Genomic DNA, 241,204 nt, shown 5'->3' with positions numbered 1-241,204 from the left:
TTGCACGTGTGAAAACACTCAGGTTTTAAGAGGGCAATAAACAGAAAAGCCCTTGATTCCACTGCTTGTTGCAGAAAGAGGCAGATATCCTTTAGTGGCTCTTGCTTCTCCACACCCCTCTGTGAAACCACAGCTTTGCTTCAAGAGCATGATTTGCATTTCAAAATATTTGGATTTTTCTGAGTCCATGTAAAAAACCCTTAAGGCTCAGTTGTATTTAAGGTGGTCTGGGAGCTCTGGTTACTAAATTATTGTAGACTTATAGAATGGTTTGGGTTGGAAGGGACCTTTAAAGGTCATCTAGACTGAAGGGTCCCACCTCATCTTTCTTACAGGCACCCTTTAAATATTGAATGGACACAGTAAAGACTCTCCAGAGCCTTCTTTTCTCCAAGCTGAACAGCCCCAGCTCCTTCAGCATGGACTCACAAAGGGGAAATCACGTTTGACCAATCTGATAGCCATCTATGCTGGTATGACCAGCTGGGTAGAGGGTGGGTAGAGCAGTAGATGTTGTTTACCTCAGCTTTGGCAAGGTTTTTGACACTGTCTCCCATAACATCCTCATCAGTAAACTTAGGAATCTCAGAATCATAGAATGCATTGTGTTGGAAAAGACCCTCGAAGGTCACCTTGTCCAACACTCCTGCCGTGATCAGGGACATCTCCAACTAGATCAGCTTGCTTAGGGTTCCATAAAGCTTGACCTTGAACATCTCCAGGGAAGTGTGGGTTAGAGGAGCGGAAGGTGAGGTGGATTGAGAACTGGCTGAATGGCAGAGGACAGAGGGTTGTGATCTATGGTGCAGGGTCTAGTTGGAGGCCTATGGCTAGCGGTGCTCCCCAGGGGTCAGTACTGGGTCCAGTCTTGTTCAGCATGTCCATCAATGACCTGGATGAAGGAACAGAATGTACTCACAGCAAGTTTGCTGATGATACCAATCTGGGAGGAGTGGCTGACACACCAGAAGGCTGAGCTGCCATCCTGTGTTACCTGGACAGGCTGGAGAGTTGAGCAGAGTTGAACCTCTTGAAGTTCAGCAAGGGCAAGTATAGAGTCCTCCACCTAGGTAGGAATAACACCCTGCATCAGTACAGGTTAGGGGTTGACCTACTGGAAAGCACCTCCTTGGAGGAGAACCTGGGAATGCTGCTGGATAACAGGTTCACCGAGAGCCAACAATGTTTCCTTGTAGCCAAGAGGGTCAATGGTATTCCAGAGTGCATTAAGGAGAGTGTGGCCAGCAGGTTGAGGGAGGATTTCATGCCCTCATGAGGCCACACCTGGAGTATTGTGTCCAGTTCTAGGCTTCTTGATTCAAGAAGGGCAGAGAACTACTGGAGAGAGTCCAGTGGAGGGCTACAAGTATGATCAGGGGACTGGAGCGTCTCTATTATGAGAAGAGGCTGAGAAAAGCCTGGGAAAGTGAAGAATGAGAAGGGATCTTAAAAATGCATAGAAATATCTAAAGGGTAGAGGTCAAGAGGAGAGGGCTAGTTTCTTCTCAGTGGTGCCCAATGACAGAACAAGGGGCAACAGGTGCAAACTAGAACACGGAAGGTTTCACTTGAATTTAGGGAGGAACTTCTATCCTTTGAGGGTGAAGGAGAAGGCTGCCCAGAGAAGTTGTGGAGTCTCCTTCTCTGGTGACTTTCAGAACATGCCTGGACAGGTTTCTGTGTAACCTGATCTAGGTGTACATTAGCAGAGGTTTGGACTAGATGGTCTCCAGAGGTTCCTTCCATCCCCTACCATTTTATGATTCTCAACTTTTCTTCACAGGAGAGGTGTCTAGCTCATTGATCATCTTTGTGACCCTTCCCTGGATAGGCTTCATATCTTTCATGTGCTGAAGACTTCAGGCCTGGACACAGTATTCTAGGTGTGGTCTCACTATAGCAAAGCAGAGAAGCAAAATCATTTCGCTTGATCTGCTGCCCATACTGCTTGCATCCAGGATATGGTTGGCTTCTGGGCTGTGAGTGCTCATTGCCAGCCCATATTCAGTGGAGGTTGCCAGAACACATGTAAAATGAATTGCATGGTGCTGAGCTAGGTTAGAGAGCATTTTTTCCCCCAGTAATTCTGCTCTCTTTTATGGAGTGTTGAGACCCCATCCATTTTCTAACTGACCTTCAGTACTTATCTTCCATTGCAAAGGGCTGCACATACTCCTTAAGGTTTTCTCCTTACCCTTGTATAAAAAGATAAATCAGGTGGGGTTTTTTTGTTTGTGGTTTTTGTTTGTTTGTTTGTTTTAACAAGAAAAATTGTTTTGGAGCCCTGGAAATTGTCCAGCCTATTGCAATGGCTAATGGCAACTAATAACATATCATCCCTGCCCATGCACAGCTGGCTGGAATATCTGACATGCAACACAGGTATCAGCTTATGCTCAGAGTCCCCAGTGTGGCTGGGCTCTGATTTCAAAGCAAACCTGGGGGGAGGACACGTTTTTCAAGGCTTCTTCACTTCAAGGGCACTTCGCTGTGAAAAGCTGCCGGCTTGGGATCAGGCAGGATACTCGGAACTGAGCCAGGGGCTCCAGCTCGTTTGCATTTACTGCTTTTTGCAGAGAGCAGAGAAAGAAATAAGAGTGCAGGAAAGGGTATTCCCTCTGTATCCAAAGCCCTGCTCATTTTTTTTTTTTTGGGGGGTGGGGGTGGGGAGTGCTATTATACTTTTGTAATGTTGCCATGGTCTTGGATGCCTTTTTAGCCATCCTGATAAGATTACAGGACAAAAATGCCAGTCCCTGCTCTCTACAAGCTACTTTTGAGAGAGATCCATCTCCCCTGGCTTTAGGTGCCTCTTGTTCTGATGTCTCTTGGCTATTTTCATAGCCAGTGGAGAGGAATAGCCTTTTAAAGGACATCTTGCTTTGACATATTGTGGTCAGCTCTCAGATGAAGTCAGTCCACTCCAAGTGAGGGCAGTCCATGGACAGCCCCAGGTGCCAGAAGAGAATCACCAAAACACTAGAGTTGATTTTTTTGCAAGAACACAACATTGTTTCTTCAACTCCCTTGTCCCATTAACACTCAAACGTTTATACCCTCAGAGTCCCCAGTGTGATGGCAGGGATGAGGAGGAAGCAGTAGCATGTCTGCAGATGGTTATTGAGTTAAGTTGGAGGGGCACACAAGAAACTACCCTTTCCAGGATTACACTCATCTAAATTATTCAACTGACTTTATTGCTAATATTGTTAGAGAAATTGCTTCTGAAAACAAGGTCTCTTGAGGAAACTTCCTTTAACCAGTACTTGGAACAGATCGTGCTGCCAGCAGCAATGATCCTTGCTGATTAAGCAGCAGATACACCTTATTCTTGCTAAATTACCCATTTTTACAAACACACAAATTTAACAATGAGTTCTAGGTTATATTCATAACCAAGAGGCCAACACCAATTTCTGCGTCAGCGAAGACTTTCTATTGCAGGATACTCCAAGGAGCAATTGTCAAGATAATTCTTTTGTATTTTCAGTAAGTGCTTTAGGTATGGTATTACAAGATGTTCAGTGTCTTGCTCTGAATGAAGGAGAACCATTTCATACCTTGCAGGGTCTGTGGTATTGCTGACATGCTGTGTTTGGCTTGGAACTGAGGCTGCCAACCATCATTTTCCCTGCTCACCCTAGCCGTGTACACCAGAGGGGCAGGTGACAGCAGCTTTCACATCTGCACCAAGTTCTGCTGATACAGAAAGAGGCAGTTCTCAACCTTCCTTTTCTCTTCCCTTCATTGGAAGCAACTCAGCTGTGCAAATCAATCCCTTTGAGTACATCCCACCCACTGTGCATGGCCAGCCTTTCACCTACAGTAAGGGACAAAAGTGGAAGGGTCTACACAAACACAGAGAAACCTACAGGTTGCACCATCCTGTGTGGATGATGGTTCTTTGTTAGAATTGACCCTCTCAGGGTCATATTGCACTCTATATTTGCAGAGGGTTGATGTTTTTTCATCTTACATCCTTACTGAGATGATGATCCTACACCAGAGCAGCTGTAAAGCAGTAGCTTGCAGCTAGCCCTCAAGGAACAGCAGCCCTGCAGGTAATTACCAACAGGATTTGGTGCACCTTTAGCTGAGATCTAGTTAAACATGCAGAAAATTCCTAAAGAGTTTAACCTGGCACAGCTGATGAGATTGGTGAACTACACAGCCGGGACAAGAAGGAAGGATTTTTTAAAATCATCTTTGCCAATGAGATAGAGATATCTTAATTGCCTATGTTCTAAGAGATGACAGGAGAAAGCCAAGCGGTGTGTCAAACTGGAGTACAAGCACCGCCAAAGGCACACCCAAATGCAGTTCCAGCTTTCCTGCATGGGTTCATTTAGGTGGGACATTTAACTATTTTTCCTAGCATTGCAATGACAGGAAATCCCACCTGGAATCAGAGTTCCCTCATAGGTACTATGAAAGTGCATGCAGGACACTCATCACACCAGACTTTTAGACCTGAAACAGGTTTGTGATAACCTATGTAAGAATAGAACTGATTGAAAGGCTCAGAATTTTCTTTCCAGATTTATTTATTGAAAATTAAATTTTTCCAACCATAAACCAGAAAATAGTCCCATTTTAGCTTGCTTTCTGTGCTTTCTGACATGGACTTGGGGAGCATACTACATTCAGATTCGCATCTTGGGACCATTTTTTGTAATAATAGGATGGCCAGGTACAAGTTCCTTCAAGCTTGAGATGTTTGTGTCCTAGGCAGAATGCTCTAAATCTGAACTGCTGTTGCAAAAATGAGACCAGTTAAGACAAGCGGCAAGCTGTTGGGGTCACAGGAAAAAAAAAATCTGCTACTGGAGAGTTTTAAAAACATCCATCTTTCCAGATAGTCTTCTCTCAGGGACAAATAGGTAACTTCTGCTTTGAGGTGAGAGGATTATAGAATCAGAGTGATTTGGCCTTGAAAGGACCTTAAAGATCATCTAGTTTCAACCCACCTAGGCAGGGACATCTTCTGCTTGACCAGGTTACAAAGCTCCATCCAACCTTGCCATGAGCACTTCCAGGAAGGGAACTTCCACAGCTTCTCTGTGTGATCTGTTCCAGTAGCTCCCCACTCTCACAGTGAAACAATTTCTTCCTTACACCTAACGTAAATCTACTCTTAGTTTAAAACCATTACCCCTTGTCCTATTGCTACACTCCCTTATGAAGAGTCCCTCCCCATCTTTCCTGTACGCCTCCTTCAAGAACTGAAAGGTTGCAATAAGGTCTCCCAAGAGCTTTCTGTTCTCCAGGCTGAAAAAGCTCAACTCTCTCAGCCCATCCTCACAAGAGGTACTCCAGTCCCCTGATCACCTTTGTAGTGTTCCTCTGAATGGATGAGTAGATCTCCTAAGTTCTCCATTAACTGCAGGTGTTTGTATTTTCTCCCCAGCCAGGCTGTGTCCAGCCTCTCCTTGTGATGCATCATTATTTATTGGACAGACAAATAGTGTCCTAATCCTACACTTGTGAGTCTGGCTTATAAATCCATCTCTGGTGGTTATCAAGAGATATGGTTACACCACTACTATTCTACACCTCTCTGAAGCCAGACTCTGGACTTACTCCAGGAAAGGATTGAGGCAGCAGTGCTTGTCTGTCTGCCTGTGTCACACCCTTCCACATCATGGGGACCAAACTCCTCCTCAGGGGAAAAAAAAAAAAAAAAAAAAAAAAAAAAGAAAAAACTTAAATCAAATACAGTTTTGTTTTTTAAAGCACTTCTGTCTGACAGACCTGATTGTTCCCCAGGGAAAAAGGCTTCTTTTTTCCTGCATGGTCATGGGTTTGGATGAGTCCTTTGATTTTTCTTTTTGCTGGATGTGAGCACCTGACCATCTACCCATGCAAAAAGATCTGTTAAGATCTCCATCTTAAGATGGAGACCTGCTCAACTGGCAAAACAGTAAACATTCACAAAATTCATGTAGCATGAACCAGAGAGGACCTTGATTATTTCCCCCCCCAAGTACTCTTGCCCATCTGGAGCCTTGAACTAAAATGCTAATTTACTGAGACCTGCAAATACTCACCCCTCCCAAGTCTTTCTTCCATTAGCATTTGAAAACCATGGGTTCTATCACAAGCCATCCTTGATGTTTTATAAATGTTATAGCTCAGACATCATTTACTTCCTTTAATACGTTTTTTACAGCTGCAGTGAAGATATTCAACTCAGGCTGCAGACACTCATCTTGAAAGAGGCCTCAGTTAGCTCTCCTGGGATGTTTCCAAACCAGAAAATGCTACTTAACTTTAAGCTAATAGCCTTCTCAAGACCTCCATTTCTCATTTAGAGTGCCAGCTCAGCTGCAGCACTGTAGGTTAGGAGCATGATGTAACCTCACAGGTACAAAAAGGCTTGCAAAAGAGGACTTGACCATCCAGCTAAGTTTCACTTCTGTTTTTTTATTAATGGGGATGTTTCCTTTTAGGAAAAAAAAAAAAAAACAACACATTTGAGTTGAGTGTAAGGAAAAGGATATTAATGGTGTTTGGATTAGAAAAGATGCAACATATATTGCAGTGACTAAGCCTTTTTATGATTCAGGAAGGAGCCTGACTAGGAAAGTCAGCTAAATCTATCCCTGTGCTAACCCACAGTGTTTCTTTCCAGGGACTGACAAAAAACTATCAACTGTCTTAACAGTTCTTGTTGCTTTCCTGATGATGTTTCTCTGATGGGAAAGAAACACACTCCTTCTCCAAGATAAAAGTCAAGCGTGGAGACTGACAACTTCTTGGTATCCACACGAGAAGCACAAGATAGTCCATAATGATCACATTGGAAATTAAAGGAGAGGGTGGAATCAAAGTAGATACTTCTGTTATTTTTTCTTAGGATCCTACACAAGAAACCAGACAGTATGGGTCCCAGCCCTGTGTGTCACCCAACAAGCAAATAATTTTGTGTTATAGAAAGAAAGTGTCACATGAGGCAGAAGAAAAATTAGCTCAAGACAGTTCTTACCTGAGGACCGAGTGTTGGGATCTCTTTTGGATTCAATTTCTGCTTAGCAACTTCATTTAAGCAAGAAATAGAAATCATGAAGAAAATATCAAGGAGGGAATGACTTGTTTCTCCTGTGACAGACAATCTGTAATCTGATACTAGTTAGTAAAACAAGTTCCTGCAAAATATGAACTTAATTTAAAATAATAACCTTAGTACTATTATTTTTCATTCATAGATTCATAGAATTGTCTGGGTTGGAAGGGACCTCAAAACGTCATCTAGTCCAAACCCTTCTGCAGCCAGCAGGGGCATCCTTAACTAGCTCAGGTTGCCCAGAGCCCTGTCAAGCCTCACCTTGACTATCTCCAGGGAAGGAGCCTCAACTACCACTCTGAGCAGTCTGTTCCAGTGCTCTCCCACCCTCACAGCAAAAAGCCTGTTGCCAACATCTGATCCAAATCTGCTCCTCTCCACTTCAAAGCCATCATCCCCATCCCACCCTACCCCATCACCACAGACCCCTTGTAAACAGTCTCTCCCTATCCCTCTCCTAGGCCCCCTTCAGGTACTAGAAGGCTGCTATTAGGTCTCCCCAGAAATTTACCTTTTGAATGTGGTCAGGCTAAGCTATAAGATGCATTTCTAGTGTTAAAACCAAGTGATTTAGAGGATCATTCTCACAACACAATCCATAGAAAGTTTATCTTTCCTGTGAAAGTGTTCATGATCATAAGTTCCTCCCCACATCTATTTAGTCCCTCCTCTTAAAAAGATATTTATCAATACATTTTCCATTCTTCTAACAAGTATTGGATAAAAATGATTCAATTGTATACAACTCCTAATTTTCATAGGACAAGCCAATTTAAAAAAGAAATCTCAGATACTTTTAATTATAAGTCCTTTGTCCATAAGTGTATACTGCTTTAATATAACAGTACTACAGGAATCTATTGGAACCATAATCATATTATTTATTCCTCATGAGGAAATGTCCAGGGCAACTCCTGCTCCACTCCCTTCATCTTCCAAAAGCAGCTCCTGCTCCCCCCCTGCCCCCAACAATCCTCCACCCTGCATAAACAACTCCTGCTGTACCACCACCATTACTGCACCCACCCTACAGCAATATTGGAGTAGCAATCGATCCTAGTCCTAACTGACCAGGAGGCCACCAGGCCCCCCGGCCTTTTGTCCCCCATCACCCAGTGTGCACCACAAGGACTCACCAGTGATGAGAGGAGGATCCTCAGCCCAAATGGGCTCAGCTTAGAGCTTTTGCCTTTCCTGGGGGGATTAAAAAGGGGAGTGGGTGGGGAGGGAAAGTGGCCACACCTGGGGTGGGAGGAGACTCCGATAGAATCCAGGTGCTCCAGGATTTGGGGGGGAAAAGGGGTAAAAAGGGGCAGGTGGGGTGGAAATGGCCATGCTCTTTCAGCTGCAGTTCACCAGCATTTCTGTGTCACTGAGAAACTGTCCCCTCTCCCTTCATCCTGCCACCTTCCTCATGCCAGATCTGCTAAATCAAACTCATACTGGCTGAAAGCAGACAAAGAACTAACATAGGAGAGAAGAGGCACCAGTCAGGCTGCCTGCACTGAAATGCAGATCCTGTCAGATCAGTGACAAGGTTACTTAGGATACTCCCAGTTTTTTTCAATTCAAGGGGAATCTTTTTCCTGGCTCCAGCTGGAGGTAGATCCAATATGTAAATCACACTCTGAAATGAGATCTGAAACAAAACAGTCTCAGTTGAATGAATCTGTTTACTGGAGATGTGTTTTCACATTCTAATTACCAAACACTGGACCTATGCCACAAATACCCAACAAATAATGTGCCCGGGAGCAGGAATATTGTAGATATAGGACAAAAGGATTGCAGCATCATGATGGTGGGCTTGAGTACACCTCAAGAGAAAAACTTACTATATAGGCACTGCAAGGGTACTGAAGGATTCTTACCGAGAGTTCACGGAGAGAAGCTGGGCTTCTAGCTTAAGCTTATTATCTACATTGATCTTCCAAGCAATGACTATATACTTGTAGCATGTAATTCCTTCTGTGTGGGACAAATATCTAGAAGTGTTTGGAACCATTCTCTGGAGGTGACTCTTTAACCATAATGGACATCTAGGCAGACTTGATCACACAAGTCTGTACTGGTGGAAGGCTGCAGTGGTGACTTCAGGATGCAGGCTTGTATGTGAAATGGTCCTAAAAAATGAGGGAGTCTTTACATCATAAAGAGTGAAGACAACAGCTGCCAAATATATCTTCACCATTCAGCCTAGAGAAAAGGCATCCAAGCTAGCTTGATTACAGGGACCAGAAGAAATGCCCTTGTAGGCTCATTTTGCTCCATTTTCAACAGGGAACCTATTCCAGCAGCTATATATATTTTTTGTTGTTGTTCTGGACAGGTCTGCATCAAGGTGCAGCATTGATGCAAGCCTGAATTGAGAACCAGTAATAAACCTAAGAGGTTAAATGGAGAGTATAGTTCAGGGGTATAGTTCATGAAAAAGGGAGATATGGCAGCAGAGCCAAGTCTCACAAGGAGATCTGAGTGGCAGAAGTGTCACTTTTCCTGTGGAAGCCAGCATGGCCACCTTCAAGTAAGATGAAAAGTGAGTTTGTCTTTCCAACACAACTGATATTTTCTCTTTCCTTAAATGAGAGTACTGTTCACTTGGTTTGTCTATACTGAACTGCACAAGAGAACATTCTGTTTTTTACAGCAGGCTCTTATTGGCTAAAGAAAAAAATCATTTCAAAAAATAATGTATCTCTTCAGAACCTGTGGGAGTGCTTGTCCCTGCTGCTGTCAGTTCCCATTCATCCCTTTTATTGGGCAGCATCAACGCACACTCATCCAGCAAGGACTTCTCAACAGCACAACATAAAACTGATTCATTACTCATTTTCTTCTTATTATCTTTCAATTGCTCCTGCTCTTGATACCACTTACAGTGGACATCAGCTCTTTGTAACTGGTATCTGTGTCACTAATGCAATAACACTTCTAAGAGAGAATGTTTTTACTCCAAGCTTTCATTACATCTATTTTCATTTACTCTCATTACACCACGTGTCTTTCTCATGAACTTCTTACAATGCCTTTATATGAGTTTGCTTTAGCTGGAGATAAACTGGAAGTACCTGGAAGTAAGGACTGAGAACAAAAAGGCATTTCTTTGAAAACCTGGTCTGGGTGCTCTGTGAGTGTAAATGAGAAGTATTTAGTGATGGGAAGTGGTTTTCCTCACAGGAGCTGTCTCCTGAGCTCTCTGGAAAGGAAAAGGCTGAAATCACTGAGTGAAACTCAGCCTCTGTGCTCTACTTCAGCATGAAAGCAAAACTGTTTAAACTCCAGGGTATGTAAGACTTTTTGTTTATAATCAGCCTTGAAATAAGGATACAGGAGTTGATAGCTTTGTTTTGGGATAGGAAGGAGGATTATTTGAACTTCTGTACGTATTGAAAAGGATTACAGCAATACTGACTGTAAGGTAGTTTTGCAGACTAATTTGCTGGAAGGAAATCTCCTCCCACTCACAGCGCTCATTTAGGGTTTAAATCAATCAGATTCAAAGGAGCTGAGATCCAATGCAGCAAACCTTGTAATACATGCACAGTTTTGTCAGATGATTAGTGACACCATGGGGAATCTCCGCTCCTTATTGGAATCTATGTACCAGGATCTCTTCTGGGCTTTGGATTGGCTTTGGGACTTTATCCACCTGAAGGTCTAGACCAAGGGGCCTCATAGACTGTTTTGGTCCTAATAGCCAGTTTTTATTTCACCAAGACAAAGCCTGACCAAAGTGAATACACAAATGTGGGAGTTAGGAGGTCTCAAGCTTTTACTATTTACTCAGAGTGATACAAGCTCCCTGTCCAGATCCCTACAGTAGTTTCCTCCATCAACTGCAAAGACAATGAATACTTAGGATGCAGTTGTCTTGTCCAGAGAAGGAAAATTAAGCTGGTCTAGAGAACAAGTCTTATGAGGAGTGGCTGAGGGAACTGGGATTGTTTAGCCTGGAGAAAAAGGGGCTAAGGAGAGACCTTATTACTCTCTACATTTACCTGAAAGAAGGTTGTAATGAGGTGGAGGCCCATCTGTTCTCCTTAGTAGTAAGTGAAAAAACAAGAGGAAACTACCCGAAATTGTGCCAGGGGAGGTTTAGATTGGATATTAGGAAAAATCTCTCTACTGAAAGAGTGGTCAGGCATCGGAACAAGGTGCCCAGGAGGGTGGTGGAGTCACCACCCCTGAAGGTGTTCAAGAAACGTGTGGACATGGCACTCTGGGACATAATTTAATGGCCACAGTGGTATTAGGTTGATGGTTGGACTCTTTGATCTTGAAGCTCTTTTCCAACCAAAACAATTCTGTGATTCTATATCCCAGCTCAGACAGACGAATACAACCTTAAACATTTTTATGGGATCAGATTTCTTTTTAATTAAAGGAGCTCTGTGCTTCACAGTGGCTTTAAAAGACTTATTTATCATTGTGTTCTTTAGTAGTCTCTTAGGAAAATAATTTCCTGCTAGTGTTTTCACTCAGCCCTTGGATCTCCTATCTTGTCACCTGTAACAAAGTGCTGTATGAAGGGGTGTTGCTGTATTGCTTCCATGTTCTCCATCAGCTCTGATAGGGATGATTGTTATAAAGCTTCATGAGTATGAAGCTGTGTCTTGAAGCAGTCCTGTAAACCACTGTACAACTGTGAAGGTTTCTCAACTCAACTAGCCCTCAGCTATCAGCTATAAAAGGCATTTAAGCAGATTAGCATTAAAACTACCTGATGACATGAAAAATTGGGAAGCAGAATAGCCTAACGTAGGATCACTGGGCTGTGACCAGTCACATGAGAAAGTCACCTTTCTGTGCCTCCAACGTGCAAGTGCTGGTGCTATTCTTTGGAAGTTCCATGAGTTCATGGTTTGTCCTCACAAGGACCATCTCTCTGGGAATGCACAAGGAGAATTTTGCAAGCAGTCCAAAGGAAATATTGCTCCTCCCTGAATGGGTCTGAATTTGCTCTGGCTCCTTTGAAATTCTGCCTTTGCCTGACTTTGCGTGCTGTGTTTTATGACTTTTTGCTGTAGCAGAGCACCCTGAAATTGCTGGAGAAACACTCTGGAGCCTGTCCTGCTAGGAGGTGTGGTCCCATCTGTGCCTGGAAACCTACTTCTAGTGCCTTGACTTTTTTTAACATTTGAGCTATAAGTCCGTTTTAAAGTTCATTGTGAGGGAAATCAAATTCCTTCCCTACCTTGGCTCTTATTGTCACTCAGCAGAGGAGGAACGTGAATTCTCTGCTCTGTGCTGTCACATTGATCAGATCAGGATCTGTCTCTGTGGACACAGCTCTCTACTTCCATCCTACACTGAGATGGCCACAAGTCATCGTATAAGAACAGAAGGACACAAAAGTTGTCATAATAAAGGCCTCAGCTATTCCAGTTTCCTGATTTTTCACAATGATCATGACAATTTTCCCAAATTACTGACATTTCCAAAGAACAGAATCCAATTCCTGCTTCTGGGATGCTGTCTGGGTTATCCCAGAAGCTCTCAAAGGTATTATTGAAGTATGTAAGGAGGTACATTAATCTGAAGAATCAACTTGAGATATCTTTATCTCAAGTTGAGATGCCTGAACTCCCATTATACTTGGTAGATCCCTGGTCAATGCAGCCAGTGAAATCTAGAAAGTAGTTCATCTCACCCCTGTGTTTGGTACCTGCATATACTCAACTCTTTTTGTTCTCCAGATCCCACTGACAATTGGTTGCTGGATTTCTATTAGCTTTGAGCTTGGACACTTGGAGTAGGTTTTGGTGATCTGAACTAGAAGTCTTTCTAGCAGATGTGGCAGAAGACATGACAGAGATCCAGCACTTTCAGGACAGTACTTGGAGGCTAGGTAGGAAACCATAGGAGAAATCTGAGGAAGAGGAAAAGGAGGAGAGCAGAGAGCTCTGTGCTGTGTAGCTGAGGATTATGTCTATGCAAGTTGGCCATGAATGCTGGGGTTTAAAAATCTTTTAAGTAACTGGATTTTTACAGCTTATGGGTGACCAGAAGTGCAGGTAAGACCTGTGACCATGTGTTGCGGGCTTTATTGTTTGGCATTTTTTTGGTTCGTTGGGTTTGGGTTTTGTTGTTTGTTTGGGGAGTTTTGTGCGTGTGGTTTGGGTTTTTGTTGTTTGTTTGTTTGTTTGTTTGGGTATGTGTGTGTGCTTAAAGATGTGGGGTTAAGAATATTTCAGATTTGAAGGAATTTCAGGAGGGGAGAGGGATCCCATGAAGCTGCATCTCTGGAGACTGGAGAGGAGAGAGGTAGCAGGAAGGGGCCCCACAGGATTTGCTTTGGAGTAAAAGGCTCACAGGGGTGGCAAGACTCAGTTATAAGGTTCAGGATATTGGCATTTTTCAGCAATGAGTTCTTCAAGCAGTTTAGAAAGTCAGGCCACTATTTGTCTCTCCATTTTAGAGATGGGGAAGCTGAGACACAGAAGTTGTCAGTCGTCAGAATGAACCCATGGTCACCAATAAGCAGCACATGAACCTACCAAAGGGGCATGGTCTGAAATGTGATCAAAAAATCCACTTCATGAAAAAAACAAACAAACAAGCTGTTTCTTTCTTTATTTATTAGCCCACAGCTGTGTCTTGTTCAACAGAGTCCTAGTAAGGAAAGCATACACCTTCCCTTCTGATCCCTGGACTGACATATTTAGTCCTGAGCTCATTATGACCTTAAATATGTTACCTATTACCTTTAATGGCATATTGTAGACTCCTCCACTCACATACATTCTTATTAAATGTACTTAGCAACCTGGCAGAGAAGAAATAGAAGTGTTAGCTTCTTCAAATTAAAATGAAAAATCAATTATGCTCTTAGGGGCAGATGGAGATTAAGCTGAATACAATGTACATTTACACTGTTGTGGAAACCAGGGCCTTTATGTGCAATTAGTGGCATTTCATTCTTGATCTTCCTCCTTAATACAAAAGGAGCCATTACAGGAGTAAAAGCCATCCACAAGCCTGTTTTACAGTCAGTTTCAGAGAGATGCTTCCAAATGCATCATTTTCATCCTTGTTTTGTGAATTAAAAGAATGTACTTATATACCCCTTCAATGCTTCACTTTTATTTTGGGGTTGGTGGTAAATGGGAGCTAGGAGGAGAAGGTAGAGTGTATAATTGCAAGGTTAGTTTTTGTTGCAAGGGGAGATATTTGCTGAAGAAATTTGAGCACAAAGCATGTTGTGGATGGGCTTTTGGACTGTTGTGGGAATGTACCAAAGCATTTATGCCCATGACTGACCAGCTCACTAATCTGAAGCAGTATCAAACCTGTGGAAGTATCTGATCTGGCTTTTGAGTCCTCTGTGCAAGCAGAGCACATGGAGAGCCAGAAGGACTCAGTATTTTGCATAATATGATACTGAATTCATTCAACATGCAGTGACTGCTTTTATCACCCATCAGGGTCCTACAACAATGATCAGAAATGCAGTTGCCAGGTACAATTCACATTTTTAATAAGAAAAGAGTTCCTGGTCAATCTTGTCAGCCAGAGGTTTTGGTCTTGTTCTGCTATCATGGAGACTCCTGTGTTAAAGGCAAGGGAAATAGAGAAATTATCTGTTTAGTATCACAGAGTGGGGCAGGAACATCCATTAAGTAAAGGCTATAATCACTGAACCATGCTGTCCTGCATCAAAGGTTTACATCCATTTCCACTGCTACAGCCTTTCCCTGGGACTGCAGAACTGTGTGTGTGAGAGCTCAGCACCTCCTGCCTCAGTTTCCCCAGCTTCCATTCCCAAAACCAGTTTGTAGGGACTAACCAAACTAGTATCTGTTTCCTATTGAGTAAAAGCCTGAAAATACTCAAAATAAATAAGGAAGTTGTTAATAAATGGTAGAAATCAGCAAGTTCTTCATATGGGAGTGGATCTCTTTTGTAGTGCAGGCATGATCAATAAGAGTCGTAGCTATAAGCCTCAGTATTGAACCTCAGTGCTGTGATTTATTGGATATAACATATGCTTCCTTTTCAATTACTGCTAAGGTGGAAGAGCTATTGTTTAGCACTGAGATCATGCTTCCTAGGCATTCTTGAGCTGCGGACACGATGCACTGGCTCAGGCTTTCCAGTTAATGTTAAAGCCTGTTGTCCCTCTGCTGAATAGTCACGACCCCTACAGAGTGATTTCTAATCAACAGGTGATAAAAATAAATGCAACCTGGAAAATAAGCTGTACTGAAGACTGCTTTGTGCTGTGGACTTGACATGTGGGTCTCCACATGCTGTGTTCATCCCAGGCAGGGGTCTGCAGGGCAGCTACTGCTGAAAGCTGTGGGGATACCTGGACTTGAGACCTCCCATTTGACAGGTGATGATTCCTTTCCCTGGAGCTGCTGCAGGAGAAGGATGCAGAAACAGACAGACTTTGTACCCGTGCAACCACTGCATGCAGGGCTGGTGCTGCCAAGAAGAGGTACAAAGCAGTGTGAGACTACAACCTAGTGAGTGTTTTATGAACCCCAAGACAGTCATCTCATGGCTACTCACAGCATTTAAAAAGCAGAACTTTTACTCTGAAGTGTAATGAGGGAGTTTAAATCTTGGATTAACTTCATTTATGCTAATCTCCTCTTTAGATCATGCCTTAAACACTTGCCTTCAAAAAGCTCAATGAATGAAAAAAAAGCATTGCAAAATGCAGCCTAGATATGATATCCCTCTCCAGCAGATGGCACTATGAAACTAGTCTTTCAGCATCCCAATGACAGATTCCACGGATCAACTTCTCTCTGAATTAAGGCTGATAAATAGAAAGGAGACAAAGGTGTAAGTAAGTGCTATCCCTGGCCATGAGACACAACACCAGCATCAGCTTGTGCAGGGGATCTTTTCACATCCCTATCTCTCATCTAAAAACATGAATGTGCTCAAAATGACAGCCTGGAAAATGGGAGAAGTTTTGGGTGTTGGTAATCTGTCCTGGAGATTAGGAACTGCTGACATCTAAAGTAATGGGAATGGCTTAATTTCACTGGATTGGATGTGTTTCTTCTGTTCACCTATGGAAAACGTGGAGTGTGAAGAGTTCTATTCTTTGGAGGTGATCATCAGAGGCAAAGGCAGATGAATGATCATCCCAGCTTGGGTGTTTGGTGCTCAGCTAAATCTCTTTTTTTTAATCAGTGCTATTTGCATGAAAGGGGGGTTTGTTAAAAGCAACAAAAACTGTGAGATGTGAAACTTCTATTCCCAACTTGGAACACAAGTTCAAGTGTCACGTAGCATTAAACAACATGGATAGCAGTGAAATTAATGGAGCCAAGTTGGTTTTGATCAGTTGAAAGTACATCCCTGAGAGCACTGTCACTGAGACTAAAACTGGAGCTAAGGTCAGTGTATTTTTTTCACCAAGGATACTATACTGGGACAACTGAGTATTTCACAAAATGCTTTCTTTTTTCCCAGTGATGCTCAAAAAGGTGATATTAAAACAAAATCTCTCAGTTATTACTGCAGTTCCAGTCCACTAAGCCAATTTGTATTCTCAGCTACGAGCAAGATCCAAGCCTTTGCTGCTAGCAAGAGCTGTTACAGTCATCTTCAGATCATACCTGATATAAATCTGCACCTTTTCATTCATAAATGAAAGTCTTACTGTAGCAACCACTTAGAAAAAAAAATTATTTTTCCTCAACCTCAAATATTTATTTATTTATTTTTAGTCCACCTTTTTGGACACCTTCCACAGAGCTAATATAGATCACAAACTCTTTGGGCAAGGATAATGCTTTCTTCTACATCTCTATATACAGGGGCAAATGCATTGTTAGTGCTTCAGAAACAGCTTCTAAATAAAAATAAAACAGGGCAGGGCAGAGAGAGCCAAGGCCAAGAGAGAAGAAGCAGCTCCTGAGAGCTCGATGGAACAAAAACTCCTGCAAAGAGCACTTAAGTGTGAGTGGCAATAAAGCACAAAGGCATCCGTTGTTAATGGAAAGGAGATGGAGAAACATCTGAAATGCTGTGAGAGCTGCTGTGGCTGTGTCCCTAAGATGGATGATAGTAGTGTCACCTGCCACCAGCTTTAGATTCAAACAGGCTGCAGTGAGAGGAATCTCAGCGTAACCCTATTTAGAGTAGGTTAAAAGGAGCGAGAGCACAGACACTGTGTTTGCAGAGCATCTTCCTTTCAAAAGTATGTTGAAAATTTGAAATGTCACCATGCTGAAAATGTCAACCACTTCCATGATCATCTGGAGAAATAGGACTTCAGTGCTTTCCTGGCATCTGGTGGGTTTTTGACTTATTTTGAAGTTCTGACAGTGTTCCCTCGTGGTTTTGAAATCCCATCCAACCCAAAGCCTGAAAAATGTGAACTGCTTCATTTGTATATTTTACAGGAACTCTGCTGTAACAGGAGGGGCTGAACACATCTCCATGACCTTTCAGAGATGGACCATGTATGGCAACAATATGAACTGTGGTGAAAAAATACACTGTCTGCAATATTCACTCTTTTTTTTCCCCTGTCACAAAATTGCAGAATCACAAAATCATTATGTTTGGAAAAGACCTTCAAGATCATCAAGTCCAACATTATTTAACTCTACCATATCCTTGAGCATCGTATCTAGACAGCTTCAATATCTTTTCCACAAATGGAACCCAGAAAAAAAAAAATCACACCTTCCTTCATCTCTGTTGCACTCCTCACTCATCTTCTTGCCCAAAACCCCTGAGGTGTGCTAATGTGTCTGTGAGATGACGGTGGAGAAAAAAGGGTGTGGGGAGAGTGGAAGAGAAAGGGGATGGGAAGGTTCAGTGACAAATCCCCAGCAAGAAGCAGTTCTTGCAGTGAGACAGAGAAATAAGGCCACATGGGGGAAATTAGTGCTTTGCCATAGAACCACCCCTCCCTGCAGCACTCTCCTGCTCCTGCAAGAAGAGATGCTCACAAGATCATCTGGAAATTTCAAACCTCGGCTCAGAAGTCCAGAGGAAAACAAGTGGAGACAGCGATTGCATCTAAACCTCCGGGGTGAGAGGCAAATTTGATAGCCCCCATGCAGGGGCATTCACACCGGCTTGTGAGGAATTGCATGGTGGAAAAGACAAAGCCCAGGAGTAGTTGATACCCGGCAACAGGTCTCCTCTAGACCTGTTGAATAAGTGCATACTGCGCCAGCCCCCATCCCGGGGGATGCTCCAGAAGCATCCGCTTGGCATCCTCAGCCCTATCAGAGATGCAGCTCCTACCTGCCTTCCCTGACTGCCTGCAAGGAGAAGGGGGGTAGGGCTCCAAAAATCCCCATCAAGAAGCATTGTGCAGAAGACTGAAAGGCAAGGAACGAAATCCCTACAGAGTGGCAACCACAGCCCTTCTGCTGAGCAGACCCGGAGAGGGAAAGCTCCGGAGACGGGCGGTCGGAGCACCCCGAATAAAGCCCGTCTGTAGAGGAGACTTTCACCCCCGGGATTCCCGGGAGCAGGACCAATCGGGTCGGGGGTATGGGTAGCGGTGTCCGGCTAGACTTTCCAGCCTTGCATCGGGCCATTTTCTGGAAAGGAGAAAGGAAAAACGAAAAAGAAAAAACGAACAGCAACAAACAAGGAAGCAAAAAAAAGTATCTATTCATAAAACTCCCGCAGTGTGGCTGTACGTGCAAAGCCTGCCCCCCCACCGCCACCGCATACACCAGCATGTTCAGCACAATCCTGCTCTGAATCCCCTGCAACCTCTGAATAAAGCAATAACCAAAAAAGAAGGAAAAAAAGCCCAAACAAAACCCCTCAAAGCGACAAAAACCCTTCCTTCATTGTGCTAATGCCGGAAAGTTGTGCATGTGCGCAGGGGTGCGTACCACTTGCCTCGTGCTTTCGCCTGGTTTTTGTGGGTTTTGCGTTGGTTTTCTTCTTCCTTTTTTTTTTTTTTTAATATATATATACACACTTTTTTTTTTTTTTTCGTGAAACAGGGAACAAACGGGCAAAGCAGGAGTCTATGGAGAAGCGGAGGGACGGGAGGGCTGGAGGCGACAGGGTGCATTTTGGCTTTTCCTTCTTTCTCCATCTCCTTCCCTGGAAGTTTCATCCCGAGATGAAATAGGAAGAAAAACCGAAATAAGAGGTTGCGGAGAGCGGTGGGGAGGGGAAGATGGGAGACAGAGATCCCACTTTGCTGACAGTATAAAACGCTTGATGGTATTTTCTCGCATTTAAAGCTCGAAGGGTGGAAGCGCATTACCACTGCGCGCTGCCCCACCGCGGAGCACGGCGGATCCCCGGCATCAATTTCTAGAGTGAACTGTGAGTAAATTTCAATCCTCCTCTCGCTTATTTTAGTCCGTTTCACCGGCGGAGCCACGGCACAGGGTGCGGAGGCACCTCAGGGCGCGCAGAGGCGGAACGGAGGAGATGGTGGTTGGGATGGGCGCGTGATTTTTGCAATTACTTTTTTGGGGGGGAGGGGGGGGGACCGCTGAAAAAGGTCACTGAAGGAGTTGACTGCTATAGAGAGGGAGGGGAAAAAAAAAAAAAAAGCCCTAAAAAGAGCGGCAGGCATGCGCACTGCGCGGATGCCATATTGGAATGAGTGTGCCGCGGGTGCGGGCGGAGGGAACGGCTCGGCTCCGTTCCGCGCAGCACCGCGCAGCGCACCGCGGGGGACTGGCTGTTCAGATACGGGAGGGAGAAAAAAAAAAAAAAGGGGGAAACACCCCCAAAAATAACCCCCCTCAAACTTACTCAGGTAAGGTCCCGCTCCTGGCAGCCCTCCGGCTGCCACTTCCTTTTAATTTTATTTATTAGGTTTTGCAGTGCTTTGGGTGGGGAGAACCGCTTCCTTCCTGCTACGATGTATTCAAAATTCTTTACAAAATTTATTTTTTTTAATTTATTTTTTTTTTTTATTAAGCGGAGGAGGCTGGGTATGGATTCCCCCCCCTCCCCACTCCCCACCCCCCTTAAAGGCATAAACGGCGGTGGAGTTGTTGCGAAGTGTTGGCGAGCGAGTGGCTCTGGTAGCGTTGGTCCCCCGGCGGGACCCGGGACCTGCGGTCGGTGTCGGGGGTGTCGCTCCCCGGGAAAGGCACACACCCGAGGGGTGACACGGGTAGGGCTTGTGGTGCCCGTGCAGTTAATGTCAGCTGTGCAGGGATTTTCTTTTTGCCTTCGCGTATCGCTTTTTAGATACTCTTACTCCTTTCTCTGTCTTTTACCCTTTTACCCTCTTCCCCCCTCCCCTGCCCCCCCTTTTTTTTTAATAGAATAATAATTTCAGAGTAATATCTGTTGTTTCGGTGCTTTCCAGTCACACGCTCCTTTCAAATTTGCTAGGCTCTCGGAAAGAGTTATTTTGGGTGTGCGGGTGGGTTTCTTCTGAATCTGCAGGGGAGAAGGGGAAAAAAAAAAGCTGCTACAAAAGGCGGAAGAGAAGAAAAGAGAAGAAAATAAAGCAATCAGCTGTGCCAAAATGTGCAGCCCTGATCTAGAGACATATTTTCCCGTAGCGCTCCCGAACTGCGGTAAATGAATATTTATAAAGCTTGCCAGTTCAACATGGCGGGTTCAAGGTATCTTTAAAAACTGAAAAAGAAACATTTCGAGAGGAAAGAAATAGGAAAGCTGAGGTGTCACCCGTTTAGTTCAACTCTTTTGTGGCTCGGAGAGGTGCGTTGGTGAACTAAAGGTGAGGAGGAGTGGATGAGAGCCGTCCTCGGGGTCCCCCCCTCCACGTCCATCCCCTCAGGACTCAGTGGTGGGAAAAGTGTGCGTGCTGTGGAGAAACCATGAGAAGGGGCATGTGGACTTCGGAGCTCGGCCGATTTGCTTTTGAATGCTGAAATTGCAGACATGCCGTGAGGGGAAAAAAAAAAAGCCAAATAATAAAATGCCAGGAGGCACAGCGATGATTTAGTTTGCATTAAGAGTAGACATGTCGTGGGATGAGATGTCTTGTTGGAGCTGTCAAGCTTTCCTTGCTCGCCTCGATGCAGTCAGCTGGTGATGTGGGTTGTTGGTGGGGTTTTTTTTGTTTTGTTTTGTTTTTCTCTTTTTTTCTTCCCCCTGTTGTTTAGCAGAAAGGTTCTGAAATCGCTACGCACGGCTGCCAAACAAGTGGCTTTAGCAGTGCGTGCTGCAGTGAGTGTCTCTTTAGCGCAGAGACCCTAAAAACCCCACAATGACGGAGGCAAATTGCAGCTTTTGCCAAGTGAGGAAATGAGAGTTTGTGAGGAGTTGTTTGTGCCCTTCCCAAATGCCTTTTTTTTTTTTTTTTAATGTATTTTCCAGTGGAGCGAAGGAGTGAGGCTGCCTCAGAGATACAGTTTCAGGAGACGCTTTCCTCTTCCCAGGCAGAGAGCTGCTGTTCTGGGATTGCTTCACCATGGTCGCAGAATGTTAACTTTGGAGCATCTGTGTTTGTAGCCCTGGGAGGTGATGGGTTGCACCAGTATCACAGTCTGTCAGTGCCCAGGTGGGGATGGGGGAGCCTTGGAAGATCCTGGGGAGGAGAAGGCAGGGCAGAGAGCAAATACGCCTTGCCCATTTCCCTGCACCTCTTGTAGATGTTCTTCAGAAGCTCACCATGCCTTTCTTCAGCAGGGGCAGCTGAAGATGCTGTTTGCACACCTGGAAGTTTCCATTTGCAGAACAGCTTTGTTCCACCTCCCACCTCTTTTTCCCCCTTCCCATCCACCTTTCAGCCCCTGCAAGGACCCAGCTTTGCTGCTCAGGGAGCCAGCAAACTCACAGTTTATGGTGATAAGGAAGAAGGTAGAGGAGGGGACAGGGGGTGAAGAGTGGAGGATTGCAATCTTTTATGAAAATAGCAGAGAACAGCATTAATTACAAGCAGAGCAGCTTGGAAGGCAGTTATCAAACAGTGGTGGGACTTAAGTGGCAAGCTGTAGTGGAGTAGTATCAGCATGTGGGGTGGGAGGGGATAGAGCCATTGCAGAATGGAATCATTTCCCTCCTCCCTTTTCTATCTGCAAGTTTCTACCCTTCTTGGGCAGTACAGCTTTTAAAATAAGTGTCCTCACCTGTTGCTCTTGGCGAAGAAAATGTAGCAGAGAAACCTGGTATCTGAGCAGAAAAGCAGCTTTCCCCGGGTGCGTGCTGTGGACATGGGGATGTAGAGGGTGCAAAGGTCTCTGCAGATTCCTCTGTACTCGAGATCTTGCCCCAATTCCCTTGCTTTCTTTGCCTTGGAAAGATGTGTTAAAAAATGGGAAAATCAGCCTCAAATGGCTCATACCTTGCAAACTGCTCTTTGCCAGCCAGAGGACACTCACAACAGCACAAGGGGCTATGTTTATGGGACTGCTTTGTTCCTCACATCTTTACTCCTGTTTCCCCCAAAGTGGGGGGGGGGGGGGGGGGCGGGTCCTGTTGCTGCATGAAGCCCATGCATGCTCCTCCTGTAGATTAGGGTTAGCTCTGGTTGCATCAGGCAGACCTTCTCCAGGGACTATTTTATGTAGTGGCAGGTGGGTGCTGTTGAGGATTTAGTGCAATTTGCTTTTCCTCCCAAGAAGCCTTTAGGTACAAACAAACTTGATTTCCTTAGCTGTTGCCTGAGTGAGCAGGAATGCAAGTGGCTCTTTATTTTTAATTTTTTTATTCTCCAACAGATTATTTATGTAAGGGAAGAGAATATTCTCACAAGTCTAATAACTTCAGTGCTTATAAAGGATTAGGTCCTAATAACTTTGGTGTAATCTGTTGCTAAGTGAAAACCTAAAAGCCATTTAAATAGATGCAGCTAAGAGCTGTCAAGAGACTACTGCACTGTAAACAACATGGAAATACTTTTTTAATGGGGCACAGGCTGGTGGGGCAGTAGATGCACTATAAACAAGATAATTTGATTTATATATTGAGAAAACATTTACAAATATCCAACAGATGTTGTAAGGGTGTTGTGAAGGTGGAGGGTGTTCCACACAGATGTAGGAACATCTGTAGAAGACAATATATAGTTACATGGCTGTGATTATGAGTGATAATTGACTGTCTGGACAGGCAATTAATGTTTTGGTGAATTCTTTATGAAAAGTTCGTGGTCACGTTACAAGAAATGGAATAAACACCACAACTTAGGAACATAGGAAGTTCCATCTCAGCATGAGGAGGAACTTCTTTACTTTGAAGGTAGAGCACTGGAAGAGACTGCCTGGAGAGGTGGTGGAGTCTCCATCTCTGGAGCCAGTCAGAACCTGCCTGGATAGCATCCTGTGGAACCTGCCCTAGGTGAACCTGCTCTGGCAGGGGTATTAGACAAGATGATCTCCAGAGGCCCCTTCCAACCCCTATCATTCTGTGATTCTGTAACTGTCAGCCCTTTAGATTTGAGATGCTTTTTCCCTGCCCTTGGCTTATGCTGTTCTAACTGTGCTGCTGGCCCATGAAATACATTTAAATAGTTTGAGTCACTGCCTGGCCTTTCATAGCCATACAGATGCTGGACTGATATGAGGGCATCAGCGAGGGGATGTGACGTTTCCTTACTGAAGAACAGGATGCAGTGGAGAAGGTGCTGTCTTATTTCTTCAACGAGTTTTTGCTGGCTAAACTCTTGTTGGTGTGAGATAAGGGGAGGTATGGAAAGAGGCTGATGGGGTTTTCAAGGGTAGTGGTGGCTGAAGGAGGTGTCTGGTCCCTGTATGTGTCCAAGAGACAAAGTAAAGGAGTTGGGATAGGAAGCTAAAACTTGAAATAGAGGAGCCAGAGGTGCATTTCTGAAGGTGCACAGGGAAAATCCATGTGATGACCACAGGGCCTGTGTTTTAGATGACCTGAAGATGATGGAGGTGGCACTGGTATTTCATTTCTATGAATATTGACATATACAGAGTATATCAGGTGATGCAATGGGGTCCTCAGTGCTGAAATGAAATGCAGTTGCTGTAGTTAATAAGAAATCTATTTTACAAAGACTGAGTTCATTCTATCTTTGTAATGTGCTGACCCTTGGAACAGTTTTTCTTTCTTTTTTTTCTGTATTAAAGTAGCTGGTGGTATTTTGTCAATATTTAAATCTCATCAATTTAAACTGTTAGTCATGCATCTCTTGATGCATGATAGTAATCTCTGAAACCAGTCAAATCTTTTTAGTGGAGCCTGTTGCAATAGGACAAGGGGTGATGGTTTTAAACTGAAAGGTAGGAGATTTTAGACTAGATCTAAGGAGGAAATATTTTACACTGAAGGTGGAAATATTCAAGGTGAGGTTGAATGGGACTCTGAGCAACCTGGTCTAGTTGAAGACGTCCCTGCTGACTGCAGGGGTGCTGGACTAGATGAAATGTAAAGGTCCCTTCCAACCCCAAACATTCCATGATTCTATAGAAACCATCCTATGGTTTTTCTGCCAGAAGATTTCTCTGTATTTTGTGTATCTCAGCTATGGCTTCTACAGTGATTGGAACTGTTTGGGCTGCAAGACCAGGGAAGGCAGAAATACGAGCGAAGACTGTCATTGACATTTAAAAAAACTTTTGAAGAAAGTTTATTTTGAGATTGGTCTTTTGCAAGTCCTAAACAAACTACTCTTGCGAGGAGTAGTTTGGAAACTGTGTTCGCAGTTACTTCATTTTTATGAATCAGAAGCATTTGCTCTAAAAATGAATAGTAATAAAAAAAGAGAGAGAAAAACAACCAACCAAAACCAAGCAGTTTTTGATGGCTGACTCAGATAATTTCTGAGTAGGTGTGAGGCTTAAAAAAACTATGTGCAGAATCCTTGCTATTTTTACTCTCTTTATTGAGTGTTACTTTCGTGATTAATACTCCTCACAATACTGGGTGGCTTCTGCAAGGGAGTCCTGTTTTCTTGGGTAAAGACTTGAGACCCAGTTTGAATACAGGTTAATGGAAGGTTTTGTGTTTATTTTCTTAGCAAGGAAGATGAATTCACATGATTAAAATCCAGGAGGTGACATTTTTCCTGTACCTGCTGTGTAGATCAGACGAGACAACCATGGGCTGAGGATCCTTTAAGTCTAAGAAATCATAAATCACTTTGCCAGGACTTCTGGGTGGAAAGCAATAGATTTCCTGGAGGCATTAAAAAATATGCCTTAAGGAAAGGACAAAACAAAATAATATTTATCTCATTCTTGGAAGGTGTTTTGAGCAAGGTACAGGTGTAAAACCAGACTTCATGATGCACTGTTATGTGGGTGATGGTGTGGGGCATTAAACCTGGGTGTCCTGGGGCAGCTCACATGGTCACCCTGGCATGTCCTAGAGACTACTCTTGGAATGAAAGGGAATCCAGTTTGCCTTTTCTTAGAGAAACAGGGTGAAATTGGCACCATAAATATGTAGGACTCTCAATTAAATTGTCTTGTGGAATCTGATTCTGGATAGACCTTGTCAGGGGTCTGCTCACTGCCCTGATATGCTCTTGGTGAAGGGGGGGTCCTCTTCCTGCTGTTGTACCGAGGGGTGGTAAGAGATGACCATGAGAGGTGGATTTTTTTTTTTTTTTTGGCAAATCCTGCTGGTCAGTGAAGCTGCTTCTGAATGTAAAGCTCTGAGAGGGCTGTAAGTGCATGCAGGATTAAGCCCAAATGCTGATGAGCTGTCTTGTTTAAATTAACCAAACAGTGCCAAGACCTAAAATGTCATTTTTGCTGAAAAGTGTTGGAGTTGGATGGCAGATGTTTCCTGGATTCTGGTTTGCATCTTGGTTTTTTTTTTTTTTTAATATCCTCAACTGTTGCAAAGCATGAGAACAGTGGTGCAGCACAGAATGCAGAACTGATTGCTCAGGGTGATGGAATTTTTAGCTGAGGATATAGTGAGGTAGGGGCTGGCCTCTTCTCCAGGTAGCGAGCGACAGAACAAGAAGAAATGGCCTCAAGTTGCACCAGGGGAGGTTTAAATTAGATATTAGGAAAAATTTCTTCACCAAAATGCTCATCAGGCATTGTTACAGGCTGCCCAGGGAAGTGGTGGAGTCACCATCCCTAGAGGTGTTTAAAACATGTATGGATGAGGTGCTTAGAGACGTGGTCTAACAGTTGTGTAGAGGGAGATGTTAGGATATGGTTGGACTTCATGATCTTAAGATCTTTTCCAACCAGGTGAGTCTATGACATAGTAGTATAAGCACAGCACATTCTTCATGGGTGGGAGTTGTGAGCCTAAGTGCACATTTTTTAAATACCTTCAGGGATGGTGACTCCCCCACCTCCCAGGTGCAGTCTATTCCAGCGCCTGGCCACTCTTTCAGTAAAGACATTTTTCCTTATATCCAATGAAAAAGTGCTTTTAATTTTAGAGCTTCAATCTAGTCCTCAGGGAAATTTGTGACAGATTTCTGCTGTAAGTTCATTTCTAGGTCCTTTACTTATCTTTACACACAGGGCAGCTCTGCACACCTAAGTCTGCATGTCTCCCTGTCATCTGTCTCTCTTTTATTTGCCTAATACAGCAGGGCTTTTTGCTGTAAACAATTTAGGTTCCTAATTAGGTTTATTTTACTTTCTGTTATCTTATCTTTCTGCTATTTATCTCTGTGTGCATCCTGGGCTCTGGGGTGTGCCAGCAAGGGAGGACGAGAAAATTGCTTTGTGAAACAGGTTTCTCTCTCTTGGCAGAAAAAATACCAGACATTTGGCACCAGGGCAAGAAAAGAGGAGAGCAGGCACCTGCTGGATTAGGAAGGGCTGTCACCATCTCACACCATCCCTTCTCCACCACGTGTCTTCAGAGAAGTTTAGTTCCTGGAACAGGGAGGTCATTGTGCCCCTGTACTCAGCACTGGTTAGGCTGCACCTCGAGTACTGTGTCCAGTTCTGGGCCCCTCAGTTTAAGAAGGACATTGAGACACTTGAACATGTCCAGAGAAGGGCAATGAGGCTGGGGAGAGGCCTTGAACACAAGGCCTATGAGGAGAGGCTGAGGGAGCTGGGACTGTTTAGCCTGGAGAAGAGAAGGCTCAGGGGAGACCTCATTGCTGTCTACAACTACCTGAAGGCAGGTTGTAGCCAGGAGGGGGTTGGTCTCTTCTCCCAGGCAACCAGAACAAGAGGACACAGTCTCAAGCTGCACCAAGGGAGGTTTAGGCTGGAGGTGAGGAGAAAGTTCCTCAGAGAGAGAGAGTTGTTAGATGTTGGAATGTGCTGCCCAGGGAGGTGGTGGAGTCATCATCCCTGGAGGTGTTCAAGAGGGGATTGGACGTGGCACTTGGTGCCATGGTTTAGATAGTCATGAGGTCTTGGGTGACAGGTTGGACTTTGATGATCCTTGGGGTCATTTCCAACCTTATTGATTCTGTGATTCATCCACTTCAGGATGGACAATCCAGGCCATTGCTGCTCTGATGGTTCCTCTGATTTCTCATTTCTGCATGTTTCCCCTCCAGGCTTATTTATTTTTGGTGCTTCTGCACATATGATACAGATGTTTGACTTCAAGAGCAGAAAGATTAGCCCTATTGACTGTCTGGAGCAGGAGGGATGGAAGCTACCTGTGCATCTTATACAGACTATCTTGTACCCCAGGGCAGGCTTAAGAGTACTGAGATCTGCTTCTGGACAGATTAGGATCCTAACCTCTCCATAAAGCAAGCTTTTGTGCCCTTCCTATAGTCTGTCCAACTTTTTCACCAGATTCTTTATCAGTGGTTTCTTCTCATGCCCACGTCAAGTGTCCACTCCTGTGGTTTAAACCTAAGCTTTCCTCTTCCATCCACCAAGAACATGGAAAATAGATTATATTCTTTCACCATTCAGCTGTTTGTTATATATTTTGAGTATTGTGAACATTCCTAGTTGTGCAGACTAGATGGGATTTGTTTCTTCCACCCCAGAGTACATCTGGACCAACACAGCCCTGCTTTGAGCTGTAATTTGCCCTTAATAAAATGCTGTGGGGTGTTCAGTATGAAAGAGAAGTTGTCACTTGATATAAGTGAAAACATTTGGTGAGGGAAGCTCTCAAATAAATAATATCAATAAAAAATGACAGAAATTTGGAAGAAGTGATCCTTAAGAGGTTTCCAACTGGTGCTTTGTCTGAGAAAAGAGACAAGCTCTTTTTCTAGGAGGTGAAAGCTGTTCTTTGGTGTGTTCAATAGCCCTTCTAAATGAGCCTCCATTTGCATTGTGCAGATGCTCAAGGGGTGCAAGTATTGTGGCAGTCTGCCACTAGCAATCCTGCCTGAGGTATGGTTTTGTTTAGGGACCTCTGCCTAGAGGAGCAGACTTTCTTCTCAGTCCCAGTGTCAGTCCTGTGCATCTTCATGTTAAATGTAATGAGATGATAAGCAACACTGCCCAAGAACTAGGTTTTTTGGGAGCTGGAGGCTGCATTTGTTGACTTCTAATGTGTCTTGCTTATGAGAAGGTGCCTTGGTGCATCCCTCTGAGGAGGGAGAGTATGGTTCAGTTTCAGTCTTGTTACAGCCAACTTGCATAGATTGTAGATCTAGTCCCACAGGGCTGAGTCCCCCTTCACCCTGATCCACATGGAAGGCCAGTACCATATGGAATCTGAGCATCTCAATTCTCCATTTGCTAGTGAATTTGGATATGTAAAATCTCAGCAAGTGCTGTGCAAGCACAGGTGTACCCTAAGGGGGTTGTTCATCTCATCTCAGTTTTCCATGTCTGACTTTGATCTTACCAATCGTCCTTTTCAGATGCTTTCTCTTGGTTAGCTGCAAATGATTGACTAGATTAAGCAAATCCTGCCTGAGGTCTGTAGGATTGGTGGGCATCATTTCTTGTAGTGCTGTTTCATGGGAGTTTTCTCTGCTGGAAAACCCTAAGATGAAGTCAACACTGGAATCAGGACCTAGTCTGATATCACTCTGATTTCTACCTAGGCTTTTGCTCCATCTGCTAGGGCCTAGGCTCCCCCGTGTTAAATCCATTTGGCTATGTGAGAGACATTAGTGTGGACATAAAAATATGATGTGTTCTGGAGGTTGGATGGAAGAGGAGACAACTGGAGTGACCTCCTCAGCTCTAGTTTGAGGCAGGTCAGGTTTCAGCACAGTCCTGTCTTGCTTCCTGAGAGCCTCAGCACCAGCTGCTCCACTTTCCTGGTGGTTTAGTCAGGTGGATCTGGTCTCATTTTTTCAAAACAGTTTATTTGATCACATTGCAGTGGCTTTTTTACTCATGGTCCTCAAAAGGCTTGAAGGGGGTAAAGGCTGCGTGAAATTGCAAATGGTAGTACTTGGCTTTGAGGGGACTGAATGAAATCAGCAGATACATTCTCACCAGTAAACTCTGCTGGGGCCACCCCATGTTTGAGTTTGCTCCAACATGGCTGGAAAAAGAAATACAGGTTTCATATATCCCAGCATACTTTTAGGGTTCTGGAAATGCCCTGAGCTGTGGAGCTACTCATGGATCCACTCCCCTGATGACCACATCCTTGTAGGGGTTCTTCACCAAGGATACAGGGTCATGCTGGTAGCCCTTACTGAAGCCTTGCTGTACTCATCAAGTGGCTTCTTACTGAGAAGAGGGACCATGTCAAGTCAATGAATGTTGCTGAATTTAGAATTTGGAGGCAGGTCCAGATCACTAGGAAAGCAGTGGGATTTCTACTTCCCCACCATTCAGGACTCTGTAGTATGTTGGTGTAACTGATGCATTATCCAGGCAGGACATTTCAAGGATATAAGATGTTTTCTGTATCCTTTGTTCCAGTAGGCTGCCTTTTGAATGCCTGTCCCAATAACTGAGCATGTATTGGAGGGAGAGCTGGAGTTTTTCATGATTAACTTTAAGGGAGAGCTGTAGGGTGCTGGGTTTGTGTGTGTGTGTGTGTGACCTCTCTCTACAGGGGCTTGCTCCAACGAAGTGGAGTCAACAGAAGATCAGAAATGTAAAATAGCGTGAGGAAGCTAGACCAAATGATCTTAAAGGTCTTTTCCAACCAAACCCATTTCTATCATTCTATGATTCCATAAAGTCAGTGCCAGCATGTTTACGCAGAACTGATGTTCATAAATTCATATAATGGTTTCGGTTGGAAGGGATCTCAAATATCATCTAGTTCCAACCCCCTGCCATGGGCAAGGACACCTTCTGCTAGACCAGGCTGCTGAAGGCCTCATCCAGCCTGACTTTGAACTCAGCCAGGGAGGAGGCATCCACAGCATCTCTGGGCAACCTGCTCCAGTGTCTAGAGAAGACCAGGCAGTGCGTTTGAGTAACGGTGTAAGTGACAGCTGTGGGAAGAAGGAAAAAAGAATATTAAAAATAATTTTTTTTGTTTGTTCCTTTGTTTTGGTTTTAATATTGGATATCTTTTACTGCCTGCAAATTAAAATTCTGGATCTGAATTAAATACCAGAGGAATGGGAGCTGTTTGGAGGAAGAATCAGATCAGTTTGACCAATCACTGTGCAGAATGAATGAATAAGGGATCTAAAACCAGAGATTTCCCCACTCCCTGCTCCTTCACGCACATTTAATATTTTGTTTTGTGTTCTTGCCTACTGTAGTGTCACCTTGAGCCTCTTCTGCTGTTGTTTTCCTTCCCATGGTTTCCAGGCTGCTGATGTGGCTTGAGGTCCTTACTTTGGTTTCCAGTGGACACGAGTTTCTTCAGAGTGATGGAGAAATCAGTACAGTGGTGTGTGCTGCTTGTTTAACGTTGCTAATTGCAGGCCAGTCAGCATGCTGCTGTTAACACTATGGCTGGGGACTCTGTTTGAAGTGTTAATTAGCAGTAATTAATAAGTGAAAAATACCCTATGTCATCTTTTTTTGCTAGTTATATCAACACCACGGCTCTGAGCTGACTTGACGCTTATGTTTGTGTAAGACTTTGGTCTTGTCACTACATAGTATTGGGAAAATACTTAAATGCTCTCCTACCCTAAATAGCAAACTAGTTATTTCCACCAAAAGATGATCACCTATAGCCTCTTGTAGATCCAGTTTTCTTGGGATATGGATGGTCTTGACACAACATTTCAAAAACCAGTAAGTTGTCCACAGCTTAAGCAAAAAGTATATTAAAACAGATTTCAGCAAAGGTGCTGAATCTGGCCAAGAGATGCTGCATCACCTCCTTTTTATCGAAGTGGACTCAAGCCCAGCCCCCTATGTGGCCACCAAGAATGGATCTCAGTCATGTAGTAGACACCTCAGGCAGGTTCCTGGAGGTTTTCCCATCCTTTTCCCATTTCTGATGGGAAATTCCTTGACCTAGTGGAATGAGTCTTCCTTGGTGAGCCACCATGGATCTGGTGTCAGATTTGGGTCTTGACTGCATAAGGAACAGTGAAGAAATGTCATCATGTAATTCGACATCTTCAGCTTTTGACCAGCTTGCAACTTTGTCTTATCAGCATCATAGAAGCATAACAAGATTTAGCAACACTACCAACTAGCTTATCTTTGTGCATGGTATTAATATTGTTACCCCTGAGTTCTATTTAAGATGGTTAATTTGTTGTGTTTAAATTGATCTCTCTGTTCTTTTTTTTTTTTAATAAACCAAAATTACCTTCAGTCATTTGCTCAGTCTTGGGCAAAAATGAAACCAGCTGAATACACTCAAGGTTTATCTTCTTCTGATGCCTCCCGTCCTCTCAACATTTAGCAAGCTTGATGTAAAAATCTTGATGCTTAACCAATTTATTATTAATGATATTTGTGTAAGTATTCCCTACCAAAGGAGAAGTGTTTTTTGACTTTCAGGAGACTGATTGCTTCTAGTTGCATAGTTAATTGAAACTTAATATACACTGGGGATGAGTGATAGATATGTTCTGAGGTTAGCTGCACTCAAAATACTCATGGTCTATAATACACCTAATTCATTAGCAAGTCTCATGTCAACAAAGAATAAAGATGAAGTATTGTAGTGGCCATCACAGTAGGGAAGAGATCATTATTATTTGTGGAGTGCTCAAAGTATTCTAAGCACTTTGCAAAGAGACCAACAAGCAGCATATTGCCCATAATTGGTTTAGGGTCTCCTTTTGAAAAAATACCTTTTCCCTTTCATTAGCATTTTCTTGCATCTTGAGTACTGTTGTTCAGTTTTGGGCCTCTCACTACAAGAAGGACTTTGAGTTGCTGGAGTCCATTTAAGGGCAATTAAGCTGGTGAAGGACCTTGAACACAAGTCTTATGAGGAACTGAGGTTATTTACTCTTCAGAAGAGGAGGCTGAGGAGAGACTTCTTCCCCCTCTACAACTACCTCAAAGGAAGTTGGAGTGAGGTGGGGGTTAGTCTCTTCTCACATGCAACAAGTGATGGGACAAGAAGAAATGGCCTCAGGTTGTGCCATGGGAGGTTTAAGTTGGATATCAGGATAAAATTGCTCACAGAAAGGATTATGAAGCAGTGGAACAGGATGCCCAGGGAAGTGGTGGAGTCCCCATTCCTGCAGGTATTTAAAATACGCATGGATGTGGTGCTTAGGGACATGGTTTAGTGGTTATGGCTGAGCAGTAGTGGTGGGATTGTGAGGTCTGGGCAAACTGTTGGACTTGACCTCAAAGGTGTCTTCCAACCTCAACAGTTCTATGGTTCCTTTGTGGTGTGGAACACAAATTATTGATGGGGATTTAACTTTGCCCAAAAACCTTTTAGCTGAGGGCTATACCACCTGCCTCTGTAATTAGCTTTTAACAGTGTTACTTGTGAAGCACCCACGACTTTAGTAGGGTTTATTTGCAGTCATAGCATCACAGAATGGTTTGGGTTGGAAGGGACCATTAAAGGTCATCTAGTTTAATTCCTCTGCAGTGAGCAAGGAAATATTCAACTAGATTGTGTAGTTCAGAGCCCTGATGAATCTGACTTTGAATCAGTTTCCATGGATGGGGTATCTACTATGTCTCTGTGTAACCTGTGCCAGTGTTTCACCATGCTCCAGAGTTCTTCCTCTTCTGTATCTAGTTTGACTTTCCCATCTTTTAATTTAAAACCATTATCCTTTGTCCTAAAGTCATTATGATGCTATTGTGATTGCCTAGCAGACACTCCCACCAGGGTTCTGTTAATGGATATCCCACTTAAAACTCTTCATCTTTCTCAGTCCCTCTTATAACCACTCACACATGTCTATTTCTTCCTCACAATTTTCACTGGAACAGACTTAAAAACTGAGAAGGAAAAATCTATGACAGAACACTCTCCTTCATTCTATTTTATAAGCACTATATCTGTTCTTCCTGACTGTGCCTCTTGAGTAGTAAAAGTTAACAAATCTCATATTTTTACATTCTTATTACCTCTTGCTTTGCCTGGTCTCTGTAAGTAAACTTTTTTCTGACTTCTAGTCACCTTTTTTCAGAGCATTTGGCATCAGTGTTGCCACCATAGTCCCCTCTGTCACACAGGTCTTGGAGGCATCCGCTAATAATCAAGGCCAGTCCTCCTTCAAATTGTATGTTCTGGACACACCCTTTCCCTGCTACCTGCCTTTGCTTTAGCATATCTTGTGTGAATAGCTGATTCCCTCTGTGCCCATAACCCAAGCTCTTGGTTTCTCTTCTTCAGTCCTCCTTTGACACCTCATAATTCATCATAACCTCAGAGACTTGTACTGAAAAGCTCACTTTGGACTTCTTTTTAATCTGCTCCTAAAGGTGTGTCTTTGGGTATTGCTCATCTAGTGCCTTACTCTACCTAGAAATATAGCTCTTATTTAATCTGGTATCTGACTGAAGATCTAGTCAGTCTATATTCCTTTTCTCATAAAATTTTTTCACTTCTGTGTGTTTTTATTCCGCATTTACTGTGGTCATTCCTTCTAGAAGAATCTCCTCTGCCAACATAGTACAGTTTGCATCTGAGTTAATATTGGCTACTCTGCATGGTACTAACTGATGGAGATACTCTAGGTCAGTCTTCATTCAAAAAACAGTTTCATCCAGCACTGTTTCATTAGGCTACCTTCATTTTGCACACTGAACTTTTGTTTCCTGGAGCTATTTCAGTCTCCCCCAAGTATCCTCCTTTCATTGTGTCCTTTTTTTTTTCTGTCACGAATCTTCCCCTTCAGAAGTTTGAATACTCATGAAGTGAGCTGGTTCTCAGTGTTAGCCATCAAAAAGCTAGAAGTCAAGGGCTGGACTTGCTTGAGGATGGGTTACTTGGCTTTTTTTGGGCAATTTTTTTGGTATGGGTTTTGCCACCTTATGGGCTGGTCCTTTCCTCTGTATTGGTAGTACACTTTGCTGGACTGAACTTTGAGATGTGAATCCTGTGGATTCTATTTATAACCTCATTATCTTCTATGTTGTTGCTACTTTTATATTATTGCCACTAAGGGAACCTGCCCTTTGTTATTGTTCATCATCCAAATTTAGCTTCAGATTGAAGGGGGGAGCAGGACTGAAGGGTTACAGTCATCATGGGATAACTCAAACTGTTAGGAAAGGCTGCAGGACTGGGTTTGTGTAGGTAGAACAAATCACTGATTGTTTATTTGTTTGTTTTTCCTTTTAGCTTGGCTCCAGACGTTTTCTGTTGGAGGATGAATTAGGAAGGCAAGGCCTCTTCCTCTGAACAATGGAGACAAGGGCGTCTTTCATTACCACCATGCAGGAGACCCAGCATCTCTCCCCAGAGAAGGGTCAAAGCCCAGCTAATGGCAACATGGAGCAATTTGATTCAGGTGAGCTCTCCTTCACTCCTGTGGATTGTCTTCACTGGTACAACCCTCCAGCTGATCACTGGTAGAGGTGAGGACAGCCATGTTCCAGCTTCAAGGTCTTTTCTGACCTGGACTGGGTTGCATGGTTGTTCATGCCTTTCTTCTTGTGGACCTCACATACAGTATGTAGCAGCTATTTAAAATGTAAACAGAAAGCAGCAAAAAGCCTTTCCCAGGACATCATGTTGTATTCTGCCAGTTTCCCTATACTTTTTATTTTGTTGAAGCTTTGCTGTTTCATTAAATCCTCTTTCATTTCAGCCTGTGGATCTTTCCTCATTTTTCTGATCCCCTTTCTTTGCTTCTTCAGTGAGACCTGGGAAAAATCTGGTTCTAGAGTCACAGGTTTTGGGTCTTTTCTCCCTTTTTTTTTTTTTTTTTTTTTTCCCTGGTAGCCAAGCATCCTGGGAGGCTGTTAACAGCTGAAACAGTTGCATTTTTATAGTGTCAACGCACGAGCACTTTAAAGCCATTGAGAGGCTCACAGATAATGACTTGTTGATTTTATTTGCCATGCTGGGCTTGTTTATACATCCTCTTACTGTAGGCTAGCCAGCCTTGACTCTCTCATCAAGAAAGAGCACTGGGCCTAAGTACCAGTAATTGGAAAGGGAGCTGATATGTAAAACAGCCCTAATGCCAAATGCATCATCTCAGAGGGTGCTTTGTGAAATGTTGGCACCTGGGGCTTTGTAGCTTTCCATCCTAGCCAGGGCTTTGTTCTTGGAGTGTGTGACTTGAGGAGCAATAAATAGATCAGCATTGTGATAACTGCTTCTGAAGTGGCCACAATCTTTGTTGCCATATATTAAGAGACTTTGTTTTAAATCTGTCTGCCTTTTAATTGTGGGATCTCCAGGCAATTGAGAAAGGTTGGGAAGAGGTCCTCTCTTCCTCAGCAGTAGGGCTTTTCTGACAGATGAGGAAATTTGTGCTCAGTCTTGTTATGCGTGTGGATGGGACTGGATGGTTTCATCCCTGGGCCATGTCATCTCTGCTCTGGCTGTCCCTTTGCCAGGCTTCTAGAAAGGATCAGAGTCCATTAAAGACACTAAAAACTTGTCGGGAACTTACAGCCCATTCAGACTCCTTGAGATAAAATGGAGCAAAATAAAACACTGATGCTGTGATAAATGAATACTCTCACATTATTTTTACAGACCTTGTAAAAGCAATTTCCTGATGAAGTCTGCAGATAAAATACTGTAGAGGAGTCAGACTTGTGGTGTGTCCAAGAGAAATGAACTGATAGGGAGGGAAGGCTGCAGTTCTCATGCTACCTCCTCCCAGGGTCCTGAAAACTCTCTTGTTGGGTTTAGAAAGGAGAGATCTCTGTTTTATAAGTATAATAACATATAATTACTTTTTTCCCCCTATATTTATATATAATTTTATATTTACATATATAATTTACATGTGCTTTTGTGGAATGCATGTGAATTAACCTGACAGTGAGGCTGTGGAAACAGTGGGGTTAATCAGCCTGTCTGCTTTGTCTTGTGGTAGAGTAGATCATAGGTAATAAGATTATGACATACAGGAGGACTTGTTGCAACCATCGCTGAAATCAGTACTGTTAACATATTGTGCTGTTACCAAATTCTGGAGAATTTTTCCACTCTGAAGACATTGCTCAGTGCAAGGGATGAAGGTTTTATACTTACTTGCCTAAAAATCTCTGCTTCCACTGCTTTGTGGAATTATTGTTTCCTGTAAGAGTACTGATGAAGGATGGAGAAAAGGAGGTACTTGCCTTGGCTCACCTAACAGGTTAGAGCAAAAAGAAGAAATAAAACCAGAATATACAGAGAGCCTCATGGGCTGAGGGAAGTGCCTCATGCCCTGAAACGGAACTGTCTGAACAGAAAAGAGCCCAGGACTGACCTGGAAATCTGCTGTTCATGTCAGATGTCCTGAGGTGAAGATGTCCTTTAGGTTGTTGAGCAGCCAATCCCAACTCTGTAAACACAGATGGATCCAGAAGCAGGGAGCACCCAGGCAGAGGTGATGCACTGTTAGATTTTCCTGTCAGATGCTTTTGACTTTTAATGGGACAAGGGGTTAGTTGTGCTCAGGGTCACCAGCCATTTTGGCTGGTGAGCTAGGCTTCTTGCCTGCTTGCACGTCAGCCAGGTCAGCTGACAGGATACAGGGGAAAAAAAACCAACCAACCAAAAAACCAATCTCTCAATAAAATCTCCGATCTCAAGATCTCTTGCCAGCAGGTACCTACCATGGTAACAACTCGGACAAAGGGTGTTAAACATGCAGTACGTTCCCAGACTGAGTCTCTCTACAAGCATGCTGGTGTTCAGGCTTCTAGCTGCAGTGAGTGTTTGAGCCTGGCACTTGGTGTGGAGGGTGAAGGAGACACCTGTGTCAGGTGTGACCAGGTGAATTGTCTTTTAAATCTGGTAGCTGAGCTGAAGGATGAAGTGGCTGAGCTGAAAGCGGAGGTAGCAAGGCTCAGGACCATACGAGAATGTGAAAGGGAGTTGGATATGTGGGAACAGGCTTTGAAACCCCCTCCAGTTGAGGGGAGCAGTGGAGGATGGATACAGGTCCCTGTCAGGGGAAGCAAAGGGAATGCGCCCCGACCCTCCTCCCCTCCCCCGCTGCCCTTGAGCAATAACTATGGGACTCTGCAGTCTGAGGGCAATGTGGATGAGAGTATTGTAGAGGAACCAATCAAGGAGATGCCAAAGACGAAGCAGCCCCCCCAAACCTTAAGGACCAGTGCTACAAAGAAAAAGAGAAAGGCTATAGTTATTGGAGACTCTCTCTTGAGGGGAACAGAGGGACCCGTATGTCGTCCCGACCCATCCCATAGGGAGGTGTGCTGCCTACCTGGGGCCCGGGTGAGGGACATCACCCAAAGGTTACCTAAACTAATCCAGCCCTCTGACTATTACCCATTGCTGGTAATCCAGGCTGGAAGTGAAGAAATTGAAAAGAGCAGCACCAGGAAGATTAAAAAGGAATTTAAGGCCCTTGGGAAATCGATTGATGGGGCAGGAGCTCAAGTGGTGTTCTGCTCAGTTCCCTCAGCAGCTGTGGTGTACACTGAGAGGAACAGGAAAACCCACACCATCAACAGTTGGCTTAGGAGATGGTGCCAGCAGCGGAATTTTGGCTTCTTTGATCACGGGGCAACTCTTACTGCACCCGACCTGCTGGACCAAGTTGGGTTGAATTTATCTAGAAAGGGTAAGAGGGTGCTGGCACTGGGGTTGGCAGGACTCATTGGGAGGGCTTTAAACTAGGTCTGAAGGGGGTGGGTGTGGAAACCAGTCTCCCTGGAGAGGAGGGAGGACCACATAAACTGGTGAAATCAGCAGCCCAGCTGAAGTGCATGTACACCAATGCACGCAGTATGGGCAACAAACAAGAGGAACTGGAGCTCTTGGTTCACCAGGAAGACTATGATGTAGTTGCCATCACAGAAATGTGGTGGGACGATTCTCACAATTGGAGTACTGCACTGGGGGGTTATAAGCTCTTTAGGAGAGACAGGCAAGGGAGAAGAGGAGGAGGGGTGGCCCTGTATATTAGGGAATCCTTTGATGCCTCAGAACTTGAGGTTGCAGAAGAAAGGGTTGAATGCTTGTGGGTTAAAATCAGAGGGAGGCCGCACAAAACTGACATCCTGGTTGGAGTCTGTTATAGACCACCCAACCAGGACGAGGAGGCCGATGAGATATTCTATAAGCAGCTGGAAGCTGTCTCAAGATCATCAGACCTTGTCCTTGTGGGGGACTTTAACCTACCAGACATCTGCTGGGAACTTAATTCAGCAGAGAGGAGACAGTCCAGAAGGTTCCTAGAGTGCATGGATGACAACTTCCTGATGCAGCTCTTAGGTGAACCTACCAGAGGTAAGGCTCTGCTTGATCTGCTGTTCTCAAATAGAGAAGGGCTGGTGGGAGATGTGATGGTTGGAGGCTGTCTAGGGTGCAGCGACCATGAGATAGTGGAGTTTTCAATATGCAGGGAGATAGGGAGGAGCAGTAACAGAACCCTCACTTTGGACTTTCGGAGGGCAAACTTCAGGTTGTTCAGGCAACTTATTCAGAAAGTTCCCTGGGTAACAGCCCTTAAGAAGAAAGGGATCCAGGATGGTTGGACCTACTTCAAACAGGAGCTCCTAAAGGCACAGGAACTGGCAGTTCCCACATGCCGTAAGACGAGCCGGCGGGGAAGACGACCGGCCTGGATGAGCAAGGAGCTCCTGAAGGATTTAAGGGAAAAAAAGAGGGTTTATCGCCTTTGGAAAGGGGGGGAGGCAACTAGTGATATGTTTAAGGATGTTGTTAGATCATGTAGAAGAAAAATTAGAGAGGCAAAAGCACAGTTAGAAATTAAACTGGCCGCTTCTGTGAAGGACAACAAAAAGCATTTTTATAAATATATTAATGCTAAAAAGAGGGGCAAGAGGAGCCTCCACTCTTTATTGGACGTGGAGGGTAACATTGTAACTAAGGATGAGGAGAAGGCTGAGATTCTAAATACCTTCTTTGCCTCCATTTTCAACAGTAAGGCAGGAGGACTTCAGGATAACTGGCCTCCTGAGCTGGTTGATGGGGTCAAGGAGCAGTGTTGTACTCCTGAAATCCATGTGGAATTAGTTCGAGACTTGTTGAGTCACTTGGGTATTCACAAGTCCATGGGACCTGATTGGATTCATCCTAGGGTGCTGAAAGAGCTGGCAGATGAGCTGGCCAAGCCTCTCTCCATCATTTTCCACCAGTCCTGGCTCACTGGAGAGGTCCCAGAAGACTGGAAACTGGCCAATGTGACGCCCATCCACAAGAAGGGGTGCACAGAAGAACCTGAGAACTACAGGCCTGTCAGCCTGACCTCAGTGCCAGGGAAAATCATGGAGCAGATTGTCTTGGGGGCAATCGCTGCGCACTTGAAGGATAGCCAAGGAATCAGGCCCAGCCAACATGGATTTAGGAAGGGCAGGTCCTGCCTCACCAACCTGATCTCCTTCTATGATCAGGTGACCAGCCTGGTGGACGTAGGAAAGGCTGTGGATGTAGTCTACCTGGTCTTCAGCAAGGCCTTTGACACTGTCCCCCACAGCAAACTCCTGGCCAAGCTGTCAGCCTGTGGCTTGGACAGCAGCACTCTGCGCTGGGTTAGGAACTGGCTGGAGGGCCGAGCCCAGAGAGTGGTGGTGAACGGTGCCACATCCAGCTGGCAGCCTGTCACTAGTGGTGTCCCCCAGGGATAAGTGCTGGGCCTCATCCTGTTCAATATCTTTATTGATGAGCTGGATGAGGGGATTGAGTCCATCATCAGTAAATTTGCAGATGACACCAAGCTGGGAGCAGGTGTTGATCTGTTAGAAGGTAGAAGGGCTCTGCAGAGGGACCTTGACAGGCTGGACAGATGGGCAGAGTCCAACATGATGGCATTCAACAAGTCCAAGTGCCGGGTGCTGCACTTTGGCCACAACAACCCCATGCAGAGCTACAGGCTGGGGTCAGAGTGGCTGGAGAGCAGCCAGGTGGAAAGGGACCTGGGGGTACTGGTTGACAGCCGCCTGAACATGAGCCAGCAGTGTGCCCAGGTGGCCAAGAGAGCCAATGGCATCCTGGCCTGCATCAGGAATAGTGTGGCCAGCAGGAGCAGGGAGGTCATTGTACCCCTGTACACAGCACTGGTTAGGCCACACCTTGAGTCCTGTGTCCAGTTCTGGGCCCCTCAGTTTAGGAAAGATGTTGAATTGCTGGAGCATGTCCAGAGAAGGGCAACGAGGCTGGGGAGAGGCCTTGAGCACAAGCCCTATGAGGAGAGGCTGAGGGAGCTGGGACTGTTTAGCATGGAGAAGAGGAGGCTCAGGGGTGACCTCATTGCTGTCTACAACTACCTGAAGGGAGGTTGTAGCCAGGAGGGGGTTGGTCTCTTCTGCCAGGCAACCAGCACCAGAACAAGAGGACACAGTCTCAAGCTGCACCAGGGGAGGTTTAGGCTGGAGGTGAGGAGAAAGTTCTTCACAGAGAGAGTGGTTGGCCATTGGAATGGGCTGCCCAGGGAGGTGGTGGAGTCACCATCCCTGGAGGTGTTCAAGAGGGGATTGGACGTGGCACTTGGTGCCATGGTTTAGATAGGCATGAGGTGTAGGGTGACAGGTTGGACTCGATGATCTTTGAGGTCTCTTCCAGCCTTCTTGATTCTATGATTCTATGAAAAGTTTCTTAAATATGGGAGTAATTTTAAGCCTGAGATGGATAACTGGGTCCACCCACCTACTCATGGACTAACATATTTTATTGTAGAGTCTCAGCCTTTGAATTTTTATTTTAGAAGCGTAGCCTTTGAAATATCTGGACCTGGCTCTTCTTTAAAACATTAATTCCAAAGGGTTGCAGACATTAAAACTGAAAAATTTCTCTGATCATCTAACTGCTTTTCTGCATTATATAGATGAGGGAAACTCTTAGCAATTGCTGTACCAAGCTCCTATCTTCTGGGTACGCTGTGGCTTATCTCACAGTTAAGAATGAACAAATTCCTCATTTTGGGTCACATATCTCAGGTAGAGGCAGCTTCTCTGTCTGGAGGGTTTCTTTCAGTAATTACAAGAAATGAAACAAAAACCCCATCCCTTACTCGGTGTGGAATTTGTCTGTTTTGAGGTTGTAATCATAAGGTTGGGTTATTTCTTGCTGAGTTGAAAAGTCATCTGGTATCATGGGAGTAAATGTCAATTTACATCTTCATATTCAAACAGTTTGGGTATAGGGCAAGGAATTAGACCTTAGACTTGAATCAGCAATGTGCAGAGTGTTTAACAGTATTGACATCTCAGTGCTTCGCTTTGAGTTCCTAGACAAATCTTTATCCTCTACTAGCTCTGTCTCAAAAACCCTCTTCTGCTCCACTTTTTCCCCTTACCTGGGTAAGTCTGGCTCCATAGGCAGCAAATAAATTCTCTATCTTCCTCTTTTAATAATGAGAGATTCCCATTGCACAACATAATTTTCTGGTCCTGAAAACTGGAGACCTGTAGCAATAATTGCAATAAATTAACCCTGCGGTTTTCTTCATAAAACTGTCTGGGGAGGTTGCTTAATTCAGTTTGTCATGAGTCACTTTAATTACATCATGACCATGCTGATGAATGTTTGGGCAGGTAAAGGTCTTGCAGAGTTTGTCTGAGAGATGCTTATTGCAAGGAGCTTATTGCTAGACTGTAAATATTTTTGCTCTGGGGATGAAACTGGGTTTGCAAGATTGCTTGGGAACAAAATGAAAACAATCAGATTTGGCTGATCTTTCTGTAAGTGAAAGAAGATTTATTTTTAATTATTGCTCTGTGTGTTTCAGTGATGGTTTGAGGCCTTGGCTCTGCTCTGCTCATTGGGGTTATAAAAGAAAATAAAGAGTAGTAATGTCAAGTCCTTCACCGTAGGGAATGATTTTCTAGGGCAATGGTGTGATTGGTGTGATGCAGAGCCCCAAATCTGTGAAAGGCTGAGAGAGTTGGGCTTGTTCAGCCTGGAAAAGGGAGTGTTCCAAGAGACCTTCTTGTGACCTTTCAGTGCTTAAGAGACCTATAAGAAAGATAAGGCCAGTGTTTTTATCAGGGCCTTAAAACCATCTCAAGGGGTGATGGTTTGAAACTAAAAGTTGGGAGATTCAGAGCAGATCCAAGGAAGAAATTTTTTCCACTGAGGGTGGTACAGTTTGCCCAGAGAGGTGATAGAAACCCCATCCCTGGAAACATTCCAGGTCAGGTTGGATGGTGCTCTGAGCAACCTGATCTAGTTCCTGCTCACTGTAGGGGGGTTAGACTAGATGACCTTTACAAGTCCTTTCCACCCCAATGTTCTGAGGTTCTGTGAAATCTGAAATGGGGTAAAGACAGAAGTAGGGTGTAAGATGTTAGTGATGTTCTGGTGAGGGATGCTGGGGGATTTAGGGGAAAGCTGTTATAATTTCTGGGGAAGAGGGAGGATTTGGCTGAGATTCTGGGTGGAGGGAATGCTGATGAAGGAGAGAAAGGGTGGCAGAACTGGAAAAGGGACTCCCCAAGGGACTTCTAGTGTTGCCTCTTGGACACTGCTCTAACAGCTCTGGGTGACCTGCTTTTGGGGCATGAGCAAGGCCACTGCACCCTTGTGGTAGCAGATAGGTAGCCACCCCCTTAACAGCAAGAGAATCATCAAATACAAAATAAAAGAGCATAAGTGCCAGTTGCAATGTGGTGTCTTATTCCCCCACTGCCACAAAGACAGAGTAACTTCTGATCTCAAAGTGTTGGTTTCCCTTGTGTTGATGTTTATACTGGTTGCTTTTCTCACCCTAAACTCTTTGACACAACTTTTGCTTTTTTTTTGGCTGTGTTTTAGGCTGCTTTTCTTGTTTCTTTTTTAAATTTTGTTTTCCCTTTGAACAGATGAGGGCTCCAGTATTGAGAACACAGACTTCAACTGGGATGAGTTCCTGGAGGAAACAGGAGCGAGTGCTGCCCCGCACACCTCCTTCAAACATGTATGTCCTTCATCTGAGCCTTGAGAGCATTTCATGTGTTCTTCCTTCTGTGGTTTTTCTTTTTTTTTTTTTCTGGGGGGGGGGTGGGGAGGGGGATGTCCCTGGAGAACTGAAGTGGGGTCTGACCATTCTGGAGAGAAGTTGTCCCTCTCTGCATGCAGCAACCTATCTAGGAATGGCCTCCCATCTGGTGTTAGGTGAACCTGGGTGTGTTTGCATTATCTGCAGCCACAGCTCAGAGCACTGTCTATGCCACTGCCATGTCCTCTGCATTGGGCTCAAGTTTCCTATTTTTGAGGACTTTAATTTTCTCCTTTTGCTTACAGTGCGCTCTGTTTTTCTTTTCTTTTTTTCCTCCATCTTTTTTCTTTTTCCCTCTCTTCTTTGCTGTCCATCCCAACCTGTAGAATTTCATCTCACAAGCGTACCTTATTTCTCCCAAGTTGTCTTCTTAATGCATAATTTACTGACTAGCAGGGACACTCAGCAGTAGAGCCAAACATGAAACCACTTCTCAACCTTCTGCATGGAGATATTGTCTCAGGAGCATGAGAATGAAGTACTTGGGTAGGTAATACTCTTCCTAGGTGAATGTGGCTCTTATAGACAGCCATAGTTGTGACAAGATGGTCTGTGGCTGTGGTTCTTTAAGTGCAAGTAGCATTTAAAATACCTGAAACATTGACTGATGAAGATCTGAGCATATTTTGAAGAAGGGACAATATCCAAACAAAGCCCATCACAATCATGGATATTGTTGTTTGGGACCAGCTTCTCCATCTACCGTCAGCTGCTTAACCTCTTCTATTCAACTCCATGTATTTGATGTCACATGAAGACATGGGATAGCAATGAAGCTGGTGTATGAGTTCTTCATCATAGACAACAGCATGCATGTGTGGCCACATGGGTGGATTTTTCCAGGACATATTTTGTCTTTCAGCCACAAGACTGCTGTCAGATGCTGGGGTTTAGTGGGACAGTGTTGTGATGCCTTCATCTATGTCAAGCCACAACAAGTCATAGTGGTTCTCTGTCCTCAGCTACATGCCCCATGAGGACAGTGCTGCTTATGCTCCTACCTGACCCATCAGATGTAGGTGGCAGCTTGTTCTGTTACAGCTGCTCATCTGTTGTGTTGGCTCTTCTCCCAGCTTCACTTGGATAGTCTACGTGCTTTGGAGGATGTGGATATCTTTAGCAGAAGCAAAGTGTGTTGGCTGTGATGCTCTGGGTTGTCTTTCACTGAGTTTGTTTACTGGTAGAGATGCCCTTTGGGAACAGTGTAGTTGTGCTGCAGTGAGAAATCTTCCTGAAGAACCTCTTGCTACTGTAATAGAAGACTTTGTTTGGATCACTGCTGTCATGGCATTAAACCACCTTTGTTACCAGGTGATTTCTTGGCTTATTTTGGAGGAGAAAGGTGCTGCAGTGATGAAAAAACCTCTTTTCCATCTACATCTGAAAAAAAAAATTAAAAATGCAATCCTTCCTGCCCTGTTTTGTTTCCATGTTAACAGCAGTGAGGTGTTGCAGGGTTAAGGACTATAAATCTCTACACTGGTGAATTGAAGGACAGTGTTTATTATCAAGTTTTTTTGGAGAGAGCATCTTGCTGCAGGTTTCTGATTCAGACCAGCTCCAAGTGAACTGGTGCTGAGAGAGTGAATTGGTTGAAGCATGAGCTGCTGTCTGTAGATTTAGGAGAAATGTTCTCCTTGGTCAGCCTGGTGCAGCATTCAGCCTTTGATGCTTGTCAAGCCTCAAGAGGTGCTGCACTGTTGTATGACTTATTGTTGTAAATGGATTTAACATCTAGAAGTCCTTAGAACCTGCTTTTCTACCTTTCACGTGTCCTGTGATTTGCCTGATGCAACTCTGCAGTGGGAAATTCAACTTCACTTGAGCTGTGCTACCTTTTCCCAGGCATTAGTGAGATTTGTAATGCTAAGATGGATACCAGTTGTCTCTTAGAAATGGTGCAGCTAATGTTGCTGCTGCTGGAGGGCCTCTAGAGCATTCAGGACCTTGTGTAATGGGGTATATGCCAGTGAAGCCCAGGCAGCTTGTGAAGAAGGTGATTTGATTAAGGAGCCCACTCAGCTCATGTCCCAACCCACAGCTGCTTCTTAAGGGCAGCATCATCCTGCTTATCTGGGAAGGGGGGTCTCCTACAAAGAAGAAATGGTAACAGTGTGCTTTTCTGATTCTGTAAGGTTGAAATCAGCCTTCAAAGCAGCTTCCAGCCAGGGATGAAATTAGAAGTGGCCAACAAGAACAATCCAGACACATACTGGGTGGCTACGATCATTACAACGTGTGGACAGCTCTTACTGCTCCGTTACTGTGGCTATGGAGATGACCGCAGGGCAGATTTCTGGTGTGATGTGATGACAGCAGATCTTCACCCAGTTGGCTGGTGTACACAGAATAACAAGGTCCTCATGCCTCCAGATGGTGAGTTCTGTGTGTTTTGTTAGGGTCATGCTCTACCATTGGGCTGGTGGTTAAACTCCAGACTTGCACTCAATCTGGAATGTGTACTCCAGATTCTCAACTGGTGTTGGCTTATGCAGTCAAGGTCAGGTACTCATGGGTCAATGGGTGATTCAGTTTGCCAGTCAGCCTCTAGCCAAGACCTTTTTGCTCTAAATGGTAACAGCAGGAAGGTCTCTTAACAAGGAAACTTACTGCTAAATTGTAAAGCTGTGATTTTCAGTTAGAGGAGAAAATTGTCCCATTCTTGTAGGAGGGAAAGATGAAAATCAGAGCAAGAATGAACTGAAATAATCAATTTCAGTTTGGATGTAACCAAAATCAGAATCTGGCTGTGCACTGAAGTGTTTTGCTCTGAAAGTTTAAAGCCTTCTAATGCTTTTCACTTCTGAATTCCAGTAGTGGAGACACATGATCGAAGATAGCAAAATTGGATCATCATTGGGTAGGGCATGTCCTGATTAACAGCTCTTAGGTGCATAAAAGCTGAAGGCAAGCGCTGTGAGTTACTGTGTGGAACAGTTCATTAAAATCACAATTTGATCTTCAGGATGTAAGAAAAGTAGGATTTTTTTGGCTGTGTACATGAAGACAACAGCTGTGTATCCTTACCACTATGTAGCTCCAAGCAGAGATGTACTTGTCACTCTTACTCACATATATTCCTGCCATTATCCCATTTATTCTGGATGAAGAGAAGAAGGGATGAATGTTTAGACTCCATCTTTTTCACTTATTTAAGGAAAGTCTTATTTAAGTTTCCTGCTGCCCAAATTATTCTTTTACTTTGTTACATGTGGCTATTGAAAACAAGAATATGTGCCAGCTGTGTCATGTGTGACTTTCTCTTGTGGTAGGTGATACCTGATTCCTGACTGAAGTGATCTGTAGATGTGGTCTTTGAATCAGAGCTGACATCTTTGCCTTCTGGATGCCAAACTCTAAGAAACTTATCTTTTTGTTCTGGTTTGTGTATTTTGAATTAAGAGGATTGATTGCTTGGGAAAAAAAAAACAAACAAACAAGATTTGAAGACAAATGTGTGAGGAATTTGTACGCTTAGCTCTGCTAAATCAAGCTGATGTGAGAGGGGTTAAATATTTCATTTTTTTGATCCCTTAAACTACCTTTTATTACGTGGATTATAATCAGTGTTACCAGAATGGTGCACAGTGCTGTAAACTAAATCTCAATATGCGAGGGTCAAGGGGTAAGAGGTCTTGTCAGCCACTGTAACAGAAAATAATGATTGTCTGGTAACCAGAGGCAAATGCCTTTCATGGAAATGTTGGAATCTGCTCTTTGGGTTGTGGATACTTGGTGGGAACTGTCTTGCTTGAGTGACTGCAGTGTGCAGTGTGTCATGCCTCCTTTCTTTTCTGGCTGGATGACATAACTATAGAGCAGGGCGTTAAATCTGGGCAGCTGCCCTGTGTTTTTGTTTTGTTTTCCCACTTTGATTCTCAGCAGATAAGCTCTATTTAATAGGTCTTAGTATAGTTTTCAGAAAAAATAAATTTAATTTCAGAGGTTACAATTTCAAAAGAGATTTAAACATTTAAAAGCTTGAGTTGTATTTTGGAATGAGACATCTAAAATGCCCAGGAGGATTTGATTCTTCAGGACTTCTCTCACTTGGAGAAGAGAGAAGTCCTAAGTATGCTCATAAATCAGAGGTCCTCTGGTTGTTTGTCCTTGGGGTTCAGCTGGGTGTTAAACCTGGGTTTTCAAAAGACTGTAGCTCCCATTGGGACACCGCAGGGTAGAAGGTGAGTTTTCAGGAGTGCCCATTGTCTTCCATAGGGAGAATTGAGCTCTGAACAGGTTGCCCAGAGAAGTTGTGTTCAAGACCATGGCAGGATATTTGATCAACTTGATCTAGTGGAAGGTATTCCTGCCCATGGACAGTAAAGCTGGAACTTGGTGATCTTTAAAGTCCCTTCCAACTCAAACCATTCTATGACCAGCTTTCAAAAACAGCTCGAGTACTAAACTTAATATATGCAGATGTCTGGAGTTTGCCCTATGATTAATTGCTGATCAGTGAATATATCTTAATAAGCCAAACTTCGTTGCATTGCAGAGTTTTAGCTGGTAGAACCTGCAGGATCAGACTTTACCTTGGTATTAGAGAAAGTTGTGGTTGTTCAGCCTGGAGAAGAGAAGGCTCCATGGAGACCTTACAGTGATGTTTCTGTGCTTAAAGAGGGCCTGTAAGAAAGATGGGCACAATTAATCTTGGGTGGTTTTTCGTTTTTTTTTTTTTTTTTTTTTTTAGAAGGGCCTGGTATGACAGGACAAGGGGGTGATGGGTTTAAACTAAAAGAGGGCAGATTCAGACTAGATCTGGAGAAGAGATCTTTCACACTGAGGGTGGTGAAACACTGGCCCAGGTTGCCCAGACATGTGCCCATCCTGTGAAACATTTCAGGTCAGGTTGGATGAGGCTCTGAGCAACCTAATCTAGTTGGAGATTTTCCTGCTCAGTGTCTGTGGGGAGCTGAACTGGATGACCTTTAAAGGTTTCTTCCAACCCCAAGCATTCTATGATTCTGAAGGGATGCTCTCTGTGAGCTCTGTGGAGATTTTTTTTTTTTTTTTTTACCACCCTCTTATTGCCAAACCTTTGGAAGAAATGAAAGCCAGCTTCAAATTGCATGTATCTGACACTGCCCGTTTTGTTTATAATGAGGGTATCTGTTGGCAAGACCATGCAAACAGCAGGGCCAAGGCCAGTTACCTGTCATTACTGTTTGATCTTAATTAGCAGCTGAAGACTTAAGTTAAAAAGCAGATCAGCTAAGAAGGACTTGTTTAATGGGCAAAGCACCAGCACTGGGGCAATGCTCTGCTTCCGTTATGAATCAGATCAAACTGATCAGGACACATCTTATAAATGTGATGCCAGAGAAGAATGGTACAAAGTGATAGGATGAAGAACTTCATTAGGAATGAGATGTGAGAAAAATGGCCCAGTTCAGTTTAGCAAATCAATAGAGCTTGATTTAATGCTCCGCACACACAGAGCCTTTAAGGGGCAGCTGCCAAATAATTGTTGTTTATGATCGCAACAGCAGGAAGCCATTTAATTTACAGCCTATGACATGATGATTTATTGGGTGACGTTAGTATTGCATCATCGTGCCTGTGAGTATAATGTCATACTATGTTCTCTCACGACATTGTGGTGCAGTGCACTGGAATGGGACAGCTCAAGCCAAATACGTGAGTTTCAATGAACTGTACTGGCTTATGAAAGGATAGTGTGAGTGTGTGTGCCTCTGAGCTTCACCCTCTGCTCCCTCCTTCCCTGCACGAGATCAAAGGAGTAAAATTGTAGTTACTTCAAGCTTTGCCATTAATTATATTTTTCTCATTACAAATCGGTGTGTAATTTGAATTGCAAACTCAACTATCCTGGCAGAATAGATCTGTTTACCATTCAAAGCAAAATGAAAATTATTTAAATTAGTTAATATAGAACTCATTTGAATGAATTGGATGTTTATTCATGAACTAGCTGAGGCAAGTGTGAAGCTGTCCTTATGGTCTGTAGCTTTGGCACTGATCAGCTCTAAAGTCACGTCCTGGGACAAAGATTCTTGTTTTATTGCTTATTAACTGTGGTGTAGGTAGATGCTGCCTGATGTAGCTGAGTGTGAAATTTTCATCCCTTCTGACAAGGCCCCTTAGCAATTGTAATGCATATGAGGAAGGCCATGACTGCGGAATGCTGTGGTGGTGTAGCAGGATTTGGTTTTTGCATTATGATGGTGAGGTGTAATATTGACAATCAGTTAATTAAATTTCCCACTCTTTTGGCCTTCATGGAAACAGGAACGGCCTTTATCATAGAATCATAAATGGCTTGAATTGGCAGGAACCTTAACAATCATTTAGTTCCATGCCCCCTGCCGTGAGCAGGAATGTCATCTTCTAGACCAGGGTGCTCACCTGGTCTTAAACACTTTGAGGGATGAGGCATCCATGACTTCTCTGGGGAACCTGTTCCAGTGTTTCACCGCCCTCACCTTAATGTCCGATCTAAATCTATCCTGCTCTAGTTGAAAACCATTTCCCTTTGTCCTGTCACCACATGCCCTTATAAAAAGTGATCCTATGTCTTAGCCCCTTATGCCCTTTATTCCCTCCTATGAGGGCGATGTTGACCTACTCATCACAGAGCTAATGTGGTTGTTCTCAACATCCTCCATCCCTTGGGATGTTTTACCCACTGAGCATTAAAAACTGAAGTCTAACTAAACTTTCCATTACTACCAATTCCTTTTAAGTGTGAAAGGAAAAAAGGCCTTTTGCCTCCTTTAGCCTGTTATTTCCATGTGCTGTTTTCCTTTGTTGATGACAGTTGGGTTCATGAACACATTTACTATCGAGTGGAAGAGCAGCATGGAGAACCTGACAAGCGTAGTAGCTAAATTATGCATTGTGAACCACGCAGAGAGCAGGAGCGTCTTTTGATTGACACTTGGGTGTTTTTGTACAGATTGCAAATTTACAGCTGAGCCAACAGAGCTGAATCTCTCCTGGCACTATCTTAATGCATCCTGGGATGCGCTAAAGACACTGGAGGACAAGATTATTGTGTACACTTGTAATTGCCACGGTGGTTCTGCTTTAATGTTATTGACAGATGGAAATTCAAATAGGACATTATTTTGTGCAGAGCCATGCAGTCAGTTTGAGTTGTGCTTGCTGTGTAAACCAGGAGATGGAGGAGACTGGAGGTGTAAAAAAAATACAGTGGGGAGAAAACCAGGTCTATATTCTGGCTTTACAATGAACTGGTACAGATGGGAAAAACCTCTCAGCACCATCTTTTGGTCAAGAGTTGGAACAGGCTGCCCAGGGAAGTAATAGAGTCATTTTCCCTGGAGATGTTCAAAAAGACGTGGCACTTTGGGGCATGGTTTAGTGAGCGTGATCACAGAACGCCAGGTTGGAAGGGACCCAGAGGATCTTCTGGTCCAACCTTTCTGGGCAATAGTATAGTTTAAATGAGATGGCCCAGCACCCTGTCTAGCTGAAACTTAAAACTGTCCAGTGTAGGGGAATCTACCACTTCTTTTGGGAGATAATTCCAGTGTCTAACTGTTCTCATGGTGAAAAATTGTCTTTTGGATATTGTTGGGTTGATGACTGGACCTGATGATCATAGAGGGGTTTTCAAACCTCAAACATTTTGTGATTCTTTGCCTGGGTTTGGTAATCAAGATGATTAGTGGTACTGTATGTAGGAAAGCAGCTTTTGCTTCTTTATTACACCAATATAAGGGGTTCTAAAGATGAAAAGCCTGATCCTGGGGTGAGGTGCGTTCCTCTTGAATATTTCTGAGCTTCTTCATGTGAAATATGCTATTAAGAGTGGGGGACATAAAGCATTTTGCCTGCCCAGGAGTTCTGCGAAGATGGACATCATCATTGGGTCACTATTTGAAGCAGGTTTTTGTTTCAGGTCAGATTAACTTTTATCCTACATCCAGGCCAAAAGAAGGACATTTCACTCAAATTCCAAGTGCTGGGTCTGATTCTGGGCAGGGATGAAACAGGATATAGTTTGTGACACACAAATTGGGTTAATGTCAAGTAACAACTGATTTTCTGTGTTTGGTTGTTTTTTTTTTTCAACTACTGTCTGAACCTATTCAGATCACTGATGTAAGGGAGGAGAGAAGTGGGTTTGATTGGTTATGTCAAAACTTACGGCATAAGGTCTCATCAGCTTCTTTGTAGTCAATAGTCTTGACTGTGTTGCACAGCTGATTTGTGTGCATGATGTCAGATACATGAAGAAATATAATTGAGAAGTTACTTTTGAGCTCTTTTTTTCCCATTTTGCTAGTGCTCAGGTGAAATCAGTGCTGGATGTATTGGTTAGAACAGATGCTATGGTTGTACTACAGCAAAAGTTGTGGATTGAGAACAATGGGGTGCATGGGTGGAAATGGGCCCAGTAAAGGGAGAAGGAGACCAAAGAGATGAGCAAAATTTGAGAAGTCGCTTTCTGCTTGTGGTGTGGATTTGGTGTCGTTCAAGACTTTCTAGGTGTGCCAGAGGCTTTTTTGAGGGTCACAGCTGCAGGTACTATGGTGATGTGACTCATACAGTTGCCTTTCAGCATCATTCTTGGAGGTCATTTGTGTCTGTGAAACTTGTGCAAAGGTTCTTCAGAGAAAATGTTTCTGAAAATAGAAAGGACCTCCAGAGCTGCTTTCTCAGAAAACGAGATCATGAAGGTTTTTTAACTGAAACCAAATTTCCCCTAGTAATCTCATCCCAGAGGAAATAAAACTTAAGCTATGCCTGCAGGTCAGTGATTACAGTGCAGGTAGAAGGATCAGATGGGCAGAATGGACTTCTCCTTTCATCATTGTGGGGAGTTGGCTTACCTCCACCAACTTATCTGAGGTGAGTTTGCTTTTCTGCTGGTATAATTCAGAGCACATCTGGCTGTGGTTTAGCTCTTTCATTGAAGGCACACCTGAAATATTACTTCCTAACAGCTTGAGGCTGGAGAAAATCAGTAGACATTCAGTGAGCTTATGCTATTTTACATCAGCTAAGAACTGGGCCCTTGAGCCAAGTAAAATGAAAGTCGAAAATCTTCTTTGGCAGGTTGTACTGTTGAAGTCTGTGGCTATTCCTAAAGTACTATATAGTTGTTTTTCATTTTTCCTTCTTTACCCAACCCTTATTCTCCTATGCCATCAACCCCAAATTTAGTCTAACTTAATGTAAATAGATTGCAGGATTTCTTTATTTTAAGTACTGCAATTGACTCCTAGTGCAGTATTTCATGTGTGCTTTTCAAGTCAACTTTAGCAGGGTATTAATTATGCAGGGGTGACGTTAGCATAAATAACTAGTCAGTAAATAAATGTCAATTGACTGTTCTGTTAACATAGTAATCAGCTTTATGCATTGACATAGAGCATTTAGCAGATTATACTTAACGAGCACACAAAAATAGCCAGTTTTCTCTTTGCTTTCCTAATGATGGCAGAGAGGAGGTAAAAAGAAGGTCAGCTTATGCTGTAGAGCCCATGGTGTTTGAGCTGAGATTTGTCCCTAGTAGAAGGCATATCAGTTGACTCTGTCTCTTGGTAGCTTGCAGCAGCTGGAAATCACTCAGGCATACCATGGTTTGGCATCAGCCTGCCAGCCCCATGCAGACTTGCTCCTAAGAAGAACATATTTTCATTGCAGCACTCACAGGTTTTTTTCCTTTCCTTCCTTGGCATGACTTGGATCACTCAGTCTGGGTTGTGAAAATTCAAGAGTTAGCCCATTGCTTGTGTGGCATCTGGATAATGTTGTATTGATAGGGAAAATGGTCTTTTCATTATTGTGTGAAACTGCAAATCTTTTGCATGTGGTGCTGGCTTTAGTTACTTTCAAAAAACTTAATATTGCCAAGCGAGGCCCTTTTGGGGTAAACTGAGTGTAACAGGCTTCCACGTGTCTTTTGGGAATGTAAGTAGTTGTTGAGCTACTGTGCAAATACGGCAAAGCTTGGCCAATGGGACAGGATTTGCAAAAGGTTTGAGTTGTAGACTTTATTAGATGCAGAGGGTTTTGAGCATCTCCGGGTCTGCCGGGCTTGAGGTCAGCTTTTCTGTTTTGATTTTCCTCTTAATGTAATTTTTCAGGTCTAGAGGCACAGTTGCAGAGAAGCTGGCAGGTTCATAAGGTGGATTTAGGAGTAAATGATTTATCCTGGGGTTTCTGTTGTGAAGCTTGGACAAAGAGATGCTATGTGAGTGGGCACTGCCAAGTGTGCACTACTCTGGCTTTAGCTGGGACCTCCATGAGTGATGGAAGATATTGAGGGGGAAATCAATGCTTTGGTAAGCATTAAGTCTTTTGTTATTTTTCTGGAGTTGCAGTGGTGGTCTTTAGGGATTATACCCACCGTGAGGCTCTCAGTTTTGGCTCTGCAACGACTCAATGGTTTAGATAAGTGGTTACACAGTACCAAGATTTCCCTTGGAATGAAGTCTTATCAGCTGGGGTTAATCATTGCTTCCCTATTGAAATTTTGGTGGAACTGTCTTAAAAAGGTGGTGTTTTCCTTCATAAAAGCTATAAATGCAAGGCCTCTGCTTTGTTCTTGTTAATGTTTTCCTTTATTGCTCCCCTGAAATGTCAGAAAAGTTGTTCCTGGGATTAAGTGCCCCAAAATGTTGTCTTGAGTTGCAGCAGTGTCTTAGGAGTTTCATATGTGGGTGCTGGTCCCTCCTTACGCTTTTACCTGGCTTAGACTTTATCTCATGAGGGGGTGGTCTCTCCTTGGGCATCATCCTGAGATGTCATCTGCTCCATACCCCTGAGTTACTGTAGTGCCTGTGGAACCCCCAGGCCTTCCTGAGGACCAGGCATTTGAAAAACCCAAGCCGTACAAGATGGTTTAGATTCTCATTTGAAAACAAAAATGAAAAAGAAAAAAGAAAAGCCCAAAGCTTGCACAAGAAATAAGCTCTGTTTACTCAAAGCAAGAAAAGAACACACTTTAATCAAACCCCAATTTTCCAGTTTGAAGCCCTTTCATCAGAAACATACCCAGCAAACCTAGTTTCCAGGAACAATGACATCTGCTTAAGCTGTGTTTATATTCATTTATTCTCACAAAAAAAACGGAGCAAGGGAAACAAGAAGAGAGCTGACCAGACAGCTTGTGGCCCAGGGTAGCAGAGATGAACATAGGATTATGGCCACCAAAACTGCAATGGGACCCTGTAGTGCACCTAAAGTGCCTGCTGAGCATCCTTTTTGATGTGCCTTTTTTTCCCTGCTGTTTCATTTTTTTGTTTGTTTTTGTTTTCTTGGTTTTGTATTGTTGTGGTTTTAACTGTTCAGGGTTATTTAAGGAAATTTTGGCTTATACCCAGATTAGGTATGAGTGCAACTTCTTAGAGGTGATAATTTCACTAATTAAATTTGCCCCATTACAGTTCCTAATATAAATAATGGATTTTTGCACACTTAAAGGTGGAAAGTACTTTAAGTATAACTTACTCTCATTCCTGGACTAGACTGAGCTGTGTAGTGAAACAGTATTACATAGTTTTACAGCTAACACTGGGGATAATACAGCACTGTTTATGCTAGTGTGTAACTAACCCACCTTGCAGCATGGGCTTAATCTGTAGGCTGGCTGACAGCCAAAGAAGAGTTCAAGAAGGGTTTTCAGCAGTGGAGTGAGGCTTGACAACAAATAATTCAGGCATACCAATACTGAAATGAATGCGCTTCCTGACTGTTTTTACCTTGCTTGAGGAGGACTCTCTGTCCTGACTTTTGTTTCCATTTAGTTCTAGCGGTGCATGGTGCCTTCCTCCGTAAATGAATGATGTTGCCATTTCCATAGCAGGAACACTGTAAGCAGTCATATGGTTTGCAAAAAACATATGTAAAAAGTCCATTTTGAGTGGTACGGAGAAAGCTGAACAATTTCAACTAGGTCTAGTTTTGGGCTGCCCAGTTGAAGGGAGACAAGGAACTACTGCAGAGAGTCCAGTGGAGGTTACAAAGATGCTAAGGGGACTGGAGTGTCTCTTTGAGGAGGAAGGGCTGGGATACCTGGGGTTGTTGAGTGTGGAGAAGAACAGACTGAAAGGGGATCTTACCAAGGGTGGGTGTCAAGAAGATGGGGCTAGACTTTTTTTCAGTGGTGCCAAGTGACAGGACAAGGGTCAACAGACACAAGCTGGAACACATGAAACTTCACAGAAACTTGAATAGAAACTTCTTTTCTTTCTGGTGCCACAGCAGTAGACCAGGCTGCCCAGACAGGCTGTGGAGTCTCCTTCTCTGGAGATCTTCAGAACCTTCTTGGAAGTGATCCCATCCAATCTGCTCTGGGTGACCCTGCTATATAGCAGAGTGGTTGGACTAGATGGTCCCTTCCAACCCCTACCATTCTGTGATTCTGTAATTACAACTATTGTGGTGTGATTAGAGAAGCAGTACCTTGTGTACAAGCAACAGTGGAGCTGAGGATCAGACTTAGTGCAATGAAAACTGAAAGCCTAATCCCTTTATAAACAGTCTGGAGGGGGATGGAGGTGGGGGAAAGAAAAGCAGTGATTTTTGTGGACTTTGACAAGTTATAAATATATCCTGAGTGAAACCAATAGTGTGGGAGCTTTATGAAAGATTTAATGAATAAATATTTCATGCCCACATGGTGCTTATTCAGTATTGCGTGTGTTGGTTAAAAGCAATAAACAAAGAACCTCCTTCAGGGTTTGTTTGGGCTTTTAAATTAAACTAATTTAATCAACTTTTTCAGTCAAGCTTGATATTAGTTCATTTTTGTATACAGCACTGTAGTCAGATCTGTTTGTTTTTTCTCTTGATACCTGCTCTCCTCTTTGGAAGAGGCTTGAATATCAAAACCCAATTTGTTTCATCCTGCCTGTATGACGTGCATCTGGGATTTCACATCAGGGAGCACAGCCTGACTTTCTCCTTATCCTACAGCTTGAACAATCAGCCATTCTCTACCATCAACAGCTGTAGGTGTGATGAGTCCCCAGCACAGGTTTTCATTACCCATCAGGGAGATCATTTGAACACGTTGGTCGTTACTGAGTATAAGCAAGGAGGCAGCTTTTGGGCTTTGGAAGCCTTCAACATCCACTTTTCTACTGCTTGAAGGATCAGAACTAGCCAGAAGTTCTCTGGAGTCTGGTCCCGTGTTAGGCAGTGAGGCTTGCAGAGATTTATGCAGAGAGATTGAAATGCTCCTCAAGCTCAGCCTATTGGCAGAGTTTAAGCTTGAGTGTGCTAGTGCCATTGCTTTATGGTGCACTGTCACAAAAGGGATATATTTTAGCTCTGTGCTCCATGTTTTTGCAATACTTTGAAAAGAATCCTCTGAGACTTGGGAACAGCAGGACTGTTGCCAATTGATTCTTTCACAGCTGGACCATGCAAGAGAAGAGCACAGTAGGGAGGCAAAAGCAAGGGTGATTGATCAGAGGGGTAGAACTAAATTTGAGAAGGTATCTATGGGCAGGGCTGCTCAAGGAGCTGAGGATCTGCTTAAACTTGGACAGATGTACCTTTGAATAGGTGGAGTTGGACAAAGGTGCATGGTTTAGGGCAATTCTCATCTTCTTTTGCCATGAAAAAGAGTAAAAGTGCTTTCTTCTTCCTCTCCTTTTTCCCTTCTATTTCTCCTCAACCACCATCCTGGAACCATTTCTTTCTGTAGTGGGCAGCTTCAGCAATGAAACTGTATCCCTCTCTGCTGGATGCAGCATGTCCCCATGAGGCTTGTGCCACACCAATGGCATTGACCAAAAAAAAGGGGTTGTATTAGAAACTGAGGAATTCTTGTCCAAACCCAAGTAGAGAGAGAGAGAGAGAGAGATATTCCCCCCACCTTGTGGTGTTATTGGGCAGTGTGTGAGCTCTTGTCTGTATAGAACAAAGCCCAAGCCCTTGGCACAGCAAAGACATCCAACTTTGGTAAAGACTGATGGAGCAAGAATTTTGCAGTACTGCTGAGCTGCAATACTTGACTGATCCAGCCCAAAGTCTTGGCAGAACCATTTTCTGCTGTGGCTTTAGACCATCTGAAAGGCAATCACGTTTCAGTGGGACTCAAGGTCTGTTTAGGGTGCTCAGAAGACTTAAGATGAGCATTGGAGACCTGCTGCTGCTCACAATTCTGGTCACAGTCATCAGGATGAAACTGCGGCTGCTGCTGTGACTAAACCATTGGTTTTGGACTTGACATTTAGTACAAGTTATGGTAGAGGAACAAAGATAGGGAAGAAAAAGAGTAATTGCAATGAGGCTGAGACACTGAAACTGTATTTCCAAGGAAATAATTCAGGAAAAGGCTGCAGACATCAGGCTATTCTGAGGAGGGTTTTCCCTGAGATTTCTTTAGCAGCAGGTGAAATGGGGTGGGTTTTTGAAAGGGACCTTTGAAATAATTTAATATAAAATCTCTCTTTGATTGTTGCAAAACCCCCCCCACCCACTTCCGTCCATTGCATAAACCAAAATCCACCTTCCAAGATACTAAAGTGGTAAAGGGTGGATGTAAATTAATTTACAATTCACATCTCAATGAGACATAATAAATGTGGTTGAGGAGGCAGTAGAAGTGCTGGCCCTCGTGCTCTGCTTAGCCACCATTTGACATCATCCAACTAGTTGATGCAAACCATGTGAATACAGAACAAAATGCATAACAGCTTGGAATGTTTGCTGTTGAGCAGAAGACTTGCAGCCCTATTTGTACGCTTGGAGAGCTGTCATCAACAAGACTGCAATGTCATTTTTTAAGCAAGTACCCCTGAAGCGTGCAATTAATTCACTGATGTCTCTGGAGAGCTCCACACCCTGAATAACCAGCAGTAAAAATCAGAGTTTTTACACACTCATACCACCTTCTGGGACATGTGCTCTGAAACTACAGAGATATAAAGCCCAGACACCATAGAAAAAAGGAAGGATTGACCCTGAAAGCATAGCAGTAGGTGCGGACTACTCCTTTTTGACATGGTTAACTTAACTAATGGCCAGCTGAGTGACTTAAAAAAAATAAATTGTTCTTTAAGAATTATTTAGAGAGATTTGAAGTAGCCATTCCTGATAATTGCATGTAATTTTTCTTCCCCAGTCTTCTGTAACTTCCCTCAGAGGAGTTTTGGACCGGAAATGCCATCTCAAGTGTAAGACTAGGTCTAGGTAGTTGATGTGGTGATACAGTATGTAAAATACCAACATTGGAGGCATCTGTGGAGACTTTAAACCCTACTGTTCACCTTCAAAGTCAGGCACAGTTTTGTGTTTTTATATAAGAAGGTGACTTCGTGTGCGTTCCTGTAGGGGCTGGAAAGGATAAACAGCACAAGGGACTTGATCCAGAGTATGCCAAAGCTGTTGTGCACTTTTTTGAGTGAATCTTTTTTGATCAAGTGGAAGGTTAAAATGTGTTTATTAGAGCTGAGCAGATATGAGAGGACTTTTTGTGTATGTTCTTCAGCAGAACATACCTTCAGATGCACCTAGGGGCACCTCAGATTTTACTTGTGAGGAGCATACAAATAGCAAACCTGGGAAGCTGCTAGTGGCAGATGCAAGTGCCAGCATGATCCCAAGCCAGCTGTGACTTGCATTTGATTTTTCCCTCATTATGCGTGATAATGTGGGTTCCCAGTCACCATGGAAGGGGTGTGCTTTTTGAAGTGGACCATATGCTCCCAGAGCCTGTGGAGGTAGCTCTGATAGAGTGTGGAGATTGAAGTGATGATCCTATAAAGCATTTTCCTGATGACAAGTGAAGTCACTTGCTCTAACCCAGATTCCAAATTCTGGGTCAGCTCTAGCCCTTTTGCATGACACTGGAAAGCTTTTGCTTCAAATTCCCAAATGGTTTGTTTCTATGTGTGTGTGCTCTCATTGATTTTTTGATCACAAAAGAAGAAAAGATTGTCAATAGGCAAATAAGCTTGAGAGCATGATGAAACTCTTCCTGAATAATGGTTCATTTTGTGTGTTGAGGCAGGGCATGGATAAAGAAATAAAGGGAAAGTGTCAGCATTTAGATCATGGTGCAAAAGTGTGGCTCCTTCCTAAGGTGTTGGAGTTAATCCAGAAGGTGTACCCAGGGAAAACTTTGTCAAACTCGGGAAACCATCCTGCTTTGTATTGTACAGGTTTTACTGAAGAGGCCCTAGAATGAGGAGTATATAGAGCACAAAGAGGGGGAAATTTTGGTATTCTCTCATGCTAAGCAGCCTAGTGCTATATGAGGCATCTATACCTTGAGCTTTTGACTACTCAAGCTACTTTTTCCACTGAGTCTTGCTTTGCTTGGAGCCATTCTGCTGTTGTCCTTAAACTCATTGGCCTGCACATCAGCAGGTGGCTCCATTTCTAGAATATCTACAAACTTTAGTTAGAAACAAAGAAGCCAGAAATGTTTAGGGGAAGTATTATGTGATGAAGATGAGATTGAGAGCTCAGCAACTGGCTGAATGAACCATGGCTCTTCACTAAGATTTATGAACCTTCAGTTGGGACAAGGGGCAGTGGACATAAACTGGAATATGGAAAGTTCTACATAGACATAAAAAAAGCAGTTCTTCATTTTGAGGGTGCACAACATGGCAACAGGTTGCCCAGAGAAGTTGTGGAGTCTCTGTGGCATTCAGAACCCACCAGGATGTGTTCCTGGGTTATTTGCCCTAGGTGATAGTACTCAAGGAGGGGGGTTGGACTAGGTGATCTTCAAAGGTCCCTTTCAACCCCAACCATTTTGTGATTTAGCAGCGAAGGCGTTTGGATTCATAACAGTATCATCATCTCCAGCACATCCAAGAGTGATAGAGAAACTACATTTTAGAATTCAAAGGAGGTTTGGAGCACTGTGAAAAAGCTGCTGGTATTTCAAGACCTGTAACATGTTATTCTCTCTTCAGCTGATACCTTGTATAACGTTCTGCGTTGATCTCCAATTCAGATTTAAACTCTTCAAAGTTTAGAGGATGTTTTTGATCCTGGGATTTATAGTTCAAGCCCTTTTCTAGTTACAAGTGAAGGAAATACATGTTTAGCAAGTGCAAAATGAGCCTTGATGAAGTATTTCTTTGATGGTGTTGTGATGATGATTATGAATTTACATCTTGTGCATAGGATGTTAAGCACCTCATGGGGCCTGGCTGTGCTTAGACTGTACCATTAATTTCAGGAAGGATGCATGATGAATGTTCATGAGGCCCTCTAGGTTCTGATTTGTGGTGCTTACATCACACAGCCAAGAGGCTCCAAAGGGATTAAACGGGATTTGATCATTAGAAGCTGGCGATAGAATTCTGATTAATTACAGAACACACTGCAAAGAGCAAAATGAGTGTGTTTGTTTCTTTTATTTAACATATGTTTCTGCTTTGTGTCAGAAGGTGAATTCATAGTGAATGAGGCAGGTAGTCTATTTTCATAACGTGGGGGTGTATTGGCTGACTGTTTGTGTCATGGGGATGGTTGGTTTTCCATTATTGTCCCATGCTCTGGCGAGAACCACAGGCAAATCCTTAAATCTGACCTCCTGCATCCTGCTTTGCTGCTTGTGCATTGGAGCACCGTTCTTCACCAACTTGAACACCATGGTGCCAGCCTCCCCTCTGAGCCCTGCCAGGGTTTTCTTATAAGTTATCCCTCTGCATCTCATCTTTAAGATGCATTTTTGCCTTTGTGTTTGGGATCCAGGCTGAAACTAATAATGGCTTGTTTTTCATTTCAAATCACTGCTTGTGTCTTCAAAAGAGGGCACAGTTTGAGCGTGCCTATCTGTGGCCCTATAGCCAGGGACAGGTTTCACCTCTCTATAACCATGAGACCTGATAATCTCAGGTGATGTAAGACTAGATGCTTACATTTTAAATAGATTGGGTAGGATGAGGTGAATGTAGACTTGTAGTGTCTGTCTTAAGGCAGAAAACCTAAAATATGTGCTTTTGGTTATTCTCTGCGTCTCATGTATGGCTGGTGAATTTGGTAATAGGGGGAAAAACATTAAGCAGTAACCATAACTTCTTTAAACTTTTACTTGGTGTTTCCCACCAGAGCTAGGAAAGAGTCATCTTATTCTTCTGTAGTGTATTAAACACTATGATGGACATGATAAACTCCAAGCATCATCCCCATTAACTCTCATCTTTCTGTACAAGATGGAAAATGAAAGAAACCAACAATTTCAGAATGGTTTTCTTGGCCAAGAGGTCCCTTTATATGTCCTGTGTGTTTTGGTTCTTTTGTTCATAGTGGATATTTGCTGTAGACTGTTGGCATTGTCAGGGAAAAAAAGGTAATTGTGCAGTGAACTCGTTTATGCTTTCTGTAAGAACATTGTGCTGCTGCACATTTGCTGCATTTTACAGAGCTGTCTCCAAAGACTAGCCTTCAGAAAGTGACTGCAGGATTTAGAAGTGAGAAAAGGCACTTAGTGTGTGAGATAATTGGATAGAGTTTGGGGGCATGAGGTCAGAGCCTTGGGCACAATATTTATGCTGCAATGATGTTCCCTTATAAAATTGACCATAACTTTTAGATGTTATGCTGTGGAATCCATTCAGGGCTGGCCTGTGAGATCTCAGAGAGACAGGATATAAAAGTGCCTCATGTCCATTTGCAAAGATGAGCCAAAAGGAGAGTATTTGGATCAGGACCAGGTGACCTCCAAATCTTTCCTCAACTAGCTCCATTTCCTAGCATCAGCAAGATCTGGTGCACTGCAGTATTGTGTGAAAGACCCACACATGAATTCATAACAACTATTGACATGGTCCAGTGTGTGCCCAGTGGTGGTCAGAGAAACTAATTCAGGGAATGAACCAAGCTGATGATTATATTACAATAGTTTTGGCTGTAAATGTTGACTTGGATGGGGATTTATCTAGGACTGCTGTATTTCACTTTGTAGACATACTTTTTTCTCTTTTTCTGTTTCTCTTCTATGTTTCTCTTCTGGAACTTATATACAGAAATCTTATGAAGGACAAGAGGAAATGACTTCAAGTTGCACTGGGAAGGTTTAGACTGGACATTAGAAAAAGCTTCTTTACTGAAAGAGCGGTCAAGCATTGGAACAGGCTGCCCAGGGAAGTAGTGGAGTCACCATCCCTGGAGGTGTTCAAAATGCATGTAGACAGGGCACTTCAGGAAGTGATTTAGTAGGCATAGTGGTGTTGGGTTGGCAGTTAGATTTGATCTTAAAGGTTTTTTCCAACCAAAACAGTTCTGTGGTTCTATGAAGTGCTATATATGGACTTTACCAGGGTGATGATGGGCCAGCAGCTCACATACATCCTTCCTTATAGCTTTCAAAACTTTTAAACCAGGGTTTTACAAAGTGTCTCTGCACATCTCTGTCAACTTGTGACAACAAATATCTGTGCCTGCAAAGATGGCTAAAAGTCTTCTTGGTTTTCACTCAGAGGGGCTACAGTTTGGGAAAGAAGCAGAGCAGCTGCCTGCCAAGTGTAGTTTTGTGCAGGGGATCTGTTGTGTGTACGTGTTTCGTATGCAGGCACACACACACACAACCCATCTCCTGCAATCTCACTTTGTGGCCCGAGCTGCTTCTGAGCTCTTTGGTCAAGGTGCTGATTTAGGCCAGAAAATGAAGCTCTTATGATTTCACTATTATTTTTTTAATCTCTTTGGGGTAAAAATGTATTCAGAAATTACAATCAAAATACCAGGAACCCCCCCTGACTTGAATGCCCCCAAACTGCTGATTTGACAATGCATTCATTAAGGCTCTTGGGTCTGAAGATGGGGAGTTTGAGCTCTTATCGCACATGATACATCTCTTCTGTGTGCTGAGCGTGGTCTTTAATGCAACCAGAAGAAAAAATAATCAAGGAACGTACCGTGGAGGCTTGGGGTTAAGTGGTGAGAGCCGTGGAGTTTGGATGCTCATTTTCACAGTGAGCTGTCACCCTAATGGACATTGATACTAATGATGGTGGAACTCCTACTGTTATATGGTTTGTTCAGAGCTCTCAAATGCTGGGCATTGCCTGGCTTTCAGAAATACCTTGCAGGAACTCTGTGTGTGTGCACATCTGAGACCATTTAAGTCAGCCATTGCTGCGTAGTTTCTAATACTGTTGCTGATGACGATGAAATTTAGTTACCTTGTGCTGAGAACTGATTTGGGCAGACAGCAATGTTATTGCTACACATCAAGACTGTATTATCTCTTTTTGGGTAAGAGTGAAGCTGTTTTGGAGAAGTAGAAATTACTTGCTCTGAGTGGAACATTGTGACCTTTGTAGCTATGCATCAGGTTTTCTCCTAATCTGTCACATAAGTAACCAAAATTAAAATTGGTCCTTTTATACAGCGTTGGATGTTATAGCAAAATCAGAATAATTAGCCTGCAGATACAAGAAACCAGGTAGCTGACCCAGGTGATAAGTTTGACTAGAGGATCTTTTATGTTCCTGAGTAAGTTACCAGGGAAAGTTGCTGCTTTCCCAATTCCAGAGAATCAAAGAATGGTTTCGGTTGGAAATAGAGCTTTAAGATCGTTGAGTCCAGCTGTTGACCTAACACCACGATGGCCATAAAACCATGTTCTGAAGTTCCATGTCTACCTGCTTTTTGAACACCTCCAGGGATGGCAGCTTCATGACTTCCCTGGGCAGCCTGTTCCAATACCTGACCACTCTTTCCGTAAAGAAATTTTTCCTGATATCCAACCTAAACCTCATCTGGTGTAATTTGAGGCAGATATGGTGTAATGGGATGTTATTGCTGTTTGTTACCTAGTCTAGATGACAAGGTTTCATGATTGTGTTCCAAGTGAAATTATTATAAAAACCACTTAAAAAAAAAATCAATAGGGTTATGCATGGTGAATGCTCTAAAAAGTTGAATGCTTCATCCTTAACTACCACCCTGTTGAGGCTCAATGGCTGCGGGTGATGTCTTCTTCTGGCTGAGGGACCAGGTGAATGAATTGGTTGCATCCCTGCAAGGCCAGAGGTAGGAAGAGATGAGTTCACCCTGCCTCATGCCATGTCCCATCTACATTGCACTTTCCATCCTCCACCATTCCCACAGTCCCAAAGGAGAGCAGTGGTGTGTCTCAGCGGTCCCTGCTTGCACAAAGTCTTCTTACAGCAGCGTGACAAGTGCAAATAGAGCTGATAAATTTGCCGGCTGTTCTTTATCTACATAATCTGATTGCAATTGATAGATAATGCCACTGAGAGAGAGCAGAGCCACTTCCCATTATCAACAAACTTCTCCTTTTTTAGCCTTTTTTTTTTTTCTGTAAATAATCTGGTGCAAGCAGAGTATTGACTTTAACTGAAGGGAAGTAATTAATCACAGTACTTATGAGTAGATCATTTACTGCAGCTTGCATGCAGGGATGGGTACCTAAGGCCATTGTATTCAGTCAGTCAAGGCAGGCTGATACAGGTTAATGGCACAGGGTCACCACACTGTTGGGATTTATTAGGCAAATTTCTTTTCTGATCTTGGGTAGTTTAACTTGTAAGCAGAAAGCAATAGCAGCAAGCTCACAGGAAGAGTGTGTCTATTTCCATCATGTTCTGTTTAGGGTGGAGACAGCTGAATCTACTGCATGGAAGTGCCTCTGCTGTTGCTGGTGGTTACCCTCCTGCCTGTTATTTCTTGTGAGATGAAGTGGCTTGCTAGGATTCCTGAGCTGGAGTGGGTTAATGGAGAGGCTGCTGCAAGGTCTTAGAGTCACAGAATGCACTGGGTTGGAAGGCACCTCTAGATGTCTAGGACATCTAGTCCAGCCCCGCTGCTGTAATCAGGGACACCCCCAACTTAGATCAGGTTGCTCAGAGCTCCATCAAGCTTGACTTTGAATGTCTTCAGGAATGGAGCCTTCACCACCTCTCTGAGAAACCTGTTCTACTATCTCACCACTCTCATAATAAAGAGCTTCTTTCTAACATTCAAACTTAATCTATCCCTCTCTAGTTTAAAACCATTGCCCCTTGCCCTCTTGCTACTTGCCCTGGTAAATAGTCCACCCACAACTTTTCTCCCACAGCATCCCACATCCATCAACCTTTCCTTCCACCTGTAATTACCACAGCTTAATTGGAGACATAGCACAGGCCACAGCAACCTTCAAGAAGTGAAAAGCAACTCCCAAACCACCCACTGCTTTTTTTATTGTTAAAAAGATAACAGTTAATTAAGGACTACAGATACCTGAGGGGATTAGTGTGCACATCTGTGAAGGACTTGAAGGATGTTAGGAGGTAAAGTCTCCTGTGAACAGTGAGACAGTTTTTTGCTCATGAACTTGCTTGTTTTGTCCACAAGAAGGTTAAGTGGGTAATTTCTGGAAACACTGTATGGCAGCAGGAAAGCAAAGTCACATTATACTGAAATTCAGTGCAATTGCATAGAAAAAACTATACAGGAATTCTTCAGGCAAGAACTTAAAGCTTTCATGGCTTTCTTCATTTTTCCTCTAATCAAAGGGTGCTCTTGCATGCAGAGTTGGGTACTCATGGATTAAAGTCGGTATGTTGGCCCTTTTGTGGCTCAAGACCATAATGACTGCACCCCAAGTAGCTTTCTTTCAGAAATGGTATGAGGCTTTTTTGGGTTGCCTGAAAAACTGGAGTACACCAACTATTTTCACAGAATGCCAGGCTGGAAAGGATACCAATGATCTTCTGGTCCCACTTTTTCTAGGTAACTGTTTAAATGAAATGGCCCAGCACCCTGTTGAGCTCCCACTACCCTTGGGAGACGTTTCCAATGTCTAACAAAATTGTTTTCTGGATTACAATTGGAATGTCCCCAGGAAGAATGTGTTCTCATTACCCCTTGTCTTTTCCATGTGACTGTTTGTAAAGGGGAGTCTTCATACTCCTGGTACCTAACCTTTATGTACTGGTACATGGTAATAAGGTCTCCCTTAAGCCTTCTCTTCTCAAGGCTGAACAAACCCAGTTCTCTCAGCCTTTCCTCACATGGCAGATCTTCCAGTCCTCTGATCATTCTCGTGGCCCTTCTCTGGACACTTTCCAACCTGTCTGCCTGGTTATTTTAAGGCCAATTAAAATTATGCAGAATATTCTTGTTGTATGCAATAGCTCATGGGGAATAAACAAATAACATAAGTTTAAAGTTTACACTTTTTCAGTTGTATTTATTAAAAATTATTAGATAATTAACAGTTATGAGAGCTGGTCAATCAATAGCTTAAAGGAGTATCTTCTAACAGTGCTCAAGAGCTACTCATTTTCCTGCAGACATCACATGTTCTAACTTTTATAGCCTGTTGTACATTCATTTGAATGAGACCACAATGTACTGCTGATTCAAGGACTGTATTTTGAGCACTTGTATTCTTTGATGCACAGTTGCTTATAAATTTGAGTTTTCATGAAAATCCCTTCTAGCTGATATTTTATATGAAGATTTTCTATATTTATGACAGGTGATGCCTGAGTTCTGAAGTTGATAACTCTTGATATTTGTGACTGTACAGTTAGGAAAGCAGTTCAGCAGCTTTTGATGCCTTTTTTGTTTTTCCCTTTTTTTTTAATTTTCATTTTTGCACCGCATTTTCATTACTTTGTGATCCAGTTCAAACCACAGAACTCTGCTTCATGCCAACAGATTGTTTGAAGTTTTAAGAAAGTTGTTTGGAGGTGTCTCCAGCTTTAGTGAGTTCCAGAGGACTCACAGAAGAATCCAAAATCAACAGTAATTTTTATACAAAATGCCATTAAATCACTACACTTTTTTTTTTTTACATTTGTTTTAAATTTATTTTATGTTGGAAATGCCTAATGAGCGATCTTGTACCTCCTGGCAGAGGATGTTTCCTGTCCTGAAGGACTTGAGGAGGGTTCAGAAGCAGCATAGACACAGTCCCCTTTGGCCAGGGGCACAGGGGCAGGGAAGGTACTTGCACTCCCATCCATTTCTATACCCAGTCTGGTTTACAAAGATCTGTGTAGTTCAGCAAGCCAAATGCAAATGTTTGGATTCAGCCGTTTTCTGTCAAAATGCCGCTGTATCAAAATGGAAATATTTTGTGAGAACATGTCAGTTTTGACAAATTGTTTTGATGGGTGAAGTCTAAACAAATTGTTTTAGCATTCTATGTTATTTTGATATAAAGACATCTTATTTTGACTCTATCATTTAGACCTTTATAATGTAGTTATAACATTTATACGTTCAGACCCTAAAAATGCATAAACATTGCTTCGAATGTGTGACAACTTGAAAATATCAGTATTAGGAGGTTGCTGTATTTTTGTAAGATGCTTTTTCCTTTTCAAATCCTGCATATCTTAAATACATATTATATCTATATATAAGTCTGGAATATCCTGAATTACTTGTTTAGAAATGATTCTATTTTTTAAATGATACCCTCGTATTTTAATTTATTTCATAATGGAGTTACAAGAAATGCCCAGGTCCTCTACAGCTAAATTCCTCTCCAGCAGGAACTATTTTTGTTTTCATTCCACTCCTAGGAAGGAGTTAATTTTTTAATAATATGAGTAGTTGCTACAGTGACAGTGTTGGCACTCAGCAGATTTATCCCAAAGATTTTTAAACCACTTTATAAAGCTGTTTAAGATGCTGTTCTTCACATATGAGAAAATTGAAATTTTGTTGCTTAGAGGTTGATGGGGTCTGGTGGGGATTCTCCAGCAGAGGTGTTGACAGGTTGCTGGTGATCTTGTGTTATTAAAAAAACCCCAAACAAACATGAAAAGCATTTTTATTATAATTTTAAATACATAAATAGTATAATTTGATATTATTACTCCTCTTTGGCCCTGTCACTGGTGGTGGAAGCTCATGTTTTCAAAGATGGGCTGATGTTTGGTTGTCCTCATGCCTGAAAGCTTGTACTTGATGTGCTCAAATGGTAGGTAGATAGATGGATGTAGGTATTTAGTGATCCATTATGTATTATTTTGGAGTATCATGCATTGATTTGAAGTAATGGCACACTACTTTCTCCATGATCTCTGGTGACTTGAAAATAATGGAGATGTTGTCTAACTGGGTTTTAGTAGAGCTTTTTACACTGTTTCACACACTCAGTATAGGAGCCAGTTTGGTTTAATATCTTTAACAGTGATCTGTATGAGGGGATCAAGGGCATCCTCAGTAAGGAAAAAATACTTGGCAGTGTTGGGTTAATAGTTGAAGTTGATGACCTGAAAGGTCTCTTCCAACCAAAATAATTTGTTCTGGTCCACTCCACTTCTATTTGTGCTTCTTATGCTTTCCCATGTGTCTGGGAAGGGCAGGAGTATCCATGGGGTAGGTTAAGGTTGTTTCTGTGTAATAGTAGTAGAAGTCTGTAACCCCATAATATATTTGTGCTATTTGTTTCTTTAAGTGAATCTGGCAGCTGAAATTCCTGATTCTTGCTCTTGTCAATCAAGGGAGTGGTTTGGGGAAAAAAAAAAAAAACAGTCATGAAGAGGCAACGATAATAGTGCATGCTCCTTCTATTGTCTTCTGTCTTTCAGATTTCAAGTATTTTTTTTTTCTTGTGCTTTGCAGTGCACTTCTTAAAAAAAAAAAAAAAGAAAGAGAAAGAAAATGAGAATTTTCATATAAAGCCATGATATGGGAGAAGTGGCTTTAAGAAAAACAGCAACTATTTGGAGACTAGATAAAATCCCACGAGTTGGTAATATGATAATAGTATCTTATATTCATTGAATGAAGCGCCTGTGACTCAGTGCCTTCATGGGACTGTAAATGTTCTTTTAATCTCTTATTTCTCTGGAGAGGCAGATAAATCTGAACCCATTATAGGCTTGGGCTGAGACAGGGCACAGATTTACAGGATTGCAGGGGCAGCTGGTTGTGAACTGAGAATGAAGCTGCTGTCCTGGTTCTCCTGTGTGTGGTTAGCAGGATTACAGGGAGTGTGGTGATTCAGGGTGTGCAGTGCTCTGGTCTTTTTCAGCTCCAGTTTGCACAGTTTTCATGGTCAGCACACAGAGTGCAAGCTGAAAGGGCTGTCTTCCTAAGCACTTAGTGTTGAAAAACTTGGTGCACAGTGAGAAATGCTGATCAGATCTGTGGCTAGCAGATGGAAGGAGGGGATTCTGCCCCTCAATTTTGGTGAGACCTTACCTGGATTACTGTCTCCACCCTTGGAGTCCTCAGCACAAGGAAGACATGGACCTGTTGGAGCAAGTCCAGAGGCTCAGGAGGCTGGACATCTCTCCTGTATAGAAAGGATGAAAGAGTTGGGTTTGTTCAGCTTGGAGAAGAGAAGGCTCCAGGGAGATCTTATTGCAAGCCTTCAGTACTTAAAAGGGGTCTGTAAGAAAGACAGAGGCAGGGCTTGTTGTGACAGGACAAGGAGTAATGGTTTTAAACTCAGAGGGGGGATTTAGACTAGATCCAAGGAAGAAATTTTTTATAATGAAGGTGGTAAAACACTGGTACAGGTTGCTCAGAGAGCTGGTAGATGCCTCATTCCTGGAAATATTGCAGGCCAGGTTGTATGGGACTCAGAACAACCTGATCTAGTTTTAGATGTTCTGGCTGCCTGCAGGGGGTGGGACTAGATGACCTTTAAAAGTCCCTTTCGACCAACACCAGTCTATTCTACTTTGCACTTCAACCACTGACCTCATTGCAGGAGCCCCTGGTCTTCAGCTGCTTTTCAATATCCAGGTTTGAAGCAGGAAGGTCCAGCCACAGTCTGAAGTTGTTTGCTTGGGAAAATGAGGTGAAAGAGTAAAAGCGAGAATACAACAGGGGGTGGAAAGGGGAGAGAAGAATGGGAGTCAGAAAGATTGGGGGTGGGGGGAGTGGAGTAGAGAAAGAAGTAGAAAAAAGTATTATTATTTGAGGGATGTTGAGTGCAATGTGTCTTCTCATGGAGTTCAGCCCTGTGGAAGGGGAGCTCAGTTTTATGACTCTTACCATCACTTGTGCAGAAATAGAGTCTTAATTTGGAAGGGTCCTTTTTTCTTTCTGATTTAAGCATCTGCTGTAATATCTACCAAATTAGAAGCTGCTCTCTGAAATGTATAGTTTTCATTGAACGAGGCAGGAGGGGGTTGGGTTTCTCTGTGGGAGAAACAAAGGTAGCATGCTGCAAAGTACTGGGTTTTCACTTTTGTGGATGTGGATAATTTCACTGAGGTCTGTGAGGACGCAGAGCTTGGGCTCAGGCTCAACTGGTACAATCCAGTGCTGAGCATGGGAGCTGGTGCACCACTACAACGTCTCCTCAGGAACTGAGGAGAGAAATGTGAGATCTTTCTCAGATCTTTCTGTAGTAATTTAGAACCAGATGGATTTTTTCTCTGTGCATTTAGTCCTCCATGAGCACGATCTGGAGCAGAGCTATTGGCTCTGCTAAGGACACACCTTGGCTCAGCAGCATGCAGATCTGGCCTCTGTTTTGGGCTGCTTTGCTCTAAGGCAGGTGGTTCTGTGGCATTTTTATGGCAGTAAGACGCTTGGCCTTGGAGCTGCAGAGGTGTGAAAACAGCCACCCATGCTGCCTCCAAGATGAACTGAACCTGATCCAAAGGAAAGAGGCACATCTGTGTACACAAGCTGCAGTCCAAAGAGGGCTGTGGTGTTTCCCACTAAACCTGGAGAGAAAAGCAGTTACAAGAGCATTGGCATTTTAGGAGCATCATTTCATGCCACTCATGCCTTGTGTTTGGGCTGTACTTTGTCTGATCTGGTGCAAGTTCTGACTGATGCTTTTTCCATGGTGAGAGCATTGCTAATGCCTGTCTGCTCTCTGTATTATCCACTGCTTAATCATTCAATTCAACTCACAGTGTGGCCTTTGCATCAGTGACATGACTAAAATGACTCTTTTTTTTCTTCTACCTGGTTTTACTTCTCTTGAATAATTTCCTCTCACTGTGATAAATTTGATTGCAGTTGGCTCCGAGGTTCTTGGACCTGCACAATCTCATATTGGTCACTCCTCTGCACAGCGGACCTTGTGTAGGACTATGAGACTCGCATTAAGATGGATCTGTTATTCATAGTGATAATGAGACTCTTGGCCACCTTGTGGCCTTGAGCATCACATCCTCGTGTTCTAGAGGACCAATCAGTGTATGTTACTGTCATCTTGGTCAAGCAAGCCATTGCTGCTTAGGATATAATTTCCCAAGTAGCCTCAGTGTAACTAGAACATCTCAAACCTCATTGGACCCATTTGGAGCCTCACTGTGAAAGGCTGACAGTCCTTTTCCAAGATGCCATCTTCATAGATGAGCTGTCTGGTTAGGGAAGGGTGGGTGTGTCAATGGACAGGTAGCTTTCAGTACTCACCTCTGCTTGGAGAAGATTATATGTATTTGCATAAATGTTTACCCCCTGGTTTTGTCACCTCCCTGAATTGTAAAGAATGAGGAATGTTTTCTCCTATGCCACCCAGGCAGAAGTACCAGGAACTTTCTTAGCATTAAGGTTTCTTGCCACTTTTTGAGTCTGTGCAGCTCAGTAAGAGTTGAAAAGGCATGAATTAGGATGAGATGAATTTTGTGCTTGTGCTCATCACACTTTGTGGTTGGAGTGGGCTCATCAGAGTATGCTCATTTGAAAGTTTGAAGGACATGTTTTGTCCTCTGGGGCTTTTGTAGAAGGACCTTCCTCGCTGCACAAAATGGTTGTCTTTGAAAGGATTGATAACATGTCTTTTGCTTTATTTCTTCTGAGTTTCTCCTACCTCCCACAGCATAATAGATGTTAGCTGAGATCCTGGAGGTGCATTCAGCTTGTCAGATTCTGGGTAGGGAAATTCACACAGGTCCTTTGGAAAGCTGGATCCATTCTAATGTAGAGAAAACATGGATATCTGAACCCAATGGAACACTTCTGACTCACTGAATTTATTTATAGGAAGAAAGATTGTTTTGAAAGTAGCAATACTAGTGGCTCCAATGAAACAGGATTCTTTGTCCTGTCCACCTTACCATCTCACAAGTTGGAGAGACAGTTGGGCTCTAAAAGAAGAGCTCTTTCAATGTGACAGCAATAGGAAAGGTTCAGTTGGCTCTTTTACTGTAGCTAATAAACAAAAATGTCAATTAGCAATTGAAAATCAGTGCTTGAGGTCACAGGTGCTGGGTCTGATACACCAGATAAGCACCAGCGTTTCTTGAGATACATGCTCAGTTTGGGCACCCATGCATCACACCACCAGACCTATTCTCATTTACACAACAGGTTTTCCTTTGAATGTTTCTGTTTCAAGTTTTGCTTGGCCCTCAAAGGCTTTTGGAGATACTATGATGATTCAGATTCAATTAATTACACTAAAAATTAGTACCTGCATTGTAATGACTTGAACTGTGGCACTGAGAAGCCTCATTGTAATCCACAGACACAGAAAAAAAAAAGTGTAAATCCCTTTTCCTAAAACTTCCAGTGCAATCTCTTCTCTCCCAGAGGTTTCCGGAGTCCTTTTATCTACACCAGAAAAGAAGAATCAAAGCAAACCAGCAAATAGTAGATTTGGGGAAGGATGGACCTCAGACCACTCAAAAAGTGGGAGCTGCTTTTTATTTCAGCTGAGTCTGTGAAGTTTGCAAAAAAGGGTGACCTTGGCACTTTGGACTTTGGAAATTTGCAATCCAGATCTGACTGTGGAGAAGGGTACTATCTTCTCTAGGTGTCAGAGATATGAGGCACAACTCTTTTTAAAAAGGAGACAGGTTTTTTTTAGAGAAGCATTAGAAGGGGGGGCTGACTGACAGCAAGATCTGTGAGTCGGGCACCGTTAAGACATCTTAAATGGGGCATCTGGGGATGGAAGCCCTCGAAATCTGTTGTCATCTTCTAAAATCCTATTCTGCTGCCTCCCTTTCCCCTCCCTCCCCCTCTCCTGCCAGCTTTGAAAGTTTGAACCGTGTTCTTTTTATCACATTTGTCATTCCTTAGTAATGAAACTCTGGCATTCAAAATTTGGCTGACAACTTTGTGGGTATGAGCCAAAATAAAGTTCAACTTACACCTTTCTCTGATGCACCCAGTTCTGTTCGCAGTGAGAGGCAGAAGCCTGAACTAGAGGAACTCCAGGCTCATTCATTACAACAATTACTATCTTCTCACTGATGCCAGAACAGTACTTGTTTTCTTTAGCCTAATGCAGGTGGACGGAAACTGATGAGGTGTACACACCCAAAATGGTGAGACAGAAAACTCCTATCTATAAACCATTCCTTCTCAGGCTATTCATTCAACTTAAATAATGTAAAGGTCATTAATCTTCTGGAAATCATGCAAAGTCAGTGCTGCAAAAGACTCTAGAATGGTTCCAGACAAGTTCAAGTACTGTTTTATAAAGGCTCAAGTTCAGAACTTTGAGGTTTGTTAATTTTAAATGCACTTGAATGCACTTTTAAAGTCATTAAGATCTATGAAGTGAATGTGTAGTTCAAGTAATATTGGGAGAACTGGGAAGGAGCACAAGTCAGAAATTAGGTCTGATGTAAGCTCTGGTGGACATGGTGTTTACCTTTGTCTGTGGACAATTGTGTGGATTGCATAAGGTATTTAGGATGTAGATTGAAAATGGGCCAGAGTACAAGTGTGCCGAGCACCATGCTGGATGGAAACATATTGTGGCAATGCCAAATAACTGTCCTTGGGCAAACCCAGTGCTCCTTCTTTGCATTTCCTTAATTCAATGTTCGGCAGCAGGTATCTTGAGGATGCATTTTTGAGAATGCTCTGGTTTGATGTAATTGTCTTCAGGTAACAGTGGCAATATTTGTAGCCACAATGATATTTTCATTTGCAATCTGAAGTCCTCCTGAAGTAACCACTGAGATTGTACCTTCTCAGAGGTCTGAAACCTCAGGTTCTGCATTGTTGGGGCAGTGTGGTAGCTGACATCCATCTCTGGGAGGAATTGAGAAGTCATGGTCATAAAGCTTTAAAAACGTTTTGAAATCCCAGTCATATGTGTGTGAAAGCACAAAGTGAATCAGACTGGACTGCTTTTGGCTGACTACTGTCAGGTGTGGAGCAAACGATTCTGCTTCCTTTGAGCAAGACGTGAGGGCTGCTATCATTCTTACAGGACGAGGAAGTTGCCTCAAGTTGCACTAGGGGAGGTTTAGATTAGATAATAGGAAAATCTTCTTCACGGAAAGGGTTCTGAAATGTTGGAAGAGGCTGCCCAAGGAAGTGTTGGAGTCACTGTCCTTGAAGGTGTTTAGAAGACATGGAGACACAGTGCAGAGGGACATGGTTTAGTGGTGGATTTGGCAATGCTACAATAATAATTGGACTCAATGATCTGAAAGGCCTCTTCCAACCAAAACAATTCCATGATTTAATTATTCTGGACCTACAGTGGTGAATTACAGCCCTTCTTAAGCTTTTCCATGGAGTGATGGTCTTTAAACCATGTATCCATTTATTTTTTTCAGAGGAAATGTTTTCCTTTCAAATGGTTGTTATTTTTCCCTTTGATAGATGTTGTTGTATTAGCAACACAAATATATCGCTGTTAATTATCTCACATATGAGTAAGATGATTTTGGGGGAGAAATGACATAATGTAATTCCCTTTTGCATGCAGGTTGAATTGAAGTCTGGTTTCTGGGTCTCCGATTGTAAATACACAATGCATTCAAAGGAGCATCTATATTTCTGAAGCTGAAATTTGCTGAATTTCCTTTCCGTGCCCAACTTTTATGTGCTTCAACAAGAATTGAACCAGAATTGGAATCCTAGGGACAACATTTGTACATTTCAGTTTAAATCTTAGGAATGTGGATATGGATCCCTATGGTAACACAGGCTTGATCAAAAGTTATTATTTTTTTTAATGAAATAGAATTTTTTAATAAATTAAGCCTTTCTTCTTGGAAGTATGTTGACTTGGTAGATGGCATACGATGTTCTCAGGAATGATTCTTCTGCTTTGTGGAGGCAAACACCTGGAGTTTCTGCTGTCCTGAAAAGGAACTGAAAATTTGCACCTTTTTTTTTCTTCTTCTGTTTTTTTTTTTTTCTCTTTGACAACATCTGTGAACACACAGAGGGACTTTATAAATAATATCTGAGCCAACTGCAGTGTTGTGTTTCTGGAGCCTTCATCACAGGAAAGACATGGGCCTGCTGGAGCAAATCCAGAGAAGGGCAACACAAAATGATAAGATGGCTGGAACATCCCTGCTGTGAGGACAGGCTGCTGGAGTTGGGGTTATTCAGCCTGAAGGAGAAGGCTCTGGGGAAACCTTATCGCGGCCTTTCAGTACTTAAAGGAGGCCTATAAGAAAGACGAACAACTGTTAGGAAGTGTAGTGGTAAGGTGAGGGTTAATGGTTTCAAAGTGAACAGGGTAGATTTAGATTTGATATTAGGATGAAATTCTTTATTGTGAGGGTGGTAGACACACTGGCACAGGTTGCCCATAGAAATTGTGGGTGCCCCTTCCCTGGAAACATTCAAGGTCACTTTGATTAGAGCTCTGAGTAACGTGATGTAGTTGAAGGTGTCCCTGCTCACTGCAGGGGAGCTGGACTAGATGACCTTTAGAAGCATCTCTTTGAACCCAAATAAATCTGTGATGTTGCCTCTAAAATACATGTGGCAAGTCTATTGTTGTGCTAAGCCTTTCTTTTCCTTCTTTCTCCTCCTCAGCTATCAAGGAGAAATACATGGACTGGACAGAGTTTCTCATACATGATTTGACTGGCGCCCGGACTGCACCTGCAAATTTGCTGGAAGGTGTATGTATTAGATTGCAGTTTCTATCTGATACAGCATGGTGATGTGCATGTTCCAGTAGTCTATGTGTTACCAACATGTAGGGTTCTGTGCTTGCAGGGACTGTGTGCCAGCAGCACGGTCTGATCCAGAGCTGGCCAAAAGTTAGTAGTGACATTGCCTTGGCTCTACTGGCTCTGCTTCTGGTTTGTCTTTAAGATGCAGTAGTGTGAAGCTTAGAATGATGGGTACTCAAAGTAAGGTAGTGAGGGGAGAGCATGGAGGTAGTCCATAGGAAGGACACAGCCCTTCTGTACTGTAGTTGACACATCAAACAGGTGACCTGGACTTTCAAGTCAGAACATATGTTGGAGAGGGATTTAATAGGTTGATGGGGAGTGCTTTAAGGTTTATGTGTACATGGAAATAATTCCCCCGAGGACATTGCTGCATTTAGATGGAGGCAGATTTAGCAGGACAGTTGGATGAGGTGCCCTCAATCATCAATAGTCATGATGACTGACTATTGATGATTGATCATCAGTAGTCCCATCTGTTTATTTAGGTGAACCCATATTACCAAGAGCCCAATCTGTGCAGTACATGACAGGGTGACTTGCACTTGGGGCAGCCTCGGCTTGCCTTGAGATCTTGGACAAAAATCCTGCATATTCACCTTGAAATCATGGAAGCAGAACACCTTCTCCATCAGGACCTGCTGTGCAGGCATTTGGAGAGGAGACAGCACATCCTGCAGGAGATAATGCTCTCTGTCCCTTTGTATTTAAGCTAAGAGTGAAGGTGTACAGGTAGTTTTACCTTTCTGTGAGTGCTCATGTTGGCTTTTTGGAGACAAGTGTGCATCCAGGCACCATTTTTGATCATTTTGTCCCTGGTTAGTCCCACCAGCCAGAGCTGTACCCTTTTTCAACATGCCAGTGCAGTATGAGCTGCCTGGCAGGAAGAATTAAAGCTGTATGATGTGAGATGGGTGTTTTTTCCCCCAGTGTGTTAGCTGAACAGCTCTTGCACACCCTCAAGTCTGCTGCATCCCCATTACTGGACCCTTCCCAGATGGCATATGCAACAAACTGGTGGTGCCCAGCACTGTCTCTGGTATATACCAATGCTATCACCAACCTCCCAATTCCCTTGCTCAGGCAGAAATGCAGAGAGAGAAAACAGTGTGTTGGGTTCAAACAGTTTGTGACCCTTTTTCTGGCGAGCCCTGGGTTGACGTGTTTTATGCAATTTATGTGCTCAGTGCTGTCTGTCTGTAATGCCCTGTCGATAGATTTGCTGCTCGTGAGTGCTGCAGATTGTTCCTGCACTGTTAAATCAATATCTGGTGGTACTTCTTTTATATTTTTACGTGCTAGCTGTGCATAGAAAGAGTTCTTGCAATATGGTAAACGTTAATATTTCATGTAAGCCAATTATTAATCTCAGCCGTTCAGTTCTCAGGGGTAAGTGACAACCCCTTGGCTTAAAATTCAGTGCACAAATCAGAGGAGCAATATTTGCTTTTATAGAGCCAGGGATTTATGATGAGCTAAAAGTTAAATGAATACACCATCATTCCATGTTAAAGAATGTTTTGTTGCAATGAAGCAGTTGCATGAGAGAAAAAAAAAAACAACAAAGCCATTAGATTTCTATTATGCTATTAAATTGGAACATTGCATTTTGCTGTGAAATGATATTGGAAGAGATTAAACAGAAACAGGTGCTTGGAGCTCACATTATAGAGGAGTGGCTTATAATGGCAAATATATTGTTCTGAGAAATGTATATTAATCATAAAGCTGGTTAAAACTGTAGATGTGATAAAACTTCAGTTAATTCTATTTTTTTCAAACCAAATTCTCACTCTGTTGCCTGCATTATTTGTGGATTGAGATGTTGTGAAAATCACTTGCATGCCAGAATTTGGAATATTTTCAAAATTCAGTAGGTAAAAGGACTCCCCCCACCCCATTTCCCCCCTGAAAAATAAGGCTTTTTTTTTTTCTAACCACCCCTAGAAAGAACCACTTTGGGTTGACCCTGATTTACAGAACTAATATTAAAAGAAAAAATACAGTGAAAAGTTTACATTGTTCAATTAAGTAGAATTGGGACAAACACAGGGGAAAAAGTCAAATGAGTCTTTGATTTTAATTTATTTTGCCTGTGCTTAACATCTCCTTTGGAGACAAATGACCCCAAATTTTGGGGTGTTTTTCAGTGCTGCTGTTAAATCCATGAAATTGGAATTTCATGAAAACTGAAACTTGAATTTAAGAAAAAAAGAGAAGAAATCTAACTACTAGGTTAGTGGTAAAAAAACCACTTGACAACACAGAGATGTTCACAATGACAAAACAAAAACACCAAGCCCCAAAGGTACCACACTGAAAAGCATCTCATGTTTTTTTAATGCCTGTAGTTGGCAGCTTTGTAGGTGTAAAGTTAAGCACATGTGTAAATGGTTGCAAAAGTGGGATCACAGAAAATACTGTGTGTAAGCAAATATCCTCAGTCGCTAGGATTTCTTGAGCGTGGTGGCTTGACCCAAAAAATCCTGTGTGCCTTGGACTTTGATCCCAGGACCACTGAAGATGGTGGGAACCTGCTATGGGCTTTGGAGCAATCACCATAGGCTCTTGCACCCATGGCTGTGGGGAGTAACTTGCTCTACATGCCAGTAAGAATGGGGTAAAGCCTTTGGTGGGAAAGATTAACACACAGAGGACAGTTTCAGGGTCATGCCCAAGGTAGTTGCCTTTTAGGTAAATACCAGTGTCCAGTTCCTATGATTGTTTCTTATCAGCTGCAATCAATGAAAATTTGGTTTGAAATCCTCCAGTATAACTGGGCTTGGAGTTGTTCAGGAGCATCCTATGAGCTGTTCCACCTTTTATTATTCTTTTTTTTTTTTGTTGTTGTTGATGATGTCAGTTGAGAAATTAGCACAACTGTTGTTTTCTGTTTTACTTCTGAATTTGCACTTGGAAGACATTGGGTAAAATAGAAGAAGAACAGACTGTTTGCTGATCGCTTGGATGATGGTGTGAAAAACAAAAATAATCTTCTGCTGTCATCTGTTTCCTTGAGAAGTCTTCAAATAAAGTTTAAAATAAGGAGTTTTGCTTCTATTCAAACAGCCTCTGCGAGGAAAAAACCCTGTAGACCTCATTACAGTTGATTCCTTAATAGAGCTGCAGGATTCCCAGAATCCCTTTCAGTACTGGATAGTTAGTGTGGTTGAAAATGTTGGAGGAAGATTACGCCTTCGCTATGTGGGATTGGAGGAGACTGAATCCTATGACCAGTGGTTGTTTTACTTGGATTGCAGACTTCGACCAGTCGGTTGGTGTCAAGAGAATAAATACAGAATGGACCCACCTTCAGGTAAGGAGCCTCCTAAAAATACTGCCTCACTTTGTGCCATTTACTGATGGGTTGAGGTGCTTGTGGCAACTCATTTCTTCTTCTCCAGCATTCACATTGCTTTGACAGTAGTTTCTAGCTGTGACACAGATGGCATGCAAGAACCATCTAATTTGGGTTCAAGTGGGTTAGGTAAACTGTGTTAAATTTAATTAATAATTTCAGTTTAGCTTAATTCATTCTTGGAAGCAATCAGTGTCCAATAAAAATAGTTCTGTGCAATTTTCCACCAAGAAGAGCTGGTGTGGGTTGTCTAAGGATGTGCCTACTTTTCAGTGCTGTTGTAGTGCCCATGTCTTCCTGGCCATTTTGTAGGCATCCTGGTAGAGGGTATTCTGATGTGTGTGAGTCAATTCCTAGGTGACACCTTTCAGCATATACTAGGCTCTATTAGGCTCTATTTGCTTTCCCCTCAACCAAAACCTTTTGTCTGTTCATGGTCACACACGTTTCTCCTGGGTAGCAGTAGACCTCCATGAAATTTCCCAGTGCTGGAGGAAGTGTAAAACCTCATGGCCCCTTTAGCACAAGTCTTTCATACTCTACTGTAACATTACTATACCTCTGCCAAATAAGACCTGCCTTGTGTGTAAATGGTAAGAAAGTGCAGTGGGAGTGCTGGGTTTGTCTGCCTGTTCACATTAGCATGGTCATTGAGGAACTATGGGATATCTATTGCTAGAAGATGATCAAATACTCCTTTGGGTAAGGGTAGATGGGGTCTTTCATATTTAAAAGACCACAAATATTGCCCTCCATTTTGTCCAAGGGACTGAACTTGTTTGCAAGTATGTCAGACCAAATTCAACATCAGGAGACTGCAACTTGGAGATGTTCAAATGAGCTTCAGTCGAGACTGAAGTGAAGCCAGTATTGGGTCTGGAATTGGAAGTCACAAATCCAGGGACAGGAGAATTTGAAGTGACAGGAAACAGGTTGAAGAATCAGGCATAGGCAGGCTGGGCCAGGAGGATTGGCAAGGGCAGATTCTAGGGATTAGCTGCAGACTGTGAGTGTTGGGACTGTATTTGGCAAAAGGAGCAGGATCGTTGTGGCAGGGAAAGAATGACTGCAAAGCTGAGAGTAGTGTAAAACTGTGTGTTGCTAAAGTTTAGCAAGCAGGATGTAGACTAAGGACCACAGCACACAGCCAGCGTTCAGGGCTGCTTGAAGCCTTCTGGAGAAATGCTTGAAGAGGCATTCACTGGCAGGTTCTAGGGCTAGCTTTGGAGATGTGCATCCATGGAGGTTATAGCCCATTACAGGAGGAGAGGGATAACTGGGAGGGTGAATTTTCTCCACCACCCAATATTGGTGGACAATATTGGTCAAAACTTTGTGAAAGTTTCCAGGCAGTTGGGTTTCTCTTTACTGAGAGTGTTTGGCTCTGACTTGAGTTGGTTGAGTCAAGTTGGCTGACCTGACCTCTCTTGGAGTTAGTGATCTGATAAAACATTAGACTGTTGCATGTGTGGTTCTTTAGGGGAGATAGTGTGCACTGTCTCTTTTTCATAAAGCTGTGGCTTATACTTCTATGAAGAAAATCTGAGAGCACTGGGGCTGTTTAATCCTGAGAAGGCTGCAAGGGGATCTGATTAATGTCTCTTAAGTATCTGAAGGGTCAGTGTCAGGATGAAGGTGACAGTCTCTTTTCTGTGGTGCCCAGTAATAGGACAAGGAATAACAGGTGTAAGCTGGAGCACATTAAGTTCCAGCTCAACATGAGGAGGAAATTCTTTATGGTGAGGGCAACAGAGCACTAGAGTAGGCTGCCCAGAGAAATTGTGGCATCTCCTTCTCTGGAGACTTTCCAAACCCACCTGGATGTGTTGCTGTGTGGCCTGACCTAGGTGACCCTGCTTTGGCAGGAGGGTTGGACTAGATGATCTCTAGAGGTCTCTTCTAACCCCTAACGCACTATGATTCTATAATTGGAGCCACAAAGCTGTTTGCCAAGCCCTGTGGCCCCCATTTGCCAACTGTTGCACCTTCAAGCTGGATGCCCCAGAATTAACATTTCTCTTGAGAGATGAGATTAATGCGCAGGTTTTGGCCAAGTAGAGGTGAACAGTTTGTCCAGATTTGAGACACTTTTTCCTTGCTCTGTGGCTGAACTTTGAGTGTGAAATGATAGCAGAAAGAGTAGGTGTTTCTGATGTCACTTCTGTCCGTCACACCTGATTGAGAGACATACCCTGATAAATGCAATTATGTTTACAAGTCTGATCTTGAGTCTAACTTGGGGTCCTGAATGCTTTTTGGAAGTTTACGTTTTTCTTCACTGATAGGTAGGAATCAATGTTCCCTATCACTTCTAAATTAGATGTGAATGCTGGAGAGCATGACAATCACTCACTCTGTTATTTTTACAGAGTATTTGTGTCACAGAGCAACACTTTTTCATTGACCATCTTTGAAACCTTTTGATCTGTATAGGTTTGGTGGATCAATACGGAAATGACCCAAATAAGATTTGTGCTTCCTCTTTTGTTTACCACACTCTTTCTCTTCTCTTTCCTTCTTTTATCTAGTAGTGCTTTCTTCTCTATGGATTCCTCACCCCCTGCCTTTCTTTTCTTTTAATATTTTTCAGTTGTCTCTAGACTTGTTATTGGACTCTGTTTGCTGAAGTTGTATTTATTTATTTTCCCTTCTCCTTTATTTAACTCCTTTTAAAATGTCTTTCTCTTGTTCTCATCTGTCTTCATTTGATACCAGTTTCCTTTCCTTGGCATTTCTCTGGTCATTCACTTTTTAGTGAACATTGTTATTAATGAATTCAATGCCCAGATCTTCTTCCTGGGTTTCATTGGATTAAATATGTGGTCACTGACCTCTCCTAAAGTTGAGTCTTACAGTAGTTTGCTGAGAAAAGACCCTTTAGATCTGAATCCTTCCGTTTTCTCACAAGTTCTATCCTGAGCATTTCCCCCACAGATCTTTCTTTGATCCTCCTTTCTGGTCCACCCAGCTGTCAGGCTTTGCACTCCAGGCAGTAGCCAGTCAGAAATGGGAATCTTTGAGTTTCTGGAGTCAGGAATTCTGGTTGTTCCACTTCTGCCATAGTGGACTTTATCAGCCATTTGGTGTCCACCTAACATCAATATGTTCATAAAGCAGAATGGATGAATAAAGTATATGAGGCATTAACCCAGAGGAAGAAGAAGGGGTAAAAAAAGTAGCTGGCCTTATGGGAGCTGTTTCCAATTAATGAATCTGCAAAAGAAATCTTGGTGAAAGCAGACAGACAATCAGTAACGAGATTCAAGGATGAGATGCTGGCAGAAGAGAGGTCTAAAGGAACTTGGGGATGATGCTGCCATCAAGGACCTCAGGCCAGGACAATGTCCTAGGGACACATTGTTGCCTGCGTATCTCCTTCCTAGTGACTTCTACAGCAAATAGGATTAAGACTAGAAAAATCTTTGTTGTTTGAAGGACCCAGAACGGACCTTCTTAGGAAAGAGAGATCCTGTAAGCAGTATGTTGGATGTTTACACATCAGGGATTAGATTTACCTGCTGTGGTGTAGGCATCAAAAGGACAGTTCAGCATGAATTATGGCTTTCTCTTTATGACTGGTGGAGAAAAGGGGATGTCTGAGACATGTCTAACATAGATTAGATGAAATAACATCTTTATAAGCATATTTTTCCACTCCTGGATGTTGAAAGTAACACAGACCTGGTTGTCTAACTTTTGAACATCTAAAGCCAGTTAAAGTGATTCTTTGATTGATAACAGGAGCAGCCTTAGACTGCATATCAGAGTTATTATGCATCTTCTCCAAAGAGATGCTGAAGGATACACAACTCCTCCCAAATCAGGCTGCATGCTCAATTGCTGTCAAATGAAGATGTTCAGTTACACACCAGTTCTGCAGGTTGTGACAGTACTTTGCCTACCCTTGACTTGGAAACTGCATATGCACCTTCAGCTTTAATTCCCTTTATTACTAGGCTGATTTTTCTGTGTTGATCAACTTCTGGGACCTGCCCTGTTTGGTTTCACTTTGCACAGCAGTTTGAAGTCAGTCTTTCAAAATGTAGAGCATCTCATGTAAAGAAGATCCCATGGATTCAAATGTTTTCAGTGTTTTGGATGGAGAAATGTCTTTTTCTGAATTCATCCATGTCCTAATACCCACTTAATGTACAAGAATATGCAAGAGGATCCTTAGGAAATAGTATCTGGCCTGCCTTCTCCAAGGCAACTTCCAAGGACTTTGTAAGTCTCAGCAGTGAACTCAATGATCTTTAAGGTCTTTCCCCATCTACATGATTCTGTGACCCCTTTTAACTGAGGCAAAGAGGTCATAGCTCATTTTTTTTTTTCCACCCTCAGATGTGTATCTGTATCTAAAATAAGCCTCCTTACTTGTGCAAATTGACACTGGCTGCTTGACATAAAGCCACTGACGGTCTTACCTCGAATGTTTATGCATGGAGAGATTGCCTTCTTTTATGTTATTTTCTATTTAAAGACAAATTGGCAGTCATTTTAATTGCTTGCTCCTTGTTAACCTAAATACAAATTGACACAGTACACTTGGTTCAATTACCTGCAACCCTATCACTTAAACAAAATGCTTTATGCTCTCTTAACTCTGCAATTTACTGCCCGTATACTTGCCTGCATAAGTGAGCTGCCACTAATTAAATGTGCATATAATATTGCTTGCTGCTTATTCAAACCATTGGAGTTGTCTGTATATCTTCATGTTTGTTGACACTGCCCAAAGAAGTTACTGCCTGTTTTTATTGATTTTGGGCAAATGTGTCCAAAATACCACTTTCTTTTTCTTTGCTCTGCTTTATTTCCATCACAGTAGAAATGAAGGGCTGGCCTCTTTTCAGTGGTGTCCAGTGATGGGACAGGAGCCAATGGGCACAAACTGGAACACATGAGATCTTACTTGAATTTGAGGAAGAATTAAGGAGAGCATGCAGCAGGCTTTTCCAAAACTTAGGCTCTTTGCTAGTTGAAAAAAAAGTCTGGCTGCTGTTGGGGGCAAAATTGTATTGAGTATATGCCTGTTTGGCATTATTTAAACCACAAAAAGAAGAAACAGGGGGAGTTGTTTCCTTCCCTGCTCTTCAAGCCAATCGGAGCTCCTGCAACAGGGCAGAACTGGGCAACAAGGCTATAAAATAATAAGCAATTAGATAGTGAGTGCACTTATTGATGCTTGTGACCACTGCAAACAAAGACTCAAAATGCATATGACAATTAGTACCCAGACAGCTGAGGAATTGAAAATAGTGCCCTGAAAGGTTAACATTTCCCTTTAAGTGTGTTTAAATTCACATGCGTATCCTCAATGCCTGATCTGAAGTAGTGAGGTTTGATATAGTGCAAGTATAAATACATCCACTTCCAGTGAGTGATTCTGCAAATCCTATTTTCATAAGGTCTTAAATCTGTTGAGATCAGAGCATAAAATTCTCTTGTACTATCAGTGCTAGGTGAAAACAGTGCTTGCCAATTCCTTTTCTTATACATTTTATTTCCTCCTTCAGAATCATAAGATGCAGCAGTAAATCTTTGCTAGCAAGTAAATATAGATTGTTATTTGATGTACAGAATTTAAATGCAAATTGGGCCAAACTGAACTGTGATGTAAGTGCATGAAGCCAAACTGAAGAAAGGCTTCACACTGTTCACTCCCTATCAAGGTTCCAGTTTATTATTGAGTAAAAGTTCATTTCCATTTTAATAATTGTTGCAATCTATCTACTAATCTTGACTCTTGAAGACCTTGATACGGATGTTCTGCAATAACTTATGTGCAGGATAACAATATGTTTTTTAGGCCAGAAGTAAATCCAATATAATGTTGTTCTTCATACTATTGTTTCCTACATTGTTCCCTTTGATTCATAGACGTTTTCCTGCACTGAACCATAAAGGGCTTGTTAATACAATGAATGAATAATATTAAACCTATTTAAAGAAACTCACTGAAAGCAATGTGAATCTGCACAGAGATACTGCCTGAAAGTATAATGATGAAAATTCATAAGTGTAACTTTTTTGAATTGGTGAGATATTCTGGTTTGAATTGGTGTGATACTCTGTTTGAGTGTGGTACTAACAAATGGGTCTGGGTAGAGATCTAGCTGAAATGATCTTTCCCACACCTTACATACACCCATCACAAAACCCACCACCCTGCAGTAAATAAAACTTTAAAATAAACAGAAGCCTTGGTAAAAATATTCCTGGTTTTGTTCAAATATAACTAGTATTGGCTGAAGACTTGAGGCTTCTAAAACTGGAATACATTAGGTATTTGGAGAACTGAAAATCAAAGGAGAGGTTTTTTTTGTTATTTTCAAGTAATGAGACAGTACTGTTCTCATTTCCTCAGCAAAAAATTAAGGACATGCCTTTCTTCTGGGTTTTATTCCAGGATATAAAACACAATCTTCTTCAAATATGCCCCTGCTAGATTCTTTTGTGTTGAATTTATCCATGCTCTACAGCCTGGGATATACACACTGTTTATTTCGTTTGTACTACCCATTTTTATGACACAGAAACTTTGGTCTTGCAGAAGTCTTTGATCCCCAGACAGTCACCTCTCGGCTTTGTTGTTGTGTTTATTTATTTATTTGTTTGTTTGTTTATTTTTGTCATCATTAGATATCTATTCTCTGAAGACTATATCTGAGTGGAAATGCGCTTTGGAAAAATCTCTTAATGATGCAGCAAATTTTCCTCTTCCAATGGAAGTGTTCAAGGTAAAACAGACACATTTTTCCTTCATGCAATGAATAAATAAAATGCAGTGTTTAGTGGCCTCTGTTAAACTTTTGCAGGAGAGACTGTTGCTCTAATAAATCACCATGAAAGGTCACAAGTGAGATGTTTGTATCAAATGCAGTTTTATGTGCAGACTCCACATTCAGAGAACAGATTTCTTGCAATCAGTGTTTTCTAGGGCCTAGGGGTGATCAGCACTGATATCTCCAAAATAATTTTTAATGAGACTTACTCTGTCAGAGCTGTGCAGGGGCATTGTTAACAAGAGAGAAATTGTAAGGTTTCAGATATGAAAGTGGACATAAACTGGACAAATTTCCTTGTACCTTGCACCAAAATTTTCATCTGATCACAAACCACAGGCAGAGAAACCTCCCTCAGGGACTTATAGTGCAAGTGGGACATAATTTTGCTTCCATTTTTTTTCCCCACTGTTTTTTAATAGTTAGAGATGTGCTTTAGCCCTGAGGAACCAGTTTTAATTTCCCATCCAAATCTGCGCTACTATTAGTCACGATGGCTCCAGATAATCCTGATTTCTAGCTGTGCTCGTCTGGTTTCTAACAGTTATATCCTCATAGCAGTTTGATGGGCAGCATGGCTGTGGGTAAGAGAGGATGCTCAGGGAGGTGTGTTGAAGTACAGCAGTGCCCTGCTGTCTCTGATCTCAGCTTTTGCTTGGGGACCTGGTGCACCACAGTGTCCTCCTCACCACTGCTCCTGGCTTTCCTAGGGTATCGTAGGGACCCCTCTGGGTTCCTTGCCTGCCCTTAAGCAATATTACACTGTGACACCCCAAAATACCTGAGTTATTGCTGCATTTCACGTGTAGATGTCGCACTTAGGGACATGGTTTAGTGGTGGACTTCAATCAGGATGATGGAATCATAGAACAACAGGTTGGAAAGGACCTCAATAATCTTGGAAAAACCACAGTCTAGACAAGATGATCAACCACCCTCTCCAGCTGGATCTTAAAAGTGTCCAATACTGGGGAGTCCAACACTCCCCTGGAGGGATGACAGTTTTCCCTCACATCTAATTGCAATCTTTCTAGGTGTAACTTCCACCCATTATCTCTCCTCTTTTCCGTGTGACTCTTTGTAAAAAGGGAGTCTCCATCTTCTTTGTAGCCACTCTTTGAATACTGGAGCACAGTGAAAAAGGACTCCCCTAAGCCTTCTTTTCTCTAGGTTGAGTAAACCCAGTTATCTCAGCCTTTCCTCATATAGCAGCTTCCCAGCCCTTGGATCATCTGTGTGGGCCTTCTCTGGACCCTTTCCAGCCTGTCCACATGTTTTCTGTATCATGGGGACCAAAATGTAACACAGTATTCCAAGTGTGCCTGGACAAGTGCTGAGTGGGATAATGACTTTGCAGTGTTAAGATCATCAAGTCCAACCATAAACCTAAAAGTCTTTTTCAACTGAAATGATTCTGTGATTGGAAGAAGCACTCATCATGTCCCAGTGTGGCTGGCATGGCATGAAACCCTGGTGCTGTCTTCACCCTCTCTGCAGGGATATGCCAGCAGCTTCCTGTGAGGAATCCACAGTCCTTGCCCAGCTCAGATGCACTTGAATTAGCAACATGAATTTGGAAATGCATTGCTCATGTCCCAGGCAGGGCTCATTTGCTTGCGATGTGAAAGCTCTGCTAGGCCAGTAGAAGTTGGAAACTTGCTGTGTTGGCTTTCAGCAGAAGGGTGGGTTTGAGAAGCCCTGTGTTTGATGGGAGTGGCTGTGGAGATTTTGATTCTCTGCCATTTATTTCATAAAATGTTCGAATCTCTTCAAGTCTGCATTTGTAGTTTCAAGATCAAAAATGCCTTGTGTGGCTCAGAGATTAAATCGCGATAGAGAATGCCTAAAGTGTAAATTTTGTTCCTGTCTATAGAAAAGAGTGAAGAATGTTTCTGATGAGGTTCATAAAACATCCTCTTATTTTTTAAGGTTTATAAATAACAGCTGTTTTCCTGCCCCTTCTTGAAACCCACTAATTCTAATTGTTGTGTGAGGGTTATAAATTTAAGCTCAGTAAATCCCAGTTGCTGTGCCATGTGGTTGGAGCTTGCAAAGAAATTCCCTTCAGAAGACAATGCAAAACATTGGAATGCTTGAGTGGTCCAAGAGGGGAGTTACTTTGGGGCCAAATATGACTAAAAGGTGGGATTAGCTCAATACTGCTTCTTTATTTGTGATGTGAAAGCTGAGCACAAGATGAGCTGAGTTGAGTTTCTGGTGTTATCTTAGGTCCTGGTTCTGGTGCTGGGAAGGCAGGAGACTGAATAAATTATGTGTGTGTGGGCACCACTTTATTCTGGGTGAATCACCTTTCACTCTTTAGGGTGAATCAACCCTATGATATACTGCTTAATTAAGGAGAAAAATGTGAGAGCTTGGCCATGCCTGTGAGCATATCTGTCTCTAGTAGTGAGTTAAACAGGAATTAAGGGAAGTGTTGAGGCAAAGAGGTGGAACTAGATGACCTTTAAAGGTCCATTCCAACCCAAAATGATTTTATCATTCTATATGAAAGTACATTTGCCTTATCTTGTAAGCCAATGTTTATGTGGGACCTTCAAAGGGAATCTCAGATCCCAGAAAAAGAGCGTCAAGTCCAAAGGTGTCTCTTCTATTTTTTTTTTCCCTTTTTTAAGAATTTTTTATAAATTATTTTACAAAGCCAGCACAGAAGTAATGTCTCTACATGGTGCCTGGGGCTCTGTGCTACTGTAACTGTCATGTGTTAGATGAGATATAAAACACAGGGTTTGACAGCTGGCGACTGGTAAAGATCTTCTGGAAAGCTGGAAATGTTTACTTTGGCAGATATGGTAAACTGCACACCGAGCAATTATATTCCGCATTTTCCACATTTCCCTACAGAAATCGCTCACGGAGGAGAGTGTGTGTGCTTGCTCCACAGACATGAGTGGTCCCTAGAGTGAGCATGTGCATATTTGGCTGGATGAGAGCTTAAATTACTGTTGTCCTTTGAGTTGTGCGTGACTGTGGGCAGTGTCATTAACGCGCCATCAAACTGGTCCCAGGTGGTGGTGCTGGGAAAGCAGATCTGCATTTGTAGTATGAGAAGTGGCCTCTCTTATGGATCTATCAGCCCACTGGTGCTGATGCTCTTTGGTTTTGGTGTAATAGCGTTAGGTTCCACCTGAGAGCCCATAAGCCATGGATTTGAACCTGAATTTTCAATGCTCAGAAGCGTAGCAGAGCTGAACTTATGTGTGATGGTCTTTGGCAGCAGATCCAAAAATCCTTTGCAAAAGCACAGTCCTGATCCCCTCTTGGCATCCAAGGAGAGGGCATCAGCCATCAGACCACACGAGCTGGTTGCAAAAATCAGGGAGGAGACGGCAAGCAGGATCTTCTTTTTTATTTCTGGTGCTATTTTACACTTGGCCATATGTTGAAAGTGTTTGCAAAATGCTTTAGGATCCTTTGAGAAGGAACGTGATGTTCAGCTGCCAGAAAATGCTGCTATTATGTAGCTACTAAACATAGTGTTTTGCAAACTGCACATTCTGGAATAAGTGGTTTGTTGTGTTGTTTTTTTTTTTTATTTTCCCCTTCACAAAAGCTTTCTGCAATGTGTACCTGCTCTTCTGCTGTTCTGTTCTTGTCAGGAAACATGATGATCCTTAAGGAAAACTAAATACAGGCAGGATTTTCAAAGGTGTTTGAATTGTTTAAGGGCATGAATCCTTCTGGAAGGCTGCAAACCCAAGGAGATCTGCCCTTTTTTTCTGCTTTGATTTGAGGGTGCTGTAGGGATCCCTCATACTTGGCCAGGGGCCTGTCACAAACGATAGCTGAGGATTCAGAGGACACCTAAGAAGATGACCAGGGCTTTGGGTATGAATAAGGGTGGTCCAGCTGTTAACAGGACCTGCTTGCAAATTAAGTGGACAATTTTAGCTATTTGCTTCGGTGATGGCATTGCTCACTTCCATCATGAAGTCAGACTCCAAACACAGCACTTTCTAGTCCTAATGCTTGTGCATCAATGTGGTTTTTTTAGAGTTAAAGCCCTGTATCTTGGGTGAAATAAATTCTGGATGCAGATCATAGGATTTAGTTTCCTAGAGAGGTGGATAGTATCCTGCGGATCTTCTCTGACATCCCACTATGCTTTGCCTGGTCTCCTGTGTCATACCACACCATGCAGATGATGGGGATCCTCAGGTGTCTTCCAGCTCATACCAGACACCTGGGTTTGGGCAACTAAATCTCACCCAGGGTCTGGAATGCTCATATTTTTCCCTATCTGTTGCATATAGGCGTTCTATTTCCAATTCCCTCCAATTGCTGTAAAGAGGATCCTGATGACTAGCTTGGATGGAGCTGTCACCAGCCACATCCCTAACCCAAACGCTGCTAAACTGCTTGAAAACCACAGACGCTTAGGAGGGAGAGATGTTATCTAAAACAGGTGGCAGTTCCTGATTTATAGTGTTTGGTTCCATTCCTCTTGTCTCCACCCTCCTGTCCTCCTTTCCTAAAGTTGTCTTTTTTTTTTTTTCCATCTCAAAATTGTTCTCTCTCAGACAAAAAAGATGTCTATGCTATGCCCAGCCCAGTGTTCCCACTGGAGCTTTTGTATGTTTCCTGTAATTATTACTTATCATGGAAGAAATCAACTGGGACAAATCTCTGCTAAGGAGAGTGATGAAGGGACCACCCAACACCCAGCCAAGAGCTGCCCCCTGAAATTCAGGATGGAATGGTGATTCTAGTTCATTGGAAGAGTTACTGAACACTGGAATGAGCTCCTCCTCATGAAGGGAGGTAGTTGTGTCCCCATCTCTGGATGCACTTAGGAGACAAGAAGGGACAGGGTTTAGCACCAGACTTTGTAGAGCTACATGGTGGTTGGACTCGATGGTCTCAAAGATCTTTTCCAGCCAAAACAATTGGATGATTCTACATACAAAAGTATGAAGGCAAATATTAAACAGGACACCTTCTCCCCCTCTAAAAGATAGTTTTCCATCAGATTGTGTCTTTTGCTTCTAAGAGTAAGATAGACTATTTCTACAAGCCTTTGATTTAGTTATATTTTTAAAAAAGGATGGTATCTGCCAAATGTAGCAAACCCTTTGAATGTTTTAGTTTTGTCTCTGTTAGTTTAAATGTACGAGGGAGAAACCTAAGGGATGCTTTTTGCGCAGAGACAATCCTGATCTGGCTATATGAGTAGACTTGAAGTCCAGCAGGGTTTTTCTGTCTTCCAGCTTCCATAATAGATGAGCATGTATTGATGGAGTAGCTTCAAATGAACGTGCTTTTGGTTTCACTTGGAAGCCAAATCCCCCCATAAGCCATCCCCAGCCCCTTCATGAGCTGATGGCTTGGCTGGCCCTCACTGCGCACGCTGTGCTTTAATAACCCGTGAGTCGCCATGTTGTTTGCAGGCTGCCAGATTAGTTACTCTCCATCTGTTCTTCCCCATCCGTAGCACTCACCAGCCCTTCTTCCTGACTGCTATTTGCCTGTCTGGGAGACGTGCACAGTGTCTCAGTCCCTCTGTTGTTCAGCTGCCTTTTGACCTACTCCTGTCTCAGCTCGTTAAAGCCATTTATCTGTGTAAGACCCAGGAAACATCATTAGGGATATATGGCAAAGACTTTTATGAATGTAGCTGCCTTCACAGCTCTTTGGAGCATGGATGTCTCTGATATCAAAGGTGCCACTCAGTTGTGATGGAGTCTGGTGCTACCTCTGTGGACCAGGGAAAAGTTCTAACCTATCTGTAGCTCCCTTCTGGCTGTGGACTTTGCAAGGAAGCTGGTAGGGAGAACAGTCCAAGGAGGTGAATGAAGCCAAGTTCTGTCTGAGATGCCCCAAGGGTCTATTTGGCAGAACTATATGAAATTCAGGGTTGGAAGAGAAATGTCAGAGTCAGTTCAAGCAAAACAGATGGGCCGAATGAGAACCAGATCCCTCCAACTTGCTCACCCCTCTGGCTGTGTGTTTAACATGGGTGGTTTCCATTCTCCATTGTATGTTAAGGTCTTTCAGGATGGTGAGAGGTTAGTAAAAGGGTTTGAACCAGTTTACTTAATGCGCCTAGCCTTGGTTTGCAGGAGTTTTCGCATGACAACCTGAGCTCTTGCCTCCTGCAGCCTTGGGCATGGCAGTTTCTTTCCACTGAGAGGGGCTAATGTGTGCTTACAACCATGTAGGGGATGAGTAATACCTAAAAGTCATCCATCTAAAGATGTATTATTTTTCTTAAACAAAACAATAGCCAGCTCTGGTCCACAGCTGTTTTGTGGAGTGGTCAGAGCTCACAGTATGTGCTAAAATTTTTTCTGACCCTCTCTCCTCCAACAAAACCTCACTGACTTCATAATAATGATTATTGCCATGACATCTCTGAAAGAAGATTCAGTCCAAACCAGTGCCTGTGAGTGCTCACTCCCTGTTTGTGGCTGAAGTATCTATTTACAGGTGTGAAAAGAGACACCAGTGTTTCACTTTGGAGCAGTCAAGTAGATGTTTCCACTTGTGTTTTCCTTTCCACCTGACTTTTACACCTGTTAGATGAGACCTCTGTGTGTGACGCAACCAGGATTCATTCCTGAACACTTGTGGAATGGTGCTGCAGCCTTGAGTGGTGTAAGATGTTAAAATAACCAAGCCAAACACATGAAAAACCCCAAGTGGATGCCTTCTCTGCCTCCTTTACCTCTGCCTCCTGTGCTTCCACCGCCCAGATGAATCAAAGCAGGTGCTGTGTAGGAGGAGATGGTTGCCCTAATGCCATCTGTGGCAGGCTGAGCCATACGGAGAAGGTGTGTTTGGACTGAGACTGGCTACTCTGCGATGTTGCTGTTTCTATGGAAACTAATTTTTTTTTTCTGGTTCAACAACAGGAGATTAAAATCTGTAGGGCTAAATTCAATCCCAGACAGAAGCATCTACAGTTTTTAAGGGGCTCTTTGGTAGGTGCAGTTCCATAGCTGGCTCTCGTACTCATTACTTCAGGGTCACAGTATCTGTAAAACCTCCTTCCTGGCACCCTTTCCTCTTCATCTCACCTCACATTGCTACAATTTGGTTTTCCTGTGACGGCACTTGTCATGCCGAGGGACAATTTGCTCATATCGTGTCTTAGTGGGGGATTTTTTTTCTCCCTGCAGAGAGCGTGTCTTCAGGGAAAATTTCTCCATGTTTAGCAAAGGAAGTTGGTGAATTGCAAACCACACTGATTCATTTGCAAATAATGCAGAGGGTTGCATTTGGGAGGGGGTTTTTTTATTAGGTTTTTTTTTCAATTAAAAAACAAATGCCAGATTCCTGTAGAGGCAGTTTAACCACTGCTATTACTGTGTTTGTGACTGGTTACTACACATGAGCTTTGTGATTAAAATTAGGCTATTAGAAGCAGCCAGTTTCTTGGAGAATAAGAGAAAACACTGGGGGGAAGTGATTTCTTTGAAAACAAAAACTGAATCAAATAATATGTTTCAAATCATACTAGATGGGGCCCATTTCTGTGTCTTTTAGTAGGGAAAAAACAGGAGAGATGTGACTGGAGACAACATCATTTCACACTGTTGCAGTTTGTGAGGATTTGAGCAGGCTCAGGGCGAATCATTTATAAAGTGCTCAGTGTTTCTAATCAGCCCCTTGACTTTGCAGTGTTCCAGCATTAAGATTTAGTTCTGAGTTCTGCATAAAGCTGTAGTCTTATAATTGGTGTGATTATGCCTAGCCTACACCAAAAGAGCCCTGACTTTTAGGGTGTTTAAAAATTAGAGTTCAATTTTGAGCATATAACTCAAATAGTATATATTTGAGTTATATACTCAAAGAGAGTATGTAACTCAAATGTACTCTATTGTATATTAGAGTTCAAATATATACTCCTATTATAGATAAGAGTGTATAGCTTTCTTTTATCTATAAGCTGTGTAAGCTGCTGGGTTTAAATGAGATGACTGCAGCATTTTATGCTGAGCAGGAAGGCCTCAAAATGAGCATTTAGCAATCTGAAGGTGATGTCTTTCCTTGGGCTTGTGGACACAACTAGGGCAACCAGCCAGAATACAGCTTCCCTGAATGTTGCAGGCAAAAGCAGCTTAACCAAGTCCCCCTTGCTCTATCTGCATGACCCACTGCAGTGTAAAATTACCTGAACACCAGCCTTGTGACATGGGCAAATTTGAATTTTACACTTCAATGACCTTTGTTGAGTCAAAATACTCAGATACCAGGTACATTTAGCAAGATACTTAGGTAGCAGGAGGGGCAAATGACTATCATAATTTTGAAGTGTATCTCTTTGAGTTCAAGATCTAAAGCCAATGCTTAGTGATTTCTTTGTTAGGACTTCAGCATGTCACCCAGACAGGTACTTCCCTAAAGCCTATCTGCAACCTTAAAAGTCTGAATACTTATGTAAATCTCTTTGTGGATCTCTTTTGAAATGACATGTAGGCTTGTGGTAGTTTTAGGCTATGCTTTTATAATTTTTCAAACACCTTGAACAGAAATGTTGTAAAGTGTAAATAAATCACTATTGGGTATAAAAAGGAAAATAATGACAGTTCTAAACAATCCCATGGGAAAAGCAAGGGACTTAAACTAGTTGCACCAAAACAATTTCTTCTTGCTTCCTTAGGCTGGGAGGTACTAACTTTGTGCTTCTCCTGGCTTCTGCTTGACCTTGGCTGCATTGTTTTGGCTAAGTCTTATAAAAATATCTCTCTGCTCCTTTCTTTTGTCTCTTTTGTGTACAGGGGCAGTAAGGGAGATCAGGGAGGTAGAATCTATTAGCAGCTCCCCTGGTCCTTGACCAGGGGGGATCCTTGTGCTGTTTATTCATTGTAAATACCTGTAAATATTGTATATTTGTACTTATTCATTGCATTTCATTGTAGATGGTAGTTTTGCTTCTAAATACAGTTTTTATTTGCTTCCAACTGAGCTGGTCTGGCAAATTTATAATGTTGGGGGGGGAATTTTCAACCCACCACAAGGCTCCCAAGTCACCTTACTTTTTTGAAACCTGCACTGCTAGTGGCCCTTTAGCTATGAAGGAGGAAATTACATGGGTATCTCAGTACTTAGAGAGGAGGTTTGGAAATTAGGAGCCTGGTTCTCCTCACAGCACCATTTCTGACTTGTTCTTTGACCTTCAGACATTCCAGCTTTCAGCCCTGCAGGTGATGCTGGTTGCAGTGAGCTGTTGCAAAGCCCGTCGGTATTTTTGCGGCAGGGTTTTGGGAGAACACGGCATCTGAAGATAGAGACAATGATGCAGATGCGTTATCAAACTGGAGCTGTCTTTCAGGTGCCCCAGAGGGTCACAGCCTGTGCACGCTGGCAAACTTGAAAATACATTCTGCTCTCAAACTGTGTGAGGCTGAGTTTAATTGCTTCTTGGGGTTGGTAGTGAGAGCGGTGACAGCCTTGTCTTTTGCCAATGGGTTTGGGCTGTAAGTGACAGACATTCAGTGGAGGGTTATGCAGTTTCCCATTCATTACCCGTGAGCGCCGTCGCAGGCTGTAATCCATCATGTTAAAGATTGTGACCCTCTGAATGAGCAACTGTGGTGTTTATACCATGTTAATTCATTGTACTTTCTGTGGCATGATTTTTTTGCTTTGCTGTGAGGGACCCTTCTGCATTCAATCAATCAGCAATCCAGCTTGCTTGATTCCTCTCGAGCAGCCAGAGAGTCACAAAATTATAGAATCACAGAATACCAGGTTGGAAGGGATATTAAAGATCATCTGGTTCAACCTGTCTTAGGAAAACTTTGATCTAGAAAAGGTGGCCCAGCACCTTTCCAACTGAATCTTAAGTGTCTGCTGTCGGGTAATGCTCTACTTTCTTTGGGAGATTATTCAAATGGCTGATTGTTGTCCTTGTGAAAAATGTTCTTGTGGTGCCCAGTCAGAATCTCCCTAGGAGTAACTTGTACCCATGATTCCTTGCCTTTTCTGTGTGACTCTGACAAAAATGGAATCTTCATCTTCTTTGTAGCCAACATTTGAATTGTGGATCATGGTGAGGTCTTGCCCGTGCCTCCATTTCTCCAGGCTGAACCGTCTCAGTTCTCTGTCTTTCCTCATATGGCAATTTCCCAGTCCTTGGATCACCTTTTGTGGTCCTTCTCTGGACTCTCTCCAGCACTGTCACCCTTTTTGTATAGTGGGGACCTAAACTGGACACAGTATTCCAGGCGTGTCCTGGTAAGTGCTGAGTAGATTGGCATAATGACTTCTTTATCTCTGTTGGTGATGCCCTTGTTGATCATAGAATCATAGAAAGAGTCATAGAGTCAGTCAGGGTTGAAAGGGACCACAAGGATCATCTAGTTCCAACCCCCTTGCCATGGGCAGGGACACCTCACACTAAATCAGGCTGGCCAGAGCCTCATCCAGCCTGGCCTTAAACACCTCCAGGGATAACCCATTCCAGGCTCTCACCACTCTCATGGTGAAGAACTTCTTCCTCACGTCCAGCCTGAATCTCCCCACTTCCAGCTTTATTCCATTCCCCCTAGTCCTATCACTACCTGATATCCTAAAAAGTCCCTCCCCAGCTTTCTTGTAGGCCCCTTTCAGATATTGAAAGGCCACAATAAGGTCACCTCGGAGCCTTCTCTTCTCCAGACTGAACAGCCCCAACTCTTTCAGTCTGTCCTCATAGGAGAGGTGCTCCAGCCCTCTGATCATCCTGTTGTTGATGCAGCTAAGCATGCTGTTGTCACAGCAGCAGGAAAGTATTCACTCTTACTGAGCCTACTGTCCACCAGGACACCCAGGTCCCTTTCCATGGAGCTGCTGTCCAGCCAGGTAGATCCCAGCCAGTGCTGTATTCTTGGATTATGTTTTCCCAGGTGCAAAACCTTTCACTTGCCCTTGTTGAACTTCATAAGATTGTTGTTACCCCACTCTTTCAGCCTATACAGGTCGTCCTGCAGAGTGGCTCTCCATTCCAAAGAGTCTACTTCCCCACTCAGTTTGCTATCATCACCAAACATCATCAGGGTATACTTGATCCCCTTGTACTGATCACTGATGAAGATACTAAATAATGTTGATCCCTGGGGGGCCTCACTTGTGGCAGGTAGCTAATTTGAAAAGGAACTGTTTTTCAGAACCCTGCCAGAGAGTTCCCCACCCACCACACAGACCACTTGTCTGGACCATATTGAATCAGTTTCTCCAGGAGAAGGTTGTAAGAAACCCTATTGAAAATCTTAGAGGAATCCATGTAGATAATGCCCACCGCTTCCCCACATCAACAGAGCAGGTTACTTTGTTGTAGAAAGGGTATTTCCATCACCTAGTCAGGGCTTGTGAACCCTGGGACAGGCAGTCCACTGAATTAAATCCATGTGGTCAGTGGGGCTGCTCCCAGGAAGCATTGCCTGCCAGTAAGAAAAACGTTTCACTATTGCATGAAGCTATGAAATGCTCTAGCTGATCAAAAATACTCTGCCTATTCGTCTCCATTTCAAAGAAAATTGAAACTCACTTGGAGAAGTTGCTAAGAAATAATGGCTGATGACATCCTCATTGGTAGCTTTGAATGCTGTGAAATAGCAGTAAAGGGTTGGATTCTGCTGCCTAGAATAATTTCAGGAAAGTCTCATCTCTTCAGTCCTCTTCCTGTAGCTGCTTTTATTAAACAGACATCTTCCCTGTCAATGGGAATAAAGGGAGGAGAGAGCAGTTCATTATTCAGTGTATCACTTTGAGTCTAATACTAATTAAAAGCTTTGCCTTCACTTCCGTGAAACCTTTTCTTAGAAATTATGTAAATTAATTGGAGTTTTGAAGAGGAGCATATGCCAAATCTTAAGTAATTCCCTGCTGGCTAAGGCAGCTCCAACAGTGGAACCAGAGAATGGCATCAGGATCTTTATTTTTATTCCTTTTTTTTTTTTTTTTTTTTTTTTTTTTTTTTTTTTTTTTGGTGACTGCAGAAATCTGAGGCTGCTTCAGGAAATTTTGATGCTTCTCTTTAGCAAACATCCAAGACAGATCAAATATCCAGACCTTGACCATTTGCAGAGCGGTACCATACAAAGAGGTTTTTCTCCATGAAAGCTTTTCCATCTCAAAAATGACATTTAACACAGACAAGCTTTTTATTTCTGCAGCCTTTCTCCAAACAAATGTACGTCCCTGCTTCAAAGAGGGATTTTGACCCTCAAAAGGGAGATGTCCCTGAGATCCCATGAAATCCCCTTGGGAGTTCACTCTTGCTATTGATTTAATGGGGAAGATATTTACATGCAACGCTGAATGAGAAGGGATTTGTGAAGGTACATAGCATGTGGAGACAAGAGGATATGCTTTTGAAGTAAAACAGTTTTAAATGTTACTAGCTTTCGTTCCCCACCCTTTCTCCCCCCACACTTGATTATTTTTTCCTTTGAAAAAGGCCAAAACGCAGAAGATTTGAACTCAAGAGCATGATTCAAATAAAAATGAGAAGCAATATGGTTTGGCCTTAATTTATTTTGGTCTCAATCAACAAATCACCTAATCACCTAAGTTGATGAAACTACTTGCATGTTTAAAGATAAACATGATTAAGTACTTTGGATCTTGGCTTATTACATTTTGAAGCAGGATATGAGCATGCATTGCAGCATGAACTTTTGAGGGGAAGATGCTGCAATGTAAGCTTGCTTCCAGATGTACATTTTGTGAAGTTGCCTTCTCTTTACAACCTCACCCTAAGGAATAACATATTCTGGGTGTGGATCCTCATGCAGGAGGCATCAGCCCTCCAGTCCAGATGCTTTTTGTCTTTAGAGATTTGAAGCATAGTGCTGGTGAGATCTGATTTTTGCAGCCATCGTCTTATCCCAGCTGAAGCAGTTATGAAAACCTGTCCATCTTGATCCATCCTTGGAACCATTCAGCAACTGTGTACAAGGAGCCAGATCCTCTTCCCTGGTTCAGGCTTTTATTCAGTGAAACATTGGCTATGCAAAGCTGGTAGAAATGAGTCTTTTGTGACTTGGGGGCTTTAGTGATACAGAAGTGACTGCCAGCAAGCGCAAAAGGAAGGGCTCCACCAACGGTAGTGTGGCCAGCAGGTCAAGGGTGAAGATTCTGTCACTCTTCTCTGCTCTGGTGAGACCCCACCTGGAGAAATGTGTCCATCTGTAGGATTCTTAGCACAAGAAAGACATGGACCTGTTGAAGCAGATCCAGAGGAGGCCAAAAAAAATTATCAGAGAGATGAAACAACTCCTCTGTGAAGAAAGACTGAGAGTTGAGGTTGCGCAGCCTAGAGAAGGTAAGATTTCAGGGAGACTTTACTGCAGCATTTCAGTGCTTAAAAGGGCTTGTAGGAAAGATGGGGACAGCATTTTTAGCAAGGCCTTATTGGGACAGGAGAAGGGGTGATGGTTTTAAACTGAAAGAGGGGAGATTCAGACTAGATGTAAAGAAAAGAAATCTTTTACAATGAGGCCCAGGTTGCCCAGGGAGGTGGTGGATGCCCGATCCCTGGAAACATTCAACACTGTGTTGGATGATGACCTTTTAAGGTCTGTTCCAACTCAAACCATTCCATAATACTCTAAATATGGCTGATAGTTATTCCACACCCTAGAACTCCTGAATGTCTTCTCCTTCCTCAGGTTTTAGTTCATTTGCTCTGGGTCATTGTTGCTAAGTCTTCCTCAGTTTCCCCATCAGTATGTACTTCTGCTGTGAGACTAAATCCATGATGTTTTTTTCCAACTGCTTTTCCGTTCTCACAGAAAAAGCTCCTTAACATTGCAAGCTGCTAAGATTAAAACAACAATTAATTTAGCTGTAGTTGGAGCTTGTAAAAATCCTTATCTCTAATGGCACCAGGAATGTACGATCCCAAAATAGAAGTTGTTAAGTCTACAAGTGAAGACAGTTCTTGGGAACAGAAAGCACAGTGCCATGCAACTTTGGATCAATAGAAAATCATTTTAGAACAAGAGTACAAGGTGTAGCAATGAAGGCAGATGGGAATGGCATTGCTAACCACTTATCAGATAGCAGGCTTTGTGCACATAGTTTGGAGTGGTCTGTATGTGTGTGCTAAATATAACATTAGCTCTTTCTGTGCTCCTGTTGGCTAATGCACCCATGGTTTTAAAATACTGAAGGATGTTTTTATTTAATAAAATCAAAATATGATAATTACCCTGGCATTAGATTGTCAACTTATACGCCTAGTAGAAGGACTTTGATAAATGTGAAACATTAAAGTGCTGAGTTGAACCTGGGTTGCTTCTGAATTTTGGGACTACATGTTGCTGCCATCCCTGAAGCTGCTGTGTGCACCCCTCTGGGTGCAGTCAGGTTTGATTGTGGCTGAAAGTGTTGCAATGGGCGCTTACTTGAACACAGTTGTGTGTTTTCCCATGAATACTTTCTCTTGTTGCCCACATGTTGGGTCCAAGTTCATTCTCTTGGCCTTAGTCCACCCTTAGTCTCCTGGCTGGAGAAAAGACCTTTCCATCTTGCAGCACATGATTTTGGTGCCTTGCAAGAACTGAATATCCATTAGGGTTAAATCAGAGCCGTGCTAAGCTTTTAAGCATGTTGTGCTTCTGGAAAATGTCAGATTGGGTCCTGACACCTCTGGACTTATAGTAGTTCTCAGATGGTAGGGACTGTCAGAGGTCAAGCGGTTCTGCTCAGGAGATATTTTTCAAGTAGCCATTTCTTAGAGAGGTCCTCATTTTGGTGAGCATGATCTCCTTGTTGACCAAATTCAAGTTGGATGTTGCTGCTGAGGTGAGCGTACGTTGTGCTTTAGATATTATGGGCTAAGTCCTGCAGATCTGTCCTCTAGGAATGAAGCTGACCCCTTGTTCTGTGATTAGGTTGGTATGAAAATAACAGGTCTGGGAGTGCCCAGTAGGAGCTGGGAATCAATCTAGTAATCAGCTAAGTGACAAAATCCACATTAATACATTTCAAAGAGATTTTCAAACATATCAACTCCTCCTTGGTGGACAGCATGGGCATACCATGTGCTTCTCTTCCTCATTTCTTCCTGCAGGACCATGCTGATTTACGAAACCACTTCTTCACTGTGGGGATGAAGCTGGAGGTGGTGAATATGAGGGAGCCGTTTCATATTTGTCCTGCATCAGTGACCAAGGTGAGCTCCCAGAAAGGACAGATGAAAAGAGCCTGATTAGGAATCTCTTGTCGGAAGACTCAAGAGTGGTACTTAATTGGCTGGAGACCACACTAAGAAATATGTTTAAAATTCATGGGTGTTCCTAACAAGTGAATTGTTTCTTTCCCACAAGCATCACCAGCTGACTATAGGCACTTAGATGCAGTAGGGATAAACATGTCCATCTACAACTTCCATGCAAAAAAAAACCCCAAATCCCTTTTTAGTCTCTGTCTCTCCTCCATGCATATGCATTTTCTCTGCACATCTGGGAAGACTTTTGAAATAAACCAGCTGGGTGGAAGTGGTAGCTGGATATTTAACCCATACTCTCAAAGGCAAGAGAGAGGAAGACTGTGGGGTCTTCAGGATGTCTTCTAGTCTCTGCCTAGCTATGGGCACACTGAGTGACCCCAAACCCCAGCACTTAGTTTCTTCAGCTGTAAAACCCAGGATTTGATCACTTTGAAACATTTCGATAAAAAGTGTTAGATGAAACCAGGTTATTTGGAGGTGCAAAGCCTGACTGTTTCAGCTTTCCTACTGTTACAGCAAATTTAACTTCTGATTTTGTGTTCTTCTTTTTCACCCTTTAGGTTTTTAACAGTCATTATTTACAAGTGACCATTGATGACTTGAGACCTGAACCCAGCAAAATCTCAATGCTTTGCCATGCAGATTCCTTAGGGATCTTGCCAATACAGTGGTGCCTTAAAAACGGAGTCAATCTCACACCTCCGAAGGGTTTGTATTCCTTCTCAGTGATTTGCAGGTTACCTCTGAAGGAAGTTTGCTTGTTATTATTGCTTTTTAAAACCATGAGACTGTTCACTGAAGAGCATCACCCTAAGCATCTCAAGCCTGAGTAGCTCTCTTGAGTCACTGAGGCTGTTCTGGTTCCTAGCATCTCTGCAAATGTGTCTTGCTGGTGGATTGATGTCTGTGTACTTCGCAGTCTGGAGCAGGCTGCACCAAAGCCTACTGAATTCCTGTGAAACGTATCTTGGTGTTGCTTTGTGCATGTTGAAAGCGAAAGCATCATTAAAAGTCATATCGTACTAGAGGCAAACCGGGCATCTCCCTATAGCATCGAGGTACAGCGCTGAGGCCAAGCCAAGCTCTTAAATCTAAATGTCTAAACTAAACTCGCAGCTGACTGCCCAGAAGCGTGTAGGCATTTCCTCTCCATCTCAAAAATTCCCAGGCGAGGGCAAACTGTGAGCAGCGTTCAGGTCAGAGCCGGGAGAAACAGCCTCCAACCGAGCTATTTCCCAACTTTGTAGCAGCGCACTTAATTACTTGCAATTCCAGACAACCACCTGCAGTGTCCTAGCAATATTTCTTTGCTTGCAAAATGTGTTGATTCTTTGGAATTTTAGATTTTTGAAGCTGGCTGGGATGTTTACCTTTTGCCAAAAATTGCTGTTGCTTAGGAGAAAATCAAATGACTCAAAAAGAAAAAAAAATCCCATTAAATTTTGTGCATGCAGGCTTGTTTCAATTTTGGAAAAAAAATCCTGCTGCCAGATCCAGCGAAGTGAAGGGTTATTTCCTACCAGCTTCTGAGTCCTCTTTTGTATTTCCAGAGTGTCTTTTCAGCACATGCAATCTGAAATTCCCCCCACAGTCCTGGAGTTCTGTGCGTGCAGCTGCATATGGTGCATCCATGATTACCCTGTGCTTTTACTGAAATAAATGTGCTGTCTAGAGGCTTTAGCTCCTTTCTACTTAAATCCAGGTGTAATGATAATGCCTGTGTAAGTGCTCACTGGTATTGGCTGGCCAAGTTGCTGAAAATGAAAATGAAATGCTGAAGATGGAAGGTTTTGGGTTTTTTTTTTTTTTTTTTTAACCTCAATTTCATGTGCCGCATCTTCCCAGACCAGCTAATTAACTAAAGTAGCCCACAGATCAAACATTTATGTTTACGAAGTCATGACCTAATAATTTGTAGTCCATGCTGGTACAAAGCCTGTCTGAGATGGTGTTTCCTGGGTCAAATGCATGAAAAGAACCTTTTAGATGCCAGAATTTATAGAAGTGGCTGTAGCACCTGTCATCTGGCCAGTAAAGTCTGAGGGGCAGGTAAGTATACTGTGTGATATCTGATGAGTAGGATCCACCTGAGCTCCTGAGAAAGTGTAGGAAGTTTCCCCTCATTCCTCTGGTGAAAATAAAGTTCACTTTCTGCTCTAAAAATAAGAAATTGTAGAGGGAAGCTATTAAACAGGCTTAAAGCAGGTGGCAGATAGATGCATGCTATATATTGCTGTTTTTCTTAGACTATGTGTGAGGGCTGCATGCCCAAACTGCATCTTATCACTTTTGGTGTCAAAACCAGCTTCCATTGGCAGACACATTCTTTGACTTACTAAAATGTAATCAGACATTGGAATAATTTAATTTAAAAAATAACACAAAAACTCAACCAACCACTGAAAAAGACAGCAGAGGGAAAATGAAAGGCATCCAAATCCCCACTGAGGGAGCTGGTCTTCTCTGAGCAGAGTAATATCAGCTTTGGGTAGTGAAATAGCCAGGATTGATATGAGAAGGCTGCAGCACTGTGAAGGGAGGAAGGCTGTGATGTGAGCTAGCTGCTAATGATCAGTTATGCAGAAGGAGGAGGAAATCCTACCATTTCCACCCAAATGACTAGATAGCCCTACCTGGCTTGGGATGACCAGAAAGGCCCTTTCTTGCACCAGATTTGACCAGCTTCCTGCTTCCCCAGTGCTCACTCATTCTCAATCAGTGTCACCTTTAACAGAAAATATGTTGACAATGTTTAATGTCTTTCCCAGTTGAATGTCAAGAAGTTCCCATGGCGTGGAAGATGACACTAGAAGAAGTCCTTTTACTTTTTTGTAGAAAGGATTTCTGTGCTGTATCCTGGGATTGGATTTTTTGGTTCATTTAGGGTTGACAAGGAGATGTTCTGATTTTAAAATTAACTGGTTTTATTTCATCAGAACAGTGTGTCAGGTTGGGGTATTTGAGTTCTCAGAGTACTTTATTTGGCTAATGCCCATTCTCTTGCTCTTTTTTGCCTATCAGACCTTTGTTGAAGACAAACACACAGTAGATGAGCCATGAACAGGAGGTACAAACGTTTGCTACTAGAAAGAGAAGGCAGTATTTTCTTGTACAGTGCCAAAAATGAATACCCATTTATTGCTGTTGTCTAAACACTGAACAAGCACTGTTTATTAGAGCTGGATTTATAGACCACTTCCCTTTAGAGTAACAACCATTGTTCCATTTTATGAACTATTAAGGGGGGGGGGGGAAACATTCCAGTAGGGCTCCTGGTTGTAAGGCTTACTAAGGAAATGCCAGTTCCAAATGCTCCAGTACATTTATATTATTATATTTTCTCTGGTTACACTGCTGGACTCTTCCATGCTGAAAGCTGAGGTAGCAAACACAAATATGGTTTGGGGAGCAGCTGTTGAATCACATAAACAAGGCTTTTAACATTATTGCTTGGTCTGTGTGTGAATGGCACATGACAATGGAGGTGCTGGGTACATGGCACTTCCTCATGTGCTGAGGAAGGTAGCTTCTGTAATGATGCTCTATGAAAATGCCGTACACGGGTCCAGGCTTGTTTGAATCATTCCCTGAGTATGCTTCTCTTGGAGCCATCCTTGTTGGTCTGCCCCAGTGACTTAGGGCAAATCGTCTAAGTGCCCTCTCGGGTTTCATTCTTACTGAAGTCTACAGCAAATGATCTTCCAGCAATTTCCACGGTGCAGGGCCAAGCCAACAGGTGGTTTTGCAGTGACAATACAGTCAAGATTTTATGCCTCAGTGAAACTTTGTCAGTGTGCCTTTTCCATCCACTCTGACAAGATTTTGCATAGCTTGCAATTAAGATTGAAAACTTGTCCCAGAGAATGTGCAGGATGGGGACAGACTTTCGGGTCCCTGAAGACAATGAGCTCTGGCAGCTGACTTGGACCCCAAGTGATTTAATGTAGACAAACTTATCCCATCACCTTATCTTCTTCTGGAGTCAATGGGAGTGTGAGAAAGGCTTTCACAGGGCAGTTCTGTTCTTTCTGCAGAAGGACAGATAGATCACCTCTAGATCTTGCCTGTTTCATGTTGGTTCTTAAGGGAGACCAGGATGGGATGCACAGCTAAAGAATCTCCACTGCAAATTTCTCTATGCAATCAGATGAATCTGCTTCTGACACAAAGTGATGTGCAGTTCTCCTCCTGTTTTCTATTTCATTTTATGAAGTGGAATAGTATCTGGCCAACAAATAATTGGAGAGAAAAAAGAAAATGGAGAAGAAGCAGAAAGAAAATGCTGTTGCATAAATGGATTGCTAAAAAACTGTGCAAGGATATGTTTTTGAGTATGAAAGATGAACACTCGCTATAAGTAATTGCCCTTTCTCCCTTCCCTCTGCATGTTTATTTCTAGGCTTCCAATTGTTATGAACTTTCATGCCCCACAGAGAAAGGCATCTTAGCTCAAGGCTTTCTCTCATTAATTTATATGTCATGTATTGAATCATTAGGATTAGAAGTTCATCTTATCCCAAAAACTTGCATCTTAGCAGGATGTTTGGTACTCTGCTTTCAGAATTTTTTGCCTCCTTTTTTTGGATCTGGTTGTCTGATGGGTGGCTTCACTCAGTATTCCTGTCCTTTCTTGCCTGCCAAAAAAAAAAAGTCACATTTTTTATTGTCATAAATGATTCATTCCCATCTGATCTTGAATGGCCCTTTTTGACTATCAATGAAAAAGGCATTAAGGGATGCTCTGTGAAGTGAGGCCAGGCTTAGATGCCAGGCAGGGAGATTGAAAGGAGAAATTTGCCTTTAGGTGACTCCTGATACTTTCCAATGAGACTAGTTCTGCAATAATGCTATCTGAGAATTAACAATATTGTCACAGGACTTTGTTCAGGATTAGCAGTCATTGGTTTCAGGCACTGTAAAAGTACAGACTAAGCGGCAGATAGAAAAGAAAAACAACCCAAAAGCAAATACCCCTCCCTCCCTGTGCCCTGCCTCTGTCCCAAGAGTTTGTTGCCTAAATAGTCAGGTAAGAAGAATAGATAAGTAGAGGCCAGTTTGTCTGTTTGAGAGATGCTCATATGAATCAATTTTGCTTCCCTTACTTTCCTAGAAGCAGAAGTATAGGATCATCTAGTGACAGAGATTACACTCGTGTTTACTGTGATGGGATTAAGCTCACGTATGCTGAGCTGCTGGAAAGTCAGTCATGGAGGGGTACACCCATATCAGTGAAGAGAGAGAAGAGGTTTATCTCATACTTTGAAGGAGAGGAACCCTCGATGTCCAGCTTCATACCCCCATGTTTTAGATAGCTAAAGGAAGGAGAAAGAAATCCCTGGCTAACCTCATTTGGAAACTGGAGACACTAGCACTACTGGGTAGTCCCATGTTTATTAAAGTCTGGGAGATGCTCACAGGAAAGGGAAAATAAATATATTTTATTCTTTTCATTGAAGACCTAGAATTTTCAAAGGGAAATGCAGAAGTTGTGTGACTGGGAGCTGGAGATGCATTGACATTGGCTCCCATGATGTATTAACAGGCATTGTGAGATCTTGCTTACTGATAGTGTATGATTCGCTGGGGAGGGATGGAACACTGAAACATAAATGGCTGTCCTCTTGGAGCCCATTTCAGACTTTATTTCTGATGTGACATGGTGGCTGATGACACTTTGTTTGTCATCCTGCAGGTTACTCTGGCCAGGACTTTGACTGGGCAGACTACCAGAAGCAGTGTGGAGCGGAGGCAGCGCCTCACATGTGCTTTAGAAATGTAAGTTCTCTTTTTGCCTTTGCATCACTCCTGTGAATCCATGTGAAACAAAATAGCTTGCACAGAAAAGCTGCAGCAAGGCTTTTTGGGAGATGCTCTCAGATCACCAGGAGTCTGTTTTAGGAAGCAAGCTGAAATGTCAGGTCTCCATCCCAAAAAGCAAAAAAAAAAGTTATCTTACTCTTGTCTTTATCCAATTCATTTAGATTTCCTGCTCTTCATTGCCTCTCTGATTTTGCACACAGCACAAGAAAGATCTCGACTGACCATTAGAAGTAATTCAAATGGTACTAAAGAATAAACTAGATTAAAAAAATGCATGATATCATCTGGTTCTTTTCACAGTTTGGGTGTTTTCTCTGGTTTCCACGGGGATACATTTAACCAAACCAAATGTGCTTAAAAGCTAAGGTTGAAACTGCTGAGCTCGGAGTGTGAGAAAAGTGATTTACCCACATGGATGCTCTGGTCTTTGGGACAGTGTATGTGCATCCTTGCTACAGCAACAGTGATGTGAGAGTGAGCAGCACATCATTAAGCTGGAGGCCATGCTGATTCAGAACTTTGAAAACAGTGTTTTTTAGGTTGTTTTCTGGTAATGACAGTCCAGTGTGGCCTGATCTAACAGCCATCCATCACTTGGTGAAAGGCAGATGTAGTCTTCTGCTTTTTCCAGTAATCTGAAGACTTCATGCTCCCATTCATAACTGAAGATGTGGTTGTACCTAAATGAGCACAGAAGGGTTTGCAGAGTGAAGTGGTGGTGTGAATGGTGGACAAGAGAGTTCCTCTGTGATTACAGAGCCTTTCACTGGACTCAAATCAATAGACTAAGGGACAAGGTGTTTATGGAAAGCAAAATAATAACTATCTCACAAGATACCAACCGTGCTTTTGCATGGAATTCCTCATCTGTGGTGGCCCAAAGGCAGCTTGGCTTGGAACAGACCTTTGATGATGAACCCTTTCTGTTGATGAATTCAAGAAAACCTGTATCATCTACAGAATCTGACTGGGGAATCAAAGCATAGTTTGGATTTCTTTGTCCCATTTGTTGTGCCATTTGATGTGAACTCCTCTGCCTCAAGGGATTTTAAGTGAAGATTTCTGAAAATGCTGAGGATACTGGACAATTCCACATCACACCAAGAGGGACATTTGCCATGTTCCTTCTCTGCAAGCAACTCTGTTTTCTTTATCTCTCTTTTAATTCTGTCAAGTAATGGATCTATGCTCTCCGCACCAGCAGACTTGAGAATAGTCTCTGTGTAGTATTCTCCAAAGAGTAAATCAAGTCTTAAGCCTTTTTTCCTTTTTTTTTTTTTTTAAGGAAAAAATAATCAGATGACCATGTGTCTGTTACTCTTCCACTCTTGATAACACAGCTCTCTGCAGAGAGATATAATCTTGCTGTTGTCACTTGTGCAGCCTCCCTGGCAGGTTGGTCTATTTGTTTCGTGGCTGTGAGCAGCTTTTTGATGGAAGCTTCGCTGCCAGCACATCTTCCACCTAGTGCAGCCAGACGTGGTGCTGGAAGTGGATGTGCTGTAACTCTTTCCTCAGGGGGGATATTTAACAAGGAGAGGCAGTTATGAAATGGATTGACATGACCAAATGCTTAGTAAAATAAACTCCCAGCTAACTGTTTTGCCATTGATTCTGTATAAATTAGCCTCTAGCACCGAACTGCAATGAAAGGAACTGGTGTGATGATAAATGATGTTTCCTTGTTAGGGAACATAAAAGGCATTTAAACAAACTCACCCTGCTTTTCTGCAGTCCTGGCAGCTTTTACAGAGTAAGGCTGATCCGTGTCTTGAGCAAGGTTTGCAATGAGGCATGTAGTATTTAAAACTTGCAGTATGTCTTGGAAGGCCTCTTAATAAAAAAGAAAGAAGAAAAAAACAACAACAAACAACCAACAGCAACAAGAAAAAGACCAAATCCAGAAGTTTTTACTCCCACAGAGGGCTCCCAGTGATGGTTCAGTGTGAAGCAGCCATGGTGATAGGTGCTATACAAAGACCAGAGAGGTTGAATTTGATTCTAATATTCAGTTGCTGGAAGATATTGGTGTCATTTTGAGTCAATGACATTTATTATCCATCCTCATTGTTACTAGCTGAACTATCAGGCAAGACAAGGAACAGTCTAAAGGGAAGGTTTTCTCACTCTCTACAACTACCTGAAAGGAGGCTGTAGTAAGGTGGCTGTTGGCCTTTTCTCCCTATTAACAAGTCACAGGACAAGAGGAAACGGTCTCAGGTTCAACCAGGGGAGGTTTAGGTTGGATATTTAAAGAAACTTTTTCACTGAAAGGGGTATCAAACACTGGAATAGGTTTCCCATGGAGATGGTTGAATCCCTGTCCTTGGAGGTGCTGAGGGACATGGTCTTGTACAGCTAGATAATGGTATAAATCAATGACCTTAAAGGACTTTTCCAACCAAAATGATTCTATGATCTTCTTGTGCTGCTGTGTGCAAACAGAGGTGAAATTAGGAAAGAGTGGAGGAAAATGCAAGGAAAGGAAGCGATGACGTGACCATGGGTATTGCATTAGTGTGTTTTCGGGGTTGTTGGTGGGGGTATTGGGAAGAGACAGACCTTAAATGAAGGGAGAGAGGATGTGAAGTGACAGAAGGTAAGGATAAAAATAAGTAAAGAGTAGCTTGAGGCTTGGCTTGTGGGAAAGCGTTTGGGGGTGTTTGGTTTCCTCTGTATTTGAGATCACCTGCAATGGCTGGAAACAGGAGCTGTGGTTTATGTTAGGGCTGAGCCTTCCTGGCTCTGGCAGAAGCAGGAAAGACTCAGTGGCCTGCTACTATGCCATGGCCAGGCCAACTCCAGACTGAAAAGGTTTGCCACAGCAGACACTAGCCTGTAAAAGTGGTACCTCAATGATTTGGACTACAGTCTCTTAGTACTTTAGGGGCTGGTGCATTCTGTCCCCACATTTTGGTCCTGTGTTTTCTGTTTGGGGTTATGACCATTCTTTTGGGGATCATTGATGTATTATCTGGCTTGGCTTTGCACTCACTGGAGAAGAGTAGTAGAGAAGTGAGGGGCACAGATAACCTGTGAAAGACCTATTTCTTTGGTGCTATATTCAAGTGTACAGAAGTACTGCTGTAACAGGAAACACAACTCTTATCTACACTCACCTGCACTTAGGTAATCTGAAATCTACAGAGAAGAACCTTATACATTGTGCTTCAAATACTCCATGAAGAAAAACATACGTAAATAGGTTACTCAAATTTCTCCAAACTTCAGTCAGCCAGGGCAATTAATTATGTAAAGAAGTTTCTCTGGTCTCAGGGAAGACAGATGATGATTCGCTTGGCAAGGTTTCTCATAGCAAGTGCAGCAGATTTAGGAACCCTCTGTGTGGTATCTCATGACCAACTGTGACCAATAAATGCATCACTGGTAAGCATTCACATAGACTTGGAGCAAACTCTTCTCAGTCTCTGAGTGTTAGGAAGTGGAGTAAACAATGAAATACATTGTTTCTTGACTTGTTACCATCATTGTTTTTTCACATGAGTGTCTAGGGCAGCTCCATTTTGAATCTGGATGTCTTTGTGTTCTTGAGTGCATCTTGCACTTCAGTGGGAATCAAACCATGCTAAATTTATGCTTTCCAGGGGACAGCCTAACTGAAGTCACACAGTGCTGTATCACCTTCTTTCAGTGTTGGTCCTTGACTCTTTCAGACATCCTTCAGCCGTGGCTTTACTAAGAACATGAAGCTGGAGGCTGTGAACCCCAGGAACCCTGCAGAGATATGTGTTGCTTCTATCACCTCAGTTAAAGGACGGTTAATGTGGCTTCACCTTGAAGGTATGTGCTGTAAAGGCTTCTAAGGCTTCTTGTGTTTGTGTGGTTCATTCAAATACTCTCTTAATTTTGTCCTTCATCTGCTGCAGAATATTGCTTTCTCCAGTCTTTCCTTTTTATACACATTATTAAGAATTATCTTCCCCTGTCCTCTCCACGAGGGAGTCACAAGACCTTCCATCCTCCTATCCACATGAAGTCTATCAGCATGATCTCCACTGATGACAGAAATCTCCTAACTGCCATCGTGATAGTCCCCTATCCTGAGGATGGATGCTTCCCTTGCTTGTGCAGCTGAGACTTTCATTGTGATTTCCAACAGGCTTTCATGGTTTCTCCTGTCCTTCTGCAACTTAGTTCGTTTCCATTTTCTTAGCTACATCCATAAATCTGCAATATATGCTCCTACTTGCTGTGCCCATTGCATGCTCATATCCCTCCTCTCTGGGGTTGTATAATTTCTTTTGTTATCCAAGAGAACTTCTGCAGGCAGCACTCTATAATACAACAGAGAAACTATTTTGTTGTTGGTAACAGAGATACCTGATAACTGAACCTATAGAATGGGGCATATCCAAACATGGCCAGGGGCATACCAGCTCACAGGTGTTTTACAAGGTTAGTTACACATGCTACACATTTACCTGGACCCTCTGGATCCTAAGAACTGTCCAGGTTTGCACATTAACAGCTGCTTAGCCCATTGTCTGGGTTAGGGCATGTTTTGAGGCTTGTCCCTTCAGGACATCATCCCATTGAGAACAGCACCATTGTGCAAGCAGCATTAGAAGAGTGCTGAAAGACTAGCAGAGCATAACAGAGAGTATCAAAACTTCCATTTCTGTCTTTCCTCAAATGAGGTACAGGTGAGCTCATTTTTCATGTAGTTTTCCTTTTTGGGACTTCCTTTATCAATTCTTCTGAGCAAGGACTTCTTAAGTAAGTGTGATTTAGAACAACACAGGGATACTTTATATTATTGCTTTAAAACCAGTGTTATTTGTAAAATCACCAACAGCAGAAAGCTGTGCTCATTGAAATTATTGTAGCGTTGTCACAACACAGTTAATTTTTACCCATCAAGGTAACACACTGTTGTTTGAAGCTTTTGGCTTCATCTATAATGAATAGAAGAGCTTCAGTTTCCCTCTGAAATCAATAGTAATTGGGTCAACATCAACTGCAAATGTAATACACTGCTTTGCTTTCTTCTGGAGAACCATGAAAATATGAAAGATACTTCTGGTGGCCCATAGTCCTGTTCATCACCAACCTCTGGAAGATCTGTGCTTCTGCATCTTGATGGATGCATAAGGCAGTTTGTCTCTTCTGTGGTTAGCTCTAGTGTACAGAGCAGGTGCAACATTGCATCTTTGCTTTTGGTAGAACTGCATGCAATGGTGACTTTTGGTTTTGTGTTTTTTTTTTTTTTTCTTCACCTGAGATGACTATTTGCTTTCTGATTTGTGGTAGCTAAAGCTCGTCTTCAGCCTGTTGTGGACAGGGAGCAAATGTTTTTATGACAGCTGGAGTCAATGCTTGTTTGAAATTCAGTTCCCACTAAGGCTGTTCTCAATTTTACAGCCGCCTAGTCAAGGAAACTGGCCCATTATGGCAACTTCCCTTCTTCAGTGGCCATGTCCCTTCACTTTAATATGCAGATTTTATGGAGTTTGAGAATCCTTTTTTTTTTTTTCCCCCTCTAGGCTGTAATACTGTCAAAAGGATTCAGTGTTCACCAAACTCTTACCCATTGTAGTCAATAGGAAGTTCTGTTTCTTAGGTCTTTAAATCAACTATTCCTCCAAAACCCTGGACAGAGGCAAGGAGAGGGCTACACACTCCCACCCTCCTCCCTTTCCTCAACCCTTTCTCCCTTTTATTCCTTTACTTTCTTAAAGGATATTTTTACAACTTACAATAAAAAACCCTGTGTGCATCTCCCTGTGTTTTGAGTTCTGACATAAATGTTCTTTACGCTTGGTTTATATTTCAATGCCAGGAATAGAATGATCTGTAGTAAAAAGAGAAGATGCAAAAGACTGCAAAAAAATAAAAAGAAATCCTTGCTGCTGTTGAACTACAGTATGCACAGTGTTACACTAAAACTAGGCATTAAAAACAGCACAAAACCCTGCTTGCAGAGTTGTAAAATAAATGTGGCTTGAACTGTGGCATGGGTTTTTTGACTCCATTAATACACTATTGTTTCTAACTGATTATTTATATTCTCTTAGCAGCAAGACTCCCCAACTACCATGGGAGCCCATCGCTGAAGACCTCAGGTCCCACCATTTGTCATGGGCACGTCTGAAGCTTTCATTGTTGCCCTCCCAGTTGCGCTGTCTTGACGGCCCAAACTGCAGCCATAAACCAGGATGCGGTAGTTAAGCAGCGTTGAGTTAGACATGAGGGAACATTGCTTAATAAATCACACTTTGTACAGTAGCAAAACTCTGTAAACTTCAGGGCGAGCATTTAATGAGCAGCAGTATAGTTCCCCCGTGGTGGAGAAGAAGCATAGGGCTGATCCAATGCTGTGCACATCCCATCATTTTCTGCTACTTTATTACTCATCATCTGCATTGTTAATTTTTACTGGTTCATTTTAGATTTTAAAGCTGAAGCTTTCTGGTGTGAATTTATGCAAGCAATAATGTACACACTCTGTACAGCTCAGGAATGTGAGGAAAACCCTTTTGCTAATCACTTTTCCAGGGAGGTTTTCCACAATTTTCCCTTTGAGAGTATTCTAGAGCTGCTGCTCTATTCTGCTCATCCTATAAGCTTTATATCAGCAGATGGCAGTTTTCCTCACACTGCTTCCAATCTCCCTGTTCTTTTCTTTCAGCCACAAAAATGGTTATAAAATCATAGAATGATAGGGGTTGCAAGGGACTTCCAGAGATCATTGAGTCCAATCCCCCTGCTAAAGCAGATTCATGTAGGGCAGGTCCCATAGGAATGCATCCAGATGAGTCTTAAAAGCGTCTATAGAAGGAGACTTCACAACCTCTCCAGGCAGCCTGTTCCAGGCCTCTGCCACCCTTACTGTAAAGAAGTTTTTCTTCATGTTGAGGTGGAACTTCTGTTTTTCTGTCATAATAGTTGTGCCTTGTCCTATCACTGAAGGGTACCACTGAAGAGACTAGCCCCTTCTTCTTGGTACCCACTCTTCAGATAGTTGTAAACATTGATAAGATCCCCTCTCAGTCTGCTTTTATTTCCAGACTAAACAGCCAGGTATCTCAGACTTTCGTTATAAGACAGATGTTCCAGTTCCTTAATCACTTTCAGATGTCAGAATACTGAAACATCTCTTCTATGAGAATAGGATGAACAGGTTGGGGTAGTTCAGCCTGGAGAAGAGAAGGCTCCGAGAGACGTTATTGCGGCATTTCTGTATTTAAAGGGGGCCTGTAAGAAAAGTGGGGACAGACTTTAGCACGGTGATGGTTTTAAACTGAAAGAGGGTAGATTTAGATGAGGTACTAGGAAAAAATATTTTATGGTGAGGGTGATGAAACACTAGCCCAGATTGCTCAGCGAGGTGGTAGAAGCCCCATCCCTGGAAATCTTCAGGATAGGCTAAACAGGACTCTGAACAATGTGATCTAGTTGAAGATGGGATGTTGAACTGGGTGACCTTGAAAGATCCCTTCTAACCCACACATTCTATGAATTTACAATTCCTTTTCCATTTAACCTCTCGAGACTCACGGACATTTCTTAGTCTGACAAGATGGCAACATAAAGTGCAGCAAATGAAACTAATGAGTCTCAAACAAGCTGTTTTCCACTTACATGAGCAAGGGCCAAACGAAGCAGTAAGATGTCTGAAGTGGAAGATAGGAATATCAATTGCCAGAGAGAGGAATTGTGCCTCAGAGGACAGAGTAGTTGTGAATCTGTCTTCCAAGAGGAATAACAGACATTATGGTGCTTCCTTGCTCGTCAGGGTGGCTGCAGCTGCAAAATTTTTATGTCACATCTATTACTTTTTGCAAGTAGGGAAGTACATTTCATCTGTTTATTTGGTCAGAATAACACTGTAGAACAGTTACAGTAATGAAAATAATGGATTTTTCCAGTCCTGCTGAATATTCAGTGGGAACTGTGTTGATCTCTTGCTCTGTTGGGGTTTGATCCATGACTTGTCCACTTCATGCATGTCTTGCTGCTGATTTCAGCAATTCAGCGAAAACATCAGGCACTTGGCTGGATTTGTGGTGTTAGGTGAACATGTTTTCACCACTGGAGAGTGCATCTTTCATCAGGTTCAAATTGAGCAGTGACCTCTTGATATTTTCCCATGGAAGGACATGGTTTTGCAGGGAATGCCAGCTGCTGAAGCCTTGCACTGAGGCTCAGCTGCTGATATGAGCAGGTTTTGTCCTGTATCATGTGCCTTCATCCCATCCTCTTCTCTTCCCCATGTCCCAGTGAAACAGAGACTGTATCTTCAATGTATCAATGTATGAACACAATGCAGGGCCCAGGGAAATACTGTGAAGACCTCCATAAATCTATGCAGACATCATGATTTCATTTTTGTAATGATTTCCTCCAGCAGTGTGAGCACCAGCACCTATTTTCCTGGGTTTTCTTTCATACAGCCACACACTCTGAAAGTGCAGCAAGTTTATTACAGGAGACAAGATTGATCCAAATGCTGCATCTCAGCCTCAGTGCCATTTCCATCACAGAGTTCAATTACTGTTTCAATTACACTGCAAGCCCTTGATGAGCATTCATTAGGGGGAAGTTCCCTGTAGTCATCTAGCTGTGAACAGTCAAATGCTGCTGCATTAAGTCAGAGGCAAAGATGCTGTAACAGAAGCAAAGGTGAGGATGCTGCAAGGGAAGCTGCTGCTTCTTTTGGTCTCTTTTATTAGGCAATCATCTCATGCTGATGCTGGAGCTATGTCCTAGGTTAGAAATGGCAGAGGGGGATGAAGTTCCTGGCCAGGCTGGCCCAGGGCAGATGGACTTGGAGTAATTAAATGGTGTCTTGACTCAGGACTCAGAATTGTTTTCACATGAACTCATAGCCAGCGGGAGTATTTCTGTTTGCTGTAATAGGCTTTCAGTGTGATCCACGTAAAACAAGACAGGAGAGTTTCTTCTCAAGGAGACATAATGACCAAACTGGAAGAGATTTGCTTTAAGGAGAGATTTTCATTGGGAGTTTTGGAGTCATTGTTATTCCAGAGATCTTAGTGCATCTCTCTCACTTGGGGTTTTTGTGCTGCCTTACTAAGGCTGTATAGTTCAGCAAAGACAAGTGTAAGGTCTTGCACCTGGAAAAACAATCCAGGAATGCAGCACAGGCTAGAAATTACCTGGCTGAAGAGTAGCTCTGTGGAAGGGGTCCTGGTGGACAGTACTATGCTCAGTATGAGTGAATAGTCTCCTGTTGCAGCAAAGAAAGCCAACAGGATATTCAGTTGCATCAACAAAGGCATCACCAGCAGAGATAAAGAAGTCATTATCCCATTCTACTCAGCGCTTGTCGGGACACACCTGGAATACCAAGTTCAGTTTTGGTCCCCACTATACAAAAGAAACGTAGACAGGCTGGAGAGGGTCCAGACAAGGGTCACAAAGGTGATCCAAGGCCTGGGACACTGCTGTATGAGGAAAGGCTGAGACCTAGATTTATTCAGCTTAGAGAAAAGAAGTCTTGGGGAAGACCTTCGCGCCCATGTTCCAGTATTCAAAGCGTGGCTACAAAGAAAATGGAGACTGCGTTTTTATGAGGAGTCACATGGAAAAGACAAAGAATAATGGGTACAAGTTACTCCTGGGAGGTTCTGATTAGACACAAGAGGAAAGTTTTTCAAAAAGACAACAAGCCATTGGAATAATCTCCCCAGGGAAGTGGTAGATTCCCCAATATCGGAGACTTTAAAAATTCAACTGGAGAGAGTGCTGGGCCATCTTGTCTAGACTATGGTTTTCCCAAGAAAGGTTGAAACATGATCCTTAAGATCCCTTCCAATTTGTTATTCTATGATATTATGATTCCCTTATTGAGTGTTCTGGTTATGCTGTAATGAGGATCCTTAGACGAATTCATGGCACCTCTAGACAGAAGAGGTCTTAAAAACAGTGACTTAAGGGCAGAACTACATGACAAAGCTTCAGGAGGGCATTGTGGCATAGAGACCTATCAGGTTAGCTACCATTCTGTTACAGTCCATGTGTGCTTTTACCTGTAAGTGTTGGCTTTCTGTTAGTTTGCTTGTGTGACTCTACAAAAAACGAAAGGGTCAGTCAGGCTGTCTTGTTCAGGGAAAGTCATGCATGTTTAACCATACTGGCTTTTGGCTGCTTCACTGCTCACCCTTAATGTGCTCTTAATGGGGATTTTTTTTGGAGTAACATTGCATGGTAAATGCAACAGCCTTATCATTGCTGTCTGTGCAAAACTGAAGATGAAATGATGCCTGATTTTTATGCAGGGAAACAGATTTATTTTTACGTGTTCCATCATTTGCTTCCCTTGGATCGTGATGAATGCCTGAATGACTCTGAGCTTGGTATTCCCATGTCTAAATTACATTATAAATTTGTGTTTATAGGTTTACAGATGCCTTCTCCAGAGTACATAGTTGATGTAGAGTCTATGGACATTTTCCCTGTTGGCTGGTGTGAAGCGAATTCTTATAACCTAACTCCACCACACAAAGCTGTTTGTAAGTACATGGAAACCTCAAGCAGCACAAATATTACATCAACAGATTTATCAGGGAATTTATCTTATGTCTGTAATTCAGTTATCGATACTACCAACCTAACTAGCAGACTGGTAACCAGGCTGTAAGTGTAGTGTAATGAATAGTAATAAGCCTGATCAGTGACCAGACTCTGCAGCATTGGCATTATGCAATTTGTACTTTTCTGTGTGATCAGTTCCTCTAAAAATTGGATTGTTAGTGCTGGGAAAGGCTGCTGCGTGGTTTGGGATTGCACAGCACAGGTTGTGAGTTTGCTGTGGGATCATTAGAGTGATACCAGGTTTTGTTTCCTGAGCAAAGTTCTCAGGCACCTGAGTGAATTATGGATGCTGGACCTCAGACTGGAAAAAAAAAAAACAATATAAAATCGAGGGTAGAGTGAACACAATCAGGCCATCCAGGTACTCCCTCTGAAACCAGGATCTGCTTGTCTAAATTGAGAAATGTTTGCAGGTCTCCTGGGATGGAGTTTCTGCCCCTTCTCGGGGTGTCTATCCCATTATTTCACTGCTCTGACCAGCTCGGAGATTTCCTTAGTGTTTAATTTAAATCTTTCCCAGCATGATTAAACTGGTAGTGTCTTCTCCTGCCTCTACTGCATATGAAGACCAATTTTTCTCCTTTCCATTTGCATTCAAAGGCAGTTCGTGAGTATTTGGTGGCTTGGTATTGGTCTCCTGTTCCTAGCAGAAACTATCTAACCCCATCTCAAGCCAGCAGATTAAAAATTAACCTCTCTGCTTATATTAATTAACATCTGAAAGGCAAATTTTAAAACATGTCACCCCTTTTGAAGAGTTAAATATGCTTAAGTTAAAACCAGGCAGCCAGGGCCTAATTTGGGAGACTACTGCTATGGCAACATTATGCAGCTTTATCACAATTTATAGCTAGGGATAAATTATGCTGGAGGTAATCGTGCTTGTAAAATGTAATCTTATCCATATGTGTTGCTGTATGGAGAAAAATATTTGTGTTTTTTTTCCTAATTCTTTTTTATCCTGATCCCATAAAATACGATATTAGCATTCCAGAGGAAAGAGTAAATGCATTATTACATTTTTAAAGTAGGTTTTAATGATGTAGTGACTTACTTAAAAAACACCACAAAAAGATGGCGATAGTAATTAAACACCATTTCATTGTGTTAGGAGTCTTTTTATAGTCAGTGCATTTATACCACATTTTTATGTGTTATGGGCATATTTTATAAGACAGAAGAGTAAACCACTATTTTATTTTCTTCCTTGCTTCGTTTTTACAGTGCGAAGGAAGAGAAGGATTGCAGTAGTGCAACCAGAAAAACAGTAAGTTTCTGTTGTTAGAGATGATTGTTTAAGGTGTTCTTTAAGGTGCTGCCCATCAGAAAAGCACTTGGGGATGCTGTTTAACAGCCAGCTGAACATGAACCAGCAGTGTGCTCAGGTGGCCAAGGTCTACAGCATCTTGGATTGTATTAGTGTGGCCAGCAGGAGTAGGGAAGTGCCTCTGTACCCAGCACTGGTGAAGGCACACCTTGAGTACTGTGTTCAGCTTACTACAAGAAAGACATTGAAGTGCTGGAACACCAGAGAAGGGCAACAAAGCTGGTGAAGGGCCTCAGCTTGAGGCTGAGGGAATTGCATTTGTTTAGTTTGTAGAAGAGGAGGCTGAGGAGAGACCTCATTGCTCTCTACAGCAAACTGAAATGAGGTTGTAGTGAGGTGGGGGTTAGTTTCTTCTCCCAAGTAACTAATGATAGATGAGAGGCAATGAGGTCAAGTTTCACCTAGGGATGTTTAGTTTGGATATTAGGAAAAAATTCTTTACTGAAAGAGTGGTCAAGCATTGGAACAGGCTGCCCAGGGAGATGGTGGAGTCACAATCCTGGAGGTGTTCAATAAATGTGTAAACATGGGGATATGGTTTAATGGTCGTGGTGGTGCTAATGATCTTAGAGGTCTTTTCCAGCCTGAGTGATTGTGTTATTCTACGATATTTTTGGTGAGATGGGTCTGGTCTTCCAGGAGAAATGATACGCAGCACCTGAATGACTTCGGTAACTACTGTCCAGATACTGCAGCAGAGTTGCCAAGGGGTGTCCTTTAAATTTAAAATGTTTGTGAACATATAAAAGAGTCTTTGAAGTAGAAATATTTTACTAGATGGGACAGTGTAGCCAGTGTCTGGTGGTCAGTAAGGGATGCTTATGTAAGACAGACATGTACCAACAGGCCGTTTCCCTACCTAACCCTAATTCTAGAAGCTAGAATTTAAGGACTTGAATATGAATATCTGCAGCCTGAAGGGCTAAAGCTCACAACCTAGAGTGTATTTTTTGAGGAGTGAATCTGGCTCCTCTTTCTTTGATATACTTGCCCGGGGCTATGAAAAACTGTGTGGAAGTGGGATTGCATTTCAGGTATCTCCATTCGTTGGTCCAGGTAGTTGTTGGTATATCTCATGGTGCAGCCTGAAGGCTGGTTCTGCCCCTTTGTCTGGTCTGACGCTATTAAATACATTGACTTTTCTGTTTACAGGTTACCATCCACAGTGCCTGTTGAGAAAATACCTCATGACCTCTGCCCAGTTCCTCAGCCAGACACAACAGGTAAGGCTGCTTGGCACCAGCAGCATTTTTGTTTCAAGGACCTGTGGCATGTATGGATGAATGTGACCCCAAAAAGGGAGTGTGTCGTATGGGTGGGGAGATGGGACCACATCTGTGAGGTGAGTGAGGTGATGTAGACTCACCAAGAGCATGGGGAGTCTCTGATGTTCATCGTGTGAGGATCTGGTCCTCTGCATGGGAACACCATGTCTTGCTGAGATTATCAGAGTTCCCCTGTAGCTTACCCATTCCAGCTGAGGATGCTAGGGCCATGTTAATGAAGCCTTTGTGGAGATGAATGCAACTTTTTAATTGTCACCAATGAAATTGCTTGCACCAGGACTTAATGAGTCCCTCTGCTGGCATCAGGGCTGTGTGGCATGGCTGCTACTTCTGCTAAAGGCAAAGTTTTCTTCCCTTTAGCAGTGGTGGGAGGGTCTGAGAGTGCAATATTCATCCAGTTAATTGCACAGACACAGCAGGAAATGCAGAAGTTAATTCACTTTATTTCAGCAGGCTGCAAGACACACATCGACATCCGAGCCAGCATCCCAGGGCTCTATGGCAATCAAATGGGGAGAAAAGAGCTGTTGGGGGGTATGATAACCAAAAAGTGGATAACCACTTGGATGGCACATTAACCACATCCAGAAGTAGCCACTTCTCTCCATGGGCTATGAAGAAGTCCAGAGTAATTTGCCTAGGCAAAGACAACAGCTCTGTAGACCCATGTGGGGTCACGGGAATGGCACCACAGTGCCCAGGATTGGACAGTGGCTGAAATGGGGTTTGTAGAGCTCTCTGCCTCCGTTTTCTCCCTGAGCTGATTCTGTATCTGTGAGAGGCAGCTAATACATTCCCTTTCTGGCAAGTTGCAACTGAGTTGCTCACCTCCATCTGTGATGTGAGTTACGAAAGAGCCTCGGGTCACGTTATGAATGAAATCCTTCCCCGGTTCTCCTTTTGGTAGAATGTTGCAGCCAAATCAGCTGCTATTAAAAGCACTTGCTTTTCCTGTGTCAGACAGATTCAAATAGCAAAGCCTTCTCTACCTTCTACCTCAAGGAAGACTTCTGATGCCTCCTTTATTCTTCTCCTCCTAATGTCTACGAGGAAGAAGAAGGGCCCTTGATTTATTGTACTAAAGTGCTACAAGCACATCAATGCTACTTTCTCCTTGCAGGCACCATCAATGGGAGATACTGCTGCCCCCAGCTCTACATCAACCACCGCTGCTTCTCAGGTCCATATTTAAACAAAGGCAGAATAGCAGAGCTACCTCAGTCTGTCGGGCCTGGCAAGTGCGTGCTGGTCCTCAAAGAGGTATGGCTCAAGCTATCTTTTGGGGGCATTTCAGGGGAAAGCATGGGCCATGGGCTGCCAGGCTCAGAATTTGAAAATAATGCACCTATAAAGCACCTGGAGCTCTGTAGTGGTTTCCCTAAGTCGAAGTTGGAAGCTGGGAAGATAGGGCAGGTATATACATTGTGGGTTTTCATGGGAGAGGGGACATTTTTGAGACATGAGGAGTCCTGTTGGTTGGGAGCAAGTTTCATCTAACGGTGAAGAGCATTTATGTTCTGACTGGAATTAGCCCCAAAAAGGATCTCTGTGTTGTTTCCATCTACATATTTCTCAGCACCTACACTGCTGTTGAGCCAGCAGACAGCGTGGGTCACACCTTTGTATGGTCAGGCCATGGTCAGATGAGGCCTGAACCATCAAGATCCAAAGTGACTAGAACAGAAAGCCAAGAAGTGTGATGTGCTGAGTGGAAGCTGTGGTGTGCCCAGCTCTTGCTGAATGTGGATGGGTTGATCTCATACAGCAGGCATGGCAGAGCACCATCATCTATTCACTTTATCCTGAATTAATCAGAGCTTGCTTAGGGCCAAATCCACTGCTGAGAGCTTGCTGTTGACCTCAGAGAAAAGCTAGCTTGTCTGAAAAAATTCATAAATATTTTCCACAAAGATTACTGTCCATATACAAATGAAAGGCAAAGTGACTGCCTCTCTCAAAGGACAGAGATGGTACCATTGGATAAACTATCACTGATGCCTTGTACACCATTGCAGTTTGTCATGTGTCTTCTAGAAATCCAGATCTTCCAGCTTTCAGGTGTGTACCTAGGTAAACCCCGCTTGATGTGGATGCAGGGACATATCTGAGCTCTTGTGAAAAAACAAGAGAACTTATTAGTGCCCATTTATCTGATGTCTTTAAGAGATCCTCAGTGCCCAGCTCAGGATATTTGCAGTTGTCTGAAATGAGGTGAATTCCAGCCCTTAACAGGAGCACTGAAAGATGAGATTCCTCCCAAGTCATCTATCACTTTTGAAAACACCTCTGTACAGTGCTGTAGAGTGACTCTTGTGTCCCCATTCACTTCCTCATTACCTTCTTCATACAACAGCACTGATGTTTATTTAACATGGGTGAAAGCTGGGCCATGAGGAGCTCCCACTAATCCAGCTGGTTATGCAGGTGGAGCACTTGGGTCTCAAAGAATCAAGTCAAAAATAACCTTCAGCAGAAAGCAGGATAAAGTGACTGCAGAGCAGAAACTGAGAGATGCCAAATTTGAAAGCAAGTCCATGGCAGCTTGCTGCTGGGGAGTGTTAGCAATCTGCTGCTGCTTGAAAAACAGGCAATGAAAAAGCAACATGGGGGAAACATGAGGCATGCACAGTCAGTACTTATGCTAATGGTTCTTCCTCCTTTCCTCCTGGAATCTGGATTTTGAAAACATAAGCAGCGCAAAGCTTCTGCCAGGTTGTCCTCCAGTGTCTTAGGGTTTTGTTGCATAGATGTAACACCAGCTTCTCCTAATCCCTCAAGAATGGGGACACTTACCAACTGTGGAAACCAACACAAGTTTCCTACAGAAAGCCTATTTTCTCTTGTTTTGCCTCCTTTCAGAACTGCTTGCTGAGGGAGAAAGTAGCAGTGTCAGTGAGACCTGAGCATCTTGCTTTTGGAAACATGAATGACTTCCCAAGGAGCAGAACAGGGACAGTGGCCCAGTATTGCTCAGTGTTATTTTGCAGATAAATTCAAGCTCAGTCTGGCTACAAGGACCAGGTTCAAATTCTGGAAAGGGTGAAGAGAAACCATTCAGGGTGTTGCTGTAGGAGAGATTAACTTGGTTCCTATCAGCTGCTGACGAAATGAGAGATGTCAGCAACTCTTAGAACTGTGGGCAAGGGGGAGGATAAGGGTACCCAGCACACAGTTGAAGCAAGAAGTGACAAAGTAGACATCCCTATATTGAGATAAAGTTCTGTGATAGCTGCCAGAGCACCCAAAAGGACTGTAGAGCTGAGTGGTGAGAACAGTGCAGAACATATCTCCTAAAGCCCATGACCAAGGCTTTCAATAGCTGAAGAGCTCACAAGGGTCTCTGTCTCTCCAAACCCAGTCTCAGTGCTGATCTTGATGCCTTTTTCTTGCTTTACACCTGCTGGTGCTGTGGCCCCGAGAATGCAAATGTATTATAATGATATCTTTCACTATATAAGAAAATTGCAGGCTATTGTAAATTATGCATCAGCATAACTTGTCTGGAATAGATAAATTATACATGGGATTTACTCTGGCAACAGCGGAAGGTGGAAAAGAGAACTCAAAACTGCAGCTATGAAGGAAGAGCAGAGTCAGTAGCAGTCTGGTGAGAAGTTTTTTTAATCACCCTGGTCTCCAGCCATAACTCACTGGTTTTAGAGGCGCTCTAGTTTAGAATCCGTCCTGGTTGCCAGCCCGTCCACAGCGGGCAGCAGTCTCCATAATGGAGATGCTGTGTTTGACACTGATGGAAACTCCAGACTAAAAATGGTTGAACAACCAACTCCTGTCTCATTCCTGACCTAGGCTGCCTAAAGAAAGAATAAAACAGATGTCCTTTCACCACTAGCACCAGGTGATGTGAGACCTTGCTCCTGGATAGGTGCTGAGGGAGTAGCTCCCCATTCTCTGCCTTCTCCACACTGAAGTGTCAGAGTTATATCAAAAAATGGAGCACAACTGTAGTTCACAATGCTCTTCAACCCTCTTTTGCCCTTCCTTACCTCCATCACTGCACCAGTGAGCATCATCCTAGATTCTGCCCCAAACTGACTGGTGCTACTTACCTGCATGGTAATAGTGAGATGACTATGGATCAGTACTGCTTGCTTCTGGATTAAACCAGGTTAGGAGATACCCTTGTAGTGTGGAGTAGGAGCATCTTCTTCCATTTGAGTAGAGTGGGCTGTTCTTACCCCAGACATCAGGAGAGAAGCAGAACAGGACGTCAGGAGAGAAGCAGGTTTGCTTTTGTGCAGCTCTTCTCTTCCAACAGAACATCTCTGCCAAGGTCTGCATTCTCACTGCATCCCACTGATTTCTGCCTAGTTGCTTTTTCCTAGTGTTGGATTCAATGGTTGTGAGCTCTGCAGGGAGGAAGCTGCTAAGGTACTTTCCTGAATGACAGCCCTTGAGCAAGATTTCCCAGCCAAAACTTTAGAGCAATTGCAACTTACTTGGTAGAATGGTCAAAAATACTGACTTTAGTTCTCTGTGTGTGTGCATGTATCCTTGTATCCACAGGTGAGTGACAAGTAACTCTTGTACTATCTAGTGCCAGAAATATTTTTAAAGCCTAACTGTTCCATTATTTCTGGTGCCAGCACAAGTTTCTGTTGGGATCAGTGGTTTATTGTGGTTTCTTTCATCTCAAGAGGCAACCAAGATGGCAATGCCTGTCATTTAACATCATCTGCAAAGCTGTTCTGGTTTGGGGCCAGACAGATCGTCTCTTGCCCCGAAAGGGACAAAAGAATGAGACTCACACAAACGGATTGGAGAGTGATGGAAAGTTTAAATGGAAAAGCAATTGGTGAAGCTACAGAGAACTACAAACTACAAAGCATAGTGACAAAGAGTATCCCAAAGCCTACAGAACCCCTCACAGAATTCCCAAAGGCTTCCCAATCCTTCCCTTCTTCCCACCTGAGGGTAAACCCAAACCCCCCAGGGCTCTTTCTTCCCCCTCCTGCTGCTAGGCAAGTCTCAGGCTGGCCAGGTCTGAGACTGCCCCACCCCCCTCCATTCTCCTCCTGGCATTAGGCCTAGACAGGCCTAAGAGGCCTTGGATACTCCCCTGGCATTACCCAATAAGAGAGGACATCTCCCAGGGGAGCAGAGAGGGAAGAAAGAGGAAGAGAATGACTCTGCAGATGGCCTTATAGGGTGCAGGACTTATGGGTGGAAATACGTCGTTTCCTGTGTCCACTCCTATTGGGTGAGCACCCAGGACACCAGAGGTGTATCTCATGTAGCAGTGGCAGGGGGCACCCAGCCTAAACTGCCACAAAAGCTTATCTCACTCCTGAGATAGTTGTTTGAAAAGGAAGTTGAAACTTGGAGCCAAATGCAACATCAGCTATTGCCATCCAACAACTGCATCTGGGCTGACAAATAGTGACTGCGTAGTAGCTAAGATATGTAACAAATTCTAACTTGAAGTTAAATTAAAATAAACACATTGCCAGCTTCAAATTTAGTTCTTGGTTCAGGATATCTGAAAACTGCTTCTGAACATTTCTTCAATCTATGCCAACAACTTACCATAGCAACAGTGTAAAACAAAATGAGGTGTCTTTGAGATTTCAGATGATCTATAATGCATTGTATCTTAGGGAAATATTAATTAGCTTCATTGCTTACTACTATTTTTAAGACACCTTGCTCTTTCTCTATTTAAAAAAGAAAATGGACTGGACAGTAATGTGACTATCCAACTGATGAAAATAGGAAAAATGAGCCAGCAGTTGTGAAGGAAGGCTATTGTTGCACTCTGCAACTTGATTCCTTCCTTCCTTCCTTCCTTCCTTCCTTCCTTCCTTCCTTCCTTCCTTCTTTCCTTCCTTCTTTCCTTCCTTCCTTCCTTCCTTCCTTCCTTCCTTCCTTCCTTCCTTCCTTCCTTCCTTCCTTCCTTCCTTCCTTCCTTCCTTCCTTCCTTCCTTCCTTCCTTCCTTCCTTCCTTCCTTCCTTCCTTCCTTCCTTCCTTCCTTCCTTCCTTCCTTCCTTCCTTCCTTCCTTCCTTCCTTCCTTCCTGCCTTCCTTCCTTCCTTCCTTCCTGCCTTCCTTCCTGCCTTCCTTCCTGCCTTCCTTCCTGCCTTCCTTCCTGCCTTCCTTCCTGCCTTCCTTCCTGCCTTCCTTCCTGCCTTCCTTCCTGCCTTCCTTCCTGCCTTCCTGCCTTCCTGCCTTCCTGCCTTCCTGCCTTCCTGCCTTCCTGCCTTCCTGCCTGCCTTCCTGCCTTCCTGCCTTCCTGCCTGCCTTCCTGCCTGCCTTCCTGCCTGCCTTCCTTCCTGCCTTCCTTCCTGCCTTCCTTCCTGCCTTCCTTCCTGCCTTCCTTCCTGCCTTCCTGCCTGCCTGCCTTCCTGCCTGCCTTCCTTCCTGCCTGCCTTCCTTCCTGCCTTCCTTCCTGCCTTCCTTCCTGCCTTCCTTCCTGCCTTCCTTCCTGCCTTCCTTCCTGCCTTCCTGCCTGCCTTCCTGCCTTCCTTCCTGCCTTCCTTCCTGCCTGCCTGCCTGCCTGCCTGCCTGCCTGCCTGCCTTCCGCATGCCTTCCGCATGCCTTCCGCATTCCTGCCTTCCGCATTCCTTCCGCATTCCTTCCGCATTCCTTCCTTCCTTCTTCTTTCCTTCTTCTTTCTTTTTTTTTTTCCAAGCACAGCATGACTTGTTAAGAGAAATTTGCATAATTAAATCATGGTGCTCGGAAAATTAAGTGGCTTGTACTGAGCCTTAGGTGTACGATTGAGCTGGGCTGATAGCATTATCATTCATGATCAGATTTGATGTTGGAATGGCACAAACCTCTGTAGTCTGGAAAGACATAATTGTGTTTCTGCAAGAGGCTTCCTCCCTAGGGCTGGTCTGTGCTCTTCAGCTCTTCTATAGTAGTTCCTCCAGCTTAGGAGGTGGTCATTTGTATTTTTGAAATGTCATGGACTGTCATAAGTGTATTAACACCTAAGTGCTATAACCATGACTATGAAAAAGCCTCACTTTTAGATCCTTGATCATCCATAGAAAGAATCCCAAATAACTCTTTTTTCCCCTTCTCTCTCTGTCATACAAACATATCATTGTTGCAAGTAAAATAAGAGAACTGTTTACTGTCCTGCCTGAGGCTAGCCTGGGAATTAGAGTCTGTCCTTGTAGGTAGGAGATGTGGGCTCATATCTCAGAGGAAAGAAGTTGAGTTTCTCCTCATAAGGATGATGATCATTGGGCTCTTGAACAGAAGACTCGTGATGGTATTTTGAAGTGCACCTGACCAGTGATAACTCCTGAGAAAGCTTCATCCAGGGTTGGGACAATTAATGAAGAGCAGTGAAGAGGTGGGAAATGTGTGAATATGAAAAAGCTATCGTGGGAAAAAATGTGCTGAACTGCTCCATGGCACCAGACATGTCTAGACATGCACGTAGAAGGCCCCTTGTGACATAGAAAACTTTATAGCAAAGATGTCAGGTGCTTATAGGATTGGGTAGAGATTTGTGGTGGTGATGTGTGATCATTCTCACAAATGTGGCTCCACCCTGCTTGACTCTGGTTCAGCAGTACTAAAGTAAAATCTCATAGGTGCATAGCAGCAATGTCTGGTGGTGTCCAATCCACCTCTCTGCTTCAAGGCACACTGGCTGCAACCAAATGATTCCTGATGGAGAGGGTTGAAAATAAACTACCAAAATCTCAGGCTGGTCACACTCCAGCCAAGAGGAATTTAATGAATTAGATCAAAATTTGACCAGCCTTTTACAGTCACAGTAACTTTCCACCTCCAGAGAAAGCTGAAAACTGGTCTAGATTTCTTCACTGTTTTCACTTTAATCACCATTAATCTTTCCACAAGAACCAATATTCTTTCTCCCTAGTGTTTATTAATGTGGAATATGAAGCAATAATTTTGTTAGAAAGTAAGACTGTTAACACTATTACAGACCACTTTCTGCTGTAGAGTAAAATGTCAAATCCAGTGACTTCTTTGAAATACAAGAAGGTTAAAAGCCAGAGCTATTAAGGAACAGCTTCTTTCTCTTCCCTTAAAGGGAAATGATTATTCTTACAAAACACTTCTTAAAAAAAAAAAATAGTTTAGAAGTTTGCAGAGTCCTGCCAGTGGCAAACCCAAACAAAACAACACAACAGCAACAAATCACAACCAAACAACAACAAAAACCACAACCAAAAAATCCCTCCAAACAAACCAGAAAAAAACCCCAAGCCTAAACACATTGCTCTTTGCAGTATGGCCTAGTCTGTTTTTCACTTCTGATGAACCACGTTTATAAGTGCCTGGGCAATTTAATGCTCATCAAATTGAAATAATTTGCAGGCCCCCCTAAAGAATTAAGAACAGGCATTAGGTGAAGAGCTAAATTACAGCAAAACCAATTCAGGCTTACTGTGGGGTCATTCACGTACACACAATGCAGAGTGTTCAAACACATGGTCTGGTGCTGTTAAAAGATTTGTTTTTCGTGTATTTATCTCCTTAGGTCAAGTGTAGACTATTAAATCTTGAATTGCCTGAGCCAATACTAGGGATCATTTTTATTCTCAGAGACTTTGGATTAAATGGATTGGCACATGTGTTTTGTTGCAGAGTGGACACACACTGGGTTTCAGGCAAACCTCCTGCAAACTCTTTTTGTGCAGACCTCATTAATATTCTGCTAATACAGTCAAGGCATTCAGCACTCAGATGCTTAAGCATATTGCTGACCTCAAATATGTGAATTTCCTTTTTAGCGTTCAGTGTGCAATGGTACATGTGGCTTTGCATGTGGTTCAGCCATCAGAAGTATTTTCATTTGTTAGTAAATTGAGACAATATGGATGCAGTGACTGGAATCTGCTTTGGGTGAGAAAGTCTGTCTCAAAGAAAAATTGCTAATTAACAGGAGATTTTTGGGGTTATCAGTTTGATGTGTCATCTGCAGTATGTTTAGTACATTGATCCAATCTGAGACCTCTATTTGTTGCATCTAGCACTTACCCCCTGTGGCTTTGGACCTAAATCGGCACCCGGAAGGTATTCCTGTCTATGCAGCACCTGGGAACATATTCAGTGTGTTCAAGAACTATGTCTAAACCCATCACTGTTGCTGATTTTGTCTCTGAATAGGTTCTCAGCATGGTGATCAATGCAGCTTACAAGCCAGGGAGCGTTTTACGAGAACTGCAGCTAGTGGAAGACCCTCAGTGGAATTTCCAAGAGGAAACGCTTAAAGCAAAGTAAGTCTTTGTTTTGAGCCCTTTTAATTAGGAGGCTTCAAAAATGGAACTGACTGGGGGGAAAAAAAATAAGGGAACAAAACATTTTTTTTCTGTTGTGAGAGTTTTACTTTTCTAATTATCGTTTTGCTTCATTGAATTATTTGACTCATTCTATAGCAACTGAAGAAGTGAAATATTCAGCTGAGTGGTTCATTTCTATTGTCATTCTCCAAGCAGCTGCCCAGATTTTGATGAAAAAATGCCACGTTTTTTCAGTGAAGTCCTGAGTTTTATGATAAGCTGTTCATATAAGCTTGACTATTATTGAATTAACTCAATTCTTGGTTTTCTAAATGTAGGAGTATTACTGCTTTTAATATAGAGCCTGTCACTCCAATGAAGAAAAAAATGGTGAGAACAAATGACACCAAAAAAAAAAAAAAAGGAAAGTAAGAACAAAATAGCAGGGACACGTTTTTGAGCAGGAGAGTGATCATGACAAAATGCAAGCAGATTGGGGGTTCAGGTCAAGACTGGAAGCCTTTATGAAATATATGCTTCAGTTCTCATCTAACCAACAATTAAGAAAATTATGTATCTTGAAAATACTTAAGTTCCCCTTTCAGCTTTAAAATCTACTCATTTATGCCTTCTTTATGTAATGGCCTCTATGCTTAGGATGTATTTCTACAACCATTGTCTCTCTGAAGTAGAAGAGTCCTATCTAAGCTCTCTCCAGAGTACCTCCAAAGAGCCATTCTTCCAGCTTCAGGATGGATGTCAACAAGTAGTCCTTTGAGGACAGCTCTCTCTATTGACTAACTTTGGTCACCTCGACTTTTTGAGTACTGATGTTAAATGCAGGTGAATCTCACCCTTTCTGCTGAACTATGTTCCTGCTTTTCAGATAAAAGCAATTTTTTTCTTGGTTATTTGAAGTGATTGACTGTCAACTATAGCACTACTGATTGCTATTGTGTTTGATCTTTGGCCATGCAGATGTTGCAGAATGTCTATATGTGCTTTGTTTGAGGGAGAGAATTGAGGAACTTTTATTCTGCATACTTGGAAACTGCCTTGAAAGGAAGATTGCAAATAGCAATGCAAAGCTGCTAGAAAAGCCTATTTTTAATTTGCTTCTTTCACCCATGTGGAAAGTCAAGTTTCATGTTTTTCAATTGAAATTTTGCAGATGGAAATCTAAAAGTCACCCTTGCACATGCAGATTTTCATTAAAAACAAATTACTGTCCATGACCTGGTTTTCACTGATTTCAGGCTTCCACATCTTATACTAGCAAACAGATAATGCACTCCTATAGGTACTTAGCAGTTGTGAAATCAAGTTGTAATGCCCCATCTTAATAATCTGTCCTGAAGGCTTGAGTTTACAGGCTGTTTACCTGTTAGCAGGACTTTGAGATTCTCATTTGAGTGTGTGAATCTGCCTTGTGCAAAAGCAGCAGTATTTTGTTCTCAAGTTTGCTACAGTCTTTTATTTCTAATGGGAGACAGCATGGAAAATATTTAACTGACCACCAAGTGGAGGAATGTCTTGTCCCAATCCACTGTGTCTACAGCCCAATCCACCCCACTGTGACCTCAGGCATCCTGCTGACTCTGGATTTTCTTACACCAAGAAGACCAACTTAATTATGAGTACATGGGCCACTAGACATCTTGTCACTCATCTGTATTACATCAACCACTTATCCTCCCTCAGCATTACCTGGTGTGCTAATCATACTGCAATGAACTCCACCATCTCCATTACTATCTACCCATGCATTACTGTGCCTGTTTCCTCCTCCCATCTGTAGAGCAGGGCAGCCAGCCTGCTGAGATACCCCTTCTACCTACATAACCTGCCAGATAAAAGTATAGCACTGCTTTCCAGCAAGGAGATTTTGAATTTTATATTGGTCAGCCAGTCACAGGCGATGTAAGTGTTCCTGTATGACAGCTACCCCAGGAGGCAGCAAACTCAGCTCTTCAGTGGGTCAAGAAGCATCTTTCAACTTTAGCAAGTCATAGAATGGATCATTACAGGCTGAGAGCTGGGACAGTAAGTTTTAGAGTGACTCCTGAGCATAGCAATGAATTCTCATCCAGTGTAACTTTGTTTTCTGTCTCTTGAGGAGACAGAGCTGATGGGGCTGAAAAGCACCTTGTTGCTGTAGCTATCTGGCTGCTGAAAGTGGAGCAAAGTTCACAGAGCAGTACTTGGTGGTCATACCAGCTTGCCTGTGGGCCATTTGAGTGCTTTCATGCATCAGCTTGACAGAAGGCTGACATGCCCTAATAGTGTCTGGCTACCCGAGGACTTCATTCTTTTTTTCCCTTCCTGAATTAGCTTGAGTTGGTACATCAAGAAGCATACCAGGGTTTTAATTGCATTGAGTTGTGCAGAAACAAGAAAGAAATCAAATACTCTGGGATGCACAAACAGCACGACACGTTACATCAGGTATGACAGCAAGTTGTGCTCCAGAATCTTAAACAGAGACCTGTAATGAGCAAACGCCTGTCTCCACCAGCTTCCAGCTACACTGGTTCCCAATGGTGTCTTGCTGCTAATGATGACAGCTCTACAAGCCAGCTGCAGTGTCTGTGCTGTAATGTGACATGTCGTGTCACCGCCTTCCCTCTGATGTAAACTGACAACTCCTTGGAACTTGACAATGTTGTTGTTTGTTTGCGGCGATGGCTGCAGTAGGGTAGAGCAAAAGGGAGGGAGGAGGATGATGAAGAAGAGGTTGTTTTTCCCACTGGCTCAAATGCCAAATCAAGCTCTGCCAGGAATGTCTTATCTCTGTCCTAGGGCAACCTGCATCTAGTTTATTCTGCTGTCATGAGTGACCAGCACAGAATCAATTACACTAGCCTTGCAAAGAAGATAAACAATTTATATTGTCCAGAGATGTGTCTGCAGTGTGTGATGGCAGTCACTTCTCATCAGCACTGCTGGCTCTCTGCAAAAATAGTCAAACCTGATTTATTGGTGATGATGAGTTAGAAATGTCAGGCCTGATCCTCTGAGTTCCCATGAGGGCCAGCTGAAGCTGTAGGCATTCAGTCCTTGTACTCTGGGTGCTTTATATTGAATGCCTACATCTAGATTTGGCTTCCCAATTTTACATCAAATGTTTGAAGGACTTTATGCTTTTTGAGAGTTTTCATTTATAAAGGCTGTAAGTGGGGCTGCTTGGACTTACCCATTTTTGTAGGACCTGGAACATAAATGTTACCAGTGTGAGCAGGGAGTTATCTGTTGGGTCTTGTATGAAGCCTAGTTAATCGAAATAAGAAAGATGAATTCTCCTGGACTCCTTCACTGAATTAAATGCTAAGATCTGCCCAGTAGCTGAACTCCAGGAATTTTCACCTCCATCACAGACACAGATACTTTCTTATGAGGCTGTATTTAAAAAAAAAAAAATCTTTTCACTGTAGATGCTTTAGAATACTGCCTTTAACTTGTGACAGATGATGCTGAAGTGTTTGAAGTCCTCTTTGGCTCAGCCTTAGCTAGCAGGGGTTGTTCTCAGGGCTCATAGGTCCCTATTACTCTTTGGGGGCATGAAATGTTAGACAGTAAATGCTAAAGAAGGTAGAGACACTATTAGTAAACTGAATGTGCACACATGCATGGAACTAGATGGGATGTGAGAAATGGCTGAGGAAACTGGAATTGTTTAGTCTGGAGAAAAGGATACTCAAGGTAGACTTTATTGCTCTCTACAACTACCTGAAAGGAGGTTGTAGTAAGGTATTGGTCACTTCTCCCACGTAACAAGTGATAGGACAAGAGGAAACTCAAGTTGCACCAGGGGAGGTTTAGATTGGATTTTGAGGAAAAAATTTCTTCCTCAAAAGGGTTGTCAAGCCCTGGAACAGGCTGCCCAGGGAAGTGGTGGAATCACCATCCCTGGAAGTATTTAAAAGCCATATAGATGTGGTGCTGAGAGACATTGTTTAGTGATGACCTATTAGTGCTGGGTTAATGGTTGGACTTGATGATTTTTTTTCAAACCTAAATGATTGTATGATTCTGTGAGAGAACTCGCCAATGTCACTGCAGGCTTACTCGCTGTCATGGTTGAAAGTTGATAATGATCAAGGAAGTTTCTTGATGCCTGGAAAAGGGCAAACATCACACCCCTTCTCAAGAAGGGCAAGAAGGAGAATCCAAGTAACTACAGATTGTCAGCCTAATGTTCCTGGGAAGGTTACTAGGCAAATTCTTCTGTAATCCATTTCCAAGAACATTCATGGCCAATAGTTGAATGGCAAGAAGCAGCACAGATTTATGAAGTGAGAGTTGTGCCTGATGTGATGAGGTAACTGGGATGGTGGCTGAGGGAAAAACAGTGGAAGTCTTCCAGATCAGCTCTACCACATACTCCTTGAGACACTGCAAGCAGGAATTAGTGTGACCAGGTGGCCTTCTGTGCTGAAGTTGGAGATAGAAGTCATTAGGACCTGTGGAATGACTTAAACAGTATCTTTCCATAATCAGGAGGAGACTTAACTAGTCCTTCCTAACAGTCAGAACAATTTCAGGGCCCTCTCTGAATCCTGTCTTGAAGAGTACAGAATGTCACTGAATGATCAAATAGCTTTGGAAGAAGACAACTTCTCATGTTTTGCAGCACTTAAAACTAGTAAGAAGAATTGGAAAATTCTTGCAAAACAACAGATAGGAGCTTCTGGTCCCCCCTCTAAGTTTCTGGTCCCCAGTCTCAAAGATTGTCAAAACTGTGGGCTGTAGCTTTATGTTGAGACTTTTGCAAATGAGGGTAGTCTCAATGTTTTTGCTCTTTGAAGTGTCTTCAGCACAAGACTTTTTGTGTTATTACATAGTGGTCCCTAACTGGAGCTCCTGGAAGATGTTTTGTTCTCATGAACCTCTGATCTATTTAATCACCAAAGGAAGTCTCATTTGAGGAGTGATATTGCCACCAAAGGACAGTGATTTCTAAGAAAATTGAAAATATGATGTGTCACATGGCTGTTTTCCAAGTGTCCAGTGCTGCCATGCTGTGCATGCAGGTTCCTTATTGCTTACAAGTGGTTGGGAAGTCCTACTATGAAAACATCAATGGAAGTATCAGTAGTTGGTAATTTTTTGAGAGATGCTGATGGAAAAGGTTTGTTTTTTTTATTCTGTGCAAAGGAGATCTTTCCATGTGGCTATCCTGGAACAGCTCAGATTACATTTGGTGGTATTTGTGTTAAAAATCTTTAGGGTGTGAGGAATATAGAAAATATTAGTAGAACTTGGTTTATAGTTGAAAGAGGTGCTGCCAAGGCCAAAATCATGTAAAAATTATTACTGCAGACAGTACTAACACCTTGGATTGTTGAGACTGATTGCTGCAACCATGTTGATCTCCATTTTGCCATCCAGTCTGTTAATTACTATGTATGTTGCATTCAAACCACACCATGAAATCAGTCAGTTGTTTGTTTTCCTACTTTCATCTTTTTCTTTCACCAGACATTTTAGTACCATGCGTCCTTTCTGGGCAGCCAAACACAATAGGAAGCACACAGTTAGAAAAAGTCAGCCATCCTTGAATAATACCCATCAGGCAGCTTCCTTAGCTTATAAGAAAGAAGATCAAGAGGCAATTTGATTACAGGGCTTTTCGCAGGGAAACAAAACGAGATGCAGTCGTTTCATGCTAGCAGTGAAAGTCAGAACAAGGACAAATAAATGTAAGTTAAATCCAGACACATCTATACAGACAACGAGGCTCAGGCACATGAGGTATAGGTACAGGTGCTCCTGCTGCCAGGATTCTTCCAATGTGGAGACTCTCGAGGCAGGGCTGGTGCTTTTCTGGAAGTGATGCTTTAGTCCAGCCAAAGCAGATGGGGTTCAGATGAAGTTCTGCAGCCTGTCACAGCAGTCAGACTTACTGACTGATTTAGGCCGTCATTAAACTTAATGGCTCCTGGAGAATTAATAAGGGCAGGAGTCTTTTCCAAGACATGGAAAAGAAATATGTAAAACATTTATAAGAAGGTATATTTAAATACCTGTGGAATTTAATCTTTTGATATTAGTTATTGCCTAGCCCTCTTTAGCTAGCTGGCCTGTGCAGATGTTTCGTATGGAAGCTGGGATAACAGTGCTCTGTCCCTGGAAGGGATATTTTTTCCATTTTACATCATCTGTCCAGGTCTGTTGGGTTGCATGAAAAGTTGGCTAATTAAGTCAGTCATTCATTCATTCATGTGAATGAATCCAGGGTTGTCTGCATGATCTGGGATCTTTGGTTGGGTACCAAACGGGGTATCAGAGCCTGGTGCCTTGCAGGAATGATAGTTCAGGTTGTGAAAGAGATTTGTACTGTTGTGATAGTTTGGATCAAGACTTTTGTGGTATGAAGATAGTTGGACTGGGCTGTTCTCAGACCCAAGTTTCATTTGGCCACCCTCCTGTAACACTTTATGTATCATACTTTCAAATTCTCTCTCCATATCCCAATGTTTCCAGAAAGAGCTTTTGGGAGGGAGAGCAGCAAAAGGTGGTTTCTCAGTTGCTTTGTGTAACTCAGTAAAATCTTCAGGGAGGAAATAGGGTCTGGGCAAACAAAAAATTGCATATTTTAACTCTCTGGCCACATCTTCTTTGTTCTACCTTCTCCTGTCCCCCTTCCATATCTATCAGCAGCTGATTTCCTGCTAGGGAACTGTGGGTCTTAATACGTTTGCAAATGCTTTGTCTCATTTTTCCTGATGACTGTATCTTTGCCTTTCATTGCTTCCCACCCAGTAATCTTTCTTTCACTGTCTCTCCCTCTATTTCTTTTGTGTGTGTTACTTTTCTCTCTTCTAAGCACATTTATAATGCCTTAGCACCAGGCGCTTGCCTGAATTGTCTCCTCTGTTGCATTCCCCAGGATGTGTAAGGGATGTTTTAAAAACCTTATCTCAGCTTAGTGCTGCTGTTTAATAAATTATGGGGATAATTGGTTTTTCGGCGTTCACAACTACAAAGCATTACATCAGGGAGGTAACTGTATCTTTCTTAGCCATTTATCGCTCAGAAACACTTCATATAAAGCACTGAAATAAATGTTTTAGTAGCAGTTGGATAACAAATGTTAAGACAAACCTTTTATTGCTGATTCCTGCTCTAAGCATTCCCTGTAGGAATCAGTATTTAGAGCCTCTTGCTGCAGCCCTGTTAAACAACTTGAGAGACTCCTGATTAGCCTCTTGGGTTTTGTATTGCCCATGTCTCATAGCAGTGAAGTCATCTGGTCCCTGTATGGTTGACAGTGCAATTTCACTCATGTTTCCTTCTTCACAGTGTATGTATCCCAGTAACCACAGTTGGCACCATGAAACCGTGGGTTTGTTGTGAGCTGGCATATGAAATGAGAGCTGCCTAGAGAAAACTGGCAATTGAGAAGATGGAAAGTGTGTTGGAGGCTTAAAGAGACAGTCTCCAGTGTAGCCCAAACACAGGGTAGCAACCAGAAACTCTGCAAGGTCTAAGCTTCTCATCACAGGTCAATATAGAAAGAGAGACTGTGTCCTCCCCAGAAGTTTGTATCAGCTTGCAGTATGAGCTCGGTGTTCTGTGTAGTATCCTCACTGAGCCTACTGTGATCCTTTTCCCATCTCTTACTATATCTGTAGATATATCCAGTCTGCACATGCACCTCTTCCCGAATATATCCATACCTCTCTTTCATTTCACCCTGCTTTTCCTTCTTCAAGTCCATCTGAAGTGTAGCCACTAAAACAAGTGGACCTATTCCCTCTGCCTTCTTGAGAGAGACACTTTTCCCAAAAGTCTTAGGGAGGATACTTCCCTAACAGAGGGGAGTCTGGTCTGCAGCATTGAAGGACATTGCTTGATTGGTGACATGGGGTCTTGTACTCTTTTCTAGATACAGAGGGAAGACCTACAGGGCAACTGTTAAGATTGTGCGGACGTCGGATCAGGTAGCAGATTTCTGCAGAAGAGTCTGTGCAAAGTTAGAGTGCTGCCCCAACTTGTTCAGTCCTGTGCTGGTGGCTGAGGTCTGCCCAGAGAACTGCTCCATTCATACTAAAACCAAGTACAGTGAGTATTGGATAAAATGATTCTTGTTGCTAGCCAGGGATCAAAGGAGTGGGAGAGCATGCCCGAGATAATAAGGAGCAGGAGTTGTGTTATTACTCATTGATAATGAGTAGGATTCATCTCATCGAAGAGTAGTGACTTATTTCTGAGTAGGCCACCACACAGGAAATAAACATCTCCAGAAAACTGTCCATCTTGCTCCATCCTAATATATATATATATGAAAGTCTTGCTTGACTTTTCTTCATATGTAAAGTAATGATTCTGTTAATACAAGGAGAACATAAAAGGAACTTGCAGTGGCCGGCTGAGATTTAAACTGCTACATGTGAGATAGGCTCATTAGATGAGATGAATCCTGTCCTACTCAGCAAAAAGTTTCTGGTGTATGCACCAGCACAGGCCAGTATTGTGATGCTGAGGTGGTGGAAGCAGTTTCTGTGCTCAGGGTGTTAAGGCATATGTTCAATGCTTCTTGTTGTCAATGTGACTGATAATAATTGACTCTTAAATAGGTCAGGAAAGTGGAAGTGAGTGTTGTAAATCTTCCACAAAGGTTGCAAGAAGCCATGATGCTGTTAGGTCCATGGTTGGAGTTGATGATTGTAGAGGTCTTTTCCAACCAAAACAATTCTATTCTTTTATGCTTCTTAGCCAGTATCAGTGATTTAGACCAATTAGCTTCCAGAGTAGAATAAATTGGCTCAATGAGATATTCACTTCACTGAATATACAGGTTTCAGTAGAAGTCTACAACTCAGTTAGACTCCTAGCTCCCACTGGCAGCAAATGGAGGTTTCGAGGAGTATAGCTGGGGGAGCTTCAGCTGAGTTTGTCTCAGTGCTGCTGGCTGTATGTGGCTGGATGAATTGGTCCTTAAAACTCTATGAATTTGATGAAAGTCTCAGTTCCATTATGAACCTTGACATGGGTGCTAAGTGCCATTTTTATTGTCCTGGGGTATCCTGGGATACCCTAGCTGGTAAAGGGGAGTGTGTCTGTCAGCCCTAGAGGATGCTGTAGAGCATGTCAGAAGACATCTAACACAAGCACCTAATGCAAAGTCAGAGGACTCTCACATTCTTGATTTCAACTTGGGACGTGAAATAGCTGAAGGTTATAAAAACTCATCCCTTTGTGCATTGAACAAACAGCATAATTCAGGATAGCTGGGCCCTCTCCGCTGAAAACATTCCCAAATGCAGCTGTGTCTAAGACTGTTGACTCATGCAGAAGTGCACTGGATCAAATCTGAAACGTGCTGGCTCCTCTCACTCCAAGTCACTGCTTGATTTAGTGAAAGCTTTTCCTAAGTACATATTGTAAGGTTAGGTTATGAACTTCTCACTTGTCACTAATGTCCATACAAAAGAGCTGTAACACTCTGTCCTAGTCCAAGATGACATCTTTTGTTTACACTGGACATTTTTCCCAAATCAATCTATTTTTAAGTTCCTTGTGAAAGTGCACCTAGAGTGCAGTACTGAATCAGTAGCAAGAAGCAAGCCAAAGTTTCCTTTTTGTGGTTAAAGTTTCTTACGGGTATTTGCATTATCTCTCCAGCTTATTATTATGGGAAGAGGAAAAAAATCATTAAGCCACCAATTGGGGAAAATAACAACATGAAAAGTGGACATGTCAAGCCAGCCAGACGCAGAAAAAGGCGGAAATCGATCTTTGTGCAGAAGAAAAGGAGGTCGTCAACTGTCGACTTGAATGCTGCAGGCTCTGCAGAGGTGTGTGTTGCACTGGGATAAATCAACAAAAGCACCTTGGTGCTTTTCTTCCCCCAAACCTGCATCTTCCTTTTTAGGGACTCCTCAAAAAACCTCAACACTTCCATTTGGTATTCTGAAATTCTCCTTGCTACTCTGTTCTTCTAGGGTCAAAATGGTTTTATTGGGACACTTTCTAGCCTTCTACATTCTAGAGTTAACAAATAGAGTTTTTGCTCCCACCTCATAATCCTCACTAGTTAACATGTTTTCTAATATTTTATCTTTGTTTTCTTTTACTTCCTTACAAACCTTTAGGGAGATGAACCTGTTATATGCTTTGCACAGCATCTAGCAGAGTTACAGAGGTCTGTGATCCACATCTAAGGTCTCCAAATATTATAATAAAGAACTCATGGACCATTGTGATTTCAAGGGCTTTTATTTTTTTCATTAACCAATTGTAATATTTCTGGTTCACATCATCAAGCAATAAAAGTTTTAGAAGCTTTAGAGTATGAGCAAATGATTTGTGTCCCAAAGGAAGAAATTGTTTACTGTGAGGGTGGTGAGATGCTGGATTTGGTTGCCCAGAGAAGCTGTAGATGCCCCATTCTTGGAAGTGTTCAGGGTCAGGTTGGATGGAGCTTTGAGCAGCCTAGTGAAAAGATTGTCCCTGTCTATGACAGGGGAGTTGGAACTAGGTGATCTTTAAAGTGCCTTCCAACCCAACCCATTCTGTGATTCTATGATACAGGGTATTTGAGGCTTCAGTCTTTCTAGTGTGCTATGTGATATGACAAGATCTCAGCTTCATCAATGATTCATGTCCAAATACAACTTGGAGCAGACTTAATTCTATGTGGACCATTCCCAGGTAGTTTTCCCGTGACAGAAATGACAAAGTTCATGTGTGGTTTCCCTTTCTCAACTGAGTTCCAGTGATTGCCACTTTGTTCAATGTGAAATAAAATTGATTTACTTAAATTCCCTTTACTTCAGCTGGAGGGGAATATTTTAGTCAGCTTTCAGTTGACTGCTTGTATCTTCATGATTTAATCCTCATTTATGTATAGTTCTGCTTCATTTCCTTAGATTATACCTGCTTCAAAGGAATTTAAACTAATATTAAGCTTAAATCAAGCATTAGTCAAGTTTTTCAGCCCTTCAGCCTTCGTCTAAAATTGGTCTTTCACTTAAGACCTAAGCATATGGCTTGGATGCTTGCTCACACTTTGGAGCTAAGCTGTTGAAGCCATTTGGGCCACTTCTGTATGTGTAAAGTTCAAAATACAGAGATTGCATCAGTTAGTATGTGCTTGCAAGCTCTGTGTGACAGAAATAACAAGTATCTGGTATAATATCCTTTAAATAGAAATTTGTGCTTCACCTTTAGCAGTTAGTTGTTGGGCTGCAAGCAAGGAAATCTGGGTGAAATCCTTTGTCCTGGGTTTTACAGAAATATCACCTAAGAAATCAAGTGCTAGGATGAACTTGTACATTTGGTATTTTTAAAAGACATCAAAATTTCCTTCCTCTAAATGCTGGTCACACCCATGACCATTTGAAGCAAGACTAAATTGCAGACTATTTCTGATTTTATTTCAACTCCAGCAACCTGAGTTTTATTTTATCCTTTTAGTATTATCCATTTCCCCTTCTCGTGAACATCTACAGTGCCGCAAGATTTGAGATGCAAGCCCAGCAGAGGAGCATTTCATGCCTAATAAGTTATTGCCTTTGACCTTTTGTTAGAAACAGAAAAAGGATTTGCCCACCATGTATTTTTTTTTTCTACTACATTTTGTAACAAATCTAAATTGAGGGCTAATCCACTTAGCACTGTAATGAAAATGGGATAATTTGGTTAAAATAAATGTTACCCTGGACTGACATGGGTACAGGTCTGCAGTTTGACCTGGTGCTTTTTGGTTTGCTGCTGTATTAATCTCCGAGCTTGGATGCTGTTTCCTTGATGGCCCTTGTGCAGGAGAGTGAAGATGATGAGCCAGATGCAATGGAGGATGAGACAGCAAGCGAAGAGACCAGCTCAGAGCTCCGGGATGACCAGACAGATACCTCTTCTGCTGAGGTTCCCTCCACCAGGCCTCGGCGAGCAGTCACTTTGAGGAGCAGCACGGAGTCTGACAGACCTCCTCCCACAGACAGAGCCCGACGGAGCCGCAGGCCACAGCCCCACTCCTATAGTGAGGTGGAGAAGTGTGAACAAGTCAAGGAAGTGAGTATGTCCTGTTATCACTCCTGATTAATAGCAGCATTCTTCCTAAATTAACCTTCAGTGCCAAGCATTCCTCATCTGAGAAGAGCATCCCTGCCCTGGTTCTCCACACAAAGTAGTTTTCTTTATGAGAGCTTTTGTTTTTTGTTTTTGTTTTTTTAGGAAATTAAGCAAGAAGAGGAAGAGAAGCTCATTCTGGACAGTAATCCGCTGGAGTGGACTGTGACTGATGTTGTGAGGTTTATTAAGCTGACTGACTGTGCACCCCTTGCCAAAATATTTCAGGAGCAGGTAGGTAGAGGTCTTCATTTGACTCTTTTCTTTGTGTCTGTGGTATTTATTCACATCAGAAAAAAAGAGCAGGACTTACCACCTTGATATCTGGGCCTGGGACATTGACAAAGAAATTATGATCAGACTTTATATTCTCTCAGTCCAAACTATAGCACAAATTCTGGCAAGGCATGAAAACCATTGGAAACTTGAATCAAAGCCTTGCCAGGCCCTCGGAAATACCAGAAACAGCTCAGCCAGAGTGCTTGTGAAAAGCAGAAAGTTTAGACCTTTCTTGTTCATGCCAAGGTCCACAGCACCATCCTGGTGTTGCACAGGCACCAGAGTGTAATGGCAGATAGTGGTAATTTGGACCTAGCAAGATGTCTTTATGGGCCACGTGGGTCCCATTGGCCTGGGAAGCAGAAAACTGCTGCTTGGACCTAAAACTGGCTGCCTGAATTTTGTCACTAACACCTAGATGCTTTGAGTACATAGACACCTATTCCCCATCTACATTTCTCTAAAAATCTGACAGTCAAACCCTTGGATGTCTTACTTTTAGAACATGGCAAGCATCTCTCCATTAAGCAGATAGGATTAAAAGCCACAACTCTCCATCTCAAGTCAGTGTGAGCATGTAAAATTTATATAGAAAAAGCCATTCCTTGGCTAATGAATAACAGCCACTGCTGAAAGTGAAGGGCAGCCCTAAGAAATCATAGTTAGAAAGAAGCGAGTGTGGTTAATTAGGTCATTGCCAATGGCAGTTGGTGGTATGGCCAACTGCACATTGAACTATCTCTGATTCTTCACCATGAATAACTCTGTGCCCAAGTCCAGCTGCTTTGACTGGGAGAAGTTGAAGCGTGAGTCTAGAGCAAGAGCAAGGCTGAAACATTCCATAGCAAGATGCTGGAGTCAACCACGTTGCAGCATGCTCCGACCATTTGTTAATCAGGTTGGAATGGTGCCAGGGCTTGAAAGCCAACCCTGTCTCTCCTCTGCCAAAGAGTTTTATGGGAACTTTAATCAAACACAGATGACTGGAGCTTTTCCTTGTGATTTGCATGGAAGGTCTGCTGCAATGGGCCGTGCCATCAAGCTTCAGTAGAGGAAGAACTCGAGTCATGGACAGTCCTGATCAAAGCAGTGGTTAAGGTGTCCAATTCCTCCTTGTGCTTAATGCTACCTAATCAGGGTGTCCTGGGGATTTTTTGTTGCCTGTGAGTTACAGTGCTTTTTTTCTGCCCTTAGACTGATCCTCCCTAAGGGGTAAAAAGCAGTTTTGTAGCCTGCTTGACTGCTTCTCAGTCCAGTAAAGAATAAAGAGGACTTGAGCTCTTCATTAAGAAGATCGTAAAGCCAACAGAAATCCCTGATAAAATGGCTTTTGTCTAGGGTGCTAATTCCTGGAGTTTGGTTCATAGATATGCCTGAGGGAAGGGCGTGACCTCCAATGGTCACTTCCAGCCCCCACTGTTCTGTGATTGAGATTGCAATGGCTCCAGGTGGCCCAGGCCCCTCTGTCTTGCTGTTCACCAGTTTAAGTGGAACAAGGCAGATCCCGAGTAGGCCAGGGGCAGGGCAGACATAAACCTGTGCTGAGCAAATCACAGGCCAGCATCTGTGTACCTTGCAGTTTCTTTAGAAGGTGATTTCAGCAGATGGGAGGTTATTCCTAAACTGGGTACAATATGAGAGCCTGTGAACACACTAGACACCCTCTGAAAAAGCATGGCATGTCTCAGGGAAAGGAAATGGGCAGCGTCAGAGTGGGAGAAAAGGGAGAAAGAGGACAGAACTACCTTTAATTCTGGGGCAAACTTCCTTTCTTGCTTCTCCAGACCCAGTTATACTTTCTACCCTCCAGAAGCCAGAGGCAAACCCATTTTCCCTTTTTTCTTCCCTAGGACATTGATGGCCAAGCCCTTCTACTGCTGACACTGCCCACAGTACAAGAGTGCATGGAGCTGAAGCTTGGTCCAGCTATCAAACTCTGTCACCAGATCGAGCGAGTAAAAGTTGCTTTCTATGCACAATATGCCAACTGACTGCACTTCTCCATTGTTTTCTGTTCTCCTTCTTGTTTCCTCTCTTTTTTAACAGTTCAACTTGTTTAAGGGGTTTTGTTTCCCCTAATCATTTTCTTTTCCAAGAACACATGGAATTGGAAGCACCAGGAATTCATCTGTAGGGAAGGAAAACAAAACCAAACCTAACCAAAACAAAAAACCCACCTCCAAAACAAACCCACAACAGAAAACCAGCACCAAGTTGAACTAATTTTTCTGTACTTGTAAAGCACACCAAAAGACTGCAGGCATCTTTCCTTGTGAACTGCTCCAACATAGTGGTGCAAGGCCAGCATGAATCAGACAGTTTGTTGTTCATTTAAACAAAGCTATTGATGCCCAAGGAGAAGATTCAGACATTTGCAGGTGATGATGGTTTGTCTAAGTTTCTGAACATGAACATTTCTTTCAGTCAACTCTGACTCACTTCTTTCATATTGAAATGGAAGTCATCATTTGTAGCATTCCCTGAGGTTCACTGCAAAATCTGATCTTAGTGATCAACAAGTTTTTTTCCTCCATCCTCTCCAGTCTTGCAAAATGAGAAAGTGTCAGACAAGTCATATGCTGTTTGTTTTTCCCAAGTGATTTATGAAGGAGGACTCAACTCATGGTTTATATATGGCATCAGACAAAGCTACAGTGAACTGACAGGAGTGCAGCAAGACCTAGTGCTCAGTAACACATCACAAGCACAGTGAGCTGAATGTCTCTGTGATGGGATCTGTACAGTACTGCATTCTTGTACCGGAACATGCATGAAAACTTTCATAGTCAAGCCCATCCTCTTAAATCCAAGTTACTTTAAAGACCTGACTTTGAGTCCCACAGTTTTAATAATGAGGCTGTTGAATGCTGGTTTCACTTGCACTTTTGTGAATGTACTGCTGGGTGGGAATATAAAGCATCAATCTTTTCAGGCTGTGTAAGCCATGATGGTTTAGACTAGCTGTCTCAGCCCAACATAGTCTTTATAAAAGCCACCACATAGTCCCAGTGGTGCTCTGACTAGTGAAACTAGGGGCTTGCTTCATGCCAAGTAGGGTAAGCACCAGAGAAGGTGAAGAAATGGGTCAGATGCCTTGGGTTTACCTCAGTTGTGTTTATAAGAGAAGTACTTCCCATCCCACTTCACAGGAATATGTGACTCCCATCAGTCCCACCTGCTGAGCTTAAATTTGCTGTAACTCAGAACCTGGCAGCATCTCACAAAAGCAAGAATCAAACTGGGGCCAAGACTGAATTTTGCTCTGACTTTAAGGGGCAAGTGAATCTCTCTCAAAAAGTGAATTGGATGGATCGTGCTGAGTTTTAGCCCAATTTCATGGGAAGCCACAGACTTTTGTTCTCAAACCACCAACAGACTCTTGTTTCCTGGCCTTGGGGAGCTCAGCTTGGAAGCAGTACACAGCTCTGTTACAACAGTGCGATGCCAAAGCCCACTCAGTGAAGACTTCTTCAAAGAGAAGTGTCATTTTTAGCCCTTAAATCTGAAGCCAGTTCTTGTGACTAGATAACCCCCACCTCAAGTACATACCATATGGTGACAGCAAACTTGGATCAGATGATGCTGATGACCACCATGTTCTCTGAAGAACCTACTAACTAGCACCAGGCTATAACTGCTACTTCCCCTTCATCAATTTCATCCTTAAATTCTTCAGGTTAAAGGGGGAAAGCCTCAGAGATAAGTATTCTGGGCTATGTTTTAATCTGCCCTAGTACATGTGCTGGGCAACAAGTATTAACTTCATTTGTCATGCATCACCGGGCAATTTCTAGTCTGTCTTTCAGTGAGTTTCCTGATTGGCCACTGAGGAGTGTGATGGGTGCAACCACTGCAGGCTTGGCCATATCCTGTCAACTTCTGAGATTTCCTCAAAAATTTCCTTATGTGTAAGAGCAGAAGGACTGGATCTGTTCTAAGCTGTTTTCTTGTACTGAAGGTTGTCTTGTTTGAGTTTTAATCATCTGAAGGGAAAAGTAGTCACCCCTGCATCAAATGACTTCCTTTTGTTTCTTAGAAATCCAGGAACAGGGTTCTATAGCAGTGCAGATATTCAAAAAACTGAGTTTTAGGCTGGATTTCTTACTAAAAGTGGCTGTGGACTGTGTCTGTGCAACTGATTTGGTAACTATTTTGGATCCCTCTTAGAGTCCCCTGAAAACGTTTCTCCTTGTTTGTTTCACCTCTGAAGACAAAAGAATTGTGCCGAGAAAAATGAGAGCATAGCTGAGAAGAACAAGGAGGGTGCTTCTTCCAGCTCCTCCTTACTTCAGCTCAGTCCCTCCAATGCCTTGTACAACATCTGCCAGCAGAGAGAGAGCTCCCAAAAGACTGCTGTCAGGAGAGATGGCATATGAGGACATTTGAAGGAAGGGAAGCAGAATGGCACAGATCCTTTACTTACCACATACAACTTCTTCTGAGCATCCTTTGCTGCTCTGATGTTTTGAAGTTTCTGGCCACTGAGATTTGTCAGAGACATTTAACACTTCCTGGGACATGTTGCATAAACCTCATTGTTTTCTCCATCAACCTTGTAACTGTAGATATTCCTATGGCAGCTAACTACTCATGGAGGTATGGTTGGGGAGTAGACAGCCACAGACTGTGAGAGAAACCACCTCTGATGTTGGCCAACCAGGGGATGGGTGAAGCAGTGAGCAAAGCACATGGGAGTCTTTACCAATTGTTCAGGGAAATTAAATCATATTTAAAAGTTAACAATTAAACAAACAGAGTTTTAGTTTTATCTTGTGCCAGCTCCTTTATTTCCTCAGGTTTCTCTCTCCTCGCCATTTGTCTTTCAATTTATTGTTCTTCAGTGCTGTCTTCTTTATCACTCTCTGTCCTTTTGGAAGAGATGATAACCCAAATTTTTTTTTTTTACCTTGGGTGGTAAAAAATCTTTATTTTTTTTTTTTTTTTTAGCCTGCAGGTTGGAAAGAAACAGATGATTGGGTTACTGTTGTCTGTTGCACTGATTGCCTTCCAGAAAAGTTGGAGCTGAACTTCTCAGTAAATTGCTAAAGCAAGTGAAAAATGGACAATGTGTAGATTAACTGGACAGTATGCTCAGATTGTCACAGCTTGAGCAGGAATCAGGAGCAACTACTTACCCTTGACTCGACTTCTTTTCAATTTTGGAACATTAGCTTTGGAATAATGCATTTCAAAGGAGATGTTGGAAACCCAATCTTGATAGGGTCAAATGTCACTGCACTTTGCAGTGTAGAACTACAAAACCTCTTCAAGGTTTGTATTTTTTACTAGTCTCAGTTCCAAGTTAAATTCAGAGCTGGTGCAACTTCACAAATACACCAATGACATTGGTGAAGACACATCTTCTCCCCATCCTGTTCTGAATTTGGCTTCCAGGCCTGAAGTTTATTTTGTTATCAGCTACAAAGGGACACCACTGTGAAGTGCTGAACTCATGATTATCCGAGATCATTACCAAGGGCTGAGGAGCAACCCAACTGTTGTTGTTGGGCTGTGGGATGCTGAACTTTAGTCTGTTCACACAGACCACTTCAATCCCACAAGAATGGTGTGCAGACACCTATTATTGGCCTCTTTTCAGACACAGGACCAAAGATGAGCATTTCTGGAGCAAAAGTAGTGGATCAGAATGTATGTGGGACCTCCTTATCCTCATCTGCACTGAATTCTTTGGAACTTGCACTCAGTCAGGTTAAACTTCCCAATTTCCAGTAAAGACTGAAATGAGGGCCAATGGTTACACATCATGTCATTAGTGAAGGACATGCTAGCAGCATGTCCTAGCTGAGATGGTCTGGCCCACACTGGCAGTGGTATTTCAATGCCTGGTAGGATTTACAAAGTTTCTCAGTAAGCTAGACACCTAAACCCCATTGATATTTCACTCTGAGTATACAACTAATTTGCCTTAAACTGAAAAGTCACCATTCCTTTAACCTTCAAACTTTTGTAAGTTCTCAGCCATGCAGTGTGGAGCAAGCACCATCTCAGCTCTTTGAAGGCAAACCAGACACTGTTGGGCTCCCATAATCAACATTTGGTCACCTGAAAAACCTACCTTAGTCTTTGCAGGGCACAAAATTGAATTTGGCAGAGCTGCAATGCCATCTCAATGTTTTAGAAGCTCAGTACCATCAGGGCACTTAAAATGCTTTTTGCCATTCTGGTGCAACGTGTCTGGAAAACTATGAACTCGGACTGTTCCTCTCTCTTCCAAATTCAAGTGCCAAAAGAGAAGAAGATGCTGCAACTGAACACCCTTAAAACCAGCTTTATTACAGGTGGATAAATATAGTCTCAAGGGCTCCAATTTGGTGCTAAGATATGTCACACTGTACTTTCATTGCTTGGGATTACAAAGCTGATTCCCTACTCCAGGAAATATTTTGTGTAATCAACAATGTCTTAAACATTAGAATTTTAAAAATGTATTTATTTTTTGTGTGTCTGTAGATTTTTAAACTCAGATACACTCAAAAAATACTCTTCCCCCCAAATCATGTGAGTTTGGGAGAAGTTTTATACAGTATATTTATGTAAAACTCTTTCCAAATGTGGGTGCGTGTATATTTTCTCCTCAATAGCATTCCTCATCACATTAGCTGACCCAGAATTAAGAGCAGCTGTTAGTCAGGATTTGATCCAGAATTAACCAAGGTTAGAGGAAGGGCCTTCATGGCTGTGTGGGTTGTGGGCCAGGTCTTCATAGGATTTTTCACTTAGAAATCACAGAGTGTGCAGTAAATCAACATACAATTCAAACTCCTCCTTCTCCTAGAACACAGAAACCCAGCTTAAATCTGCCAGACTTAACAAGAGGGAGCTTATGCCCTTAGGTGCTCATGAACTCCTAATAAAGGAGGAGAAGCATGTAATATTCCCATTTATTAGTTGGTACAACACTCCAGCAAGAAGTGCAAATGATCATAATGGCTGCATTTAGAATATGAGACAGTCATCAAGATGAGAGTTTTACAGTCCTGTAAATGTCAGCTGTTCTGCAGAAGAGTGGTTTGCACTGGTTTGGTGCCATGCACCGGAATTCTCTTGCCGAAGAGGACACATGAACTGCACAAAACCAACAGTGGTGCTATTGCTGGACAGGTCATGTAGCCTAAGTAGCCTAATGCACTAGGTCAGTTTCTCTGTGGCAACCTACCCACAGGTATTCCTGGTCCTGATGACTGCCAAGGATGGGGAGAGGGGTAGGAGGGTTTCAGGGAAGGGGAGATGTTTGGGTTGTAGGATTGAGCTATCTTTGTGGAGAGGAACCCCTCATGACAGGGAAGCACAGCTGTGGTCCATGAGCATCATTCCTAAAGGCTTCTCTGAGTCTTTTACAGAGCTGGGATGCTTTGCTCCCAACAGAGACTTGGTGAGAGAAAGGAAAGGAGCTCTCAATACACTCAGAGCAGCTACAGTAATGAATGGTTCATACTTTGTTCTCCTAGTGGAGATACAGAAATACAGCTCAGATGGCTCCTGGCTCCTTGGCTGGATAGTAGGGAAAAATAAGTCTTTCTTCCTTGTGACCAGCCTCTCTGTGTTTCCTGGGTTTTGGGCTGAAGAAACAGGATCACAGAATGTCAGGGATTGGAAGGGACCCAAAGAGATCATCAAGTCCAACCCCCCTGCCAGAGCAGGACCATACAATCTAGCTCAGGTCACAGAGGAACGCATCCAGACGGGCCTTGAAAGGCCTTTTGCACCTCTCTGACCTATATAGGAAGTGTGAGGGGCTAAAACATGAGCTCTGTCCCATTTATTAAAAAAAAAAAAAAAAAGTTACCTTGCCATGAGTTTAGGTTGTGGGTCTACAAAACTCTTTGCTCTGTGTTACAATTTGTCAAAAATTATCATTACCAAGTCCCTGCTTGTTGCTTGTCCATTCTCACTAGAGATGCTTATAAATATGTGCATTGAATTTCCCAATCCCTGTTCCAACAAAGCTGGTCAGGGTGTTCTGACACATGCAGTTATTCCAGCAGCCATCACCTTCAGGGACCTGCTTGCTAGAAAACACTGACCTAGGAAACAGTATCACGACACTTTCATGTACACAGGCAGGGATGTCAAGTACAGCCAGGCATTTGCTGCAGGATGATCTAATAGAAGTCACAGACTCAGGTGCAGGCTTTGAATGGAGTTGGGTCTTTTCATGTACCATGGTAGAACAAGAGAAACTCTTAAACTCCTGTCTCTCGTGGAACAAGAGGAATTCTGCCCACAAATATCACTTACGGTCCGTTCATGGTGATGCACATCGAAAACCTTTGAATTGATTTGCATTCCAGTTTGTACTGAAGATTTGACTCCAGCTTTGTGTATATAATCCCTTTGGTGTGGTCCAAATGTGGGTATATATATATATATGTATATATGTGTGTGTGTATATGTATGTGTATATATATATACATATAAATCAATCAATGCTGGTGTTTTTACTTTTTCAAGTTCACAGGGCATGTTAGTTTGCTGTAAGATTCTAATCTGTATATATGTTTTCATGTAAATAAGTCAAAATCTATATTCAGAGTTATATTTTAATTTTTATTCAAAATGAAAGAAATCCCCTTTTTACTTGAAACAATTGTAAGCCACGTTGTTAATAAAGTAATGCTAAATCGTATCTCGTATCTCTCTCCAGGATGGTTGGTTGGTTGGTTGTTTTGGGGTTTTGTGTGTTTTTTTTTCCATTTGACTGGGCAGTGAGGGTTGTGTTTTGATGTATTTGGTTCATCTCTGTGACGAGGTATGGTGAAGAAAACATCTGCTTGTCTTTATAGAATCATAGAATCATTCAGGTTGGAAAAGAACCCTGGGATCATCAAGTCCAACCACTGACCCTATTCTACAAAGTTCGCCTCTAAACCACATCTCCAAGCACCAGATCTAAATGACCTTCAAACACCTCCAGGAATGGTGACTCAACCACCTCCCTGGGCAGCCTGTTCCAGAGTCTAACCACCCTCTGAAATTTTTTTCCTAATGTCCAGTCTAAACCTACCCTGTTGCAGTGTGAGGCAAATCCCTCTTGTTCGGTCACTAATTACCTGTGGGAAGTAATCCATCCCTGGAGGTGTTGAAGTACTGCACTTCAGGACATGGTTTAGTAGCATTGGGTTGATGATTGGATTTGATGATCTTAGAGGTCTTTTACTAACCTTAGTGATTCTGTGATTCTAAGTCCCCATTGAGTGTGAGATGTGGTGCTTATTAAGCACATGGTTTAGTGATGATCTGGCAGTGTTGGATTAATGGTTGGGTCATCAAATCCAACCAAAACAATTCTATGATTCTATGAATGGTGATGTAGAGAATGGGAAGGATTTATACAAGGAAATAATTCTGAGCTAAGTCTGGTGGTGAAATAAAACTAAAAGAGCAAAAGCTTGAATGTTTTATGATGTTCTTCAGAATCCAGAGGTGAAGATAAATCCATGTATCTCCCTGCAGTTTATTACATAGTCATTTAAAGGTAATGCGAAGGTCAGATGCTAGTTTTTAAATTTCTGCCCCAGCTCAGGGAAGACATGCTCAGAGCTCAGCAAAGAGCTAATTTTTGAAGAATGCAATGAAAAGCGATTTTAATAAAACACTGGCAAGATATTCCAGCTGAGCTACTTGAAATTAATGACCAACACATGAAATACAGTTGCCATATATAATTTCCTCAGGGGAAAAAAAGAGCTTCCATCCTTGCTTCTGACATCACAGGTCAAGATTTTGAAGATGCCTCCATTTTTAGTGTTGCAGTTTTTCATGCACAATTAATTTGTGAAAGATTTATGAATACTTCACTCGATAAGTGGACACAGTCAAGCATTCGTGTAGGCAGCAGTATGAACATCAACATGTAGTCAACCTACCAAAAACAAAGGTAGAATTTTCAGGTCTCTGAGGAAACATCCTCTTTGTTTTCTGCAAGCAGAATGAACAAAAAAAAAGTAGGTAGTTTGTAACAGTGTGAGAGCTGAAATTCTCCCCCACCAACAATAACCAGGCTAGCTCAGTCTGGAAGCAAATGAAAGCTGTATTTACAAGCAAATCTACAATCTATGATGGAATGCAATGAATATGTACAAATATACACAATTTACAACATTTACAAATATGTACAGTCAACAGAAAGGCACAACCCAGCTCCCTTTGTTTCCCCCAAAGAGGGGACCTCCCAAGGGGCTTCCCCCCCAGCCCCCCCCTGGCAGAGGGCAGAGTTAAGAAGCAGAGAGGCTGTTAACTCATCAAGGTCAGTGTGTTCTCTTCAGCCAGAAAAGAAGCAGCAGCAGCAGCAGCCAGACAGCCCAGCAAGGAAGCTGAGAACTCCGACTCTGACTGCCCCAACTTTGTTTTGAGTAGTGGTTCTTAAACATTTCTATCTATCCAATGGAAGTGTTTAGAACAATCATTTTTCTTTCTTATAGCAATAGTGACTTATTTACATTCTTTTGCTTTCTCTGCTTGAACTTTGAGAAGAAAAAAAGTTTTATACCATCACATAGTTATATTTCATTCCTGGTGCTTTGATAGACTTTCAAGACAAATAATTATTGTTTTTAGTAACCATATTGTTGCAGTTGCTGCTACTTTTCTTAGCGTTGTTATTGATTTTTTAATTCCAAGATTCATGCCTTTCCATGAAATTTAATGATTCTCAAAGTCCCTCTACTGCCACAATAAGAATGATACAGCTCTTGCTATAGTGTCTGCACTCAATTACCATAAGCTGATTTTATATCTGCATCTCAGACAAAGTTGTAATTACACTGTCTTCTCTAATAAGTCACAAAATCTTAAAACCAGAGAAAACCAGTGCTGCAGGACACCTTGAGGTGTCAGCTTGACTGTTTCCCTTTCTACAAGGCAGGACCAATTAGACAAATCTTATTCCTATTTGGCATTTGTTTAACCTGACCTTTGGATGTGGGTGTCAAAATAAAACCTGCAGCAACAAGCGATTCCCCAGCACTTTTAAAGCACATAAAAAAAAGTGATGGCATTTGGATGATGAAGCGTAACATTCCCAGGCAAAAGCACTGAGCTGATGTTGCCATCAAATCATCTTTTCATTTTGAAAAGCTCAATATGACTGGTGATTAATGTAGCAATTAATAAAAGTGGAAGCAGAGAATTCACAGTTACAATGGATTAGGTAAGCGACTGTGATAATAATTTCCATCACGAGTCCTTACCTGGGAGGTTACAGCAGATGATGGTGCTACAGTTGATTTTTCTGCAACACCATGTGCTGCTGTCATTGTACTTGTCTCTGGGTAAGTCATCTCTGGACATAAAGCTTTGTAACATTGAGTTACCAACTTTTGCTCAGGCAGCTCAAAGGCTCACTGACCCACATCCATGCTATCTGAAGGGTTCAACAGTAGGGTTTGCTCAGCTAACCTAACAGTGAGTTGGTAAATCAGAGAAGTGCTGTTAGCCACAAAGAGGAGTATCTGACCTTGATAAACAGCAAGTTCCAAGTGCTTCTGAATCAACAGGATGCTCTCCCATGCCATGCTATTTTAGGGAATGATGGGAATGGCTGAGAATGATTCCTGCCAGTCATGGTAATAGTGTCTTTTAGTGGACAATGCGTTAGCTAGAGAGAAAGGAAGAGTCCTTGGCTCCTTAAAGGGCTGTTAGTTCATGATAATCCTGCTCCAAGTGAGGTTTCCAAGGTGATGGCTCTCTGGAACCTGTCTTTTGTTCCAAGAATACATTGACTGCTTTCCTGACTCAGCCCCAGATTAACAACAACCTTTTATTCTTCGACCCAAACAGAGCTTCCTCCTTTTTGTTGACACATGTAAAGCTAAAAAAACCTCCATCAAATCAATCTAAGTTTTTCATGTAAATGCAGAACTGCACATAGCAAAAGGAAGAGCAGCAGAAGAAAAGAAGAAAGCAAGCAAGCAGATCCAAATCAAGCATCGGGGACCTTGGATCCATTCAGCACAAAACTTAAGAACAGATGTTATTCTACTAACTTTATTCAAATGAAAAAGTGAAGCTTTCTCATATTTGAATGCTTTGGCACGATTTGAACTAATTTCTGCAATTCAGCTTAGTTTTTGCACTTTTCTGAGTGTTCCAGTGGCTCTTAGCCACATGCAAAAGCCCTACACAACAGCTTTATCATACTGAGGTAGGTTAAAGTGCTGTTAGTTTAGGTACAGATTGCTCTTTGTACAGCTGTCCTTCCCTTTAGACAAGTGAAGGACATCATTCTGGTTCCCTTGCTGACATTACCCACACAGCAGCCACCCGTTTCTGTGGAATGTTCCATCTTATTGACATAACTAAGTCAAATGTGGAGCAACCACTGTTGATGTGTGCTAAGTGTTTTTCAAATGCTATTTCAGATGCTAAATCATGCACGGTTTGGAAAGCCCTCTCCATCTTTCAACTGGACATGCAGAAGAACAGCTATCTCCGTAAACCTCTCTCTCAGACATGCATACACATGCAGAACACTTGGGAGATATTCCCTGCCAAGGCAATTTTCAGCCTCTGATGATGAGACCTAGAGAAAGGCAAGGACCTTTGCAGGGAAAAAAAAGTGGTGTCATCATTTTCATGCGCTTGTCAGCAGTCAGGAACCTTGTTTCCACTGGTTTAAGGTGAGATCACACATCTCTAGGGAAGAGTGTGCTGGGGGAGATCATGAATAAACAAATGGAGATGAGAAAAGGGCCCTAGGAAGGACAATGTCTTAAACACCAGCAGGAAAATCAAGTTGTAAAGCAAAAGGCTGGATCCTGTATGGAAAAGGAGAGACTAGAAAGAGATTGCAGAGGGAGAAGAAGTAAAGGCAGAGAATGCTGCAGGATCTGCATTTCAGTGCAGGCAGCCTGACTGGTGCCTCTTCTCTCCTATGTTAGTTCTTTGTCTGCTTTCAGCCAGTATGAGTTTGATTTAGCAGATCTGGCATGAGGAAGGTGGCAGGATGAAGGGAGAGGGGACAGTTTCTCAGTGACACAGAAATGCTGGTGAACTGCAGCTGAAAGAGCATGGCCATTTCCACCCCACCTGCCCCTTTTTACCCTCAAATCCCAGAGCACCTGGGCTCTATTGGAGTCTCCTCCCACCCCTCCCCACCCACTCCCCTTTTTAATCCCCCCAGGAAAGGCAGAAACTCCAAGCTGAGCCCATCTGGGCTGAGGATCCTCCTCTCATCACTGGTGAGTCCCTATGGTGCACACTGGGTGATTGGTGATGGGGGACAAAAGGCCGGGGGGCCTGGTGGTCCCCCGGTCAGTTAGGACTAGGATCGATTGCTACTCCAATATCATCCACGGGTGCTGGGTGGAGCTCCTTACTTACCTTACCAGCATTAGAGAGGGCTCAGCTCCTCTGTGAGGTGTCTTGGCTGGTTGAGGATCTTGCTCCAGGCTCTGAGGTAGGTGCAAGAATGGTGGTGGTGGAGCAGGAGCTCTTTAGGTAGGGGACAAAGCAGGACCTTCTCTGGGAAGATGAAAAGTGGTGGTGGGGGAGCAGGAGCTGCTTTGGGAAGGTGAAGGGTGGTGGTCATGGTGGGAAGGGAGAAGGAGCTCTTTGGAGAAGATGAAGGCTGGTGGTGGGGGAGGAGCAGGAGCTGCTGTGGACATTTTCTCATGAGGAATAAATAATATGATTATGGGTCAAATAGATTCCTGTATTATTATTATATTAAAGCAGTGCACACTTAAGGACAAAGGACTTTTAATTAAAAGTATCTGAGATTTCTTTTTTAACTTACTTGCCCTATTAAAATTAGAAGGAGTTGTATAAAATGAAATAATTTTTTTTCTAATGCTTGTTAGAAAAATGGAAAATATAGTGATCTGGTTTTAAGAGGAATGACAAAATAGGTGTGTAGTGGTAGGGCCAAATGGGCCCAGCACAAACCCATACAGGTCCTGGTATGTCTAGACATGGTCCCTCTCTCCTCCTCCCTCCTGTAGGAGTTCAGGGTAACATAGGAAAAGGGATAAAAGAATAGGCACCAACAAGTCTGTTAAAGAAGGTCTCCTTTTGAGGTAAGAGCATGTGCACTGCCCATGCTTCTCCTAGGCTAATCCTATGTTTTTGCCTTTTATGGCCACAGCCTGGCAAAGTCTCATTTCATCAGGTAACTGTTAGCTGGCTTCAGCTGCCCTATTGGCCCAATTCAGTCTCGGGCAAGTGATAAATACAGGCCAAATTGGACTCGCCTTGTCCAAGACCTGGGATGGAAGCCACGAGCCCTGCTTACTGCAAGCCCAAGAAGCCTCGAGTCTTAGGAGCCAAGCCTCGCTTGCCTTGCAGCTGGAATTCGTGCTGTGCCTCAGTTTACCCAGGAAGATGCAAGAGCCCTTCGTGGAAACGCGTTGTAAACAGCCTGCCGCGATGCTGGAGCCAGACCAGCCATCAGGACCGTGTGGCATCCCTGCCGGCAACCAGCCATGCCAGGCGCACCACAGCGCCCCAAAGTGCCCCGACAGCTAATGTACAGCAGCAGCACTCCCTTCCTCCCGTATTTCCGCGCCACTTGGGTGGAACTCATTTGCGAGTAATTCATTGCCTCCTTTGTATTTACGGCTCTTGTCGAGTCTCCCCCTGTGGTCGAGCACCATATTGCATCAGGGATTCTCTTTCTGTTTGTCTGGTTTGCTTGAAACTGTTAAATATTGCCTAAGTATTGTACATTCCCACTGCAAATACATATTTCAGCTGTACACCGAACCTATTTGATACGTTTTGGGCAATTTTTTGTATTAATGAAGTTATTAATATTCTAATTAATATTTATATTTGCCTTATTAATTTTCATAAGGCAGGGAGGAACTTATCATGAAAGTTGCCAAGGGAAGGGTAAACCTTCTATGGATTAAGTGTTTTGTGAAAATGATCCTCTAAGCTAAATCACTTGGGTTTAATACTAGAAATGTATTTTGTAGCTTAGGCTACATGCAAAAGGTAAATCTCTGGGGAGACCTAATGGCAGCCTTCCAGTACCTGAAAGGGACCTAGGAGTGGGATGGGGAGAGACTGTTTACAGGGGCCTGTGGTGATGGGGTGGGGGATGATGAATTCCAAGTGGGGAGGAGTGGATTTGGATTGGATGTTGGGAACAGGCTCTTTGCCATGAGGGTGGGGGAGCACTGGAACAGACTGCCCAGAAAGTGGTTAAGGTTCCATCCCTGGAGATATTCAAGGTGAGGCTTGACAGGGCTCTGGGCAACCTGAGCTAGTTGAAGATTTCCCCACTGGGTGGAGAGGGAGTTGGACTAGGTGACTTCTTGAGGTCCCTTCCACCCAGACAATTCTATGGTTCTATGACATCAAAATGCAATCAGTACTCTGAAGCTTGATTTTTTTTTTTTTTTTTTTTTTGTTCATAGCTAGAAGGACCCTCAAACATCCCAACTGTCAATCTTAAAGCTTAATTGGCACAGGAAGCCTGCAATCTCTCTTAAGCTCCTAGATGTATGGTTGACCTAAATTGTATTTTAGCAGTGCAGCTCTGCTTTTCAGCCTCCACAGCATGAATTTACCTAGCCAAGGTGGGCTTGGGCACAGCAGGTCCCCAACTACAATCTATCAGGCCCTGTTTCTGAATGCCAGGCCTCTGACACCTCATTTTCATGCTCTGTCATGAATATTAGAGTCAAAAACAAAAGGAGAGAAGAATTTGGAACCTGGGCATCATCTGAGGGCTGCTCTGCCTCCCACAACCTAAATTAGACTGAATTAAAGCTCTAAAGTATCATCTCATTGGGAAGAAAATCCCTCATTTGGTTCTGTGCTTGTTCAGTGTCTACAGCTGTTGGAGCCTTGAAGATTGGCTTCACTTTTAGCCTGCCTTTTTACATGTAAGAAACAATGAGATTAAATTCCAGTAGGAGGTTGGAATAAATTCATATTGCTCCTTCCAGTGGCACATTCCTGTTGCCCTCTCTTAGCATGTTAACCACTGAGGCAGACAAGGGTGGTCCTGCACATCTTCAGCGTGGCAGTGAAAATTGTTGAATACTCTTCCCCATTCTTCTTGCTCAAGGGTCTCCAAAGGACCTCAAAAGCCAATGTAAATCCTTCCATCTGTTTCAGGTGGTTAGGAACAACATGTCCCTAAGAAGACATTCGAGATGATACCTTGATCATGGCATTTCTAGGTGAAATCTGAACTTCTACAGGAGGATGCTGTGGGTAGGGCAGAAAGGAAGTGATCCAGACTGAAATACTTCTTGATAATGAAGAGAGTAGAGGAAGGTCCTCAGTAAGAACTGCAGATAAAGCAAATGACTAAAGCTTGGGATGCATGTGATGGAGGGGTCTGTTCCACGTTTAGTGAAGACAATCTTTTCTTTGACTTAAAAGGATCTAGGAGCCAGAACTCTTAGTGCCTGATGGGGTAGGAAAGAGAGATGATGGAAAGTGGAGAACAAGGTGGAAATTTTACTCTGAACTGCTGCATGATGCACCCAGTGATAGGGGGTGTTATTTTCTGCCGTCATTCCTCTGAAATCAAATACGTTTTCAGAAACGTTTTCCAAGGTCTTATTTCTCTTCTGGGAATGGAGCTGCTATTGCACAGGCTTTTTGGAGTTACACAACCACAGAATTGTCAGGGTTGGAAGGGACATCAAGGATCATCTAGTTCCAACCCCCTGCCATGTTCAGGGGCGCTTTTCACTAAATCGGGTTGCCCAGAGTCTCATCCAGCCTGGCCTTAAAAACACCCAGGGATGGGCCTTCTACCACCTCCCTGGACCACCTGTTCCAGAGTCTCACCACCCTTATGATAAAGAACTTCCTAATGTCTAATCTAAGTCTCCCCACCACTAGCTTGGATCTGTTCCCCCTAGTCCTATCACTACCCAACACCCTTAAAAGTCCTTCACCAGCTTTCTTGTAGGCCCCCTTCAGATATTGGAAGGCCACAATACGGTCTCCTCAGAGCCTTCTCCAAACTGAACAACCCCAAGTCTCTCAGCCTGTTCTCATAGGAGAGGTGCTCCAGCCCTCTGATCATCCTCATGGCCCTTAGGGCAGGTTCCAGCATGTCCCTATCCTTCTTGTAATAGGGGCTCCAGAACTGGACACAGTACTCCAGGTGGGGTCTCACCAGCGTGGTGTAGAGGGGAAGAATCACCTCCCTCGACCTGCTGGTCACACTTGTCTTGATGCAGCCCAGGATATAGTTGGCTTCCTGGGCTGCAAGTGAACACTGGCAACTCATATTGAGCTTCTCATCTAGTAGCACCCTCAAGTCCTTTTCTTCAGGGCTGCTCTCAAACCAGTTGCTTGGGGTTGGGGAGAGCTTTTTGTTTCCTTTTTTCTTTTTTTTTTTTTTTAATTAATTCCTTTAATAAGAAGCAGCGTTTCTGTTTCCATTTACAGTTGCTAAGCTGCAGTGTCTCTATGCATGCTTGTCTCTCTGTGTGTGAGTATCCAGTCCATTGTGAAACACAAACCAGAATATCAAGTCGTTGCGTTTCCTTAGATCGTTTTTTATCTGATATTGAATTAAGTAAAGGGCTTAATGTTCAAAGTGGTGTTTGGGGAGTTACTTGCCCAAATTCTGTTATTGCTGTTAATGGGATTTGTGCTGATTGCTTTGAAGATGAGTCCCTTAATGTAGAATAGGAAAAGACATTCTAAATTGTAACTTATTTCAGACAAATCTATCTTTAATTTTTACTGCTAGAGCAGTAGAGACATGAGGCAAAGAAGCATTTGACACATTTTTTCATGTCTTAGTATTATTGACAGGCATGTGAACACAGGTTTGGTTCAGATAATCCAGTGAACCATTTGCTGAGTTATTAGAAGTGGAAAGAAATGGACTTTAAGTTTTGAAATAATGAAATTGGGTAACATTTCAAGGAATGCCAAGCTGGAAACTAGAGATCATAATACATTTTCTAGACACTACAAACTCAATACTTATGGAAATGTTGGAATGTATGGAATGTAAAGTAGACACCTCAACCTGCAGCTTGTTAAACCCCCTTAACTTTTGCACTAAATGATGACCACCCTCATTGTAAGATGTGGTTAGGAGCAGAACAGAGTAGGCAAAGGGAAGTCTGGCTGATGGGACTCTAGAGAGAAGGGCTTGAGCATCCAGTATCCTGCATTTTCTTGAGAAATCTCATCCTTTTTGCCTTCAGAGAAGAGTCAGATGAGGCTTGTCTTGTATGAGCTGAGAAACAGGGAAGTCTGGACTAGTTTTAGGCAACGTGTGGGCTGAGGCTTGCAGACACTAAGTTCAGAGGAAAGCATCACTGGGATAAGCTTTATTTAACTTTCAGGTGCCTGGGCAGAGGATATCTTCCCTGACTCCAGCCAAAGCTGGAGCTAGTCATCACCCCAAGGCATCCAAGATATGAATAGGACGGAAAATCCAAGGAAAAGTCTCACCCTCTTGAAGAAGCAGCAGCAGCCAGAAGTGACATTTTGGGGCCTCTCTGACAGTGGTAGATAACTATGTTGAGTCACCTTGTTCAAGTTCTCCCTGAATATCTGCTTCTGCAGCTCCATGCAGTATACCAGATGAAATCACCACACTGACACGCTTGCAGACACACACATAGTAAGCTTCCACTAGCCATAGTGGGACAGCCAAGAAACACATCTTTTGTTGTCTCTGTCTCTGGAGGAGTGCAGGGAGTGATAGCCACACTGGTCCAGGCAGCTCTTGGATTGATGATCAGTTTTATGCTGGTTTTCTCACTGCTGAGCTTGCATTGAAGATTTGTGGGCTGCTTCCTTCCCAGATACTTGCAGTCCCCATCTTTTATCTTCTGATCTGGATGACAAAGTTGACAGAAGCTATATACATTATAGTCTTTGCAGTATTAATTGCTTGTTTCTACAAGATTAATTACAGAATGTCTCTTACAGTCACAGATCAGTACTAGCAAGAAACAGAGTATTATTCAACCATATCTCTTCCTGAGTCACCCAGTCTGTTCTGGATGCAAACAGGTTGGTTACATGAAAGAAGGGGTTAATATGAACTTCCGTGTTTTATCTACTTGTCATAAAACTGCCAACATACAGGTTTCTTGTCCATTGTAAACAGGGAGCAATTTAACATACCTAACAAGTCAAGCAAGGTGACATTGTCACCTCAGCATTAGCTTCTTTTTGATTCAGTGAGTGGTCCCATCCCTTCCCTCTGTCATTTCTGCTTTCTCAATTTTGCTGGCATCAGTGATTTGGCAGTTAGGAAATTCAAGTGGCTAAAGATTAATCCACATTAAAAAGCCCTCTTATCTTTCAGATGGCTCATTTCCCTTACCTATATATCTGCCTGGATGCATGAGCTCTTCCATCAGAATTTTGGGATGGGAAGGAGCAAGCACATTGGAGGCAGAGTGGATCATATTTTTTGGTTGCATGTGGTACAGGAGTTGCTGTAGTTCTAAAGATAAGTTCAGACACATCTTTGTAGTACCGGAAGAGCAGGAGAATCATGCCTCACACAGCTCACCTTGCACTCAAGCATCTATAACCCAAGCTAAGGGTCACCACATTAAACCCAGAAGATCTCCATTTTAGATAAATTATTTCAGTGCATATTTGAGAGCCATGCTTCGAAGACATACAGAAGAAATTCAAAGAAACCACATGGAGGTGTTGAACTGATATGTTGTGCTGATGAATTTGTGTGCAGATGTGCAAAGATGTTTCTGAGATGTAACAAGTAACTCTGTCACTGACCAGGTTGGTTTAGATCTCTCTAGTCTTAGGTGTTCTGCTGACATGCCCATATTTCCTCCATGAAAGCTAACCTGCCCTACCCTACTAACTTATTTTTGTCACCAGTTATGCACACTTTTGAGCTGGATGAAAACTTGACTTACTATATATTTGCTCCATTGAAACAATACTTTACCATTTTTAAAATGCCATTTCCCTTTCCTCCTCCCAGAAAACGCAAGGAAGTTCACCACCGTGTAACCATCCAGTCATGTAAACACATAGTTAAACCTGAGCACCCAAATATTTCTGAACTCCAGAGTTTTGAGGTGTTTTCTGCAGAGTGGTAGGAAATACCATCAGATGTTTATTACCTAACAGATGATGTTACCTGTTGTGTTTTATTAGTGACTGCTCTTCCCGGTGATAAATGTATTTTACAAATCTCTCTCCCATTTCTCAGCCATTCTTACTCTGTTCTAAATTTTCATAAACTTGGGATATTTTTTTCTTTCCTAATTAATGCTTGATTTCAATGCCCCCCTTGCCTTTGTCGGTTTCTCCTTTCCTCCTCCTCCCATGGTCAGTCAACGTTACTAGATTTTAGTTTTTCAGGCTTACATCTTATAGCCAAGCAAGGAGACAAGCACCTCCAGAGGGCAGTTTATCTCATCTACTTAAGACCATTATCTAGGACAGGATGAATTGTCTTTTGTAGCGAAGAGAGACAGGTTTCTCCAGAGGACAACTTAGTCAATGTATCTAAAACTGGGAAACCTGAAGTCAGGGAAATCTCACCACAAAGCTGCTTTGAGGATAAAAATTGATTTAGTTGACTTTGGGGTCCTAATATTTTTTTTCTCACTTCTATTTCAAGTAATTTTTACATATTGGACATAAAAAAACACTGGACCTTTTGAAATTAAAAGTCTTCACTGCAGACCAGTTCCAATAAACCCTTCTGCTTAACAGAAACTGAATCATCTGCATAGAATCACAAAGTCATTAAGGTTGGGGGAAGATCATCGATTCCAACAGCAACTTGCCCACCAAACCATGGCCATGTTTACAGACATGCTCTTCTAAAATTTATTCTTCCTTCACAGACATCCTCACAACTTTCTGGCCAAGTGAACATCACAGTGAAGATAATTGGGATCTTAATAGTAGCATTTTTTTCTTCCAGTCTGCATGCGGTCTGTTGAAGTGTCCCATGTTAACACCATCCTCAGGGATATTTCTTTCTTTAACAAGAGCTTCTGCTCACATGTAAGTCCAGACATGGGAATTCATCAGAATTTGTTCTATTAGGTTCAAAAGGACTTCAGTTCAACCTGGTTCTCTGCCAGTCATGCTACGTTATCCTAATTCTGCTCCTTACATCTAAGCATGTAATGCTCTCTTCTCCATTCAGTTCATTCCTGGACAGTTGTACCTTCTATGTCTGCACTACAGATCTATGCTGAGCAGAAACAGATTTCCTTTATTGTCCCACCTGGGATCTGTTACTCTTTTTTTAAATAATTTGATTCCTTAGACTCCTTATGTTAAACTGTACAACTTAATTTCTTAGCTCATGTCTGTATGATCAAGATTCACAGCCAGATGTGTCCTGGATCTTCAGTAGGAGCTTCACAGAGAAGAGCTGTGTCAGGGGAGTGCTCAATCAGCCTCAGATGACTTGCTTCAAGGTGAGGTTCATCTCCTGAAGTACTACATTACTCTAACACTCATAGACAGTGAAGGAGAGAGCCACATCCCAGACACATACTTGGGAGCTCCATCTGTAACAGACCAGATGGACGTAGGTTTGACAGCAAAAACTGGGTTGTTCTGGGTATAGTTCACAGATTAAATTAATTTCTTCCTTCTGACACTCACCATCTTCTTTTCCTACGGCATGCCTTAATCCCCTGGTATGTCCTGATTTCTCTATTCGTTATTTCATGCATCAAGGCCACTATTTACACGTTTATACAGACAGTAAAGGAAAAGCACCTTGTGTGTTTTCAGAAGGAACTACTGTGCTCTATCTTCAGGCATCTCTAAAAACCTGGCCCTGAGGCAGTAATTATTTACTGCAAGCAAAAGCAGGTACTTGGCTAAATCAAATAATTCCCCAGTAATGTAACTCCAAAGGCAGAGAGGGAGGAGAGCAAGCAGAGGATGAGTCTTTAATTGTCTCCCTTTTCCAGCAGGAAGCAAGCAGAAGGTATAATTGTTAATTGCTGTTAATTGTTAATTGTTGCCTCCTCCATCTGTAAAGCTTTCATTAGGAACTAATGAAAACTTTAAAAAATCTTGAATGAGTATATTGTTCTCTGGCTTTCTAACATTTTTTCCCTTCTATAGCAGAAAAGAAGTAATTTTTCCATTGATATTTCTTTAGAAGGATGTTCAGAATCTCTAGCCCTGCCAGAAGAGCACATCACTGTGAAGAGTTTAACAATGCCCAAAACATAATAAGTATTTTACTATTATTTTGTCTCTTATCTGCACTGCTTATCTCATGAGAGGGACACATGTCCCTCAGGAGTGCATGGTTCACTGTTTTGTTCAACGAAAAGTCTTTTGTATGTAGCACTAGAGCACAAATCAAGAAATGTGTCTAAAGACCCATTTCTGCCATGGCTTTCCTGTAAAGCCCCTGCTGACAGGAGAGTGGCCTTGCCAGGTTACCTGGAGATCACATGACTTGCAGTAAGCCTCTGCACCTTGCACAGCAGATATTGAAAGTGGTTGCTTTTGTTATCCCACATTCAGGACACTTGCTGAGATCAATTTCAGGTTTGTAAACAACTGAAAGATATTGGTCAATAAGCAGAACCCAGCATAAGAGGTGCTTCAAGTGGACTATTGCTGTTCTGTCCCCACAAGAGCAGGCCTTTGTGTAAATAAACCCAAAGGCACTTCATTTGGACCAAGTACTAACACTGAGTCTTAGAAAACAAACTGAAAAATCTAATTTTAAATGTTACTGTTAATTACTGAAAAAATATTCACTTGTCTCTGTTGAGAAGTTTGCATCTCCTCTTATCAAGCCTTTTACCTCTTTCAGTCTTACTAATTCATTTTTATTTTAATCCAGTCTGGAGGCACTGGGCTATATGTGTGATAGGAAGATGGCAGATCAGTACCAAGAGCTATTGCATCTGTTTCATGTATCTTTCCATCTCCCTGTCTGTAAAATGTACAAAGTGCTGCTTACTGCACTTTAAAAATCTCATGAGTTCCTTACTTATGGAAAACTAAATATTATGACATATAAAATCATGGGATATAGCTATATCATAGACTTCACACTTGGTGTGTCGGTGTGAGCTGAAATTCCCCCACCACCAACAATAACCAGGCTAGCCCAGTCTGGAAGCAAATGAAAAGCTGTATTTACAAGCAGAGTCTAAAATCTACAATGAAATGCAATGAATATATACAAATATACAAAATTCACGACATTCACAAATATATACAATCAACAGAAAAAGCACAACCGATCTCCCTTTGCTTCCCCCCAAGGGGACCCTCCCAAAGGGGCCTCTCTCTCCCAGGAGCTTCCCCCCCAGACCCCCCTGGACAGAGAAGCAGAGTTAGTTAAGCAGAAACTTAGCTGCCAAGGTCAGTGTGTTATCTTCAGCCAGAAGAGAAGAAGAAAACAGCAGCCAGACAGCCCAGCAACTGCCCCCACTGCCGAACGCAGAATGTGCAGAATGCCTACTTTGTTTTGGGTAATAGTTCTTAAACATTTCTATCTATCCAATGGAAGTGTTTAGAACAATCGTTATTTTGCTTTCTTACACCCAATAGTGACTTATTTACATTCTTTCACTTTCTCTGTTCTGAATTTTGCAAGGAAAAATTAAAAAGACAGTTTCAAACCATCACACTTGGGTTTCACACTCTCTATTAGTGTGGCACTCTGTGGTGACATGATATTTACCAAAGACTTCCTGGGAGCAGATTTGATTTTTTTTTTTTCCCCCCCAAGGATAAAACCTGTTAAGCTCAGTGTTTATCTGCAATGACAAGGGAAGTTGCACAACAATTGGTAATGATAAGTTTCTAGTTGGAAAAATAGCCTTTCTTTTGCTGAGGAAAGAAGAAAAAAAAATCAAACACCCTCTGAGATTTTCCCTGGCACTAAGGCAGTCAGATTGTCTTTTTAAATAGTGTGGAAATTGGCAGACCATAAAAAAACAGAGAGAACAATCATTGGTGAGTGTAGGATAATCTGGCAATATGGAAATCACAAATTTCAATATTTCCCCTTGAGTCAATGAAATATGCAAAGGAACAACTGCATAATACAGCCAAGCTCTGTGTAATCCCTGGGTAGCTAGAGTTATCCTGGTTGTTTTTTGATTTTTATTTGTTTGTTTTTCTTTTTTTTTTTTAACCTTCTTCAATGCTAAAGGATAGAAAAATCCTCCCTGGTGCTCAATCGTTGCACAAAGCTGTTCCATCAAATAGCCAAATTTAACGATGCTCTGGTAGTTTCTGATCTTGCTGAATTCTTATTGCAAAACAAAAAGTCAGTTGGTCTAAATTTGTGCAGCTGCCATCAGCATTCATTTGCCATAATGGATTTTCTTGGTGATCCGTCAACCCCAGGCTTTTTCTCCATCAGAAACTAGCGAGCCATCTGAAACTGTGAGAAAGTCAGTTTGTGCCTGGTTTCCTGCTTGAATCAAAATATTTTTCTTCCAAATTCGAAAGATATCTGAGCAGATAACAGATGCAGAATTTCCCCTCCTCTTTGGTAATAAAACTGCAAAGCAAAATATCAATTTCTTCCTTAATAAGTGCAAAATGTTTTGTTAATGAACGTCAGTCACAAAATGATCATGGGGTTATGCTCCTGCAGTGTGCAAATCTTTGCCAAGATCCAGCTTACCAATCAGATAGCTGTCTGTAAAATGTGATTGAATGAGATGTGCCTTTTGTTTGAGATATTCTTTTTCCAAGAGGTTTTGTTCAGTTTCAGTGTCCGAGCTGCACTGGGGACAATGGATTGCAGCAATTTCCAAATACAGCAGAAAACTCAGCCTGAGCTTGTATGGGATCCTGATTCAGAACAGCACTTGTGCTTATTTTAAGCATAGACTTAAGGGTCTGAAAGGCTGAACAACACATTTATGCTCCTCTAATTAGAGATTAATCAAACCATGCTGCGATACAGACCAGCAATGGAAGATGACTCAACCCTTCTTCCCTTAATGTGGGGCCAGAAGCAATTCCAAAGACTTTCAGGGAGCAGAGGAAAGGCTGAAAAACCTACTTCTATCAAAAAGACAAGGAAGTTGTCTACACTTAGAGTTACACAGGCATGTGTCCAGTTCCAGAGCACTCAACACAAGACGTGGATCTGTGGGAGTGGGTCCAGAGGAGGCCACAAAAAAGATCAAAGTGCTGGAACACCTCTGCTGTGAGGACAGGCTGAGAGAGTTCTCCAGGTTGTTCAGCCTGGAGAAAAGGCGGCTCCAGGGAGAGCTTACTGTGGCCTTTCAGTACTTCAAGGAAGCTATAAGAAAGCTGGGGACAGAGTTTTTAGCAGGGCTTGTAAAAGGACAAGGGGTGATCATTTTAAACTAACAAAGGGAAGATTTGGACCATATCCCTGAGAGGGTTGAAACACTGTTCCAGGTAGCCAGAGAGGTGGTAGATGCCCCATTCCTGGAAACATTCCAGGTCAGCCTGGACAGAGCTCTGAGCAACCTGATCTAGTTGAAGATGTCTCTGTTCACTGCAGGGTGGTTGGACCAGATGATCTCTAAAGACCTTTTTTAACCTGAACTATTCTATGATTTTAATGTATAATATTCTGGGCTAAACTAGACAGGGAGATACTGGCAGGACTATCTGGACAGTCCTGAATGAAGAGGTAACGGTTTACATAGAGAACTTTGAAATCAGACCATTTAATTCAGTACCTCTTTGGTCACTATGGAAGGCATCTGCAGTATGAAATGGTGCTTACATTGGTTGGAGAGATGATGCTGACAGCTCAAAGTTGACCCACCTGAAACTGAAGTGATCTGAACAGGAGAGAAGATTTTTATGTTGTGGTGGGACTCAAGGTAGGGACAAGATATCAATTATTGCAGAGGGGAAAACAAGCTCCATCCAACAGCATGAACAGATGGAGTGTGATGGCAGCCAGCTGAGCTTTGATGAGGTTTTTCATGAGAGTATCTGATCCCCTTAACTATGATTCATGTCTTCTAAGCTCAAGGGAGCCTGCAGAGAGGCTTAGCATCGTGCTAGTCCTGGACAGACAGTTTTCATTGAAGGCAGGGTTTAAGCAAGCCTGTCAAATTTTTTCATTCAAACCTTCTATTGAAAAGCTTCCAGTTTCCACTCATTCTGGCTGTAATTCTTACCAGTACAGGTGCTTCAGATAGAAAATCGTTTTCACACATCTTCTCTTTTAACAGCAAACCCAACTTACCTTACACTGTTTCAGCATAAAAGTTCTCAAGAATGGTTTTGAACCCTGCTTGCTCTGTTGAGGTTGTAGCCAGGAGGGGTCTGGTCTCTTCTGCCAGGCAACCAGCACCAGAACAAGAGGACACAGTCTCAAGCTGCGCCAGGGGAGGTTTAGGCTGGAGGTGAGGAGAAAGTTCTTCACAGAGAGAGTGGTTGGCCATTGGAATGGGCTGCCCAGGGAGGTGGTGGAGTCACCATCCCTGGAGGTGTTCAAGGGGGGATTGGACGTGGCACTTGGTGCCATGGTTTAGATAGTCATGAGGTGTAGGGTGACAGGTTGGACTCGATGATCCTTGAGGTCTCTTCCAACCTTCTTGATTCTATGATTCTATGAAGCAAGTTTATCATCTTCCTTCCCTCTCCCTACAAGCTATACTTTCGTGTTAAATGTGACAGTTACCTCTGGATCGACAAGCTAGAACAAATATAATCCCCCAGTAACAAGAGGAGCAACCCTTTTTCAGGGGGAGCAATCAATCCCTTGCAGCAGCACGTGCTTAATGTATCTGTCTCTTTCATTAGCTCTGGGCTCCTTAATAAGCACTGTCTTTGCCAAGTGAGCGATGTGTTCTGTCGGCCTCCTTGCCCGTCTTCTGCTCTCTCCCCTGCCTTGTCAGCGGCATGCTAATTTATGTAATCAATTCATAGTACTGCTTAATGAATAGCTTTGAAGTCATTAGATTCATCTGCTGGTAAAGGGGCTGATTGGTCAGCCACTGAATCTTTTCATTTTCTGAAGCTCAACAGTGTCAGCCAACATAATTGCTTTGGAAACACCCTTGGGAGACACTTGGGAAGTAGTCGTACAATCCCCCTTTATATTTAAGTGGAAGACAAAGTGGAACAATAATAATGCTTAGCATTTTTTAACACACTTTATATCATTAAAATGCTCCACAAACATTAACTAATTCTTGCAGTATGCCCCAAAGGTGGATCATTACTTCAGTTATACAGAAGAGAGTCAGCAGTAAAGACAGTAGGTTCTAAGCTCCTTGGATGTTGCCACTGATGGGTAACTTTTTGTTCGGAAAGGTCAATAGTAAACCCAGATTCACAATATTCCTTCAATACCCAGGGCTCTAGGGGATGTGAGATTGTGGATTTTATTCCCCCCAAAAAGCAGAAATCCCCATTGGCTTGTAAATACTGGGGACACATTCGCAGATGTCATATGCCTTTTCTTCTAGGAAAATTGTCCTGATGGAGGCACACAGGCAGCCACTGATGAGTTCCATATGCTATGTTTTGGGGCAACAAGGTTTTCATCTTGATTGACAGCTCAGTGAATGCCTCTGTTCTTGCTATCCAAGCACTCTTCTGTCTTCACATCTCACAGAATCATAGAAATTAGAATCATAGAAATTAGAATCATAGAATGGCTTAGGTTGGAAGGGATCTTAGAGATCATCTACTCCAACCTCCCCACAATGGTCAGGAATGCCTCTCAGCTAGATTTGTTTGCTCAAGGCCTCATCCAACCTGGTCTTGAACACCCCCCAGCGAGGAGGCATCCATAACCTTCCTTGACAACCTATTCCAGAGTCTCACCACCCTTGCACTGAAGAACTTCTTCCTAAGGTTCAGTCTAAACATTCTCCTTTGGCTTAAAACCATTCCACCTTTTCCTACTGCTAGATACCCTTATGAAAAGTCTCTCTCCAACCTTCCTGTAGTATCCCTTCAGGTACTGGAAGGCAGCTCTAAGGTCCCCCCAGAGTCTTCTCCTCTTTAAGCTGAGAGCTCCTTCAGCCTATCCTCAGATCAGTGGTGTTCCAGCCCTTGGAGCATCTTGGTGGTTCTCCTCCGGACTTGCTCTAGCAGGTCTGTTTCCTTCTTGTGGGGACACCAGAACTGGGTGCAGCATTTGAGGTAGGGTCTCACATGAGCAGAGTAAAGAGGCAGAATCACCTCTATTGACCTGCTGGCCACACTCCTCTTGATACAGCCCAGGACACAATTTGCCTTCTGGGCTGCATGAGTGCAGTTCTGGCTCATGCTGAGTTTCTTATCAATCAATACACCCAGGTCTTTTTCTTTGGGGCTACTCTCAACCCGCTCTGCATCCAGCCTGTATTTGTGGCTGGGATTGGCCCAACCCAGATGCCAGGCCTTGCACTTTGACTTTTTGAACCTCATTGTGATGGGGTTGGAATGCAGTTGGCACTGGCCCACTTCTCAAGCCTCCCTAGGTCCTGATGTCCTGCTGATGGACATTGTGGAGGTGAGCTGATCTCAGGTCTCTGGCATGATGTGCACCTGGCATAAGGAAAGGGTTTGTGGAAAGAGCACAAATTCTTGTTGAATTCCCACCCCAATGCAAACTATGGATGCTAGGAATGTGCTCCAAGGGGACCCTGTGTGGATGCAATTTTGTGCTCAGATCAGATATTCAAATGTGTGCTCAGCCAACCCTTTCAAAGCCTACATAGATACAGGCTGAGACAACAACCACAACACTGATTTAGTTAGGAGACAGTAAGCAGAAGGTGAGATTTCCTTTCAGTTTGACTGTCTGCCACCAGTGAAGCTGAGTAGTACTTTAATTACTTGAAAACTTTCAAATCCAAACAGTTTTGCTGTGCTTTATAATGTTTATTCAAGGGTTTCAGACTCTGCAGCAAGCTGTGATGCAGGATGCCCTCTGGCCACACCATTTCACTAATGACTCTGGCATTTCTGACAGAGACTAATAGCAGAAATTGTTATCAACATTTTTAGCAAAATACTGCAAGCTAGAAATTGGATTTCCACCCCCCTTCTGCATCCTCCTTCACTCGTTAATGAGCTACTTCTTCAAGGTGCCAATGGTGAAGCTGTAAAGTGAGATGGGCAATTTATTTCCTGAGCTTGAGACCATTAGACACAGAAGCATACAGTTATTTATTTGAATGCATCATTCACTGAAAATTGCATGAAGCTTTACAGGTGTAGCAGGAAGACAAGTTTCCTTATCCCAGGCACCTGTATGCTGAGATATTGTTGAGATGGTAGAATGTGCAATGGAGGCACCTCACATGCCAGGTGTAGGTGTGATTGGCGAGAACTGGTTTTTGCCGTGTATTACCTCTTAGACTTCAAGAAGTGAGGAGTGGACAGGACATTTCTTTCTTTATAGGGATATTTGAATGCCTGTAACATCACTGGAGAGATGAAGCCTTTGCAATAGAAGGTTTTATTCTTCTCTAGTTCAGATGTTTAAAATCAGTGAGATAAATAATGCTCTGTTTTCAGTTTCCTATTTCCCATGGTAGCTGGTGGCACATCTATCAATGCTGTGTGGCTTGCTCAAGTATTTCCAGGACTGTCCCCTGCTGCACAGGACACTAAAGTGACAGAGTCACAACCTGGATGACTAGCTCCAGTGTAGATGCTTCCACCTACAGTTGTAGACACTTCTGAGCTTCTGCAGTCTGTATAACAGAATTTATTTCCTCCATGTGTTCCTCCATGCTTCCCTTGCAGAGCACCCTGACTTTCTGTCATTGTTTTTCAGGCTGTAGAGATAGACTTTATCTCAAACTGGATGGATATGCTTTGCTTTTTGTCTGTGGAAATTCAGGCATGCATCATCTGCAAGAAACTATGTTCTAAGCATATTTTAATTAATATGTTAATATTTTATTAGTATCTGAATATTTTTTATTAATATCTTAAGGAAAATATAGAAAACAGAATATTCAAGCATGTAAACATGTGTCAATCACTATCAGTGATGCCCCATTGTATCCTGCCTAGTCTCTGTCTAATGCTCCAAAAGTGAATTCCCCTCATCTGTCCTGTGCCATATCAATACCATGGGGATCATCTCAGGTGTCCTAAGAGGACTCATGCAATCCTAGAGGTCTATAAGCAACAGCAGTGTGCTTGGACTGAGTTGTGGAGCACAACAAAGAGAAAGAGACACTGAAGGTATGTAAGGAGTTGAGAGTGGTTAACTAAGAGGGTTGAGAGAAGATGAGCTTAGCCAGAGGTTCTGAAGCATCTGAGAGAGTACATAGTGGTGTTCAAAACAAAGTGCTTTTGGAGCTTTTAGAAAACAGTTACTTTAATTGGCTGGGTACTGCACTTTGACAGGTGATATCAGGGAAGGACTGTGACAAGGTCCTGATTCTTTCCTCCGTATAGTCAGAGATGGAGGCAAATATGTTCCAGAGTGAGGACAACTCAGATATGAGCTTTCCATAGGCAGGAACAGTGATCCTAGATGACACCTTTTTTCCACTTGTTTTTTCCTTTAAGTGTTTTCCTCTTGTTTGCTGAGATGGCACTGTGCTGCTCCCCTCTTTGTTGCTATCAGGAGAGCAGAGGCAAGTAAAAGGAGATGTGACCTTCCCATGCTGCTTGCATACATGGCTCTGCAAGCAGATAACACAGGCACAATGTCTGGTTTTCCAGGGAAAGGTGGCAATACCAGCCTACAGGTAGGGGATTCACCTTCTCACAGGAATCTTCTCTGTATGTATATCTCAACAGAAACTTGTGCTAGTCAGGCTCCCAGGGTCACCATGAGCACTTGGGCAGGGAAGAAGCAGTGACAGTGTGAACTTCCCTCTTTGACGCAGCACAAGGTGAAACCAGAATGTGCAGGTTCTCTGTGGCAGGAACAGCCTGTGAGGAGCCTGGCTACCACTTTGTTCCTTCTGCCTCCCAAAAAGGCAAATCTCACTTGTCTTTATTCTGGTCTACAGCTCATGCTACCACAAACACTTGTTAACATTTTCCTATCCCTTCTCTATTGTTCATCCAGGCCCAGTTTTAAACTTCAGAAAAGTTTAAACAAGAAAATCACCATCAGCAACCAAAAGGCTCTGCCTTTACCATGCTAGCATTTTAATGTTATCATTTAATGTTAACATTTAATACCAAAGCCATCTCTTCACCTACAGTATTTCATATAATTACTGACAGACTTGAGAGGAAAAACCTTCTGTTAACTTCTTGTTCTTTCTGCTCAAGAATGTCCAAGAGACCCTAATGCACTGTTATTATTTGACAAGAAACTTCCTTTTGTAGTGGTTTATTGGAATTGGTTTATAGAGAGAGCAAGGCAGTTGTCACCTCCTCTTCCTGTGCAGGTATCAGGTCTGAGCAGAGACAAGAGGTGAGACGTGTGTGGTGACAGAGTATTGCTGAGGTTGAGATATAGGGCCTTTTTGTTTTATTCTCCATCTAAATTAGTTACTGCAAAGAGATTTCCCTGGTGGAAAATTAGTTTCAATATTTATTTCCTACTTGACACTTTATTATTCTTTTATTGAGTGGTATGTGTGCTCTCTCTTTCAGAGCAGGTTTTCATGCAGAGCTTGCTATAACCTGCCTCTGCTGTTTTGGTTTATAAACTCGTGCCAGGTGCCTGTTACATCTGGCTGTGCAGAATAAATAACTGTTTGGGGGCTGACCCCTTCTCCACACTCAAAGGCAATGCAAACATCCAGTTCAGCTTGACTCAGAATGGAAATAATTTCTCATTTCTTTCATAGCCAGAAAAAATAAAAAGCTTGGAGGGCATGTAACATAACATTCCCATGCACTGTTAGAAATACATCATTCAGTGTTTTATTGGTTTAATGGTCATGGTGGTGACAGGTTAATAGTTGGACTAGATGATTATAAAGTTCTTTTCCAACTGAAATGATTCTGTGCTTTAAAATTTGGTAATTTGTAACAATAGGAAATCAAAACTGAGGTGTCCCTCAAACCCTTGGTAAATATACACTGGGTCAGTGTAAATGTGCTCAGGTTTGAGGACTACAAAGTACCAGGTGTTATCTACTTCCTCTCTCTGCCTGGGAGGATGTAAATGCTTGGTGATATTCTGTGTCTACTTTTTTTTTCAATCTGTCCTTCTTGTATCTTTCTGCTTTGTATAAAATGTTCTAATATGCATTGGAGAAGAACTGGAGACATGGTCTTGAGAGTAGCAACTCCTGAACACCAAAGGACATTGTCCAGTAGCTCCCTCTCACAGGTTTTGCCACCTGTGAGGGCATGGTAGGGTCGTACAAGTATTGCTGAAGCACAAGACCTGGCTTGGCATGGTGGTCCAGGTTCCATGGCTCCAGAAAACTTCTTAGCAGCCTGTGTAGTTTTTACATTTGCTTCCCTTCAGCAAATTTAAAGTGAAGCAGTTCACATGTGTGGTATGGCTCCAAGAGGAGAGAGTAACACCCTTCTCTGTGTTACTTGTCAGCCTTTCCATTAAGAGAGGATGAATGTGATTTCACATCCCTGCAGGTCAAGGAAGTTGAATCTCAGTCTGCCACCTAACTTCTGGATTAAAAGAAAATAACTGCAACCATGTTATCTTTGCAAAGGACTCTAGGGTGAAATCATGATCAAGCTGACATGGTTTGCTCCTCTTATAGCTTTTGGAGGCTCCTGTGGGCAGTGCTTCTCTCCTGATGAAATGAACAATGGACTTCAGGAGATCTGTTGTATGCTTCTGCTGCTGCCCAGTTTAGGGCAAATAATTTTTACATGTTTACTTTTCCTACTTTTCAGTAATTATAGTGTTAATTTCATCATGGAATACTTGGAAATCTAGTTAAAAAGGTAAGACTAATAATTTGATAGCACTACAACCTCATTGTTAGGACTGAAGTGGTTTGAATACCACACGGCCTCAAGCTGCACCAGGGGAGGTTTAGGGTGGATATTAGGAACAATTTTTTTCACTGAAAGGATTGTCAGGATTTGAACAGGCTGCCCAGGGAGGTGGTTGAGTCATCATTCCTGGATGTCTTTAAAAGCTGTGCAGATGTGGTGCTTGGGGATATAGCTTACTGATGGTCTTGGTAGAGTAGGGTTGATGGTTGAATTTGATGATCTTGAAGGTCTTTTCTGAAGTAAATTGTTCTATGATTCTGTGGTTCTGCAAAAAGCACTCCAACTTCCTAATGCTGTGGCTTCAATAGTTCATTTGAATTTTGTAATTCAGTTCCTTTATTAAAATATGTGGTGAACACCTAAAAGTCACCCCTCTAATACACTGAAGAATGAACAAGTCTTATGGTGCTTCCTCTTAAAATTTATCAAAGTGTTAACCAAAGATATACTGAGTTGCAAATAGGTTTCAGGTATTTATAGGGTTAAAGTAGGAAAGATTTAGCAAAAGAATGCTTGTAATAGACCTTTCTTGAAAATAACTCCATGCAGGGCAATTGCAGAGCATATCAGAGAGGCCTTTGCATTAAGAATGTCATCTGTTTTCATAATGGAAATATAAGAGTTTCTGCTGATGTTTTGGAGACTGAAATGTGTTTTCCTCTTCCCTGAGCTGATTATTTTTTTTTTCTCCTCACTTTGGCATCTTATTTATATTGTTTCTTCTTATGCAATTTTATTGTGTGACATCTGGCTGCAAAATAAAAATGTAGCCTACGGAAAACTTAGAATTGTGTTCCCTACAGTGCATCAGTCAGACAATAAAATAGCCATCACTAGAAAAGCGTCTGTACAAAAGCTATTATTTGGAAATAGAAAGTTTTCTACTGGCTTTATATCTAAATAAATGCACAAGAACAACTTTTCAGGTGGTGTAAACTGGCTTCAGGGTTGCTCCACCAGTTTCTACAAGCTGGAAATCTGCTCAGAAGGCCTCATTTTCTTTTTACCACTTGTTCTGAGAGCCTCTACTGGGCATATATAGGTGGTTTTCTGGGGGGTTGGTTGTTTTTGTGTATGTGTGAGAGTCATCTTTCTCTGTGTTCATCCCTTTGTTTCTTCTCACTCTGTGACAAATTCCACTGATTATCTTGTGGTCTTCTCAGAGATGTGCCTGTTCAGATTTAGGCAACCATTTCTGAAAGTAATAGCAACTGCTGTCTACAACTACCTGAGGGGAGGTTGTAGCCAGGAGGGGGTTGGTCTCTTCTGCCAGGCAACCAGCACCAGAACAAGAGGACAGTCTCAAGCTGCGCCAGGGGAGGTTTAGGCTGGAGGTGAGGAGAAAGCTCTTCACAGAGAGAGTGGTTGGCCATTGGAATGTGCTGCCCAGGGAGGTGGTGGAGTCACCATCCCTGGAGGTGTTCAAGAGGAGATTGGAAGTGGCACTTGGTGCCATGGTTTAGATAGTCATGAGGTTTAGGGTGACAGGTTGGACTCGATGATCCTTGAGGTCTCTTCCAACCTTCTTGATTCTATGATTCTATGATTCTATGATTCTAATTTAGACTTCAATATCCTCCTGTGAATACAATCTAAACCTCCCCTGGTGCAATCTGATACCGTTGTAGCAGATTGTATACCATTCCATCATCTGATACTAAGGAGAAGAAACCAACACACACCTCACTACAACCCCAAAAAGGGGTAATGAGGTCTGCCTTCAGCCTCATTTTCTTCAGACTAAACAATTCCAGTTCACTCAGCCACTCCTCACAAGACTTCTTCTCTAGACCCTTCACCAGCTTCATTGCTGCTTTCTGGACACGCTCCAGCATCCTACCCTTGCATCTTGTAAAGCAATATGATTGCTGTGTGGTCTTCACAGACTAAGGAGAGTGCTGGGAGCTGGGTAGATCTTAGACAAATACAGTATAATGCAACATATATTTTTATGTCACTCAAAGATATTCTTTGCTTACCAAGACACTTCATGGGCCTGTGAAGTTTATAGTGACTTTCGGGGCTCCACAGAGAAGCTGCAGGTACTCTCCAGACTGAGATCTGAGCAAAAGATCATTCCAACCTATTTTGTCTATAGGCATCTGTAGCCCATCCCAATTCATATTCTCAAGGTTATGCTTTTTTTTCTAAATCATATAACAAAGTAATGTTGATTATGGCCACAGCTCAAATAAATCAGTGTAATTCAATTTTCTGCCAGTAATTATCTGCTCATCTGATTCTGATTGTGTATATCAGAGTAATTGCACTAATGTCATCAAAATTACACAAGCCTAATCAGAGTGTCTCTTGATCTGAGATAATCCACATAACATGTATTCCTTGACCTCTTTTACTCACTTCACCCTTATACAAAACAGAAATGATGCATCAGCTCTATTGGGCTGAAAGAAAGCAAACTGGCCTAAAAAGTCCTTTCCTTCCTAACTCACAATCTTGAAAGTTTTATTTAGGCACAAATTATGTCTTCAGAGCAAAACTTACCTACATGGCCCAAGCAACACTTTGCCGAGAAAGAGGAGCTGGAGACAAGCAGTGGAGATGGCAGAAGAAAGCAGGATAAATTATTCTGGGGCTATTTGACACTGAGTTGTGATGCAAGTGTTTTCAGGAAGATCTGCATGGTGTCCCTTAAGGTCTCAAGTCTGTTACCTGTATACATGTGTGTCATGTCAGATGAGAATCTTGAAGATACCTTGCCCAGGAATCCAGCTAACGTTATAGAAGAGCAGAGATAGACAACTGCCAGCCCCATTTGGCTGCCTCTGGTAGCCAGAGGCTTGGACAGCTATGTGTGGACAAATGACTCAGTCCTTTAATATTTTAGGCAATATTTTAGTATTTTAGGCAATCTAACATTTCATGGAGTCATGATTTGCAGCTGCTGGGCAGCTGAAAATCTTAACACACAATTACATTGAGTCCAATACTCTTAGCAGAATATTTCACCCACGACTCCCACTCTCTGAGGCAGGTATTTTGCTAATTTTCGTGCAACATACCTACTTACCTCAGGTCCTTGTAACATTCTACTACCTGCCATGGGTTCAGGGTAATGACTCCTCTTTCACCAAGGGACTTATAGGTGGAGAAACAGATACTTCAATGAGATAACCATGCTTTAAAGCTGTGCACAAACAGAAAAAGATTGCACAATATGAGCTACTACAAACACTGGTGTGCTGCATTCTTTGGTTTTGATGGGTTTTATCGTATGGCTTGTACAGGGAATGCATTTAGAAAGCCATGCTTTCTAATAACCTGTAAAGCCAAGTGTCATTAGTTATTTATATCTCTGAAGCTAGGGAATCAATCTAATCACAGAAAATCTTAACTAATGACAAATAAATAGGTTCATGGTTACCTGCTTTCAACCACCCAACTTCTTAAGCTTATCTGAGTTGCACTTCAAAAGCCTGCAGTGATCCTCTCAGTACAGATGTAGGCATTAGTTGCATAAGGGTCAGAGCATGGAGAAGAGACAAGCTGGAAGATAACTCACCACTTTGTTTTGTTACTTTTCTTCTTTCAGACCACAGCCTCCAAGGCAAAATCCTGCAGCTGCATCAGCAAGTGGTGGGGTGATTGTCTGTGAAGAAGTCCATTGTTTTTCAGCAGCTACATATGGTATAGATTTGAATTCATTTGGTTGGATACACAAGCCATGTGTGTTAGATGATTTCAACCTATGGTACTGCTTACCATTTGACTCTCAGCTCCCATTTAGGTCAATGGAGACAAACTGACATTTTTAGAATAAAATTACACAGAATTGCAGAGTATTAGGGGTTGGAAGCAACCTCTGGAAATCTAGTTCAACTTCACAGCTAAAACAGAGTCACCTAGAGCAGATTACATAGGATTTCTTCCAGACAACCAACTCATGTGATTAATCTTAGACAATTATTTTACAATGAGATGGATCATGTTCTAAAATGATTTATTTCCTCCACCGCCTATAAAAGTACTCTAGACACTAGTTTGGTTGTAGATACTGGAAGCATCTTCTACGAGGTAGGTGTGTACACTCCAGGCTGACTGCACATTCAGCCTAACCTGCAAATCTTTCCAGATCAACAGACAGACCTTTCGCTCATTTAAAAAGTGTTAGATGTAAATAAATACTAAAATGTTTACAAAGACAGGATTTTGAGAGCATGCATTCTGATCAAATACTTGGGTTTTTTACTTTACAAAGCACTTGAACTTACATTGCCAGTATTTCAGAATCAAGAATTGGTATCTCTCTGCAAGATGAGATGTAGTTCATCACATCTTGTTGAGCTAGCACAGTGATAACAGTGTAAAAAAATTGTATATACCTCAAGGTAAATATATATCTATATGTATAAGTGATGAAATCTTGATTTTTTTCTGCAATGCAGTCACAGCATTTAATTCAAATTAAAATCTTTTCCCAGTGAGTTAAACTAACACCCTGTAATTTAATTAACCAGTTGATATAAATATAGAGCAGTGTAGTCTTGGACTGGAGAAGTTTTGATGCTAGCAGAACTACACTGAGGGTTTTTCAGTGTCGTGTTTGCTGGCATTTTTCTTAATAAGCTCATTGAATGAAACTCATTGAAATGTAAGATCTCCAGAGACTTCCTCATTTAGTCTTACTGTGGATTTGGATTTTTCCATTTAAGGCCATCTGAAATCCCCAATGATCTCAATCAAAGCGACTTTCACTTAGAAATAAGTTGCTGCAGCTTCTTGAGCTCCCTTAGAAATCAACTCATCCAAATCATGGCATTAAGTGGGGCAACAGTATTTAATGTCAGACAGTTGGGAAACTTACAATTACACATCTTTGGTGGCACAAAGTTTGCTGGTAATTTCTAATTTTAAAGGTCTTTCAGAGGATTCACAAAGCCCTTGAGCCTACTGTGAAGGAGCATGACATTGTTGCTGCCAACTAATAAAGTGCCTGAGAGATTAAGCATAGAGGCAAGTCTTGCATTAGAATAGACTGACAAGACAGATAATACTCTAAGAACTCATCCAGCTCATCAACAAAGAGCTGACTAGATATCAAACAGCCATACTGGTGCTGATACCCCAGTATCATTCTCTTTTTCTCAACAAAGAGTAGTGTAACAGCTTCATTGGACAGAAGAATTGAGAAACTCTGCTTCCAAGATGCTAAGATGCAAATATTATATGCCAAATTCCAGAGTTCAAGTCACCAGTAGGTTAGAAGCCTTTCTGTTTGGTTTTACAGCGATACAGATTTTAAAATGAAGACATTATTTCTTTATTGTTTAAATTATTTAATTATTTTAATTATTTAATGTTTTTTTCCTCTATGGAAATACTGAGCATGAGTGTGTACTGCTAAATCAGTCCTGTTTCACCAGGACCATCATAGGAAAGATCTACCATTCCTGTATATTCTTTTGTTAAGTGCTCCACGACACTATCTGATACATCTAGGGATTGATCACACGCCTTTGTGAACAGTCATGCAACATTGGTAGGAAACAGCACAAACAGCAATGCAAGTTGATTTTGGAATTCAAGAAGACTGACCAAGTGATGCTGCCCAGGTCACTCAGCCCTTCCTCACAAGAGAAATGTTCTACTTTAATCATCCTCATAGCCATCCGTTGAACTCTCTTCAGTAGTTTCCTGTCTCTCTTGAACTGCTGAGCCCAGAACAAAACACAGCACTCTAGGTGTGGCCTTGCTAGGGCAGAGGGGAAGAGAGAAGGGAGAACCCTTGTTTTCAGGAGCACGTAGTGATAAGATGAGAGGCAATGGTTTTAAACTAAAGCAAGGTAGATTTATATTAGATATTAGGAATAAGTTCTTCATAATGGAGGGTAGTGAAACCCTGGAACAGGCTGCCCAGAGAGGTGGTGGAGGCGCAATCACTGGAGACATTCAAGGTCAAACTTGACGGGGCTCTGAGCAGCTTGATCTAGTAGGAGATGTCCCTGCTCACTGCAGGGAGGTTGGATAAGATGACCTTCAGGAATCCCTTCCAGCCTGTAGCATGCTATGATTTTATGATTCTGTGATTGCAAGAATTGTTCACTCTTCAAAACCCTCATCACTGCTTACCAATCTCAGTCAAACCCAGAAAACACTTCTTCAACTAATCCTACGTCTCAGACAGTTACTTTGACAAAGAAAGTGATTTTCTAACTTTATGAGAAAGCAGAAAGCAGAATCTGAATATTATACTTGGTCATCCTCCTACCCACCTGCTTCAATTATATGGGGGAGTCTAAGGGATGATAAATCTATCTACTCCTCAGAAAACTGGAAAATTAGAGAAGGTATTCCTAGTCTTAAAAACAGACCTATAGCCAAACAGATATCAGTATCTGTGCCTTTGTCTTCTCTCTCACACCATTTCCCTCCTCCTCACAAAAACATACTGCCTGTCTCCCTAAAAGGATTGACAAATGCCCATGAAAGAGAAAGGCGAATGCATCCCCCGCTGCCAACTAACCAGCCTGTAGATCACACTAAGCGAAGGCTTCATGTCTTATGAAGATAACGCAGCACATCGCTCAGGACCGGGAGACCGCTTTCTGGCAGGACGCGGCGGGCTCAGCTGAGCCTATTAATGATTCATGCTTCCTTTGCCAGCACATAATGCATCGTAATCATATGGAACCAACATACAGCGGTACTTGAGACACATTTGTCCAGCTAATAGTTTGACTTCATCTGGAATGTTTCATTGGGTCACTGACCTATTAATTGTAGGCAGAGCGTGGCACATAATATATAGTCGATACGCTCCCAAGTCAGGCTCCTTTCTTCACAGTTACCAGGCAACCTCCTCCTGCTCTGCACAGAGCTGCTAATACTTTTCCTGTCTTCCCACTGCAAACTTAGCAATGGAGAGCATGTGCTCATGAGAGCATGGGAGGGTAAGAGACAAGGCAGAGCATATTTAAGTTAGATGGCTTTTTACAAGCATTAAGCAATGCACTCCTGTAATAAACAACTATGCCAGAGCTAATACTCAATAAACAGTGTGCTTTATAAGCAATTAGAGACTCACATTGTGGAACAGCTATTTCAGTGAAACGTATGCTACCACCCTAACAATGCTTAGCAAGATAAGTGCCTTGTTAAAAGCATCATAATTCTCCTTTAAAAATCAATTAACAGTTTGGTGCCTTTTTTTTTTTTTTTTTTGTTCTATGGACTGCTGGGTGTCTTATTTAAATGAGGATGAATTCAGGGAATGACTCCTCATGTTCTATTCATTGGCTGTTGTCTAACCCCAAAAAGTGCAACTGGAAGCAAACCTGCCAAATAAATAAATAACATTATATAACCATAGTCAAATCCAGTTGTTTTTTGGAAAAAAACACAGCTGAAGGTGTTCAGATGAATCAGATAAACACATTTTCTCAGAGGAAAGAGAAAGCCAGAGGACATTATAAAACCATTTCCTTTGTGTTTCTTGGTAATTTATTTTAATTAAATTTGTTAGTAATATTTTCCCTAAATCATGTCAAGTTAAGGTAGTTAGGCAACAGAGGTTAGTTTAGAGTTTGTGATTTCCACGCAAGCAAGTAGTATGTGGTCTTTTTTCTGAAGACACAGAATATATCTTCCTTCTTCTTTGAAGAAACCTGCTTTATGGGATGCCTGGGAAAGAACAGTCTACCAGGGCACCAAACACAGGAAAGAGTGTGAGAAAGTGAAAGGTGAGGAAAATCCTGGCCATGCCTCCCCTTCATCACTACCAGGCAAGGCACTGCAGAAACAAATGGCCTCCTCTTTTCAACTCACACAGCTAAGATGTTTTCAGCCACTTCAGTTTGGAAAGAAAAAAAACCCAGAGCTTTTCTCTAAGTGAAACTGAGTTCTTTCATCCTCTCTAAATATGCACAGGAATATTTTTCTCAGCCCCGTCTGATGCAATCCTTATTTCTCCCTGAGCAGTGACATGCTCTCCCCGCCATTGATTTCCTATCGAGCCTTTATAAATGCCTTCTTTCTTCCCTCCCTGATTAATTATTAAACTATTAAATCAAATGCTGCATTCAAGAGTTTGTAAGTCAAAACACAACCTCCACCTGCCTCTTCTCAGACCCTAAGACTTGGTGGAAGCCCCATCCCTGGAAACATTCCAGGCCAGCTCAGATGGAGCTCTGAGCAACCTGATCTAGATGATGTCCCTGCTGACTGCAAAGGGGTTGGACTAGATGATCTTTAAAGGTCCCTCCCAATACAAACCATTCTATGATTCTGTGACTTCAGGGCAGGATATCTGTTGGCAATTACAGCACATATTAAGTGTGCACTGGGATTGCCTTGGATAACCAGCACAGTTGATGTGTACTTTTCCAACGCAAGTGATTGCAAAAGAGTTTAGACAGATTTTTTTAGTGCTGCTGGGTTGTGCTGATCTTACGGATGAACGTATGCTTAGGCTGCAGAGCCTCGGATAGGATATAAAAAGCATATTGTGGTGTTGTAGATGGGGCACAAAAATGGAAAGGGAAGGATTTCAGCATCAGCCTTCAGGAGGAATCATGGTGTGTAATGTGCTATTTGGAGAAGTTTTCAGGTGTCGTGCTTGGATTAAACTGGTGAGAAAAGTGCTTTTCTCTCATCTACCATAGAAAAATTCATGCTTCTGGGAAACAGATGAAAAAAAGAATGCTTTGGCTGCCTAAAAGTCAAACAATTTAATCCATTCTGTTGCCAGGGTTGCAGAGACAGACAGCTTTTCCCTGCTTTCCCCTCTATCCCAAACCTGCCCCAGAGCAAGAAAAACATATCTGGCTGTGGTGCTTTTGCTTCGCAAATTCCTTCTCCCTAACTCCTGTTTCAACCTCTGCACTGTAAACTCCAAAAGCAGTTGATCAGACTGGAAACTGGGAAGTGGGGCAACACAAATGGGGTGCCACAGCTGCTACAGCTAGAGGCATGTGTGTCTTGAGAGCATGAGTACATGTCAAAGTCTCTTACCTATTTAAATGTATTCCCCCCCCCCTTTTTCTGACTGAAGAAAACCTTCCCCATAGAATGAATGGCACTGCTGCAGATAAAACTGTTTGTTCATACACATTCAAGCCCACTCATAGGGATCAACCATATAGTCATCATAAAAGTCAATAGAGAAATCTGACTCTTACTCTAAGGTATAGATAACAAGGAAAGGCTTGCAGATACCACCTCTACCTCTTCATTGCATTTTTTTCTCTTTATGTTTGTTTGGGGTTTTCATTGTTTGTTTGTTTTAAATTATATTTTATTCAAATCACCTTTTATTGGCAGGCCAGAGCAGAACTCATGACATTTCGTAGGCAAGGTGATCCTGCACTGACCAGATACCCAAAGGGGACAAGATATGTTCAGACCACCACAATATTGAACTGAAGAGAACTGGCTTCTTGCTATCTTCTTCCTGTCTCAGCTATACTATGAATCTTTCATTGGTGTTTTTGTTTCAGACAAGGGGGAAAGAGGGAGAGTGACAAATGTCACAAAAGCAATATAAAATGGACAGATGTAATACTTCTTACTCTCATTAAAAAATCAACATGCATATTTTATCTCTTCCAGAGAGCCTAAACCAAGTTTCACATTCTCTGCACTTCTATTTCAGGTAGGTCACATCCTGTTCAAGAGGAAATAAAAGGTTGTTTGGGACCTTGTGAGGACTCATCTACACCTCTCAGTCAAGGGTGTTATCATATCAAGGATTCACAATCCAGCCTGGGAACACCTCTTTAGCTTCAGGCTTCCTGGCTCCAAAAAGTGTGGGCATTGAAGAAATCCCCCCAAATGTGTAAAATTTCCTATCTAAGGCATCCCTGGAAGCTGTCTTTTTCTTAAACATAATTTTGCATATCAGAATGTCAATATATTGATGTCTTCATAACGTGTGTCTGTCATACAGAGTCTTCAATGCCATGTTTGGATGCGCAAAATGAGAGTGAATTAGCTCTAGAATAGACATATCCAGAGCAAGAAGCACCTGACATCTTTTAGGTGTTTATAAATTACAGCCTCAAAAAACATTGCTGAGCTCCAGTGGAGACCAGGGGCACCAAATCCCTACTGAATGGCTCCTCTCCCACTTGTTGATAATGACAGTGAACTGATACAGTATCAAGGAAATAAGGTAATTCAAAATACTTTGAAGTATATACAAATATATAACTTGGATGGCTTAGGTTATGAGAGACCTATTCCTAAACCAGTTTATTAACACCTTTCTGAGGATAACAACTTTTATATCTCACAGACATCCTGTTCTGCCAGAGACAGGCTGTGGCTTTCATGAATGACAATATGCTACTCGTATTTAACTTCCTGAAGTCTGATAATGAAGGATGCTCATTCCAGTGTGAATGTGATCAGTCAGAGATGAGTCTAGCAAAATCAGTAATTATTAACATTGATTAGTTATTCAGACTGATCTCAGTTCAGTTTGATGGCACACCTTAGAAATTCAAACTAGTATGAGACAAAATCAATAATGGTTCAAAATGACTTACTAGTTAGAGTGAGCATCCTTTTGGGAGTAATCACCTCTAGATTCATCTCAGATGAACCCTGCAACATTTAACAGAGGCATAGCTAATTATCCTAAGCACCCTGTTGAGCAGGAGCTTGCCATTTCTAAGACTCTCCAGTGAACCCAAAATATAACTAAGAAAAGCCAGCTATAGCCAACAGACAGAAATTTGCTCCTCAGGGTCTTCATTTCCAATGTAAAGTGTCTATAGCATCTGAAAATTGAAGAAAGATTTGAAACACCTGCTCTGAAATGACCAGAGAGAAATGTGGTCTCTTGTGTTTGATTTGGATTTCAGGAGATTAAACCAGGCTTCTCAAAGGCTCCTCTTCCCTCTGGTGATCCTAGAACAGCAGATGGTGACTGCTTTGTAATATAACATCTCTGATAGCTGTCCAAATAATCCAGCTTGCAGGTATCTGGGCCCTCATAAAGATTCAACTTGCTTTTAAAATCGCTAATTACCAGAGAAGACGACAAGTCTGTTCTGCAAGTCTAACATAATCATAGAATCACAGAATCATTAAGATTAGAAAAACCTCTAAGATCAAGTCCAACCACTAACCCAACACCATGATGCTGATCAAACTGTGTCCCAAAGTGCCATGTCTACAAATTTTTTGAACACTTCCAGGGGTGGTGATTCCACCACCTCCCTGGGCAGCCTGTTGCAATGCTTGACCACTCTTTCAATAAAGTGTTTTTCCTAATATCCAGTCTAAATCTCCCTTGGCATATTGTCAACTTCCAGGAGTTTATTGCACTGTCATAATATTTACACTAGAATCATAGAATCAGTCAGGGTTGGAAGGGACCACAAGGATCATCTAGTTCCAACCCCCCTACCGTGGGCAGGGACACCTCACACTAGATCAGGCTGGCCAGAGCCTCATCCAGCCTGGCCTTAAACGCCTCCAGTATCATAGTCTTTGGTGAGGGGATAGTTTTGGTAAGCCTCTACCTCCTGCAATCGTATCAGACTTGCCTTGTTACCTTCTCTTTCTCTCTTCTTTCTTTTTGTCTTCCTTCTTGTTACAGAGAAAAGCTGGGAAAATCTGCAAAGAGCGATAAATGGGCATCTTGCTGCAATGAGAAAGAAATAAAATCTTCCACATAATTATTTTTAAATACCATAATTTTTGAGCCCAACTTTTATTCCAGGAACTGACTGATGTTTTTAGACTTTCAACACTTTCAGTGTAATGACTCACAGAAACCACCTCTCAGACAGGGGAATGGGGACTGAAACTCAGGTTATCTTCAACCTACTTTATAACAGGTTGCATGGAAAATATACTGCTTTGTTAAGCAGCTAAGAAGTAGAGAAATAGAAAATATCTTTTTTATTTTGTGAACAATCACAGCAACAGTAAAACACACCAAACTCTTCTTTACATGCTGATAAAAAGCTCTGTCATATGCCTTCCATTTTGAGCCAGCAACATGTAGCAACCATTCATGAAGTCTGTCATGATACCTGGAAAGCCTACGCTGAGCACAGCTGAAACGAATGATAAACAAAACAGAGCCCATCTATCTCCAGTTGTGTTTAAGTATATGGGAATTGTCAAGGCAAGATGCACATTAGTACTTAACCGAGAATGACTTCAGGGAGCAACTCCTAAACCTCCATTAATAATTCCCTGACAACCTGGCAGTGCCTGTCTTGGCGTTTGTCTAACAGCAGGCCACTGTTATACTGTGACAAGTTTTGCTTCTCCAGAGACCTCTAAGTTACCTGTAGGATCTGAAAATGTTTGAGAGGGAAGAACTGGTACAGTCTCCCTTCTTTGCTCAAATTAGATTTATTATCATATTTAATCCAGCATGAATACTGACTTATTTAGCATGACACCTATAACTGCTTATATGTTACCTTAACCCAGTGTTGACTCCAGTGTAAAATTATTCCTTTCCTGGTTGAAAACGAGTCACACAGACAAGAAAATAGCTCATGTTGGGATCGACATTTTAGGCACCGTGTGCACAAGATGTTACTTGGTCAGGCCATTTTTGTCTTCTGAGACTATTACAGCTATCCTCAAGCTTTCCCCAGTGGGTTGGGAGCAGATGCATGTTCTCTAGGCATGAAAAAAAAACAGCAGGAAGAGCTCTCAAAGTCTCCTGCAAGGACATACCTTGAGCTCCACAGACTGCGGATACTTACACGGTATAGATATAAAACAGCTTGCACCACATGGCCCAGGGAGCATGGTCTGTTTCTTGGACAAATCCCAAACACAGTATAGATGAAGCCTATGTAATCCTGACAATCACTTATCTCCCTGAGGACAAAGACCCCATCTGCAAAATACATGGAAGAAATGTACCAGCTTTGCACAGCTTCAATTCAGCTCATGGCTGCAACTTTTCTAATAATGACATATGACAGCTCTGTAAAACTATTTTTAGTTGCCAAAAAAAGCACTGGAAAAGAAGGCCAGATTATGTTTGTGAATACAACTTGAATTAGCTTGTCTTTTCTTCCCCTTTGCAGGTGAAATATATTTTGAGGCAAAGGGGGTTTATTTTAAGCACAAGGTAGGGCTTAAATGTCTCCTGTAACAGTGCAAATCCAGAAGATTAGAGAAAAAAGGGGAGAAAAGAGGAAATGCTGATAATTCAGTTTGACTTCAACTTCCTTTCCAGAGCAGAGTAATCTAACAGTTATGCTCTGCAGGGAGAACAGGCTGAGCATATGTATGCTCATACCGTTTCAAACAGCATGGATGTGTCAGCTGTAGCCTTCAAGACAATGGAAGTCATTCTCCTGTCTGTCTCAGGTGTCCTCTCATGATTGGTTTTCGTATTACCCTTCCATATAGATGGTTGGGCCAATGAGAGCATTCCCAGAGGAAAGTAATGATAATGATCATCTGAATGACTTACATGATCTGTAAGAATTAGTGAAAGAGTTGGAGCTACTGAACCAAAGGAGAAAAGACTTAAGGGGGCAGCTCTGACAAAGCTGTTGAAAAGGAGAAGATGAGCTTTTTTATGTGTCCATAGGTGACAAGAAATGGTGGGCTTAAATTTAATGAAGAAATTATTTGATTTTTTTTGTTTCCTCTACCATTAGTTTGGACATGGGGTAGAGAAGGAGGTTCAGTGTATCCTAGTTCCTTTTAAGAGAGCTGCAGGCTGGAATATAGAAGTTGATGGCTATTAGATATGTCTCTGCAATATCTTCAAAAACCTTTCAGTTTGCCTATGAAAACATCAAAGCATCTTGCCATGTTTCTATCCTGTAAGTGGACTTGCTCCAAAGCACACAAGACACACATATAGCATGCTTATTAGATAATATCCTCTCTCTGTCTCTCCTGCCTCAAGTTTTCTCCAGCCTTCCCCAACAGCACATCTTTTTTCTTTCTTTGAACCTCCTTTAGTTGAGTCTTGAGTGCCACACATCAGTCTGCTCTAAAGTTCTCCAAAGCTCATGTGGCTCTAAACAACATGGTTACCAACACTCCCAAACATATTTCCCAACAGATTTCTGCTGAAGATTGGAAAGGAATTTGGGATTCTCAGCCTCTTATATACAAAGCAGTAACATTTTTTCCATTCCTTCCAGTTATATTTGCAGCCTGTTGAGGGGGAAGGGGCATTAGATCCCAAAGATTTAACTTCAGGAGAAGTTCTGCCTGTATCAGGATTTGAGACAGACTTCGATGTTAGTGAAATAAAAGAGAGAAATATTTCCCCCAGGGAGTGAGAAAAAAATATATCCAGAATCTTCAGCCTGACTCTTTTGCATTGCTGTTCCAGCTACTGTCTCCAGAATTCATTACAATAAGCAAATACTCATACATCATTGGTTTAATATGACAACTATGATGCTTAATAAGGCTGGAAGAAACATCACTGTGACTCTATTTGAGTCTCCTAAACAATCAGTTATTGCTGAGAAGGTTACACCAATTTTTATAGCTGAGGAGCTGATTTGCAATTTGTATTCATCTTTCATTTTGACTAGACCAATTGTGTCTTCTATCTGCATTATCAGCTCCATAAAAATTCATTCCTATCCATAAAAATATAAGATTTCCAATAATGCCTCTCCTACTTTGTATGGGTGTATTTGTGGGTTTATTTAGAACAGAAAGGCAGTTAAGCTGGTAACTGGATTGTCTTTCTGTCCAGTTTCACTGTGGGACCTAATCCATCTGCTCTGAACCCATCCAGTCAGATTTAAACTCAATTGTTTTTTGTGATGAGATGGGAGAAATTTGTCTTTGCACAATTTATGAGTTCTGAGTAACTGTGAAATTATTTCATATCAAATCTCTTGCTGTACAGAGCCAGTCCAGGCAGACAGGGCTCCTGACAGGTATGGCCCAGGCAGTCTGGAAGACAGTAAAGAACCAAAGCAATTAACATAATGTTAGCAACCTGATTGAGTAATTGTCATGCTGCAGAGACATTTGAACTGAAGCCTGTCTGCTGAGAACTGGAATGTGGAAAATCTCAGTAGAGACAAAAATGGTTTCTTCCCAGTTTCACAGGAGGAGAGACCAAGTAGAAAGAAGGTTGTTTAGGTCTTACCTGTCACATTTCCAGGGCAAGGAGCAATCCAGAGCTATCCTTTCTCCAGCTCCACATCCCTTTTCTTATCCTTGGACTAGTGGTATTTATTTCCAGCCCTGTACAATCCACTAGTGCCTAAGGTGACAAATGCCCAAGCTAATCCTCACAACTGCTGTGGTATCCCACAGAAAAATTGGAATGAACTACTGAGATTCCTCCTCCAGAGGATTGCCAGAGTCTAGGTTAGGAAGAAGTAGACACAGCATAAGAGTTTGTTCTGTTCCCAGTACTGTTAAACCCAAAGTATAAAACCAGTGGTAGCAATCTCCTCCATGGTAGATGAAAATATGTACCCCATGGATGAAGAAAAATTACTTCCACCCCGTTAAGCAACATGTCAGAAAAAATAGTGACAACTGCCGAAAAATGGCTGGGAACAGCTGAAATGTAGTTTTGTCCAGTTCCCATTGTGAGGAGAGTGTCTCTTTCTTTCTTCCACTCCCCCACAATCCTATATTTAGTTTGAAAAAAGATCTTGAGAAATACTCATGGGGAAAAGGTGGAGGTGTGTCACGAGGAGGGAGGAATATTCAGCGTTTTTGTCTCAGTCTCAGGTGGATAAATGACGTTAACACATCTGGGATAGCAGAAAGAAATTCAGCATTACTAGGAGAGGCTTTGCTGGTTAAGAAATAAGAAGCAGCTCCAGGGAAGATATATGAAGCAATAAGAGATGATTTACTTCCGTGGCATTTATTGTTTGAATCCGTGCATACACCCCATCTATTTTCGTTTGCCCCCGCACGCGTGGCAGTCCTCCCTGTCGGAGGATGACACTGTTGCATTTGTCGTCATTCCCTGCAATATATCATGAGGAATAGCTGCTTGAAGAGCAGTGCCTGTGCACGGATGGAGCAGAAGGTGAAAAGCAATCCACTCCCAAAGCTAGCCCTGATAATGGGAGCTTTCCATCACGCTGCCATTGCCTGGTGCAGGGTACAGGGCTTGAACAGTTTGCAAGGAGCTCCTCAGAAGCAGTCCTGAAATCGTCATCAGAAAGCCCTATAAAGTAAACACTTTGCCAGATGTGGGAACCCAAAAAGGGAATAATAATGAAATGTTTAGATGGCCTTCATGTCTGTGAGGCCCTGGAGGTGATAAGAAATGTTGTACCTCCAGACAGTGCGAGAAAAGGATAAGAGTAAAAAATAACAAAGTGTTACATCTTTGAAACGTGTGGGAAGGCAACTGGGGAAAAGGGCACCTGTTAAAATAGAGATAAATCAGTAGGTTTAACGAGGCAGGCAGGCAGAGGGAAAGTGGAACTGTAACATTCACGTAGGTCTCAATAAATAGACACCAGCTCCACAGGTCTGGGCTATTTTGCCCACCCTGAGGCAAGTTGTCGCCTCCTCATGACTGGTCTGTTGGTTGTATTTCTGCTCTCTGTGCTGAGACAGGCAGATCCGGGATCAACATATCACTTGATGCCCTCAGGAAAACCCACACCCACAGAATTGTTTTCACCTTGTGTTCTCTCACATTGTGACACTGCCAATGAGCAGGCTTATCTCTGAATTAAAGAAGGAGAGAAAGAAAAGCACACAGTATCTGTTATAAGCATTGTTGTTGTCAAGGCGTTAATATGATGTGGGCTACCCTGAGTGGAAAATTGTACAGTCTGGCAACAGCTGGAGTCATGGCATACAATTGCTGGGATAAGTCTTTCCCTGGCAAGTCATGCTTGGTATTAGTGAATCAAGGGTTAACTTTGGCTTGTTTCTTCTCAGGTAGCTACTTAGGGAGAAGAGGACTGGAATGTGGCTGATGACTTTTCTGGAGAGAGACTTAGATCATTACATTTCAAGACAAAAAAGATGCTTTGAAATCCCTAAATGACTATTCAGGGACCCATGAACTTGACTTACAACACCCTCCTCTCTCCAAACTTTGTGTTACGTAAGTGACACAAATGAACACACAGTCATATGTGAGATATTGCATCTAGTGTATACTACGGATCAAGTGCCAGCACAGAGCTTTTTCAAACCTAGTTGTCTACTCATAGAACCATAGAATGGTTTGGGTTGAAGGGACTTTGAATATCACCTAGTTTCAACCCCTCTGCCATGGTCAGGGACACTTTCCACTAGATCAGGTTGCTCAAGGCCCCCTCCAACCTGGCCTTGAACACCTCCAGGAAGGGGGGCACCCATTACCTCCTTGGGCAACCTGTTCCAGTGTCTTCCCACCCTCACTGTAATGAATTTCTTCCTAATATCCAGGTTAAATCTCCCCTCTTCTGGTTGAAAGTCATTTCCCCTCATCCTATCAGAGCAAGTCCTTGTAAGACATCCCTCCCCAGCTTTCTTGTAGGCCCCCCTTCAGGTACTGGAAGGCTGCTATAAGGTCTCTCCAGAGCCTTTTCTTCTCCAAACTGAACAACCTCAACACTCTCAGCCTCCCCACAGGGAAGGTGATCCAGCCCTATGATTATCACTTAGTTCTCCAGTGCAGATGACAAGATTGCAACCTCATTTTGCTCCACAGGGGAGTCCAGACCACGACAGGACACCTGGATGCAGTGGAGCCCTGCAGCTGGATATAGATGAGTAGGGAAGCATTGGTATGCTGGAAGAGGACTCTAGTTTGGGGTAGGTGGAGAGAGTAAGGTGAGAGTTTGTGTTGGACACAGGGGCTGGATGAAGGTGGGGACCAGGCTGTCTGATAACAGCATACATGAATCTTCTTAAAAACACAAATACAACACACAAAAGGCTTTCTATGTATTTGCCTTAGAGCTTTACATTATTTAGGATCATAAGACTGAGTTAAGCCCCACAAAGGGCCTCTGAATCTGTTCTCAAGTCCATTACAATTACTTTGGATTAGGATCGTCCTGTTTTTAGGACGTGATTTTACCTCCTTACTGCAAACTGGCTGAGGAAGAAGTATTGCAAGCCATAATAGTGTAAGTGTGATGGGTTTATTTTTTATAGTCCTTTCATTGCCTTCCCCTAGAGGCATATTTATATACATTAAATGTTGAGGGAAGTCCTAAGTTAGATATATCTCTCTTAGAAAGCTTCTCAGTAATTTGTCTGTAATCACAAAGGCAAGTCATGTAAAGAGAGGAACAAGCTGAAATTAGGAACATAATGTTCTCAGTGGAAAATAGGCTTTTTTGGGCAAGTTATGTCTTTCCTTGCAATCCAAACCAACAAATATACTTCATACCTTTAGGAGTCATTTAACTCTGTCCTGTAGATGTGCAAAGGTTTGCTTTCATTGCTTTGAAAATGTTTTCTGTTCCATAACTCTGATGGTTACAACATAACCATGGGACAGTTGATTGCTCTCTACAAGTACCTGAAAAGAGGTTGAAGTGAGATAGGGTTTCTGTCTCTTCTCCCATACAACAAGTGACACGACAAGAAGAAATGGCCTCAAGTTGTGCCAGGGGAGGTTTAAACTGGGTATTAGGAAAACTTTCTTTACTGAAAGAGTGGTCAAATATTGGAACAGGTTACCCAGAGAGGTGGTGGAGTCACTGTTCCTGGAGGTGTTCATAAATCATGTGGACATGGCACTTCAGGATGTGTTTTAGTGGACATGGTGGTGTTGGGTTTGTGGATTTTAGAGGTCTTTTCCAGCCTTAATGATTCTATGATTTTATGGTATGACCCACTTTGAAAAGGATGAATCTCATCTGCATGAGTCTGCAGAAAGTCTCAGGGAAACACCCTGAGTAGTCTTCAGATAAATATCATAAAGTCTCTGATGGCAACATCATTAACTGCTTCATTAATTAAAATATCTTGGAAAAAGCATCCTGTGTTGGAGATCTACACTAGTATTTCCTAGAAAGGAGAGAAAAGACTTCATAGAAGCAAAGAGGTGTGACTCTTTTCCTGGCACATTATCTCCTTCAAGGTACATTCCCTCCTTCAAGGGATATTCCTTCCTAAGAATTTGCTGCTCTGCTTTTTATCATTAGCTGGCCAAAATCTAACATGTCTTTGGAGCTACATTTTTGTTTAGTCATAGGGATCATTTGGTTGCATAATCTTGCCTAAGGTTTGCTGCACCTTATCTAGCATATATAGCACAAGGCAGTAGTAATACTAAATTATTTTATATTTGAGGCTCTGTCTCTGATTTTAGACAAGATTCATGTGGCTGCAGCTGCATTCTCTTAAGAAGCTCCACAAACTTTCCAGACACTCGTTAAACTTTCCAGGAGTCCTTCCAAAGCACTAGACTGTCAGAGAGACAGGTGCAGATCTTTGCAATAAAAGTAAAGTTCTCCTTCTATCCTGGCAAAAAGTTTGAGTCACCCTGGCTATGCCTAGAGATTGTCTTCTGGAACATCCCAACATATATTGGACAAAATCTTCAGAAGCTGCCTTGATGGATGTCTACAGGAGGGATTTAGATGTCTGCAAAGTAAATGTCTCTGCAGGACTATGGACTGGATTTAGCTGTCCACACATAGACACTGAGTAGCAGTTGAGGCATCTTGAGGACATTAAAGCTATCCACATTGGGCTGTCAGATCTCACAAGATTTAGAAAACTACTGCAGCATCATGGACCAGCAGCTGGAATCCAGTCAGGGTACCTGAGGACAGCTCAACACACTTGGATAAGTAATCAGGATACCTGGCAGCCCATGCAGATGTATTTTAAGATGTCTCAAGTCACTCAAGATGCCTGAATGTGAAGTGAATGACATAATCACAGGCTGTTTAAGATTGGAAGAGACTTCTGGAAGTCATCTTGTCCAACTTCCTACTAAAGCAAGGCTGCCTGTCCAGGACTGTATCTAGGTGGTACTGGAGTATTTCCAAGAAGGGAGTTCCCACAACCACACTGGACAACCTGTGCCAGCTCTCAGTCACCCTCACAGCTGGAAACTACTTTCTTATGCTCAGAGGGAACTTCCTATGCTTCAGCTTCAATTGGTGCCTTTCCTGTCACTGGGTGCTACTGAACAAAGCTTGGCTCCTCTGTCTATGTACCCTCCCTTCAGATACTTGTCCACATTGATAAGATCCCCCTGAGCCCTCTCTTCTCCAGGATGAACAGTCCCAGCTTTCTCAGCCCTTTCCCACAGGGCAGATTCTCCAGCCCCTTCATAGTCTCTGTGGTCTTTTGTTTGACTCTCTCCAAGATGTCTCTCTTGTAATGGGGAGCCCAGAACTGGATACAGTACCCTAGGTGTGACCTCACCAGTGCTGGGTAGAAAAGAAGAATCACATCCCTTGACCTGCTGACAGGATACCATTTTGTGTCTTTGCTGCTAGGGCTTCTTGCTGACTTATATTCAGCTTGCTGTTCAGCAGAAGCCTTAATTCTTTTCTACAACCTTTATCCCCATAACAACCCACTTGACATGAACATACTTCAATTGCAGATGCTGAAATCAGGGTGGCTGAATAATAACAGCTTCTGGGGTACTTATTCTGTCCGCCAGAAAATTAAATTTGTTTGCATTGAGTCATGTTAGACTTGCACTCACCATTGCCAAAGTATGGATCTACTTGGGATCAGTTATAGCACCTTGGCAATAATAGCACCCCTATTGTAGCAACACACACCAGGAACATCTGGATTGCTTGATGTCTTCCTACATCATTGTCAGTAAACATGGTCATCTTCCAGACAATAATGCATTGCAAAGATGTTCCAGTAGCAAGGGTCTGTTCCTCACTTAGGATCTGAAGAGGTTTAGTGTGGATCAGCCTTCTCAGATTGACACAGGAAAAGGACAATTCATCAACAGTTCATTTCCCCACCCCCCCCCCCCCCCCCCCCGCCCAGTTTGTTCCTTGTTATATTTAATGAACTTTTCACAGCAAGCAAAAACATCAAGAGGAGATTAATTTCTGTGTAAAGCCAGAGCAAAACAAAACCTCCCAGCACAACAGCTGAAACTTACCAGCTTTTAGTAACTAATAGAATAGATTGAAGAGAAGCTGAAAGGCAGTGGAAGAAAATTGGCTTCGTGTTTCAAAAAAGAAACAGTCCACTTGAAATGGTTATAGCCAAGGTTCTGAAAGAATAAGGTGGCTTTGCCTTGCCTCTACTCAAAGCTGTGTTAGCTAACACTTGTCAAGGCCCTACTCTGCCCAGACACTTTGTGTTGTTCTGCATGGGTTTGTACTTGCAACTCCTCTGCATGACAAGATGACAGCTCCAACTGCTGCACAGAATTGCTTAGAAGGAGTTGTCACACAGAGAAACCTTTCCCCAGCTCCACCAAAAAAAAGTTGCTCCTGGCTTTAGCAATCCTTTGATTTAGTCTGATCTGTAAGTCCACATGATCCCCCCAAAAGTATGATTACTTCTGAGTGGATTTCCAGGTTTTGGAAGAAGTAACAGTGCTGGAAGTACCAAGTGGGTAGCAATCTGAAGATATATGTGTTTTCCATAGAATCCTAGAGTTGTTTTGATTCAAAAAGACCTCTAGGATAATTGCAGGACTTGAACATCTTTCCTCTGAGGAAAGACTGAGAGACCTGGGGCTGTTTAGACTTGAGAAAAGTCTTGAGAGGAGGTCATATCGATGTTTATAAATATCTGAGGGGTGGGTGTCAAGATGAAGGTGTTGGTCTCTTTTCTGAGGTGCCCAGTAACAGGGTAAGCAATAACAGGTGTAAGCTGGAGTCCAGGAAGCTCCAGCTCAACATGAGGAGGCACTTCTTTATGGTAAGAGTGAAAGAGCACTGGAACAGGCTGCCCAGGGGGATTGTGGACTCTCCTTCGCTAGAGACTTTCAAAATCTACCTGAATGCATTCCTGTGCCCTAGGTGATCCTGCTTTGACAGTGGGGCTGGACTCAATGATCTCTGTAGGGTACCTTCCAAACCCTAACATTCTGTGATTCTGTGATCAGAGTCCAACTTTTTGACTCTGTCATGATCTTAGAGATATATAGTTAGTAGAAAGGTTTCTGTAACATATCAGATGCATTTCTCTTTTCTTCTGTCTATTCTACACCATCCTAAGTGTTTCCAGCTTTCAGATAATATATCTTTTAATCTCTTATGCTGTAATCAGTTTTTCAGTGTACATGAACAATTCAAGTCATCTGAAGGTCAACACACCCCGAATCAGTAATTGATAGTTGATTGAGTGTCATAGAATCACAGAATGTTTTGGGCTGGAAGAGACCTTTAAAGGTCATGCAGTACAACCTCTCTACAGTAAGCAGGGTCATCTTCAACTAGATCAGGTTGCTCAGAGCCCCATCCAGCCTGACCTGGAATATTTCCAGGGATGGCACATCTACTACCTCTCTGGACAACCTGAGCTAGTGTTTCACCACTATCAGTGTACAAAAATTTTCTTCCTTAGTCTAAATATACCCTCTTTATTTTAAAAACATCACTCTTCATTCTGTTCCAACAGGCCCTGCTAAAGAAGACTGTCCCCATCTTTCTTATCAGCCCCTTTAAGTACTGAAAGGGCACAATAAGGTCTCCCCAGAGCCTTCTCTTCTCCAAGTTGAACAACCCCAACTTTTTCAGCCTTTTTTCATAGCAGAAGGGTTCTATCCCTGTGATCATTTTTGTGGCCTCCTCTGGACCTGCTCCAATAGGTCCATGTTTTTCACGTGTGTCAAAACAGAAGCATGGAAATCATGGATAACCTGACTGGCACATTTGTCCAGAATTTCATACTATAATGGCAGTATTATTCTTGGAAGTACATATGAGTGTACTTGGAAGTATACAAAATTCCATAGGGTGAAACAACAGGTGAAAAAGTGGTGTTTTCTTACATTAAATATGGGTATTGAGTGTATTAGAGCATTCAGTCAATATGAAAGCAAAATTCATCTTAGTAATATTAATAGCAATGTGCTAAGTAAACATGGCAATCTGAGGCCATACTATAATGTACTTAATTACAAAAAACCTGAAAAAATAGCCATTCAATCACTTCTCATAGGCAGCATGATCAGAAAAATTGCTCCAAATTCAACAGAAACTGAATCATAGAATCACAGAATAACAGGGTTTGGAAGGGACATCTGGAAATCATCTAGTCCAACACCCCTGCCAGAGCAGGTTCACCTAAAGCAGGTTCCACAGGAAGGCATCCAGGTTTCATAGATGGAGACTCCACCTGCTTCTCTGAGCAGCCTGTTCCAGTCTTCTATCACCCTCAAAGGAAAGAAGTTCCTCCTCATGTTTAGACTGAACATCTTCAATATTGTGCCCATTACCTCTTGTCCTGTAGCTGGGCACTACTGAAAAAAGACTGGCCTCATCTTTCTGACACCCACCCTTTAAGTATTTATAAGCATAGATGAGATTCCCCCCTCAGTCTTCTCTTCTCCAGGCTAAAAAAACTCCAAGTCCCTCAGTCTGTCTTCATTAGAGAGGTGTTCTAGTCCCTTAATCATCTTTGCAGCCCTTTTCTGTACCCTCATATGTAGTTCCCCGTCCTTCTTGAACCAGAGAGCTGAGAACTGGACACAGAGCTGCAGATAAGGTCTCACCATAGGTACTGTAGTTTCAGTGAAAATTCTCTGATTTTACACCACTGGCATCATAGTTCATAGTGGAATCCCTAATGCCCAGTAATTGAGACATCCAACAGGGTTTTTATCCTCACATCAGGATTCAGACAACAAAGTGTATTAGTGAGACTAGATGAGAGTCATGAGGCTCCACAGCTGCTCTGCTCACTCATGGAAGATGCACTGTAATAGTCACGTAATTACAGACAATTTTGGAGTGTCTTACTCCTCTACTTATTAAAGTGAAATAAAAGCTGCTAGAAAAAAGGACTATATTTGTATTTATCTTTTCAGATGGTGTCATCTCTTGTCCACCTCACTCCAGTCCTTTTTGTCCTTTTTTTTTTTTTTCCAAGAAAAGAGTAATTTATAGGATCAAAACAGCACAGAAAATTTCTGACTAAAAGTATCTTATTATGAATTAGTAGCTGAACTTTGGAAGGCGTGTGTGCTCACACCATCACATACTGACTCACACAGCTCTCCTCTTTTGTTACTGTTAGCCACTTGTTCTACATTTAGGAACCTATAATGCACTCTGTACATGCCCAATGCCTTGTCTTTTCCCTTTCTACTTATTTTTAATATGACCCCTCTTGTAAAATATTTACCTGTCCTTTGGACAGCACCAACCCAATATAACTGATTACTCTCTTCTCCTTTTACAGCAGCCCTGTGCCAGGCATTATTTTTTATTCCCTCTGTGCCTCACATTAGCTCATGCAGCCTCTTGTTTTGATGGCTTCACAGCTGGATTGAACTACTTTAGCAGCACATGGTTTTTCAAAAGGGGAAAAAAGATAAGAGAAGAGATGGTGTGCAGGGATCAGGGGAAAGTAAGCTTTCCCAAAGCAAGATTCTCCTGTTGGCAGTAAGGTTAGCTCAGCTTCCCATGGGACCTCAATCTCTGTCTTTGACTGTCAATTTACTATTTGTCTTGCTTAAATTCCCTGTAAGGAGCATCTTTCATGCTGGCTCCAGGAGCACTGTGATGCTTAGTGGCCAGAAGCACTGTGATCTCTTCATTGCTTCCAAACTTGGGACCTAAAATCTTGATGCTAACTATTAACCATCTGGATGTCTTCCTGTGCGATCTGTGCTATGGTCCTGCTCTGGCAGAGGGGTTGGACTTGATGATCTTTGAAGGTCCCTTCCAAACCATAACATCTTATGATCCTATGATCCATTCACTGGAAAAAAAAGAAAAAAGGGGGAAAAAAAAGGGGAAAAATAAAAAAGAAGAAGAAAAAAAAGAAGAAGAAAGAAGAAGCAAAAAAGCCTATGGATCAAGACAGAGACTAGAACTCACTCCTAAGGAAGGTCCCCTAGAGTACAGCTCCCTATAACTAATTTTCTTTTTGACCTCAAAGTCAAGAGGACCTGACCTTTATATGTAGTAGGAATGAATACCATCTTTCTCCCAGAAGAATTTAATACAGGGAATTTATGTCCCTAGGGGAGAGGGGTACATGAAGTTTTGGGTTGCTCCACTTTACAAGGAAGACCATTCTCCTAGTTCTAGGGTAGGAACTGTACTTCCAAGTGATGTTTGAAAACCAAAGGGTATTTTGTGGGCACCTAAGTCGTGCTAATAGAGCTAAGTGTCCTAGGGGCAACATTCCAAAAGCACTGGTATTGGGGAACATCTGGTCACTGATCCCTACTAGGATTCTTCATCCTTTGTGTATCACCTTGCCTGGGCAGTCTGGACATGCAAAAAGACACAGAATTAAGTGAAGGAAGATTAAAATCACAGAGAGAGGCACCTCAGGAGTTCAGGTGACTTCAAGGTCATGTTGCAGCTCAGGGGCTGTATCCAGGATAGCTTTCCAAGGTAGGTCAGTGTCAAAGCTGGAAGTCTAACCTCAGATTCTAGTTAAGCTCCCTAGACTCTAAATAAAGGGACTTATCCCTAGATCATTTCCCTGCTGCTTGAGATATTTGACAGTAGTTGTACTTGAGAATAAAATCCCCTCCTTGTTCTCTCAGCTGCAAAATCAATCCCAAAATATCCATGGAGCATCACTGCTGATGCAGAGTGGCTGTTACTTTCCACCCCAATAACTGCTGAAGGTTCTTTTTATTTACAGTTTATGAAGCACCTGGTATTTTGTAAGGATGACTGACACCACACAAATGTACATTATAATTAGAGTCATCCAGATTGGAATCAGCTCTGCAGTCGTTTGTGGTGAGTTTTTTCATTTTTTATACAGGAGGGTTGTTTAACAAAAGGTTTCATCTTGTGGAAATGTTAAACTTTTCTATTTTTTTCTCTGTTTATTCTTTGTTTTTCTCTCACCAATTAGACACTTTTTCTCTTGTAGACACCAAGGTTCATTCTGCATACCATTTGTGCATATGGAGACAGGACTCATCATTTCTAATTACAGATGAACAAGACCTCGAGTTGTACAAGGGGAGGTCTAGATAGGATATTAGGACAAAAAGCCTTTACTGAAAGAGTTACTAGATATTGGAACAGGATGCCCAGGGAGGTGATTGAGTCACCATCACTGGAGGTGTTCAAAAAATGTGTAGACATGGCACTTTGGAGCATGGTGGTGTTAGGTCAACGATTTGACTCTGATCTTAGAGGTCTTCTCCAGGTGAAGCAGTTGTATGATTCCAAGAGCTTTCCAGTTAAAAATCTTTTCTATATACATAGGAAACATTTTGTGAACTTTGTGAAATACTTATTTTTCCCTTTCAGACTGCTCAAAATGTGCTGCTTTTGAAAACAGCTTAACAAAGTATGAAACTGCCTTTTCCTGCTGGTGTAGGTATGGCCTGATGGGCACCAATAAAATAACCTCCTCAGAGGACTATCTTTCCACTAAGGAATTGTGCTGATTTCCCACCAGCCAAGCAATGTGGTGTGTCATGGGCATTACATTATCTTGTAATTAGCATGTGATTATTCTGAGCAGGAAGCCTGGTGGAGAAGAGGAGAGGAAATGTGAGTATTTCTGATTTAACTGCAGCTCCCACAAGACCACGTGCTGCTGTGAGAAAGCAAAGCTGAATGTTGACATGACTCAAAGCAAAACCTTTCGGCAAACCAAATGGAAAGGTTTTGATTTCAGGCGTGTCGAAACATTTCTCTTCAGCTGAAAATGTCAAAAAGAGCACTTGACATCTGCTATGTTTTGACCTTTCCAAATTGAATTTCTTTGTCGCTCCCTTGTCCATTCTGTAGAGAGAAAAACACACATTTCTTTTGTCCTGATGTGGGGGGAAAACACAAACCAGAGAAATAGCTAGAGAATTTACCATGGGGGAACATTTTTCAGTTTCACTTAGCTCTTTATATGAAAGGATGGTCTGAAATAAAATATCCCTTTCTCTTTTGGGTAGCTTTGAGATTGCACCATCTCTCTTAGGGGGAGAAGCTGAGAGATCTGTGGCTGTTTAGTCTGGAGAAGACTGAGAGGGGATCTTGTCAATGCTTATCTATCTAAAGGGGAGGGGGGGCGGGGGGAGGGTCAAGAGGATGGGGCCAGGCTCTTTTCAGTAGTGCCCAGTGACAAGACAAGGGGAAAGAGGCACAAACTGGAACACAGGAAGTTCCATTTTAATATGAAGAGAGGTTGTGGAGTCTCCTTCTCTGGAGAGATTCCACACCTGCTTGGAAGCATTCCTGTGCAACTTGCTATAGGCGACTCTGCTTTAGCTGGGAGGTTGGACCCAGAGGTCCTTCAAAATCCCTCCATTCTCTGATTCTGTGATACCTGCAGAGGACTTGTACTGATCAAAGCCCTACAGCTTGGCACAGCAAGGAGGTAAATCAGCAAGTGTGATCCTGGGGGCTGCACCTCTCGCCTGGGCACCTCTGAACATCATTTTCTCTCTGAGCACATGATGCTCAGAAAAATCACTCTTCTCTGATCATATATGTTCCTGCATCACCTGTACAGTTTATGTATTTCCCTTCATTCAAGTTCTTTCCTTGCTGCTATGTCCTGTGACACATTGTCTAGTATATTCTTTGTATATCTAGTACAAAATTGAATAAACGTCCTTTAAGTTACTTTCATCTCTGCATCTTCATTATTTTAATGTCAGAAATGTCTCAGTGAGGAAATTCAAGTTTAGGTGAGCTCAGACATTTCTTTTCACTCATAAGACATGAACAAACCATCTGGCACAGTTAAGCCACTCAGCATGATCCTAAAACAAAGACAAATGTGGTTGATGTTTTTTTCATTGTTTAAAATTGACATTTTTGGAGCATGGATTACTGTGGTACAAACCTTGCTGCTCTTTTTTTATGAAAGCCATATTTATTGATACATCCCCCTGTATGTCTCTATATAACCTTAGTAAATTGTCTCTTTATAAATACTACATTAAATATATATAGCAACTGTTTCTGTGAGGTCTACCCTAAATCAAAAATCCATTTCAAATAGCAGTGAAACTAAACAGAGATCTCAGTGCCCAGTGGTTTTCTACTGTAGACTCAAATCAGAAGATGAGGCTAAAGGGAGATCTTATTGACCTCTACAACTACCTCAAAGGAGGTTAGAGGAAGGTGGGGCTCAGTCTCTTCTCACATGCAACAAGTGACAAGACAAGAGAGAATGGCCTCCAGTTGTACCACGGGAGATTCAGGTTGGATATTAAGAGAATATTCTTCACAGAAAGGGTTGTCAGGCAGTGGAAGTGGATGCCCAGTGGGGTATTGAAGTCACCCTCCCTGGAGGTATTTAGAAGACTTGTGGATGTGGTGCTTAACAACATGATTTAGTGGTAGTGGTTTAGCAGTAGTGGTGGAATTGTGAACTCTAGGCGAGCAGCTGGGTATGGTGACCTCAAAGCTCTCTTCCAACCTTGACAGTCCTATGATACTATGAATCTATGTTTCTGTGATTCTATGATTCCAAGGTAGTGACACCGTATCTACTCCTAATCAGGTTGAGCGTGGCTGTTTGGAACCTTGTTCATAAGCCATAAAGGTACTTGTGGAGGAATAAAGGTTTGAACAATTGAAGCACTGACAGCTCGGAGAAAAGCCTGATCTGAGTTTCTTCTTGGGCTTTTTTAGCCCAGGAATTATTTAATGAGAATTTGTGTTCTCCAGTCAAAATAAATCCTAGAAGAAGGGAGGTTTGGTGTGATGTGGCTAACACTCCATAGCTATCTGGGGAGAGGACTGTCCACTATTTAAAATGATGTGTTTCATGCAGCAAAACCCCGGTAAAGAAAGGAAATTAAGCTGGAATTGAAGTTCTGTGGGTATGCATCTTCTAGAGAAAAACCTTGATTATAAGTCAAATCTGAATTTCAGGAGGGTCAAAGCCCATTGCTTCATGCTGGAACCTGCCCTACCTGATGATAAGGAAGATGGACTCTAAATACAGAAAATCCATTTACTGATTGTACCAAGGTTTCTTCTCTTTTTTTCTGGAACAATGGGAACTGATCCCTAGTTGGAAAAAAAATTGCTTCTCTAGACTGATAACCCCTTGTGCTATGCAGACACATTCATGCAATGGGCTGACTGGTGCCAGTGGTGCAATTCGCATGAATCAGAGCTTTTCCCATCAGGCCATGACAAGTTTCTAATAACTGAAGGAGATGTTACATTAAAATTCACATCATTCCTCTGTCTCACTGGTAGATTTCTGTGGCTAAGTCTAAGAAAATGTATGGTGTCACTACAAAGCCCTGGCACCTTTTCACATGTGGTCTGCAATTGTTTAACAATCACAGCAATTTCCTTTTTAATGTCAGTTGGTTCTAATACGGGCAGGACAACCCAAGGGACTGTACTGATTTACTGGTTCCCATGAACCCATCACAGGCTCATCGTTCAATATACTCTGCTTTTTAAATATGGCCACTGTGCTCAATTAATAATATGGAAAAATTTCAATTCCATTTTCCCACTCCACTCTTGGAAAATACATTACATGAAAGGATTTTATCACCTGCACTGTGCCTAATATCATGTACTGCATGTGATTAAATGTCCAAGTGGTTTCATCCCTACTACCAAACTCTCTGACATCTCCAGCAATTCATTATCACCCATAAAAGATCCGTAAGGAGAAAGGATGTGTATTCAGCATAAGAACATACTCCAAAGCTTTCATTAACTATTATTTGCTCTGCAAAAGTCCAGGGACCTGGATGGAGGCATTTATAGAAAACAAAGTCAGTTATTGCAGTGCAGCCTCTGCAAAGTCAAGGCTAGTGTCTGCACAAAGAACCATTGAATAGTTTGGGTAGGAAGGGACCTTTAAAGCTCATCTAGTGGAACCCCCCTGCACTGGGCAAGGGCATGTTCAACTAGATCAGGTTATTCAGAGCCCTATCCAACCTAATCTTGAATGCTATCCAAGATGGGGCATCTACTACCTCTCTGGCCAACCTGTGTCAGTGTCTCACCACCTTCAGTGTAAAAATTGTCTTCCTTAGATCTAGTTTGAATCTCCCATCTTTTAGTTTAAAGACATGGCCCCTTGTCCTGTTGCAGAAAGCTCTGTTAAAAAGATTGTCCCCATCTTTCGTATAGACTCCTTTTAAGTATTTAAAGGCTGCAATAAGGACTTCCTGGAGCTTGCTCCAGGCTGAACAATCCAAACACTCTCAACCTTTCTTCATAGGAGAAGTGTTCCACCACTGTAATTTTTTTTTATACCTTTCTCTGGACCCACCCTTATAGGTCCATGTCTTTCCTGAACTGAGGACTCTAGAGCTGGACAAAGTAAATCAGGTGAGGTCTCACCAGAGTGGAACAGAGGGGCACAATCCTCTCCTTGACCTGCTGGCTACATGTGTGGCTGTAAATGTGGAAAATTAAACGGGAATTGGAAGCTTATCTGACGATATTCCTCTAGGACAACTACTTGTTCCCATACCTTGTGGAGCAGATGCCTTCCTTATACTGCCATGTCTTGTCAGACTTTGAAAGTAGGGTGAAGTCAGGACCAGACTGGGACTTCACACATGCAGGATAACTAGTAGAGATGGCACAAAGCCTTTATGGATGAACAAAGGGCTCCCAATAAAACTCAAACATAAAAAGGAGGTGTATATAGAAGTGGAAGCAAGGTCAGATCAGGGCACCCAGGATAAACACAGAGATGTGGTCTAGCTTTCCAATCCCTACATGCTAAAAATCCTCCCAGAACTAAACCTAGCAAGGGTTGCAAAGAGCAACAAGAAAGATTTCAAACAGTGTATTGACAGCAAAAGGAAGGCTAGAGAGAATGTGAGCCCAGCACCAAAGGAGCAGAGTTGGTGACTGTGCTGGTTTGAGGCCAGCCAGAACATCTCTTGCCCCGAAAGGGACAAAAGAATGACACACGCAAACGGATTGGAGAGTGATGGAAAGTTTAAATGGAAAAGCAATTGGTGAAACTACAGAAAAACTACACAGCATAGTGGCAAAGAACATCCCAAAGCATACAGAGTCCCTTACATAGTACCCAGAGGCTTCCCAATCCTTCCCTCCTCCCACCTGAGGGTCTGCCCAAAACCCCCAGGGCTTTTCCTTCCCCCCTCCCACTGCTAGGCAAGTCTCAGGCTGGCCAGGTCTGAGACTGCCCCCCCCCCCCCTCCATTCTCCTCCTGGCATTAGGCCTAGTCAGGCCTAAGAGGCCTGAGATACCCCCCCGGCATTACCCGATAAGAGAGGACATCTCCCACGGGGTAGAGAGGGAAGAAAGAGGAAGAGGATGACTCTGCAGATGGCTTTATAGGGCGCAGGATTTATGGGTAGAAATACGCCGTTTCCTGTGTCCACCCCTATTGGACGGGCACCCAGGACACCAGAGGTGTATCTCATGCAGCAGTGGCAGAGGGCACCAAGCCCAAACTGCCACAGTGACAATGACAACAATGAGTTGGTTGGTGACAATAGACACAGAGGGTAGTTGATAGCTTCTTTGTCTCAGACTTTGCTAGTAAGAGCAGCCTTCAGCAATCTCAGGCACTTAACACCAGTGGAAAAGTCTAAGGCAAAGAAGACTTTCACTCAGTGAAAGAGGAACCATGTAAGGGAACACTTGATGTAAACACACAAGGCCACGATTCCTGCTGGGGAGCACTAAGGAGCTGAAGGAGATGGCTCATCGTCTTTGAAAGACTGTGGAGACTGGGAAAGATTCATAAGGACTGGAAAACAGCAAATATCACTCTTGTTATCAAGTAGGAGGATCAGAGGAACTACAGACTGCTCAGCCTTACCTTGATAAGTAGGAAGGCAATGGATCAAGTCCTTCTAGAAACCATTTTCCAATGTGTAAAGACAATAAAGTGCTTGGGAGGAGCCAGTATAGATTCATGAAGGAGAAATTGTTTGACCAAAGTCTTCTACATAGAAATTACTAGCTCAGTGGATGAGAGAAGACCAGTGAATGTTTTCCTAATTTAGCAAGGCTTTTGACACTGATTACCACAACATTCTCAGACTGGATAGACAGTGAGTTAGACTGAAAGCTACTTGAATTTCTGGATTCTAAATGTTACAACTAGTGAACACCAGAGATCGTGTACTGCAACCAACAGTACAGCATCCTTATCAATGACCTGAATGATGGGATGAGGCACTCTATCAGCAAGTTTGTGGATGACACAAAACTTTGAGGGGTGGTTGATACATAAAATGGTTGTGTTGCCTTTCAGAAGTATGTTGATAAGCTGGAGAGATGTTCAGAGGACAATCTCATGAAGTTCAACAGAGGTGAATGTGAAGTCCTGTATGTGGAGACAAACAACAATAGAGCCATTGAAGGGCTGGGCAGATTGATTAAGACATTGCACCATCTGTCGTGGAAGAGGCTAAGAGAGCTGGGACTGTTTGGCCTGGACAAGAGAAAGCTCAAGGTGATCTTAGCAGTGCATGCAAATTCCAGTGCATGAAATTGTTGAAACATAAGAAAAGTTCTTTACTGTGAGGCTGGTTGAACGCTGCAGCAGGCTGTCCAGAGGGGCTGTGGAGTGTCCATACCTGGAAACATTCAAAGAATTACTGGGCCTGGTGCTGGGGAAACCTATAAAAGCTGACAAGGGGGGTGGACTAGATGTTCTGTAGATATTCTGTCCAATCTCAATGGTCCCATGATTATGAAGGATGCCAAAATTATCTGAAATGGATCACATTTTTACCAAAACAGATCACTTTCTAGCACTGATAGAAGAGTTTTCCTGCAGCATAGAAAGGTTCTCTTGAAATATTATCTCTCAGGGGATGCAGAGGAAAGGTTTGGGCATTTAGAATGTGCTTACAGGAAATGGAGCGACGACTGAGGTTCTGTTGCTAGCAGCTTTGCTGTGTGTTGCAGTTCCACTTGCCTTCTTCGGGCATCTGCTCCTCTGTGATTGCATTTTTATTCTTTTTCAAAGGGGCAGATGGTATTTTTTTTTCCTGTGTGCATAATTAAACAAATACAAAACAAACTCATCTAAAGATACTAATTAATTCCTTTTCCTAATAGATTGCAGGCAGCCTATTAATATTATTCACTCCTGGGACTATGAGTCTGTTACCAAAAACTTCCTCCTCTTGCTGCTTTTTCTTCTCCCATGGTGACTGGTGAAATAATCCACCACCTAATTCAGCACATTCTGTAAGTGTTTGTGGCTAGTTCTGTATTAGGGTTGGCCTTGGAGACAAGATGACCATCCTTTTCTTCATTTGTTTAGTACTATTCAGCTTGGATCACTCAATCATCCTTTCTAGCTTTGATAATCTGTACCTGAGTGACCAAGATGTTGCTTGGGTTAGGTAATGCTGAAGACTGGGCCAAAGGTCTGTAAGATGTTGGAAACTTCACTTTTAATCCTCATTCTTCTGAGACTGACTCTGTGCTTCACTTTTAATCCTCATTCTTCTGAGACTGACTCTGTGCTCTTAGGCAAGCCACTGCCAGGTTCTTCTCCACTATAGGTTTAATGCTTAGAGCATGTTCTCAGCAATGGTACTGCAGAGCCTGGCTCATGGGGAGTATTTCCAGAATAACACTGACTTGGAGGAAGCTTAAAAGGTTATGATTAAGTTATAGTGTTATATATTTGTTTTTCTAACACCTGTTTAACCATTGCAAGTACTATAGCAGCATTCCAATACCTGAAGGAACTACAGGAGAGCTGGGAGGGACTTTTGACAAGGGCTTGCAATGACAGGATGAGGGGCAATGGCTTTGAGCTGGAAGAGGGGACATTGAAACCGGAGATTAAGAAGAAATTCTTGACAGTGAAGGTGGTGAGACAACAGAACAGGTTGCCCAGGGGGGCTGTGGATGCCTCCTCAATGGAGGCATTCAAGATCAGATTGGATGGGGCCTTGAGCAACCTGATCTAGTGGGAGGTGTCTGTGCCCATGGCAGGAGGGTTGGAACTAGATGATCTTTAAGATCTTTTCCAATCCAAACCATTTTATGATTCTATGATTTTTTCTAGCTGCACACACATTTATTTCCAGTTTATGGTCTCTGTTATTCTTGTAAAAAAGAGTGGAAGTTTAATTGTTCTGCTTTAAAAAAAAAAAATATATATATATATATACACACACAAAAAAAAAAACACAAAACAAAGAAAAAAAAAACAAAACCAAAAAAGTGAGATCAAAAATGCCTTTGGATTGCACCAAGTGATTGTCAGTTCTATTATAATTACCTAATTAAAGAGGTGATAATGAAACCAGACTTGAAATGCTGGAGGGAGAAAAGGAGGATGTCATTGGGAACTCAACTTCTGTTTTATCCTAAATCTTTATCGTAAAGGAATCACCTGTCAGGAAGTCTGCAGAGGAGCGAGCAGCTACTCACTGCAAGGCTGTGATCACAGAAACAAGGTGGGAACAAAAGCAGCAGTGACAGATTCAGGTAAACCAATCTTCAGCCCAAGAAACCCAAAGAGTCCGAGGGCTTTTTGAGGAGCTCCTGCACCCTGGGGACAAGGAGGTGTAGCCATAGCTGAGGACTCTGAATGGGAGCTGTGTTCTCTCAGACATAAATCAGTTTTAGTACTTAGAGAGTGGATTGTGTTTTTCAAGGAACTGGACAAGAATTCATGAGCTGCATGTTATGACATGTTCTCTGATAGAGAAGCTCTGATGAAAAGAACTTGGGGTAGATGGCTATTCCAGTATTCCAGCAGCCTTCAGTGTTGATGGGATACTGGCTTCTACTTAAATGAATATAGCCACAAGATCATGGGAAATCATTTTCCCTTTTTACTTGGCATTTGTTAGATCAAATCTAGAACAGTGCCTTCAGCTGCAGGAAGGAAGACACTGATTAAAACTGAACCAAATCCCAGGCAGGGGCTGGAATGTGTGCCCTGGTCAGAGAGGATGTGGGAGGAGGAATTGTTCAGCCTGTGGAACAGAAGGCTTCAGGGGACATCTCACTGCCACCTTCCAGTACCTACAGGGAGGCCCATGAAGAAGACAGAGCAAGACTTTTGGTGGAGAAATACCTTGGGTGGATTGGGAATGGACAGAAATTGAAACAGTGGAAATACTGACTAGTTATAAGGATTTCTGCCCCATGACAATGTACAGACATTGAACCAGGAACCAGGTGAGGCTGTATGTCTCCATCCTTGGAGGTTTTCAAGACCTGCCTGAACAAAGCCCTCATTAACACAGCCAGGATTCATATATGATCTTTGCATAAAAGGTTGGACTAGAGACCTGCAGAGGTCCCTTCCACATGAGTTATCCTATGTTTCTATAAAACCTCGTCAAATCACACCTTTTAGTGGTGAGATACAGATCTTTGTCTTCTGCTCTCAGTCCTCACAGATGTGCCCATGTTGCACAAAGGCTGTGTGAGACCACAACATCATCCTGAAACCACATCATCATCATGATCTGAGTTCAGCATGTTGGCAGATTTGTGGCACGAAAGCTCATGTTTGCATCCTAGACTGCAGCTGGTGGGTTTGGTTTCCTCTGGGACCTTGTTGCATGGAGTTGCAATGGGTCTTTCTCCATCCTTGGCATGTAGGCTGATAATGTGCTCTTTATCTTTCAGGAAAGCATATCACTGTGTCGCTTGCTATACAGACCACAAGACCAAAGACAGGTTACACAAAAAACACATGATAAACCTAGAGTATACTCCTCTTTCCATCTTTCAGGATCACAGCACCCACTTTTGTGTTTAAGCAAGCCAAGTATTGCATCTTAAAAGTAGCCAGACCTTCAACTTCCCCCAGCTTGATCTTTCTAGGAGTTTATTCCTGTGAGGATTGTCCACTTTGGGGATTATAAATCCCATCAGTCCTCATTGCTGCCTCAATAAGGAGTGTGGTTGTGCTGAACTTCAGAGGACCACATCAACAGGCAGATAAATCAGACAAAATCCTCCTTTCTGAGGTACAGGGAGGAAAGCATCTGATTGAATTCTTTCAGCTTTTAAAGTGTACAAAAAATGTATTTCTTTCTATATGATCCCCATTGCTGCATTTCAGTCATGTTCAAAGACAGCAAAATGAAAAAGATCAAATGATAAATCAAAACAAGAGTAACTCAAAAGCCTGAGGGATACAGAGCTGACAACAGATGATCACAGAAGAAAGTTATCAAATTCTTGCTTATTCCAGGAAAGTCAGCCTTACCTAAGAAGTATTTCCTAGATATGTGTGTAAATGACACAAAAATTTCAGATTGATTGTTCTTACTAGATACTTCATGACCAAAATTTCTGTTTATTAGAGTTCTAACCAGCCTGTTCATCATTTTAAAGGCTGATTAGTACTAATATACCTATATAAATATTTTAAACTTAGATGAACAAGGTGACGACCCAGCAACTAACAAATCAATTTCTTATTAGGTTTCACCAGAAAATACAGTGTCCAAAAGTGTGTGCCATTTGTAAATATTAGGTGCATCAATCTTAGCTCCTTCAAACAATCAATTTCCCTCTGAAAGGAAGACAAACATTAAAAAGGAAAAAAAAAAAACAAAACAACCCTGAGACCAGAAATGGAATAGCAGGCTAAATCTAAATCACTGTTGTTCCATTGTGGAGAATGTAGCTACCTCTTTTTTTTTTTTTTTTTTTTTTTTCTTTTTTAGACTCTGCTTTGTAGCTCATTATAATGACAACTGGCTTAAAAGTGTTAAGAGGAAAAGACAAATCACTTCTGAAACATGTTTTGAGGTGGATTAGTTAATACAAGGAGCCTTGCAACACTTCCTGCAGTTATTGCCTGGATGATGGATTGGTTTTAGTTTGTCTGTGCTTTGCTGAGGGACTTCATCAGCTCTCATGAGGCCAGTAAATGAATATCCTCTGAAGGAATCAGCTATCTGCTCTGCACAGCCCTCAAAGGTGGCAAAGCAGCTATCATGGTGGATGAACAGTCTCTGTGGGAGACTTGAGTACACACTGGGGTTGTGGAGAGCATGCTATTCCCTCCTGAGAATCACAGAATGGTAGGGGTTGGAAGTGACCTCTGGAGATCATCTAGTCCAACCCCTCTGCTAAAGCAGGTTTGTCCAGAGCAGGTCACATGGGCTCTCATGCAGGTGGGTTTGGAATCTCTTCAGAGAAGGAGACTCCACAGTCTCTCCAGGTAGCCTGTCACCAGTGCTCTGGCACTCTCAAAATACAGAAGTTCCTCCTCATGTTCAGATAGAACTTCTTGTGTTCTAGTTTGTGCCCATTGCCCCTTGTTATCACTGGGGTACCACTGAAAAGAGTCTGACCCCATCCTTGAGACACCCACACTTTAGATATTTATCCTGCTAAAAGTAATGTCTAATATGAGCTGGAACATATCACAAAAATGCCACTTTCTGTCTGATTCAAAGAGGAAGCTTATTTGCCTAACTGTTGCACAGCTCTCTGTGTAGATACCATCTTAAATATTTCTTGAGGTTGTGTAGCTTGAAGACAGGTGCATACACTGCAGTTAAGGAGGAGCAAGAGCATCTGCTCTGCCTGGTGTATCCCCATGGCTAAGAAACACAGGCTCAGAACAATCCTGCAGCCGTCATCTCAGCATGGTGCTGCTCCTGTGTTACCAAGATCCATGTTTTCTTGCGGGCTCTCTGTGTGCTGGATGATACAGGTGCACTGTATACAGCCATACATCTAGCTGAACTGTCATTGCTTTGGGGATCTCTGCACCCAGCTTTTGTGTGGACACATTATGCCCATTGGCCCTGAATTCTCTTTGATGACTGTGCCACCTCATCAGAAAGAGTCAAAGACCAGTCCAGCGTTCTCAGGCCATCTGGTAGTGACTGGATTTTGTCTTCGTGCCTTATGATAGCTAAATGGTCAAGCTCACCCCCTTTAATTTAGCAGTGTAGATCTTCCCCATCAGTGGAGTCCCTCCTGGCCTTGAAGGGAGGATCTTTGCATCCAGCCATTGAGGTCTGTGACGTCTTGAGACACCACAAGGGTGGTGCCATGGGAAAACATACGGAAACACAGGGAACAGCCTAACAATGCCTCACAGCTGTATCTCCCTTCCAGCAGGCTGGACTCTCATGTTTCTCCATTGCCATTCGTGTTTTATCTATTCCTTTTGCAAACATGATAATTAATGTCCTGTGCAGAGCATGCCAGCAACCCTGGGATCCTCCAAATATCTGTTATATATCAGACCCTTGAACCAGAAGGACAAGAAGGCGGCAAAGCAGGGAGGATTAAAAAGCAGAGCAAGGCAGGACTAGTGAAATTGGTGCTCCAAAGGGCTTCTTGGATTTGTCAGGCTGTGAGGCACTGTACATCTTCACTGTGCTGCTTATTTTAGTACCCATTTTTCCGAATGCCTGCTCAGGCTTATAGATGTGGCTACTCAGCTTGACAAGCACCATGTGGTGTATTCATGTTGATGTTATTTTTCCCCTCAGCTGCTGCATCAAACTCTTTCCCAGGTGTATGATATGGATTGGGCAGAAATGCCATTCTGAGAGGATTGGAGGTCTATTTAAATAACCACACCCTGCTTGCTTCTCTCAGGGAAAAAGAAAAAAAAGCTTCTTTCAGCTCTGACTGAAAACATGCACTGGGTCTTCTTGAAGGATTCTCAATGAGGGTGAAAAAAACATGTTCAAAGCACAGTGGCCACTGATGGGGCATCTTTTCTATTCTCCTTTGTCCTCATTAAAAAGATTCAATTTGATTTTGTGACTTTACTGCTCAGCTGTTTAATTGGGATTCTGATGTTCCTCCTGTCAGCATGATAGAAATCAGACTCTTGAGTACTGATAAAAAAATTGTTTTAACTCAGATCCTTAGACAAATTTGGACATGATGACTCTGAACTTGAAAGGCTTTGAAATAGCCACATGTTAGCACAACCACAGTTCTAAGTGTTGTCTACCTTTTGTTAAACCTTAAAGAAGAACAATTGGGAACCCAAGGAGGGTATTCACACTACACATGTGCCCACCTGAATATAAAAATAGTCTTTATTTTTGATGAAAACCACAGAGCATGGTGTCCATCCACATTCACACACACATTACTGTGGATAATTTATTAAAAGGGTATATAAAAAGACTTGGACATACTGGTGAGTGAGAAGCTGGACATGAGCCAGCAATGTGCATTTGCAGCCCAGAAGGCAAATAGTATCTTTGGGTGCATCAAAAGAAGTGTGGCCAGCACGCTGAGAAGGTGATTCTACCACTCTACTCTGCTCAGGTAGAACCTCATCTAAAGTAATGTGTCCAGCTCTGGAGTCCTCAACACAGGAAGCGCATGAACCTGCTGGAACAAGTGCAGAGGAGGGCCAGGAAGGTGAACAGAGGTCTAGAACACCTATAAAGACAGGCTGGGAGAGTTGGGATTGTTCAGCCTGGAGAAGAAGTCTTCAGGGAGACCTTATAGCTGCATTTCAATATCTGAAGGGGACCTACAAGAAAGCTGGGGAGGGACTCTTTACAAGGGCAGGTAGTGATAGGATGGGGGGCAATGATTTTAACCTCAAGCAGGCTAGATTTAGGTTGGACATTAGGGGGAAATTTTTCACAATGAGGATAGTGAAATGTTGGAACAGGTCGCCGGAGAGTTGGTGGAGTCCACATCTGTGGAGACATTAAAGGTCAAACTTGAAGGGGTCCTGAGGAACCTGATCAAGTTGAGGATGTCCCTGCTGACTGCAGGGGGTTTGGACCAGATGATCTTCTATAGTCTCTTCCAACTTGATGTATTTTATGGTTTTATATTAGAGCTCTGTTTTCAGTAAGAGTTCAGGAATGGACGAATGCTACTGCTTGTTTTCAGTTAAATAAATTAAATTACACATTACAGTTAATCAGGACAATCAGTTAAGAGCAGATATGTACTACTGAAGTGAAGAATGACTTCATATAAATGATAGAGTTTATGAAAGTAAGGATAAAACCCAAGCAGTGATTGCATATTCTGCTAAAACTAAATTATCCCTCAGTTGCAGCTCCTAATGTTTTTGCCTGGTTGGGTCCTAAAATCTGCACACTGGGATACCCTCAAATTATGCAGCTGCCACAGAAGGATATTTGAGTTCTAGCACTGCTGTCCCAGCTGAAAATGCTGCATAGAGTTAAATGACCAGAGCTCAGTGCAAAGGGCCAGAAATCAATGAAGAACGAGGAGGGACAAAACAGCCCCTGAGGGTGAGGTATGACTTTGAAGGTAGAGCAGTCCCAAAGTAGCCTTGTTTCTCTTGGTCTTCAGGTCCCTCCAGGATGCTTCCTGGAATTTAAACCTGCTTTGCTTTGTACTCTGCTCTTCCCTTGGCGCAGCCTCTGAAACAAGTCTGTGAGAGTGGATGAGTGAAAACAGCATTTCCCTGGAGCCTGAGGGATGAAATCTTGGCCCTGTTGTTCATATCTTTTGGTTAATTGTGGTTGTCTCTTCTATTTCTATTCTTCACCTAACTGAGCCAAGAGATACATGCCTTTTCAAGCCTTTCTTTGCACATCAACCCAATCAATTGCCAGATTGTTTCTCCTCCTTCTTGGAGCATCTCCATTTCATTAATGAATATTAGAAAGCTTATCCCTATTTAGCATCCAGTGGAAGTCTTTTGAAGGAAAACAGCCAGAACCTGAAAAGCTGAGGCTACCACGTGCATGAACTCCCTGTTACTCTAACCATAACTATGGGCTTCCCCAGCTACTGCCTAGCATGGAGAACAACTCACCCTTTGGTTTTGTCTCTTTAGAAGCACCAGTCTTGCTTTCCACAAACTCCACTTGCTCACCTCCACAGGAAGATGGACCACCCTACTCTTGCATCCTTACCTCTGCTGTTTGCATAGCAATGTGCATTTGTCAGCTTTGGGATAGGTACTTTCCAGTAACCCATCATTCAGATTGAAAATCATGTGGCAAACCCTCAGGCAATCTTGGGAAGGGCGCTGTGCCTGAAGTCCTGGCCATGAGGTCATCCAAAATATGCATCAGTGCGTGAATGTCTGAGAAGTAAGACTTGGTAGTTTGCCAACAGGCTGGCTCCAGGCAGCAGGTGGGAGCTGGATGACTAGCTGAACACTGATGGAGATGGATGTGAGGTTTACAACTGTTTCTGATTATTCAACACAAAGCAGTAGCTGCCAGAACAAGGATCACCAGCCTGGAAAGGAACAGTGTCCTTTCAGTAGGCAACTGTGAGTATTCCAGCTTAGCTCCTTATAGCTGAGCTACTTTTAATGCAATGACATTATGTCGGCTACATAGATAGATGCCCAAGATCCCCACCACACCTGTGTCTCTAGTGACACCCCTCCAGTTCCCAAGCTAATTTAGGCATCCTGAGCAAGCACATGCTGCATCCCATTACGTCCCACTGCAGTATAAACTTTTCTTACGTGGTCCCAAATTTCCTTCTCTGCTGTCACTGTTTCATACTGTCTTTCTTCAGTTGAATGCTGTTATTTTCAGGTGATATCCCTAACCACTTCCTTTCCTTTGTTGCTATTTCTCTGCTATTTCTCTCAACCTGAAACAGGTTGCCCAGGGAGGTAGTGGAGGCCCCATTCCTGGAGATATTCTAGGTCAGGCTTGATGGGGCTCTGAGAAAACTGATCTTGTTGAGGATGTCCCTGCTTACGGCAGGGCAGTTGGACTAGAAGCCCTTTGAAGGTCCCTTCCAACCCAAAATATTCTATGGTCACCTGAACAGAGGCTAGAGAAAATCTATTCTCCACACTACCACCATCTTCAGGATATCTTCTTTTAACTCCAGTCATGGGTGACAAATACTGCATGTTGTTTGCAACCCCATGGCTGCGACAGTTCCTCCCCATGAGTTGATTTGAATGAGTTCTGCTTCAAGTAAGATTTCCCAAGAGATGTTTGGAAGTGTTTCTGTGACTGTGTCAAGACAAATAGATGCGTGTGCATCCAGGCACACACCGTGGGCATTCTGTACTGTCTTGCGGGGAAATGTGTCTGCTGCAGCGAAGCAAAGCAGAGCTTGAGCTGAGCTTCAGATGGAGCTTGGAAACCATGCACTAATTAGTTAATTAACTGAAAGACCCTCAATTGGATTGGCTGGATTTAGCATAGTAGCTGACCTTCCTTTTGTGGTGAAAAATAAAACAACCTTTGCAAAGCCATAGGCCATGTAAATCCAAATTTTGCCTTAACTGATCCCAGCATTACACTGAAAGGAGGCTGACGTGTTGCTCTGTAAGCAGGAATATTGTTCAAGCATAAAAGCAGGAGCAAAGTCTGAATCGCGCCTTTCTTTCATGCTCTGCTACAAATTCAGTTTGCTTTGTTGTGAAAAGACAGCATGAGTCACTGACTCCAGCAGAGGAAGCACAAGAGTTCCTTTTTGAACACCAGAAAAACACATGGTTTTAGAGAGAGGCAGAGAAATCTGTACACAACCAAGAGACTTGTGACTGGCCTGTCCAGAAATTGGTTTTTTATGTTGCAACACAGTGACTCATCCAGTTTGTGGTGATCTGTTCTTCTGCTCGAGTACATCTTCTCTTCTCTTCTTGGTTTATATGCTTCACATAACGAACTTTTCACAACAATCAAGACATATTAAAGTTATTATTGCTTAATTCTGAGGGATTTTTTTTTTTTTAAAGATTGGCATATGGAAAGAAAAACTTTGGGGCTCTCCTGGCATTTGGGGTTTTGAGATGTTTTCTGATAACATGATGTGGAGGGATGGGGGAGGTTCTAGTGTGTGCAGCTGAATAAAGAGCACAAGAATGGGAGCATGAAATTAGCTTGGCAGTATGAACTCTCTGATACTGTGCTGCATCTTCAAACAGGATGAATTAGATTGTTGCCAAAATCAGAATGGATGTGAGAATTGAATAGGGTAGGAGGGAAGAAAAAGGAGAGCTATAAAAGCGTAGAATCATTTAGGTTGAAGACCTTTAAGATCAACAAGACAACTGTTAACCCAACAGTGCCAAACCTACCACTGTCCAATGTCTCTAAGCACCACAGCTACACGTCTTTTAAATATCTCCGAGGCGATGACTCCACCACATTTCTGGTCAGCCTGTGCCAGGGGCTGACAACCCTTTCAGGGGAGAGATTTTTCCTAATATTCAGTCTAAACCTCTCCTGGCATAACTTGAGGCTATTTCCTCTTGTCATATCACTTGCTACTTGGGAGAAGAGGTTGACCTCCATCTCACTCCAACCTCTTTTCAGAGAGAGAAGGTTTGTTCTGAGCCTCATTTTCTCCAGACTAAATTCCCAATTCCCTCAGCCACTCCTCACAAGACTTGTGTTCTAGACTCCTCAACAGCCTGTAATATTTTATGGGGTTGTTCTAACCCCAGCACAGGATCTAGCACCCTGCATACCACTGGCCTTGGCTTATGAGTCCAGGCTGTCCAGATCCCTCTGCAGAACCTTCCTACCCTCAAGCAGAGCATCTCCTAAAGAGATAATGGCTTAGAGAATGTTACGTATTTAGGGAATAGTTCATTCATCTGGAAAAAAACTGTAGAGAGAATCATGAAAATTACCTAGGAAATAAAATACGTGTGTATATCCAGTGAGGGTGAGAATCTAAACTGATGTCAGGGAAATCACAGCAGAAGAATAAGTGATGATTACAGCCTCTCTTATTCTGCAGACCTGCCAATATTCTATCTTCCAAAAGCACAGTGGTAATTTGCATCATTGAAAAAATATAAAGGACCACATTTCTTCTGTGCAATGCCAGGAAGGGTCAAACAAGACTAGGTACTAATGCTTTTCTGAATGGCTTAGTCTCTGTAATTCTGTGCACAACATCTCTGTGGTATTTAATCAGAGCATAGGACCAAGCTTATTATGTCTCATTTTATTTATGGCAAATTCCAGTAATGCAATTCAAACAGTAGTCTGTAAGCCTGAGCTTTTGTGCAAAGTAAAAGAGCAACAAATTTCTTTTGTTCACTAATAGCCTGATTTGTGGAGATAGAGTATTGCAAGAGTGACAAACATTGAACACCTTCCAAAAACTGAGGTTCCAAAAAATCCCACCTTACAAATCCCTGCCATCCATCTTTTCATGTGTCTTCAGATGTAAAACACACAGAAGTGGTTGGAAAGCTTTGCAAGAAGAGCTTAAGGCACCTGATTCCTACAGAAGCACATTTGATGTTGAGTGTCACTCCCCTTCTGCATTTGCCCACTTTACTCTTCCTAAACAGATTATAATGAGCAATTTTAATATTCCAATCATGCAAATCTTCCCCAAGATTTCAATAATGCCAACAAGGTCTAATGTATACTCATAAATGAGCTATTCCAATTTCAGTTCTTGTTTATTACTCAAACTCCCAGCATTAGAGTATAGGCAATTAAAGGATTTCTTCTCTTCACATCCCTTGGTGCCTTGATTAATTTTGTTCTTGACATCTTCATTTTGTGCTAAATGAACACTCATTCATTCCTCTCTTCCTACCTTCCCTTTTTCTTTATTTAACACTCTCCTGACTACTCAGCTTGACACCTTGAAGGCTCTCCCCTTGTAAATGGAGACCATTGAAACTGTAGCTTTAGCTTCTCACCAAAGTAGGTCATTGCATTTCTTACAGCCACGAATATCTGCCTTGCTCTACTTAATTCTAGAAATCTTTATTTTCCAGAGGTTTTTGCTTTCTTCTTCTTGGAAATAAGACTTCTGGACCCAGTATCCGTCTGCATTCCAGGAACTTTTCAGCCACCTTCAATCTCTCATGTAGACAGTAAAGAGTGTGCACCACCAGCAACCAGTGGGCACCATGTGTCCATTCACCCTTGCAGTAATACATCATGATGTGTTTTAGGGGAAAACGGCAAATGACTTCTTTGTCTCTGGGAAATTTAATTTCTTTCTGAACACAGTGTCTTTGTCACAGTTGATGGGATTCATGTGATCAAAAGTAGACACATCAGAGGTAAATTTCCCTTCTCTACCTTTATAGTCAGAAGAGAGAAACAAGGTCTGGGGAGAAATTGATCTGAATTAGGGTAGATGAATCGTGTCTGGAAAATGCCCCATTGCTCTCCATGGACTAAGATGAATACCTCAGCTGTAGTTTTCTGTCATTGAGACCTATAAAGCTCTCTTGGGGTCATTTCCACCCCATGACACAGTTCTGAGAACAGCATTTCAGACCCTTGTGGTTTCATCTGGGGCTCTGTTCTCTGACATATGTTCAGGTTTGTGGATGTGCATTCAGAGTGTGCATTATGTTAGGCACCATATAGAAACACAGTCAAAAGCAGCTCTCTCTCTAGGGAAACTGTAATCTAAATGAAATCTTCTATTCCTATCCCTTTCCAGCCTGGCATAAGGCAGAATAACTTTTAAAACATTTAAAACCCTTCTTCCAGCTTTGCAGATCATGACTGTTTCTCTGCCTGGCCATTTGAGATATTGAAAAGCTGAAGACATGCCATATGCAACACATACTAAATTAAAAATAGACCATATTCCACACCCCTGGCATGCAACAGCCACATGAGTGTACTTGTGCCAAACAAGCTTTTGCTTTTGAAGCACCTCCAAACCAGGCATTTCAAGCTCCACTGGTACAAACATGTTGTGGGATGGAGCTGTTGCCATTGAAGCTAATAACCATGCAGAGTGCTGGGATGGTGCAATCATAAAATGCTTTGGGTTGGAAGGGACATTTAAAGGTCATCAAGTCCAATCTCCCTGCAGTGAGCAGGGACATCTTCAAACAGACCAGGTTCCTCAGAGCCTTGGCCAACCTGCCCTGTAATGTTTCCAGGGATGGGGCTTCTACCACCTCTCTGGAAAACCTGTGTCAGTGTCTAACCACCCTCAATGTAAAAAAAAATAAATTGTTGCTTAAATGTAGTCTCTGAATCTTCCCTCACTTAGTTTGAAACCATCACCCTTGCCCTGTCACAAAAGGCCATGGTAAGGCTGACCCAATTTTTCTATTAGACCTCCTTTAAGTACTGAAAGGTTGCTATAAGGTCTCATTGGAGCCTTCTCTTCTCCGGGCTGATCAACAACACTCTCTCAGAATGTCCTCACAGCAGATGTGTTCAAATCCTCTGATCGTTATTTGTGGCCCTCCTCAGGACCTATTCCAATAGGTCCATGTCTTTGCTGTGCAGAGGACTGCAGAGCTGGACCCAGCACTGCAGGTGGCAGCTCAGCAGAGCAGAGCAGCAGAATCCTTTCCCTTCCCCTGCTGCCCATGCTGCTTTGAATGTAGCCCAGGACTCAGATGATGTCTGTGCTGTGAGCTAACTCATGCCCAGCTTTTCATCCACCAGTACCCTCAAGTCCTTCTCCTCAGGGCTACTCTCAATCCCATCATCTTGTATTGATACTGATGATTGCCCTGATTCAGGACCTTGCACCTGGCCTTGTCAAACCACATGAGATTCACACAGGCCCACTTCTCCATCTTGTGCTGGTCCCTACACAAAGAAGGAGCTCTTGCAGCAGCTCCATGGAGATAAGCATAAGTGCAGGACGTGCTTTTAGTGCTGCCTGCCTTCCCTGTGCTGTTAGCTTGGATATGGAAAGAACCAGGTCAACTCGTTTGTGCACGCATCAGAGGAGACATACGTGTGTCCTGCTGAAATGTGTGCTTGTGGGAGAGCCACAGCAGATTAAGTTGCCATCCTGCAGCTGTGATTTACTTTGACCTGGTTTAATTTGTGCAGGTCCTGATAAGAAATGCCCAAAAAATCTGCAGCCATAGCTCAGCTGAAGGGACAACCAGATCGCCCTACATCTGTGATTCCTTGGAAACAGCCTATTTTTCCATATGCATGTTTTCTTTAAGATTGGATTTCAAAGGTGTTTTTTTTTTGGGAGGGGTGGGGTGGGGTGGGGTGTTTGGTGGTTTTTTTTTTTTTGTTGTTGTTATTGTTGTGTTTTGGTTTTTGTTTGTTATTTTTTTTGGGGGGGGGGGGGGGGGGGGGGAAAGGGGCAAAGCAGATGTCCTTGGAATCATCTCACAGAAATACAGCTATAAAGAAGCAGGGGCTTTCAAGTGTCTCAACTCTCCAAATACAAATGTGTCCATGATATTTGCCCTGACCTTTTCTATTTTATCCTAATTTTATTCTCAAAGTCCTACAGATGAAGTTCAAGTTGGAATCTGTCTTTTTTGCTCCAAGGAGCAAAGTCTTTGGAAACGTGATCCAAGCTCAGCTCATGTTTTTTCTTGCTCATGTTTCTGGTGTTGGAGATGTTAGAGCATGTGGATTCATCTCACCTAGCTTTCTGTGTGGGATTTAGCTTGCAGATAGGACATCTAAATCTCAGTGTCTCCATCTATGTGTTTCTGTGCAAATTGTAACTAAATTCCCAACACAGTCAATTTAAATGTGTGATGGCATCTAATTGTCTGAGTATGAAGTCTGGTGTTGGTTTTGATGTTTGGGTGTATACATGGAGACATTGAAGATCAGGCTTCATGGTACTCTGAGCAACTTGATTGAGTTGGGATTGTCCCTGCTTGCTGCAGAAGCGTTGGACTAGATGACCTCTGGAGGTCTCTTACAATCTAGTGAATTCTATGGCTTGATTCTAAGATTCTGTGATTATGGAAGCTACAGAGTATGTCAGATAACCTCTCACTGTAACACCTGCCAGTACTGGGCTCATGGTCATTGTTTTCTTGGAGTTGTGTATATTTCAGCAAAACTGTCCTCTGAAAGCAGTTTATTTATGTTGAAAAGCAAAATAAATATTTCAGGCACTGCTTAAGTCACACTAACTTCCAAAAATGCTGTTTCCTAGACCCTGCAATGGAGGCAAGAGCAAAACCAGGAAAAGAGGACAGGTCAGGTTAGTTAGGGCTCTGAGCAGCTTGATCCAGTTGTAGATGTCCCTGCTTACTGCGGTGGGGTTGGACTAGATGACCTTTAAAGGTCCCTTCCAACCCAAACCCTTCTATGATTTTTCAGCCTCCAGCAACACTCTCAAGAAGGGAAGCATCTCCCTTAAATCCCAGCTGCATCTCTTAGTCCCTGCATCGCTGATTCCCCACAATATTTCAGGTGACACTGCATATGCATGGTTTGTGGTTAAACTAAAATTCAACATTTATCTAGGAAAACAGCTGGCTCTGGTTTTTTTTTTTTTTTTTTGGTTGGTTGTTTTGTGTGTTTGTTTGCAAAAAGCAGAGATGTTTTTTGCCCTGTTCTTTCCATGTCTTGTTCCTCTTATATGTGTGGTGCTCCTTAGAGGACTGACATTCCCAGTGTACCCAGATCTCACTCGAGGGCTGATCCTGGCTGGATCTATAAAGCATGCAGTTATTAGTGAATCCTGTTAGATCTGCATCCGTGTTCATGTAGGAAAAGCTCCTAGGACCACGCACACAGCAGAACTGTAACAGCTGAAAAGAGATTACAATAAACACAGGAAAATCAATGTGGTCAAAGGGAGCACTTGTACCTTTTCTGAACCAGTTCCTCTGTCTTCACAAGTTAGAAATGCCTTGGCAGCACAACACTGGAAACCACAAGACTGTACCCTGGAAAAGTGTTTTTAAAACAATTAAGTCAAACTGTGCTACATGGTGTTAATTTAGGATTTCAATTAGTGCATACAATTTGCTATCAGCTTAGGCCAAATCATTTTCTCAAACCAAGGCTGCCCTTTGCTTGGCTGTTTACTTGAACACTATGAAGATGAAAGCAATTTGTTCACATAATCTGATTTAATATGATGACTAATGATTTTCAGAAGAAAGTATGGCTTGGGTTTTTTAGGCTGATTATATCTGAAGCATGACTGAGGAGGGGACTGGCCATTTCAGTTAGCTTGATCAATGCAGATTTGCATGACCTGAGCTGGTCCTTGGCATTTTCAAGGTAAATTTCAAGTCACTTCATGAGCTATGTATAGTATTGGTATATTTAACTAAGGCAGTTTGAGTTCCCTTCTCCCAGGGTGACTCCTGTTCCCAGTTGTATGATGCAGTGATGGCTGCACTGCTCCCTCATTCAGATGGAGATTGCATTCCCCCAAACCTAACTTAATACTTATTTTGGTATTCACATCCTGACTATGGAGACCTTGCACCAAATTTATCTTGTTTTGCCCTCCTGGGAGAACTGCTGGCTTTACAAATCAATTCATCAAGAGACTTGGGCTTTACAGTTGTGGAGGGATTTTTTTTGCTTCAGCTTTGCAGGATTGCCATTACATCAGTGGGTCTTGTCTCAGTCATTGTTGATAGCTGACCTTATGTCCTACAAAGCAAAAAGAAACCTTGTGCATGGTGGCCAGAAGGTCACTACTATGAATACCCTTCTCTGCTCTCTCCCTTGGCCAGCAGTTTTACCACAACTCATCCAAATATTGACATTTGCCAGGGCCTTGCCTTTGCGCTTTCAATTTTTGATGAAAAGGCTTGATGCCTTTCTTCTGGGTTTGTCTGCACTTCTTCTTAGCTCTTTTCTTTTCCTCAGACTTTCTCTGAAGAGCCCATAAGAAAGAAAAAAAAAATTTGTAAAGATTTCTTTTTTCTTTTTTCTTTTTTTTTTTTTTCTGGAAACATTAACTCCCTGCATAGATATTCTGGGAATTTTGCAGTGTTCTTTTGCTGCGTGACACAAGAAACTAAAAGAGGAACATTATCTCTGAGGCAGCAAGGCATTGTACTTGCTTCTAAAAGCTGATCTTGTTTTGTTGACTTGCTAGCTGTTTTATTCTGGCAATGCACTGTAATATTCTTGCACCAGCTCAGTTGCACTTGCTTTCCTTCCTTTTAATGTCACTTCTCTTGCAGTCAGACGGTCCACACCATGAAAAAAACCCAAACTGTCAGCATCTAGCCCATTAATAATGGCTTGTTAAGAAATAAAAAATAATCAATCACTGAGATTCTTGGAAAGCATTTACAGGACCTATTATTCAGAGTGATTGCACAGACATCTTGTTGCATGGGGGTAGATTGCAGTTTGGTTGGAATTAACTCACAACAGCTGCTTTATTACTGCGCTGTATTATTATTTATGTTGGATGAAAGATGTGAACAGCACTTGAGAACAACAGATCTGTACACAGAGGAGTTTGCAGTCTAAGGAAGTGGCAAAGCTGGAGCAGAGGACAATAAAAAAGGGAATGGGACATGTGTGTTTCTGCAATTGTCTCTATAAACTTAAACAGAGATTTTTGTTTCTCTTAGTCTCTTGTTCTTGCTGTAAGCAATGTTAATCAAGAAGGTGAAGTGTCAAGAGCTTTGTCTTTAATAACGTTGGAGTATTTCTTGTATAACTCTCTCCCTGTGGACCCAGTAAGATCTAACCAAATTTCACTTAGCTGAGGAGCCAAAGAAAGCAAATAAAAAGGAGGGGACTACATCAGAGGAACAGTAAGTACATTTTAATCTCAGAGACACAATGATATATTACAAGAATGCATATTAAGCATCTTAAAATAAAGTTAAGCTGTATGTTGATCTTTGCTCTGAAGCCACATTGCTCAGCTACTAGTACAAATCCTGCAAGATGACAGAAGGTGCTGAACAAGTAACTGGAAATAAAAAAAATAGAAAAGACACACCTCCTTTAAAACATGAGAGCAAACAGATCTCTAAGATGAGAATGCAACTGATAAACAGTCAGAGTGTTGTCAGTTGTAACTGAAAAGGATATGTGGTGGCCCTGCTCAGAAGGATGTCTATGGGGTTTGGTTTGCTTCTTTCCAAAAGCACATACAGGTTTTTGATGAAAAGGATTGAAACACTCAGTGATAAGGTACCAAGACCCTCTGTTTGTTGGGAGGGGACATATGTGTTTGCACCACTGCTTGCTATTGCTGGAGAAAATATTAGGAGAGAAAGCAGGAAGCATAGGATGGGTGATGTTTAGGGAGCTGGTTACAAAATGTCTGGGTACCAGAGTCTTGAAAAATTTAGGAGCAAGAGTTATAACCCCTGAACAGGGAAATGGATGCCAGGAGTGATTCAGACCAAGGTGGATTTATGTGAAATGGATCCTTTAATTCACACAGTCCATTAAATATCTTTCTCTCTTGTGAAAAAAAAAAACAAACATAACCCAGATTATCTCACCCACTACTTCACACCCCAATATATTCACCATAGGCCCCTGCCAGTATCAGTGTGTAGCCTGCCCCAAAGATTTAATTTTTCTAAATGCATTTCATAATGTCTTTTAGCAAAAGAAATGCCAAGGGATTTGCTATCAAGTGCACCTTTCCTTTCCTCAACAGAGTTTTTAGCTTTTAAGAACACTTTAAACCTGCCAGGGACAAAACGGAATATGAAGAACCAATTTCAATTACAGTGTGTGAGATGGTTTCCCAGCAACAAGAGTATTTAAAAGCAACAAAAATTAACATACTTTAAAAAAAGCAGTAGCAACAGCCGCTGATTTTCATGCTGTAATATTCTGCATTCATTAGAACATAGTTTCTGAGCACTGCTTCTGCCTCAAGGCACAACCCTAACTCATCTTAAAATCACGTTTCTCCTTCCTTCACTGAAAAGTACTCAGAACTTTACAAAGACAGAGAGGAAAAGATAGTGGAGAGAAAGAAAAAGACAGACTAGACTGGTGACAGAATTGCTTGGAGTTAATCTATTGACTTCTCCTGTAGGAGTAGCGAGAGTAATTTTTTTTTTTCCTCAAGGAATAATCCCTTCTCCTTTAGGATCCATCTCCTGCTTTGAACCATAGGAAGAAATATTCCATCTTAAAACTGTCTTTTTGCAGAATCAGACAGAATCATAGAATGGTAGGGGTTGGGTGGGACCTCATCTAGTCCAACCCCGCTGCTAACACAGGTATGCCTTGATCGGGTTGCACAGGGATGCATCCAAGTGGTTTTGAAAGTCTCCAGAGGAGATGACAGTATCTCTTATGCCCCTTTGGTCACCAAATCCAGAAGTATTTGTGCTCTTTAGAAGGTGTTTTACAACAGACTTAATAAATGACAAATGTTGTGTCTCTGAGCAGGTAACACAGATTTTACCTGCAAAGGAGGAAAAAATGGTGTTGGTAGAAACCTGTAAAACTCACAGCATCTCAGTAAGCTCCAATGCAAGAAGAAACTGAGACAGGATTGTCATTTTTACATATCCCTTTTACTTTGAAGGATTTATAGTAGTCAAGCTGCTAATACCCCTTAACACCTTATACCCGACAACAAATGTGTGTGACAGTGACATTCCCTTTGTAGGTCTAGGGGAGGGCACAAGCAAGGAGGCAGTGACCTATCCAAATGATAGACATCTATAATTTACACATATAGATGGAGGGAAGTCCCACCAAAGAAACAGGACTCCACAGTGACCACTCCTCTCAGAGCACAGGGACACAAAAGTGGCTGCATCAAGACGAAAGCAAAGGCTAAGCAAACCCAGCCTCTGACAGTGAGAAAACCAGATGCCTGTGGTGATACCACCCAGGTATATATAGCAATGAAGTTTAACATTTAGCTGTTTAAAACAAAGAGTTTCTGGCCAGCTTCAAAACAAAAATTAAACTCTTCAGCCTCTGAAATGTATGTATCAATCCCTTTTATTCCTCCAAAGAATTTGTCTTCCTCAGAAAACATTTTCATTTTCAGCCTGAGCTGGACCAGAAGAACAGTCCCATGCACTTGTGTGGTCTCAGGTTATATTTTGCAAGTGAATAGATCAAAGGGATCCATTGCGTTGCACACAATCAGCAGGATACAGATCATCTGCAGTGCAAGCACTTCCCTGACAGCATCAATCCATGGCATTTTGTGATGCGGAGAGATCATTTTGGTTAATCTTCTTTGCCTGAGCCACTAGATGCCCAAAAATCCTGCCCAAATGCTCAAATTCTGTTCTTCCCCTGCTGTGTGAACAGTGTTTCTGAGTGAATAAGAGAGGATACATCAAAAAGAGTTGTTGGAGAGCAAATGTAGACAGAAGGGTAGGGACAATAAATACTTTGTTTCTCAAAAGGTTGCTTACTGACTGATGGAAATCTGGGAGTAAGCGATATATCTTCCTACCTCAGTAGCAGAACAAAACTGTGTGGTACACAGAACAGTGTTGAGTAAATGAATTGGTTTCTACCTCCTCAAATACAGACTTTTTTTTCATCAGTCTCTATTTGCTCCAAGTATGAGGATCTAACAAGGTTTTAAGACACTTTCCTGTATATATAGTAGTCTTGTTGCAGATGAAATACTGCTTGAGACATTTACAATCTCAAGAGTCTTGTACTGCCTAGAACAGTAACTGGAGGCCAAGTAGGACCTTCCAGTTTCACTATGAACCTGTACTTGGGCAGCTGGATTGAATCCCCCAAAAGTGAGAGTCCGAATCCTGTGCTTGGCTTCTGTATTCATTACAGAAGTGACCTTGGAGAAGATGAAGTGGCAGCCAAGGAAACTACAAAGCATAATGAAATTACAGAGATAAAAGTAGATGCAGACAGCTGTCTTTCTCCTTCCTGTGAAGAACAGAGAGGAAACCCCAGTGAGAGAGACCTGCAAGCTCAGGTTCTCAAGAGGCAAATCTTCAGCAGAAAGCCACTGGGACTAAGAAATCTGCAATTTAAATGGATTGAAATCAAAGGCAAAGGGCATGAAGAACTGGTCAGCAAGAAACTATTCTTTCAAGTTTCTTTTTTATAAAAAAGAGGGTATTAGAACTGCTGCCATCCATGCCATTCAACATGTTCTCTTAGCAATGCCCATTTCATGCAAAGTCACCCAAATACCAATTCTTCATTTACTCTGCTGAGTGGTTAAAAACTCTCTGAAACTTTCTACTTCCCTCTTGTTACCTTCCTCACTTGTTCACAGCCCCTTCTGATGCCTGCATCTCCCTGCTGCATCACGGCAACTTTCTCTCATAATCAGTGCTTATGCACCATGGCCTTCCAGGCCAGCTCTGAACTTGAATTTCTCCATTTTTCCAACCATTTGAGCTTAGAAATGGATTTTCTGTTCAGCAGGGGGAAAAGTGTTACAAAGCAAGCAGTGTGATTTTTCTGAGTTGTGGTAGTTGTGTGACGTAAGACTTGAGACTGCTGCCCTTTGGTACTTCAGGGCTGTGGTGAGAAGTTGTTTCAAGGCTGATGTATCAAGTCCACAGGAACCAAGAGCTATGTTCATCAAGAGATGTGCAGACAGCCTTATCATCCCTTGACCATATATATTTCTTTTCTGAAATAGGTATGTGTAACTGGACACTGGATGTGCCTGTCATCTCCCATTATTTTCAGTGAGGCAGATGTGTATAGAGATAAAATGGCTTCTGAGATGGGTTAGACCATTGAGTAGCCAGACTTTTGGGCTGAAGGCTGCAGTAGAAATTTGGAGAGAGGGGTAAGAACAGCTGAGGAGATGAGAGGAAATAAATGGGAGAAGGATGCTCTGAGAGATTGCATTTGCAGTTGGTTAAGTTATATATATCCACGTGCAACTGGTGGAAATTTTACAAAGCACTGTGAATTTCATTACCTTTGAGATGTTTTAACACATATGATATAAAATTACTTTATTAAGGAGCACTTTAAAAATTGTAAGAGAACAATGACCTGGGGAAGCCATGCTTTCTTTCAAAGAGTTAGCCTGCCAGTCAATGTGCAAAAAGCATCCCTACACATAAAAAAGTTCTTGTGGGGGGCCGCAGAAAAATATTCTAAGTTAAAAGGTAGAAAAACACAAACCACTGTGCACAAGGAACTGATTTCTCATTGTCTTAGTTTAGAGTGGGACAGATTGCTCTATTGCTCCAAAAGGGGCAAAAGAATAACACTCACACAAATGGATTGGAGAGTCATGGAAAGTTTAAATGGAAAAGCAATTCATATACTACAAAACTACAAAGCATAGTGGTCAGAGTAGCAAAGCATATAAAGTTCAAAGAAATCCCCAGTCTAATCTTAACACACCAGATCAAAAACCCAACACTTTTCCTTCTCCTCTCCTGGGGTTCACCAAAAACCCCAGGGCTCTTTCTTCCCCCCATTGCTGGTTTGGTTTCAGGCTGGCCAGGCCTGAACTGCCTCCCCTTTTTTACCCTGGCATTAGACCTAAACAGGCCAAGACTGCACAGGAAAAAAAAAAATAGAATTACTCAGGCCAAAGAGGCCTGGGGTACTCCCCCATAATTACCAGATAAGAGGGTGCCTTTCTCCTATGAGAGCAGAAAGGGAAGAAAAAGACAATAACGTTACAGCCAGATTTCTAAGGGTGCAGGATTTCTGGGTAGAAATACACTATCACCTGTGTCTACCCACTGGGCTGGACACTCTGGGCACTGGAGGTCTCAACTCCGTGGCTTCTTTTTTTCAAGGCACCCAGCCTCCAAAAATTTCATGGTGAAATTTTCTCAGGCACATATTTGTGGAGAAGAATAGTCAGAGCCAGCTTTTGTCTTTGCAGGTGGGTGATAGGCTGCTGGAATTGGACCTGAACGCTTACAACACATCAAGGGTGCACACCTGCTGGTGAGGAGGTTGTCACTTTGTAGGGATGCAGAGGGGACCTGTGCATGGAAAGCAAGCAAAGATAAAGGGCTCTCTGGGAAAAGACAGTCATTCCCACTCCCAGATGAGAACAGTGTAAGTTATTTTACCCTCATCCTCCGTACAATAAAGCTCCTTTTTGCCTACAGTGCTGAGAAGGAGTTAAAAATATCGCAAAGTTGGTTGGAAAAAGGCAGGAAACCCAGGACTGATGTTACTGCTGTTTGATCTCCCTTTTTGGGTGGGGAATTGGCTGAGTTTTGATCTTTCCATGTAACTGAGACAAATGATTCTTATCTGCTGAGGCTGGTGATGTAGGGGAGCAAATTGCACATCAGCTGCCTCAGCTGACTGACTAGAAGATGTGGAGTTAAATGCACTCACATTTACTGCCTCTGGCTTCATTAGTAAATTACTGTATAATGAACCAGTACATAGTGACTTTTCTATTTTCTCCCATAGCTAATGCCCTGCTGGTCTGTCATCCATAAATTTGATCTATACCACAGACAGCTTATGCCTATGACAGGCAGCAGCATGTTCCTTCTTGGGTTCGATGTGAGTGGACCTGAACCCTAGAACTGGAGCTAGAAAAAAACACAGAGTACTGGTTATACTGGAGAGGAGTGTTCAATCCTTTCACTAACCCTCATAATGTTTCAAATGAAAACCTTAATACTACAATCAATAATTCAGTCTTGTTAGTCAATCTCAAATGCTTTTCTTTTAATAGGGGACTCCCAGAAGGATCATGAATGGTTACTGTCAAGCAGTAACTCCAGGTGCATGCAAAGTATGACGTCTGGGTTTTATTTTACATCTTTCTGACAACCACACTCATTTCCCTGTCTCCTTAGACTGCTATCTATCCTCCGTCAGTCTAACATATCTCTTCTAATTATTTGGATATTCATTCTTGTCTTCACTGCTTTATAGGAAAATGGAGTCTCTGAGCTCTTCCATGCTAAAGGCTGAGCTGACAGGATTCCAGTTCTGTTCTTTCTTCACAGGCTTCCCTAAACTTTGTTCTTGCTTCAGCTGTGAATCAGAGACTGTAGCTATAGCATGATGACACCAAGCGCAACCTGCCATTTCCTCCATGGAGCTCATTAGCTCAGCTCACCTGTATGTCACTTCAGTGCAGGTTCCCATCTGCCTGGAAAACCCCATGCAGACACCTCTTTGCCAATACCAGATTTCCCTCTTTTAAGTTTCCTTTCCTCCTCTTCAGAAAAGGTTTCTTATTAACTGAGAAAAAGCTGACAGATACCAGCTTGGGTGCTAAGGCACAGCTGAAACAAAAATGTTTGAAAGAGGTCCAGATCTAGCATGGTTCTGCTGCTTGAAGGCACTCCATCCAAAGGAAGGTGGACAAGGGAAACCCACATGGTAGTATTCAATATCTGAAGAGGATGTAAAACAACAAACCAATTTCATTGTGCAGTCCCACTTTTAAGAAATAGGAATGTTCTGCTTCTGCTCTGCTTCTGCTCTGCTGGGCAGAATTTTATCTGGTTTTGACACTTATTAATTTTCCACTTGTTAGGCTGCCTGTGAGATTTTCATTGTTGGGTGGTTTTTTTATTATTATTATTATTTAAAAGATCAGTGTGTGTGGAGTTTTCATTGTCACATTACGCACACTGAGTAAATATAGTCCCTGAAACAGAAGATTTTATCTGGGAAACTCAGATGAAATTCCATGGCTGACAATTGTTTAAAGGAGCTCTCTCTGCCAGAGTACAATAGCAAATGATATTCTCCAATCTCTTCATTATGTTTTGGAGGGAAGGGAGGGAGAGAAAAGCAGGGTCATCCTAGCATTGCATTTATTCTGCTGTGATGACTTCACTGCACACAAGTAACAAAGCACTCACTCTGAGCACAACACTTAGCACTGAGATTACACCTCGGGTATAATACGATACATGACCTGCTCTGGGTTGCAACGACTTGCAAAGTCAGCTAATTCTGTTTCCTTGTCCTTACACAGCAGAACGGTGTGCAAGAAGTGAATGGAGATTTTACTCTTTCCTACCCAGAAGTCCTCACTCTAGCTGGCATCAGCAGAGATAGCCTGGAGTTAATGTACCTGAGCAGTGGGGCAGCTTTCTAAAGGACGTGCCCTGCTCTCTGTGGCATGAGGTATATTGCAAAGGTAAAAGCAAGTTCAGCCTTGTCTGTCAGCGTGTTCTTCACATGGTTCATAATGAAAACAACCACATTGCTTTTAGGAAGAGATGAATTGCAGAGAATGTGGGTGGTCAGGGCAGAGTGGGGGTAACACAGCTCATCCTGAAGGCACAAAATAGAGTCTGACATCCCAAGGAGAGGATCAGACTTTGGGCTAAGGGGATCAGCCAGAGCAAGCAAAAGGGCTTAGAATATGGGACGGGTCTGGACATGGGAATGGCTCAGGATTGCACTTACACAAGCAGGGTGGACGCCCACTTAGAGCTGTTATAGCTAAACACAGCATTATTGTAACTGAGATGCTCAATTCAAGTAAGAGATGGGGCTCAAGGTGCAATGGCAGTGTGAGGGTCTGTGTGTGGGAGATAAAACTTAGGTACTCAAAGCAGCTTCACCTCTTTCCATCTATGGGCCTGATTCAGGTTGGACAGGGCTCTGAGCAATCTGTTCTAGTCGAAGATGTCCCTGCTCAGTTCAGGGGTGTCAGAGTAGATGAACTTTGAGAGTCCCTTCCAACTCAAAACATTCTATAATTCTCATTTACAAACAAGTCTCTCATTCTTCAGAACATGTCAGGGCTTCAAAGCAAGATACATGGTACTGACTCCTGTCTCGAGGCCTCCCTTCCCAAAAGTGTTAAATGGCTTTCACATGAAAGAGAACAAGGTTTTGCCAGGCTCCCAACCCTTTCCTTTTGTATTTTGCCAAATCCTGATGGAGCCAAAAGGAGTGGAACTGAACTGGTTCCATGACCCCTACCTGAGTGTAATAAAATGTGAAACAATTTGGATGTGAAATAAGGTATGTAGGATGGATCACAATGTCATCAGAAAGGTGAGATGAGATGGTAGTAAAGCCAGGAAAGGATATCAAACATTTTGCTTCTTTATTCTCACCTCTCATAAAACACACTTCAATTATTTTCTTAGGAGGAGCTGGCAAAGCTCGACACATTAATTAGAATTGTAATCCAAAGATGAAAGTATTAAGAAAAAGTACTAGACAACCTGCCTCTGGGTACCTGGTATAGTGAGCCCACAAGAGAGGAGGTCATGATCAAGATAATCAGACTGAAATTGCAAAGCATATCCTACAAACCAATGTGAAGAAAGGCTTATGTCCAACAGAACACTGAGACAGAACTTCAGAAAGCTGTTTAATGTGTGGCAGAAGTGTCTTTGTAGCATGGCAGAAGATGCCAGCACAGGTTCTTAATCCAAAATGGCTAAATTGTACAAAACAGTCTGGGACTAAGGTCTTCTGTCTTCATCTCCAGTGCTTTCACCTAAAGACAAGTCCCTCCTGCTCAGCAATCTGCTCAGCTGTGTCTTAAGATTCTTTGCAATGATTGCAGTAACTTCACTCTCAGTGAGGTCAGGAAATTGAGCTATCAAGGGAGATTGACTTGCCTGAGGAGTTCTAACAAGCCTAGGACAGAGGAATGTAACTGAGGTCTCTTGAGCCCAACCCAATGTTCTGTAGCTGTCTGTGGAGCTGAACATGCATGAAAGACTTTTGGAAACTGAACTCTTTGTTGCAAAAACTGATGAGGGATGGATTGTGCGACCTGTGAGACACGTTCCCTGGGAACAGCAGTGTAACTCGTTATCACCTCATGTTAGTACTCATCTTAGCTGTCCTGATTCAGATTGTGTTGGGACAAATCTTCCTAGTGTATGGTCTTAACTCTTCAAATTTCAGGAGTTGTGTTGCACTGGGAAATGGAAGCAGAAGCAGCTGGTGACACTGCTCATTGGTGCCCAGGGTTATAGCCAGGGATGTCTTGGAAATGTCTGAAGAGACAAGTTCAAATGGAGCACATCTGCTTTTCCTTTCTTTCAGTCTGGCTGGATACCAAATCCAGCTCTGGAAGGTGTATAGTACAGCACGCTTGGCTCCCCTTCTATGGTTTGCCTTCCTCACACATGGGGTGTTGGGTTTTTTTTGAAGGGGGGGAACACCTTTGGCACTGCTGGATGTTTGGCATCCTGGTAAAAACCTTCAGACACTAATATCCTTGACCAAACACTGTATAGCAAGAACCCCTGGATTTTATTTTTTTTTTTTTTTTGTCATCTGTATAAAAATGTGTATTCAAAATCTGTAGCCTGGGGAAGAGCTTTATGGGTCACTCACTAAATGTCTCACACTCTAGAAGTCTCTGTATTGTTCCATATGCATCACACTACATGTGAGCTCAGAAAAAGTTGCCCACTGAAGCCACACTAAATTCTGGCATCAGGCTGTGTTAAGGTGGCTCTTAGATAGCTAATTAGGAGTGTGAAATGACTCACTGCAGTCCACTGCCTGTAAATACAGAATAATTTAGGTTGGATAAGACCTTTAAGATCAAATTCATGGCATAGATACTGATATATTGGAACACACAAGGAAGAGAGCAGGAACCTTTTGTGTGAACTGAAGGTCCTTCATCCCTCTGGACACATGGCATGTGCTTTCTGATGTTTGGAAAGCATTTCCCGGCCTTTGCCTTCTCCATTTTGCTTTGACTGTAGCATTGGAACATTTACTGTTGACTTCAGAGCCTTCTCAGGGTCCTAATCATTGCCTCTTCTTTGGCCCTTTTCCCAGTCTCATCACCAGTTCAAAGATGAAACACATGCACAATCCTCATTTGAGCTTTGCTCCATGGCCACCACTCAGCAAGGACATCCCTCATCAGCCAGAAAACAGACCTGTAAACCCTTCTGCTTGGTGCAGTTTTGTGACTCTTAATCCATAACAACATTTTAACTGTTCCCTGGTTTGCTTTTGGATCCACACTGAAGATGTTCACATCAAATTTTGCTTTGATTCTGTCCCTGAGTGCTCAGACTGGAGAGGAGACAGTTCTGAGGAAAAGGTTCTTTGTAACAGCACTATGATTATTTCACTGGTGCATGTTTCCGCCTTCTGCTAGATTGTTTTTTCACTCCAGCTATATTTCTTTGAACATGAAGGATTTTTAGTTTTTTCTCCTTGTTTTCCTTTTGGTCCTCTCCTCTGTTTAAAAGTAAAGTCATCAATAATTCTAGGTGAAATGTATTTGCTGTAAGTCTCTGGGATAACATGGTTGGAATGTTTTGATTGATTTACATCTATAAAAAACAAACTGCATCAGCTGTTTGTCTATAGAAACCTTTGTTTTCTCTAAAGGTATGAGCCCCATGCCTCATTAGTCTCCCAAGCTTTTCTTTTGGTACCTGTTGTGTTTCACACATTTTTATAAGCTGTCTGCCTCTAATAAATGAAATTATGCTTCAGCTGTAAAGTGTTCCCATAAGCAATCAAAGAAACACTGCCTTGTAGTTGCTGAAAATAAGCACCATCAGTACCATTTTCACATCATCCAGATGTAATACAGCCTGGTTATTAGTTTTGTGCTACTCTGACAGCTCAGGTGGTACAACATCTCTAAAATCCCACTGCTGGATGAATCAAAGCATTGAGAATCAGGTTTAACCAGCCTAGGGTGCCTGGCACTCCTGTATTGCAGCTGGTAATCAGACAGAAGGGTGGCTTGCTTCAGCATAAGTTCTGAAGTGATTTCACTCAAGGGTCAGAAGCTGAAATCAGGTGAATTGAAAGTGGAAATCACATGAAGGCTTATTATCATGACTTAAAACCATCAGTATGAATTATAAAATCTGTGACAGCATCTTCAGGGAGCTCCAGAGAAGTGCAGCTGAACCTCCTTCGGGATTCACAGGCAAGTAGAAACTTGCTGTTTGCTTTTGCTCTCATTTCTTGTTTCAAAGAGAGAGAATTGAAAAGATTGTGTTTTTCCCAGAGCATCTGCAGGTCAAATAAAAAGATGAATGCAGCTGTGCATGTGTTCTGGTCTGTTCTTGTCTGGCACCTACAATGCAGTCCAGAGGAAGAAGATGATCTAGCTCATGGCATACAACATCATTCAATTTCAGATGAAAGCAGACTGCCAAGTCCCCTTTTGTCTGATCTGAAATCCACCAATGGCAGTTTTGAATTCCCATGGTTTTTAAGCCTTTCTCTCAAGCCCATAGCTCAGTAGTGAACTCTGGGACCCGACACTCTTTACTTTCATCACATTCTCCTGACATCGCACTCCCCAATGCCATGTTTGTCCATCAAGCTTTCTGCTGCTATCCCTGTGTCAGTCAATTCAGCTCTGAGTGCAAGGTACCTATGAGAGACACATGGTACCTCAGAGAGCTTAGGACAACAGTGAGTATCAATGGAAGCACGAAGCCAGCACAACAGATAGGTGACAGAGCAAGAATATTGTTGAGAGCAAGGCTTGGCACAGCACAAAGGTGTCTAGCATTTCAATAATTTTTTTCCTAGCTTTAAATTCACTCCAGCTTGGTGATCCTTATTTTTATACAAATCCTTTTTGCCTTTTTCTTTTCAAACACGGATGAGGCAGAAGGGGAGGCAGAGAGGAAATCAGCATTCAAAACTCCTCTCTACTCACATGCACTTTGCATTGCTAAAATTAACATTGTGTCTGGTTCAGTCAGATCAACTTTGTAGTCAGATTGTGCAGTAATTAGAACATATCTCAGAGGCAAAAGAGAAAATCCCACTGACTCCAATTTACCCTTTCATAACCCACCCTGAGAAGCAGCAAAGCATCAGATGGCTGTTTATTTTCTGGTACATTCACATATATATATGTAGAGAGAGAAAGCAGATAACAGTTCCTCTGTTTCTCCACACTTTCTGCTTGGAAGCCTATTTACAAACACAGCCAAAATCCGCTTCAGAAATTGGTGATTGTGTTCATTGTTCCAGACCACCTAATAGCAAAGGCAAGCAGGAGCTGCTTTAGTGAAGCAGTAATAGTTTAAGTTGCTCAAATAGGAGATGAACTCTGAAAGTAGCAAATAATTGTCACAACCTAAAGGCTGCAGAGAGCCTTAAGTAAACCAGATCTTGAACTCTGTGAGTTTTACACCCTTCTTGAGGTACTATAACACCTTTAGTATGTCATCAGGAACTGAGGTTTAGTCACAATTCCTAAGGCATGGGCTAAATTCTCCTACGTTCTGCAACAAAATTCACACTGATTTCATGGTGACTGAACTGTTTCACTGGAGCCATGTACCAGAGAGATACAGAGATCCTACCATGTTTGTTTACAGTAACTCAGCCATGGATTCTTTTGAAGGAAAAATATCCAAGGTTTGTTAAACTGATTTCAATACCAACAGGCATCTATCATATCCCTCCTGCATGGACTGTGACAAATCAGGGTGGTGTGGAAAGACCATGGAGAATGATCCCAATACCAGTGGCTTAGTCAGGAGCAGAGTTAGAATGATAGAATCAGAAAATTGTTTTGTTTACAAGAGAAAATTAAGATCATCGAATTCAAATCTAACCTAATCCTGCCAGGTCCACCACTAAACCATGTTCCTCAGCACAGCACCTTGATGACTTTTAAATCCCTTCAGGTATGATGGCTCCATTACTTCCCTAGGCAGCCTATTGAAGGGCTGGACAACCCTTTCAGGGAAGAAAATTTTCCTAATATCCAACCTAAACCTCTCCTGGTGCAACTTGAGGTCATTTCCTCTTGTTATCTGAGAGAAGAAACTGATCCCTATCTCACTACAACCTCCTTTCAGGGTGTCTCCCCTCAACCTCATTTTCTCCAGGCTAAAAAACTCATTTTCTGCCAGCTGCTTCTCATACGATTTTTTCTGCAGACCCTTCTCTAGTTCCATTTCTCTTCTTTGGACATCACCATTAGACAGAATATAAAGGTGAGCTTCAGCTCATTCCGAAGACACCTAATGGGTGGTATCCCCACCTCAGAACCCATGGACTGGCAGGCAAACCTCCAGTTTAGTCTGCAGATGACAAGAATTTGGTCCAGAGCCCTTATTATGGTATCCTCAGCAGATCACACTCTCATGAACGTCCTCCTCACAATAGGCCTATGAGGGTGTCTCAGATGCCATCTCAAGTGACATTACGTACCTGTGCTGCTGCCATCTAATATCCACCTCAGTGACTTGGAGTTCCTCTGGTTCAAGCTCTGGTTCCCTGGAGCTATTCAGAGAATTTCCTGCAGAAAGGAGGAACATCAAGAGATATACTTCATGCTGACCCATCCCCCAGCAGAGCAATTAAAACAAGAATCATGAAAGAGAAATATTATTTTAAAACCACACCACAATCTCTGATATAAAACAGCACCAGGAATGGACTTGTTGAGTGCTGTTAGTTTTTAATTTCATTTTTCAATAAAAACAAGGGAGGAAGGAGTGTTTACAAGCAAAGCAGTCTGTTCTCCAGTCAAAATACTCTGATTATGCTCTGGGACCAAGCAATTAACAACGATCAAAGAGTCTATTTGCTGTTAAAAAGAAGTTAATGGGGATAAAAATATCACTATATTGCTATTTTTTGCTGTTTTATTTTTCCCTCTAGAAATAAAACTACAATTTTCCCCTGTTTGACAATATAATCCTCAGTACTATTTGGTTGCTTTTCTTTGTGGCAGAAGGGATTGTTGTCTGACAGGGGAAAAAAAAAGAATCTTGAAATAAAGAAAATTCTTGAAATAATCCCATTTTTCACCGAAACCTTTCATTTTTAAAAGAGGCTCAACAAAATTTGTGGTCAGAGTTACAGATTGCACAAGGTGGTTGGTTCAATTACAGGAGGGAAAAGAGTCATTCTGAGAACTAATTAAATATGCTGGTATGCAGATGGTTAATTGGATTAATAATTACCTTGCATATGTAAAAGGAGGTTTTATGTTTGCACAGGCAATTTTTGTCAAGATTCTCCTGGGATAAAAAAAAATCATGCTAATGAATGACTGTTCCAAATAGTAAGATAATTTTGCCTTGGTTGTGACTAAACTTTAGAGAAGCTTTCTGCTTCCATCAGAAGGCAACTTAAATAAACCCAAGGTTTTTCTTTCTTCTTCCTTTTTTTTTTTTTTTTTTTTTTTTTTTGTACAGTCACCTAGAGTCACTCTAGGGAAGAGAGAAAAGCAATGCATGTTGTAATGTGCAGAAATCAGAAGACAATGGAAAAAATCTGGTTTTAAGCATTTTGTGGGGGGTGGGAACAAATTGCCATGGCAACTCTCTAAACGGATATGTCTTCAAGGAAATCATGCTGTTCTCTTGAAAAGTGAGATGCATAATACAGCAGGCACTTGAAAGTTATCTTTGGAAGGCATGTGTACAGGAAAACCAGGAATATTTTATAAATTCAAACTGGTGAAACATTCATGCAGATCCACTAATGTTTCACACAGCAATTATTCTACCCAAAGGCAGGAGCTGGCTAACCTTGCCATGTGTATGTGCATTTTTAAGTGTGCTTTGTGGTCAGACTGATCTGGTCGATTGGCCTCTTCCCTCTGCTTTGCAAGGGCTCAGAGTCTCTTCTCATCAATATCTAAGTTGTTATGAAGTCAGATTATCACTAAATCAGAGCCTGAAATATTTAACTTGTTTCTTGTACTCTTTCCTTTTCTGACATATTGTCTGTCAACATTGTCTTCCTGGTAGCCTCAGCGACATCAGTGTGCTGCAGAGAGTGGTGTGAGAGAGAAGAGAATTTGACCTAGTAACTTTACTTGGAAAAGCTGTTCCTCTTATTTTAAGCCAATCAGATGGTTTGAGGCATATGGTCACACTGAAGATTATATTTTCCTCACAGAACTGAAGGATACTCATCCTGGCAGAAGAAGTAAGAGTTTTACCTCAGGATGTCCTGACCCTATTAAAAAATAAAAAAGAGAGAGAGAGATTTTCTTTGCTACAGGATATTTAGCTCCTTAGCTTCTGGCCCAAAACAGTACATAAAATAAATTACAACCTGACCAATGCTACTACAGAGAGAAAAAAAATAAAAATCATGAGCAATCATTTGCATCCTCAAGGTAGAGTTGATTTCATGCCTTTTTCTTGACTTAATGGTTGTTTCTAACTACTCCTGGGCTTTTCTTCCATGAGACTGAACTGGTTTATTAATACAATCCAAACCCTTTGCTTTTATTTAAACCAGAATAAATATCAAAATACAGCCTGAATGAAGCAAAAAATCAGCATCTTCCCCAGAGCCATGTGTATCAGTTTGACTAAGTTCGTTTAAAAACGTCACCTTAGAGTGACATGTTACATAGAGAAGCCCTGAGGGTTGTTGTATGCATTCTCTTGTCTCTGGGTGTTTAAGGTGTCAGAGCTACTACCTCATCTAAGCAGCAGACAAATGGAGGGGCAATTCACTAATGTTTCCCTGAGGGTCTTTGCCAGCCATCGTCACTACTTCAGAGAGCTGAGATGGTTGCCACTATGCCAAGTCAGGGCAATTAGTTATGACTTCAAATATTAGAAGCAGTATGTGAACAACTCACTGATTTTCTCCTCCACGTGTATCTGTCTAGCACCTTTCTAAGAACAGACAGTGAATCAGTTGTCTGTTCAGCAGTTGCTTTTGGAAGGAGAATGATCATGGCAGTCAAAAGAAGACATCACATTTGGCAGGTGGATCACATGCTGATGGGAATGACTGGAACTGAGATTGCTGGCTGCAGAACACGCACACATCTCGTCTTGGCTCAGAAAGTGCTATTTCATGATCCTTTTTTTTTTTTTTTTTTGAGGAACATTGAAATATTTCGACAAAATTTAGCGCAAATGGGCCCTAAGGAGACACTGAATTAGAAAAAATTACTGCTGATGACAGACAAAAAGACCATAATACCTATCAGGCATAATAATTGCTGTACCTGTGGAAACCTTAAAGCTAGAGACAGACTTCAGAGCTCAAAGAAGGGCTCAGAAAGGAGCCTTCTGTCACCTGTCCAAGGCTGAAATGACCCTACATGTAACCTTGATCCTGTGCACTGGTCAAAAGGCATTGGTAGAGTCCCTTAGCTCTGTGATCTCATTC

The 241,204-nt window shown here is 42.4% G+C and overlaps 1 protein-coding gene across 1 annotated transcript; it reads left to right on the top strand.

Annotated features, from left to right (window-relative positions):
- The first annotated feature begins 34,534 nt into the window (after positions 1–34,534).
- On the top strand, positions 34,535–143,905 carry SFMBT2 (Scm like with four mbt domains 2). Its single transcript, XM_054399632.1, has 20 exons — positions 34,535–34,640; positions 43,087–43,181; positions 45,398–45,638; positions 75,858–75,946; positions 79,070–79,316; positions 86,001–86,098; positions 101,166–101,267; positions 101,885–102,032; positions 107,017–107,099; positions 110,819–110,945; positions 117,527–117,640; positions 118,947–118,989; positions 120,202–120,272; positions 121,456–121,595; positions 129,448–129,557; positions 137,449–137,624; positions 139,188–139,360; positions 141,330–141,578; positions 141,741–141,869; positions 143,765–143,905. Exons 1-20 carry the CDS (start codon positions 34,535–34,537, stop codon positions 143,903–143,905), a joined length of 2,682 nt encoding a protein of 893 aa, XP_054255607.1.
- Positions 143,906–241,204: the final 97,299 nt, after the last annotated feature.

The sequence above is a fragment of the Indicator indicator genome, chromosome 3 (genome assembly GCF_027791375.1).
Source record: "Indicator indicator isolate 239-I01 chromosome 3, UM_Iind_1.1, whole genome shotgun sequence".
NCBI lineage: Eukaryota > Metazoa > Chordata > Aves > Piciformes > Indicatoridae > Indicator > Indicator indicator.
Note: the sequence above shows the minus strand (reverse complement) of the source record. Positions and strands in the feature narration are given on the sequence as shown.

What these genes read in the sequence shown, in the direction of transcription:
- SFMBT2 (XM_054399632.1), top strand. Translation starts at nt 34,535, where the DNA reads ATGGAGACAAGGGCGTCTTTCATTACCACCATGCAGGAGACCCAGCAT. An exon ending in TTCCAATGGAAGTGTTCAAG is followed by an intron (nt 86,099 to 101,165) that starts GTAAAACAGACA and finishes TTCTTCCTGCAG; the next exon opens with GACCATGCTGATTTACGAAA. An exon ending in ATGCTGCAGGCTCTGCAGAG is followed by an intron (nt 139,361 to 141,329) that starts GTGTGTGTTGCA and finishes GCCCTTGTGCAG; the next exon opens with GAGAGTGAAGATGATGAGCC.